Source organism: Trachinotus anak, unplaced genomic scaffold (assembly GCF_046630095.1).
Source record: "Trachinotus anak isolate AG129_WGS33_773 ecotype Australia unplaced genomic scaffold, CSIRO_AGI_Tana_v1 ptg000023l, whole genome shotgun sequence".
In the NCBI taxonomy this organism is placed as follows: Eukaryota; Metazoa; Chordata; class Actinopteri; order Carangiformes; family Carangidae; genus Trachinotus; species Trachinotus anak.
This window is the reverse complement of record NW_027273874.1, coordinates 5,304,322-5,548,114: the sequence shown is the minus strand read 5'-3', so window position 1 is coordinate 5,548,114 and position 243,793 is coordinate 5,304,322. Positions and strand designations below refer to the sequence as shown.

At 40.2% G+C, this 243,793-nt stretch overlaps 19 protein-coding genes and 1 long non-coding RNA gene across 39 annotated transcripts; 15 read left to right on the top strand and 5 right to left on the bottom strand.

Annotated features, from left to right (window-relative positions):
• The first annotated feature begins 379 nt into the window (after nucleotides 1–379).
• On the top strand, nucleotides 380–20,178 carry LOC139607166 (complement C1q-like protein 4). Of its 4 annotated transcripts, none has more exons than XR_011684798.1 (3): nucleotides 380–502; nucleotides 1,439–1,565; nucleotides 1,829–2,150. XR_011684798.1 is itself a non-coding variant. In XM_071459841.1 (3 exons), exons 2-3 carry the CDS (start codon nucleotides 19,564–19,566, stop codon nucleotides 20,051–20,053), a joined length of 402 nt encoding a protein of 133 aa, XP_071315942.1. In that variant the 5' UTR covers nucleotides 401–502; nucleotides 19,556–19,563; the 3' UTR covers nucleotides 20,054–20,178. The 4 variants fall into 4 exon arrangements, 3 of the variants coding, with proteins under 3 accessions (XP_071315942.1, XP_071315940.1, XP_071315941.1); XM_071459841.1 differs by lacking the exons at nucleotides 1,439–1,565; nucleotides 1,829–2,150 and adding exons at nucleotides 19,556–19,684; nucleotides 19,773–20,178 and having other exon boundaries at nucleotides 401–502; XM_071459839.1 differs by lacking the exons at nucleotides 380–502; nucleotides 1,439–1,565; nucleotides 1,829–2,150 and adding exons at nucleotides 18,935–19,340; nucleotides 19,556–19,684; nucleotides 19,773–20,178.
• On the bottom strand, nucleotides 3,893–5,738 carry LOC139607171 (complement C1q-like protein 4). Its single transcript, XM_071459846.1, has 3 exons — nucleotides 5,626–5,738; nucleotides 4,564–4,690; nucleotides 3,893–4,300 (listed from the first exon to the last, which is right to left on the bottom strand). The coding sequence occupies exons 2-3, from the start codon at nucleotides 4,682–4,684 to the stop codon at nucleotides 4,020–4,022; spliced, it is 402 nt and encodes a 133-aa protein (XP_071315947.1). The 5' UTR covers nucleotides 4,685–4,690; nucleotides 5,626–5,738; the 3' UTR covers nucleotides 3,893–4,019.
• Nucleotides 20,179–25,580: 5,402 nt separating the features above from the next.
• On the bottom strand, nucleotides 25,581–33,706 carry LOC139607163 (E3 ubiquitin-protein ligase TRIM39-like). Its single transcript, XM_071459834.1, has 8 exons — nucleotides 33,428–33,706; nucleotides 30,638–31,228; nucleotides 30,322–30,417; nucleotides 29,579–29,812; nucleotides 29,294–29,441; nucleotides 29,057–29,083; nucleotides 27,831–28,006; nucleotides 25,581–26,763 (listed from the first exon to the last, which is right to left on the bottom strand). Exons 2-8 carry the CDS (start codon nucleotides 31,223–31,225, stop codon nucleotides 26,392–26,394), a joined length of 1,641 nt encoding a protein of 546 aa, XP_071315935.1. The 5' UTR covers nucleotides 31,226–31,228; nucleotides 33,428–33,706; the 3' UTR covers nucleotides 25,581–26,391.
• Nucleotides 33,707–35,322: 1,616 nt separating this feature from the next.
• On the top strand, nucleotides 35,323–43,224 carry LOC139607164 (macrophage mannose receptor 1-like). Of its 3 annotated transcripts, none has more exons than XM_071459837.1 (6): nucleotides 35,323–35,460; nucleotides 35,724–35,762; nucleotides 36,392–36,769; nucleotides 37,191–37,541; nucleotides 37,632–37,723; nucleotides 38,565–43,221. In XM_071459837.1, the coding sequence occupies exons 3-6, from the start codon at nucleotides 36,436–36,438 to the stop codon at nucleotides 38,652–38,654; spliced, it is 867 nt and encodes a 288-aa protein (XP_071315938.1). In that variant the 5' UTR covers nucleotides 35,323–35,460; nucleotides 35,724–35,762; nucleotides 36,392–36,435; the 3' UTR covers nucleotides 38,655–43,221. The 3 variants fall into 3 exon arrangements, with proteins under 3 accessions (XP_071315938.1, XP_071315937.1, XP_071315936.1); XM_071459836.1 differs by having other exon boundaries at nucleotides 35,416–35,555; nucleotides 38,565–43,223; XM_071459835.1 differs by lacking the exon at nucleotides 35,323–35,460 and having other exon boundaries at nucleotides 35,654–35,762; nucleotides 38,565–43,224.
• A 188-nt stretch (nucleotides 43,225–43,412) lies between these two features.
• Nucleotides 43,413–54,010, top strand: LOC139607162 (E3 ubiquitin-protein ligase TRIM21-like). Its single transcript, XM_071459833.1, has 10 exons — nucleotides 43,413–44,574; nucleotides 46,403–46,633; nucleotides 46,771–47,128; nucleotides 47,348–47,443; nucleotides 47,610–47,843; nucleotides 48,826–48,973; nucleotides 49,209–49,235; nucleotides 50,017–50,081; nucleotides 50,338–50,460; nucleotides 51,508–54,010. The coding sequence occupies exons 2-10, from the start codon at nucleotides 46,407–46,409 to the stop codon at nucleotides 51,892–51,894; spliced, it is 1,665 nt and encodes a 554-aa protein (XP_071315934.1). The 5' UTR covers nucleotides 43,413–44,574; nucleotides 46,403–46,406; the 3' UTR covers nucleotides 51,895–54,010.
• A 9,032-nt stretch (nucleotides 54,011–63,042) lies between these two features.
• LOC139607161 (E3 ubiquitin-protein ligase TRIM21-like) lies at nucleotides 63,043–66,975 on the top strand. The gene is made up of 10 exons (XM_071459831.1): nucleotides 63,043–63,179; nucleotides 63,573–63,807; nucleotides 63,952–64,345; nucleotides 64,525–64,620; nucleotides 64,724–64,957; nucleotides 65,053–65,200; nucleotides 65,315–65,341; nucleotides 65,446–65,510; nucleotides 65,715–65,831; nucleotides 66,247–66,975. The coding sequence occupies exons 1-10, from the start codon at nucleotides 63,140–63,142 to the stop codon at nucleotides 66,646–66,648; spliced, it is 1,758 nt and encodes a 585-aa protein (XP_071315932.1). The 5' UTR covers nucleotides 63,043–63,139; the 3' UTR covers nucleotides 66,649–66,975.
• Nucleotides 66,976–69,380: 2,405 nt separating this feature from the next.
• Nucleotides 69,381–74,255, top strand: LOC139607250 (cerebellin-1). 2 transcript variants are annotated; one of them, XM_071459975.1, is made up of 4 exons: nucleotides 69,381–69,483; nucleotides 70,735–71,488; nucleotides 73,382–73,501; nucleotides 73,635–74,255. In XM_071459975.1, exons 2-4 carry the CDS (start codon nucleotides 71,183–71,185, stop codon nucleotides 73,830–73,832), a joined length of 624 nt encoding a protein of 207 aa, XP_071316076.1. In that variant the 5' UTR covers nucleotides 69,381–69,483; nucleotides 70,735–71,182; the 3' UTR covers nucleotides 73,833–74,255. The 2 variants fall into 2 exon arrangements, with proteins under 2 accessions (XP_071316076.1, XP_071316075.1); XM_071459974.1 differs by having other exon boundaries at nucleotides 69,435–69,572.
• A 1,419-nt stretch (nucleotides 74,256–75,674) lies between these two features.
• On the bottom strand, nucleotides 75,675–86,132 carry ripk3 (receptor-interacting serine-threonine kinase 3). Of its 2 annotated transcripts, none has more exons than XM_071459774.1 (13): nucleotides 85,975–86,132; nucleotides 83,813–83,976; nucleotides 83,565–83,733; nucleotides 82,627–82,782; nucleotides 82,250–82,398; nucleotides 81,653–81,702; nucleotides 81,177–81,338; nucleotides 80,471–80,553; nucleotides 80,278–80,341; nucleotides 79,752–79,816; nucleotides 79,083–79,137; nucleotides 78,751–78,950; nucleotides 75,675–78,083 (listed from the first exon to the last, which is right to left on the bottom strand). In XM_071459774.1, exons 2-13 carry the CDS (start codon nucleotides 83,968–83,970, stop codon nucleotides 77,844–77,846), a joined length of 1,551 nt encoding a protein of 516 aa, XP_071315875.1. In that variant the 5' UTR covers nucleotides 83,971–83,976; nucleotides 85,975–86,132; the 3' UTR covers nucleotides 75,675–77,843. The 2 variants fall into 2 exon arrangements, with proteins under 2 accessions (XP_071315875.1, XP_071315876.1); XM_071459775.1 differs by having other exon boundaries at nucleotides 79,752–79,813.
• A 2,004-nt stretch (nucleotides 86,133–88,136) lies between these two features.
• Nucleotides 88,137–102,403, top strand: khnyn (KH and NYN domain containing). 2 transcript variants are annotated; one of them, XM_071458914.1, is made up of 9 exons: nucleotides 88,137–89,140; nucleotides 90,990–91,269; nucleotides 92,664–92,798; nucleotides 94,040–95,862; nucleotides 96,959–97,089; nucleotides 97,857–97,953; nucleotides 98,873–98,980; nucleotides 100,357–100,458; nucleotides 100,703–102,403. In XM_071458914.1, exons 2-9 carry the CDS (start codon nucleotides 91,027–91,029, stop codon nucleotides 101,091–101,093), a joined length of 3,030 nt encoding a protein of 1,009 aa, XP_071315015.1. In that variant the 5' UTR covers nucleotides 88,137–89,140; nucleotides 90,990–91,026; the 3' UTR covers nucleotides 101,094–102,403. The 2 variants fall into 2 exon arrangements, with proteins under 2 accessions (XP_071315015.1, XP_071315016.1); XM_071458915.1 differs by having other exon boundaries at nucleotides 88,195–89,140; nucleotides 100,357–100,446.
• A 751-nt stretch (nucleotides 102,404–103,154) lies between these two features.
• On the bottom strand, nucleotides 103,155–106,735 carry LOC139606657 (uncharacterized). The gene is made up of 3 exons (XR_011684665.1): nucleotides 106,601–106,735; nucleotides 103,840–103,865; nucleotides 103,155–103,665 (listed from the first exon to the last, which is right to left on the bottom strand). It is a non-coding gene; the product is annotated as an uncharacterized lncRNA (long non-coding RNA).
• Nucleotides 106,736–106,809: 74 nt separating this feature from the next.
• Nucleotides 106,810–124,009, top strand: LOC139606653 (adenylate cyclase type 4-like). The gene is made up of 26 exons (XM_071458913.1): nucleotides 106,810–107,057; nucleotides 108,736–110,081; nucleotides 111,975–112,172; nucleotides 112,326–112,487; nucleotides 113,009–113,158; nucleotides 114,111–114,265; nucleotides 114,514–114,625; nucleotides 114,738–114,865; nucleotides 115,470–115,628; nucleotides 115,735–115,894; nucleotides 116,195–116,371; nucleotides 116,681–116,712; nucleotides 116,969–117,022; nucleotides 117,220–117,283; nucleotides 117,385–117,482; nucleotides 117,577–117,661; nucleotides 118,009–118,146; nucleotides 118,280–118,357; nucleotides 118,675–118,850; nucleotides 119,749–119,833; nucleotides 120,085–120,243; nucleotides 120,635–120,781; nucleotides 120,904–121,011; nucleotides 121,242–121,356; nucleotides 121,828–121,952; nucleotides 122,536–124,009. The coding sequence occupies exons 2-26, from the start codon at nucleotides 109,116–109,118 to the stop codon at nucleotides 122,668–122,670; spliced, it is 3,966 nt and encodes a 1,321-aa protein (XP_071315014.1). The 5' UTR covers nucleotides 106,810–107,057; nucleotides 108,736–109,115; the 3' UTR covers nucleotides 122,671–124,009.
• Nucleotides 124,010–124,127: 118 nt separating this feature from the next.
• Nucleotides 124,128–134,293, top strand: cyld3 (cylindromatosis (turban tumor syndrome) 3). The gene is made up of 17 exons (XM_071458916.1): nucleotides 124,128–124,280; nucleotides 124,499–124,724; nucleotides 126,024–126,141; nucleotides 126,932–127,089; nucleotides 127,689–128,231; nucleotides 128,844–128,949; nucleotides 129,429–129,895; nucleotides 130,399–130,564; nucleotides 130,720–130,861; nucleotides 131,282–131,404; nucleotides 131,605–131,696; nucleotides 131,790–131,853; nucleotides 132,125–132,329; nucleotides 132,425–132,533; nucleotides 132,700–132,818; nucleotides 133,104–133,311; nucleotides 133,401–134,293. Exons 2-17 carry the CDS (start codon nucleotides 124,554–124,556, stop codon nucleotides 133,583–133,585), a joined length of 2,976 nt encoding a protein of 991 aa, XP_071315017.1. The 5' UTR covers nucleotides 124,128–124,280; nucleotides 124,499–124,553; the 3' UTR covers nucleotides 133,586–134,293.
• A 401-nt stretch (nucleotides 134,294–134,694) lies between these two features.
• emc4 (ER membrane protein complex subunit 4) lies at nucleotides 134,695–138,985 on the top strand. 3 transcript variants are annotated; one of them, XM_071459688.1, is made up of 6 exons: nucleotides 134,695–134,770; nucleotides 136,025–136,172; nucleotides 136,463–136,577; nucleotides 137,363–137,516; nucleotides 137,633–137,793; nucleotides 138,143–138,985. In XM_071459688.1, the coding sequence occupies exons 2-6, from the start codon at nucleotides 136,066–136,068 to the stop codon at nucleotides 138,176–138,178; spliced, it is 573 nt and encodes a 190-aa protein (XP_071315789.1). In that variant the 5' UTR covers nucleotides 134,695–134,770; nucleotides 136,025–136,065; the 3' UTR covers nucleotides 138,179–138,985. The 3 variants fall into 3 exon arrangements, with proteins under 3 accessions (XP_071315789.1, XP_071315788.1, XP_071315790.1); XM_071459687.1 differs by having other exon boundaries at nucleotides 134,696–134,845; XM_071459689.1 differs by having other exon boundaries at nucleotides 134,719–134,845; nucleotides 136,043–136,172.
• Nucleotides 138,986–141,923: 2,938 nt separating this feature from the next.
• lpcat4 (lysophosphatidylcholine acyltransferase 4) lies at nucleotides 141,924–152,250 on the top strand. 2 transcript variants are annotated; one of them, XM_071459016.1, is made up of 14 exons: nucleotides 141,924–142,082; nucleotides 142,344–142,477; nucleotides 143,769–144,132; nucleotides 145,048–145,160; nucleotides 145,816–145,876; nucleotides 146,242–146,300; nucleotides 147,183–147,217; nucleotides 147,969–148,023; nucleotides 148,487–148,569; nucleotides 149,486–149,611; nucleotides 149,730–149,886; nucleotides 150,338–150,430; nucleotides 150,771–150,906; nucleotides 151,544–152,250. In XM_071459016.1, the coding sequence occupies exons 2-14, from the start codon at nucleotides 142,376–142,378 to the stop codon at nucleotides 151,726–151,728; spliced, it is 1,569 nt and encodes a 522-aa protein (XP_071315117.1). In that variant the 5' UTR covers nucleotides 141,924–142,082; nucleotides 142,344–142,375; the 3' UTR covers nucleotides 151,729–152,250. The 2 variants fall into 2 exon arrangements, with proteins under 2 accessions (XP_071315117.1, XP_071315116.1); XM_071459015.1 differs by lacking the exon at nucleotides 141,924–142,082 and having other exon boundaries at nucleotides 142,089–142,477.
• On the bottom strand, nucleotides 152,194–159,683 carry LOC139606720 (uncharacterized). Its single transcript, XM_071459008.1, has 9 exons — nucleotides 159,163–159,683; nucleotides 157,623–158,307; nucleotides 157,424–157,521; nucleotides 157,016–157,191; nucleotides 156,762–156,893; nucleotides 156,439–156,534; nucleotides 155,704–155,778; nucleotides 155,492–155,587; nucleotides 152,194–155,247 (listed from the first exon to the last, which is right to left on the bottom strand). The coding sequence occupies exons 2-9, from the start codon at nucleotides 158,282–158,284 to the stop codon at nucleotides 152,368–152,370; spliced, it is 4,215 nt and encodes a 1,404-aa protein (XP_071315109.1). The 5' UTR covers nucleotides 158,285–158,307; nucleotides 159,163–159,683; the 3' UTR covers nucleotides 152,194–152,367.
• A 136-nt stretch (nucleotides 159,684–159,819) lies between these two features.
• nop10 (NOP10 ribonucleoprotein homolog (yeast)) lies at nucleotides 159,820–161,350 on the top strand. The gene is made up of 2 exons (XM_071459017.1): nucleotides 159,820–160,022; nucleotides 160,930–161,350. Exons 1-2 carry the CDS (start codon nucleotides 159,969–159,971, stop codon nucleotides 161,068–161,070), a joined length of 195 nt encoding a protein of 64 aa, XP_071315118.1. The 5' UTR covers nucleotides 159,820–159,968; the 3' UTR covers nucleotides 161,071–161,350.
• A 698-nt stretch (nucleotides 161,351–162,048) lies between these two features.
• LOC139606722 (solute carrier family 12 member 6-like) lies at nucleotides 162,049–190,332 on the top strand. Of its 5 annotated transcripts, none has more exons than XM_071459010.1 (27): nucleotides 162,054–162,230; nucleotides 164,741–165,617; nucleotides 171,172–171,266; nucleotides 171,952–172,080; nucleotides 173,872–174,018; nucleotides 174,119–174,173; nucleotides 177,301–177,431; nucleotides 177,850–178,091; nucleotides 178,185–178,312; nucleotides 178,396–178,581; nucleotides 179,382–179,546; nucleotides 180,032–180,130; nucleotides 180,580–180,637; nucleotides 180,812–180,986; nucleotides 181,350–181,468; nucleotides 181,556–181,654; nucleotides 181,756–181,875; nucleotides 182,181–182,285; nucleotides 183,692–183,860; nucleotides 183,959–184,154; nucleotides 184,285–184,454; nucleotides 184,559–184,690; nucleotides 185,172–185,279; nucleotides 185,635–185,691; nucleotides 187,885–188,123; nucleotides 188,230–188,363; nucleotides 189,281–190,332. In XM_071459010.1, the coding sequence occupies exons 2-27, from the start codon at nucleotides 165,389–165,391 to the stop codon at nucleotides 189,370–189,372; spliced, it is 3,579 nt and encodes a 1,192-aa protein (XP_071315111.1). In that variant the 5' UTR covers nucleotides 162,054–162,230; nucleotides 164,741–165,388; the 3' UTR covers nucleotides 189,373–190,332. The 5 variants fall into 5 exon arrangements, with proteins under 5 accessions (XP_071315115.1, XP_071315111.1, XP_071315110.1 ...); XM_071459009.1 differs by having other exon boundaries at nucleotides 164,738–165,617; XM_071459011.1 differs by having other exon boundaries at nucleotides 162,055–162,230; nucleotides 165,380–165,617.
• A 2,162-nt stretch (nucleotides 190,333–192,494) lies between these two features.
• Nucleotides 192,495–204,916, top strand: tox4b (TOX high mobility group box family member 4 b). Of its 5 annotated transcripts, none has more exons than XM_071459263.1 (10): nucleotides 192,495–192,633; nucleotides 195,696–195,764; nucleotides 196,134–196,184; nucleotides 197,978–198,265; nucleotides 198,359–198,619; nucleotides 199,570–199,890; nucleotides 200,732–200,812; nucleotides 201,721–202,380; nucleotides 202,457–202,611; nucleotides 203,476–204,916. In XM_071459263.1, exons 1-10 carry the CDS (start codon nucleotides 192,628–192,630, stop codon nucleotides 203,531–203,533), a joined length of 1,950 nt encoding a protein of 649 aa, XP_071315364.1. In that variant the 5' UTR covers nucleotides 192,495–192,627; the 3' UTR covers nucleotides 203,534–204,916. The 5 variants fall into 5 exon arrangements, with proteins under 5 accessions (XP_071315364.1, XP_071315365.1, XP_071315366.1 ...); XM_071459261.1 differs by lacking the exon at nucleotides 192,495–192,633 and adding an exon at nucleotides 194,729–195,479; XM_071459264.1 differs by lacking the exon at nucleotides 196,134–196,184.
• A 1,253-nt stretch (nucleotides 204,917–206,169) lies between these two features.
• supt16h (SPT16 homolog, facilitates chromatin remodeling subunit) lies at nucleotides 206,170–220,728 on the top strand. Its single transcript, XM_071459132.1, has 24 exons — nucleotides 206,170–206,618; nucleotides 207,703–207,795; nucleotides 208,157–208,327; nucleotides 209,164–209,316; nucleotides 209,446–209,592; nucleotides 210,424–210,575; nucleotides 211,488–211,660; nucleotides 212,199–212,289; nucleotides 212,375–212,448; nucleotides 212,594–212,706; nucleotides 212,919–212,984; nucleotides 213,687–213,785; nucleotides 214,191–214,306; nucleotides 215,358–215,511; nucleotides 215,671–215,798; nucleotides 216,078–216,340; nucleotides 216,430–216,548; nucleotides 217,318–217,556; nucleotides 217,677–217,752; nucleotides 218,103–218,272; nucleotides 218,380–218,509; nucleotides 218,623–218,749; nucleotides 218,977–219,051; nucleotides 219,736–220,728. The coding sequence occupies exons 1-24, from the start codon at nucleotides 206,553–206,555 to the stop codon at nucleotides 219,831–219,833; spliced, it is 3,093 nt and encodes a 1,030-aa protein (XP_071315233.1). The 5' UTR covers nucleotides 206,170–206,552; the 3' UTR covers nucleotides 219,834–220,728.
• Nucleotides 220,729–220,862: 134 nt separating this feature from the next.
• Nucleotides 220,863–238,780, top strand: LOC139606782 (mucin-2-like). Its single transcript, XM_071459131.1, has 28 exons — nucleotides 220,863–221,668; nucleotides 222,575–222,644; nucleotides 222,727–223,134; nucleotides 223,231–223,405; nucleotides 224,348–224,520; nucleotides 224,947–225,282; nucleotides 225,414–225,725; nucleotides 225,933–226,091; nucleotides 226,173–226,346; nucleotides 226,428–226,739; nucleotides 226,947–227,105; nucleotides 227,186–227,359; nucleotides 227,441–227,752; nucleotides 227,960–228,118; nucleotides 228,224–228,397; nucleotides 228,479–228,790; nucleotides 228,998–229,156; nucleotides 229,243–229,416; nucleotides 229,498–229,809; nucleotides 230,001–230,096; nucleotides 230,194–230,352; nucleotides 230,947–231,093; nucleotides 231,285–231,497; nucleotides 231,890–231,972; nucleotides 232,098–233,527; nucleotides 234,246–234,356; nucleotides 235,113–236,869; nucleotides 237,051–238,780. Exons 2-25 carry the CDS (start codon nucleotides 222,608–222,610, stop codon nucleotides 232,167–232,169), a joined length of 4,791 nt encoding a protein of 1,596 aa, XP_071315232.1. The 5' UTR covers nucleotides 220,863–221,668; nucleotides 222,575–222,607; the 3' UTR covers nucleotides 232,170–233,527; nucleotides 234,246–234,356; nucleotides 235,113–236,869; nucleotides 237,051–238,780.
• The last annotated feature ends 5,013 nt before the right edge of the window (nucleotides 238,781–243,793 follow it).

Genomic DNA, 243,793 nt, shown 5'->3' with positions numbered 1-243,793 from the left:
TGTTTTCAGATTATTTTATATACAGCACTAGTCAAAAGTTGGACACACTTTCTCTTCTCTCCAGACAGTTTTTAGTCATAAATCCCTGGAAGATTCACCAGGCATTGAACGTGTATATGACTGACAAGAGGGAATCTAAAATTCCCCAGTCTGTGACAAAATGCATTTGGTTCAGCTGAAGCTCAAGCTCCATCAATGATTGGCTGTTCAAACATGTCCAGTGTTTACTGTCCAATCACATTTATGTTTTTTCTTCAGAAATATTAAGAAAACATAGAATATATTGCTCAACGCCATATGTAAACAGGGTTATCTAATCAGCCAAGGTCACACTCAGATTCTCTGTAATTCGTTCAAGGAGGGCGCATGATAAGACTTTCTCATTGATCAAACAGTATAAAAGCAGCTGTAGGGATCCCACAGATCACAGCCTTGGAGACGAAGTGAAGACAAGCAGGAGTTCGCCTCCCACCACGAGTGATCGACCAAAAACTTGCAAAAGGTAGAACGAAACTTTCTCATCAAAGACTTTATTGAAGAAATGTATTAATGAGCAGCTTTTGAGCAGGTTTCCCCAGTTAATTAATGTCTGGGGAAATTATGTAGAAACTAGATTTGAATAACAAAAAACAATAATACATGAAATAATGAATCAATTGGTAAAGTATGAATTCCACTGCTATTTTTTTTTTTTTTATATTTTACATTGTTGAGGTTGAAAATACATGAACACATACAACAGACCTCAGGCTTCTAATATTGAGCCTACCAGTCATCCAAGTGACCAGTAATTGTAATAGACTGACCACAGTCTATAGCCTAAGCCTAGTAAAGACCTTTTGTTCTATGGCTTTTACATAGTCTCCTCATCCTCTAGCACCACTTCTGTCTATGGTGGTGATAAAGCCTACTGTAGGTACAACTCTCAGCACATTGTACGCAGCGAACCTTGAGGCTGTAAGAGCCATCCACGAGAGTCGAGGCCGACACACGGTGACGAGTACTCACTTACCAAAATGCTGATACCAGCAAATCTTTAGGTACATCATCTCCAACGTCATCTCCAGGACCTGCTGACAGAGATTCAGCATCATACCTGCCTCCTCATGTACCACCTGCACCTCCACTGCTTCATATAGATGTGGTCCACCTACACCTGTGGCAGCTGCCACCTGTTACTGCTCAGTGGTGGAGTGGTGGTGCGCTGTGGAGAAATGGACTCATTTATGTGATCTCTGATTTCCCACGTGAATGTTTAGTAAAACATCAAATCTTATCTTCATAGTTTCAAAGGTTAATCTACATGATATCTTAGTAACATGTAAATTACAGTATAAATTAAAAAAGAAATTCAACCTACAAGTTGTTCAATAAAAAATGAATATGTTGTGATGATATACACATGTTGAATACTCTGCATGTGTTGGTTTACATACAGAAAACCATGGCAGCATTCACTGTTAAGGCAGAAAACGGTGGATCCCTTGGACCCTTCAGCTCAGACACAGTTATGAAATACGACACTGTGATTACCAACATCGGTGACGCCTACAGTCCTGCTACAGGTAAAGTCACATCATATGCAGCCACACCCTTAATCACCCATGTCGACTGTTTGATTTCAGTATTTTTGGGACATTTTTCACAGTCTTAGTGAATATACTGTAGCTTTGTATCATTAATCATATCAGTAACCTGAATACTATCCGTGCCTTCCCATAATGCAACTTGAAGTTTTACCAGGAGTATTTTGATTTGATGTACTCATTCTGAAAGTGGGTACATCTGCCAAAAAACTCATATGATAAATATCTTGTTGTTTCCACAGGTGTCTTTACTGCACCTGTAGCAGGTGTTTATTATTTTAGCTTCTCCTACAATGCTAAAGGAAACAAACCATCAAAGCTGGTACTGCGCAAGAACAACGAGGAGATTGTTGCATCATCTGACCAGAAAAGTGAGGACGGCCAGGATTATAATGGAGGAAATGTAGCTGTCCTGGACCTGAAGACAGGGGACGAGGTGTGTGTGTACCTGGTTGCAGGTACTCATGTTTGGGCATCAGAAGGCCTCACCACCTTCAGTGGTTTTCTGCTCAAACAAAGTTAGAATTGATGTCTCCAGAAAGATGAGTCCAAAAATCTGACATCAATGATGCATCTGCATTGAAATGCAGATGGTCTTCTTGTCTTTCTTGCATTAAAATTCAGATTGTAACAGGTGGCTGTAGCTGTCATGTTACCGTTTTCAATCAAAATAAATCATTACATAAATCAAATCAGTCTTGACGAGAAATTGACGAGAATGCCACTTCAAGTTTATGAATTTTACAAAAGATATTTGTCGTTCATTTGTCTTTTCTTTTCAGGCTGATATTTTTTCATTTTTTAAATGACATGATTGATGCAAAGGCAAATCAAGTTTATTTGTACAGTACATTATCATAGACAGAGGTCATTCAATGTGTGTAACAACTCTGGGGGATATAAAGGGATGAACAAGACACAGATTCTCTGACCCCAGTTCAGTTAAGCTTTAGTCATTAATAGGGACCAACACACATTTAAAGTGTTTTGTTACGATTCAAACTATATCCTCAGGCTTGGACCCCTGAACAGATTCAGACACGGAGAACTGGGTATTATGATGAAAGATGGTTTAATGTTTGAACACAACAGTTCTGAGAGGTCTGAGTCCTTTTATGTGGAGGCTAGGCTTGGTAGCCGGGGAATCCAGCAGGTGAGTGGCGTGGCAGGTAATGGCGGCAGAGTGTGGAGACGGAGGGAGAATCGAGGTTGCAGGAGCAGGACTGGTCTCACAGCAAGAGCAGGTGGCAGCACTGGAGCAGGAAAACTCACAAAGCAGGTGGAACAATCTAGCAGAGAGTGGGTGATCAACCGGGGTTTTTTTAACTGGCTTGATGAGTGATGGGCTGCAGGTGTGTCAGGCTGCCAGTGCTGCACCACACCCCTGCTGGGAGGAAACACACATGAACACAGGGGGGAGGAGACATGGAGAAAAGAGAAAGGATACACTGGGGAAGAAAAAACACTGGGGGAAAAGCCCAGCCAGGCTGTAACATGTTTGTTGTTTTGGTTCCACTGACACAGACAGAAACCAGAAACAAGTTGTTTTTTTTAGTTTTATGAATTTTGACCAAAACAAAATTACCGTTACCATATTGGTGGGTGGGCCTTCAGCACCTCCATGTGTCTGATTGGTTACTTCCCTCAATCAATTATGTTTATGCTATAGTCTTCAAAATAAAGGGTCTGACTGTTTATGATCAAAGGCCATGATGCCATTTAGCCTTTAGTTAGCCTTTAGATCAGTGGCGTAGAAGTGACAGCAAACAGTGTTTGAAACAACTCTGGAGGATATGGGATGAACAAGACACAGATTCTCTGACCCCAGTTCAGTTCAGTTGAAGTCATCAGAAGACTTGGACTTGAGCCATCAGATCCTCAAAGCTTACTTACTGGCACATTGTCTGTTTATTACATTTCTGTTCAAGGTGCCAGCATCACTAATGCTAAAGAAGAAGACTTGGATGTGGATATTAATATATATTTAGTCCTATTATGATGATTAAATAATTTGGTGGTCATTGCTCTGTCTCACAGATGATCAACTAGTCGTTACCTAATGATTCATTAATGTAGTATCCTCAGTTCTCTAATAAGTCGTCATTATCTACTGTGTGCTCCTCAATTCTGAGTCATTCGAGAACGACGCATTCATGATTCATTAATTATAAAGTGAAAGGGTTGATCCTCAGTGGACCATTAGATTTCTGACATTTATCAATATCATGACATGAAACAGTCAAACAAACAAACAAACAAACAAACAAACAAACAAACAAACAAAAAACAGTTGAGACCCATTTGACTAATGCTGTAATGATTTATTTTGATTAGATACAGTGACAGCAACAGCCACATGTTTCAATCTGAATTTTAATTTCAATGCAGATGCATCATTGATGTCAGGTTTTCATCTTTCTGGAGACATCAATTCTACTTTTGTTTGAGCAGAAAACCACTGAAGGTGGTGAGGCCCTCTGATGCCCAAACATGACCACCTGCAGCCAGGCGCACACACACCTTGTCCCCTGTCTTCAGGTCCAGGACAGCTGCATTTCCTCCATTATCAGCCTGGTCATTCTCGCATTTCTCATCAGATGATGCAACAATGTCATCGCTGTTCTTGCGCAGTACCAGCTTTGATGGTTTGTTTCCTTTAGCACTGTAGGAGAAGCTAAAATAATAAACACCTGCTTCAGGTGCAGTAAAGAGACCTGTGGAAACAACAAGATATTCAACATATGAGTTTTTTGGCAGATGTACCCACTTTCAGAATGAGTACATCAAATCAAAATACTCCTGGTAAAACTTCAAGTTGCATTATGGGAAGGCATAGATAGTATTCAGGTTACTGATATGATTAATGATACAAAGCTACAGTATATTCACTAAGACTGTGAAAAATGTCCCAACAATACTGAAATCAAACAGTCAACATGGGTGATTAAGGGTGTGGCTGCATATGATGTGACTTTACCTGTAGCAGGACTGTAGGCGTCACCGATGTTGGTAATCACAGTGTCGTATTTCACAACTGTGTCTGAGCTGAAGGGTCCAAGGGATCCACCGTGTTCTGCCTTTACAGTGAATGCTGCCATGGTTTTCTGTATGTAAACCAACACATGCAGAGTATTCAATGTGTGTATATCATCACAACATATTCATTTTTTATTGAACAACTTGTAGGTTGAATTTCTTTTTTAATTTATACTGTAATTTACATGTTACTAGGATATCATGTAAATTAACCTTTGAAACTATGAAGATAAGATTTGATGTTTTACTAAACATTCACGTGGGAAATCAGAGATCACATAAATGAGTCCATTTCTCCACAGCGCACCACCACTCCACCACTGAGCAGAAACAGGTGGCAGCTGCCACAGGTGTAGGTGGACCACATCTATGTGAAGCAGTGGAGGTGCAGGTGGTACATGAGGAGGCAGGTATGATGCTGAATCTCTGTCAGCAGGTCCTGGAGATGACGTTGGAGATGATGTATCTTGGAGGGATGGAATAAACTGATTAAACTAACAAACTAAAGATTTGCTGGTATCAGCATTTTGGTAAGTGAGTACTCGTCACCGTGTGTCGGCCTCGACTCTTACGACCTCATGGTTCTCAGGGTTCGCTGCGTAGAATGTGCTGAGAGTTGTACCTACAGTAGGCTTTATCACCACCATAGACAGAAGTGGTGCTAGAGGATGAGGAGACTATGTAAAAGCCATAGAACAAAAGGTCTTTACTGGGCTTAGGCTATAGACTGTGGTCAGTCTATTACAATTACTGGTCACTTGGATGACTGGTAGGCTCAATATTAGAAGCCTGAGGTCTGTTGTATGTGTACATGCATTTTCAACCTCATCAATGTAAAAAAAAAATAGCAGTGGAATTCTTACTTTACCAATTGATTCATTATTTCATGTATTATTGTTTTTTGTTTTTCAAATCCAGTTTCTACATAATTTCCCCACACCAAAATAAACCTGCTCAAAAGCTGCTCAGTAATACAGTTCTTCAATAAAGTCTTTCATTCTACCTTTTGCAAGTTTTTCTTTGGTCTCTGTTGGTCGATCACTCGTGGTGGGAGGCGAACTCCTGCTTGTCTTCACTTCACGTCTCCAAGGCTGTGATCTGTGGGATCCCTACAGCTGCTTTTATACTGTTTCATCAATGAGAAAGTCTTATCATGCGCCCTCCTTGAATGAATTACAGAGAATCTGTGGTTGTGAGAGTGTGACCTTGGCTGATTAGATAACCATTTTCATACAGCATTGAGCAATATGTTCTATGTTTTATTCATATTTCTGAAGAAAAAACATAAATGCGATTGGACAGGAAACTCTGGACATGTTTGAACAGCCAATCATTGATGGAGATTGAGCTTCAGCTGAACTAAATGTACTTTGTCACAGACTGAGCAGTCTAGCCTCCCTCTTGTTAAACACATATGCATTCAATGCCTGGTGAATTTTCCAAAAAACCCATTAACACATTTTTGTAACATGACAAATTTCCTCAGGCTGTGTGCTCATCAAGTATCATTCAAAGGAAACGTGCTGAAAGGTTAATTTATGACTAAAAACTGTCTGGAGAGAAGAGAAAGTGTGTCCAACTTTTGACTAGTGCTGTATATAAAATAATCTGAAAACAGGTGTATATGCTCATTTCAAATAAGTTGCCTATTTCCAGTGGTTTCTTTTATTAATCTAAATATACTGAATTTGTTTTGTGGAGATGGGAGAAAGGACAACCGTCACTGCAGCACTCCTTTATGGTACAGTGGCCTGAGGGAAAGCCTCTCTTCAGTGAAGTTGTGTGTAGAATTTTGAGGTAAAACAAAAAGAATTTAATCCATTTTGGAACAAGGCTGTAACATAACAAAATGTGGAAAAAGTGAAGCGCTGTGAATACTTTTTGGATGCACGGTACATTCCTCTGGTGTGATGAGACCAAGGTTGAACTATATGGCCTCAATTCTAAGCGTCATGCTGAGAGGAAACCAGACATGAGCGTTGGACCAGCAGAGTCTCCAGGAGGTGCTGGGGTGGATGGTGGGCGTATAAAAGCACGCAACTGTCACACCAGAGACCGAGGTTCACATCCAGATTCATGTCTGCGATTCGGTTTCAGCATAAAAAGCACTTTGGTTCAGATTAGGGAAAGATTGTGGTTTAGGTTAAATATGAATATATGTTATATATGAAGTCACTGGGAACTTTTGTCTGCATTAAACTCAGTGGTGTGTTGCAATAAATAATTACTACTATTACTATTATTAAAATGACTTAATATGTGATTTGCATTACTCATCTCTTTATGCCTATTTAAATGATATTGACACCGATTCATACTCACTGTCATTCACACTGTAAAATATAACAGCGGGTCAGGGGTGTTATTTTAGTTCAGATTGGAGGCAACAAGCTGTCTATTGTTAAACTCATCACATATGGACTTGTAGCAGTTATTTACTACTTAATAAAAATGATTTGTTCTTTCAGCCTGCGGTTGCATTTGCTATAAAATGTATTTGGTGTTGCAGTTTAGTTGCATATATCTGTTGCAGTTGGAGACAGGTTTGCAGATTGAAATGAACCTTTCAGTACAAGTCTGAGAGCTTTGAGAAATACACACCCTGCAACATCCTCGTCAGAACGGCCTGAAGGATCTGCGCAGCCTGCGGGAGTGTGTGCTGTTCATCCAACACTGGAAAGAGCAAGTGGACCAAGTCTGCAAGGCAGGAACTGAGTGAAGGAAGGAAAAGTGAGTCAGTGGCTCAGCAGATACATATTAGTATTATTACTCATTAACAGCACTATAATGAAATAAATTCAGAAGACCAAGAACAAAAAGCCTTTTACAGACATGAGCACACTTGCATGTCTGTCACGTGAAATTTGAACATGGCCAACAAGATGAAGAAGACCTGATGAAGTTTGCTTGCCCCATTTTTAATCCATATTTCATGTAGAGGCTGCGCTCGGTGGTTTGCCAGCTCAGAAGAGGGGATAAGATAAATACAGATAAGAGCTGGTTATTTGGGTGGCCAGATGCTGATAGGACACGTTTACTGACTCTTTTAAAACATGATTGCATTACCCTCTACCCGTTCAACATGTAGTGTAAGACATTATGTACTCTATATGATTTTATTTTTATTTTTTTTACAAGGCTCCCATATTGCTACAACCTTTTGACATCTGTAAATATGAAGCTACATTTAAAGCAGATTTTACCTGCAAATCAGCTGTTTTCAACCATCAGGTGACGTAAACCCAAACAGTCTGCGCCCGATTTTCATGAGCATTGGCCCTGAAACTCACATTTCTGTCAACATGAGCTGGAAGTCATTTGTCTTCATGTTGTATCATTGTCACAGTAACACACCATTATGTTTTTTTTAGAGTATATAACTATGTCTGACAGGGTGTGGTCTTGTGTTTTAGCAGTGTTTTAGAACAGCATACTGACTTGTCTTGAGGAGAGCAGGAAACTGATCCTGGAGTGGACTGATGAACTCCATCATGTCGAAAAGGTCAGTGCACACGCTACTCCATGTGTGATGGATGTGCTCTGTGTGAACAAGTGGCAAATATGTCAGTCTTAACTTACTGATTTTGTGTTCTTAGCCCCTGAAAGAAACACCCTGGATATCTGAGTGTCAAGACTAAGAAAATAAAGACAAGGATGGCGATGAGGAAGCACAGCTGAGGATCATGGAGTGGGCAAAGGAGCTGCAGACAGCAAGTGAGGTGAGGCGTCCTTGAGTTAAAACCAAAAGTCAAAGTAACTTGTGGAGAGAATTTTAAGCACATGAAGGAAAATAAATATATAAAACAGAGTTGGTGTTGTGGGTGTTTTTTTTAAAGAATCTAAAATGAGTATTTATGTTTGCAGAGTTGTGGCATGCAGAGCGATGAGCTGGGTGTTGCGTCTGTTGGGGCTGAAGAAGAAACGGCTGGTCAACCTGCTGCCCCTGCTGGAGTTCATCACCTGGTCTCTGCTCAAGGAAGGCAGCACGGTGAGCAACCACTCCGACAAATCAACATTTCTACCACATCTTTTACTGTGCATCTAATCAGTAAAGAAAACTGTTTGGCCATAAAGCAGTTCAACTGAGTTCCTCAGGGGGCTGAAATGAAACACTTTGACAAGATATTTGGCTTCAAAGATAAATGAATAAACCATTGTTAAAGCCATAAAACACGGATACTGCTTAAACTCTTAAACTTTGAATAAATTAACTGAGTGATTCAGTTTATATGACCCTGATGTACCTCTGCCCTGATAACTGCCAACAAACCAAGCCCTCAACACCTGATAGAGAAGAGTTTGCAGATAACATATCACCATATTTGCAGATAATGGTGTAGTGTACATTGCAAAGTTAATGAATTAAGTTTGAAGGAATGTTCTTTTCAGATGTGCTTGTTTTTTTACTTCTTTTGATTTGAGTTTAGTGAGACTTTGTGCAGTAACAATAATATTTTACCAGACATTTGTGCATGGCTATGATCGTTTAGGTTAGATTTACTGATAACTTGCTTCCAAAAACACAAGAGCCTTTTGTTTGGCATTATTGCCATACAACAGACCGTAGCCAGCAAACAGCTTAACCATGCACTACCTGTGAGGGAAGGAGCGTTCTCTTGAACATTTACACAAGGATCAGTGATTTACTGCTGAAACTCATGGTTAGAGTCACAAGCCACAAGGTCATAAGGAAATGGAGACAAAGGGAGAATGAATAAGGGAATCAAATAAGAAAATATTGTTCCCATCAAACATGTTTTCCTTTTTAGAGCTGCTTCCACAGTTATAGTTACTGGCAGAACAAAGGACCTGGATAGCAGGAATTCCAAGATACATCACCAACTCAGGTTTGCATTTTTAAAATCTGTACATTTGTTTATGTTGCATCTGACCTCTGAATCTTAGATTTCAAAATGACACAGACTTGCGCAAAGGAGAAGTACAATTATAGCTTATAACAGGGTTACTGACATTTTTTTGCTTGTGATCCCATAGTACAAAGCAATAGCTCCTTGTAACCCATCGTCACAGGATGCATTTCTTTGAGTATTTTAAAGGAGAAAAAACAGCAAAGATCAGACCCAAAAAACACAGAATTTATCTATTTTTCCGTTGTCCTAATCTGGTAATTATCTCGTGACCCTTTCATTCTTTGTAATTAATTTCAGCACTTGTTTAGACCACGTACCATAAACATTTCCCTTGTTCAGCCACTGCAGCTATAATATATTGTCTGTTCCTCTATTTTCAGTTTGGAGTTGGATTTGCAGTGCAGCAGGTGAGATCACCAAACACTTTATCCTTCTTTCATCAAACGAGTAGCTGCTTGTGACCAACAGCAAAAAAACAAAAAAAAAAAAAACAAGATTGGAGGACCAGGTGCTTGATGCCGCCACAACAGACAGGCTTTCAGTATCTCTTGGCCATGGATGGCCTGTACTGTACACTGAGTCGGCTGCAATGGGTAAAAAACAATCATTGGTTGTTTCCCCTACATAGCACCTTGTTTTTTTTGTTTTTTTTAATGCCTTTATTAGATAGGTACAGTGAGAGAGTGACAGGAAAGTCAGGGAGAGAGCATGACATGCAGCAAAGGGCCGCGGGTCGGACTTGAACCTGGGGCCGCTGCAGTTAGGACTAAGCCTTAATGGTGCACGCTCTACCAGGTGAGCCCCCGGATAGCACCTTGTTTTAAGTAAGGACAATGCACACAGCCACAGGTTTATGTCACCTCATTAACCCAGGCACAGAGCGGCTAATCAGGAGGCACAAGAAGATTCCTGGTGGGTCAGCCTGGTCGTCTGGCCACAAGAGGCAGTGACAAGATGAGTGAACACCATAGTTTTAAGATAAGGAGGTCGAGGTTCAAACTTCTTTCGAAGTCTTTTTACAACAATACTCACATGTACACATGTACACATGTACACAGAAAGAGTTACATACAAATATACCATTAGTTGAAGCTAATGTGAGGCTTTAACAGTTTGTGTTTAGACAAATCAAGAGGATTATTTGACAAAGTTTTGAACCAAATTGCCTGTTTTTCTTACTTTTCCTCCTCCACAGCTCAGTGAGGAATCCCTGCATGAAAACACATCCAGGTGTGTTTGAAGAAATATTAATAACTCGTCTTTTGCTTTTAGCTCAATGTTTCATTTTTTGAATGACATGATTGACGCAAAGGAAAAGCAAGTTTATTTGTACAGTACATTATCATAGACAGAGGTCATTCAATGTGCGTAACAACTCTGGAGGATATAAAGGCATGAACAAGACACATATTCTCTGACCCCAGTTCAGTTCAGCTGAAGTGTTTAAAAGGGACCAAGACACATTTGAAGTGTTTGTTATTTTGGTTCAACTGACACAGAAAGAAACCAGAAACAAGCTGTTTTTTTAGTTTTATACATTTTGAGCAAGAGAAACTAATTCAGCTCAATTTCTTCTTTTCTGATCCTACAGACAAAACAAAGTTACCATTACCAAATTGGTGGGTGGGCCTTCAGCACCTCCATGCTTCTGATTGGTTACTGCCCTCTATCAATTGTGTTTATGCTATAGTCTTCAAAATCATAAATAATTGAACATACTATCCTAGAAACAGCCAATCGCAGCACACATGTCACAGTCACACATGATTTAAAGTACAAAGCCTTTTTTTAAAGTCATCTTTTGGGTGGTGTTGGCCTGTATTCAGATAGCCACAGTCAGAGAGAGACGGAGAAGTCACAGACAGAGGGACAGGATGACAAGCAGCAAAGGGCCACAGGTTGGATTCGAAGCAGTTAGGACTAAACCTTCATGGTACATGCTTTACCAGGTGAGCCACCAGGGCAGAACTGCTTCACATCTATAGGTGACGAGTTAGGAGTGAGACCACCCTAATGATTGACAGCTTGTTGCTTCCAATCAGTAGCAAAATAACACTCTCAGCCCTCTGCTTTTGTTGTAGGGGTGGGGGTATGAACCAAAGTCAGTAAGAAATCAGTTTGAACGTCAAATAAACAGAGATAAAGAGATGAGGTCCAGGTCCACCGCTACCTACACCACTGGCTTTAATAAGAGAGATAAGTTATTATAAGATCATTATTTCAAATTACTTATACACACAAATTTCTCAGATTCTTTGAAACACGTAGACATGTCAGTTCAGTGCTTTGTTAAAAGTCACAGTCCTCCGGGATACATGTCACAAACTGACAGGATGTGTTTATAATGTCAGAGATTCTCGAGTCAGAAGAATTGGACAGACAGTTTTAGTGATGAATTAACCTTTCGGTGTATTTCCTTGGAATGAGCAACATCAGCACCCAAACCTGTTTCTCATTTGTCAGTTGTACCAAAAGAAAGCAAATAGTTAAAACACCTTGGTCTGTAGGCTAGAGTTACAATGTAGGAACAATGAAATACAAGATTTATCTTGTCAATCTATCTAACAGCGAAACTCCACTTAAAGAAGATTTTGACATCCCTCTTATCAAACATGTTGCTAAATGCCTGGTGAACCTTTGGTAAATCTGTAAACAAGCTGGTGCAGCTCCACATTTTCCTGAGAAATGTGTTGTTGTTTTGAGTGTTGTTGAGTGTGTATTTCTCTGAAAGTTCAATTCAGGACTAAAACTAATCCGCAACCCTGTTTTCTTTTCTTCAATTTATGTTTGTATACAACGAAACTACAACACCAAATGCATTGTATAGGAAACGTAATTGTTGGTTGGATGATTTTCACACACAACATATTTTTTCAATAAATCATGCGTTACATTTATTAGCAGCAGCAGAGTCACAGGGAGGTGGCTGGTCTGTGGTTGGGTTTAGGCCAGTGGTTCCCAACCTTTTCCTACTCGTGGCCGACCTGAAAATCTCAAAAATGTTGGTGGCCCACATCTGATCCTGCAACAATACGGAAGTCAAATAATGCCATTTAACCTTTAATAACTGATTATTATGCTCTGACTGAGAGTTCCTATGGAAGCAAACCTGTCTCACTAGATGTCTGAAATTGCCTGTGAATTTCCAGCACTGAAATCATTTGCATTGAAATTACGTATCTGATTTTTTTCTGACTGTGAATTCAATTTGTGAATTTTTCAAGAGCTAAGTTTACAATGTTCACAAATTTAGAATTCAACTGTTAAGCAATTCAAATCAACAGAGGTCTATGCCAGTTTTTATTTATACTGTCAAATAACAAGAGAAGTTATCTCAGGGTAGGGTTATTTTATATTAGGCACAGAGGCCTTAAACCTGAAAAAACTGTCCCCTGTCTTTTGATTCCCTCCTCCATGTGTCGCCCTCTCCCTGTGTGTGTGTGTGTGTGTGTGTGTGTGTGTGTGTGTGTGTGTGTGTGTCTGCTCTCCTCCAGCAGAGGCGTGGTCACAGCACTGGCAGCCTGACACACCTGCACTCCATCTCTCACCTGGTCTGTAGAAAAGCTCCGGCCTCTCACTCACTCTCCTCCGCCCCGCCGGGAATCACCACCAACACCTGCAGCGCCAACTCACCTGTGGACTCTCTGCTCCGCCGCCATAACCTGCCTCGCCATTCACCCCTCTGCTCCTCTCCCTCCCTCAGCTGGATCCCTCGCTGCCAAGCCCAATACCCCAGAACAGACTCAAACCACTCTGAACTGTTGGAATTAACCAGTAAATCCTCCTTTATTATATCACTTGCTTGTCTGTGTTCGCTCTGGGGTCCAAATTAAACATTTGCACCGACTGTAACATTTCTGACACACGTAACAGAGGCTTGTAGTAAATATGTCTTCTTAAAGTAGCAAGCAATTCATTTTTTTATAAAGTATTTTACATTAAATCATAAAATTACAAGTTAACTTGCAGGTATTTACTGTGATGTGTTTTAATGGAACCTAATTCTAATAAACTTAATCTACAAAGCAGAGGTCCAATCAGCTGGTAACATTTTTCAGACAGTTCCAAACAACATCTTCTCCCCAAAAGTGGCCTGATCTTTGATTTTAGCCTTATTTGAATTATTTTGCTGCCATGTGCAATTTAGGAAAAATCCTCAAGGGCCTGCACCTCAGGATGCAAACCACATGGAAATCAACTGAATTAATAAAAAGATGCTAAATTTCGAATTTGGTTGTATTTTCTCTCTCTGCTTAGACAAAGAAAACACATCTGTACTGGATATTTTGTACAAACTGCAATTAATCGTCATTAAACCCATCAACATTTTCACTCTTTTATCAGAAATATACTTAATATATATTTTTTCAAAGGTACAGAAATAATATATACAAATAAATGGTGTCAAAGGTACAAAATCAAAATATTTTTGAATAGACATTTTATGGATTTATGCACACAATAAACTCTAATTAGTTGAATATGTAACTAAAAGGTGTTATTCACATAAAATGAGATGTGTGACACTGTTTTTTTTTGTATTTTTAAATCCTTTAGTGTCGTTTTCTTTCTTCCAGCTCAGCTTTACATATTAAGACACACCTTTATCTCTCGGCTTCCCTTCCTGTCGCACAACAGGAAAGAGACGGAAGACGGCAGATTGTAAAAACACACAAAATGTAGGTAAAAACATAATCTCCTTGGTGGAATTAATAATGGATCAAGAGATTATGCTTAAAGTCAAAGCGGTCGCTCATAGTGACAAACCCAGAGAGAATTATGAACCAACTCTGCAGCTTTCCCAAGCTTTATGGAGCGTCCTTGAACTTTTCTTGGTTTTCAAGGCTGAGAATTTAATGATTGAAGTCTCCCCCACTTTTATCAGGCCTCATTTCAGACACAGAGGAACAGGACCACAAAAACACTTTAAGTATAGCAGATAAAATATATATAAAATATGTATGTTTATTCATCAGGTGGCCAGAAATGTGCCTTCACATAATTGCCATTGCTGCCCTCTGCCTGCATGATGTGTAAATAGACAGCAGTTTGCTAACAAGTTCAGCCATAACACTTTATAAGATGATCATACATTCATGTGTTTTCATCATGTTTCGTTCTGCTGCTTCAAAGTGACCATACACCATAACTCGGTAACAGCAGAGTTTTGGTTGTAAATAAGTAGATTTTCATGCCTGATGACCTGATGCAGCACACTTTGCATCATATTTTCTTCTTTTCAATCCTTGCATGGTTTGGAAAAAAATATCCTCTTTGAATGCAAAGCACATGGAAACATCAGTCAGGGCTGATGCAAAGGTTTTGAGTTTGTGTTCTTTGTGGCTGGTATAGAAATCCAATTAAAAAAACAAAACATCCCCTGAAAACTGGAAAATCATTAAAATTTACAAACACCCAGTAAAGGTGTAGATGTGAGACCTGTTTTCCACATTGAAGAAGGACACCGTCCCCTCCTCGTAATCCACGAACACCCCGACAGTCTGTGGCTTCTCCTTGAGAGAAAGACGGACCGAGGGAGAGTCCAGAGCTCGATACTCGTCCCTGTTCCTCAGCCGCACCGTCCAGTAGCCATTCTCTGGCTTGGAAGTGATCATCCCCTTCCTGTTGACAGACTCTTTAACCACGCCCATGTCCCAGAAGGTCTTTGTCCCCACCGCAACCTGAAAGACCAAAAGATGAAAAACTAAACAAGGAAATATATTAAGAGTTAATATCACATATAAACACTTTAAAGTAAGGTGGACCAGGGATGTCACAGGAAAAATGATTAAGCATTTCATAATTTTACATTTAAGAACACATTAAAAATAGGAATTGTTTATTCAATAAATTCAATAAATACTTGACATATTCTAAGTGAAAATCTATTATAGTGCCAGGATGTTCAAGTGTCAGTGTCCCTCAGTCCACAATGGCAGTAAACCTCTAAATGTATGAAGTATTTCAAGTTTTCAAGTATTGGGTGTTGTACACCTTTCATGCCACAAGAGTGCAGTACATGACATGATATGTTGGAGTGGAAATTAAACAATCAGCTTTATTATCCAGCCAAAATATCAATGGAATCAAGAGGTGTTTACTTAAATTATTGTGATAACTGTGTGTGTACTGTGTGCACTTTTACAGTAAACAAACAAAACTCGAGGTTGTATGTTGTATCAATCAATGGTATCAATAGTATCATGGTACAACAGTATCACAGTATCAAATGAAATAACCTGGAGACAACTTGAGTATTTGTAAAGTGGAAAACAATCATTAGTATAAGTTGTGCAAACTGCAGCAACAGGCAGCAGGAATCAGGAGTCATATCCAGACAGAGTCTGCTGTCAGACTGCAAGTGAATAACTCCAGAAGGCTCTGATGCTCCTGCGCCTTGGCTTTGGTGTACAGGCTGCAGTTCGGCATGCTGGTATCAGGTGCTGGATGCTACCACTGTTACAAGGCAGATGGCCACCTGTGGTAGAGTTTGTTTTTTTGTCACACAGTAAAAGAAAGTGCACTCTGAACATAATCAGCATGTGATGAGCATTGATGGCCTGCGCTGTACAGTATGTGTGAGCTACAACATGTAGAAAACCATTGATTGTTGTGCTTGGTGTTTTCCCGTCATAGCCCAAACAAAGAACACGACCACAGGTTTATGACACCTCAGAAACCCAGGCACAGAGCAGCTGATCGGGAAGCAAAGGAAGATTCCTGGTGGGTCAGGCTGTTGTCTGGTTGTCTGACCTTGTCAGGGAACACCATATTTTTAAGGATAAGGAGGTTGAGGTTCAGACTTCTTTCAAAGTCTTTTTAACAACAATACTCACATGTACATATGTATACAGAAACAGTTACATACACATTTATAATTAGTTCAAGCTGAAATAAGGCTTCAACAGTTTGTGCTTAGATAAATCCAAAGGATTATTTGACAAAGTTATACTCTCTTTACTTCCAAATTCCCTGTTTTTCTTACTTTCCCTCCTCCACAGTTTGTGAATTGCATAAGACATGTTGTTCAATTGTGAAACATCTGATTACAAACGTGACGGTGACATTGCTGCAGTGTTCCTGAAGCTGGAGAAAGGGGACGAGGTGTGACAGAGTTCTGATGTACAACACTGTGATTACTGTTGCTGTCACTGTATCCAATTAAAATAAGTCATTACATAAATCAAATCAGTCTTGGCTGTTTCGTCTACTGTTTCATGTCATGAAATTGGTGAGACTGCCACTTCATGTTTGTGAATTTGACAAAGTTTAGGCTGTCCGACTTGTCTGGTCTTGTCCGCTCTTGTCTGGTTTCCTCCAGACATGACACTTAGAATTGAGCCCAAACTGTTCAATCTTTGTTGATTCTTGTCATCTGTGGGTCCATTAGGTCCTTCTTTGCAAACTTTCACTGAGGAAAAGACTTCCCTCTGGCCACTGTGCCATAGAGCCTAGATTGGTGGATTGGTCAAGTGATGGTTGTCCTTCTGGAAGCTTCTGTTTCAAATATGTTTATTGGGAAACCAATCACTTAACAGAGAAATTAACAGTCGACAGTTATGTCTCCTTTGTTTTTTACAGAAGGTGAAAAAGTAATCCCTGAAAAAAAAGACTAATGACAAAAATGAATAGCAAGTAAACAAGCAGAGCCCCGCATTAACAAAGCAGACGAAACAAAAAGGACAGGACATAGAAAGAAAAAAAAAAAAGGGCGACAGTGCATACCCTAAGTGACACTGCTGATAATGGAGGAAATGCTGTGTTCCTGAAGCTGGAGGAGATTCAGAGTCAGAGATTCTCGAGTCAGAGGAATTGGACAGACAGTTTTAGTGATGAATTAACCTTTCGGTGTATTTCCTTGGAATGAGCAACATCAGCACCCAAACCTGTTTCTCATTTGTCAGTTGCGCCAAAAGAAACCAAAACATTAAAACACCTTGGTCTATATGCTACAGTGACAATGTAGGAGTGGAACAATGATATACAAGATTTATCTTGTCAATCTATCTAACAGTGAAACTCCACTTAAAGAAGATTTTGACATCCCTCTTGTCAAACATGTTGCCAAATGCCTGGTGAACCTTTGGTAAATCTGTAAACAAGCTGGTGCAGCTCCACATTTTCCTGAGAAATGTGTTGTTGTTTTGAGTGTTGTTGAGTATGTATTTCTCTGAAAGTTCAATTCAGGACTAAAACTAATCTGCAACCCTGTTTCCTCCAATTTATGATCATGTATACAACTACAACACCAAATGCATTGTGTAGGAAACGTAACAGTTGGTTGGATGATGTTCATACACAACATATTTTTGGAATAAATCATGCGTTACATTTATTAGCTGCAGCAGAGTCACAGGGAGGTGGCTGGTCTGTGGTTGGGTTTAGGCCAGTGGTTCCCAACCTTTTCCAACTCGTGGACCACCTGAAAATCTCATAAACGCTGGTGGCCCACATCTGATCCTGCAACAATATGGAAGCCCAATATGCAAATACAGTGATAGATCTTAATACTAGAAAAAAAACAAAAAAACAATGAAAAGTGCTTTTCAATGTTCTTTTAAGAAGAAAATAAGAACAAAATTCACAGTGACTACAAACACAACATGTTTAATTATATTTGACCAAAAACTACAATCTTACCCTAAACATCGTTGCCTAAACCTAACCACAGACAGGACTCTGGATGTGAACCCTCGTCTCCTGCGTGACAGTTGTGTGCTCTGTATGCCCGCTATCCACCCCAACCGCCTCCTGGCAACTCGGCTGCCGTTAACAAATGTACCACTTAATTCATTCAAAAAGTGTGCTGCCTGTGAACATTATCCAGCCAGCAGTTGCATTTCCCATAAAATGTATTTGGTATTGCAGTTGCATAGAGTTTTTAGTTGCAGTTGGAGACAGGTTTGCAGATTGATTTTAGGCCTAAATTTAACCTTGGAATAAGTCTGAGACCTTTGAGAAATACACACCCTGAACAGATTTCTGCTGCACCAACTTATCCTGACTGGTTTGCACAATGTTCACGAGGTATTGACATCAGAACAAATGCAGTGTATCTAAATTAATAAAAGGACTAGAAATGTCAGTTCATTGCTTTGTCGTGCACTGTCTAAAGTCAAAGAGGTAGAACCTTTATTTCAAAGCGTTCAGTCCAGACACAATTTTATAGAAGAAACAACACGTTTCTGGTTTCTGTCTTTGTCAATTGAACAAAAACAACAAATGCTTAAAACGTACCTTGGTCCCTACTGATGTCTTCAACTGAACTGAAATAGGGTCTGACACTTTGTGTCTAACCAAGACAACAATACTCACATGTACACATGTACACAGAAAGAGTTACATACAAACATATCATTAGTTAAAGCTAACGTGAGGCTTTAACAGTTTGTGTTTAGACAAATCAAGAGGATTATTTGACAAAGTTTTGAACCAAATTCCCTGTTTTTCTTACTGTTCCTCCTCCACAGCTCAGTGAGGAATCCCTGCATGAAAACACATCCAGGTGTGTCTGAAGAAATATTAATAAACACTGGACAAAAAGTATGAGACTTTTCTGAATCGCATAAAATATGTTGCTCAATGCCTTGTGAAACCAGAGAACAAGCTGAGGCAACTACACATTTTCTGAGAAAATTGTTATCAGTCAGGATCACATTCTCCCACTCCCTCAGATTGTGTGGAATTGGCTCAGAGAGGGCATGTGACAAGACGTTGTCATCAATCAAACAATATAAAAGCAGCTGGAGGGATCCTACGTATCACAGCTTTGGAGACGCAGCAAAGACAAGAAGAAAACAGTTCGCCTGGCCTCCCACCACAAGTGATCAACCATCAGAGACCGAAGGTAGAGGAAACTTTCTAAAGTAAGATTAAAGAGCAACTTTGATCTCAGCCAATCTAACCCTAGCTACGTACTGCTGTGAATGGGGTCAGCTACAAAAACGTGTTTTATAAATTCAGTAAGAAATTCAAGTGTTGATCTATGAGCAATGCATGTGTTGTGATGAAACACAGAAGTTAAACAGAGTAGAAATGCTTTGCATGTTTTCTATTATACAGAGAAAACCATGGTGGTGTTCAGTGTTAAGGCAGAGGAAGGTGGGGCCCTTGGACCCTTCTGCTCAGAGACAATTCTGAAGTACAACACCGTGATTACAAACATTGGTGATGCCTACAATGCAGCCACAGGTAAGAGTATATGCAGCTACACTCATAAGCACTTGAGTAATTTGCGAAGCAGAAATCCATAAATTTGATGAATGTCTTGTTTCCACAGGTGTCTTCACTGCACCTATTGCCGGTGTTTATTATTTCACCTTCTTCTACCATGCTGGAGGACACCAGGGAGCAGCGCTGGTACTGCACAAGAACAACGAGGCAGTTGTTAAGACATCTGATCACAAAAGTAGCAGTGACACTGCTGATAATGGAGGAAATGCTGTGTTCCTGAAGCTTGAGCAAGGGGACAAGGTGTCTGTGCGCATGCCTGCAGGTACTCATGTTTGGGCATCGGGCGGCCACACCACCTTCAGTGGTTTTCTGGTTAATGCATGTTGATGATGTCTCCAGAAAGATGATTCCATTCACCTGAAATCAGTGATGCATCTACACTGAAATTAAAATTCAGATTGTAACAGGTGGCTGCTGCTGTCGTGTTACTGTATTCAATCAAAATAAATCATTACATGAATCAAATGATACTTGACTGTTTTGTTTATTGTCTCATGTCATGAAATTGACGAGACTGCCACTTCAAGTTTATGAATTTTATGAGATATTTGTCGTTCATTTGTCTTTTGCTTTTAGCTCGATGTTTCATTTTTTAAATGACCTGATTGATACAAAGGCAAAGCAAGTTTATTTGTACAGTACATTATCATAGACAGAGGTCGTTCAATCTGCGTAACAACTCTGGAGGATATAAAGAGATGAACAAGACACAGATTCTCTGACCCCAGTTCAGTTCAGTTGAAGTCATTAAAAGGGACCAAGACACATTTGAAGTGTTTGTTATTTTGGTTCAACTGACACAGAGAGAAACCAGAAACAAGCTGTTTTTTTAGTTTTATACATTTTGAGCAAGAGAAACTAATTCAGCTCAATTTCTTCTTTTCTGATCCTACAGACCAAAACAAAGTTACCATTACCAAATTGGTGGGTGGGCCTTCAGCACCTCCATGCTTCTGATTGGTTACTGCCCTCTATCAATTGTGTTTATGCTATAGTCTTCAAAATCATAAATAATTGAACATACTATCCTAGAAACAGCCAATCGCAGCACACATGTCACAGTCACACATGATTTAAAGTACAAAGCCTTTTTTTAAAGTCATCTTTTGGGTGGTGTTGGCCTGTATTCAGATAGCCACAGTCAGAGAGAGACAGAGAAGTCACAGACAGAGGGACAGGATGACAAGCAGCAAAGGGCCACAGGTTGGATTCGAAGCAGTTAGGACTAAACCTTTATGGTACATGCTTTACCAGGTGAGCCACCAGGGCAGAACTGCTTCACATCTATAGGTGACGAGTTAGGAGTGAGACCACCCTAATGATTGACAGCTTGTTGCTTCCAATCAGTAGCAAAATAACACTCTCAGCCCTCTGCTTTTGTTGTAGGGGTGGGGGTATGAACCAAAGTCAGTAAGAAATCAGTTTGAACGTCAAATAAACAGAGATAAAGAGATGAGGAATGCAAGCCACATATTAGGTCATTTTGATAATAGAACATTTATTGTAAAAAAAATCATAATAATAAGCATTGGCAAGTTGTGGGTGCTTCTACGGCCACCCAGGTCCACCACTACCTACACCACTGGCTTTAATAAGAGAGATAAGTTATTATAAGATCATTATTTCAAATTACTTATACACACAAATTTCTCAGATTCTTTTAAATATGTAGACATGTCAGTTAAGTGCTTTGTTAAAAGTCACAGTCCTCCGGGATACATGTCACAAACTGACAGGATGTGTTTATAATGTCAGAGATTCTCGAGTCAGAAGAATTGGACAGACAGTTTTAGTGATGAATTAACCTTTCGGTGTATTTCCTTGGAATGAGCAACATCAGCACCCAAACCTGTTTCTCATTTGTCAGTTGTACCAAAAGAAAGCAAATAGTTAAAACACCTTGGTCTGTAGGCTAGAGTTACAATGTAGGAACAATGAAATACAAGATTTATTACAAGATTACAAGATTACAACACCAAATGCGATGTGTAGGAAACATAATTGTTGGTTGGATGATGTTCACACACAACATATTTTTGGAATAAATCACGTGTTACATTTATTAGCTGCAGCAGAGTCACAGGGAGGTGGCTGGTCTGTGGTTGGGTTTAGGCCAGTGGTTCCCAACCTTTTCCAACTCGTGGCCCACCTGAAAATCTCAAAAAAAGCTGGTGGCCCACAGCATGTGTAGCTTGCTGTAGATCCCACTTGCTGTATTTGCCAGGATTTTATGTTTATTTATGGGTTACTGGCTCAAGGGCTCCGTCTCCTGTAGGCAGTAGATATATGCCCCTGCCGGGCGGCTATGAGGCATTGCCAGTTAGTAAAAGATGTGACCGAGGTGAGTTGCTGAGCGCAGCACGGTGTGCAAATAGTGTGTAATTATGTCTGTATGTACCATGTGTGAACATACAGTATATGTGCACTGTGAATTGAAGGAATGTTCATGTGAAGTGCTACGAGTGAGTCGCTGGACTTTTTCAGTGCTGAAATGTTCAAATAACGGCATATCGCACTCTAAGCCAGCTAGTTAGCCGCTGTGCTACAGTAACTTGCTGTTCTGTTGTAGCGTGCTGTGTGAGAGCCGCCTGTAACGAGCCAACTGTATGACTGACCAGCACACATTCTGCTCCTGTCCAGACAATAAACCGTGGCACACAAAGACAACAAGCCTCCTGCTCCTCATTCTCCATAAACACTCAACGCAGAGTGAGTTTCCTGAACCCGCCAGTTACACTGAAGTGCAGCTGAGCGCCATTACACCTACTCCACTGGGTTTAATAAGAAAAAAGTTCAGTGACTTCAGACACAACATATACAATAACTACAATCTTACCCTAATCATAACCAAAAACACTTTTGTTGCCTAAACCTAACCACGGACAGCACTCTGGATGTGAACCCTCGTCTCCTGCGTGACAGTTGTGTGGTCCGTATGCCCGCCATCCACCCCAACCACCTCCTGGCAACTCGGCTGCTGTTCCTTGTCAATCTATCTATCAATCTAATAGTGAAACTCCTTTTAAAGAGAATTTTGGCATCCCTTTTATCAAACATGTTGATCAGTGCCTTCAGCAAACCTGTAAACAAACTGGTGCAGCTCCACCTTTTCCAGAGAAATTTGTTGTCTCTGAAAGGCAGCTGAGTCACAAGAAGGTGGCTGGTCTGTGGTTAGGTTTAGGCCAGTGGTTCCCAACCTTTGAAAAGTGTTTTTCAATGTTTTTGTATTATAATTTCTTCTCAAAACATTTAAAAACATTATTATCATCATTATTATTATTATAATACACCTGTAACTACTTTTGGCTGCTGCAGTGTTCCTGAAGCTGGAGAACGGGGACGAGGTTTGACAGAGTTCTGACGTACAACACTGTGATTACTGTTGCTGTCACTGTACCCAATGGAAATAAATCATTACATAAATCAAATCAGTCTTGACTGTTTCAATCTATCTGTCAATCTATCTAACCGTGAAACTCCTTTTAAAGAGGATTTTGGCATCCCTCTTGTCAAACATGTTGCTCAGTGCCTTCAGCAAACCTGTAAACAAGCTGGTGCAGCTCCACCTTTTCCTGAGAACTTGTTGTTTTAAGTGTTGCTGTGTGTGTATTTCTCTGAAAGGTTAATTCAGGACTAAAACTAATCCGCAACCCTGTTTCCTCCACTTTATGATCATGTATACAACTAAACTACTACACCAAATGCGATGTGTAGGAAACATAATTGTTGGTTGGATGATGTTCACACACAACATATTTTTGGAATAAATCACGTGTTACATTTATTAGCAGCAGCAGAGTCACAGGGAGGTGGCTGGTCTGTGGTTGGGTTTAGGCCAGTGGTTCCCAACCTTTTCCAACTCGTGGCCCACCTGAAAATCTCAAAAAAAGCTGGTGGCCCACAGCATGTGTAGCTTGCTGTAGATCCCACTTGCTGTATTTGCCAGGATTTTATGTTTATTTATGGGTTACTGGCTCAAGGGCTCCGTCTCCTGTAGGCAGTAGATATATGCCCCTGCCGGGCGGCTATGAGGCATTGCCAGTTAGTAAAAGATGTGACCGAGGTGAGTTGCTGAGCGCAGCACGGTGTGCAAATAGTGTGTAATTATGTCTGTATGTACCATGTGTGAACATACAGTATATGTGCACTGTGAATTGAAGGAATGTTCATGTGAAGTGCTATGAGTGAGTCTCTGGACTTTTTCAGTGCTGAAATGTTCAAATAACGGCATATCGCACTCTAAGCTAGCTAGTTAGCCGCTGTGCTACAGTAACTTGCTGTTCTGTTGTGCGTGCTGTGTGTATTGCACTTCACACAGTGCAGTGACAACATACACATATATATCTATCACTAACATAGACAGACAGAGACAAGGCTGCTTGCGATCAAAGACCATGAGGCCATTTAACCTTTAATAATTGATTATTATGCTCTGACTGAGAGTTCCTATGGAATTACGTATCTGAAATTTTTCTGACTGTGAATTCAACTTGTGAATTTTGCAAGAGCTAAGTTTACAATGTTCACAAATTTAGAATTCAACTGTTAAGCAATTCAAATCAACAGAGGTCTATGCCAATTTTTATTTATACTGTCAAATAACAAGAGAAGTTATCTCAGGGTTATTTTATATTACGCACAGAGGCCTTAAACCTGAAAAAACTGCTCCCCGGTGTCCCCTGTCTTTTGATTCCCTCCTCCATGTGTCGCCCTCTCCCTGTGTGTGTGTGTGTGTGTGTGTGTGTGCGCTCTCCTCCAGCAGAGGCGTGGTCACAGCACTGGCAGCCTGACACACCTGCAATCCATCTCTCACCTCATCTCGCACCTCAGGATGCAAACCACATGGAAATCAACTGAATTAATGCAAAGATGCTAAATTTCGAATTTGGTTGTATTTTCTCTCTCTGCTTAGACAAAGAAAACACATTTGTACTGGATATTTTGTACAAACTGCAATTAATCGTCATTAAACCCATCAACATTTTCACTCTTTTATCAGAAATATACTTAATATATATTTTTCTAAGGTACAGAAATAATATATACAAATAAATGGTGTCAAGGGTACAAAATCAAAATATTTTTGAATAGACATTTTATGGATTTATGCATACAATAAACTCTAAATAGTTGAATATGTAGGGTATACTGTGATAAACATATTTTATTTTTTATATAACTCAATATATCATATAACAAGCCTGGTTTTATATAATATTAGAATATTAGTCATCTTTTCTGACTTTATTAAAACTAACTAAAAGGTCGCTCACAGTGACAAACCCAGAGAGAATTATGAACCGACTCTGCAGCTTTCCCAAGCCTTATGGAGCATCCTTGAATTTTTCTTGGTTTTCAAGGCTGAAAATTTAATGATTGAAGTCTCCCCCACTTTTATCAGGCATCATTTAGGACACAGAGCAACAGGACCACAAAACACTTAAAATATAGCAGATAAAATATATATAAAATATGTATGTTTATTCATCAGGTGGCCAGAAATGTGCCTTCACATAATTGCCATTGCTGCCCTCTGCCTGCATGATGTGTAAATAGACAGCAGTTTACTAACAAGTTCAGCCATAACACTTTATAAGATGATAATACATTCATGTTTTGTTCTGTTGCTTTAAAAGTGACCATACACCATAACTCGGTAACAGCAGAGTTTTGGGTGTAAATAAGTAGATTTTCACGCCTGATGACCTGATGCAGCACACTTTGCATCATATTTTCCTATTTTCGATCGTTGCATGGTTTGGAAAAAATATCCTCTTTGAATGCAAAGCACATGGAAACATCAGTCAGGGCTGATGCAAAGGTTTTGCAAAACAAAAGATTTCCGGGTCAAGAGTAGAACACTTCTTATCCTTATTTATTTCAAAACTTTATCACCAAAGAAACACTGATTGAAACAGGCTAGTCAAGGCATTATTCTCATAACATTTTTTTTTTTGACAGACTAATAGCCTTGACTTCTCATGGTATCAAGGCTAAAGACTAACAGAACCACAAAGGTGTCAGGTAAAAAAAAAAAAAAAATTTACCCACTAAAAATGCCAATAGGTTTGATTTTATTTATAACTGTACGCCCCCCTTTGAGCAATGCATAATAATGCAAATAACCCTTCATAAGAGAATAAAGAGGTTATAAAGAGTGTATTTTAAAGGGCAACACTGATTGAAAAGAAAATTAGAATTGTTAAAAAAAATGTCCTCTGTCTGTTACTATTAGGCCCACAGTACTCACCCCCCACTCACATACATCTGCAGGTCACAGCTTTGTTATAGATGTTTATTTCTATAGTAAAATACTTCAGGCAAAAGCTGCCAATCTTTCAGCCACTCAAGATTTTGAGTTTGTGTTTTTTGTGGCTGGTAAGAAATCCAATCAAAAAACATCCCCTGAAAACTGGAAAATCTTTCAAGTTTACAAGAATTACGCCAAGGTGAGAAAGGCCGAGGCTGATTTTCATATCAGGGCTAAAAGGTTAAAGGCTGCATTGTCTTGTACTGTGGAACAAAATCTTTCAGAAGTGCTGATATATGTGCAGTAGAAACCCTGGTAAAGAGAAAATAAGACATAACTATAAAGTAGTGAAGCAGTTCTGTGAGCCAAAATATCCCCTGCAGTTCAGAACACACTCAAAGATTCACACTCAAGTCTAAGACTCGTGATTGACAGCTGTGATGACCAACGGCGCTGTGTTCTTCCCTTCATCACAAACGCCGGGGCTGAAGAAGGGGAAGATCCTCTCAGAGAACAAACACCCAGTAAAGGTGTAGATGTGAGACCTGTTTTCCACACTGAAGAACGACACCGTCCCCTCCTCGTAGTCCACGAACACCCCGACAGTCTGTGGCTTCTCCTTGAGAGAAAGACGGACCGAGGGAGAGTCCAGAGCTCGATACTCGTCCCTGTTCCTCAGCCGCACCGTCCAGTAGCCATTCTCTGGCTTGGAAGTGATCATCCCCTTCCTGTTGACAGACTCTTTAACCACGCCCATGTCCCAGAAGGTCTTTGTCCCCACCGCAACCTGAAAGACCAAAAGATGAAAAACTAAACATGGAAATATATTAAGAGCTAATATCACATATAAACACTTTAAAGTAAGGTAGGACCAGGGATGTTACAGGAAAAATGAAAGCATTTCCTTAATTTCACATTTAAAAAATAATTTATAAATGATTGATTAAATTAATCCATTAATCCATCAATCAATACTTAACATATTTTAAGTAAAAATCTATTGTATTGCCAGGATGTTCAAGTGTTAGTGTCCACCTCTAAATATATGAAGTATTTCAAGTTTTCAAGTACTGGGTGTTGTACACCTTTCATGCCACAAGAGTGCAGTACATGACATGATATGTTGGAGTGGAAATTAAACAATCAGCTTTATTATCCAGCCAAGATATCAATGGAATCAAGAGGTGTTTACTTAAATTATTGTGATTACTGTGTTGATACTGCGTGTATTTCTACAGTAAACAAACAAAACTCTAATAGGTTGTATGTTGTATCAATACAGTATCATGGTACAACAGTATCACCGTATCAAATGAAATAACCTGGAGACAATTAGAGTATTTAAATCAAAGTGGGAAACAATCATTAACATTAACAGGCACTAAAAGTTGTGCAAACTGCAGCAGCGAGTCTTTCCAAAGTCCACAAGCAGCAGGAATCAGGAGTCATATCCAGAGACAGAGACTTCTGTCAGACTTTACATGAATGACTCTGGCAAGCTGTGAAGCTCCTACGTGGTCTGTTTGGCATTCTTTGGCATACAGGCTGCAGTTCGGCATGCTGGTATCAGCAACAGCCGGGCCAGTCCTTTTTGTACACGTTTGTTGTACTGAACAGTCTCAGCAGCAGGCGAATACTTATGATGAAATTTTGTCAGTGTTAGGCTAGACTAGACCTTTTCCCGGAGGCAGAATGGACCTTTGTAAACTCAATTTGTACCAAATTTGGAAAAATAACAGTAGAGCTTATTCAGTTGTTCACTTTGGGCCAGAACTAATCTGTTACTGCTGCAGCTTTGTTTCCTGGCCTCTGTCATTTATAATAAATTAATCCAGCATCAACAAAGAAACCGACCTGGAAGTAGAACCTCCCGGACAGGAAGCCTCTCTTGCCGAGAACACAGATGACGGGGTCAAAGCGTTGGGGGTTGTCAGGAACGACGTGCAGCAGCTCGCCACGGCCCGCCTGCTTACCGTCGGCTGACAGGACAATGTTTGGATGGGCAGTGTCCGGGTCTAAAACCACATCAACTAAGGAGATAAGACGTGTAGAAATTCAGTTAATACTACTGTAAGCCTCCTACTAATACCAACATTTGTGCCACTTATTGCCTGGAACTTGAATCCAGAAAGCCCAATCCAGGTTTTTCATAACTGTGTATTAATGATCCCGTATTGTATAAAGGTAGATGTACGTTTCCTTTTTTGATTATAAAGCAGGTCTAGGTTCTATATTAATACTGTAAAAGTATCAAAGCCTCAGTCCATAGAGAAATGCTCACAGCCTGTATTCAGAAACTGAGCCTTAAAACGAGCCGTCAGGTCCAGCCACGTCCAGTCCACCTGAAACCACCATCCAACCTTGTAGCATTTGGTTTCTCTAAGTGTTTCTCTGAAATCTGCTATATTTTTCTTTGATCACAAACCAGTCAGCCAATGAGGATGATGATGAGGAGAGGAAAGGAAGTGAGGCAGGTGAAGGAGTGGAAAAATAACGAAAACAGGAAACTTTACTACAACACCTTTAAATTTTATGCAGCGGAGGGTTAACGAGGTGGATGAATTTTGTTCATTTTGCTAACAAGGAGGATGGCATCTCCCTCATCCATTTGAATCACCGACCGGAACTTCTATAATACTACTACTACTACAAGAGAGACTGCTGCCATAACAAAGAGAATGATCAAAAATAAATAATTGAGTGCATTTAAAACAATCTCGTGTAGATATTTCTTCTGTGATTAGAGCATCCAGTCAAATGATTCTGGTGCTGTGGAATTTGTTTGTGGTAAAATGGAATAATTCTGGTGAAAAGTGGTGCATGCTCTGTTGCTTTCTGCTCCTTCATCTCAGCGTCCTCAGGTCCGGTTGATGAGTGTGAGTGGTAGTTGCATGAACTGCTGTCTGCCATTGTGCTTTTCAGTTATGCAACCACAAGAGGGTGAAAAAATCAAAACGCCTTGAATCCTATCATATGATTGTAACCATATACTGCAGCAGTCCAGCATTCTTGAATGCATTAAACCTGATCACTGGGCAGTAGTGGATATCTATATAATTATCTTATCAGGGAGGTCATACCTGCATATTTATGCATCCTCTTCATCTCTGTAAGAGCAATAAAAATAGAATTTTAATGAGGCATTTTAGTTTAAAGTGAATCAAAACTTTAGATAATGCTTGTGAATAAAGTATAAAAATATCATTAACCCTTCCTCCATTAGACTGTTTTCTATTGTTTTGTTACTATGTGCCGGAGCCTGACGTTACTCTATTCACACAGGTACACAGGGGAATAAACAATCCAGGTCATTTTACCTTCTTTCTTCAGGCTGTTCAGCTCATTCTGCAGGGTGTTGCCCACTTTAGACAGCGCTCTCCTTACGGTCCCCACACAGAGTTCAGGGTTGACACTGATCTCCATCCACTCTCTGGTGGGTGGTGGTGACGTAAGAGACGGCAACCTCTGTGACAAAGAAAAAGCAATGATTCAGGAGGAAACCTAAAACACCTACCTGTATTATTCTACCAAGAAGGCCCAAAGGATTTACTTTCTAATGCCTTTCAGGAGTAATTCACCACACTAGGAGGCTGATTTTTTACCTGTAAGAGGTGCAGGTGGTCCTCACTGCTCCTCAGCTCCTCCAGCTCAGAGTTTCTCCTCTGCAGCTCAGTGATTTCCTGCTGCAGCTCAGTGATCAGCTCCTCTGCCCTCCGCTCCGCCGCTTTCTGCTTCTCCTTAATGTCCGTGTTGACTTCCACCCGTCGCTCCTCGATGGAGCGAATCAGAGATGTGAAGAGACGGTCGCTCTCCTTCATCTCCTTCTCTGCGCTCACCTGATGATGTATGTGTAAAAATGAAGAAGACACCTTTTACATACATGTTTTTCCATCCTCATGCTGTTGTATCTTTTGTGATGTTCAGTGAATAGTGATAAAGGGTTTGAGAGACCAACTTCACTGAGTCTGTCATGTGTAGTTCTGCATCTGTTTGTGATTTCCTACATTTCCCAAAATGCCCTTTCAAGACCACCTCAGAAGGAGCTTAAAATCTGGACTAAAGACTGCATTTTCTACCATTTCTATATTTTCACGTCCTCACATCTGAAGGTCTCTTATTTCTGCATTGCATTCTGGTCTACTGAATCCTGCAGATTACAAGGCATGTTTTTGTGAATATTGCAAATATCAGTAAAGTGGAGCCCTTATTGTTTGAGACATATTTTGTTATTGTAGCTAAACTGGAAAGATCTGGCCATGATGTCCCCACCTCTGCATTTGGCCAATTAAAGAGCTGATTATGTTTTTTTACTTGTACGTGCCCCTGAGTGTTATGGCAGACTCACAGCGCTGAGCTTCAGGCAGCTTTTGACCTCCTCTACTTTCTTCAGTCGTTCCTGGATCATCTGCTGAAAATCTGCCTCAGTCTTTTTCATTTGGACCTAAACAGGGAAAAAGAAGAAGAAAAGACGTGGAATTAGACACATATACAAACTGGACTTCATTTAGGATTTCACTAAATATCACTAATTAATGTGTTAATTCCAGTGAAAATTACAATTATTACCAAGGCACTCACCATGGAAATAGGTATCAGTATTGACTTTGGTGTTAAGAAATCAATGTCGCTTCAACCCTTATAATAGAGTATATACTACGTACCTTCCTCTCTCCACTCTCGTCTTCTATCGTAACAGCCTGGTGATCTTTGTGCTCGGTCTCGGTGCAGAACCGGCACACACACTTCTGTTCGTCCCTGCAGAACATCTCCAACAGCCTCTCGTGCTTCTTACACATCCTGTCCTGCAGGTTTTTCACTGGCTCGATCAGCTTGTGCAGCTTCAAGGCCGAGACTCTCTGGTGAGGCTCCAGGTGGCCGTCACAGTACGACGTCAGACACACCAGACAGGACTTCAGGGCCTTCACCTGCAGGGACGTGGTGGCACAGACATCACACACCACCTCACCTGGTTGGGCTGCGGACAGCGGCGAAGCAGACGAGCAGACTGCCATATTTCTAAATGTGTCCGCCAGCTCTTTGAAGGCAGTGTTGATGCTTATTTCAGGTCGAGGGGTGAATGATTTTTTGCAGGTGGGGCACTGGCAGGCATCACTGCTGTCCCACACACTCTGCAGGCAAGCTTGGCAGAAGTTGTGACCGCAGGGAGTGGTGACCGGGTCGGTGAACACCTGTTGGCAGATGGTGCACTGGAACTGTTTCTCTGATAACACGTTTCCTGGGGAGGCCATTATCTGCAGAATAGTAAAATCAAGTAAATAAGGAAGTTAAGTGTTCAGTTGCTCAGGAAGAACTTTGATAGAGGAAGTAAATGCAAAGATTTATATCCATAAAGCACACAAAAGTACAGTCAAGGGTAAGGAGAGTACTGAACTTTCCAAAACACTTAATATCTACCACCAAGTTTAACTTGAAGCAAAACAGTGTTTAAATGACCAAATTTGGCCACACATGCCTGATATCACTGTAAAAACACAGCTGACTAACTTCTCAGTGTTTATTTACTAGTTTAAATATGCAGTAGCTATGTAAATAGGGGAAACTATGCATGTCATACACCCTGCACTGTTGTGTGTGCTCGGTTAACAGTATTAGTCATTGTTTTCTTGACTGCCCATACCAGGCACACCCATGCTTTTCACACAAAATATTCACATGATTATACCAGAGTTATACCATCATACAATTCCCTGATGCAATGAGAAATCCTCTTGTGAGAAAGTTTGGATTGGGTTGTTTGTGCGGAAGTGTGTGTGTGTGTGTGTGTGTGTGTGTGTGTGTGTGTGTGTGGTCCTTCCTAATTAAATTACACGTCACTATGGTGTCACAAGCAGTAACAAAACAATATATTAAACATAGCCGTCATCCTTTATAAATGTAGATATTACTTTGTTTCATTCCTATATGCAGACACGGATACACCTGGTCTGCTCTTGCAGTTTCAAAGGAGAGTGAAATAACAAATATGCTAACCCAACTAATGCTATTTAGCCATTAGCCTTACATAAACATAATATTTCTTGTGTTATTTTAGTGAAATGTCATTTAAAATCTTCCCAGTTTACATCACCGTTGAACAACAGTATTTTATGTCTGATCAAATATGTCCGCCTTATTCTTCAGTGCTAAACAGGGAATGTGCATAAGCAAGCTAACGTATACTTTGTCAGTTATCTAGCTACACCAACCGTTAGTTACTGGGTGTCGATATTTAGTAGCAACTAATTTCTATGAAAGAACTAGTTTATTTAGTGATGTGTAAATCATCTAATAAGCAACTAGCCAAAATGTGAATGTACTTGTGTGACCACCTCTTGAATTACACTTAAACTAAACTCAGGCTACAGGTCAATAGGAAGACACAGCCTGTTAGCTTCGTATAAACACTGGACTCAAGAGCTGTGTCCCAGTTTAGGGGCCACATCCATATGAGGCTGCATTCGAACACCGACTGCGTCACAGCAGCGCGACTAGACTGGCTTTTCCTGAGGAAGCCAACGGGTGGATGGGGGTGGGGGGCACGGCCGGTGACACAAAGCGAAAATTCTCCGTAGGCCAGACAGCCTCATTTCGGTTCGGCCTTCTCGGTCTGCAGCGGCTACGAAGAACCACAACTTCACGGTGGTCCTCTGAAGGACGCGGCCACTGAATATGGACACAGCTAAGGAAACGGCTAGCCTTTACGAACGTAGCAAAATCTGCCCACCGGCACCTCTTAATGTGTTGTGTCTTCTTTATTTAATCTGTACAAAAATGTTTTTTAAAAAAGCATAAAACTGACCATTTGTGTTTGTACTGAGGGTTATGCGTTGAACTATTTCTTGCCTGGGCACAGAACCAGGTCCAGGCTAACTTTTAACTTCTGTTTTCCATCTGTATGCTAAGCTAAGCTAACCAACTGCTAGTTTTAGCTTAGCATTTATCGTAGCAATAAGAGAGTGGTATCAGTCTTAATATATTTGCCAAAATACATACAAACACAAGCAAATATACGGCAAAGACAAAACGGCATCAGCTTTGCCCCAGTTAAACTGTAATGACCTCTCATTTATGACATCTCATATATGACTCTTATTTTGTATAAGGCAATAAAACACGTTCTTTAGCACACTGGCACATAAATGATGCTAATTTTGAAACACAAAAAGCAACTGTAACGCATTAAATAACCCAATGTGAAACAACATTTTAAAAGACAGAATACATTACAACCTAGTGACACTCCATGAATTTAAATAAGTAAACAGTGTGCTTTGCTCTACAGCAAAACTGGATCATCTGCATTGTATAGTAGCAGCTACAATGCTATTCCTTTTTAAACAATGTCTTAACTGTTTGCAGTCATTCAATCCACTTTTAAGTCACTTGCCCAGTCTTCTTCTGAACACAGTAAATCATATTTTCAGCTGTTACTGCATATTGTTCATACTTACAGCCAGTTCTCGTAAGCTGGTCACACTTTTGTCCTCTGTGACGGCAGAGCAGGTGACTCTCCTGCGGTATGAATGAGTATGAATACATTACAACGCTAGCTGTGAAACAGGAAAATGAAACGTCAACACAGTTATTCATAAGCCTGGCCCTCCCTCTGCTAAGCCTAGTGCTGCTCTCTCTCTCTCTCTCTCTCTGTCTACTTCACTGTAACTACTTGATCTTAAAATAGCAGCATTCACAGCACAACCTACTAGTTTCTGTATCAGTGGTGCTAATCTCCCATATTATGGCATGAAGTTTGTGTGAATATATGTGATCATGGGAACGCATAATAGCAGCTCTCACACAGGGAAGGAATGTGTTTTCCTCATGGGTGTGGTGTTCGAGTCCAATGGTTAATATTTTCCACTCATGACACACCTGAAGTACACACTGCAGACACCAGCCTGACCCGAGGAATGCTGCAGTTTTGCATTGCATCAAAAACAAGTCATGGTTATGGTGACACGTGGGTTCAGATAAAAGCCTCGCCGGCATTTTAAAAGCTTGGCCGAGAGGAAAACGTCAGAGTCAGTAAAAGCCTTTAGGTCAGAATTCAGTTTAATCCTTTCATTGTCACATAATGTACAAACCAGTCGTCTTAAATTGGTGCCTCATTTTCAGATTAAAGACCATGTGACAGGTGTGTGACGGAACCTTTTACGAGCCCATAAAGTACAAACAGGATACAGGTTGTGCTGTAACTGACTTTATTTGAAGATGAAAATGCACATTTAACAAACATTGTGCGTTCTTTGCTACTACATTAACCACCAAACACCTCAACATTTCTGGAAGTAAAATATCCCCTTGTAGTGACCTCAGCATTATTAAACTTTTTAATAGTTATTTTTAGGGACTCACAGCACCAGGTTAATGTTAGGGAAAGATTCCTGTCTGGGTTAATACAAAAAATGTTCACAGAAACTTGAGACATTTATTCATATTTAACCAAAACCACAATCTTTCCCTGTAACCTACACCAAAATGACCTCGTTACATGAACCTAACCACAGGTGAGACTACGCGAAGTCCGGTCTCTGGTGCCAGTGTCACCACCTCTTTGCAACTCCACTTCTGTTAAGTGTACCTCTTCATTAAAAAAAACTCTAAAACTAATCCAACCAGCTATTATGTTGCCTCCACAATGTAAAAGAAAACCCTAATAAAAGCAGTTTGCTAGTATATGAATGTAATTTCTAGGAAACAGGATTAAATTCATCCTTATTTTATATTCGCTGCTCAGCTCATTTTCAGGTTGTGGCAACAGGTTGCAAACCTTTCTGCTTTCTCAGCTAACAGTACTATTTGCATCTGAATCTCCAAGTCACTGACAGCTATAGTGATTTAATCAGCAATTAAGTGGGTTTATAGGTGGATTGTTATTACAAGGGTTTATTCTCTCATCCGAACAAGGAACCATGCATCACCTCATGTTACTCTTTGCATGAGGTGAGGCAGAGTGGCTTTACATCTGCTTTGCATTGCTGAAGACAGCACAAGACCACAGCAAACATTTTGTAAGCTGTCCATGACCTTGTGCTGCAGTTTTCAACAGCAGCAACAGTTCAATATTTTCTGTAACTGTGGTTTAGTGACTCATTCAAATTTGTCCCATGTAGAAAAACTATGTGATATCTTTAAGTTCTGATAGAGAAAAACATTCATTACCCTCAAATTAAAGCTTTTTGTCGTTTATTAGTTAACTCCTAGATAACTCCTGTGTTAATGTAAAGTTTTTTTATTCCTAATTCAGTTTTTCATTGTGATTTGTAGAAATCTGAGGTGCTTAAAAATCCATATCAGATAGGATTTTACTGCAGCTCCCAGGACAGGATCATTGGTTAATCACTGGTGGTGTCTCAGAAGGAGGCAAAAGAGATCACATGACAGCTGTTAGGACTGGAGATGATCAATGCTTTGCATAAAAGAGATTACATTTGCTATAAAGAGAGGGAGTAAGAAGAAGACAAAGCAGAAGACGACCGTGAAGGTAAACAAGGATTTACCCTGACAAGTGTAAAATTCAGTCAAATTTTAAATAAAGGAGTTCAGATATGTCACCAGCCTGCAGTCCATTATGTTCAGGTAAGACATATGTTAAAAATTACCTCAAGTGGGAAGGCAGCTCTGGTGCATCATAAATACATGAGCAGCAGAAGCTCCTCACTACTGATTAGTTGAGAAACTGAATTCAATTAATGGCTAGTGGTACAAGTAAGTTATCCTGTGTAAGTAAATGTCTCTCATCCACAGGCATTGGAAGGGCCATACTGAGTACGCTCCTCTTATCAGGTCAGTCCACATGTGTTTGTGCGTTGGTGCTGTATTTTATTTTAACATAAATGTAAATGTAAATGGTAAAGAGATTGTCCTAATGTGCAATGAAATGTTAATGTTGAGCAAGTGATGTCAGGTGATCACCAAATTTGTTATAGTTTATCCTGTGGGAATGTGGACGCCGGACGCCTGCCCAAATTTTCATGGCAATCCAGTTCAAGGTTCAAACACGAACATCTGCCTGCTGTCGATTCAAATCAGGAGAGTCGAATGCCTCATTTACATCATGGTGTATTTACTACGTCTGTTCTATTGCACTCTGTCACATTTTACTGATACACCCAATTTTCCACCTCAGCCAAGCACTTAAAAAAAAGAAATTTAATTTAATTTCTGGCATTTCCACTCAGGTTTTCTGTCTTTCTTTCTTTCTGTTTTTTTTTGTTTTTTTTTCACACTTCATGAAAACGAAGGTTCACAAACCTTAACAAATTGGTCAATTTAACCCAAACAAATTCTAGCTTAACTTAGCAAACTTAATTTTCCATTTGTAACAATTTGGGCTGACAGATGTTGTGCTGTGTCCCACCGATAGGGGCATCATTATGTGTTGCTTATTACGGTGATTGTCACTTTGCTTGCAGGACTGTGTTCATGCCTTCATCATTACTACTTCATTGATCAACCAATGACATGGGGTGAAGCGCGGGGCTACTGCAGGAAGAAGTACACCGATCTGGCCACTGTAGACAACATGGAGGACATGGAGCGGCTGATAGCAGCTGCCGGCAGTGGTTATGAGGGAACAGTGTGGATTGGCCTGCATGACAAATTTTCATGGAGGTGGTCTATGTTCGAGAACGGTATCCCTGGAGAAAATAACTGGGGCTTTAGGAGGTGGAAGAAAGGTGAACCGAACACCAGTAGAATAAAACAGTTGTGTGTTGCTGTCCAGGAAGGCGTCTGGGATGATTATTTATGCACTCAAGCATTGAGCTTCGTCTGCTATAACAATACAAACAGTGAGTAACATTTTTAAGTTTTTTTGTTTTGGCTTGTTATTTCCAGCAACTAAATGAAGACACAATCAAATGTACTGAATTTGCAAAACTGTGTAAAGTTGCATTTCAACCTTCATTATCATTTTCGAGTATTTTGTTGTGTATTTTTTGCATGGTTTTTCATTTGCAGACCTCTGAAATGACATGATTTTTTTATGATTTAAAGTTTATGTGTAAAACCCTAAATTCAATTAAGGATAGTAGAATTTAAACAATTGACAGAAAATTAATTGGTGACTTTGATAATCGATGAGTTTTGTCATTGTCAATTAATTGACCTAGAAACCACTAGATCAAATTATTGTAGAAAAGTAAAAAGAAAGTATTTTGTTTTCATGGGTGAATAAAACTACCAGTAACTGACCTTTTAAAATTCTTTCAGACTTGCCAGCCACTTCCAGTGAGGAATATTTCTTTATAAATGAAAGTAAGACGTGGTACAGCGCTCAAGCCTACTGCAGACAGAACTACACAGACCTGCCCAGCGTGAGGAACTTGACTGAGAATGGGTTGATCCAGGACGTGGTACAAAGTGGCCAGGCGGCTTGGATTGGCCTGCGCAGAAATACCTGGCAGTGGTGGTTACATGGCACTTCCTCATTCAGATACTGGGCAGATGGACACCCACTGGGTAGAACTGGGAACTGTGCTACCAGTGTGATTAATGCTACTCACCTTGGAAAGTGGGTGGAAAACCACTGTACCGAAAGATTTCATTTTATGTGCCAGAACAGTGAGTTATTCTCATTTTGATTATATTTCTAAACACAAATATGTTCTAACCTATTTCTAAATTTGACCGATGTTTCTATTTCATTACCAGACAAGAAGCAGTTGTTTCACATAAAGCTGCGGGCACTGACATCTACAGCCAACCTCAACGACCCGAGTGTGATGGAGGCCATCTTGAATCAGGTAATTGTCTTGGTTGCACATGTGGGTCTATTGAATTATGATTATCATGGGATGTACTCAAAGCAAACATAATATTAGCGAAAAAGAAAATTTCTTTTTAAAGTTCTACCTTCAATAGAGTGCTGCAGGAATGAGTCCTTAATCCCAGAAATTAGCATTTTAGCTGGTTCCATCACTACAAAGGCTATTGTCTATTGGTTGAAGGGGTTTTTTGTTAGATGGCAGAAATAAGGTCTGTGGTTAACACAAGCTCAAGACATTTCTTTAAGCTTTACATGTTAAAAAAAGGGCAGTTGCTAACAAGTGGCAAGGTTGGTCAAGGGAACCTGGGTGACGCTAACATCCACATTAGCCTACAAAAACTATGTCATGCCTACAGCACTCTATAGCCAAGTGCTGAAATAGGTCAAAATAGTAAAATACCAGTAAAATTCAAGGGGTAACAGCATTTGGTTTGGGAACTGTCCTTTTGTAGCCTAGACCTATAGGCCTAGACTTTTTTGTCTTTACACAGATTTATGTCTAGATGAATCAGGATTTTGATAACAGACTGGTTATTTCATATACAAACAGCAGAAAAACAACATTATTGGCCAATTTGTTACTGTACACTCCATTTCCATCTCTATGTATAAAAAAAAAAATCTGACCGTACATAAAAAGGTGATAAAATACTGAAGCGAGTGGCAAAGTAAATGAGTAACATCTACCAAGGTGCCATTTATCAAGAGAGCTCAGTCACTGTGCTATGTTCTGTGAATTTTTCAGTTATGCTTTTTAGTGTGTATTTTTTTTTTTTTTATGTCATCATTATCAATGTTACAAACATTTTGTGTTGCAGATTGATGCGAAAATGAAAGAGAAGGGGATTGTGAGAGATGTCAGAATTTCTTGGATAAAAAAGCCTGACAAAGATATCTTCCACAAATAAGGGGAATTGAGATTCATTGAAGACGGATCTTTAATATCCTACCTTGATTACTTCAGTGCATTTCTATTTACCTATTTATACTGCATATCAAACTGGTATTGTACTGAATTTATAGGATATCTTGCATTTTATTTAGCTTTAAAGGAATATATTTAAGATTTAAATATCAATAACACCAGAAATATCATACTTACAAATATTTATTGTTTTGACTTATTAATGTTTAATGTAATGTCTATTTTTTTATAGTTTTCAAACTATGATCCACTTGTATGTTGCAAATGTTAAAAAATCAATTTTAGAGCACCAAAAATAATAGTAACAAAACATGTCCATGTACAATTAAACTTGGGAATTGCTAAGTGTATGGTTTATGTTTTTTAACCACTTAAACATTGTAGGAAATAATTGTGTGTTGACTGTATCCAGGAAAGAAGTAGGTTAAACATTAGGTGTATATGTACGATATTAATATGGCACTTGTCTTCTTGTGTTGTCATTACTGTTACCAGTGTGGATTCCACCAGCCTGTCTCTGTGGTCATTAGTAAATAAATGAATTCACACCACTTTATTGTACATCTTATTGTTCGTATACTTTGATTTTATATGTGTAAGTGTTGCAGACTTACATTGGTTTGTGTCAAACCTACAAACACACCTGTAATTACATCTTGATTTATTTTTATTGGTATTTTGTCTTAGGGTTATTCTCACTCTATTATGTGAAAAAAAATAATCAAAAATGTAAGTAAATAAACCCAGCCTATTTTCTTCATGATTATTGAAAGTGTACAAATATAAAATAAGAAGTCTAAAACCAACAATTAATTTATCCTACTGACAAATATTGAGATCCACTCTGCACTTAACGCACAACTTTCTTACAGATAAAACAAAGGAGTTCAGATAAGAACCACAGCTGGATCTAAATTATTATGAATACAATTAGAAATGTATGTTAAATGTTAGAATTATCATCAGTTACCCAACATTTGTAATCATTATGTTTGTAAGACTGCAGGAATTTCTAAACCATGAATTAAAACCAGCAGAACACTTAACATTGTACCTGAGCTTTTGTACGGGTATTTGGAGGACATCAGTTTCTCTCCCACTGCAAATGCAATCAAGCCAAAAGTTCAGGACAGCTGTCCAAACGATCTCTGAAATGAATATCAGCACTTGTTTCAATAGAGCATGGATGGTTTGAACCCATTTCTTTCCATGACTCCACAGGGTGTTATGGATGTAAAGCAGATGCAAAGCTGTGCAGTCTTGTCTGATGCACACTGTATGTTGAACTGACAAGTGTCTGCTTTTAGCGTGAATGTCCAAACCATAAAATAAAATCTGCGATCATACTAACAAATGATCTCTCAGCGGACACTGTCGTCCTCGGAGCTTCAGAAAAACACACTCAGCCTTTGTTTTTTCTTGACATGTAATTTATTAAAGTTCATAACTCAAGAGTCCTGGAATTACATAGAATATTCTGAGTGATAAATCATGAAAAGCTAATGCGTATTTTGCATATAAGAATGATATTATGGGTCATTTGGAACTGCACAACCCTTTTTTTACGACATTTTTAATTTTACTTGACAGTGTGTCCATCAAACGTTTTGGCAGGGGGAGGAATACAGAAGGGGAGATTAATGTAGTGTATCTTATCCGCACACTTGTTCATGCTCACGTGGCAGCGTGTAGGCTCCAATATAGCACATGTACAGTCATAAAGCAGGTGTCATCGAAGCAAGTCAGACACAATAAGTACTGTTAGGAGCTACTTTTACTTTTGATACTTTAAGTACAGTTTATTTGCTTATTTACTTTTACTTTAGTACATTTTTGAACAAAGAGGTAATGGAGTTTTGTTTTTGTTTTCGTTTTTTTTGGCATGTGGTTTTGCCTCTTTTAATGTAGTCAGTGATCTGAGTACCCGTACTTCTGTGTACTCTGTCTGAGTACTGCTCTATAACTGTGTGGTTAGCAAACAGTTACAGGTACATGTATACATTTTTAACAAACATGTACTACACTGTGTATAACAGTGTATAATGGCCTTAAGAATGACACGATACAAGATAATTAGATCACATCTTGCAGAGCTAATTTGACTACTGTGAACAATTGGCTTGTGTGTTTGCAGCTGTGTCGCAACCCAGAGTTACCTAAAGCAAATGACAGAGTGATTTACTGTGTTTGCAGCTTTTGTTCTCTGTGGCTAAAATAATCAGGTACTGCTTTAATATTTCTTACACGTCATTTAGGTCTGTTCTTTTCTCTATGCCTGAACGCTTCAAGTGGTGTGGTGATTTGTGTAGTTGTCAGGCATACTGTTCATTATGATATTCATTTTATTTCATTTCATTTTAATCCAACAAAAAATTGTTTGGCATTAATAGGCAGAATGCCTGTTAAAGAAGGTACTTGAAGAAATAAGTCCTGTCAGCTTTTAAAATTGCACATTCATATCTTGAATTGTTCCGCTCTCTCTAGGCCAACGTCTATCTCTCAGATAAGGGTGTCATCTTAATGAAGAGCACTATTTCCTCTTCTACATAAAGTGTTCCTGTTCAGCACAGGGTGTGGTGCTGCAGAGATCTGCAGGGTGACAATCTGCTAGCTCTCTGTTGAAGGTGACAATTTGATTATTGGAGTCTGGCAGCCAGACACTGTGGTGTGTTTGGACTGATGTGCCAACACCTACCACAGTTTCACAGTTTCTCTCACGTCCCGCAGATGAACCTGTTTAAAGTGTTTAAAACACCCAGCATGTGGTTCAGTGTCTCTGTGCTGAGCCGTCCTGTGTGAAGTCACTGAGAGGGAGGTGGTTTCTGAGCAGTGTGACATTCATGCCACTTCTTGTCAGTGTCTCAGACATGGGTTTCATTGGGTTATTTCAGCAGGTGAGAATAGTATGTTTGCGTCTGTGTCTCTCGATCCTCTTTTCAGGTCTCTGAGGTACAAAGGTGGATTTGTAGAAAAGATTGTGCCGGTTAATGCAAGTTCCCAACATCTTTGTAATTAAATTCCTCATATTTTATGCTTCAGTGCTGTGGTTGACACACTTTAATTTGACGTGCTTAAAATAAGCTTGGGCATAAAAATTGTCTGACAACTTGATTGCGCTTCAAAACTGTTAAAGATCAGAGAATAAAGGTAATTGCATTGAACATGTTTTTTTTCATTTAGGTTGGTTGTCCTTGTCAAAACCGAGGGTCTAATGGATAGACAGGTGCTGTACATAAAAATCTTTGTGGACGAACTTGTAATTTTGGGCTATATAGATAAACTTGACTAGATTTGCTAGGTCGAAGTTGAACCAAGTAACCATGACAACAAAGATCGTCTAATGTTGAGGAAGTACTTAACCCAAATCATGATCTTTTCCTAAACCTAGCCAACTTATGAACGTTATTATAGTAACCATGGCGATGAAGGTAGGTAAACCGCTCTCGGTACAGTCTTCATGTTTTTATTGTAACCCTGACAACCAAGGTCCAGTATGCCTGTCGCCATAGGACCATCCTATTGGTTTTATCAGAGGTTTGAAAAAAACAACCTAACCATGCTAAGCAAAAATCTCCAGTGCTTTTTCTGCCACTGTGTATAACATCATACAAACTGCAAGCATTTGTGACATTCCTTAAAAAGAATGGACAACGATATGCAAATTTATTTCACTATGGTTAAAGTTTGGTGAGTAAGATTAAAGGGTTAGTGTTGGAGTGTGGGCTATGTTTGCCTTCACAGTTTCAAAGTTGGTTAAATTTGAGTTGGGTTGGGTCAAAATTAGGAAAAACTGTGGTTATGGTTAATAAAAAAAAAAACAAATCTGCAATGAGAGAGCTACACGCTGTCACTCCTTCCTGCATTGACACTAAACGTTGGCATTGGACATAAATCCAGATGTGCAGGACTGCCCAAACTTGGATCAGTCCTGGGTTGGATCTCTTTTACTAAGAACCATGTGGATCCATGAAAACCTTTAGACCTTTAGTGATTTTACACTTACCCACCCACCCACTCTCCCAAGAGTTTGCTTGTCACAAATATGTAAACTCAGATCTTATGAAGTGTTTGACCAAACAAAAAATGATTTTTCTGGTTCAGACTATTACATGAAAATCTCTATAACAAACACTCACATGTTACTGAGTGTCAAACATATGACATCTAATAGTCTCATGTCCCACTTTCAGTGGCACATCTAGTTTAACCACATATTTCCAAAGTTCATCTGAACTATCACAGAGCACATGACAGATTGGATTAAAAACATATCAACAGCACAGCTACTGTGTACTCCACCCAGTAATAAATGTCGCTGTAAAGTCAGGCTGCTTATTATCTCAATTAATTCGTCACTGTCAGGACTGCTCAGGATCTGCCAAGACAAATACCTGAGCCACAATCACAGTTGTGTCACAATGTTATATATTTAAAACTGTGTAGCAAATCTGGATGAAGAAATGATGAATCTGGATGGAACATCGCAATTTTTTTTCACAAAATGTAAGTAAAGCCTCAGATGCAAGTACATTAGTGTACTGACTGTGGCAAAAGTGCTAATACAAAGCATATGACAATATATATATATATATATGTGTAGTTATTGTCCTTGGTGACTTTAACAAAGGTGACCTCAGCCACGAACTGCCCAAATACAGACAGTTTGTTAATTGCCCGACCAGAGAGGGGAACACTCTGGACCACTGTTACCCCACAATCAGTGGTGCTTATCACGCCGTCCCCCGGGCTGCACTGGGCCACTCTGACCATGTCATCGTCCACCTGATTCCCACATACAGGCAGAAACTAAAACTGTGTAAACCTGTTGTTTACAAGAACCTCCAAGAACCTCCAATTGCACCAATCACCGGAACAAATTCCTTGTATGTGGAAACATACTTGGCAATAAATTCTGATTCTGATTTGTGTCCTGTCAGAGAACTGCAATAAACATTTTCCATTTAAACCTTATGCATAAGACTGAAGTTAACATCCTGCAAGTAACTTCAACCAAGTATTGTTGTTGCTTTACCTTAAATACACCTTAAAGCAGCTATAATCAATATGTTTTAACAGGAGCTAATCATATGACAATGTGAAAACAATGTGACAGTTTCATTTTAATGAAACTACTGAGAATTATCACCTGAATTTGAAGTTCCCCTCAGCAGACCTCTAAAATCCTAATGACAGACAGACACAGTTAGCAACTAGCTGGTGAACATGGTGGAACATTTAACAGATGAATAGAGAGATGTTTCCTTCAGGAGCTGATAGAGACAAAAACAGAGCAAAGAGAGAGCGAATCCTGGACTTAACATTTTTAAGATTGCCAGAAACTCTACCCCAAATGTAAGACAATATGTTCAGTGCTGTATTTCCACTGCCTCTAAATGGGAAAAAAAGATCTGTTTCTTGCAGGTTAAACCAACTATGATTCCTCTCCAGCCACTGATAAATGATACTGTATATAATTATATTCATAGTATATATATATATATATATAGTCATTTAGATACATATGTCTGGTGTTTATTCCAACCAACATCTAATAAATGACCGTGTTTACTTAGTGTTATTGTGGCTGGAAACATTGGAATGAAGAAGACACAATGGCCATAATAAACATGTTAATTAAATTATAGTGCACCTGCTACTGCTTGTAGCTTGGAGCCCCTCCTTGTAACTAAAAAGACTCAGGTATGACAGTGAAGGATAATTAAAAAGTCCCTTGAATACAACGAAGGAGAACCAGAAATGCCTGTTAACTCCTTCACAGATGTCACTCTGGGAGGAACTTTTGACTAATGTGCCCTTATAGGAAGGAGTCTCTTCTGAACAGATTCATACAGCAGCAGTCAACACATCTGTTAAGGAGTAGCTGTCCATCCACCCGCGCCCAGGTAAGACATTATCAATACTGGTCACATATTGTGGAGAGTGAGAACTTCATAACCAGTCATCTCTGCTTTAATATAAACTGATATAAATACAAACATTTTTTTTTTGATTATCTTTAAATATTTTTGAATTACAACAGAAATTTGCTTCCTGGGGGGACAAACAATTCTGCTATCCTATAAGCATAAATAGGTTTATTTCTGAGGTTCTTTTTTTAACATGTTTAAATGTATTTTTATGCTTTTGCTGGAGTTTGTGTTTCAGCGGGGAAATAACATACATGGGGGAAGCAACATGTAACACTGCAACATTCCTGTATAAGAGGCAAACCTCTCAAATTAGACCTGCACCACTAGAACATTAAGTCACTCCTACTTTAATTAGTTCCGTCTGACGGAAGCATGGTTGGAGCCATTTGCAATTGAGCCTTTGCAAAAAACTTGTTCTATAATAGTATTTTTGTTCAAAGGATAAGCAATCCATAGCTCAATGCAGCATCCTTGATTGGGCTCAACTGTGACTGCAGCTACTCTAGCTTCTGATTGGTGAAGAGGTACAGGGTGGTTGTCTGTGCTTGTTGGATAGTTTAATTGGAGCTATGGAGCTTTGAGAGCACACTAGTTTTTGACCGTTCTTAATATTCTGTAAATCCATAGGAATAAGTTTTGAGTACTTAATCATCATTTTTCATTTTGTATTAGAAGAAAAACTGTTCAGTAAAAGTTTTTAAAAAAGGAAAAACACAGACTATACAGACTTTTTATGGGAAAATGTGTCAGCTATATACCCGAAGTACCTTCTTTGACAAAATGGCTCTCCCTTTCTGGCTAATGGGTGAAGCTGGTTGCTGTTGTATAAATCACCTAAAAACATAAGCTTATACTGCTCTATGAAAAACATTGGAGATCCCAAACTTTGCAAAAATATGTCAGGATGAATTTTGAGGAAATGTGTCCATTAAAAAATGAAATAGTTGTGTTTCATTTTTAATCAAAAAAGTAAAGTGTCATCTGCATTTAATGATAATTAGTTTTTTATTGTCTTACCATGATTTTACATATAAACATGTAACTTGCACTTTTAATCTATCTGACCTTACAGGTTTATCCTCTTTCAGAAATATGTATTGGATTTAAGCTTAGTGATAAAAAGTGTAAAATTGTAGTTTCTGTAAGAAGGTGCATAAAAATTCTATTTTTTTCTGAATGGGATGTTATGGTGCTAAGTTGAGTGGGCAGAGAGTCATAAACTGTTGTTCTAGTTAACCTGTTTTGACTCATAGTGCTGAAGAGTTGAAACTGGAAACCAACTATTTGATTAACTCTTCAGTTAATCAAATAGTTGGTTTTTATTTTGACATGTAAAGTTGAATCTCATCTGCATATAAGCATATAATAGCATTTTATTTTTGTTTTTGTCTCAGCTTGGGTGATATCTAAAATGTAATATCTCAGTACAGGCAAGTCCATATATCAAGATATCATCATGGTATATGATATTATGTTTCAGTTTTTTTAATAATACATATTTATATATTTGTATGTTATGTCTCTGATGTTTTTTATACATAATCTATAATGCTATCAAATATCGGTCCAAAGCTACTAATTACAGTATGATAAGGCTTGACTTTTTCTGCATGTAATGTTGAGGTGTTTACTTAAAATAACTGAAAATTTAATTTGGGTTGGGGTCTGGCTGTATACTAGTTTGTTTAAACATGAATCACCCTGTTGGACGATTAGTTACTGTTACTTTTTTTTTTCATAGTAAAACAAATCCACGCAGTTGTTTCAAATGCATGGTAACATAATGTCATTTTTCTGTCAGGAACATGGCAGCCTTGTTGTCTGAGGAACAGTTTCGGTGCAGCATCTGTCTGGGTATCTTCAACAACCCTGTCTCCATCCCATGCGGGCACAATTTTTGCCTGGAGTGCATCAAACACTTTTGGGATACGAGACCTACGGCGGAGTGTCCACTTTGCAAAGAGGTTTTCAAAAACCGTCCAGAGCTCAGGATCAACAGAGACTTAAGGGACATCACTGCAAGATTTAAAAAGTCTGTTGATATAATTTTTTATGTGTGTACAATTTTAACAATGTCTTGCAAAATCAGATGTACCTCTTTTAGCACTATTATGGACACTTTAACAACATCTTTGATTTAAATTAACCCCATCTGTTTTAAATCAAAAGGTCTATGAAGAGCAAGACATTACACAAGTTAATCCCAAGGAGACGTCCCCCAAGACCTTCTTTTACCTCTGATGTTCCCTGTGACATCTGCCATGGAGACAAGTCAGCAGTGAAGTCGTGCGTCATCTGCCAGATGTCTTACTGTGAAATTCACCTGATTCCTCATCTAAAGGATCCAATGATGATGATGCATAGACTGACGGATCCGGCCACCTTTACTCACCTCTGCAGAATTCACAACAAGCTCTTGGATTTGTTCTGCAAGGAAGACCAGATGCCTGTGTGTGTGAAATGCATTGAGAAGGAGCATAAATACCATTATACCGTCCCTATTGAGAACGAGGGCAAGAGGATTAAGGTTAGGAAGAGTGGTGTATTTCATCTACTTTTATCTTGTCCGCTGTGTCATAATAATGCATGATACATACAGTGGCATGTTTTATCATACATTACGGCAATATACTATATTTTCTGCCTGCTTGACTACAAAATTACGTGGGAATGGCAAAAGAAAATGTACAGTTTATGTATAGGTTTAATTGGTCAAAGTGATCTAATTCACCTTCAATCTTTCCAGAGTCAGATAGAGAAATCTGAAGCAGAGATACAACAGATGATCCAGGCCAGAGCCAGAAAAATTGAGGAGATCAAAATTTCAGTGGAGCTAAGCAAAGTAAGTTTCATTTTTTATGTTTTTCAATTACAAACATGAACATTTAGGTGACCAAAACCTGGAGTCAGTTTGCCCTCGATTCAGCTTCATCCAGTGACTCATGCTGTTTTGGCATTGTGATATTTGTATTATTTGGTGTAATAATTTATGCACATACTGTATGCAGGCAGAGAAAGACAGAGAGATATGCTCAAGTGCTCAGGTCTTCACAATGGTGGTAAGTGACATTGAGAGAAACCAGTCTTTGCTCGTCGAGGAGATCCAGCAGAAGCAGGAGGTACTGGAGAGGAGGGCAGAGCAGTTTCTCAAAGAGCTGGAGCAAGAAAGGGTTGAACTGCAGAGGAGACGCAGCAAACTGCAATCCCTGGCGCACATTGAGGACCCTCTTCATCTTCTGCAGGTTAGTCCTGCACACAGGATACTGCTGTTCAGTTGGTATTTAGGTTTGCTAACCTTTGAGATTAGTTTCCCCACTGTTAGGAAAGCAGTAATTGATCGGAGGCAACGTAGGGTCATTGTCGATTCCAAAGCTTAATTATAGCAGATCAGTAAAATAAATACCAGTGAATCAAGTGTTGGGCTTTACCAAGGTTGATACTTGCCATGTAGCCACAAAAACAGGGAGGCGTTCAAAAGGCCACAACTGTACAATTAACTTTGCTTTAATGCAAACCATGCTTTAATTCTGAATTTAATATACCACACGAATTCAAACTGCTCTGCTTGAATTTGTTCGTAGAAGCATTGTGCAATCCCAAAAAAAGTAGAAATATTTCAACCAGTCCTCCAACTTGAACAAACGTTTAGTTTTTTGTTTTTTTCCCATTTTTTCTCCAACCCCATGATACGACTTATAGGAGTGTCTCCTGAAATACTTGCTCTATGGCGGCAGGCGTACGGGATGTTCGTTGCCATGGTTGTAAGACTAAAGCTTGCAGCTTGGTTAGGTTTAGGCACCAAAACTACTTGGTTTGGTTTAGGAAAAGATCGTGAAAAGATCCACAACTTTCCATCTTTGTTGTCATGATTCCAACAATAACAAGATGGTTAACTTTACCTATGGTCATGGATTAAAAAAAAGAAAAATCAGAATAAACTGATAACCATCACAGGGGAATCGAACACCGCTCTCCTTTATGATATTCCTGTGTTTTGTTGAGCCATCCATCCCAATGCCCTTTATTGCTCTATAAATTACCTCAACGCACTTTTCCCTTTGCTCCTGTCACAATTACTGCAGCCACTATATGTTGCCTAGCAACAGAACATAACTATGGGTCTCAATAACCTGCTGCTATCGTCTTTTTTTTTTTACAAGAGGACAGTCCCTTCATATTTATTTGTGCTCATGAAAAATGTGTATCACTGTCATCCTGTTTTAGAGTTCCCCCCCTCTGAGTGCTCCACACTACACCAGGAACTGGTCCAAGGTTGGACTCCACTCCGACATGTACATAGGGACAGTGAGGAGAACCTTTTCCAAGCTGGTGGACCTCTGCCACGAACTTGAAAAGAAATTGTCTGTAGAGGGTCAGTAAATTCTGTCATGATATTGTTGTTACAGTGATAGTGTGTGTAGGGTTAGCACCTCCAGTTAGCTGGAGGTGCTAAGTTTAACTGAATTCTCAGTAAAACTGCAAAATCTGAGCCAAAAGCCAAAATAAGCATATCCTATTTTACTATGTTTATGTCCAAAATCATCTGGCACACAAAATGTAATTTTTGGAACAAAATTTTTTTTTAAAAATTCTCTTTTCTTTTGCAGAAGTGAACAAGGCAAATGAATATGCAGGTATGTTGTTTGGACTTCACTGTGTGAATACTGATGAAATAGACTTGTAGCTAAGCTCAGCCTACCCCACAGATATAAAAAAGGCTGTCCTGTGATTTTTTTCCTTATGTTTCCTGGAAGGAATTACTCCAATCACCTTGTGCAACAAAAATCCAAATTTCTACACTCAGGTTATAATGCAGTAAATCTGAACTTTCAGGTTTACCCTCTACATTTTTATCCATTAAACATAAATGTAATACAGAAATTCCAACCACAAAGCTCATCACTTTAAAATTCTTACCAAAACAAAAACTGTTTCATGGTTCATTCTATTTATTTTTGTCTGAAATGTAAGTACATGTGAGATAAGAATGAGTAAACCAGCCACATGTGGAAGTTCCTACCCATAAGTACTTCATAATCATTACTACATTATTACATCATTGCTCATTGGTCAGACTGCACACATCTTTGAACTTGGCCTTCTTTTTACTCTCATGATGCCATGATGACACACACACACACACACACACACACACACACACACTCATTCAAAGTAATGATATGTGTTTAGAAGAAATCCACAAAGACAGCTCATCTCCTCCTCCAGAAAACCCAGAAATAACAGGAGGAATATTTGACTTGGATCTCAAACCCATGAATTATTATGTTAACACATCGTCTGGAAAAGTTTCTGCTCTTTTCTGAACTATTGTTTATAATGTAGACAAACAAATCTCTGTGAACAATAAAAGTTCACATCTGTACGCTGTGTTCTTCTCTTTTCTTCGGCCTCCAGTGGATGTGACTTTGGATCCTGTGACTGCTGCAGGCTGGCTGCTTCTGTCCCCAGATGGAAAAAAGGTACAGTGACGACTAACTGAATTATGTGACAGGTTTTGTATTTCAGGGCAACACTGTGTGGTCCAGCAATTGAATGCAATACTTGGCATAAATTTTGGCTCAGTATTCAACAAAAGCTCTGATCATTTCCAAAGTTTTACATATCACTATTTCTGTAAGTGGATGTGAAAACCAGTGTCCAGATACTGACAATAAACTTTAATCACAGATAATGTACATGGAGTAAAATATTGTTGCTGTCGATGATGATCCACAGGTGAGCCTCAGCAACAAGCAGAGGAAATTCTCGCTCCCTGCTGACCCCCGCAGGTTCGACTCCTGCGTCTCCGTTCTGGGGAAGCAAAGCTTCACCTATGGGAGACAATACTGGGTGGTTCAGGTAGGAGCTCCGGTCAATTACAAGCATTGTTTTAGTGCAAAAAAAAAAATCTTATTTTAAATTTTAGTTTTTCAAAGATGCAAATAATTTGCTGTCCGTGTGGAAAAAAAGTTATAACTAATATAAGATGGAACCAAAAACCTGCTGTTAATGTTCACTCTGGTCACCTTCAGAATCACTCCTTCAGTCTTCACAGGGTAACATTTACTGGTACATTATTGTCTAATACATTTCCACAAAGTTTCTCAGACTTATACTAGTGTAAAATTAGTGCAAAATTACATAGACATTACTACACATATAAGATAGATGATTAGTATGAAATTACTGTGCAGTTTCTTTGTGTAACAGTCTTTTGGTCAGCGCACATGTGACTGTTTGGTAATTATGTTTTTGGACCTGAGAGCAGACACTGACAAAGATGAACTGGTTTTCAGTGGTTTAATGTAAAAAGGAGGAGGGAAGGGGAAGTTTGCAGCTGGTGGGGGCTAAGGTTGGCTGAGGAGGTTGCAGGGAAGGGCAGAGTGTGGTTGACGGCGCAGCTTGAATGAAGGCAGGGAGGTTTGTAGCTAAGATGGTGTGGCAGGCAAAGACCAGCAGGTGGCAGGCCGTAGCACTGAGTACTAGAGGGTTACTGACGAAGAGAAAGTGGCTGAGAGATTATCTACCAGATTATCTGAGAGTGAAGCCACACATACACACACACACACACAAACCTCACCTACAGCCCTGCACTGTGTGCACTTGTTACCTATATAGGGCAGAGGAAATCTGAATATCTCTTGACACCCCTTTGTGGCTGTGAAGATATTCAGCTCTTTACATAGTACGTTCAGCTCCTGTCTCATCTAAAAATGTAAATTACAGCAGAAGACAAGTCCATCATCCAACTCCATCAGGGACTGGAATAAATTTAAATCCCATCTTGCCCCCAGTCTAAAAAAAAAAAAACAACAACACATAGATACTGTACTTGTACATCAGGTTCAAATATCCTGTTTTCCCAATGTTCATTTGGTTTATCTAATTGCAGTAATTGTGTTTCAGGTTGGAGACAAAACAGACTGGGATCTGGGTGTGGCCAGGGAGTCCATTAACAGAAAGGGGGCCATCACGGTGCGTCCTGACAGCGGTTACTGGGCGATCTGCAGGCGTAAAGGAGGCTGCCTGAACGCCTGCGCCGGCCCATCTGTCACCCTCAACCTTCAGGAAACCCCTCAGAAAGTGGGCATATTCCTGGACTATGAGGAAGGACTGGTGTCCTTCTACAACACAGACGCAAAGACTCACATTTATACCTACAGCGGGTGCACGTTCACCGAGCCTCTCTACCCATACTTCAACCCCTGTCTTCATGACAACGGGAAGAACACTGCTCCGCTAGTCATCTGTCCTGTGGAGCGTGGGTTCACTGAAGAGACAGCAACACTTTGAACAGGAAACTCAGGTCACACTTGGAAAGTGATTAATCATATTCCTCTGTGCCATAGAGCTCCATTGTTCATCCAAATGCAATTAAAGAGTCATCAGTAAACCACACTGTTGCACTGGGCAACATGTTGCTTTATTACGATGGACATAGGCACTGTAGTTTATCTTGAGTTGATGTCAGTGCTAACACACTAGATGTGTATCAGTTCGCTGCTGAAAATAGTCCTCAACAAAATCACTATTCACCACTGTTTGTGAAACAGTTTAGAAAAACTACAGTGCCCAGCTGTTTAAAGAAATGATTGAGCCTTTTATAAAAATGAAAACATGCATTTATGACCCTGAGCGCCGCAGACAGGGCACTGAAGTCTTTCCCTGGGATGTGGTGGCAGTAAATAAAATCTAGCTTGTAATGAAATGCTGAAAATAGTTAAAATTACAATTTGTTGAGGCACTCATGGCATAAAGAAAAACACTCTGTAAAAACAATAACACAAGCAACTACAGATGGATATTTGATAAATAAATATACAGATGAATACAAGGTTTGAGGGGTAAAATATGAGCTGCTTATTTGAATGCTTGGGTTCTAGGACTAAAATATAAAGTTAACATAACATAACAGATGTTGCTTATTATGTGTGTTATTTACCGACCGGGGAAAAAAAATCCTCATTCTGGACAAATTAGTTGTCAGCTGTCAGATAATAATGACGATGATAATAAAAATAATACATTTAGAAGACACAGTAAGGCAATAAAATAATATTAATATCATAGCGAGATCAAAGAGATGATGCTGATATTAGTCAAAGCAATTTTTATTTTTAAATCTATAAAATGATATAAAAAAAATTTCAAGTAAAACTTGACTTCATTAAAAGGTTGCTTCTCTGCTCATGTTAAACTGTTGATTGCTTTTGATTGTTCATTTACAGCTGATAAATGTTGCTAGTTAGCTTAGCGAGCATCTTAACATAATACATCTTTGAAGGGTTGTTTGTCACCGAATTGCTTCAGAGTTTAGGTTAACACCCATGAGACGCTTGAATTATTTTGTCGACCCTTTACATATGAAAACGTTGACTAATCATGAGTGTTTCCACTAACATTTTCTCATGTTTGTACAAAGTGTGATTTTGCATGGGTCTGTTTATATTCATTTATTATTTTAAGATCCATCTGCTGCTTTTCTAGAGCCAGGATATTACAATAATCTTTTCTTTTTTTTTTTTTACCTTATATATTTCTCCACATTTATTTGATTAATTTTTTTCTAACACTCATGAGGGAAGGAGAGACATCACAAGATCATGTTTATGTCTAAGGTGTTTATACTTGTGAGTTTTCTGTGGTCAAAGAGTTGTATATACTATTGAGCAAATTAAATACACTTAATTAAACAATTAGTTGTTTTTGTTAAGTTGTTGTCAGTTTTTTTTTTATTATGGTTAAAATTGTCTTGAATCTCTTGTGTGGTATATCCATTAATATATCCAATGTCTTTCAATATTAGGTGGTCCAGTGAGAGCAGTTAACTCTCTTGTGCAGGGTGGATGTTACTTAAAATAGTAAGACAAACAATCAAAACTTTAAAGACAAGGTTGTCAGAAATTCCTTGGAATTAAGAAAAAAAAAAGAATTAAAAGACCTTTAGCATTATCCAACAGAACTACATACTTGAAAGTATTAAAGCAACATTTAGACCACAGTGTACATTTCACAAAAGAAATAGTTACATGAACAAATCAATTTGCTATAATTTGTTAATAAAAAAAATGTAAATTTTAGTTAGTAGTTGGGGGGAATTTGGAATCATGACTTCAGTATTTCTAAAAACCTGGTTATGGTCCAGGAATATACACGGTAAAAAAAACTAAAGGAGGGGCATCTCACCAGAATTAAATGGGTCTTAAAGGTCCCATTTGTATAAAGTAAGATGTCCATGTGTTTGTGATTATAAAGCAGGTCTAGGTTCTATATTAATACTGTGAAAGTATCAAAGCCTCAGTCCACAGAGAAGTGCACACAGCCTGTATTCAGAAACTGAGCCTTATAACAAGCCGTCAGGACTTGTGGAACTTTGTGATGTCACACCACCCTCAGTCATGCACCAAGCCCAGCCCACCTGGACCCACCATCCAACCTTGCAACATTTGTTTTCCTTGTGTGATCAGCTATATCTTTATTTGATCACTCAGAAACCAATGTGAGCCAATCAGAAGAGAGGCTCAGAGCCTCTCTTCTGATTGGCTCACCAACCTGTTGTTTCTAGAGCTCCAGAGAGAAGCCTGAGGGAGGAGATGTAAAACTACATGGTTTTTGTTTCTTAAAACCATAAATATATCTTCTTGTGGGTATCAACACTTCAAATTAAACACTAGAAAAGGTCAAATATGTGCCCTTTAATCCAACAGTATTACCTGGTTAACCTTAAAGGTCAAATCTAACCATTGCAGGCACAGGTGTCAGTTGTAGAGTAAATAAAAATATACATATATAAAAAAAAATGAAGTTATCCATTTTTTATTCTATGTGTGTGTTTTACTACACAAGTAACATTTCCTATTCCCACTATAGCCGCCATGACTGAGCTGCAGCTGCTTTGAATCAGAGCACTCACCAGGTGGTGTGCGTCATTAACAAACACATCACCTCCTTGAAGGGAAAATCCCTGCAGCTTTGCGGCCGCGTTCCCTTTGGCTCAGCCTTGCCTGCAAGAGCATGTGGGTGAGGTCAGAAACTGGTTGTGCTGCAACAACAGACAGAGAAATTAATACAGATCGTTGTGCTAGCAGTGATTTATGAGTGAAGATATGCATAGACAATGCACGCCTTGTCAACAGATTGCTCTAATGGTATTTTAGAGATCTTTAACAGGATGTTGTTTTTCATTTCAAATCCCTGTGTGGCAGGTAAAGCAGTTTTTCAAAAAATGGTTTCAGTTGATTCAGTAGATTGTGGGACACTGAGGCTGCGAGGTCATACTGTCTACATTTGGAGGAGCCTTTGAAATAGGACAGGCCTTGTGACCAGGCTTGCATCTCTTTAAAATGTAAATATAATTATACAGCATTACAGATATGCATCCATGTTGAGAGATGCTATAGCGCCATGGCTCAAAGGGAGTTGGTGTTAACCACTTTGGTCCAGACTGAAATATCTTAACATCTAATTAATGTAAAATGAAGTTCACACATTCATTTTTCCCAGAGGATGAAATCTAGCAAGTAAAAACTGTACATTTTCCAACTCTGTGATCTACAACTAAATAGCAGTAGAACTAATGACACTAGGAACAGTATAAAAAAAACCAGCAAAACTTTACAGTCGGACCAACATGTTTCAGCTTGCGGTCTTCATCTTGGTCATTTATATTGTAACAAACTTCTTCTCTGTGTTTATTTATGCTGCATTATCAATTACTGTGTTTGCTGCTGTGCTTCTCTCCCCACAAACACCTGGAAGTTGGATTCAGTCCCATCATCTTACTCATGCCCAAGTTTCAATTCAGGAACTTGGCTCGGCACGAATGGGCCACAAGTTACAGGCTGTTAAGTTTCTGTGCAGGAAAAGACCTCACATTAGGCCACATTTAACCTTTAATCCAATCAAATGTGCAAAAAAATTACTTTTACCAATGAAATACAGACAACAAATAAACAAACACTAAAACTGGGCAGCACGTTCACACCATGACAATTGTATAAAGATTAAATACAGTGGGTTTCTATTTCTGTCAGTCGCTTTAGGTTTCCTGGCCAGTGCATCAGAACAGTGGTGCCAAAAATGTAACTACTTTGAGATCAGCCAATCGACTTCTTACACCGTGCTCCTGATTGCATAAACTCACATCCTCCTGTGACAGTATAGAATTCCTTCAGGTGAATCACGTTGTTGGTCTCACCACTGCATTCGTGCCATGATCCTAAAATGTCTGTGAAATGATTTTGTAAGAGCTGTTACATAACAGGAAAACTACTACGAGAGCAGATGCACGTAACACAATTCATGAAGTGTACCGTAGTAAACACACCAGTTAGGCAACAATCTTATAGCAGTTTTTTTTTTTTAATGTAAAGCATTATATGAAAATAAGTAAGATCTCATCATAAGTTAAAAATAAAAACTGAAGTTATACCACATACCACTGTTGAAGATGAACAGGTTGCTCTGTAAATCATTGAGCATCTTCACTTCATCACCTCTGTTAATTTAATTAATTATATAGATACTGAGGTGGATAAATAGTTGAACCAAAAGAACCATTTGTACCTTCACGTGTCCTCGCTTTGTATCTGTAACAATTTGAGAAGATGAAACTGGCAGCTCAGACCTGAGCATCTTAAAATCAGCTAACAACAGCTTCCGCAAGGTATGTTCCGGTACATGTGCCGAACCACAAACAGGATAATTATTCTATTATCACTGTTATTATTATTCTATAATTAATTATTCTAAGGTGGGTCAGATGTGTCGGTTCTTTGTGATTTTCCCACGCTGTTTTTAGTGTTCTGCCAAAAGCCCGTTCGGTTTCATTGTGCAGCTCTTTCATTTCTGACAGACACTGCCATCCATACTCACATGGTGGTATCATGTGGCAGGGCGTGGTATGGAGGCGTATGCAGACAGGGCTTCATTTGTGAGTATAAACAGCAGCAGGGTTGGGGAACGTGGGATTGATTCAAAATAAACTTTAGTGTCTATGTTCATTGTAATTAAAACTAGATTCTTACATTTCCTTGGAGATTTTAGAGCTTTCTTATATACTGTATTTTACGATTATTGTAATTGTGTATTGTTAATTATTTGCTTCTTGTTTCTTGTATTTTGTAGTTATGTCGTCTTTGTGGTTGATTATGTCTTATTCTTGTTCTCAGGTCTCCCTTGAAAAAGAGATTTTATTTTAATGAGACTGCCTGATTAAATAACGGTTAAATAAATAAATCAAGGAACATGTCACCCAGTGCAACTGTGTGTTCGGACAGCAATGGAGCCGTGTGGCGTGAACGAATGAGATACATCAAGCTTTGCCAGAACTAGTTGGTAGGACCAGTTCATTGTTTGTTCTGGTCTTTATATGGGATTTGTTGATAAGAAAAAAGCAGAATCATGCAATCGTCAGATTATCCAGGGCTTCAGGCCAAACATGATGGCATCCTAGGAGCCAACGTGCACAGCAGTGGTATCTGCTCCTATTGTTGTTGAAGTATATATAGAATATCTCGCCGTGTCTCAGAAACTGGTTCTGTTTCCCCACACGACTGACAGCAATAAAAAAGCTAGGTAGCACTTAACAGCTATTTATAGCAAGCTCAGCTGAATGACAGAGCAGGTTGTGTTCATATTGTACATTTTGCAATAAGATGTACAATATGTACATTGTCTGAGATATTGACTGCCTCGCACTCACAACATGTTTATGGTCCAGTCACAGACTACAGCAGAGCAACGGTGGGGTTTGGGTCTGAGCTGGGACCTCACTTGGCTCCAGTCTCCTGTGTCCTCACACACACACAAAAGGTGCATCCATCACATGCTACTGATAAACTTAACAATACAGAATGCATTATAAACTATAGTCTGGGTGCAGAGTTACACATTTATTGACAGCCTGGGCATGGTGGCCACTTTCCTGACTGACTCCATCCACAATTTGCTGTATTTTCACTTCATTCTCTGTATTTTCATTCTTCCCTCTGTCCATGAAGTGTTTACTTTGCCACTGGCTGCCACACACCCTCAAAGAATGTTTCCACCCGTCATGCCTAACAGTTGCCAAAGGTGAGATAATTGAGTTACTGACTTAGAAAGGTGCCCTAACTTTGGCACCTGCTACAATTGCGCTTCAATTTTTTAAACGTATGCTTTCTGCTGGGGTTGTGTTCATGTCTTAAAAAAAAAAAAAGTTATTTGCCCAAACTTTAGCATCTAATAGCATCTGTTTGGAATAACAAAAAAAGCACAAAAATAACATGTTCGAGTTATTTATTTATGTATTTATTATCTTTTGAACATAATTTTAACACAGACACAGTGTGGTGCAAACTAATGTGTCAAAATTAGAACAAGTCACACAACTCCTCTCCAGTACCCCATGCTTTCCCAAACGCTTTCACCTATCTTGGTGTTTTTATGTATAGTTCAGGCCATTGATCACACACTGCACCTAGTCCACAAAACAACATCAGTATCATCTTTTTAAATTCTTTTTCTGACCTCAACCGTACAAATTCTTTTCCTGCCGGAAAAGGACAAACTGTACTGTGGATTTTACTCATCCTCTAAGAATGTACTGAACAAAAACAAGTGTTTCACAAAGATCAGGATCGAATTGCGTAGTAGAGAGTATGCTGTGTTTTGACATCTGACAGGTGGTATTGTCAGTGTGGTGGCTGGAACAGTTGAGGCATCTGCACTGAAGTGTATAAAAATAACAAGTCACACCTTCCAGCATGAACCCTGAGTTTAAATGTTTGGCAGTAGTGGAAAGTACACTTACATAACTCCTGCGTTAAGTAAAGTTTTGAGGTAACTGCGATTGATCGATTCATTTTCATTTTATGCTACTTTCGTCTTCTTCTACCCCACTGCATTTCAGAGGGAAATATTGTCAGTCTTACTGCACTGTATTCATTTCATGGCTATAGTCTGTAGCTAGTTACTTTTCAAAATAAGAGTCTGCACACAAATCATGATATGTCAGGGTAATGGTAACAAATGGTAACGTATTTTGTGTGCCACGTCAAATCATTAGGCTTGTTTATCTGCTGTTTCCCCATTGGATCCTCTCGTTGATTTCACAGACTGGTTAAGGTCAGGAAAAGACCTAGGGCTGCAACTAACCATTATTTTTATTGATTCTTCAATTCATCTGCAGATTATGTTCTCAATTAATTGATTAATGCTTTGCTTTATAAAATGTCAGTTGTCAATGTGAGGCCCAAGGTGACATCTTCAAATATCTCACTTTGTCAAACCAAAAGTCCAAAACTCAAGATATTCAGTTTACTCCAAACCTTTTTGGCTTGTGACCCATTAAAATACAGCATCATCCACAGCATCGACTGATATCAGGAGTTTATAAGTTACACGTGTAGACTGTTAAATTTCGCAGATTGTCTTACATACATTTTGATGCACAAACTATCAGATATTTGACCACAACAGCAAATATTGTTCAAATTATTGCAGCAGAATTTAGTGTTTTAGCTTGTACTAATCATTAAGAATGTTGTGAAACCCTCAGATTGAACTTGTGACCAATTTTACATTTACCATTTTGGCAATTATCAAAGTAGTTGTTAATAGTGTTTGTGCTGATTGACTAATCAATTGGTTACACGCTACAGTTGACTCACCAGCTTGTTGCTTACTGTGTCTGTGTCCTGTCTGAGCCACAAAATGACCTGAAAGAGACACAGAATGACAAAGATATGAAACTACAAAGACACATAATAACTACAAAGATACACAACGGCAGTATTTTGTGTTTGGGGGCTTTGTGTAGGGGGCTTTCACGTGGCTGTGCTCAGGGGCCCATTGCCCAATAATCCATCCATGGCTGCCAGACTCCAGTAGAGGTAAGGTCTGGTAAACTTGCTTCTGTCTAACACCACATGCACACATTTTTCAAATTTTCGTGTAGTCTAATTCAACCACCTTCAGAGCGCTCTGTCTGGAGCCACAAAGGGCTTTGTACAACTTTTTGTGTGAAGCTGTACTCTTCCTCAGGGCTTGTAAACACCCTGTAATGTGTAAAATGTGTGGACTTCCCCTTCGGAAATACCGTGTGTATTGCTATACCCTTTCCACAGAGAGCAACATGATGCATCACAGAGGGAAAACCACATAATTATAGATAATACAAATGATTGATGACTGAATTACATCTCACTGCTTCACGAGGTTCGTGGTGAATGTTGAGTCAACGTCTCAATGTCTTTGTCGAGTCCAAAGACAATAGAGGTGTCTATCAGTCAAAACAGTTCATTTGGGGAAGTTTCTACAAATCTTTAAAACAAGCAAAGATGAACGAGCTGTCGGGTCAAGCAAAGCAAGCAGTTTAAGTTAAAAATAGACATAGAATAATACTGAAGTGAAAGTAATAGCGTTACCATAAAGGCTCTGATATAACCTGTTTGCATGCATTAAGTAATTTACTGCCCATACCAGGCTATTGTCTCTGAAAGCTCTGAAAGAATGTGTCCAGTTGGCAAAGACTGCACGGGGCTTGTCAAGCGGAGATGGGAACAATATATGTTTTGGAGGTTCGTGCATTGAGGATAAGTCTGGGATCCTTGACGGGTGACTAGCTATAGCCAAAGTGTGCTTGTGCGGCTGCCCTTCTACTGTTCTGAGTAAATGAGCTAATTAAGTGTAAGATCTGCAGTAAGTTCGAGACAGAATAGAGAGAGCGGTGAGGCTAGTGAACGCAACTTTGCTTAACTCTGCTAATTTCTAACTTCTGCTATCTTCTCTCTGGGAGTTAGAAGTTAGCAATATACTGTAAATGCAGCAGTGCAATGTATGTGCGCAGGCTATTTAATGAATGCTATAACTCCTTGGTTGGTTGGTTGTTCGGCTCTGTCTGTGAAAGCCGCCGCACATCACTGCAATATACTCTATATACTATATATGACAGCGACACTGCATTAACACAGCCAGACAGGATCGGAGTGCACATGGCGTGTCAAATCTAAACATTTCCTTTCCCTGTTGCATTCATCTTTAATTGATCTAAAAACAGATGACCTGCTTTATTTAAAAATGTAACTTTTATTGCTTGTGCTTGATGGGAAGGTTATTAACGAGTTGACTCAGCGTAATTGACTCAGAGTTAATTACACTTCTCAGCCTCCGATGTTGTTTTGATGACCCACATACTGACTGACTACTGGGGAGTTAACTGTTTAAAAAATCCATATGCAGAGGAGAACAGTTCATTTACTAAAGTGCTTGGTGAATGTTGCATTGATGTTTTGTTATAAAATTTAAGGTTTATTGTTACCATCACAAATACAATACACACAAATACAAAGCGAGACATACAAAACAAAATTAGTGCTTGCATCATCGGTTATTGTTCACATTACATAGAATACTAGAAGCCTAGTTTCAGATTACATCCCTGTTAATCCACAGTCATATAAGATATTAACCATTTGTGTGAAATTTTGTCATAATTGCTGTGTGAAGTCTTGAGTAATGGCTAAAAAGTGTTGTGTGAGGTCACCGTGACTTTGACCTTTGACCTTTGACCACCAAAATCCAATAAGTTTGTCCTTGAGTCCAAGTGAATGTTTGTGCCAAGTTTGAAGAAGTTCCATCATGGCGTTTCTGAGATATCGTGTCCACAAGAATGAGATGGACGTACACGCGTCCATACGTTCTGGCTGTCGCTGGTGATTGAACTACACTTTCTTTATATTTCTTTTCTTTACAATTTCTGCCAATTTGCTCCAGTGGTCACTCATTGCAGTGCATGACTGTTACTTGCAATGATGTATTTCTGTACTGTATAATTTCCTCCACCCCCTCATCTAAAATGTCATTTGATGAATTCTCTGTAATTTCCTGAGTCTCTATTTGCATGACCTTGATAAGACAAATATTCCCTCTGACGTGGGACTATTCATAATGCCTGCCATTACTGTTTATTCTACTCAAAGAAGAGAGCTTTGAAAAACAGGTTCACCCTCCTGCTTCCTTCAACACAGAGCTGAAGTACCTTATGACAGAAAAATGAGGAAGTACAGCTTGGGTCAAAGCAAGTAACATACATTCACTCTAATTAGAACATATGCCTCTTCCTGGTGTAGCAAGACATAGGTACCATAAACATTGACATATATCCTGTTAAAGCAGCCTATATTTTGTAACTTTTGGCTCATTTAGAAGCCAAAGATGTTTTGTTTAGCACATGTTTAGTTGACAGCTTTAAGGTATATAGATTCAAAAGCATTCAGGTGGAAAAAAAACAGTGTGAGCTGTGTGATCTGGGAGAAAAATATTGGGTTTACTGGCACAAACTATGATGATTTAAGTTCAGTGATTTCATTTTCTCAACTCAACCAAATAACTCTGGTGCACAGATGCATTTATGTTTCTGTCTTTGCCTAAAAATCCTGAAGGACAAATATTTGACTGGTATTTTTTTTCTGTATTAGAGAATGATACTAATGTTGTTTGTGTGATGCGAGTGTGAAAATTCTCTGAGTTGGTTTTTTTGTATTTCTGGACTGTCGTTGGCCTCCTCTCCCACCTCCCACCTAATATTGTCACATCCCTGGACACACTCACAGCGGGTAGACACCTGTCCACCTGCCAGTGCAAGTCATGGGAATCATGCACGCATTATCTGCCTGCAACCAGAAGACTTACACCTTTTTCTGAGTCTCCAGGAGTCACGGTCAACAACCAGCCTCTTCCAACCGGTCAAACCAGGAGTCGGCTCACAACCACTCACCTGTTTTCTGTTAAAGATAAAATCCTGACGTGCCTCTCTGCTGCAGCCTCTGATTCGTGAAAAGAAACTGAACAAAAATATAAATGCAACATTTTTGTTTTTTTACATCCCAAAGATTAAAGGTTTAAAAGGCCCTTTGTTATGACCAGCCCAAGAAATACCTATGCAATAATCATGCTGTAATAAGTATCTGGATATGCCACACCTGTCCAGAGGATGAGTTATCTTGGCAAAGGAGAAGGGGAAATGCTCACTTAAACACATTTGTGAAGAAAAATTAAGAGAAAAAAAACATCTGTGGGTGTAGAAAAAATCTTAGAGCTCTCATTGCCTTTATGTTCTTATCCAGTATATGTTAATCTCTTCTGCCTTAAATGATACTCTCCTGATGGTCTACTATACATATTCAGATCTATTATCCCGAGCAACTAATTGCTCAGGTTATGGCTGCGGCTCAATCACACTTGTGACTGGAAATTATTGCATAGTGTATTGAAGTATGAGGATAAAAACTTTCCAGTTACAACTCAGCAGCAATGTGTAGTTGCGCCACAGATGCCTTCACTTCTCATACACTGCTGCAGTTACAGCTCGACTGTGTCGCCTCGGGGTAAATATCATATAATGAAGTCAAAGCCGCAGGACCAGAAATACCAGACTATCTGAGTCTTATGAGAAACTGAACCAGAAGGGAGGAGCTAGACAGTAGTCAGTGTACGTGACTGCTCCCTGACGAAACAGTACTATATAAGTTTTTGCCAACTGAATCTCCCACATCTGATGAGGATTATCAGGACACTCAACATGTCAGCGCAAACAGGTGAGAGATTATTGATATTAGACTACTTCAACTAGAAAACTAAACAATCCACACATTCGACTTTGACATTTTCAAAGGCCGAACCACTGAATTCTTGCTGAATTCTTTCATGCTCTTTTGGTGTGAAAATCAAAGTGCAGTCAGTGATGCAGACAGTAATTACCAACCACTATGTTATGACTAGTAAGTAACAAGAGGCCTGGCATTTAAACAATGTTTAAACCACGGCATCATTTTTTAAAGCAAGCTTTGATGGTAGCAGTGCAAAGATTGTCACCTGAAAACATGGGTGACTTCTCTTTTAGCAGCAAACATATTCTTGTGCACAATATAAAACTGTGTGTACTAAGAAATTCACTCAGACGTGCATTAAAATAATGTGTCATTCTCCAGCCAGAAACGTGGCTTCTGTGCTATTTGAGGAGCAGTTTCGGTGCTGCATCTGTCTGGATATCTACACCGACCCCGTCTCCATCCCATGTGGACATAACTTCTGCCAGGACTGCATCGAAGGCTTTTGGGATACGAAGGACAAGTCAGAGTGTCCACTGTGCAAAGAGACTTTCCAAAACCGTCCAGAACTGAGGATCAACCGAGGATTTGCAGATATCATTGACATCTTTAAAAGGTTTGTTTTCAGTATTATTCCTAGAGCTCTATCTTGGTATTATTTTACTTTTTTAAGCATCCTGGTTCTTTGCAAGCCACATTAAAACAAGAAAAATATTTGACTTTGGTTTGAAATTTAACACAATTTAATCCAAATCAAAAGGTCCATGTTGCCCCCATCAACACAAAAGGAGGATGATGACGTCGCGGTTGCACCAGGAAACATGAGACCATCCCCAAACCATCTCTCTGACGCTGATAACGTTCCCTGTGACATCTGCCACGGAGACAAGTCAGCATCGGTCAAGTCGTGCCTCGTCTGCCAGGTGTCTTACTGTGAAATTCACCTGATGCCTCACCTGAGGGATCCAGCACTGCAGAGACACCGGCTGACAGACCCGGCCACCTTCCCCGCCAGTCACCTCTGCAGAAAGCACAACATGCCGCTGACGATGTTCTGCGAGAAAGACCAGACATCTGTGTGCACGAAATGCATTGAGAGGGGCCATAAAAACCACAAAATTGTCCCCATAGAGAAGGCCAGCAAGAGGATCAAGGTGAGGGAAATTTATATCCTTCATCTCCTTCCTTTAAACAAGTCTCATCACATAATTTCACATTTATAAAGCTGGACAAATATGGAAATGTCACTGTATTTTTTGTTTTTCAAATGAGATTTTCAGCACATTACATTCAACATTCAATTATATTCTTTTTTTTTTTTTTACTTTTGCAGTCTACTTTGAAGGCAACAAAGGCTGACGTTCAACAGATGATCCAATCAAGGTTGAGGACAATGGAGGAGATCAAAAATTCAATGGACCTCAGCAAAGTAAGTTCTGCAACAGGTCATAGGCGCACAGTCAGAGAGAGTTGATTCATTTTGTTGATGTGTTTCTCTGTTGATTTACATGTTCAACCGTTTTGATTGACAGAAAATCACAGAGAGAGAGATTCAGAGCAGTTCCCAGGTCTGCACCACATTGATAACCACCATCCAGAGACACCAGGCCGGGCTGGTCGAAGAGCTCAAGGAGAGGCAGGCAGAGGCTGAGAGGAGGGCCGAGGAGCAGCTCGACGAGCTGGAGCAGGAAATCACTGAACTACAGACGAGGAGCAGCGAGCTGCAGCACCTGGAGCTCACTGAGAACCCTCTTCACCTCCTGCAGGTCAGATACCTGTACAACTTCCCAATATTTCTGTTGCTGCATCAACATATCAAAGGCTGAACTCATGAGAAACCCATGTGCCTTCTCTATTTTAGGGTTTCCCATCTCTGAGTAAACTCCCATCCACCAAAGAGTGGTCTGAGGTGGCAGTCCACTCCAATAACTGCATGGGGACAGTGAGGAGAGCCATCTATAAGCTGGTGGATGTTTGTCAGGAAGTTGCTAACAAACTGTCTGCAGAAGGTCAGTTATCTTTTAAAGAAAACGGTTACCTACTTTCCACAATGACCAAAGATTCAAGAGATTGTTGTGGAAACTAATGCATGAAAATAATCTTTTCTTCTTCCTTTTTTGCAGAGGTAGACAAGATGAATCAATATGCAGGTATGATCAGAATCATACATTCTTTTTTCTTATTTCAGTGTTTAACCTTAACTGGTTCCTCTTTTTAGTACTGGACTCACAGTTTTTCTTCTTTGTCTCTGCAGTGGATGTGACTCTGGATCCTAAGACTGCTTCAGGCTGGCTGGCCCTGTCTACAGATGGAAAGAAGGTATTGTCTGATTTTATAATAACTGACTTGAACTGTACAAAGAAGACTGTCATCTCCACTATAACTTAGAATAAATAATTCCTCAGAATAGCATTTACAACATTGAAATTATGACAGTCAGAGTGAGAGATTTTTTTTGTTCTTTTAAAATTACATTGATTGTGAAATAATGACGATAATAATGATAATGATATTGATCCACAGGTGAGCTGCCAGAAGAACAAGGCCTCCGTCCCATATGACCCTCAGCGGTTTGACTCCTGTGTCTGTGTTTTGGGGAAACAAAGCTTCGCATGTGGAAGACGCTACTGGGTAGTTCAGGTATGAACTGACAACCATGAAATGACACTTTAACCTGATAGTACACACACTAACAAATCAAATTCAGTGTGTATGTAAAGGCTTCAATTTAACAAATATGTTAAATTTCAATTCTTGTGGCATTGACTGTTCTTCTTAATCAAAAACAGTTCGTTTTTTTGACTACAACATATACAGGATAGAAGTAATGACCATGTAACATCAGTTTTAACATGAACTAGTTTACAATACTATTTATATTTCAACACCCTCTTTTTGATAAAACCTTATTCAACATGATATTTTACAAAAAAAAAAGCATAAAAATACCACAAGACATAAGTAATAAAACACTAATTTCCAGTTTCAAAACTTTTTTTTGTCTCTCATTCTGTTGCTGCCTGTCTAATTCAGTATTTTGTACATTGGGTTTCAGGTTGGAAACAAAACAGACTGGGATCTGGGTGTGGCCAGGGAGTCCATTAACAGAAAGGGGGCCATCACGGTGCGTCCTGACGGCGGTTACTGGGCGATCTGCAGGCGTAAAGGAGGCTGCCTGAACGCCTGCACCAACCCCTCCACCACCCTCCACCTCCAGGAAACCCCTCAGAAAGTGGGCATATTCCTGGACTATGAGGAAGGACTGGTGTCCTTCTACGATGCAGAAACAAAGATTCACATTTACACTTACAGCGGATGCACCTTCAATGAGCCACTCCACCCGTACTTTAACCCCTGTGTTCCAGACAACGGGAAAAACACAGGTCCGCTGCTCATCTGTCCTGTTGAGGGAAACGTCAGGGAAGGACAGGACATAACCATTGAGTCAGATGTATAGTGTGTTATAAGAAAGGATTTTGCTGTTAAATCAGAGATTGTAGTTCTTATTCAAGAACACTTATTAACCTATTTTGGTTTAACTTGATATTTTACTGTACTGTAATAGTATTTGAGTTACACTGACCTGCGACAGGCCCCAACTAATGAGTTATATCTGTTTTACAAAATTCTATGTATCATGTATCATGTATATAAATGAATATAAAATGTTTTAAATGTTGTATTGAAATCCATATCCTAAATGTACAATACCTTGGATATAAACTGTAAATCTGTAGATAAAACCCATGTTTTAAAAAAATAAAATTGTGTGAAATTGTGCAAATTGTGTCAAATTTAGTTTTTTTCCCCCTTCAAAGACAACTGATTTGCCATTCTGCTTACACTTTTTTAAATGCATATGTCAGATTGTGGTGGAAGGAGGAGACGTGGACACAAAAATCTTCAAAATCTACAAAATTGCATTAGTAAAATAAATGACAAAAATTCCTATAAAACTACGTACGAAACTCTTCAGATTATCATGAGGTAACCTATGTCATACAAACACAAAAAACCACCCACCAACATTAGGGCCTTGACTATAGGGTCCTAGCATCTGCTGCACTCAAGAGGGCTGCCTTTATCCTTTTACCAGAAACCCCTCCTATGAGACAAACCAGTCAATTGCAATCAATCAACCAACATGTGCCATATTTACATGTAAAAACACTTCTCTGCACATCCCCCAATCTATCCTAACAAATAAATATCATGACTGCATACTCATATGCTTACTTAGGCCATTTCTGCAGCATTACCAGAACCATCCCTCTGTATTGGCTTACACATGGTGCACTCTAGGCCACCGTAGATAATGGATGAACAAAGACAAACCACTTGGTAACCCAAGAATATTGCAATAAATGACCTTGGAATTTAAGAATATGTCTCTTGTTTGTATTTCCTCAGCTGGTTGTGATCACTGTCCATATGCATAGCCCAGCAAGGTAAACTGATAACTATTAATTTGTGGCAGGTTACCATGCTCATACTGATACAAACGCTAATGCTAACGCTAAAGATTGCCAATGAAACAGAATACCAGGAAAAGTTGTGTAACTATGTTGCTTACCTAACACAAATATCAAGAATCGTACCAGACCTACCAGATTCTCACAATAGGACTACATAACCCTTGGCTCTGTGTAAGAACTGTGTGCAACCTGCTTAGAGGGCATGGGATAACCCCACAACAGCCTATATTCATCTTGTAATGGACTGCAACTTCAACAGATGTATGGCCCTCAAAGACTACCTCTTATCCAACTTTTAGTTTATTTAAGAAAAGCTTTTTAAGTATGCATGGTTATGCACGTTGACCTATTACACAGACAGCTATTACTTTCACCCTCTGTGGTTGTGATGTTGAATAATCGTTCTGGCAAAGTTCTTGGCCAATGCCTTGGCCAAAAGTGTGGTGGCAGAGTTATGCCATACCCATATCTGTTACAGTTTTTCTTTTTATCCAACACCACATTGGTTTTTAGGACAAGGGATCAATTAAACAAAGCACGCCTCTGGTGTCTAGTCAAATTCTTTGACCTTGCTGCCGGCAACCGGAACAAATTTGTGCTGTGAGGCTGTGTTGTTTCCCTGAATTTGTTTATATTGGCCTCTGCACTCAAATGGTTTCATTCTTACACGATGAGTGTTTCTTGTAGTTGGTGAAGCCACTCAGTAGCCAGTCAGTAGTTTCTGCCTGGTATTTCAATCCTGTTTTTTAAAAATTACATTTGTGTGCTATTAATTTGTGTCGCCATTGTTACAAGGGAAGTGAAATTGCTTCCAGGAATATGTTCAGTATTGGCAGCATTTTCTCAAGTGAAGGAAAAACTGTGTCATGATTCTTGTCTGTGATTAGTTTTAAGCAACAAAATCACATTGGAAAATATTGTGGTTTCCATTAAACATTATAAAGTAAAACTGAACTTACTTGTGCTTCCTGGCACTTTTGACTTTTTCAGTATTCAAAACAATGATCTTTTTCAAACCTTAAGAAACTACTGTGAGTAACTAAACATAACCAAGTAAAAATCTGCTTTGTAAAACTAAATGCTTTAGTTGTTACGAGTGGATATCGTGTACAAGGGTTAACATTGGTGGGGAATTAAATATAGTACATTGTCAGTGGACATTTCGCCACTTTGCAATCATGTTTATTAAAAATCTATCCTCATTATTTTCAGCAAACAAAAAATTATAATGCAGGTAGCATTACATTTCTGTCAAATCAAATTTACTGCAGCAAATGAGTAGCAAGTAAACATAATTTCTAAGATGCAGGGTTGAGTATTCAGGAGACAAATTTGAGTGTAATTTGTGATCCAGACTCATCATTTCAAAATCATATATCAACATTAACAAATACTGTGCATGTGAAGAGTTTTGTTTTCCAAACCTGAGATGACTGAATAAAAGTCAGGGCTTTTGGTAAAGCAGCTAAATAATGAGCATGAAATTTGTTAACAATGTTGGCTTTCATGGGCCCTTTACTTACAAAAAATGCCAGATGTTTCCCCACAGACAGGATACATAGCAGTTTGTGATAGAGCCTTTCAGTTCCACCATCTGATGCGTGACATCTGAGGTAAAAGAGAGGATGGGGAGAGAGGGGAAACAGGTACAGCAGGGGGTCGAGGAGTCGTGAGAACAGAAGGGCCTCCATGCTTCTGATGTAATTAAACGTCTGCTTGAACACAGGGGTTTCCTGGAACAGAGAGATAGTTAGAGAAAGAGAGCGAGAGCAAGAGATGGGGGAAAGAGAGGCAGAGGAGCGGAGATAAAGCTGAAGGTAACAGGGGAACCGGACTTTTGGGATGCTCGAAGTTTACTGAAGCAAGCTGGTTTCTGTATGTCGCTGCAGAAGGTTTAAAGTGAGAGGTGGGCGATTTATAGCTGTATTCTCAAACATAATTTCTTTATGCATGTTGCAAGGGTTCTTATTGTGAAAATGCTTGTACCATTTATTGCTGGGCATGTTGTTATGGTGCTAACTGAAGGGATTCATCTAATAATGCAAAATGTTTTGAGGATTCCTTAATAGTTTTTACTAAACTCCTCTAGTTTCAGAGTAAGAAACTCTTTAAAACGTTTTAGCGGTCATTTAAGGATAATACTTACCTGCAGTCCATGATAAGTAAACTGCTTATACTTCAGTGCCAATACTGATGACTGCCACTCAAACAATGTTTGAGGTAGTATTGTAATATCTGTGTTTCGTGTGTGTTCACTTGTGTTTGTGTAAAGGAATGCAAATGCAGAGGGATTCAATTGGAAAGGTGGTGGGGGAGAGAGAGTGGGAGTGTTTACCCACAGATGGCCTCTCAGTGGTGGGATTGTGATAGTCCAATGTTCCCCCTCTTGAGTCCAGCTGGCAGCCCTCACGCGGGCCTTTTCCTGGCCAAATCATTACCTCATGACTAATCATAATTTTTCTCTTATATTGATACTTTTTCCTCCGTCTTGTCTGACCTGAGAAGACAGGCTTTTAATTGCTTTTAATGTTACAGCATTGAAGGTTTGAACAACAGTTTGCAATGTTGGATATAGTTGTTTCGACAATTGTTAACCTTGAAATCACACTCAGGCAAGTGTGAGCTGCAGTGCAAGTTCATTAGTGCAATGGCATTTTTAAGAAAAGGACTTCTAATGGCTATAGCTGCTTTTGTAAAAGGGAAGGAACAACAAGAGTAGAACAGGTCTTTTCTGCCACAGAAGAAAAGAAAAAGAAAAATGCACTTTGGATGGTAAACTTGACTGATATGACTATAAACAGATACACACATTTTATGTATGTATAAACAAATATATGTATACATCCATATTTTAAGCTTAGTTTCACAATGTATTTAATTTTCCTGTAATTTTTGCACTGTCTGAATATCTTATCCAGTCAAATCTCCCTTGTATTAATCAACAATTCTGTCAAATGCTAAACACAATGCACACTATAGAAAAGGCACTAAGCTTCAGTCATGTCATGTTTATTTATGGATACATTCAATTTTTATCCAAATGTATACATGTGTCCTGTGATCTACAGATTTAAACAGGCCTGAAGCCTTAAGAGCCTCCAAACCTGTGTGCATTCTGCGTCAGCAACCAGCTGGCTGATGGCTATTCCTGCTGAGGTGTGAGGAAGTGGATAACCTCCATTTATACTGTGCATATAAGAACTTTCTGTCTGCTGTAATGGGAAGCCACTATCTTGGTGTCAACTAATAATTCTCTCCAGAGACTCCACATCCACCCAGTGTTTGCAGAACTGTTAGTTGAGGATTATAGAAATCAATTAGTGTCCCATGAGATGCAAGAATCCCTAAGTTGAAGTGTTTTTTCCAGGCGAAATGATGATCCTGTTGCTAAAGTGAGGTGTACTGCAAGAAGATATACACTAACTGAAGATTTGTGGTGGCCAAACTGTCATTGTTTGGGGAGTTAAAACACCAGCAAAGCCCAAAAGCACCCAAAGCTCATCCTCATTTGGAGCTATGCCCCGTCCATCTTGTCCCTCATTGCCATACCTTACTCCCCGCTTGGTCTTTTTTATTGGACTGCTGCTCCTCATCCATTGGGGGCCCTCAGAGGTCAGTTGCCAGAATGACACAGAACCAGTTGTGTTGGAGGGAAAGTGTCTGGTGGTGTGCGATTCCAACCCCTCCGCAGAGCCGTCGGGTAACGCTCTGGGCATGTCGGTGAGGTCAGGAACTGGAAGGGTGGCATTTTCAGCCATCCGTAACACCAACCACGAACCCTCGGAGATGAGCAACCGCACTATGACCATCTACTTTGACCAGGTGGGTTTCAGCAGCCTGTATGTGTAGTTGTCCAGAGCATTAGTTAACATTGGTTGAACATCCCTTAAAGGGAGAATGAGAAAGATATTTACCCCTCCCAGATAGCAAAATTAATTTGGCCCACGCCTGGGCAACATGCTTGTTTTCTTCTGGCCCAGTTTTCTGGCCCAAATCTGGCCCATATACAACATGACTGCAGCTACTATTTCCGCATGTGGCACACACACAGAAAATCTCTCCGCTGTCAGTCAGTCAATATGGGGGATGTTGCAATTCAAGATTTTGGTTTGTTGTGATGGCCTCAACCTATTTTCCCAACCCTAACTTTCAGCGTTACAAACCAGACCAGTCAGTCAAGTTCACTCCAAAACTATGACTACTGGCTGCAGGGATTTGCTCCCACTGAGCCACGAGAGTGTTAGTGATGTTGAACCATGACATGAGCTGAACTTACCTGAACCACAAACTTATCACAAAAGTGAATGAAAGAATGAGGACAGGGATGTCCATATAAAAATATATCAAACTATTTTTAATGTCCTGCCACCGTTGTGCATGGTATGAGGAACAAAATGTTATGACGCTGGCACCTGCGACTCTGTAGACAGATTCCTCTGAATGCAACAACTTACATAACTGGAGTGCTGCATTGATTAAATGACCTGATTAGATTTCGGTGTGCTTTGTTGCATAAGTTAAACCAGATTTTTTTTTTTACTTCTGTGAGAATTTTTGATGAGTCCTTCAGTCATGGAAATCACAATGGGGACATTGTTTTGCATGTGAAAATGGTGAAGCTCATGTCAACATGCTCATAGTGACAATGCGAACACTTAGCAGGTATAATGTTAACCTTGCTTAGCATGGTAGCATATCAATAATGACTAAGTGCTCAACAAAATTCTGCATTAGAATATAAAAGAATATAGAGTATACAAGTATTTAGTTATAAACCAAGATACAGTATTGTACAAATTCATAATTTGACCTGTTACTATAATTCACCCTGAACATGAATGTCTGTACCAAATTTCAAGAAAACATATGTGATATTTATTAAGAAATGGCGCTGAAGACCAAAACATGTAAACCTCAAGGTGAATGGCTGGAGGCAAGGCAATGTTTACCAAAGTGCTAATCGTTCATCCTCTCAGAACCTTTAATGTCTGTAAGCAAACTCTGTGCCAAGGTTGATGATGAAATATTTCACAATTATTCACTCCTCATTATTATTCATTATTCAATTATTATAATCTATTTTAGTTTGGACCATACTGATGGACTGACCAACTGACAGCCATTCACAGAACAAATACTACTTTTTTCTGCTGTGACTAAACAGGATTTTTTTCCCATTGAAATCCCCATTCACTGATCACACTGTACAGGCAGTAGGTACTTGTATTTTTGCCAACAAATTACACTCAGTTACATCATTAACTGTATGTGTCATTCCCTGTATCTGAGTTAGTGCCAGTTACTTTGAGTTCTCCACACCCTGGTCACAAACACTACCCTGCAACTGTCAAGTAGGCCTGTTGTTTAGTGTTTATCAAAAGTATTACGGAAGAATAATAATGACTGCTATGTCTGGGACCTGTGAAAGTAAACTTGTTATTAGTTGTCCTGTATCAAACGTCCTACCAGAGAACACCTTGTTCCCTTTTTGTGTTCAGTAGACCAAACAATTTTGAAAGAAGAGGTGAAGAGTTACAGCTGACTAATGAAGAATTTAATAAACAAAGTTTACGGCTCAACAAATATCACAAATGTCCGACAGATGACAGATTTTTAATCAAACGTTCCAAAATGTAATGGACTATTATTAGCTTTTTTTCACAGTCAGGTTGTACTATACATTTATTCCTTCTTTTCATCTCCTTTTCTTTTTAGATCTTAGTAAACGTTGGCAGCCATTTTGATCCAGCGAGGAGTATCTTTGTGGCCCCCAGAAAAGGCGTCTACAGTTTCAGCTTTCATGTGGTCAAAGTTTACAATCGGCAAACAATACAAGTAAGAACAGCTTAAGGAAATTATGCTTGTTTGCTTTCAGTATGAAACTACAACCAGCAGTTTCCCTGTGCTTTCGCTATCCTATTCACCTGTCCTTACGCTGCCTTTACCTCTGTTCACTTGTTTTTCCCAGGTGAGTTTGGTTCTCAATGGCTGGCCCGTGATCTCGGCCTTCGCAGGGGACCAGGACGTGACCAGGGAAGCTGCCACCAACGCTGGGCTGGTGATGATGGAGAGAGGGGACAAGGCTTACCTCAAACTGGAGAGGGGGAACCTGATGGGAGGGTGGAAGTACTCCACTTTCTCTGGGTTTCTGGTGTTCCCCTTGTAGGGTGGGTTGAGGTAGGAAGGGAGATGATTTTCCTGTCATATCCAAGGGTAAGGAGGGAGGGCAGGGTATAAAATAAAGATTGTTTGGGTGCAAGTGTTACTCTAATGCCTTTGACATAAAGAAGGAAGCATCAGTGGATACCCATTGAGTTCCATGCTGAAGTTGGAAACGACATTTAACTGCTTTGATGCATCATATATCAGATCAATGGGTGAATTCACTTTGCTCCAAATAACCCTGAATGTAATTTCCATTTCCATTGCACTTTTATGGCTTATTGTCTGTTGTCTGACTACTGTAATGTGTCGTCTACGCTTCCTTACACAAGGTGTCGGCCAGTTTGAGGTTTGTCATTTTCCTTTAATGCATGAAATGAAATGACAAAGCAGAGGTTTGTGGCAATAAAGAAAATTATTGTGTCTATTCTCTGCCTCTTATGGTAATGTTTCCAAGAATTTGGTTATTTGCTTTAATTTTTTGCTCTTTTAGGGAGAATTAGTTGATACCACTATTAAAAAAAAAGCTACCATAAAAAGATTAGCTTAGCTTAGCACAAAGACTAGAAATAGTGGGCAGCAGCTAGCAAGTTTATATCAATGGATTTTTTCATTTTCAGTTTTATGCTTTTCATGCAGTAATCATTGAAACTACAGTTCCCATAATTCTTTGGAAGATGTAAATAGGACAGAAAGTCCATGATAGACTTATTCAGTTAGCAGTGTGCTACAACTTGATTCCTGTTTAAGTTAGCTGTATAAATTGGTGGTGAAGGAAAAATATGTGTAGCTTTTGCTTTTTTTACACATTGATTGGAGGTTAAGGGAAAATAATTAAGTTTTTATTCCGTTTCACATTCCATTTTTATTATTTAATTGGAAATACTATTTATTGATGTATTGAGCAAAATTTTGACTTGTCTGATAACCATTTATGCATTTTTTTTAAAGTTATTTAGAGTCATATTTTGAAATCATTGCTGTAAAGTTTACTTGAATTTCAGCCTCTGTAGTTTTGCTTTCATCAGCTTTCTTTCAGGCTTCCTTTGAACTTACCACACCCTTGATTGTTAACTATTCATAACAAACCATCTATTATTCATGCATTTAAACGTATGAAAGCACACTTCATTAACCTAACAGCTTGACTTTTACTTATCTGACATGCTTACCACATGTCCTTGGTAAATGCTGACACTACTGTGGCCTCAATACCACCTCTAATATACATTACATATGCTCTATAAATTACTTGATGCAGACAGATGGTTGTCCTGTGAAAAGTGGGTATCCCCGCTGTTTGCACTAAGAGGTGTATTGAGGATAACACGGAAACTTTTACCCAAAAAGTGTCCATCTGCAATTACTGATTTTTTTCTAATATACACTACTGTACCAGTATAATAGGAATATTTATGTTTCAGTCAGCTTTATTATAAGATCCTTAAACTATACATATATCCTTGTGTGAGTTTGTCGTCCCCACTGACCATGCATCTCCCTGCAGTGGATCCGGTGGCAGATGGAGGACTGGCAGTGAAGGAAAGGTTTTGGTGCCAGAAGCCTGCTGAGTTCACACTGGACCGTCACAACTGATTAGTGTCAATGCTCCGGTGCACAGCAGAGGTCTGTGTTAGCATTTTGGAGATTCGTGTCTGGAGTACAAAAGAATGTGAAGGCTCTGGTTCCAAAAACACCATGTAACAAATATAACTCCTTGAAATCAAAATCTGATCACAGAAAATATCAAGTACTAATAATATAAGCTTCATTTTATTTGTATAGCACTATTCTTAACCAAGTTACAAATTGTTTCACAAAAGAATGAAATAAGAATAAAATAACAATTATAATAAAAGAAATATATTCAAATTCACAGAGAAAAACAGTGTAAGTGTATTAAACTCATAGCCAATGAAATTCTTCATATCATTTTGATTTTTTGCTATTATAAATATATAACCATACTAATTCAGCCTGTGTCTAGTTAATTACTTGTATTTGCTGTCTTTAAAAATATTTTTTTATTGTGAAAAAAAAAAGTTCCCTGGTGACCTGAGGTTGTTGCATTATACATTTTCAGCAGCAAACAGGTGATTTGTAGGCGTTGGTTGAAGTCAGAAGTAAACACCACGGCTGAACAGAAAAACAGGAGTGCCACCTGTAGACATTCAAGGTTCATTAACAGACAACACAAGGAAAGTTATTTACAAACCACATAATGCTAAACATGTCACTGAAGTATTTAGTTTTATGAAAAAATATATACACCTTTTGTGGCCTATCCCCTTGAACTGCAATACAACAGTGTGGACACCTTCAGTAATTAATTTAATTCAATAATGGGAGCTGAACTTGTGTGCCTTTCCATTTCTCATTTTTTTATTTGTGTCTTTAAACATATAAGGACTGTTATTAATGGTATTCATCATCGAATAATCTGCAATTTATTGTGGTGTAATCAATTAATTACCGCTTTAAATGTCTTGCTCTAACAGTATTATTGACCAACAGTCTTAAACCCAAATATATTCAGTTTACAATGGAAAAGCAACAACATTCTCATATTTGATAGGCTGCAGGCAGAGCTTTACAAATGACTTATCAAAACAATTGCTGATTAATTTATCACTGCAAAATGAAAACTTTAACTAAACTGTAAAAATTATAGTTTTAAAACTGCGGTCCTCTCTTTTAAACAAGTCAAGGAGATCCCTGGTGTTTGAAATGACACTTTACAAGCGTGCTACAAAACAAAGAAAGTGTAATACAAATACAATACTCACAACATTTGAGTACAAATGTAGAACAAATGTTTAAACTGCACTTTTCTTTGACTACTACAATCACCAGGTTCTTAATGTTTCCCTTAAGTACCATCAGATTTCTAAGGACAAGTCTGGTGAGATTGTGTATTTTTCTTATAGTTATGAACAAACACTAATTGTTGTAAGAATCAATTATTGGCCTTTTCCTGAGATTTGTTGACAATAGGAAAAATACAGAGTGACACCAGACTTATCCCTTGAGATAAAGCTTTTTTGGTGTCCTGGAAACTTCATTGAAGCTACGCCATGCTTCTACTGAGTGAAGTATTCAAATCCAACCTGCCAACTTTTTACGGTGGCATCATTGGAGGCATCATTTCGTCTTGTGCACAGTTTTATACACACACTTTATACACAAATTCAACTTTGTGTTTGGAAAAAAACAAAAAATCATTTCAAAAAGAATATCAAAAAAAAGTTGTTGCTGCACTTAATGAGTTTGTAAAGATGTATAAAAGAAACTGAAGTCCAAATAACATATATTCACACATACTGTATATACACATATTTTGATGATGCTATTTAATATTTCAGTGCAGATAAAGGTAACCGGGCCTGTATCAAAACATCAGTTTTTAACCTCCATGACATATCAAAGGGGTGGAGATTATCCAGCATTAAGAAAATGTTACTATAAGCATTGAAGAGTTTGGAAATTTCTGTCACTCTTCACATGTGCATCTGGCATTTTGGCCACAATAAAACACCATTTGTGAACAGGTTGACCCACCAGCATCTAACCTGTTTTGACTAATAGTAGATCTATTGTTAAGGCGAGTTTTGGCAGCTGACGGTGAGCTGGCATTGTGACAGCGGATATTTGTTGACTGCAGTTGGTGAAAAAGCGAAGCCATGTGATCAGGCTTGGCTCATATTTATACTGCAGACAGGGCAAAAGGGAAGTGTGAGATTTTTCCCATTGCTTTATGTTTTTCAAACAGAAGAAGCAGAATAAATAAAGACTGTTATAAAAAAAAATACAAAAACATGTTTTAAAAGCCTGCATGAGACTAAAGCACTATCTGAATCCTGTTCAGATTAAAAGCAAACACAAGAAAGATAAAAGTTCATACAGGGAGCTTCTCTTATAAAAACCAAACCTTCCTGTTGTGGAAGACAAATAAACCAATTATAGAGAACTGTAAAAGTAAATTAGAGAATTTAGAATCAAAAAGCTCCGTGTGAAATCAGCCAACTCCTCCCATCTTGTCCTTCCAGCTGCCAGAATGTGGTGGTGGGAGGTTGACACTAGATGGTGCTGTTGGGTGCCTTCTCCTCTCTGAGGTGTCTGTATCGTAGATGTACATGGTGTTGTTGCTGCCGCTCTGAAATCCAGTTACATTGCTGAGGTGTATGTAGACTTGACGTGCCAAGGGAAGATTGCAGGGAGGATTGCAGGGGAAAGAGCCGGGGCTGGAAAGCTGGCGCTGCAGATAAAAAAAATTAAAAAGAGTTTAAACCTAGACTCCCCACCCGTCCCACTCTTGTGAACATGACATCTCAGCTAAGCCTGGAGGGAATTTCATTACTTCTGCCACCGATGTCCACTCGGACTCAAGGATGAATTCATTAGAATTTGGTGGCCAAAGGTCAAAGGTCAAAGGTCACTGTGACCTCACAAAATCTTTTGCCATAACTTGAGAATTCATTCAAATGATGACATTTTATATCCAAAAGGTCAAAGGTCAACGTAACTGTGCCATCATAATGTTCTGCAAAAAAACTGACCATCTCATAAACATATCACTTTTTCTTTTTTTTTTTCTTTAATCTTGCATTGGTTTCATTTGCAGTCACTGTCTAAGCATCTCCATCGTCTGAAGCTGTCACTGTGCCACTAACTTCTCATTATTATATGTTTTCTTTGACGTTCCTCATCTACCAGCAGCAGAACATCCTGCAGCAGAATTTTGTGTCCATTTCCAATAACTGAACAAACTGCAAGGATTTTTAAGAGGGTACACGAAGGCTATTCCCTCTCCTCTCATGTATGTCATCCATATAAGTGTCTTTTCCACTGTATTGTAAGTGAGAGTAAATCGCTGTCATTGTGGAACAAATCTTTAATGTAATGATGCAAGGTAAAAAACCCACCTGATACTGTGAAGAGAGGTTTTGCCTAAAAGACATCTGGGGATTGTCTGCTGTTCTGTCTTGAGGTGACCTCCTCGTCGAAGGAGGCGGTGGTGATGAACCAATGGGATAAACGGAGGACACTTTCATTTTATTATACCCTGTTGATGAACGGCTCTGGTCAACATCGCACACGTTTGCATGTTGAGGTGTAGGCTGGTCTGAAAGGGCACACATATATGTGAAAACACAAGCCACAATGGATGATGTCTTTGTCTGAAACATGAACTAAAAGTCCCCCCCCCCCCACGTTAGCGGTTTCTGTGTAGCGTCAACACCAACTTCCTTTTTACCTTTGACGCTAGCTGCTTTGTCTCTTTGATTTGCAGTCCAAACACCAGCCATTTCCTGGAACAAAAGGAAGTAAAAGTTGTGTTTGTCAGTTGTTTATTACTGATCAGTGGCCCTCATACCTCTAAATTAAAGATGAAGGAGGTTAAAAGCCATAAACATTTTGAAAACTCCTATGCATATTTGCACTCGCCCAATTTACAGGAAAGGTGATTGGAGCTATGTGAGGGCTTCATCCTTTTTGTGGGATGGTTAATGGTGGATGATGTAGTTAAATCCAATAAATAATAGGCCTATGCGTAGTTTTATTCCAAAATGAGACATAATTGTTTATTTGAAATAAAATATTTGAATATATATTCAATGACCGACTGACCATTATCCAAACTCTACATATTTCACCAAGGCTTTTACATTTGCCATGAAAATTCCCCGGGTACGGCAGGAAGTGATGCATGTCATATTTCCCTGAGGCAGCAAAAAAACATGCAGCCTCTGCATTTGAAGAAACACCACAGTATTGACCAATTTGTGGCAAAGAAGAAAAAACTCTCACAGACCACATTGTGAGTCAGTTGCTGTTCATCTATGATTTGAAAAACACTTTCATCCACTCTGTGCTAGAGAGAGGCTGAACAGTGCAGCAAGAGTGTGAATTTTCTTAACCTCACCTGAACTGGTGGACCTCCTGTCGGCACATTATCACAAATGTTCACAGCTTCAACTCCGGGATCTGCTGCAAAATGAACAGCAGGAAATTTCAAGTGTCTGCAGTCTTAATACTGGTTTAACAGACTCAATCAAACTTTGGTCAAATAGAGTTTTGACCAAATAATCTTGACTAACATTCATATAACTACCTTAAGCAGAGCATTGACACCATCCTAGCATTAGGTGTGCTTCAAAGCTGCAGAAAACCTAATTTGGTGGCCCTTTTTTATGCCATCCAGATGTTTCTTACAAGATATTACAAACTCAAAATACAAAGAGTTGCAGACTGAAATTGTTAAAATGGTCTCATTCTTGCAGAGTTAGATGAGATTTATACCATTTCCTTGCCCATAATGTTAAATATGAATCTAAAATAGCAGCTGGCTTCTGCAAGTTTTCATGTGATTCTCAGGTAAGAAAGCAAACAAGCGTGACAGAAAGTCATAAAAAATCTTTAGAAGTGGTGCGTAAAATATCAAAACAGACCTGAAGCCTGAACGATATGAACCCCTTCAACTTGCTCTGTCATTCTTTCTTCTTCCTTTTGCTCCTGGAAAGAGGAACAGTGAATCAGGCAGTGGTATAAGTTAACAGTAAACATAGTGATTTGCTGTGTCATGTCAAAATTTTACAGCCTGTCAGCATGAGTTGTGTGTTTGTGGAGAGATTTGATACTCACCAGTTTCTTCAGCACTTGATAGACAGCATCATTAATTGCATGTTTGTGCATCTTGTACAGGTCCTCTGTGATTTCTGTGCACTCTGCCGAGAACATAAAGAGCATAAAGGTTTATTTTTAGGGCACAATCATCACAAACTACTAAAGGTTTGTTTTTCTGTGTTCAGTATATCTCTGCATCTGTTAGATTTCGGCACTAAATTACATTTAATAATAGACTTTAGCAGCACTTCCGTACTTTTTAGCACCAAGTGGGTTAAATTAGAGCTTCCAGAAAAAATTGGCTCCCCGACTAGAAATTGCAACTTTGAGATGAACGCTATATGTAAGTGGGAAACTGGTCACTCTGACTCGACAAATCAAAACTTTGATGATGGTGCTAGTTGAAAAATTAAAGTTATCATAGTTCATCTTGATGGGAACGTAAATTCATTGGGACATTTCACTAACAAAAATAATAAAGTCATGGTGGCAGAAGAATAAAGATTTTCCCCTTTATTCTTCAATGGTTCAACAGCAGGAGTCAGATTCATCCTCTGTACAAAATATCATGACAATCAACCCAGTAGTTGTTGAGATATTTCACTCTGTTAGATCAACATTGCCAGTACATCAGCTGATTATATCAGGGTATTCTACTCTACGTTCAACTACCCATCAAGTTCCACCAGGATGATACTGATGTCAAACAAGGTCGTTTTCCTACCAGTAGAGGAGGGCCTTTGGGTGGGTTTTGCCTCCCAGCATTTTATCATGAGCTCCATCAGTCGAGTCAACCCTGCACGTCCTGCAGCCTGGGACCTGAGCTCTTCCAACGATGGACGGTCTCCCTGTGGGATGCGAAACCGAACTATGCTGGACATTGCATCTACATTAGAGGGAAGGTTAAAAAATGTGTTAGAGGTTTGGGAAACTATGTCCTTTTTGAAAATGTACCCAAAAATATTTTAAGAGTCTCTTTATTTTCTGCACTAACCAATATCTTTATATTAACAATGAATTAAATTACAAAGTATACAACAAACGGCCGCTCTGATAAACCCACTGTCCAGCACTAAATGGCACAACGCATTATTTCATTTATTCTAAAAATTCTCAACTGTGGTACCCCCTGGTGGCAGTATCAAATCAAGTACGACAATGGCAGAAAAATCACTTTAAAGAAACATAATAGTCACTTACTTGCATATGGTTGCTTCCCTGTGACAATGGACCACAGCAGTATACCATAGCTGAAAGAGAGGCCGAGAGGGTTACATGCCAGGATTACTACTTGTGTCAGTCACACCCAGGTCAATTGTAGTACTTGACTCATAGTTTGTTTTCACTCGTTAAGTGACTCGTGAGAGTTAGTTCATAACAAAAACAGCATAATCATTGCCAGAATACGTGGCAAGCAAAGGGAAGTATTAAGCATTTGGGTGCAGTTTATCGGATGAGGAAGTCACCTACTGTAAGTGCCTGGAAGTTTGACAGATTGCAGTGAATGCTTGTATACTGCTGCTACCAAGACTGAACGTGTTTTTTAATGAATTTGTTTAACAAGTGTTCCGAGTGTAAAAGTGTATGCTTTAGTCTGAATTTCTACAAAGATATAAAGCAAAGTTAGGGACACTCAAAAGTAAAATTACCTGAGTGAAAAAAAAATTATTCTTGGTGCTACAACCTTTGAGTATTTTCCCCAGAGTAAAACCTGTTCATCTAAAATTAAGTGTTGTTATTAATTCTCATATGACAAATGAAACACAATTACTCAAGCCTGGTTCAATGCTCTTGTACCTGTAGATGTCAGAGGCTCGTGTAGGGCTGTACGATATTTCAAAAGCCTCTGGTGGCATATAGCTGATCGTTCCTCCTTCCTCTTCGTTGTCCTTCTTGGAAACTCGGCTGACGCTGTGGTAAACCCTTGCGAGGCCAAAATCTGTGAGCTGGGTAGAAGGAAGGTTTTGGACAAGAAATTTAGCAAAGAGGAAGGAAGCAGTTGTGGGAAGGTTGGAGGGCACAATGGTTAGCGAAAACACAAAAATGGAAGAATGTTTCAACAACATATTGTATTCTACAAAGACCTAGGGTACATGGTGGTAATATGGTGGTAAGGTTTTGCCTCTGTGGAGAGTGTGTGCAGACCTGGCCTTCCCTGAAAGCCTTGGACTCACCTTTACATTGAGATGGAAGTCCAGCAGTACGTTGCTGGGCTTCAGGTCCAGGTGGAGCAGGGCAGGGGAGAGGCTGTGGAGGAAGTTAATACCCAGGGCCACTTGGTTAGCCAGTCTGAAGACCAGCGGCCATGGTAGAGCTTCACATAAGGTTTCCTGCAAGAAAGACAGGACAAGATAACTGCAGTGAAGTACACACTGTCTTTCTACTATATATAGCTACTGTCTATATAAAGAAGGAGGTTGACATAAATAGCAAGTAGCTGCTGTTGAAAACCTGAAAAACTGTTATTAGTGATTCTCTGCTGCTCTTGTGTGCATGGGCTTCGTTATTATTTTTATCTACTAGCTAAATGTTTTTCAGGTGATGATGGTGGTAGATGAAAAGCTAAAGGGTCACCAAAGTGATTATAAGTCATCCTATTGGGGTCACGGCTGCATTCACCTAATCTCATGTCAATCCATCTACTAGCTGTTGAGACATTTTACTAAAAGCCAAAAACATCAAGTTTATTGTGGTGCCAGAGAAAAATCAGGCGAGTCACGCTCATGGAACCATGAATGTGTACCAAATTTTGCACCAATCCATTGAGTATATGTGGCGATACTTCACTGGTTCAGCCAGATTTAAACTCAGATGATCGTTTAAATTATCAGGATTCATCCACTGGGCACCATGAACATTTGTACCAAAGTTCATGGCAATCTATTCAATATTTGTCAGACATATTACTGAAAAAAATATGGAAAAGTCAGGGGGTTGCTAAAATCATCAGGATTCATCCTCTGGGGAACATGAAGGGCAGTGCAAAGTTTCATATCAATCCAATAGTTGTTGAGATATTTCAGTCTGGACCAATCACCCAACAGACGCAGGCATTGCCAAATAGTAAAGAAGGAATCAGGCAGGTAGATACAGCAGACAGGTATATAGTTACCTGTAGGGAGGCTAGTGATCCTCTCTCCATGAACTCCATGACCAGACCGAGGTGTTCCGTAGGTCCAGAGTTCGGCAGTCGACCCTTGAAGACCCCGAGGACCTGAATAACATACGGGTTGCTTCCTCTACTCATCATGTTGACCTCACGCAGCAAAGATGAACTGCTCCTGTGTACGTGTTGGTTTGTGCTGTCAGTAAGTTCCCCTTTTTTTTAACAGCAAACAGAAATTCTTGATAACTACTTACCCATCATCGTGATAGAGGAGCTTAATGGCCACATCGCAACACAACTTATTATGCCTGGCTTTGTAGATTTGTCCAAAGCCTCCGGAACCAATTACCCTCCAGCCCACGAGGCTGGATTCTCCAATCAACCCTGGAGCTGAAGAGCTGGACAGTGCCATATTTCACTAGAGAAGGAAATTATTCATGGTAATGACAATTAAACCCATACAGGCCTGAGAGAATGAAATCCATTGAAATTCATTTTGATTTTGTGTTCACAGACATAAGAATATGTTTTAGATAAGCTTGATTCGGATCAAGGTTTTGTTTTGTTATCACTCAGTAGTAACTGACTCCTCAGTCAGAGAGGTAACGTAAAGGTCAGCCGGTTACTGGTTTAATTCCAGGCTCTGCCCAGTTTTGCCAAATGGACTCTATTTAGGTCTAACTAAACCTCAACCTGATTAGGGATGTAAAGAATAGCTCCAGAGGACACACTTCATACAGTGTAGCATTGTGGAAACTGCCAAATTCAGACACAGGCCAATAAAAGCAGTTCATCTTTCTTGAAGCCTGGCAAAAAGTTACACAGTGTACAGGGCCATAGCTACCCACGAGGACACCAAGGCCATTTCACAAAATTTACCATTGTTGAGTTTGAAAATTTATTTGGATTAGATGAATATAAATCTGTGTAAATAGCCGCTAGGGGGCAGCAGAAACAAGCTGCAAACACTGCACTGAAATGTCTTTAATGATAACAATGTGAAAGTCAGAGCACAATCAAAGTAACTGTATCAGGTCATGTATCTAGAGATGCATTGAATTGTCTTTGGTGCAACTATCTATATATTTTATCATTGATAAATCTAAACTATACTGTATTCTATATTCTAAATTTGTGGGGGGTTTTTTATTACGTCGGCCTGAGTATGATAAATGAAATTTATAAATTAATGCATTTCCTATACCAATGACAATAATCTGAAAGTGAAACATGAAAAGATTGATTACTTTTCAATAAATCATTTGTTTTAGTTTATAAAATGACAGGACACAGTGAAAAATGCTAATCAAAATTTCTCAGAGCCTATGGTAATACCCTCATATCATTTGCTTTTTGATCAATAATCAAAAACCCAAAGATTTTCCACTTATGAAATTGAGCGTTTTTGTTTTGATAAATGGCTTAAATAATATATAATAGTGAGTGTTATAGCCTTTTTGCTTCAACTTTAGGGTTTAAAATCCTTTCTTCGACTCATCTCCCCCTGAAAGGTGTCATTTCAGGAAGTAAAATCGAGACCATCGTGGTCTGTGCTCGACAACATGTTGTCCTTCTGACCCATGAGTACTTAATCGTTACTACATTATCACATGAATTCTCCATATTTTTGGGTCAGTCCGCCTTCATTTTGATCTCAACTACACACCTGTAAAGTTTCATGACTGCATCTTACATGGCTGTGACACTATGGCAGTTACAAAATCTGTCCACACAGAGACAGACAGACAGGCATAGTCTGACAAAATAGGTTGTTCAAAACCACAGCCGTGTCTCTATGACTACATTTTTCCATGATGACACATAAAAATACTTAAAGGTGAAGACAATAGCAGCCCTGCTGTTGCGACTGGTGTTTAGTTAGTTTCTTCCCCTAATTTCTGCCACGAATGTGTCAGCTTTCACACAGGGACACCCAGCTTTTACAACCAACTACACTGACATACACCTACACAGACTGCAGGAAACCACATATTTTTTCTTGTTCAGGTTACTAAGCATGCAAGAGAAAGCCCCCGAGTGGACCAAACAATAAAATTACCTGTTAAATTTAAAAACACAAGAGTCCTGCCACGATAGCTAACTGTTTGACTGTATGGTGTGACATTAAATAATATGCTACCTGCTTTTGTCCACCATCTCAAGACTGAACACCTCCCATTTTGCTTTTAAAGTTCAAGAAATAATGTCTAAATCTACTGTAGCTGAACCTACGACCTTAAAACAACAGATTCATATCATTTAAACATATCATTTTGATAGAAATATAACATTGAAGTTAGGAACTACCACAAAGTGCAACAATTTCCTGATCAAATAAATACAACAGACACACTCAGAAAAAAAAACACTCGTAAGAATCGCAAGGTGATTTTTCAAAAGCAGGGGAACCACTCACCCGTAAGGATATGCTCTTCTTCCTCATTATTCAAACATATCGATGGAGGTAAAAGGGAGTAAAAACCCTCCTGCTCATTCAGTGACTTTCTACTCGCAGCAGCAGCTCTTGTTCCATCTAAACAGGCAAAAGAAGAAGTGAAACCGTGCAGCCTAGATCCATCCCATAAATTTCTCTTCTACTTCTGCTTCTGTGCTGCCCAGCTAACAAGACAGTGAGTGACTACAGCATTTTTTTTTCTTATTTAAAACTATTCCTCATTGTCTGATTGAATGGCTGCGTATGTAGATGTATTTTAGAGGGTCTTTTTTGGTGTGTTTTAATGTGTAAAGTTTATTCAAATGCCTCCATCCAGGGGAAGTTGAGTATGGTTAGAACATATGTTGAGATGGCTGTAACACTTTTAACATCTCCAGTTATGAGAAAGCTGATAATCAGATATATTGAAGCTCTATTTGATCCCAGGCTCATATCTGAAAAAAAAGAGGCTCTGAATAATAAAATTAACACTTTTACAGCCAATTATCTTATTTCATGGTTAAATCATTTTCAAGATTATTGTTTATGACCTTGTTTTGATTATTTGTCCAGCTGAATTTGTACCAAGGAAGTTGTGGTGACAAAATTCTTGTCCTGACCACTAGGCCACAATGATACTTAGTGGTGTTTTTCAAACTCACAACATGAGTGTAAGCTTTTTACAGCTAAAATTATACTAATGTTTGACAGACTTGAACAGACTGTAAAGACTATTATATATATTTTGTCAGCAGAGGGCAGAGTTTGCAAAATGGCTCACAGTAAATGGAAGGTTTACAAAAACCATGGATAAATATCAAGGCTGAATCACCAACAAGGCAAAGCCTTGAAGGCCCTGTCTGCACTATGTATCAGTTAAACTGTGATTAAATGCAAATGTGTTGGGTAATAAGGACTGTTAGAGCATAATAAAAACTGAGCTAACATACACTAGCCTATATTTGAAATCTGCGGTGGCTCCTTTAAGCTTATCTTGAGGTCATGTGTCAAAATCTAGTTTTAATATCTTTTAAAATCTTTCTGTTTAATCAGAGAACTATTACAAGCCAACATCAGAATCAGAATCAGAATCAGAATCAGAATCAGTTTTAACATTTCCATTATATAGTTGTAATTATACACTGTGATGTGATCCCTGAGTGTAGTGTTTCTTTTTTATTTAGAGTCACATGATAAGGTTTCAGAGTGTGTGTGTGTGTGTGTGTGTGTGCCTGCTGACATTACATCACCACTGTAACTTCAGACTCAGGTTAAAGGGGAACTCCAACTATTTTATACATCAAACTCTGCCTGCAGGTCCCGGGGACTGAGCGGCGCTGCATCTGTAAATAGCTGTCTTGGAAACTGAGGGTCGGTGGTGGCTGCTGACTAAAAAGATGAAGATGAGAAAACTCTCTGAGTGTGGAGTTAGGAACAGGTGAGTTCACCTGGCCTCTGTAGGCCACTTCTCATTTGCTGCTTGAGGCCGGAGGCTCCAGGTTACATCAATTTCTCTCGCTCTGCTGCATTGACTATGATGCCTTTTATTACTTTAAAGGTCTATTGTGAGTCCTGACAATGTTAATAGCAGTTCAGTGCTAAACAAGTGGAGGTCTCTCTTAAACACACACGAAATTATTTACCTTAAATACATTTTAAAAACTACTCTTAAGGATGTAGCTGGTGTTACCTTTAATTTCTTTACTGCCAACCAAACCAAGATGTGTTAGTCCGTCTCATCAGCCTCAAACCTGTTTGTTCCTATAGACAAAATCTTTTTAAAAAATCTTTTTAAAAACTCAGTAATTCCCTGAAAATGCTGCACAGTGTGGCTTTTAGTAAATATTAAATACATGGAGTATTTGTTGGGGACTATTTTTAGCCACAGATTAATAAGTCCTGGTGAATGTGTTCATGTTCACTATAATGAAGGAACAAGGTGTGGCTTATTTTGGTGTTTTTAATAGTTTTGGACAATAGTGGAGCTCTATGACACAGAGGGAGGAGCAACACAAACAACAGAAGACAATAGGCTACTGTAGTTAGTATAGAACCATTTCATTGTCGGATTTGGTTGGATTTGCTGACAAAAAAAAAAGAGGATTTATCCTTTAAATGACAAGCTCTGAATCTAGTTTAACCCCTACAAAGTAGCACAGACAGGATGTGGCGTGGGAGGTGACGTTTCTCTTCCTGTTTTAGACTAACTCCATCTCTTCACCGGGGGATCAGACGGATACTGAAACCGTCCTGTAAATGGAAAGCAAACAGCATCTTTGAATAAATCCGTCTCCGCTGGGCCTGGAGTCAGTGAGGGAGGACTGTGGAGGGTTACAGACAGGATCCTGTGTGAGGCCGTGTGTCCTTGAGTCAACCAGCAGTTTTAAAAAAAGACAGAAAAACCCCGCTTCTGACGTCAGTGGAAATCCCCTTTATCTCCCGTTGGACTGAGAAAAAAGTCAATAAAACGTGTGTTAAAATATATTTTAAAATCTACAGGCTGTAAAATATTTAAATGTACGCCTTTATAAATTTGAATTCTCGCTATAATCTATGTTTAAAAAAAAAAAAAGCACAGTAACACTGAAAAACAAAAAAAAAAACACTCATTATGTGAGATTTTGATTCATGAAAAAATATATTTGTACATGGTGTAAGAGTCCACAGACGCACTTGGAGTTTATAAGATGACTAAGAGCGCATTACAAAAACACCATGAACTCCGCACCCAGCTGCAAGGACCCGCCCTGCCTTTGAGATAAGCTGTGTGTGCGTGTGTGTGTGTGTGTGTGTGTGTGTGTGTTTTCGTTTAGTTTCGGTTTTGTCTTCGGGGTTTCCACCGGTGCAAAGATGTCCAGGTCCGCCGCCGCGGCAGCAGCAGCAGCAGCACCGGGCTTCCTTCCTCGTCGGCCTGGGCGCCGCCGCCGCCGCAGCAGCAGCAGCGTCGTTCGGTCACTTTCGGCCGCGCTCCCCCCGCGGAGCGATAAGGCTACTTTGTAACGCTGCGCCGCGGGGAACGGTGAACTTTGATACGGGGAAGGCTACATGTTGTTGTTCTTCTTCGGATTGCGGAAGACCGAAGCGAGCTGCGCTGCCTCCCCGTAGCCGACTGCTGCCACTGGAAACGAAACTTTCAAGTCGACCTCACGTAAGAAGACGACACAGAAAGATGATATTTTATGATTTAAAGTTGTTGTTTTTTTGAGTATCTTTATTTCCTGCTGTGCTCCTGCTAAAAGCACATTCAGCTGTGTGTGTATTTACACTGATAAGCGTTTCACAATACTGAGAATATCGCCAAATAAAACTCCACAGGCCATGTTTGGACGCGTGTAATATATTTTTAGATCGTCTTGTTTGAGATTAAAGTGATTTATTTTTGGGGAGGAGTTGCAGAAGCAGTGAAGAAGTGTGATATGAATCTGCTAAAGTAGGCGTTGTTGTGACTGCACGTCCCAGTCAAGCAAGTTGGAAATAATATGTCAGTGTATTAACAATAGGCTGCAAGCAGAGAGACACACTGCCGCCCTGTTTGCGTGTTGGAGTTTGCAAAAGTATGCTCACTCTCCAAAATAAAAGCCACTGTTAGAGTTTAAACCACTGGTTCATTGTTTATGAGGAGCCAAGGTGACAAATGCTCTTCCTGTGCTCCATATTCAAATGCTGTGCAATGCTGTGCAGAAGTTCCAGGCACTGAAAGTACAATGCTGAATCTTTAATTAAGTAGTGAATAGTTTTTATTTATCAGTTATTTTCATAGAAAGTGCAGTAAACCGTATCACTGAAGAAGCATGTTAACACCAGGCCTGAACAGGGCCCAGGGCTCTGTGGGGGTCCAACCATCTGCTGCAGGACTCCTGGTTCTTCTTATCCCTGCAGATCATTCTTTATGATTCTGGCTGTGTGTCTGGAGTCGCTGTCCTGCTGCAGAATCAATGAGGGACCGATTAGACACCTGCTGGATAAGAGTCTAAACATCTAAAGTGCCTGAAACTCCTGCACAGCGCTGCACACTGCAACGCTGGTGAGAATTAGGACATGACCGCTACCAAACCGCCCACCCATACTGTAAATGAGCACCACACAATCACACTGTAAGCAACACTTCACAATGAACTTTGAAACAAAAAGAAAAACATCACATACACACACGCAAAAGAAAACAAGCCGTAAATATCAAAAGGTGTTTTTGTGCGTTATACAGTCTGTGCTTTGTTATAACAGCGGGGAAGAAGATGTGGATGAAGATCTGATGCAGATTTCATCCGACACCCCGAACTCTTTCAGCTCAAACTGCAACATTTATTTTGAAGAAATTCACCATTCAAATTCAACAAAAACTTAAGCTTGGTTTCGGGGGTGTTTCTTGTGCCAGTGCTCCTTAGGACCCGTGGTTAATTGTGGGGTTACGACAGTAATTTGATTAATTGATTAGTGATTGATTGACAGAAAATTAATTTAGAGCTATTTTGACAACCAAATAATAGTTTGTCCTTTTTTAAGCAAAACAATAAACATTTGTTGTTTGTAGCCTCTCAAAGTTTGTCTTAAATTATAGTAAACTGAATATCTGTGGATTTTGGATGTTGGTCAGACAAAAGAAGACATTTGAAAGTGTCACCTTTGTGTTTAGGGAGTTATAGTGGTTATTTTTTTACTATTTTTTGGCATTTTATAGACAGAATGGCAGATAAAATGATAATGAAAATCTTGTTATGAACTTAATCTTATCCTTTCTTGATAATTTTTGAAGCTGTACGGAAAAAGAAAACATTTTATAGCTTTTTAAAGTCAACAACTTAGTCTTGACATTTGTATGTACATTATTTTACCCATTTTAAGAAAATAATGGTAATAATAATGTTCCAAAACATCAGTGGATCTAAGTGAACTTGAGAGTACAATGTTGATTAAAATGGTAGCAGTCACACAGTTTGTATTTTTGCCACAAAAGTCTAAATTTATTCTAACAGATACATAAAATGTGTTTTTCGCAGTATGTTCGACTCTCTGCCACTGGTGTAAGAACAAGGGATGGACAGTGAGAGAAGTGATGGAGGAGGAGGAGGAGGCGGTGGTGGTGGAGGAGAACCTGAGGTGGAGGATGAGTTCGCGTGTGCTGGGGTGCTGCGGGGATCTCTGGCCTCCCTGCACGGCACCGTGGAGCGGATATTCAGGGTGACGTTTGGGATCGGGTCAGATGATTTGCCGCACGGCAACAACGGGCAGATTTGGCTGAAACTACGCGGGCACAGCAATAATGTGAAAGCTGCCAAAGTAAGACGCATTTCCTCGTTTTATAGTGAACTATAAGTCTAGAGATGAGTCATTTCTTTGGATTGTGTAACCTAAGAAGTTGTCCCCACATCAGTAGAACCTTTTAAAATGACTTATCCTAACCTGCTCTATCCCACATGTTTTTCCTTGTCCTTTGTTACTGCATTTATTTGAAGTTTGTTTTACTCTACTCCTGATTTCAGGCCAGTTTGTAAACCTTGTCTTGTAAAATTTGCTGCATCAGTAAAGTCATATTGTTGTTGCCATTAGCGTCAACTCTACAGTTCACTTAGAGAAAAGGCACCGTTCCTGTGAAATGACTCATCCAGGGTTTTTAAATGTTGATCTCTGTTGAGTTTCAGTGCAGTGCGGTGAGACTGCTGACACATGCGTCAGAATGATTGACAACAAAAGATGAAAATTAGTTCTGGTAACTCATAAATGAAAGTAGATGACTTCAAACCAAACTGCAAAGTTTTATTTTTGGTCACAACGCTCATGCAGTATCTCTGCTGAGTAACATCAGTCCTCATGCAATAACAAAACAATAAAACCAGTTGTCACATGATTGTCAAGCACATATAGACTATGAGTGTGTGCATATGCAAACCATACACAGGTGTATTTCCTCTTTGCTTAGACCCATGGACAGGTTATGAGACAATGGGCCCCTTGGCACAGATATGTAAAGAGAGACAGGAAACAATTACTGTGTGTCTTTGTTTGTTGTTGTTCTTTGTGTCTTTTTGTGGTTTTTTTTTTTTTTTTTGGTTGTCACTTTGCATTTTTTGGTCTCATCTTGTCTCTTATTATTATTTTTTGTAGTTATTTTGTGCTTCTTTTGGAGTCTTCTTGCAACTGCTGGTGGTCGTTCGTGTCTCTGTGTAGTTGCTTTGTTCTTTTTTTGTGATTGCGTTGCATCTTCTCTTAGTGGTCCCTCTGTGATTCCTTGTGCTTGTTTTGTGTCTCTCTGTAATTGTTTGATTGACTTGTACCAAGAAATGTTAAGAGTCAATTCCAACAGAGGCTCTGGCTCAGGGGCCCCCTTTCTCTCTGTCTTTTTCTCTGACCCCTGACATTTCACACATCAGCTGTTTGGCCTTCTTCATTTAAGCTTCTACAAACTCAATCCTCCACCTCACAAAATCACAACTCAAGGACCACTTACTCACTTTATGTCATTATACAGTAGGTTATAATAATATTAATCAAAATATAGAATTACAGAGAGTTGGAATATGTGAGCTGATATTATATAATGATGATAATAAACTGTTTTTCTTTCTTAAAATAGACATAATATTTAGATTTTGTCCACTACTACAGTATTTTCACCTCCACTACAGTAATAGTTTAACAACACAATAATGATATTGAATATTTCTTTCTTTTAGTTATTTGTGAAAGGGGTTGTGAACCAGGAGGAGCAGCAGGAGGTTTCCTACCCAATGTTCCTTCACTGTGTCTTCTGTGGAGCCAGAGGGCTGTTCATGGACTGCCTGATGAAAAGCACCTCAGCTCACATAGTGGTAAGTGGTGGATTCAGGGTCTTTGTTTTACAAGAAAAGAGGAGGTTCACAAAGCAGAAATTAGGATGGAAACCAAAAAGTCAGATATTTTTTTCTTAGCCAGGAATAAGGAGGGGAGCCAGTTAATGCTGATACTGATCTTCATTAAGTGGCCACATAATAGTTGCTTTATTTGGCAATTTAAAATGTGAATGTAAAAATGTGGAATTGCATTGCTTTGAATGGGTTGAGCAAGTTAAAAAAACCCATGTGATAAGTATTAACGCGGCCATATAATAAAATTAAAACAGTAACTAATTGATTAAAACATTTGACTCCTCACATCCTCCCTATTACGTCTACTCTTGCATTATTTTCTATTCAATATATATAGAGTACTCTGATGAATTATTACTCACCTACTTCTTCATCCAAATCCCACATCCGCACAAACCACTGGGTACTTCATTCATAATGTGCCATCTATGAGTAACGCAATAATGATATTGACTAATAATGTGATATGTTGGGACTACATTCTTGTTATTCCTGCAAAAAAATTACATTATTAGTCAACATCATTATTATGTCATCAGCTACACCCCTTATGAAGTAACAGCTGCCTCATAATGTAACACTGTGATGTTGCCACTGGGAATTTTTAGTTTTTTATGAACAGTTTTCTTATAATACAAATATAGAACTCATGGAAATTTTATTATCTTTTTACAACTTCCCTTTTCACAATTAGTTATTATATATTATTACAAATTCCTTGGAAGTTCCTTATCCATGTGTCTTTACCCATTTGACACCAAAACGGGTGTAGTTACCAAAGGGTTTCTTCAAAGTTGATGTACCTGATCAGCTTATCTAAAAAACAGATGTTCCTCAAACAATGGAGGTCAATGTTGACCTTCATCTGTAATTATTCCAAAGCACCAATATTGATATGTAATAAGGTAATCAAAAGACTGGCCTCAACCCAGTAGGGCTAAAGCACAAAAAAATGTGCAGTGAAAAAGTTAGCTCAGGTTTTTGCCAGGCATCAACGCAAAGTCATTCAGCAAGGTGCTGCATTGGCCAGTCAAATACAAAGAAGCAAAAGTCTTGCTATTACTTTCTAACATGAACGTCATGCTTTTTTCACGATCATTATGACAATGTTTTCTCAAACCCGTGACTCTGATACTCAATACTATTTTGCTGACATTAAGACGACTAAAAGAAATGTCCGTCTGCTTTCCTCTCACCAAAACCAGGTTGGCTCTCAAGGATTCCTGCTTATATCAGGTCTAGCGGAGCCGGTGGTGCGAGCCTACTCCCTTATTACAGACCTGGTGGATAGATATGAGGGCACACAATCCAGACGCCCTGAGAATGGGGACAGAGGCTCAGGTGAGTCTCTGGATTCACGGCGGGCCTTCAAAATTCTGGTTGAGAAATGGGAGGACAGGCACACCCTGGATCTTCTGGTGCTCCCGGGGGCAGTGAAGGAAATCTTGCTGGATTTGGTGAGAGAATCGGGACTTGGATCAAGCCCAGAGCTGGCAGTGACAGACAGAAGCGAATCAGAGGACAGATGGGACCAACCCTCTGCCATTACGTACACACCCCCTGAACCTTCCAACACTACTGATCGGTGGGTTGAAGGGATGACCGCAGGTTCAGGGAAAGACACAGCAGCCAAGGGCTCCTTCCAGTCTTTCTCTGCATCTGCAGGTGCCCGGGGAAGGGCAGAGGGTGCTGAGGAAAGACTTATGCATTCTCCACAGGAGGTAGGAGAAGAGGGACAGCCAGAGCAGAGGGTAACATTAGGTATCAAAGATAAAGACAGGCTTGAGGGGGAGGAAGAACAGGAGCAGCAACTATCAATGGGAAACAAGGAGTTCTTGCTTCTTTTGAAGTTCTTCACAGCCATGGGGTACACAGAGGATGTCGTAAAACGAGTACTTGCCCGAACGGGACCTAAAGAGGCCTCACAGATTTTGGACTTAGTCCAACAGGAGCAGGACCGCAGTGACCGGGAGCAGATGCTTCATGGTGGCCCAGACGCAAAACACAAAGATGGTGTTACCCTGAATAAGAGCGAGGGGAACCGACCCTGTGAGACAGAGCACAGGGAGGACGAAGAAACACCAGCAGGAGGAGATAAGGCGATAAGTAGTAATGGAGAGGTGGGAGAAGTTCGTGAGGGAGAGGGGCATGGAGCTGCAGGATGCACGAGACACTTTGAGGGAGGTAGTGTAGAGGAAAAGGAGGAAGGACACGAGGAAGACTTTGTCCTGGGAGTGTTGAAGAAAGCTGCAGCCAGCTGTGGGTACACCGAACACAAAGTAGCCAAAGTCTACAACATGTTGCCCGATCGATCCACCCACCAGCTGCTCCTGGAGCTGCAGAGAGAGGGAAGCAAAGAGACAGATTTCAGGGAGGGTCCGAGAGAGATGGATGATGTGGTGCTGGAGAGAGACGGACCAAAAGACGGACCACCAGAGGAAAAAGAAAAGAGAGAGTCTGATGATGAAGGATGGGTAAAAGTGCCAGATCTAACTGTACCTGTTGCAGAACCAAATTTGTCTTCTTGGATTGATAAACCCCAGCAGCCCCCTATGAGTAAATACACCTCGCAGCCAAAGCGACACAGGCCTTCAAAGTCACAAACGCCACACCAGATCCTTCCTGAAGTCAAAGGACCACCCATGCCTACTTATTCCACCTCCCTAGATCCTCCACTCACCAATTTCCAAACTGACAAACATCATGACCAAATCTACTGGCCCAATCCATCCACCTCAAAACAAAGTCATTCAACTTACGTCAACGTTTTAAATCCAAAGCCCCCGTCCTCCAGCTCTGTAAAACAGGCACTTCAAGCCTCTCAACCCCCCATCTTCCACAGGAACGACTCGTCTCCCACCAGAGGGAGGGAAAGACGGGGTTTCGTGCCTTCTTCTTCAGTGGTGGTGACAGGCGAGCAGCGTTTCCTGGAGGGGCTGCAGACGCCATTTCAACTAAAGCTAACAGACAAGCCAGGAGACCCGACACTAAGGACGATCATCATCGACGGCAGCAACGTGGCCATGAGGTGGGAATGACAACAAAAAGTGGCAAAGTTGTGTTGTACATTTTATTAGGTTTATTTTAAATGAGGTTAATATAGGACAGACATTTAGGTTGTGTTTCCCATTTTCTCTTTGAGGAAAGTACAGGATTGTTCTGACATTTGAAGAGATATTTAATCCAGGATGGGTGGGGGGCCCACTACCTTTCTTTGTCCATGGGTCTATTTTCTCATAATCTGTCCACTAATTTTCTCTGCCAAAGATCGACACATCAATCTGTAACACGACTCTATGACCAGGAATTAACCTTGTTTTTATAGTTCAGCAGAGTGGAGATTCTTCGCAGCTTTTCATGTCGATCAAATCAATAGTTTGAACCCATTAACCTCATAGTTTTAAATCAGGACCTCCAGTATTTGTATCAAGCAGTTTGGGAAAAATCCGATGTAAAAGTCAGTGTGTTACGGCTGTTGTCTATGGATTGGGCTCACTTAATCAATATCAATGTTGACTAATTTAGAGGCTACCACTAAAAACTGTAGTTTTTCTGGGGTCTTGCCCCACAACATGTGAGCTCAGATTTTAACTGAATCTTTGAGTTGTACTTAATTATAACTTAAGTGACTTGTAAAAAAGCTGAATTGAATAGATATGATTAGGTAGATAGGAATTCAAAAGGATTCAGGTTTGAGTGGATTTGATACTGACTTCAGATTCAATAAAATGCCATTAAACCTCATAATCATCACGATACAACCCCACAGTGTGGGCAGTGCAGCCTGTAGTGCTGGTCTCTGGTTGTTGGTTAAAGACCCTTTGCTGCTGCTTGATCGATAAAAGGCATCACTTTATTAATGGCAGGGGAGTTTGTCTCACTGATGCTGTGTAGAACAGCATATGTACAAGCTCTAAAAAGTATCAGTTGTATCAGTAAATATCTGTCAGGGACAAAGTAGCAACTGCAGATATTAAAAATATGACATCTGTTCAGTTTTGAAGATGCAATCTGCAACTGTGATCATAGAAGATTAGGTTCACAATAGGATATTTTTTCAACAGGATTTGTGTTCCACATTCGTAGATGTAAGGTTTTATTATAAAACTCATTGTTTTCCACAGTCACGGGTTGGGTCACTTCTTCTCCTGTCGCGGAATCGCCCTTGCCGTCCAGCATTTCTGGGACAGAGGCCATCGTCGCATCATCACCTTCCTGCCACAGTGGAGACAGAAGAGTGACCCCAAGATCAAAGGTAACACATTTTAAGCTTAATATTTCCATTATAGAAACTAAAAGTATAGTTTTAATAATTTCCATGGTGTATACACTTCAAAGCTGCAAACATTAATCAATTTTGTGATTTATTTTAAATTAAAGAGGTAGTTTAGTCACCAAATAGTCAGAAATTGGTTTTAAAAACCCAAAATCAATTTACAATCACATTAAGACAAAGAAAACAGCAAATTCTCATGTTTGAGAAGCTGGAACAAATGAGTCATTGGCAAGAAAACTGCTTCAACAATTAATCAATTATCAAAATTGCTTATAGCTTCTTATAGCTAATTTTGTGTGTGCACTTGTTGTGCCTCATTTACTACAATAAAATGTTGCATTCACATTAGCCCTTTTCCAGAACATACCCTGATGTATATTTAAATACTGTAATATATGCATATAATGTAAAGGATATGAGATTTACAGAAACACGCAAAAACATTAGCATGTAGCGATTGGATGCATCTCCAACTTCATCTTTCAGCTGATGAACTATCTCCTCCAGCTTTTTGTTAAACATTGTGAATGCTATGAAAAACAGTTTCCAGTATAGGTCTGGGTGCCATAGCAACCTGTCATATCCTCTGTGGAGTGCATGTTGGTGGTTTTAAAATTTATGCTTATATTTGATTCTGATTCACATGAATGGGAAAAACGAAATCAGAGGCGGGCAAACATGTGAGTGTGTGGGTGTGTGTTTTCCCTTTAGTGCAGATTTAACACAGTGTTTGTTCTGCCTCTCAGAGCAGCACTATCTGACTGAGCTGCAGACGCTGGGCCTGCTCTCCTACACCCCCTCCAGAGAGGTCCAGGGCAAGAGGATCAGCTCATACGATGACAGGTAGCTGGACACCCACCTAAAAAAAGAGGTGTAATAGCCAGTATGTTTTGTCTGTGTTATAATAGCAGGTGGCAGAGGTTAGAGAAGAAAGTGAATAAACAGAAAGTCACTAGTTTCGATCACTGTCTTGTAAAATCTGTGTGAAAGTGAGAAACACTCTCACCACCAGTGGCTACTGTTGATGTGCTGCTCCAGTGAAAATGTCGAGTGTTAATGTTTAACTGGAGCTCTCTGTAGTCATGATTGTGACACAGGATGTTGTTGAACAACACTTTTTCTTTTTATGCAGGTGAGGTAAGAAACTCATTTCGGAGTTACGTTAAAACTTCAGCAACAAAAAAAAAAAGACAACAATTATTTAATTGTTTATTAACAATTTTAAATGATGATACAGTAGCATATTTCAAATCATTCTTATGGTACCTTTTTTTTTTTTGTTTGTTTTTTGTTTGTAAAAACCTACCCTCTACTATACAATAATACTGTGCCCCAAAACCATACTGCATACAATTCTGTACTGTATGTGCAACATACTAATTATCATAGTATACCATTTTAGGCGTTCTTCACAACATTTAATATTTTTTTTAAATTATTTTTCCAAGATTTCCTGGAGCTGATGCACCACCACCCAGAAATTACTCTATTCTTTGCAACTGTGAACAGCTACATTATTTCCTCTGTGCATTGCATTGTGGGAAAATAGCATGCATCAACAGCACACTCAAAAATCTGTCGTATTTAATACACCATCTGTCAGTAGGTTGTTTAGTCTTGGGAAAGGAGAGTTATGTTGCTTTTGGTCCATTCATTCATGCCTAGGACTACCACTGTGGGGCGCCAAAGTCTTAAAAAGATTTTGGCTTCTTCTCAAGTTTGTTTTTATATGTCTCTTCCATCTTCTCCCTTGTTTCCTCAGATTCATGCTGCAGCACGCCCAAAAGACAGACGGAGTGATCGTAACTAACGACAACCTGAGGGACCTCTCAGATGAGTCCCCTGTGTGGAGGGACATCATCAAAAAGAGGTAGAAAAAGACTGCACATCATTCAAATGTGACATACAATCAGGATTAGAAATTAGAAATTAGAAAATAAGGCGTTTATTAGCATTAACAGCTGTTTACTTTCCAGTCTAGAAGAAATGTTGCGAGTTTAGTATCAAACGTCATTCCCTCTCTCACCAACAGCTGTCTCCAGTGGTGGGAAGCAACGCCAATGTTAACTCTTGACTCTCTCATGACTTTGCTTCTGCTGAAGTTAGCACGCTAACCAGCTAGCCCCGGCCCGTCTCGTCACTTTCAGATAGTGACTCACTGCAACCTCCAATCTGCGTTAAGACGTAACGCTGCTCAGAGGGCGTATTGTAACCTCTTGTCTTGTAAAGGCAACAACGGCCAAAGCTGTTGTCAAGCAACAATCACCACCACTGTCTCCCGGCAAGAAACCACGTTTGGCTGCAGAGAAAACTTACAAATAGCTCCTTTAAGACTGAAGTAGGGTTCAGGTTAGGAGCAAACAACCAAGATCAGATACGTGAACTCTGTTTCTACTAACTACTTACAAATTACACATAAAATGACGCTACAGTGAAAAAGTAGATGGCTGTAATAGCGGAGGCAACTACTGGAAATCACCTGGTAAAAGTAGTGGTAAAATTTAGAATCACATTTGGATGAAGAGGCCACGTGTTATGTCTGAATTGGCATCCTGATTTTAAGGAGACCAAATTCCAAAATACCGAACTCAGGATGTCTGGAGGAAAGTGTCTTATGGTTGCTGTGAGTGGACATGTGACAGTTCCTTTCCTGATTGTGTCTATCAAACAGAGATATGGGACTGGTCTGCTGATTTAGTCCTATCTTCTCTATGTAGTCCTAAAGGTTAAACAGTTGTGGCATGGCAGCAACCCGCCTGCTCCCAGAGAGACCTGTGGAATCTCTAATGGGGCCCTCCAGAGCCATTAGCCTTATCTTCTGCCCTCTTCAGGAAGCTTTGATCTGTCTTTAGATGTAAACACTGGTCCAGGTTTGATGTTCTGGTCAGAGCAGAAAATGTCTGTGAAACTAATTTACAGCTGTGAGTCCTGAAGCTGAGTGAATAATTGGGGGCTGTCTGAAATCCTTCACACCTCACATGTGTTTGTCTTGTGTTCTGCTCAGAGACTTCCAGCATTTGTAGACATTACCTTGGGATTTTTGAAACCTGGATGGATGTTTTTCACAACTTTCTATTGACTGACTGATTGAGTAATTGAAAGTATAATCAACAGATTAATCAACACTAAAAGTTATTATTAGAGATGCCAAAAATGCAGAGCAGAGAGCTGAAGTTTTAACCTCTTGTATGAAAGCTGTTTAAAGGGTCCTCCACTAATAACAGTGCTGTCATGTTGCATCCCCAGACTCCTTCAGTACACATTTGTTGGAGATCACTTCATGGTGCCGGACGACCCTCTCGGGAGAGGAGGACCTCACCTGGATAACTTTCTACGGTCAGAGCATAGGTATTACACACATACATAATTCTCTTCCATTTGTGCTAATAATACATGTGTATTTGCATATTTTAACCTCATTCAAAAAAGGTTTTCTCCCCCCGTGCATTTGCCGCTGTTAACTACCTTGTCTGCAAACAATTTCAGAGGGTTAAAAAGAATAGATTTTGGTGATGAGGATACCTTTTATGTGATGTTTATGCTTTCATAAGAAAAATCTGTATAACGCTGAATGCCCTTTGTTTCCTCTCAGGACTCCTGACCCAGGAAACCACTCTTATGCTGGTGTAGCCACGAATTTCCCTTCCTCCAAACCTCCACGTTCCCAAACGGAGGTGCTGAACTTCCGCGACCGAACACTGGGTGGTGGTCCGGATCAAGCGGGCAGAGGGGGCCGGGGGAAAGGGAGAGGTCATGGGAAGGGATGGGATGTGGGACACCAGCACAGGCAGCAAGGAGCTGCAGGTCCTGGACAAGTGTTCAGGGCTGAGAGGAATCCAGAGGAAACGGCCCGCCTAAGAGAGCAGCTCTGTCAGGTTTTCCCAGGACAGGACAACATGGTGACGCTGGTGCTGCAGTGCCACGCAACAGTGACGGACATCAACATGCTGTCTGATCTGATCTTGGAGCAGCAGAAGGACTAGAAATCTTTTCGTTTTTGTGTTTTCTCTGGGTTAATGCAGACTTTTCTTAAGCTGAATTTACTACAGCAAATCATACGGGCTAATCACTGCAAGGATTTTACAAAAATAACAAATTATAAGATGAGTGGTTGAATTTTCTGTTGACAGTCCAACAAATATAATTTACCTATAATGTCCTGTGTTTGAATATAGGTTCTTTGTCTCATGTATTCCCTATAGCAAGAGCCCAGATACCAAACATGAAACAGTATGTAAATCCTGCTTACTTGTTGTTAGAGACAGACTAGGTTTGTTAGTACCAGCCCCTGCTTGGCCACTTTTGTCTTTCCTATCTAAAACAACAGTGCTTAAGTTTCAACCAAATACCTGCAAAACTAATAACATTCCCATGAGCATCGCTTGTTGGCTACTTTGTCTTTAGTGTGTTAGCATGCTAACACGCTAAACGAACACATGGACACAGTAAACATTGTACCTGCTAAACACCAACATGCTACTGATGCATACTGATGTTAGCATTTAGCTCAGATACAGCCTCACAAAGCCACTAGCAGACTCTTAAGTCTTATTTAAGTCTTCTGAAAAGCGCAACAGATGCGTAATGATGCCAGCCGTTTTCCTCAGGGGTGTTTTAATGATGTGAGGTCGCCGGTCCTCATCAGGTGACCACACACCTCTTGGAAAAGCAGCGTGCAAGCGGATAAGCGTTGGTTGTGTTGTTCTCTTTTGTGTTTTACTTTTGTTAGATCCAGCACTGTGTGTATTGTTTGTCAACTTTGGAGAAACTCGAGTTGAGAAACTGTGTTATTTTTAGAACAAGAGCAATGGACCTCAGATTTTATAGCCACCAGTTGGGTTAAAAAAAAGAAACTCTTTGCAGACCATCCGGTGTGAGTGGTGCCCCGGTGTTGTGTAGGTGTGGACAATTGTGTGTATAAGAAAAACACCAAACCGGTCCTTAAAATATTTTACTCTCAAGTTTATATATTTAACTTATTTTAACCAGAGTGTGTCGAGATGAGGAATCTGAACTTAATGAGGGGAGACCAAACCAGCAGGTGTTAGCAAATGAAGGCTACTGAAATTTTCATTCAGATCTTCAATTCAGCCCATCAAATGCAATTTTTAACATATTTTACCAATTGTGAAATAGAAAAATTGTTGGTATTGTTTATATTTGTACATTTTTAAGATCTTGATGGTAAATTCTGATGGTTATTGTTTCATAAATCAGATTATGAAACTGTATTATGAGTATGTCTTGATTGAAAGGAGTAAAAAATAAAATCTGTGTTGATGTTGGGTCTTGATGTTGGGTTTGAAGGTGTTTCTCTGGTACTTCAGTTTTTTCTCCCAGAATCAGCAGCTTAAAATAATCTTAAACTAGGAAGAGACTAAACCTACATCTGTCGTAAGAGCTGACGGAGTCTGACTGACTGAAAAAGTGTAGTATACTATTTTACTATTTATAGTTTTAGGGGATAGTAAGACACTGAGGTTGAAACTGGGTTAAATTGGGTTAAAAAGTTATGTCTATGTTTCATATTATAAATATTTCAATTTAAAGACTTTATTTCGTTGTGAAGCACAACTAGAAACGACTAGAAATCAGTTTGAAATGTTCAGATATTGGACTCTGGTTGGGGCACAAGGTGATCAGGGTTTTAGAACTTAAATCAGAACAAAATGAGTATATATAAATATAAATAGAATCTATATAAATACAAATAGTAAATATAGATTCAGGCACAGGTTCCAGCAACTGCAATGCAAAAAACAGCCTTTTATATGGCAAATATATTGACAGTAGAGTTACTGTAAATATAGACTGTCATATGTACTATTTCAAGCTGTTTATTCACAATATAAATCTCTACTCGCCAGTCACATCTTACTTCCCACGTGTGATGTATAAGCAGGCAGTTCACTATTATTTCCACCAGAGGCTGCACTTTACCAATGTTTATCTGGAAGTGCGACAAGAGAGTGAAGCCTTGAACTCCAGTCAATAGGATTTAAGTAAAGCAATGCAATTAATAACATATTTTACAAATATAATTTCCTTCTTTAACACTTGGTTTTCTGTGTTACATGTTTTGAAATAAAGAAAAAATCGATAGAAGACTTGTATTCAAATGAAAACTCCGCATGAAAACAAAGATTGTTTCTTTAAGGCAGAAGTGGTAAAAGTTTATTGATGTTTTGTCCCTTTACACATACAGAAATTACCATAGCAAATGCAAATGTTTTAACAGTGAATAATATGTCCTCTCGTGAACAGGTGAGCTTTTCAGAGAGACGTTTGAGAGCAGAGTGACCTGACCTGAATCCATGTTGATGAGCAAAACCACAACAGCATTTAAACCTTATGTCATTATTCAGCCCAGAACTGTAGGAAATGCACTCATCTGCAAAATGTCCTGTTTCTCCTGTAGACACACACACACACACACACACACACACATATGAATGCACAAAATACACTGGCGTTTACAGCAGAAAGGATGAAGATCACTACAGGATGACTCGTCGCTTTTCTGGACTTCACAGAGGTGGATTAAGTAGCCTCTTTCTGAGAATAGAAGCATATTAAACCGGTTAGGTGAGTTATGAACAATAGCGACAATAGACAGTACATCTATTTTGGGAACATCCTGAGCGGGACAGATTTTTTTCACTCAGGTGTATGAAAGAAAATAAATGCAGTGTATATAATATTCAGCACGTCTAATGGCATCTGACTCACCTCAGCAGTGGGTGGTAGCTGCAGGCCTGCATATTGGAAAAAATTAGTTTAACACATTTTAATATTATGCAATGATGGAGAAGTACAGGCACATAACAGTGAGCGCAAACCCAAGAGGAAAAAGTAAATATCATAAGACAGGGAATAGATTTTACTGGGTTCTTATTTATAAGGCACAAATGACCCTAATCTTGTATGTATTTGCCCCAAATCGCTGCTCTGGAGGATGTAAATAGGTCCAAATGGTTTAGAAAATTATAAATTTAAAAATGTTGTAGCGACACAGAAGGGTGGAGACAGTGGAAAGTCTCCCAGCATGCACCGGGCAACAGATACATGAAAATCATCCTCTGTTTATGGCTGTGCCCGCAGTATTTCTAGTATTACTTTGGTTGACATTGTGTTTTATGTATTTAGCCTGTGAGTGTTGTACTTACGTTTGGTAACACTTTCAGATATAAGTGAAGAGGTGACTCATTTATATGCGTTGACTACTTGAGGTCGAGCTTGCTAGCTTCTTACAATAAAGATATACATATATGCATGTATAAAATCTTTTTCTCTATTGTCATGAAACTACTAGATGCTAATTTGTCTTTGCATGTTACAAAGTCAGTGTTTTTGACTGTCTCTAAGTTGCTTACCTTACTATTTTAATTTCTTCAGATCATTGTGTTTTCGTTTTATATTTTGTTGATGTCCTCCCGAGAATAAATGTTCGGAGTGAGGGTTGCAGAAATGTGGTTTAAAGGTGTTTTTGGGCATTACTACCACCTTATAACTACTTTGGTTACTAGTTAACTTATGTAAAGACGGAAAGAGATGAAGAGAAAGAGAAAGCACAAGGCAGGTTTGTTTAGTTGCGTGCTTTCCTCTTAACCTGCTTTTGCATTTAAATTTTGCTCTCTCTCTGACTGGTTGGCTTTCCGATGTTTGCCGGGTTACATCCGGATTGTTCCCTTTGTTTTGTGTCCTGTTGTATTTATAGATGTAAACCAGTGAGAGCAAGCAAACCTTTCATTATTGCCGTGTTAGACACACGCACCACAGTGACACGTTAATGAAATTCAAAATGTATTTCACAATTCAAAGTAAAGTCACAGTCATGGGGACAGATCTCCAACGTGCAGCATGTCAGATGGTGAACATGTACAGAATACAGAGCCGCACTAAGAATAGGCTACAAGTCCTGCCTTCAAAATAAGAGTAGGCCCTAAAGAAGCATTACCAGTAAAAATCTTCTATTCTAAGTATCAGCTTTTGTAAAGAAATGTCTCTTTTCCGAGTTTTATGTGTTTCGAAATTTTACCATAATTGAGCAAGAAGCCGTGAAAGACTTTAACTACAATGTGACCTTTAAATGATTAAATTCAAGAAAAGAGAGAAATTTATTTTGTTTCTTCCCATGTCCAAGTGCACAGTGAGCTTACCCGACAAATCACTGCAGTCTGAGTGTAAACACTCCTTCATTTTAACTTTAATATCGTTCAATATTTGAAATTTAAGTGAATTTATATGAGCTCTTGACACCACACCATGTGGGTGGCCTTCATCTGGAACTAAAAACTGCAGCTGCACCATCCACATTACGGTATGACCGTGTGTGTTTGCTTAAGCTGTAAAATTGCTTGTTCTACAATATAGGGAAATATTGCTAAACCAATAAAGCTGTTTGATTTGAAAAAAAAGAAAGAAATAAGACAGAGGTGCACAGGGAGGAGAGAGAAACAGAGACGGTGTCTTCTATTTATACATGATAAAAACAAACTGCAGTCTTATAATTCAATTTGTCATAAAGCAAGACGTGTGGGGCGTTTGCTTTTTATGTTGAAACACACGCAGGTGAGCGTGTCTCACTTTAACTGTTACCAGTACGCTGTTGATTTCATTACCTATGTTTTTTATATCACTGCTTTCTAAATTATTAATTGTATGTAATACTATTTTTGCATGGACTTATGCAGTTCCCAATGTATTGAGTTCATGCAACTGAAACTATGAGGCGATTTAATACAACAGCCTAATGCTCAGTTTGTGTTGAATGTGTTTGATTCGACCTAGTTGTCAGTGTGGAAGCTGTTTGTGATGCTGTGTCCCGCACTACACTGAGACATGAAAGTTTAGTCCAACCATATTAACACAATTCATAAGCAAGCGCCACAAACTGCAGCAACCATCACAAAGAGAAGCAAAACGACCACAAAGAGGAGCAAAAATGACAACAAACTACATTTTGCATCTCACTGTGGAGGTCCTGCTGCAGTGGTCGGGCAACTGGCAGCAATAACATCAGATTTATTTTTTAAACTTTCAATATCAAGCTGGCAGTCTCACATTGAGCTGTCCAAACAGAGACTCTCCTCCCACCTGAGATGCTCATTCTACTTTCATCCAGGTTGAGAGTGAATGACAGTCACAATAGTGTCACAGAAACATTTACCCACAGAATCACTTCCTCTGTAGCGATTTTGTCTACAAAATAAAAGCGCAGGAATGTTCGGGGTTTTTTTTTTTGTTGCAATTTTATAGTTCAAACAAGCTTTTAGCTTTTATTATGAAAAGCTCTGACAGGAAGTTCCCTGAAATAGCGGACATATGACATGATATGAAAAAAATAACAACAGTTCAATGAATCAGTCAAATACATGTATATATATGTGTGACTGTGGCCGCACAATAAAGTAAATTTAATTATTTAATTTACATTTTCATCCATCAATTAGCTTTCGATTATGTTCTTGGGAAAAAATTACTAACTCACCTGTCTTATTCTGTTGTGGATGGGGGGGGGGGGGTCAGCTTGCCTTTGCCCAGGGGCCCATTATCTCCTAACCCATCCGTGGTCCCTCCTCTCCATCTCTCAGCCTCTCTGTTTACCTCCTCCTGTTTGCACAGCCGAACCTGAGCGCTCGTCCCCGCCTGCTCGCCCCCGCCTGCTCGCCCCCGCGCTCACCTGCTCGACGGTGGCGCGGCCGCTCGCAAGTGGAACCGGACTTTCTCACGTCTGCTTTTTTTAGAGGAGAAAATACGTGTTTTAGCGGGTTAATGTGCCTTTTTTTTTTTTTTTTTTAACTCGTTTGTGAAGGTTAAAAGTGTGTGATGCGGCTCTCTGGTAACAGCTGAAGGATGACGGAGGAAGTTGAGCGAGAAAGAGGGAAACATGTGAAAGCTGCCTAACGATGAAAGGGAGAGACGTTAACTTTACTAAGAAATATAAGGTAAGAATATTATTTTTTCCTTTTCCTTTTTAATTATTTCACGTACATTAATATGTTAATGTCCTAACCCTGTGTTTTTCCTGTCCTGTAAGATAATTAATTAGCCGGTTGAACTTAATTAACTCAATTAAAGTTACTGAGCCGACAATATTAATATCATAACAGAGCTTTGAGCTGTGTGAAGTAGAATAAAAACGACCTAAAACTATAATTTGTGTTAATAAAGTAATAAATAAAATATAGTTTGTCGGTAGACTCCATGCTTTCATATGTAGCTGACTGGTAGCTGATTATTCAAGTGTCCAGGCTTTAACCCGTTACAACACATAGAGCTAGATTTTCAAGATAGCTTTGTTCACACACTTTTGCACATTGGTGATAACATCTTTTTCCGTATTTTCCTTTTCAAACTAAACCATTTAGAGATGTATCTGCAGTCGTTTTATTTCTGAAATCACAGAAGAAACTGGATGCCTGTGTTATATACCCGTTATAATAAAACTCAAGCAATTAGCTTAGTCAATTAATTGGTTCTTTCAAATATGAGGATTTGCTGCTTTGTTGGTCCATTTGAGATTTTCAAACCGGCATTTTGAGAACTGCTTGGTGTCTCAAAAGTCGTGGTGCCTAGTTTTCACTTATTTCTGGCATTTTACACAAGTTAACAATGGGGCCGAAAGTGAAAGGTGAAAGGTTAATCAGTAATTGTTAAGATAATTGGCAAAAGTTGCAAAGTCACATAGTAGGAATAGGAGAAATTGTAATTTTCTCTATTTTTAGGCAGTCTAGAAAGAATTTGTGTTTTGTAATCTTGTTTTCTTTAATTTGTCGGAATGATAGGTTGTTCCCCAATGAAGAAAATGAAAAAATAGGATGTTCTTTGTTTGATTTGGATCTATTAAAAGGTCTGAGTTGGGTTTGGAAAACCCCTTTTCATTTTGCTGTTTCTCAGACAGCCAGAACAGAGTAGTGAAACCAGCAGACAGGGAAAAAGGACACCAGTGGAACAGCCATTCACACAAATACGAACAATAAAAGTACTGTCACAGAAGTGCTTCGACCTTAAAAAGACACAGTACCTCCCTTGTAAAATTGTATAAAAAGGAACGTGATTGTTGTTATTTAATAGCCTGCGAGACTGAGCAGGTCAGTCAAGGTGAATGGATGAGCAGATTGAGTATGAGGAAGGCAGTCGTGATATTTTGAACACTGATAGGGTACAGCCTGTACAGTAAAAGAGACAGTAGCGCCTTTGACAGTCAGGTCACAGGGAAGGAGAACCAAAGAGGCGGATCAGAGTAAACCACTGAGTGTAGGCGGTGACAGGAAAAAATGTTTTTAATGTGCAGTGGGTGCGTCGCTGACCTGTCATTCCAGTACACACCTGAATGGCATGTACGTGCATTGTACATGAGCGCATTACTGGGGAAGAGCCGGCACCTAGACTAACAAGTTTTTTTGCATAATGGGGAAACGATAATAAGAAAGTTTGTCATTAAAATGCAGGTGTGTGAATGTGCAGGTATGTGTTTGTTTGCGCACACCATTGGACTGCTTGAGGAGTATCAGAGCTAAAACATGAAATGTTAAGCAGTGAAAATTCATTTTTGTCTTTGCTTGTTTTCTGTTTTTATTTCCTGCCATAGTTTTTCTAATTGTAATCTCTGTTTTTTGACAGTGAGACTCCTCGTCCATGCAGTATGGATCAGCACTTGTTACAGGAGTTTATGCAGCAATCACTGGGACCTTAAAGGATCTATGTAATCTTAAAGAATCGTGTGTCACCATCTTCGTCATCATAATCTATTTTGATGATATCTTTTTAGCTGTGAGAGTTTACTCCAAACAGAGGAGATTGACTCTCTGGAAATTGATGTAATCTGACACACAGACTTAGAGTGAAGTTGTCTTTGCTCCAAAAACACCTGCCAAGGAAAAGATGAAGAAGTAAACACCATTCTAGTGTGTATTTATCATGCTGACAAGCTGACAGACAGACAGACAACCAAAGTGACAAGTCGATAGACGGTGAGATCCTTCACACGCACGCAGGTCACGATGCCGGATGAGTCACATGATAACAGGAGGCCTGGAGAGGAGGCATCACAGGTGTCTTTAGTGCCAGACATTGTGGTCGTTTCCAGTGATTTGGAGGGCAAAATCACTGGAGGCAATATTCTGGAGCTTGATGAATTTACTAAAACAACAGATGATCAATCGGCACGGAGCGGTGACAGTAACATTTTGCAAGGAAATGACGGCACAAAAAACGGGAATGATGTGACTTTAAATGCAAGCAATCCGACCGTCGGGAACCAGTCAGGACTCAGCGAATCCCAGGTTTCCGTAGAGGTGGGTGTGGTGAAAACAGCACAGGCTCCTGAACCTCTCATGGCCAATTCAGTGACCCTGCAGGCTGCGGATCATGATGCCCAGGAGAACTCATTCTGCAATAGGCTCCAAACAGACGGCGCATGTCACACAAACGGCTGCAGCGACTCTGACTACAGCAGCATAAAGTCCAGCCCAGGTTATGCTTGCACTAGTTTCAGCACTGACCTCTGTGATGAAGCTTTATCTGATCTCGATGGAAGCTCATTTGAGAAGATGAACCCTATCTCGCCCGTCAGTGTCTCAGAGCCCAGTTTAGACGCGCCTCAATCTGACAAAACCCCCAAAAACAGTCCAGATGAAAACAAAGACACTTCCAAAACAGACTTGATGGTTAAACCAAAAGAAGAAAACTCAAGCAGTGGCAATTCAGATGTGTTTCCAGACATTTCATCCATGTTTGCCCAAACAAGGGACAGCATCGATGTCAGGTCGGACGAGGAGGATGGAGACGGGGACAGGCGAAGCACCAGGTCCAGGCAGAGTGTGAAAGATGGGGTGTGTTGCTGCTATCAGGCGTTCCACAGGGCTTTTCTGCAGTGTGTGGAGGAGACTCCGGCCATGCTGTCTGGACTGGTGCTGTCTTTGGCCTTCTGTGTGGCCATCATCGTACTCATTCCCACCACAGGAAGGGTGAGAGAGAAAATGTGCCATGTGTTTGTTAGATTTTGAAAATCCATTAATAGTTATTCACCAAGCAAAAAGTTAAGAATATTAATTGCTCACAGCTTCGCAGATGTGAAGATTTGCTGCTTTTCTCCATTTTCTAGCACTGTAAATCCAACATTTTAGATTTTTGAATTGGGTCGTTCAACAAAATAAACATCTTGTCACAAATGAAATGATTATCAGTTAATGGAAACAAGTAATTAAGAGATATGAGGTTGCAACTGGCAGCTAAATTGTTTAGTCTATGAAATGGCAACTTCCCAAAGCCTCAGTGGACATCTTCACACGTCCTGTTTGGTGTGGTTTTCTGTTTACTGTGATGTATGTGAGAGAAAAGCAGCGAGATCTCACGCTGGAGAACCTAAAAGTAGAACATATGGAGCAGATACGGTGTGGTCTGCACAGTACTATAAGAGGCAGATGTGTTCTTGATGTAGTCAGATGACAGGGAAGAAGATATACCTCCATAGTTTGTCTCAAAAATCAGAGTAGTAATTGACGCTAAGTCAATAAGAGCACTTTGCTAAAAGCCAACTCCAGTGGGGTCAAGGAAAGCGAGCAATAAACCTGTTCTTCCAAAACACCAGAACATTCTCCACGTGCTTCAAATTAGAAAGTCTACATGACTTCATTCCTCTGCTGTACACAGGACGTATATAGGCCACCTGCTTTCAGGTTAACCTGACCCCATTGATCTGTAAAAGCTTTTTCTTGTGGAACATTATTAGGTAAAACTAGAATTACAACAGCAATATAAAATAAATGTGAAATTCCCAATACATCTCTCACTTTTTCATTGTGAAACATCCACTTTTTGGGGGCTGTCTTTGTTGCATCCTCCTCCCTCTCCCTCATTTCCTGTCATCTCTTTTTTGTGATTACCTAATAAAGACAAAAATATCTGTGGCTTACCGAATAACATACTGCTGTGTAACTCTAGTTTTACATTGGAACTGATGCTTTAGTTTTTTTGATGATGAACACAAACGGTTACACTTCCGCTTTTGTGTTTCGATCCATTGTGATCACCAAGCGCCAGGCAGCACACACTTGTTTGCTCTCTAAGTACAAAAGAGTGCCGCGATAGAGCTGCAGCAATTTGTCAATAAATGGGTTAGTTAATCAGCAGAAAATGAATCAGCAACTGTCTTTTAATCAAGTAATCGTTTTAGTAGTATTGCAGACATGCCAGTTCCCTGGTTCCAGCTGCTCTATTGTGAGAATGTGATGCTTTTTTGTTTATATGATGCAAGCAATTTCAATATGTCACCCAAGCCTGTTAGAAATTATAACAGGGATTTTATAGACCAACCAATTAATTAAATTGTCAGATTAATCAATACTGAAAATCATTTTTGCGGCCCCTTGCAAATAGTCACATGGAGCGTAACATGAAACTTTGAACACTGAGAGAAAAGTCAAAGGGACTCTCATTAAATACCTTTACCTCACATGGCCAGTGCAGATTAAAAACATTGCACCAGCTGTTTAAAGCTCCACCCGGCTTTCATGTCTGATGAATGAAGGCATTTTAATTTTAGTTCTTGTAAAGCAGACAGGTCAGTTTTGGATATACAAACAGGTAAATTCAATGAGGCACTCCTACCCAGCTGGTTCGTCTTATTTTTCTTTCTTTTAGGTTTGAGCAACAGCTTTTTAAGACTGACTGACATGCATCTATTCAATGGCACAACATCATAGTTAAAAATTAGTTTTACAAAGATCACAAACTTTTATTGACTCATTTGACAATAAATCAAGGAGGTGGGAAGTTTTTTTGAGCTTCAAGAAAACTGACGTGTGATTTTATTAGAAGATCGATGCACTGATCTGATGTTTGCATCCATCTCTGCACAGAACATCAGTATCCATGTCGGTGCTCTGGCGGTGGTGGGTGTGGTTCTCTGTCTGGGCACCGTCCTGCTCGTCTGTCTGCCTTGGCTGGCCACGGTGAGGCGGTGTGGAGGGGCCCTGGCCCTCTCCGTCTGGGGGTCGCTGTACATCACTGCCATGGTTTTCATCTTCACCGGAGGACCTGTCACTGCGTGGGAACAGGTGAGAAAGAGGCAGAAAGAGCTAAAAATGATGAGTTTTATTTTAGTTATAGAGTTTTGTTATTTAACTGCTGTTAACCTCCAACTCTCTGCATCTTCCTTCAAATGCTTCCATCTTCTTCTCCTACTCTCTCTCTCTCTCTTACCTTCCCAGGTGGCGTTTTTCCTCTTCCTCTCCGTAAGTGTCTACACAGTGCTGCCTCTCTCTCTGGCCTGGGCCCTCATGGTTGGGATTGGCACCAGTGTTTCACACATCATCATCATCAGTGTCTACGTCCCTGTCACAAGCCCAGAGACACCAGACCTGGTTGTGCAGGTGATTGTCATTGTCATAATTAATCTCATTACCCCCACTATGGAAATGTAAAGGCAGAGTTTATTATTGGAGAAAAACAAAATAGCAGCATGTAATAAAGCTACATATGTAAATGTAGGCAAAAATTATCAAATGACACGCCCATCTTAAGAGATGTGCACTTTTTTGCATGTACCAAAAATCAGGGTACAAATTCAAATATTGTGTGAAGCTCCGGTGAGTCTGCTCAGTACTGTTTTGTAGTTTGTGACCAGCAGCGTCCACAGTTTCTCAGGAAAAAATACAAATGATCTGCATAACCCTTTGTTGGTTTACAGAGAAGTTCTAAGCCTGGTTATCTGTCTTTGTAAATAACAGTGTGGTTTTCAGTTAGTTATAAAATGCACTAAAATCGTACACAAATTCAAAGTAATGATGTCCATAATCATAAATGTCAGTTTTCTGACGCTGTCATGAACTAAGGTGTCACAGTAGTGTCCTCTCACTGTGCTCTCTCTGCATGCCTCTGATTTCCTCCTCAGCTGGTGGCGAATGCAATCCTGTTTGTGTGTGTGAACTGCATCGGGATTTTCCACCTGTGGACGACCGAGCACGATCTCAGGATATCAAATCAGAAGAGAGAGGAGTTCAGCGCCATACGCTCCCAGAAGGAAATCAAGAAATATCAGCAGGTTAAAACTCTTATCTCCAGTGTTGTAGACAACATTGCTTCAATTGAATGATCTCTTTCATTCTGTGTAACATATCCCTTCAGTTAAAGAGAAGATAACTGTTTTGTTCAGCAAAAGACTTTTTTTTTTTAAACTTTTTTTTCACTTCTCATACGAAACAACGAAACAAATCTGATCCAACTCCCCTCAGTTTTTACCAACTCGACTCAACACAGTTAAATTATAATCATTTTATTTAAAATATCTTTAATGCAAAGCAAATTTTCAAACCACAACTGTTGTGAAAAGCCAAGAAATTCATTTGTTAAAACAAGTAGAAAACCCAATTTCATTCTTTCCTTTTTTCTTCTTAACAGTAAACTTCAGAAATAAAACTCACATCAATTACTACAGCTACTGGTACTTGCTAAAGCTCAATTTGGATCCGATTGTTGCTTTGAAAAAAATCTTGAAAGAAATATTTTAAAACTCTGTACTGTAATGATTTGATCAAGTGGATGTGTTTGCATTGCAGAAAACTAATCCATTTCTCCTCTGCGCAGCGTGTTTCATTTACTCTGAATTTAAAATCGTTATGTGTAATTGCTCTTATTAACAGACTCTTTACCTAGACAGCCTGGGTTTGGTTACCGTATGCTTTCTGGCTATTAGGTCAATAATGGATTAATCATTCACTTGTCTGAAGCCCAGCGGCAACAGAATAGGTTGACCCAAATGGACACTTATTCACAGCAAGTAAACAAATAGATAGAAACGTGATCCACTAAGTAAACAAGGCATCGCTTCAAGGAGGCTTTTCATGGCCGCCTATTTCTTTTACAGCCTCTGTGAGCAGATTGTCATCTTTGTAAGACAGAAATCCAATGCCCCAGTGTGCGAGGACTCAAAACCTCATCACCCACCATCTCCGCACACATTTTGACCCCTGTCCTATCTGTTTCCTCGGCAACAGGAGCAGCTCCTCCTGTCGGTGTTGCCACGCTACATTGCCATGGAGCTGAAAACGGAGGTGGTAAATAGGCTGTCAAAGCCTAAGAGCGATAAGGGGAACGAATCCAACTTCCACAACTTTCACAGCCTTTACATACGGCAGCACAAAGACGTCAGGTGACGATCACACTGTTATGTTGTTGGTTACAATGATGGCAGTTCTTTATGCTAATTTTATCACATAAATACACAAACCACTTGTAAAAGATATTTGAATGACAAAAAGTTGTCATGTAATCTCTATAGATCTCTAAACCCAAATAAATCACACCAATTTGTATGTGTCTCATATTAGGTGTATTTATTCTGTTTGCACTGAGTCACTCGTGCCCAATATTTGTGTCTCTCTGTGTGTGTTTGTGTAGCATCCTCTATGCAGACATTGTGGGCTTCACAAAGCTGGCGAGTACCTGCTCTCCAGAGGAGCTGGTCGCTGTGCTCAACAAGCTCTTTGGCAGATTTGACAACATAGCCAAGGTGACAATACCCTGACATCTAGCCCAAAATAAAACCTTCACAAAGAATTGTTTTGTTTAGATCTGAACTCTACGTTTGACCCCCCCCCCAAATTGTTTCTTTCTATCTTTAGAAGAATGGATGTCTTCGCATTAAGATCCTGGGTGACTGCTACTATTGTGTATCTGGCCTGCCTGATCCCATTCCCACCCACGCCAGGAACTGTGTTCAGATGGGGCTGGACATGTGCACCGCCATCAGGTCGGTTTCATCTCTTGGTTTTGCTGTACTTTTGATCCATTTTTTCCTCTGTATCTGTACCCGTTCACTCTTCCCCTCTGTACTCTTATGAAGCTCCCTGTCATTCATAATTCTCTGTTGTTTTTGTGACGACAAGGGGCCTCCCGTGTGATGTTTTTCTAGCCACAGGAATAAAGGCTACTCAGTGTTCTTGATTTGCATCTGATTTTACTGTACCCTGTATAACTTCCTCATGGGTGTTATAGCGTTTGTTTCCCTACTCTTTCCTCTACAGCTGAAACCAGAGAATTAGGAAGCACTACAACATGCAAAGTGTCCTTAATGTTCTCAAAGAGCACATTTTCAGAAGTCTTACTGTGTTTTCACCATGCAGATTAAATATAGAAATATTTGTTTCTACATTGAAAAAACTGATTTCTATCATGTGAAATACAAGGAGATGAACCAGAAACATCTTTTGTCTTTGTTATTTCATTAAATCATTAGATCAGACTGGAGATATTGAAAACAAAGTCATTTTCAAATAACTTTAGAAGTGCCAAATGTAAGTGGACCTGAATATTTTTTTGCGAGATAAAAATTCAGTTTGTTTGTCTCCGTGTAGTAAACTGCGTGAGGCCACAGGTGTTGAGGTCAGCATGCGAGTGGGCGTTCACACAGGCAACGTGCTCTCTGGTGTGATCGGCTTGCAGAAGTGGCAGTATGATGTGTGGTCACATGATGTAACGTTAGCCAACCACATGGAGTCTGGAGGTCTTCCTGGGTGAGTCCATTTTTTCTATTTTATTTTCACAATAAAATAGAAGTAATAAATTACATAATTTGATGAAATGATTTTCCACCTGTATCTTTATTATCATTATAAATAGACGAGTCCACATCACAGAAGAGACACTGCAACATTTAAACGGAGCATACCAAGTGGAGGATGGGGATGGGGGGAGTCGGGATCCTCTTCTTAAAGGAAGAAAAACCTACTTGGTGATTGACCCCCACAAGATGGAGAGCATCTCCAGGAGGCCTAGATTGGTTGGTGTAGTTTTATGTGTCTCATCTGTACACATCTATATAAAGGCGTGTAGTTGTGCTTGTTGTCATATAGTATGTTTGTGTGTTTGTATTTGCAGTTTTTTTTCCAACTTCCTGACATAGGCTGTATATGTGAAGACCTGAAAACTTGATCTGAGTAACTGCAGATCTGTCGTTATTGTGTATATTGTATGGGTAATTGAGAAGTGCTCTTGAGACTCTGATGGTACTCCCAGGGAGTAAAATGCAAGACCAAATCACTGAAGAAAAAAAGTAAAATAATCACTGTCTTAATTTCAGGCAAACTCTCTTACATCAGGCGAGACCAGGCAGCGGGCATCAGTCCGGATGTCTCAGTACCTGCGCTCCTGGAAGACCATTCACCCCTTCGCTGACCTAAGCAACCCTGATGCCACATCCTCTAAGAAGCCAATCATGCCTGCTAACGTTGTCATGAACCAGTCACAGCTTACTGCTGTATGTATTTGTTGCTTTGTTTCTCTCACATATTGAGGTGAAAATACATTTGAGTGGATATACAGTATACACAGACTAAATTCAAATATATATATAAATCACTTAATAATATTGTTTGTTGTTAGTTTTTTGCAATTTTTCCAGGAGCACATGATCTTCATGCTCTAATTTTCCTTTCCAGCAAATATTACACACCACCTCCGGTTCTTTGTGTGTCTCTCAGCTGTAGTTGATCATAAACTCTGTATTGTATACTTTTAAGAGGTGATGGTAGGTCATGTTGACAATGTGTGTGTCTGTTTCCTTAAGGAGAGATCGCCTAGTCAGAACAACCCCGGCTGGTAAGTTTCCAGAAATGTTAAAATCACCTTTGAAACAATGTGCTAATTAACTGAAGTAGAACAGGAATGAGGTGTGCAGCTCCTTGCATTGAAGCACCAACAGAGCAAATCAACACATTTAATGCATTGCCGTTAGACAGCAATATTTTATTTGTCCTGAATTTACCAGCTTTTTCTCCCTCAGCACATTAATCAGGCATCTATTGTATCTATTGTTCTGGGTAAAGTTGTGTCTCATGTTCTTGTTTTGTCCCAGTTTGGTTGTGGCTAATGGTCCCAGGGGATCACTGGACACACTGCACACTGCAGAGTAAGTTTTCATGCAAATGCTATTGTAAATAGTTTTTTTTGTTTTGTTTTTACCATTATCACCAACTGTTCTTACTGCTTTACCAACATGTTGCAAAGATCTCTTGCTTATTTATTTATGTACTTCTATTTATACTGTCATTGTTTCCTGGCATCCAACCATTCCTCCTCTGATTATTCTCTTATTTTCTCATTCAGGAGGAGAGCGAAGAAGCTCAACTGTGTGACTCTGCTGTTCAATGACCTCAGCCTGGAGAAACAGGTAGAGTCATTTTTTTGGTCTGAGATCACGGTCTGATGCTTATGGACATACAAACAAGCAGCCACTAGCAACGCAGTAATACCTGTGTGTTTGTGTTGCAGTTCCGCCTGTCAGAGGTGAAGGGTTTGCACCACTCAATAAGCTGCATAGCTTTGGTCTTCGTTACTCTTTTCACCGTCCAGATGCTTGTCTCAGAAAAGTGAGCAGCACTTCGGTCACATTTTCATACCTCATTAAATAAGGAACAAATAAATTAAATAAATCATTAAATTATACCTTTTCACTCCTGCCAGGAACTTTGAGTTGGCAGTGTCCTACGGTGCAACCTTCCCTGTGCTTGTGCTGCTTCTGTCCATTGCCTTCACTGGATACTTGGAGGTAAACAAACACTGGTGGTATGTTTGTCATGACACGGTGCGGTAGGGGTAAGATACCTTGTCTGGGTCTGTGTGCCTGCAGGCTGTCAGTGGCAGCAGCCTTTTAAAACAGGAGCTGTTAAATAGAAAATATGAACAGTTTGGTGAGGAGACAAAAACAAATTCATGACTTGATGCCCACATGAATTCAAGATGCCGAACAAATAGGTCGAAGTCGTTACTCAAAAGCAGTAAACAAAAATTAACATAACTGCTACATGGTGTTAGAAACTGGAAAAGGTAGTGTGATTACACTGACCCTCAGCACTTTAGTGTTAAATGTGTTTTTGGATGTTTTTCTGTTTTCAGAAGTGGCGCACCAAGATACCCTTGGGTGCCCAGTGGATATCAGGACTGTCCCGTGGCGTCTCCACCAGGGCGGCACTGCGACTGTTTGTGTTCACTCTCTGTGTGCTCATCACCCTGCTTATGGCGTTCCTCAACTTGGTACGTTCCTTTTTCACTTATTTTGCCATCATTTCCTTTTTGTCTTCCTCTGTTTCCTGTCATTCCATCTACATTCTCTATGTTTTTCTTCTTTATTTACTTTCTTCTTTAATCACATCGTTTTTCCTTCCAGGTCTTCCTTCCAGGAAACAACTGTGCTCTTATTACAAACAAGACCGAGCTGGAGGGTCTCAAACTTTACACTGTGCCTGTGAGTATCTCCAGAGGAACATTTCAAGTTTTTTACCCACAAATCTTCTTTATTTATTTACTTTTTCTTTATTTTCAGCATTGTTATCACTACTTGGTCTTTAATCTTGCTGAGAAATCAGGACAATGGTCTTTTATGCAGCACTAAAATGTGAATCACTCATTGTAATCCTTTGCAGATATAGCAGTCTTATAATAGCTCAGAATCCCAAGAAAGATACTTAAAAAGCTCTTGAATGGTGAGAACTTTTGTCAAGCTTTGACGTCACAGCTAAGATGTCATAATCCCACATTTTTCACCTCTCTCTAAACTTCCAGTACTACCTGTACTGCTGCCTGCTGGCCATGCTGGGAGTAATCGTGTTCGTCAGGACGTGCTTGTCCATGAAAGTACTGCTGCTCACCTTGGCTGTGGTGGTTTACCTGGCCCTGTTCCTCCATGTTTACGCCCCAAGGTCCATCTGTCTCGTCGACCTGCTTTACAACAACACAAAGTGGGTGACGCTGCAAATGCAATGACTTTTATTTGCCAGGGGTCCAGTCTAGTTTCATTTGCCTGAACATTATTTGGAAAATGAAGGACTTGAGCTCTGATATTTGATGATGCTTTTGGGACTCAATTAAAATCCTGATTTTGGCTTTTGACAAACAGAAAGTGAAGGTGCTGCTAACATTTTTGGGATCGGTAAACCATTTAAATCATTTACCAAATATGGGGATTTGGTTCATTGTAAAAATATTATCTTTGGGTTTCAGACTGCAGCAACTTCAACTTAGGCTCCTGGAGATTATAATGGACATTTTTTATATTTTTCCAGCATTGAATGTTGTTAAATCCAGCATTCGATCCATACCACCTGCTGTATGTCATATTTCAGATTGTGGGACAGTCTCTTTAAGCACTTCATCACCCTGCTACAACATGGCACTGTACATCAAGTACTCATGATAATACACTGTTACAAATAATATGCATGAATGTGTGCAGGCATGAATATATATGTATTTACCCTTGTTAGCTGTCCACATGGACTCTCAGTAATCCCACTAAAGTTCACTTTCCACTCATCCACATTCATTCACCGCTCTCTGTAGTCATCACACTGTCTGTCCTGCTCAGCCAAGGTGTCAAATATCCTGCCTTTTTGTCTGCTACTCAACAGTCCATATTGTGAGCTCTTGTCGGGAGTTTCCAATCACCATCATTTATTCAAGAGCTTTTTTAGACAGAGGCCTGCCTGGAGGTTCAGGCTCCATTGACTCTGAGATAGGAGACACTCTCGTCTGAGGAATTGTGTAACGGACGGAAAAAATGAATGATGGTAGTTTTATGGTCCAGATTATGTGGGAGTGTGGTTCTAAATATGTGAATGTGCATGTGTTTTACCACAGGCCAGGAGTGCTGAAGGACCCTCATATCATGTCCGGGGTTTGGCTGGTCATCTTTTATATCGTTTGCCTCATACTGGCCAGACAGGTGTGTTGGTGTGTGTGTGTGTGTGTGTGTGTGTGTGTGTGTGTGTGTGTGTGTGTGTGTGTGTGTGTGTGTGTATACAAATGTTTATAAGTCTTTTTCTATTATTGAAAGAACATAAGGGGAATATGTCTGTGTGTGTATCTTGTCTTAACGTTCTGCCTTGTTGTTTTCCCTAAATTTGAAACAGATGCACTTGTATCCAGGTTTCATCATACATATTTGTACTCTCTTTCTCTTTCGTTCTCTCTCAGGACGAGCTTGGTTGCCGCGTAGACTTCCTGTTGGAGCGATGTTTCCAAATGGAGAGAGAGGAGATGGAGACCATGGAGAATGTCAACAAGCTTCTCCTCCAGAACGTCCTGCCGCTCCACGTCGCCTGCTTCTTCATGGGCAAAACTGTTCGGAACCAGGTAAATAAAAGAAATCAGGGCAGGGTTGCAGTGAAGTTTTTCATGACCCATCCACATCCTCATTTTTCTGTCACTGTTATGCCCTGGTTAGCCTGCCTTTCTTTTAGCTATTCCAACTTTAACATATATTTTCTACTGTTAATAGAGAATAAAACAAGGTGTAGATAGTTAGAAAGTTAGCTGCTACCTTAACTGAAAAGACAGGTTGTATTTAGTTAAATAAGGACACTTGCTTGTCTGTAGAGAGCACAAAGACAGTAGACTAACACCAAAATAGTGATTTTCTGGTATTTTAATGCCTGTCTTTATAAGAGAATATATGGCTGCAAAATGTAAAGACCACATGTTATCACTTGGAACTGAGTCCTTTACTTTTAAAAACTCTTTTCAGGACCTGTACAGTCAGTCATATGACTGTGTGTGTGTGATGTTCGCCTCAGTGCCTCAGTTCAAAGAGTTTTACAGCGAGAGCAGCGCTAACAGGGACGGCCTGGAGTGTTTGCGCTTCCTCAACGAGATCATAGCAGACTTTGATGAGGTATGAGGAAAAAACATGCAATTAAATACTGTTTCTGTAAACATGCCCAGGTCTGAACATTTTGTCTCTGACGAGACTCTCATTTCCTTTATTTGTCTTACACTCAACTCTCTGTCTCGCAGCTTCTCTCCAAGCCCAAATTCTCCTCAGTGGAGAAAATTAAAACCATCGGCAGTACGTACATGGCTGCTGCGGGTCTGACTCACTCACTTCCAGGAGATGACAGGAAGGTTAGCAACATTTAAACCTGTTAAAACCACAAAGCTGAGTTGGTCAAAGAGACTAATATCTAGTATCCTGATATGCAGTCTTTACATTCAAATGTTCTGGTGTATTTTTAAAAGGAAAAGTAACCTTGATACGTTTCCAAAGAAAAATGCTTAGCAAATTATCCTGGTAAATACACTCTGCCTGACCCAATGACGTGAATGAACAACACGATCTCTGGCTCCCCCTACAGAAACAGGAGCTGTCCTACAGTCATGTGCGTGCCATGGTGGAGTTTGCCATCGCTCTGATGGGCAAACTGGAGCTTATCAACACCCACTCCTTCAACAGCTTCAAACTCAGGATCGGTGAGTTTGTATTAGAAGAAAACTGATAAGATTTCAATGCTGAAAATAAAATGACTAGGCCTTGTTTCTGTTGTCTTACATCTATAGCTACTATGTCAAATGACTGCAAATTACTATTACTTTTATATTACTTTTGAATTGTTAAAGAAAAGTTTGTAATTTTCTCATTAATGTCTTGTTCTTACACTTTAATATTATTTACATTTACATATATTATTTACATACATTTACACAGTTAAAAGTGGGCAAATGTTAACTTTTATTTTTATTCAACTTGTATGGATGTGAAAAGTATTTTCTAAATACAAACTTAAGATAAAAACTAAAGTATATTGGTACATCAAACTACCAAAGAAAACACATGAATATTTTCTACATGCAAGACTGTCATTATACTTCTGAGGAAGGAGTTTCAAGAAAAACTACTTCTGATTTTCCGCTGATCTGTTCCTTTTTATTGTTTACTTGCAGGAATAAACCATGGTCCAGTGATTGCTGGGGTGATTGGGGCTCATAAACCTCAATATGACATCTGGGGGAACTCTGTTAACGTGGCCAGCAGGATGGATAGCACAGGAGTGCTGGACAAGATACAGGTCTGAGAAAAAGAGACTAGAGACAAGAATCTCTCAAAATGTTTTTCATTAGAACTGTTTTTCACTCTAACTGACACAAAAGGTTAAAAGACTGGCCAAAAGTGGGATACTTTAAAGTATATGAGTTTTTTACAGAAAATATATCAAATGAGGGACTCGAGATGCTTTCAAAATATATGCAGGGCATCTGGTGGCTTAGTGTTTAAGACACATATAACCACAACTTCCCTGGTTCAGTGCCAGGGACCTGTGTACATGATACCCCTCTCTCTCTTACATTATACTTCTGGTCTGTATCACTGCTGTCCTCTATCAAATAAAAGAAAAAATGACAAAACAATATCACACAAACTAACTAGAAATGAAAGCTATAATAAGCAATTTTAAGGCAGCGGCATCGATTGTCTGTCCTTTTAACGGGGACAGTTCTCACGCCAGCAAACCAAAGTGTTTTGTTCACAACACGTTTCCCTTAGTTTTTAGTAGCTGTGGACTTTTTGAAGCAAAAAAGGATAAATGGATGGGTGAGTGGATAAAAAGTCTCTTTCTCACTATGAATTTCTCCCTTTCTCTCTGCTCTCAGGTGACAGAGGAGACGGCCCAGGTGGTCCAGAGCGTAGGATACAGCGTCACCCTCAGAGGAGTAGTCAACGTCAAGGGCAAAGGGGAGCTCACCACCTACTTTGTTAACACGGACCAGTCATCTCCTCAGTTCTGACCTCACAGTCCAATACCGAACAGACTTAAACTTATCACTCAGACCTGGGTCCTTAGCCTGGTTGCCCACAGAGGTGAAAACAATGACTAGAAAATACTGCTGTAGGTTCACCCATGTCTATAACTATCACCAACATTTGCACTGACTCAAACGGAGATGTAGCAACACAGGTCATCACCTGTTAATCATTTACCAAGGAGCTGCCTTTGTCTTTTGGGTGAGACACTAAATAAAATCCTGGCCAGTGAAATGAAGACAAGAGACTACAACTGGCAACTGAAAGAGTCTCTACTCATGGACCGTTCATTGGCTGACCATGTTGCTTACTGTATCTGCACTGTATTTGCATTATGTGGGTCAAGTCCCTGTGACACACTTTACACTTGTTTACTTCGGAAAACATATAACCCTGATGATACTTTTTGGTACACTTAACATGGCTCAATCACATGCATTCTCCACTTAGAAAACAATGCTAATCTATATGGTTATTTTATTGGAAAAAAAATTGGCATCCACCTTAGATATATCAAAGATTGTTGTTGTTTTATGACGTAGCTTATGCCTCAAGTGAGAAAAATAACTGCACTGTTTATATTAGTTAGAATATTTTCACTCCACTGTGTTTGAACTAAGTTACAAAAAAGCATATAGGTTTTAGCTGGGATTTTATTCAGAATCTGGGTATGTTGGTACAAAATATTCACTAGAAAAAAAGTGGGGGGCAGACATTTTGTGTCAAGGAGTGATGAGATAAACCTGAGGAGTCAAAAGATTATTCATGCCATAAGAAAGACGAAATAACACATTTTTAGTAATATAGAATTCATCTTCAGTCTTCTTCAGTCTGTGCTTTTATTGTGAAATGCTATAGTTTTAATGTCAAAGCCCAATGAAGAGGGGAAAATCACACTTGGTCTAAATTTTGCAGACTCAGAAAATATATACTTATAGAAATATAATGTCTAAATAGAGGTTGCTTTATTTAAGGTGTCACAAGGCAAAAAAAGGTTGGAACACACTTGTCTTACCACTCACCGCTGGAACCGGAGAGATTTATTGCAACTAGAAGGATGCTGTAACACATCTGCACCCAGAAGTAATGACATGTTGAGCCATGAAACGTCAGATAATGCACATTTAACATTGCACTTTTTAACTTGTTGTATTTTTTAAGCAGAGCTCTGTGCTGCAATTTGGTGGCGAGCGCGCACAGAGTATTTCCTCATTTTAAGTATATGTGTCTATGAGGGATGATGTGAAGTGTGAATGTACAAGGAGTTGTTTAGTATAGGGAAATATTTTTCTATTTTATTTATAAACTAATAAAAAAAAAAAATAGAACTACTGATGTGTTTGTGTGTGTACCAACTTCCTATGTGCTTATTAAATGTGGCCTGTTAAGATCTGTGGAATTTCCCCCACTCCAGGTAACGCCCACAAGCACTCTGATTGGCTAAAGCTACTCCCCCGCTGAACCTCTCTCTCTTACCATTGGCTTCTATCACTGTCAGTCAACCTGCTTCCGGCTTCTCGGAGCGGTTTGTTGTTGAAGCGGAGCTCCTTTAAATGTGAGGGGAAATGTTGACGGTCGGAGTCCATGAAGTTTGGTAAGTTAACCGCCTACCGTCATTCGCGAAGTTAAATCATTTTTTTTAATCGAGAATATGGCAGAAAGGTGCTTTTTTAACTGGTTTTACTGACGGGTTTCAGTTTGAACAGCAATGAATAAAGTTTAAATGTGAACGTTGGTCACCTGGCGGCACCATCACTAAAAGGTGTCCTCTTGTCGATACTTTAGAAATAATTGTCATTTTTAATTCTACAGGAAAATGATGGTTTAATTCGCCTGTGAACCAGCTACATATTAAGACACTTTAAAGATGTCAGGGGCACATGAGCTGAATAGGAAGCGCCGCCCCCCCAAAATGTTCTTGATCTCGGCCGACGTCAAGGTGCAGGACCAGCTGGAAGGTACCATTCGGCTGCATCGGGGGTACATCTGCCAGGAGCAGGATTTGAGCAAGAGTAGAGTGGACTGCCTTTGGGTCAAGGTATTGACATATTACATTTAGAGATTTACATAATCAACTCTGTAAAAGTGTTACCAATTACCAATTCAAAAGTTTAATTACTATACTGTAAAAAGTAGTCGACTTAATCAAAAGCATTACATCATGGTTCAAGTTTTACCGTTTAATTTAATAATTACTATAATTAATTAATGTTTAGTGATGTTGAGGGTCACTTTGGGCTCTGGGTAATTGTGACGTTATTTCTCACTGTTTTCTGAATTTGTGCAAATCAAACAGTCAATCGATTAATCGAATTTGAATATAACCATTAGTGGTAGCTCTATAAAAAATAGTTGATCATTAGAAATTAGAAGTCTACCTCAACCAACTACAGCTACTTACACATTAATGCGTGAATAATGATAATCTAATAATAATGCATATAATAGCACAACACTGACAGGAACCATTTTCTGAGTTATGAGTACTTTTACTTTTATTATTTAATGGACATTCTCCTAATTGTACTTAAATACTTTTACTTAAGTAACATTTTCAATGTGGGTCTTCTACTTGTGAGTACTTTTACTGTGTGATATTAGTTTTTTTACTTCAAGGAATGGACCTGAATACCTCTTCTACCACTGATCAACAGTTATTTTGATAATCAGCAGATTTCAGTCACGTTCATATCAGCTTATAAAAGTTAAGGATTTGCCACTTTATAGACAAAATAATTAATAATCAAAAATAATAATTTCCTAAACTTAACTTAATTGCCTTTCAATGGAGAAGTTGTCTTGTAGCCATGTTAAACACACACACATAATGTGCAAAAAATAAAAGCCAAACCCACCACATAAGCTCATATAAAACAATGTACATGAGTGGTGGTATGTCATTATAGCTAAAGTACACAAATACATCATCATTTGACCCAGTTACCGATGGTTTATATAAAAGACTGAACATCAGCTGAGTCATCATGAGCATTTAACAGTTTGATGGCAGGAGAGAGACTCGGTAGTTTTTCAGGCCTTCGCTGCTGCATAAAGAGGAAACAGAGGACACTAAAACAACCAAAGCCTTTGAAATCGCTCTCTTGTGGAATCTCCTTTAATTATATTTGTACACAACTTGGGTGGTCCATTCCTGAGGCTCACCCATCCACAAAGCTGCCTCCTATTATGGTACTGTGTTGCAGTTTAGATGAGAGCATCCACCACATGCTCACATTTTTCAAAATGATTTTACTAATGTTCTGTGGTTTCTTTCCCTTCGTACCCACCCCTAATATCTTCTGTCCCACATATTTACCTTTGTCCTGCTTTCCCACAGGTGTTAGACAATGATGCCATGGTCAAGTTAGACAAGAAGTTCCTGCTAGAAGTCCCGAGTGACCTCAGCGGCCTGTTGGAGCCTGTATCAGATCTGGACGCTCGTCTAAAGCTTCTAGGTAATACACAAGTATTTGTAGAGGTTGTGTTACACATAGCCCAAGTGGGAAGAGGAGTTTATAGTAGTTCAAGTAGCAGCTGGTCAAGCAGTAAAATGCTTATTTGCCAGCATTAGTGCAAGGAACATGTCTGTTTCACAATACTGATCATTATTGCAGTGGTAGTTGTAGAGAGATTAATGAAAACAACAGTGAATAATAGGAGAAATAATTGGTGTAATGATGAACGTAATAGTCAACAAATAATGCCAACAGTAGTAGTAGTACTAATAGTAGTATCACGGACATTGGAGTGAGAGCAATAATGGTAAGATAATAAAGGAAGTAATTATAGAAAAAAACATTTTTACTAATTCAAAATTTTACAAAGCAGAATCTTTCATAATACTCAAAATAAAGGCCACTGCTCAGTTCATTTTAAAATGGGGAACATGTGACATTTCTGACAGTGAAAGGCTTTGAGGGCAGAGTTCTGATATGGGTCCTTTAAGTGGAGAATGAGAAGTAAAGCCGATCACATTTTTTTTCCCTTTGCTGACTGATCGTTCCTTGGAAAGTGCTCAAAACTGGCCCATTTTGAATGCTCATATCCAGCAGCATATGCACACTGTAATGGGTGTTTAGCGTAAAGCATGTGACTTCAGTGAAGTCTTTCTTTATGAAAAGCATATTTATGACCTAAAAAGGACCCAAAAACTTCCCAGAGAGCTGTAATCAAACGTAATTATCAGTATGCGTTTCCTTCCTCTATAGTAAAGTTTGCATTGTTTTACTGTTCTGTGTTTTTCAGGCAACCCCAGGAAGCTGCAGCAGTTGGCTTCTTTGCCCATTGATTCCCCGCTGTGGGTCCACATAGGCCAGCAGGGCGAGCTGGCAGAGGCAGAGCTTAAATACATCGGCCCTCTGACCAGAGGGAGCAGCCCTGTGTATTTTGGGGTACAACTCAAGGTCTGTAAGGATTTCTGTGAAAACCCACTGAGTTTACAGGCATTTTATGTAATGAGACTATTTACATAAAACTAGAATATTAAAATTCGAAGTGACTCTATGGTTTGTATGATTACTTGTATGTGTAAAGAGTTGCTTATAGTGATGAACCTACAGAGAATCATCACCTCCCCTCAGCTCTACAGAGCCACAGCTGTACTGTTGCAGTTCCCTCTCTTCACTCTCGTAGCGTTGTTTTTGTCTGCAGCAGGCAGCTGTGCACAAGTGTGCGCAACCGTCTTGGCATCCAACAGCAGACAGACACAGTTAGTGACTAGCTGGTGAACATAGTGGAACATTAAACAGCTAAAGAGTCAGATATTTCCCTCAGGGGTTGTTGGAGACCAAAAACAGAGCTAAAAGAAGACCCAGTACCCAGAAACGTGGCCAAAGGAATGCTTATGTTGCTGTGTGGCTGCTAAATGTGCGAATAGTAATAATTTGCCAACCTGCACCTGTATCGATGTTTGCAAAGCAGAAGGTGTACAATCACACCATGCTCGAAACTGACACCTCTATCTGTATCGTTCTGTCTTTTCTCGTCTCTGCTGCTGCTCCAGGGTTCAGCGGCAGGTAAAGGAGTGAGCAACGGTTCCTATAAGGGCCAGCGGCTCTTCACCTGCCCCGACGCCTGCGCCCTTTTCCTCCCAGCCAGTGACATCAGCCTCCGCCACTGGTCTAGAAATGGCTCTGATGCACAGGAGCGAGCCCGCGAGCGAGACCACCACCATCGCAGCAGCAACAATCACCCCAACAATGGGCACCATAGCAACAACAATCGGCCAAATTATCATCATCAGCAGCAGCAGCAGCAGCTGCAGCAGCTGCAGCAGCAGCACAGTCGTCACATTAGTTCCCACCAGCATCGTCCCAGCAGCCCTCCTCAGCAGCACACTTTCGGCATCCTCTCTCGAACAGCGGAGTCAGCGCCCATCACTGCTCAAAACCAGATCCCGGTTCGAGCCCCTATGTCGCCTCCGCTGTTCCATGTTGGCCAGCGGGTGTGTTTCCCCCTGGAGGACACTGTCTACAGCGGGGAGGTGCGCTTCTGTGGTCTCCTGCCTGGCCGGTCCTCATCAGGGATGTACGTCGGCGTTCTGCTGGTCAGTACGACGCAGGAGATAAAACTGTGATTACATGAAGATAAATTAGTACAGGTTCTGTTTATATAATGGCAGCACAGTCAGAGTGTGTTGGAACACTTTTTGCCCCTGATGGAAAAATTGAAAAAAAGAAACGAAAACTTCCTTAAAAAGTTATTCTGGTGCCTTGTAGAAGTCCAGGCTCACAAATAACATATTTATAGTTTGAGTTTTTGTGTTACTTGCACTTAAAATAACATAAATCCAGATAAGAGAAGTGAGACAGATGTGGCAGGAGAGATCAAAAAAGCAACTGAACTGATATGTAAAGTAACTCATTCAAAACACATGTAAACAAGCTGTAGATACAGTGATCCAGGGAGGTTAAAATAAGAGGCTGATAAAAATATATTTGCTTAATTTTTAGATGTTTTCCCTCATGTAGCAAAATGTACTTTATATGTTCTGTTGGATACCAGTCACCATGTTTTTGTTTTTTGCATCAAGTGTCTTGAACTTCCTTTATTATAACTTGGGGACTAGTACATGTTAATTAATGTGCTTGTCTGAAAGTCCTGTTTTTGTGCATCAGTTGCGTCAGTGTCAGCCTCCAGTTTTGTGTTTGACTCGCAGGATGCTCCTGTTGGTAACTGGGACGGCCATTACAAAGACGAGAAGCTCTGCCACATTCCTTCCCCCGCCTATGGACTACTGCTGCCAGTCACCAAGGTTTGCTCAGGTAGAGCAGCCATTTATACAAGAAGGCCTCAGACTCACAGCTTGTATTAGCTTGTATTAGCTGAACCTTTCATTCAGCAGGTCAGAGTTTACCATACATACATCTGTTCCCTAACTATCCTCTCCGTAGGATCAAGCCTCTGCTTGTGTTAATGAGCCAATCAACAACCTGGACCACTGTATTGTTCTTAAAGGAAAGCTGTTTGAAAACCTTTTGACAGTAAAAATACCACCTTTTCCTTCAGTATTTATCCTAAATGAAGAATATGAAAACATTCAAAGCTCGTGGTTTTGCTGGAACATACACAGTATAAAACATAATTCAGGAAGTAAAGAGTTAACACCAAAACATAAATATGTTTACACCTGAGGTTTTCGAAAAAGTTGACTTTACACCAATAATTTAATTTAATTTAATTAATTTATGTGTAAACAAAGCAGAGAAAAACTTGACTTTTTAAATTTTATTTCTGTCCTCAGAACCAAAATCTCATCGTCACAATCCTCTTCACCAAATTCCCAAATCCATCCTGAAGCCAGCACCGCCCTCCGTCGCTAAACCAGGCCCCACATCACCGTCCGCCTCTGCTCCCAAGGTCGCTTTAATGCCGCCCACCAAACAAGCCTTTAAACCTCCTCCACTGCCGCCACCAAAACCCATCCCGAAGCCTCTGTCTGCCCCCCCTCTCCCGCCTCCAAAACCACAGAGTCCAACGTCGCCCGCCGCCACGGAGCAACCGCAACACACCAACGGCGTGCACGGCCCTCCCTCCCCGCTGAGGTCTCCAGACAACCTCAGAGCTGCGGAGGAGAACGGGGAGGCGGGGCTGGAGGGCGAGCTGGAGGTGGGCTCCATGGTTGAAGTGAATGACCCTCCCATATTTGGCGTTATTTGCTGGATTGGACGGATCAGCGGGATTTCTGAACCAGTGGCAGGAATAGAGCTGGTGAGGAGAGTTTCCGTCTCAAACTTATCTGCATGAAGTTGTTATAAACTGTGTTTTCATCCATCTGTGTAAACAAAGCAGAAAACGGTCCTGCACTTTAAACTAGGATCAGAGGTCAAACATACCTTTTTTTTTTTTTTTCATCATAAAGACAAACACTTTAATTCTGTGCATGAATTAATCTCAAAGTAACCAGTAGCTAACAACAAGAGTAGAATTTGAATTTGTTTCTTTTTGGTGTCGATTCTTGGTGTTGGTTCGTGACCAACACATTTCACTTCCTGTAAACATGATGCAGCACTGTCCTTCGGATGATTTGTACTCTGTCAAATCCACTTTGTTTTGATTCTTTGTTTTTACATGTGAAATCTGCCAAGCATCACTTACAGCGGAGGATGTGCTTTGATATAACATACTAACAGATTAAAGGATATAATATTGTATTGCAGTGAATCACACTGATAAACAAACCCACTGTGTGTGTGTGTGCGTGTGTGTGTCAGGATCAGGAGCTGTCTGCAGGAACAGATGGCAGTTACCTCGGTGAACGTCACTTCCGTTGTCCGGCCAACAAGGGGCTGTTCGTGAAGCTTCGCAACTGTAGGCGGGACTCCAGGTTCCCCGCACCTGAGAAGCCTGTCAATCAAGTGGAGCGGTGCAACTCCATAGGTAGGAAAGCGTGGTTGTAGCGTCTGACGTCTTAGCAGCTACTGCAGCCGGAGAGTCCAAAAGAGTGGAAGGAGCAAGCAACTGACTGAGATCCAGACTCCAGGTAGTTTCCCTGTAACGTTTCACACTGTCCTCTGTGTCCCTGCGGCCTCCAGCCTTTGCAGAGTGGGGCAGTGAGCGTGTGGAGGAGCACACTCCCCCTGTGGAGGGAGACGAGGCCAGAGAGCTGTACCAGGGCTGGAAGAGAGGCATCCAGGGTCATCTCAACTCCTGCTACCTGGACGCTACGCTGTTCAGGTAAAGTCTGGGGCTGTGCTGACAGATGGGACATGAAATCTGTCAACATCTGCAGCTCTTCACAAAAGCACTGAAGACTGCAGGTGATTGATGCATAACATGTCAAAAACATTTATTTAACATGTGTCAGTGGTTTACATTCACTCAACAGGTGTCCTTAATCCTTCATAAACACAGTTTGCCAGTTGTGTAATCAGTGACATGTTCCTATAGATATACATGTTTCTGACTTCTCTGTGTTGCTGGTTAATGTGTAACACTATAGGGATTTAATTTATAACCAGTTTGGGAATGTTTTTCTGCAGCTTCCGCAGCTTAGTGTGCAATTGTTTCTCCCCTGATAACAACTGGTGGTTTTACATTTCAGGAACACAGGAAGTGTGTATTATACAACCTGTCTGTGTGTTTCTCTGTCTCCAGTCTGTTCTCCTGCTGTAGTTCAGCAGACTGGGTGTTGTTCTGGCCCTGTGACCCCAACACTGAGCAGAACTCCAGCCAGGCTCAGGACCTGCTGCGCTGCGAGATAGTCAACCCCTTGCGAAGGTCTGTGAATGTGTTCATGTCAGAGCCAGTTGTGTTTTAATTTTACATCCTGATTTACTGATCTTATCCGAACTGTAACTAGATCTAATTATTGAATATTGTCTTTATTTTTTGATGTGTAACTGATCACATTCCTGGCGAGCAGGTTTTTGATACACAAGGCCTTCCCTGAACTATTTGTGCCCTGGTGTGTTTCCAAGGTATGGCTACGTATGTGCCAGTAAGACCATGGCTCTGAGACGACTGCTGGAGGCGGCCAACAGCGACATGGGCTTCACCAACCAGGAGAAAGGTGTGTGCGTGTGTGTGTGTTTGTGCGAAAGTGTTTTTCCAACAGAGTCCCGCAGCTGGAATGTTGATACACTGCTCTTGCTCTGTCTGTCAGATCCTGAAGAGTTCCTCAACAAGCTTTTCCAGCTCCTCAGAGTCGAGCCGCTCCTCAAGATCAGGTTATGTCACAGCTACTGTTTTTTTTTTTTGTTTGTTTTTTGTTTTTTTAAGAAGGCTTGCGATGGCAGAACACGCCTTTTCTCTCTTACCTGCACGCGGTCACAGAGTGAAATAATAATAATAATAATAATAATAATAATAATAATAATAAGCAAAACACATAAAGAACGTTTCTTCTTGATCTCAGTTACTGACACCAGCTCCTCGTTTGCTTTCTTTTCTTTATGCACCACCCTCCTCATCTTTATTTCTTCTTCTTCTCTCTTCCAGATCCATGACTCAGAAGCCTCAGGAGTGTCACCTCTACCAGCTCTTCCCTCCTGCTCTTCCCCCCACACCCTCCTCGCCCTCACCCCAATCACCAGTTGACTCAACCATCCCCCTCTTCTCCCCATCGTCCAATCGGATGAGAGTCGCCAGCGTCCAGGCGCTGCTGGAGTCCTCCTTCCTCCACGCCGGGCTCAAGTTTGTCGAGGTAACAGAAACACGCTCAGGATTTCAGGGCAGGGGAATTAAGAGCAAAGCAACATGAACTGATAAGATTGGGTACTGATCCCCCCCCCCCCCCAGGCTCCCTCCTGCCTCCTGCTGCTCATGCCCAGGTTCGGGAAGGACTTCAAGATGTTTGACGCCATCTTGCCCAGCCTCAGCATGGACATCACAGACCTGCTGGACGACAGTAAGGACGACTTTAGGAAACAGTCGATAGTTTGGCACTCTGGTCTGTTTCTGGTTTGATTTTGTGCTCTACGGGTCTATTATCAGTTGATCTGGGTTTGTATCACTTTTATTTGTTAGATGATATAAAATCTGTTGAAGTGCACCTGATATCTTTCTCTCTGCAGCTCTGAGGCAGTGCAGCATCTGTCAGGCTGTGGCTGAGTGGGAGTGTCTGCAGTGTTACGAAGATCTAGACATCACACCTGGTCGTCTCAAACAGTACTGCTCCACCTGCAACACACAGGTAGCCGCTACTCACCATGCCCCTGTCCTTTGTGGGAAAATGTCTGGAAGCATTTTTCATTTCTCCAACATTCAAGTTCTTGTGTTTCTGAACCTAAAATTAACCAAATCTTATCAAAAAACCCAAGTTCCACTTTATCTGATTGATTATGTTTGCAGGTTTAAATCAATATGATTTAATCATAATAATAAAGAAGTATCTGCCTGATGTAAATCACTCTGTGCCTCCTTTTCTGTCTCTCATGTATCTCTCTCTGCTTTAAATATTGACTGTTTGTTTTCTCAGGTCCACAGCCACAAGAAGCGAACGTCCCACAGCCCGGTGAAGGTTCGTGTTCCCGAGGGACCGTGGACCGGCTCTCTCCACTGCACCCGCCAGCGAATGTCTCTCTTTGCTGTGACGTGCATCGAGACCAGCCATTACGTGAGCTTCATCAAGCATGGGCCCCTCCCCACCGACTGGCTGTTTTTTGACAGTATGGCGGACCGGGAAGGTGAGAGCTCTTCACTTAGATTCAGATTTTACAGGATCAAACATAAGAGCAAAAGGCAAGCTCTTGTTTCACTGTGCACTTTCACCCAGGTGGCGAGAACGGCTTCAACGTCCCACGGGTGAAGGCGTGTCCTGAGGTGGGTCGCTACCTCTGCCTATCAGAGGAGGAGCTGAGCAGAGTGGACGCCGCCTCATTACAGGAGCCCGTCCGCCGCCTGCTCTGTGACTCCTACATGTGTCTGTACCACAGCCCCGAGCTCAGCCTGTACAAGTGATGTGGACAGCCAACAGAGACGCACAGATCCTACAAGCTGTCCAACTGACTCGGACACGTTGTCCTCAGGTTCTTAGTCTTATATCACTGTCAGAAGAAAACATTGTGCACACGAAATATGAACTATTTTCTTGAGATTAACAAAAACATGTTTTCTAGTCTTGTTTTCTACTTTATATAGTAGAATATGAAATGTTCTTAAAGCCAGTGGACGCAGAATGTGTTCAGCTTCTTGCGCTCTGTTTACACTTGGCCTCAAGTTTAATTTTTTCAGACAAAGTAAAAGTGTGACAATCATCCAAATTTACTTGAGAAAAGCAGTATGACCAACATCATCGAATGTGCTGAATGAACAAATTGCCTGTATTTTATTGTTGGTAAATGAGCTTTGTACACTCATCAACTTTGTGGTAAATTAGTCTGACAGGTGGCAGTATTGATCTTTATATCTGAGTTTACCTGTGCCTTAATAATGCTCACACACTGTACAGAACCACTGTGCCTGTAACATGTAACACACAAACACTTTACAATTCAATTTGCACTGCTTCATTTACATGTCAGTGTATGTATATAATAGCTTTGCCTTAAACTGACTGTAAAGATCGCACACAGATGTTTAAACTTTTGTATTGTTGACGGGTTGTTTAATATAAAACAGCTGCAAACTATAGGGATAATGTCCCAGATAATAAAAGATTTCATACTAGTCCAGTCTGTGTTATTTTTTTTATAATAATAGCTAGATACAAGGTACATTATTGTGCATTCAGACATCACACCATATTATGTAGAATACATAAATAAGTAATAAATGTATAAACGATAATATAATAATAACAGTAAAAAACATGAATATGCAAATTATAGTTGCATAGGGGCCTTGCCAAACAACTCATCGTAATATAGCAATGTAATTATGCAGTTTTTGCTTTTCATTAATGTTTAAGATATAAGTTATATGATAATAGATAAATATATATATTAATACATTATATTACACATATAAATGCATTAAATATATTATATTACATATATAAATACATTTTTGTAGTTTTTCAGATTGTAATTCTCTGGAGGCGCCACTAGAGGGCGCGCTTGACGCAATAGCCGTACGTCAGCGTTACTGCGTCATCATTACGGGCCCTGGAATCAGCAAGCGACGAGGGGGTCGACTTGTTCTTCTGTGAGCATATTTTTCATTTAATCGAAAAATAACGCTAAAGGAAGCGGATAGCAGTGGTTTGGATGCTTCTATAAGGTAGAGTTAATGTTAAATGACGGTGTTTCTGGTTATTTAGACACAACGTTAACGTAAAGTGACACTAACGTCCTGCTTAGCATCGTTTTAAATGTGTTAAAATGTCGTGATGGGTCATTTTAATTTCCAGGTTTTCTCTGTGAATAGCTGTGCTTATAGTGCTTTTATATGAACAACTACTGATCAGCTGATGATGTTCATTGTTGGACACACACAGCAACTCTGTTTATAATCAATACCGTCAATATATCCTCCACTTTTAACAGCTTTTTATGTCGCTAAACGTGGCGAGGTTAATTATTCACGCGGAGTGTTAAATAAGGAGAAGCTGGTTGAAAATATATCATTACATTGACTACAAAATTTTCAGGAAGGCATGCACTAATGTGCTCTTTTTAGGTCGATAAAAATATAGAGGATGTATTCAGTATTTACGTTTCCTACTGTGCTGAATGCAGCTGCAGAACATGTGAAGCATTTTTGACATACATGTTCAAAGAAAACAAGGATTAAAATATAGCCGAATGAATCTTCATTTCTCTGAAGACCAGGGTATGAAATTTGACCGACGGTAAACATCACAGAAAACAGAGAAATTTAAAGGCCAAATTTAAAATCACCCTAAAAAGATTTGAGTTTGTTCTGATAAGACCACATGTGGAAGAGAAATGAGCCTCATGTACTGGATATAAAGAGACAACTGGCATTTTAGACACTTTTTTAGGCATAAATGTGAAACATTTACAGATTTTAACCTCTCAAATGTGACAATTTGCAGTTTTTCTTTGTTGTGTGGTCCCTACCTTTTGATGGACATACAAAAAAAGCAGTTTAAAGATTTAAGTTTGAATAGGTGTTTGCTGAAATTTCAGAGACTGAAAGAATAACTGAATTATTGAGTAAATAAATAGAAGCTTAATCAATAATTAAGTAGTTGTCAAGTGCAGCCATAGTTGTATGTACAGTATATCCTGCTATTAATATTGTAAATGTGTTTTCTTTAACCTCTTGTGTCTTGGTTTGGTTTTCCTGATAAACCTTATTTTTGTGTCACGTTTTATTTTGATGGTTTATTGGCTGTTTACATGCTGGAAGAAGAGAGACCACTACACGGAAGCTTTTCTAAATAAAGCGCTCTGCTCTTCTGATTTCTGTCGACCTTTGTATTTATCTCTGTAGGTGTTTTCTGTCTCTGAGGTCCAGCAGTGCAGTCTGTCGCCATGGCGTCTCCAGGGGGACAAGGAGGAGGAGGGGCTCTGTCTACGAGAGGAGGCAGCGCAGCCCGTAGGATGAAGTGGGCTCTGGAGCTGAGCTTGGGCAACACGAGGTAAAGACACAGAGTATATCCAAACACCTTAACATAACACAAATGATCCTGACAACTTAAACATGTCATACAAAACAAATCCAAATGTCAAAGGTTGGTATGGCAACCTTTGACATCTGGCTCTCAGGTTTAAACAGTTAAGACACTGTTATCTTTTTGGTCAAAGAAAAGCAGTGAGCAGCAGCTTTCCACTCATAAACCAGCCTCTGTATTTTAAAAGGACCCTGTGCATTAAAGAGTCACGCACACGGGAAGTAAAAGCTAAACTCTTTGTGTTACCTCTGCTGCAGGAGTCGAGGTGACCGGCAGGGCGGCCAGGGAGACGTCGTTTACCCCATCGGCTACTCTGAGAAACCGGTCCCTGACACAAGCATCCAGGAGACAGACAAGAACCTGGTGGAGAAGGTGAGGAAATCTGTTCCCTATTTAATTGATTTGATTATTGTAGTTTTTGCCGTTTTGTTGTTGAAAAATCTTCCATGGAGGTAAACAAACATGAAGGTGTTTTCTCTGCTCTTAAGCCTTATTTCTTTTGAACAGTTCTTAGGTTAAGATACTTATTTTCATTAGATTTTTTACCTTTCACGAGAAGCAAAAAAGAAATGAGAACAAAACAGAAGGGAAAATGAATAATGATTAAAAAAAAAACAAATACAGGGTATAACAATGAACTTCCTCCACATGGAAACAACCACACAAAGGAAGAAAAGGGTTCATTAAACATGATATATGAAACCTTAATATTTAAAGAAGTATGCATGGAAAAAAAATGGAAGCAATAAAATCGCACAAAAGAGGGGTTGACACAGTCAAACACTCAGTTGCCAGTTTATTAGGTACAGTTTATTAGGCTGAAACCTGGTGATATAAACAGAGTGGATATACATATAAGACGATATGATTCATCAGCACTACAAGCTGCAGCCTCTAAAATGAACATACAGTTGAATTAACACCTCTCTAAAACAGTTTAAACACAAACTGAACATCACAGCCCTCACAGAGGTAAGATTTTTTGCAGGACTGTTGTATGAAACTGAATTAGTTTTTACTAGGTGTACCTAATAAACTGGCACATGAGAGAGGATTGTGCATTCTTACTAGAAGAAGGGTTCATATAGAGAATAACACATGTGAGAGAAGAGAAGCGATAATCACACTAATCCCCTGTCTCTCCTTCTGTTGCACAGCGTTGCTGGGACGTGGCCCTCGGGCCCTTGAAACAGATCCCCATGAACCTGTTCATCATGTACATGTCGGGCAACACCATCTCCATCTTCCCCATCATGATGGTCTGTATGATGGCCTGGAGGCCCATACAGGCTCTTATGTCCATGTCTGCCAGTGAGTATCCAGTACTCAGACAGGTTCATTTGTTTACAGTCGGCTCACATCGAGTTCATCTCTAACATCAGGATTTTCTGGCGTTTCACTCAGTTCTTTGTCCTCTTGTGTCTCAGCCTTCAAGCTGTTGGAGAGCTCCAGTCAGCAATGGCTTCAGGGCCTCGTCTACCTGATCGGCAACCTCCTGGGCTCGGCGTTGGCCATCTACAAGTGTCAGTCGATGGGGCTGCTCCCAACACATTCGTCTGATTGGCTGGCTTTCATAGAGCCGCCTCAGGTAAACAACAAGATGAATATAATAGCAGACAGACTGTTTTTGTGGTTAATGATGCTTCAAATTCCGACAAGAGGTCACAGGAAATTATTGAACTCCAGTCATGTTCGTTCATGCCCCTGTTCAGACCTGGTATTAACATGCGTCAGCTCTAAGTGTGGAGGGGTTGAGCCAATCACGGTGCTGCTCGCTGCTCTACAGTGAAATAAGGGTTTAGCCATTAGAAATAGAAACACACTTTCAGTTCATCAATCCCATTGTTCATTTAAAGTCATTTTTTTCTAACTTCTGACACTTTCTAGTAACAGCGGAACACAAACTTAACTTAACCCTTCCTGTCTTGTCTCAACAGAGGATGGAGATCATGGGCGGAGGGATGGTGTTGTGAGGAAGACGGACCGTGCGCAGAAAGGATTCAGATACTTAACAGAGGTTTTATATACTGTTCCTTCTCCACCTGCACCACACAGCCAGACGGTGGGTCACAGCTGAGATGGAACAACATTTATTTTGCCAGCTGTGTGTTTTCATGTCCACAACAGGTTCGACTTCCGCAGTGGCAGCCAGCCACAGCAGCAGCAGGATGTGCGGTGCAGCTTTAAGCCGAGGCCTTGTCCACCATCACGCTCATTATGTTTACCTTCCTTGACAGACGCATTAACATTATATTACTTAGGCCTGCTGCTCCGCTTCATGCCTTGACCTCTGCTGTTCCCCATTCCTCTTGTTTTATTCTCTAAATAAGGTTTTCAAAGCCACATCACCAGGTTGACTACTGTTGAACTACTGTAACTTACATGCATAGGCTCAAACAGGAGGTAATTTATGAGGTTGTTTTACAGAATTATATCCAGTTTTGATGCAGCAAACATCATTTATAACAGAACTTAATAACTCCCAAAAAATCTGTCACAGTCTGTAAAATGTTTCTGTTTTGTCTTATTAGGTTGTGTTGCAGCAGGATAACTTTTTCTTCATTTTCTTTTTGTCTCTCAGCTTGAAGTGAAACTCCTAACTTTGCTAACATGATTTCAGCACGCTAACCAGTGACATTCACCAACCGGTTTGACTTATAGGTCTGTTTAATTTATACTGATTTGCTCTATGAAAATGCTCTATGAAAGAAATCCTTATTGGTTGAAGGAAAATATTTTCAACTGTGTCAATAAATGTGAACAAAACAAAAAAAAAAGAATTGTCTTCATCTTGCTAGGGGAATTTTGATGTCTGATGCTCTCTACAGAAATATGTTGGCGCCTTGTTCACACAAAAGTCATAATAAATATTAAATGACCTTCACCACAGGCAAAGCAAAAGATTAAATGTTACCTAAAAGTCTGGTGAAGCTGAAACATCTTGAATTATCACCGATCTGTGTATATAGTCTGCAAAACCTTTATTTAGTAACACACAGAGAAACATGATGAGATTGATAAGAAGGCTGAGCTGCCTTTTTCATGAAAGTAAATAATTAAATCTGTTGATTCAACACATTCACTTGTTATATATTACAAAGTAAGATTTGATTGCTTTTTCCCATCTAGTGACAAAAAAACTTGAAATAAAGTTTGATTTAGAGGCCTTGATAACTGCCAGCCAAGTGTGTCCCATGAATAAAACCTTTTGTTAATGACTCTGACATCCTGTTTCAGTTAAAACTGGGTGTGGGGAAGTGGAAACTAAACAACTTTTGGTGAAACTGAGAACACTCTTAGGTGAAAACATATTTTGTCAATGTTGTGCTGCATAGAGAAAATCAGGCACATTTCTTTACAGTAAGCTCTGATCTGTTGATTGGTACTGATCTTTCAAACATACATTAGACCAGTGGTTCTCAACCTTTTCCAAATAATGGCCCACTTGAAAATATTGAAAAAAATCGATCATAAATAAATTGAAAATATTGGCGGCCCAAATCTGACCCAATAACAATATGGAGGCCAAATTATGCCTTCTCAGAGCACTACTTGCAATATCTTTGTGGCCCACTAGTGGGCCCCAGCCCACAAGTTGGGTATCAGTGCATTGGACTAAGCCAGGATGGATCTATGAAGTCTTTCACAACATTGATGAGGTGATCTTGTTGTAATCATGACAAAACTATGAGTTTGTTTTCACAAGATAATGACATATTTCACTCACAACAACAAAAAAAACTAAGATCGATATCTCAAAATATTGACATGATTATACAGTACGACAGTGGCTGGCAAATTTTGCTTTTTTTCTGCCTTTTTTGCCTTTATATTGATAGCCAGAGAGAGAGAGAGAGACAGGAAAGGGATGACATGCATCAAAGGGCCACAGGTTGGACTTGAACCTGTGTCACTGTGGTTAGGACTAAAAATTACCAAGTACAGTTTGAGCTTCCGCACAGAGAGCTGCCCTACAATAACAAAATGATGCCCCTGTTGCCAAAACAGGGTTCATTTTGTTATTACTACCAACTAAAAGTGTGATAACTTGCACTGACATGTGGCAACTGTTGAAGGGTACATTAACACAACATGATATAAAAATGCAACCAGAATTAAACAGCATTAAAAAAGAAAACTAAAAAAAAAATCCTTCTCTTACTTCTACTTTTTATTGTACTCGTTTGTGGGTGTGTGCTTATTCCAAATGGGTGTTTGTTATTGGTATCAGCAGCAACTCCCTGCACACTGAACAATAGGTAGGGCAGGTAGGGCAGAGGCTAAACTTGAGAGGCAGGTAGCGCAGAGGTTGTACAGCTTTTCTTACAGTCATGGATGAATAGGTGTGAAGAGTGGGCTCTTAAGAGAGAGCTTTAATTGTCCGACACCCCAAAACTTGACAAGAAAAAAGATAAGATCCAAGTATTATATTATCCAAGTATGATATCTGTCATCTTTTTTTTGTCTGACAGCTCACTACTGTGGTGTTTCTCCTGTTTCACCTGTTTAACTGTTTATCTTCTTCATTGGCCAGGATGGTTATCTCTGAACACTAGATTGTTTCTTAAAATAAATATATTTACAAAGAGTCAGTATTTGGCTAGAAACATAATGCAGCCCTACATTAAACTTCATGATTTTTTTTTCCCACATCTCCTGTATTATGTCAGTTCAACTCCATAAATCTGACAATTGTTGCATCATGTATAATATTACAAAGCAGTTTTGATGCTTCAGCCAGGGGCAAAGTATACAGTACTTCCTTGTAGGTAACACCAGTGTTTAGAAAGGCAAATATAAAAGCTCTCATGCATAGGCTGAGCCAGTGTTGTAATGTTTTATGCCAAGTGATGAAAGGTTAATAAAACAATAATTTGTGAATATGAAAATGATGTCTCTTGTTGCTTTCACAGACTTCAACTTTAAAGAAGATCACTAATCAGATCACATTTGAGTGTGTTCTCCTATATTTTTATTCACAATTGCTTTTGGTTAAAGTGTCTTCGGTGTTGATTTCAAATGCCATACTGTACAATTACAATGTGTACATGCTATATTTACTGTATGTTTCCATCTGTTTTCACATACATAAACATAGTTCATATATAGAAACACATTGGTCATTACATAAAGGAATGTAAGTAGCTTATGTAGCTTATTTGAATAAACAATATTTACTTCATACACAAAAAAAGCTTTCACATAGTCTACTTAGTTTGCTTTACATATATAAGTATGCAATAGATGCTGTATATTTGTACGTGTGTCTATTTGTTTTTGTATATAGAAAAAGCAGCTGTTACATAAAGTAGGGTAAAATAGGGTATTTATTTATTTATTTTCCTTATAATAAAGCTATTGTGTTCTTATATATGAAACAAATTGGACAACAAACAACATGTTTCAAGTTTATAACTTCGCTTTACTTAGATTTGTCCTTCAACTTTTTAAATTGTTTATCTGTGACAATATGCTTGGGAAATTAAAAAAAAAAAAAAAAAAGTAAAGAAAGAAAGAAAGAAAGGTCAAATCATAAGGAAAGACTGACTCATGATATGACATAACACATAACATATTTTTGTGCTGATTTAATAACACAACTTTTACTTGTTTCTCTGTGGTATCAGTATAAGTGTATATCTTTTTTTGTTTTGTTTTTGGTTTTTGTTTTTTTGTTTTGTTTTTTGGTTTTTGGCGCTAAAGGGCTTCCATACCTTCCCCGTCTCCCCCAAAACCGTCTTGCCCTAAGCCCGACCCCGGTTTCGAGGACCGGCCTGACTCAACCCGTATGACCGGTAGGCCGGGCTGTCGGGGCGGAGGGGCGGGACAGGTGAGGAGAGACTTCAGAAAAGAAAGGATGGGCGTCCTCCCTTCACAGTGAGTGTTTCGCCATGTGGAGTGTGAAGAAAGTGGGAGTTTGCTTTTAGTTTGCGGTCGTTGTTTCATTTCTTCAGCCGGCCGTTGTCGGTTTGTTTTAGCTAACGTTTTTAAATTTGACTACGCGAAACACTCAACCGTATTTTTTCTCTTTATTTATTTATTTATTTTTTTAAAAAAAAAGAAGTGTGGCAATATCAACTTAAAAGGGAGTGTAGTTTTGTTTATTTATTTTATTTTTTTTAACGTATTTTTTTTTAGCCTAGCTTGTCTGTCAGGTTTGCCTCGTCGCCATGGAGCGGAGCTTCGTGGACCAGCACCACCACCCGACAACAGCCGAGTACCCACATCCGTTCGTTCACGAAGTGAAGCTGGCCAGGGCGCAGAGGATCCGGGTAACGGGCTAATTAAAGTCTCCTTATTAGACTGTATGTTGGAAATAAGGTAGAGAGGCCAACAGTTAAAGATGACATATACTCTTGAGGGGCTTAATTTAACTCCCAGCATATGCCACCTGAAACTAATTAGACAGTAATTTGACTGGCAGTTGTTTTGACTTTGTCCCTGTAAAGAAAAAACAAAAAAAAACTCTTAACTTCTGAACAACAGCTTACACTGTACTTGATGCCAGGAGTCAGTGAGATAAGGGTGATTATACAGGACTGTAACTGTTAGATTAATGGACTAATCAATAATCAATTAGTCCATTCACAGAAAACTAACCGTCCACTAAATAATTTCCTTGGTTTGATGTCTTTCTCTGTTTTCATATCCCCTTAAACTGGATATGTTTGGGTTTTGGACTGTTGATCTAACAAAAGAAGGCCTTTGAAGATTTAGTCTTTTGAATGCTTCAAATCATATCAGGCATTTTATAGACAAAATGTGTAATGAAGAACATAATGTAATAAAATGAGAGCAATCATTAGTTGCAGCCCTTTTGTTTAAGGCTCTCAGATATGGACGTTTGCTCTTTTTACTTGTCTTAACTTAATAAATCAAATTAAATAATCAGCCGATTAAACAACTATTAAAATATTGTCAGTAACATCCCTTGTTGAAACTTAAAAGGTCCTTTCTACAGTCTTTTTGACAGATTAATCTAAACAAAAACGTCCATGCATTATTTCTGTTTTCCATGTTCTCGTATCAGCTTTCAACGCTTCAGAGATGTCCCATAAGAAAACAGTCTTTCACAGGGCTTTCTGACTATGGTGCCTAAGCAAAACAGACAGGTCATAAATGTTTCAGACATAGGCAAGGCATGACTGATGATAGCAACATACTTCAGTGTTGCATAACTTTTGACAGACATGTCAGTAGGGCTGGGCAACGTAACCTTATCACTATAATAATGGTAATTACAATATTTTGCCTTACATATTTTGCCTTGTACACATCAAGATGTGGCAAATGTATGCAAAATCACACATAAAACCATCCAAACTGTATTCCACTGTTAAATGTTACATCTGACGATGTAAAGTGAATGAAAAGTGAATATACAGTCAGACTGAATTGATTCCCTGCACATCAGGATTCACCATAAATCATAACAACTTTGTACAGTGTTTAAGTAAAGGGTTAAATGCAAAGACATCAATTAGAAAGTGTCATTTTAGAACAGAGTGCAAGGGTTTTATTATCAGCCATGTTGGTGATGATGTGCATTGTGTTTATCCTTAGGGCATCATCCTGGGCAGCATCCTCTTCCCTCTGCGCATCACACTGGCGGCCATTTTCTTCCTCATCATGTGGCCTCTTGCCCGGCTACGACTGGCTGGCCTGTCTGAGGAGGAGCGCTCTCGGCCTGTTACGGGCTGGCGGCGCTGGTTCTTCCACCCGATCATCTGGCTGTTGAGCCGAGCAGTCTTCTTCTCCCTGGGTTTTCTGTGGGTAAAGGTCAAAGGTCGCAGGGCAGATCTGAAGGAGGCGCCGGTGCTGGTGGTGGCGCCCCACAGCGGCTTTCTGGACATGCTGGTTCTATGTCCAACCCAGCTGGCAACTGTGGTGTCGCGGTCAGAGAACACTAGCCTGCCAGTCATAGGAGGTGAGGAGCTCTGGTTCAGTTTACACACACACACACACACACACACACACACACACACACACACACACACACACACACACACACACACACACACACGCACGGTAGTGCACACCATCCACCGTGTTCACCTGCTTTTTTTTTATGAGCTGTTTCATCTTGTATCTTTATGATTGAGGACAAGCTGGGGTAAATGAAACTGATGGTTTGACTCGTGTCCACTGTGATGGGTTCCCATAATAGAAAAAACATATATCTTCAGTTTATGTAATATGTTTATCAAACTTAACATTGGTATAAAATGTTTTGGTGATATTTTTAGAGATTCAAAACAGCATAAAACCACCGAGGTTTGCATACAGGCTGCGTGAGCTGTTTTCTGGAGCATATGAAGAAAGAAATCTAAAATCACATTGTGATGAGAGAGGACAGGGTAAAATTTTACTTTGAGTGAGAACTAGGAAAGAAAAGAGTATTCATCCAGCCACACACTTACTTGTGCCAGTTCCAATCAGGCAGGATTTGTTCATGTCTAATTTAACTGTGCATGTGCCTGGATGACATAATCTTTTCACCAGTATTTATTTTATTTTTTTAAATCCCTTTTTAACTTTTTTCCTTTTTGTGCTTAACTGGCAGACACAGCGCAGTGTAGTCATAGATGGGGAATCTCACCCCAAGTTACCCGCCTATTAGGCAGAAAACCAGGATTCATATTTGGAATAGAGAAGTCAAGAGGAAAGTAAAAGTATTCAAGGAAGTCCAAAGATCAACAAGTGACTCAGTCTTTTGGCTTCTAATCTGCTCTGGTGCTTCCTGTGTTGCTTTCTTGGCAGTCTTACTCTGGACTCCTTCATTGGTTCTGGTTTTAATTTTGTTCTTGTTTGTTTGTTTGTTTGTTTGTTTATGGTGTTTCAGCTTTGCTTGAGTTCAACCAGTCTGTGCTAGTAAGCAGGAAGGATCCAGAGTCAAGGAAAAAGGCAGTCACCCAGCTCACAGAGAGGCTGACCTCCAATGGCTACTGGCCTCAGGTAAGATCTTTGTTTGGTCACCCAAAGCTCTTTAGACTTCTGTTGACAAAAGATAATCTTTATTTGTTTAAGTAAAAAGAAAGATGATCTTCCTTTTTGGCTGTAGCCCTATTTACATGTCTGGCAATTGCAACTAAATTATCGAGTCACACTCTGCAACTATTACAGTCGGGTAATTCTGTTAGTGACAGAAACGACAACAGTGCAAAGCTCAAGGAAACTTAAGTTGTTAGCGAAAAATAAAGAAATTATTTTTAACCGGCAAGTTTTTGACTGCTCGTGAAGGCTTTGTAAATCTGTGGCTTGAGCACAGTTAAACAGCTGCTCAAGATTAGTTTAAATCTTTGGGATAGAAACTTGATCTGCTAGATAGAAGAGCAGTAGGACACCCTCAAGGGAATCCATTTCTTATCGCATCCTTAATTACAGTTTGGAAATTCCAAAAGTAAGTGCAGGCCGGTCCTTATGAACATTTCAGTAAGGAAGAGCAGGTTGCACAGAATGTTTGAGTCAAACCTAAACCAGTCTGTCTTTGATTCCTGAGCTGGTAATGTTGTCAAAAGGTAAATGTAAATTCACCTGCTGGAAGTGCAAAGAGCAGGACAAACCACCACAAGTCTTAACTCACAAGTCATATTTCTCAATTTATGGCTAGATGCTGATGTTTCCAGAGGGAACCACAACAAACGGCTGCGCTCTCATCAAATTCAAGCCTGGTGAGTAGTGGCATTGAAATCTACATATGAAAATTAAAAGATTGAAAAGAACAGAGGTTTTTACAGTTTTACTGTCCCTCTCTACACCTGTCCTGTGCTTGTGAATCAATATGAATGAATGAGTGTGAACAGCATGAAATAACACCGATCCCACCTGGTTTTTCTTGATGTTTGACATGGACAACATACTACAGTTGTTTGAATAGATCATGCAGGAATGAATGGTATGAGAGGGAAAAGGCGCAGCAGGCGGTTGTTTTGCTAGTGGATGATTAACTCCTCTTCTGCAGCTTTTCTTATTTATAATTCCACTGTCTCATTTTTTTTTTTTTTTTTTTTTTTTTTTCCATTTCACTTATCATCAGGTGCCTTCCTTGCTGGAGTCCCGGTCCAACCTGTTCTGTTGCGTTACCCCAACAAGCTGGTGAGTGAACCTTTTGGTTGGTTGGCAGGTTGATCTGCTGGTTTGTATTTGATACATTTCATAACTCGTAAACACGACAGGTTTAGAACTTGGGTCAACTGCACTTCCAAGATGTTTTTGTCCAGGGAGACTGAGGAAGGAACTTAAATTCAGATTCATTAGTAGAGCATATTTAAAAGCAGAAGGTGTTGTCAAGTTTATAAATGAAACAAAACTATATAACTGTAATAGACACAATTAAAACAATTTTGTTGTTATATAAATAATAAATGTGATTGAATTCCCAAATAAGTCAAAGCACACTACTTTATTAATGTACAAAAGATAAAAAGCCTCTCTTAAAGTGACATGATTTTAAAAAGAACAAGAACTACAAGTTCATTTTGTTTTTGTTAACACAGTAATCAGATTTAATTAAGACATGAAGCACTGATGTACTGCACACAAAAGGTTTTATGTCCAGCAAGTAAAAAATGTTAGATAACAATAATGGTAGAAACTGTCATTCTTCTTTAGCAACCTTCACCTGTAACATAAACCTGAACTCACAAGAGATGCTTTGTTCTGTGACAGCAGTTTGTTTTGACAGCTCTGTCTTCCTTGTCACTTCCCTGCCCAAATATGAGTGCGTACGCTACACTCTCCTACATATTACCAGACTGTAGTTATGTTTCTCAACATGCAGTAACATTTGTCCAGGCCAGTGTTGTGTATACTGGTTCCTGTCAGGGTGTGTTGTGAGGGGAGTGTGACTAGAATTGCACGTGCTATAAAAAAAGCTATCCACCCTGTCTGTTACAAGGGATGGTTCTTGTTGTTTGCTCTAGTGCCTTGATGTATTGTGTCCACTGTTTGATTAGTCCTTTTATGACTCTTCCTCAGGATACTGTTCGCTGGACATACAAAGGAACAACCTGGTGAGTTCCTTAATTTTTCATCTCCATATCTGTCAAAGCCAGTTAATGTCAAGGTGTTCAGTTAATTGTTTACATCATTCTGGTTGCATTGAAGCCATCATAAAAGTACTGGATTTCCACATAGGCAGGAAGTTGAGTAAGAGGTGCCTCTAGGACACTGAACTTTTCAACTCCAATTTCAACTCTCTTTATCTGCTCAGTATCCTGAGGAGTGTTTTTCAACAAATTTACTCCATTACCAGTAGAAATAATAGTGACTAAAGCTGTGTACATGTCTGAAAGAACAAAGCATTTTATCCATTTTACCCACAACAAACCTTCGCCAAATTCAGTGTTTTGCTGGTTTGTCAAACATAAACTTAAATAGAATTATGTATTATCACATCAGTCAACATGTACCAAAATTCATATATTGTGTTCCACATTCAGGTTCAAATTTTGACATCTGTGTATTTATTTATTATTGCATATAAATGTAGTTGGTATTTTCCCCAGATAAGGAAAAGAAAATATAAATTGACTCTGCTGCTGTTAACACATCAGTTTGGGCTCTGGTACATTGTAAAGGACACTTGTCAGTAGTTAAATATGTGATTGGGTTGTTAATGTTAAGAATAAAACTCTGATTAATAACAATCATCATTTGCAGCCAACATAAATGATTTTTGCAGACTACCATTTAAATATGGTGCTCAAATGAATTTGCTTACTTTTTCTAAATGAAATATAATATTGTCTCTTTGTCCATTAGGATTGAGGCACTGTGGCACACAACTTCACAGTTGTACACCAACATGACTGTGGAGGTAAGGCAGTTTACCAAATCATTCACCTCATAAATGAACTCATTGTCTTTTAAAAACTGTGATGTTATGTTTAAATGTGTGTTTTAAGAGTAACTTAACACCTGCAGAAAATGTTGTTTTGGCCTGCAGTGGTTAAAATTCTCACCTTGCTGCAGTGATGCAGTAGTGTACACAGTGTGTGCAGTAAACTCTGATATCACTGTTGGGTGTAGTAACAGGTGCAGCAAAGCACACCTGTAATCATATTCATGAGTAATGGTGGGAGTGGTCAGACGTGACAGGAGAGGTTGTTGTGTCTTTCAGATTGATGTGAAGTTGCTCTTTGGAAGTTTGAGTGTGTGAAAAATATAAATGCTTCTATGTTTTGCTCAAACTTGTGACTTCACACTGTCCCACCTTCCTCTGTTACTGTGATTTAACATGAGAGAGAACAATGGTTGCTTTTTTTTTAATTGTACTACAGTTCCTGCCAGTTTACAACCCTTCCAAGGAGGAGAAGAATGACCCCAACCTGTATGCAGACAATGTTCAGAAACTCATGGCCAAGTAAGCAGAAGATCACACACGTTTAACTGAATAATGACCAGAGCCACAACTATTTTCATGGTCATGTAGGTAGTCAGTTGATCATTTTCTCATTTATTGGGTCTATAAACTGACAAAGGTTAAAAAAAAATTCCCAGCATAATTTCTTAAAGCCCAAGTGGATATAATAACATCTTGTTTTGTCTGCTCATGACTCAAAACCCAAATATATGTGTTTAAATAGTTGAGAAGCTCAAAAAAAATTACTTGAGGAATTATTATTATGTATTAAAATTGTTGTGAATTAACTTTCTGTCTGTCAAATCATTAATAGATCATTTCACCTATACTGTGATTTGTCTGCAGCGAAGATTTTTCAAACATAGACAAACTAGAAGTGTCTCCACAAAGCTTGTGATTGAAACCGTTTCCCTGTCACTCTGCAGTCTGTGTATTTCTAGGTAAACATGATAGAGTTGTTATTTTGAAACACGTGTGGAAATTGTTGGATGTGAGCTTTTACTCATAATATTGTTGTTGTTGTTGTTGTTGTTGTTGTTGTTGTTGTTGTTGTTGTTGTTGTTATTTTATATATATATATATATATATATATATATATATATATATATATATATATATATATATATATATATATATATATATATAAAATTGATTTTTTATTTTTATTTTTTTTTAACGGTCTATAACATCATTTGTCCCATATTTTTGTCCTTATATCAAACAAACATCACACTTCAGAGTCATTTGCTCTTAATGAACCAGACTGTACAGAAGTAGCCTGTATTTTCAGGTGTCTCTGTGTTTCAGCCCACATCTTATTTCAAAGGCAGTGATCTGTCCAGACTAACATGACTATAGGGTTAAAGGTGTGTGTTGGTGAATCAGCTGTTTTAAGGCATTTTCTGCTGTGTTTCAGGGCCCTTGAAGTCCCAGCTACAGACTATGTGATGGAGGGTGGAGTTCCTGTTAGTAAACTTGGAGGTCTCTCTCTTCCGCTGGAATCTCCTGCCAAGACAACACTCTCACTGCTGCAGAAAAACGGGTGAGACAGGACTATTCGTGTGTGGTGCTGGTCAGAATCCTGCTTTTTACTACGAAATCTTGAATAAAACATAAAAAAATCTAACTGGCTATTATTTTCCCTTTCTTCTCTCTCTCAGCCTGGAGGCATCTGAAGTGAAAGAAGCACTGGACCGAATGATTGACAGGTGTCAGTCAGGAGCACAGGGGTCAAAGGCCAATGCAGATGACCTTGCATCTATTCTTGGACTCACAGATAGAGAGACAGCAGTCACTGTCTGTGGCCTCTACTCCAAGGTATAAGAATTTTTGTGTGTGTGTGTGTGTGTGTGTGTGTGTCTTGGATGTTTCTTCACACAACATCCAAGAGGGCATTTTTCACTGGTGTGGTTTGCACCTGTGTATTTATAGGGAACAGGTGCAGGAAAGTACTAAATGTCCTCTGGAGTTTTCTGGCTTTGATACAGCTGCTGTGAGGGTTTACGCTGTGGGATGTTACCAGTAAATATACGAGGCAGATGTTTGTTTTTCACCAGAGGTCAAATTTGGTGAATTTAACATTTGAAATAACAAGAGTATTGTTTCTAGAGAACAGTTCCATTAGTTTTTGAGATATTTATTAATTACCAAATACTTTTATGTCAAAATTGTGCTGAAGGTACATTTCAGTGTCTATGCTGTGCTCAAGCAACAAAAATAAAAACATGAAGTAAACTCTGACTTTTTTTTATTTATTTATTTTTTTCAGGATGAAACTGTGGACTTAAGGCAGTTTTATTTAAGTGTTGCTGCCCTATCAGGATTTGTCAGCTTCAAATCACTACTTCACACAGCTTTTAATGTAAGTACTGTTGGTTATTATCATGTGTGAAATGTGATCTGTGGTCTGTTGCATTTTCACTTTGAAGAATTTTTAAGATTTTTTTTTTTTTTTTTAATTTTGTTTTCTTTTTCTATGCCTCCAAACATAAAATGGATAAGATGGTTGACTATATATTGTACAACATTTTGCTGACTGGAGAGAATATCCTTACAGTGTCAAAATGCAGAGCATTAAATGTGTCACATCATTTTGTCATCTCTGACTTGCTATTGCTTTATGAGGTCCAGAATTTCATTTATTTATTTATCTAATTTTTTAAATGATTTTTTTTTTTTTTTTTTTAATTTTTTTTTTACAGCTGTTTGACCGTGATGGCAGAGGCAGTCTGAGTGCAGAGGAGTTGTCAGACCTCATGGGGGCGCTGCTGGGTGTTCATCAGCACAGCACTGCTGAGCTGTACATGGAGGCCTCCAATCAAGGCCAGCTTACTGAAGGTCAGTGTCTCTGAATAATGAGTTTACAGCATAATTAGTTATATTTTACACACCACAGTGATTATGGCAAAAGCCAAAATAATCATTTCTATATTCTGCCACCAAGAATTATGTCGCCATGCTGGCATCTGCCTCTGTAGACACATTGTTATGATCAGATGTCTGAAGAAACATGCATGTTGTAGTAGAAATCTAATAAATTTATGGTATGACTTGCTGCATAAATTTGCATATTGATGAGGGAACTCTGATTCCTCAGAAATTGCTGTTACTACTGAACACTTTAAGCTTACAAATTAAATTTAAGCATGGAAAGACAAATATGTTGGTATAAGGACAAATGATTTTTGTAAGGTTTTGTTTGTTCTCCACTTGATTGCTCTTCTTCTTTATTATTGGCAGTTTAGGTCATCGTTCATTTTTAGTTTCCCACCTGCTGTGAGATGTTATTACTTTATGTAAACTAAAATCCTAGTGTGTTACAGCTTATACAGTAGTGTGACTTGGAGTAATAATAGAAAGATAATTAATGTCAGGCTTGATGTGAGGTTACCTACTTGATGAAGCAAAAAGGCAAGGTGATATTTAAGGGCCACAACACTTTAAAATCCTCATCACATCTGCTTTGTTTCCTCAGAAAATTTGCTGCAAGTGCTGACGACCCACCCAACCTATCAGAGAGTAGTGAATGAATACCTGCAGCCAGAGGAGGCGGACTCTCACCTGCCATTCACTTCGCTGGCCAATGGGAAGGCTGTGAACAACAACGGAAACATGCACAACAGCAATGAATCCCACCACTGCAACAAAAAGTTTGAATGAGGATTTTTCTGAGTATTTAGTGACAGATTCCTCTTTTTGCAGGATGTTGAGTTTTTCTACGTGCTAAGCATCGAGTAATCATCGATGAAGGATTGTATTTTTAATGTTTTGTGTTAGACAGTACTGTGTGTGTGTGGATGTATGGATGCATTTTTAAATCCTCATGTCAATCTTGGCGACATTGGAGAGCAAAAAAAAAAGACTTAAATTATGACTAAATGTGTTTTTGAGGTCAGATCCTTGTATGTTTGACAACTTGGAAGGTGTGTATGTTTACCGATGTGCCTTTTTTATTACTGTTAAGAAAGGACTCAGTTACTTTTGTCATTTGAAGCCATAAAATATCTTATTTATAAAATATTCTCTTATGTATATGAAATGTTTTTTTTCTTTTTTTAAAGGGACAATGGAATGTGCAAATATAAATTAAACACTCAGTTTATTCTGTAAATGAATTATTTTTACATTTTTGTGTGAATATGGTTTATTGTTATCAATTAATTAAACTGTGAATTGTTTTAAGTAGGTTTTGCTGTTTGGGTTTTTGCCACCATCACATTTCTGGACTTATCACACACACTTTAAATCTATTTCCTTCTATATCTTGGGTCTCTGCTTGATTGTCTTGGCTGTTGTAAATTAATCGTCCCTCTTCTTCCCACTTCTTTGTGTTTTTCCTTTTCCCGCCTTTCCTTTCTCTCTGTTCAGCTGTCGTTTCTGTCCCTTCACCTTTGGTTTGTAGAAGATAAAGTCTTCATATTTTGTAGGTAACTTCGACAGACGCCTTTGTTTCTTAAAAGGAAAACGTGGTAGTCGCCTAAGACTTGTTCTGGTTTTCGTTGCACTCTGATCTCTTGGAGGTGTCTTGCCTGCAGTTTTTTCACCTTCAAACATTTCTTGTCCAGTCAAACTTGATGGATTTGAAATCATTTTGCTCTCGGCTTTTGTTTTACTTCTTGTCCTTGGTATACAGATGCCAAATGTTGCCCCCTTGTCGCTGGACCCCTCATCGCCTTTCTCAATCCTTGTTTGCTTCTGTTCTTCAGCTCTCCTGGAGTTGACTTCCGCCTTGCTCTTCCACCTTGCTCTTTTCATTGGACTCTTGAGGATTTCTGGTTCAATCCCAACCTTGTCTGTCTCATTTACCCTCGTCTGCGTCTCTTCAGAAGTCTCACATTCCTGGCGATATCTTTTCATGGGACTCAACGAAAGGCTTGGGTGGTCCATCTTCTCTCCATTTGGCCTTTCTCCGTCATCCTTCACATCTGCCGTCTGGTCTGGACTTGGTTTGGGACTATAGTGATGTGTTTTCTCAGCTGCCTTGTTCTTTTGAATCCCCGTCCCATTCACTGTCCTTTTTGACACATTTGGCTTTTCCATGACTTTGCTGTGTCCACCAGCTCTGCCCTCACTTAGTGCTTTTTTGCTCTGTTGCTGGTTTGGTTGAAGGGACTCTGGATCTAGAGTGGGGGATAATTTGGGATTTTTTTCACAGGTTTTCAGAGAAGGTGACTCCAGGCTTGAGACAGGATGCTTATGCTCATTTCTCTCATTCAGTGGTGCTTCCTCTGGGGATTTCTTTCCTGGGTCAATCATTTTGTCTTTTGTTGGTGGAGTATCTGCCTGAACTCTTGTGCTCCGCTGAGATGATGATGATGATGATGTAGGTGGAGAGGTGGGACTGCGGTTTGCAGAATCCTCGTTGGCCTCGCATGCAGTCAAATCTTTTTTTGTATCGTTAGCTGTCTCACAACTCTCTTCATCTCCTCTACTTCTGCTCCTTATAACCAGCCTTGAAACTGACTGTTCATTTGCGTACTCCTCAACATTCACCTCTAGTTTGTCCTGCACTTCTCTCTTGGGTGAGTCCTTCATCTCTGATTGTTGGATTTTCCTTTCATCTCCAGCAACAGAAAGAGGAGTCAGCTTCACTTTTTCCTCAGTAGTCATGCTCCTAGTTTTTCTCCTTACAAAACAAGTTATTTGAATCCCTTCCTGTTTTCTTTTTACACTCCTCTCATCCTTTTCACTTTTCTCTTGTGGTGTTGCAGTTGAAAAAGTGTTTTCTACCCCTACTTTGGTGCAGAAATCAGAGTCATGGGGCTCACACTGTTCCCCCACATCTACCATGAGTCTCTGTATCTCCCCTGTGAGCTTTTGATGTTCGTTCTTCACCATCTCTGAAAATTGCTCGACTGTCTGTGTTATTTTTGTTCCTTGGCTCCACTCTTCAAAATTACTCTCCTCTCTTTTACATAATTGTCTTTCTGCTGAGGACCGTCTGGTCTGTTTTCCATAAATTACCCCGTCCTTCTCTGGAGTGAACTTTAGTGTTTTCTTGATGCTCTTTTCACTTGGTTTCCTCTCCTCTGCTCTCTCTGTTTTGAATTCACTACTAAGTTCTGCTTTCTTTTTTTCATTTTGATCTGATAACCTGTGACTACGTCTGAGTTTGACGAGTTTGGTGACATTCTCTTTATTCTCCTCATTCCTTTCAAAAGTCATTTTAGCCATCCCTTCTCTTGCTGTTGTAGCCGTTTTCTTTTGTGTCACTGACGTTGTAGCCTTTTTTTCCGAAATGTCACATTTTTTCTCATTGTCACACCGCTCTCTTGTTCTGAGTTCAGAGGAAATGCCAGGTGACACCAGTTCTTGAGAGATTTGTTCTTCAGGCACTGAGCCTGATGAATCACCATCAACTTGGGTATCACAGGAGTCAGGGTGGGAATCTGCCACAATAGACAGGAGAGGAATTGCACTGTCAAGGTCATCATTAGGTGGGTGGGACATATCTTTGAGGCAAGAGGACTTTGGGTTTAGGTTTCTGTGGCTAGGTTGTTCCTCAGACTCCTTTATCTGGGAAGAAGGAAGTGCTTTCCAAGCCAGGACTCTCAGAGCTGGAGGGCCGGCTGACTGTGGTGGGCTGTCAGTCAACAAATCAGCCATGAAACAAAGTGCAGGGTCGTTAGTTGACCCTGCCACACTGGAAGTTGAGGGAGACATGGAAGCAGGGGGATCCCCCGGTAGAGGTCCACTCTGGATCTGGGATAACTGAACTGACTGGGTATTTGCAAAGTTTGAGAGGGACATTGAGGCATCTTCTGAAACGTTTGCACCATCGTTACCTGCAAGAAACAAGGTTTCTAATGCATCATGGTCTGTTGTCTCCAAATCAAAGGTAAGAATGTCTGAGGAGTATGGAGACAAAGTAAAACTACTATCTGTGAAAAGGGAGCCATTGTGACCAAGACTTGACAAGGCATCAACAGGACTGAAGTATTCTGGTGTGCCATCAGTCGGCATTGGTCCTTCCTTTGATCCTGTATTTGTCGTATTCAGTGGTGCAGTTTCTCCATCGTGGTTTGAATTACGGTCAGAGGTTCCTAGAGGATCCAAAATAGGTGTCTGAGCTCCTCCTTCGACATGTGAGGTTGCCTGAGATGCTTCATCAGTTAAAGGACTGCTGATGGAGGTGGTAGACAGTTGATATGATTGTTCCTGCATGGTCACCTCCAACACCTATAAAACAAGAGGAAAGACAGAATAAGGAAAAACGGTGACTTAATTGGGCTTTCTTACTGAAGGTAATTATAATTTTTCTTTTTCCCAGGTGCAAACAGGTACACAGTAGCTCTCATGTTTTCGTACACAACCCAGCTTTTCTCTTTTCTCATAGCTCCCAGCCGTGGGCCTCAATATTTCCTCATACGTCCTCATAGAGCAACAAATAACAATCACAAAAGTATCAGAAAAAGTATGTTACCCATTGCTTCAGTTCTTCCAGTGAAATAAAGTCAAGGAATTCTTGATCTGAAAAAACGAGGGGATCCAGGAGCTCTGTATTCAGCGTTGATCCCAGCTGAGAGGAAGAGATCAAAGAAATTAAAGGGCACTATGATGATTTTGTATAGCGCTTTCATAAATCTGCCCTATATCTGTAACTTGTGATAATGACACAAGTTCTTAGTAACACACCAGCAATGTCCCGTCAGTTACAGGATCGCTGTTGGAGGTGGCAGAAGGTTGATGTGACTGCTCCAGCATCATCACCTGAAGGCCCAGAAGGAAATACAAGAGGATGGATTAAAGCCGAAGGTTATTTAATAGACTGTTATACAAACATGTTTATGTTGGAGCAACGGTTATGAGTAACAACATTTTCTCAACTACTGTACTTAAGTACAATTACCTCCAAAATATACTTAACTTGTTTGCTTCTTCATTTCAGAAGGAAATATTGTACTTTTTGTTCCATTTATCTGACAACTGTAGTTAGTAGTTACTTTTAGGTTAAGAACTGATGTGTATAAATGTATTTTCATATTGGATAAATTGCAATACGCTGCTAAAGATTAAACCAGTAGTTTTCAGTCTTTCGCCTGCCAATGGCTAGAAGGGGTTCCTTGTTACGTTTCAGATGTCTATTAGTTGTTAGCAGTTCCTCTCTAAAACGTTTGCATGGTTTCATTTAAATAACTGTTTAAGGACCACAAGGATAACTGCGTCCAATATTGTGCAAAACATGCAAATATCAAGAAAAATCTGCAGGGTTTGGTGACTTGCCAGTCCTCAATTAGTGGCGCAGTACTGTTGATGTTAATGGTCAAAATAGCACTAATACTGAAACTGACTTGTTCTTCTAATCCGAGATCAACCTGCTGCTAACAAGGCAACAAAACGCATCATTTACTGTACTTATTCTCATGTTACCTCTTGCTCTTGTTTTTCCAGTGCAAGAAGGTCAAGCATCTCTAGGTCTGAGGAGAGGAGGGACTCCAGGAACTCTATATCCAGCATCGACTCCACCTGAGAGAAAACAAAAACTTTTCCTGATTTTACTGAGCAGTAGACTATTATGTGTGGTAGAAGAACATTCATTTGAGATTGTTAACTTAAGCAAAAGTACAATTTAAATCTACTCAATTACAAGTAAAAGAAGAAAAGAAAAATTTCATTTAAAAGTTGTTACTTATGCACTTAAGTTCTGAGCTTCAAAATCCTCCCATTTTATACTAATCTCTCTGAAAACTTACTTTTCTGACAAAGTCCTCATCACTGCACAGTTCGTCCAGATACTCCAGAAATGTGTGGTTTTCTGTCTCTAATTTCTCCTTCTCTCCATCCTCATCTTCCTTATTCTCAGTCTCCTCCATGTTTTCGTGGATCTGAGCAGATGCAGAAATAGCACATTTTGCAGTTTTGTTTCATGATGAAGTAGTTAACGTTTTGATTGATTGATTTGACGTTTTGAGCATTTTTTAGGTATTTATAACACAAAGCTGTTGACCTTGGGACAGAGGGAGTCCATGATCATCATGTATTCCTCAAAGGCACATTCTGCCAGCGATTCGTCATCGTCAGAGAGCAGAGATCCAGGAGAAGCTGTGGAGCTTGTTGTTTTACTGTCTGTGTTGTTTGATTGTAGTTTGTCCTTGTCAGCCGTGTCATTCTTCTGCTGTTTTTCTGAGGAAAGAACGGTGACAGAACATTTTTTTTTTAAAGAAAGGAGAAAACAGGGACTAAAACATCACTTTAACTTTCATCTTGAATCTTGAATGTCATCTTGAATGTTTCATAGCAATCCATCCAATAGTTGTTGAGATATTTCAGTCTGCATCAGGGTGTTGAACGGACCAGTCGATTAACCAACAATACCATCCCTTGCCCTTTTTTATATCAAGCCTTGACCTCTGACCTTCTGACGTGGCCGTCTCTTTACTCTGTTCTTTCCCTGCAGACTTTGGTGTTACGTTTAACTGCTCACTGACCGGCTTTCCTGCCTTCCTTGACAACCTGGGGTCAGACGGGAGACATTAGATACAGCACTAAAATCAGGATTTAATTATGAACCAGTCGATATGATAATAAAACACTGCCTGCTGTGTATTCCTTACAGGCCTGGGTCGCAGGGCTGATGGACGGGCGCAGTTTGTGGACACGAGCACCAAACGGGTTGAACCTCAGGCAAGAGGAACCAGGAATGATCAGGTGTAAATGGGCTACATGGGACCAACGCGCAGGGACTAAAACCAAACCTGGGACTGGGCGTGGAAGCGACTGTGCTGATATTCATCCAGCAGGACTCTTGACGAAAACAGGGGGACATTATGAGCTCTGGTAAAAGTGGTGTCAATTCAGGCTGGACCCTGGCAGCTGGTGAGAAAACCTGAAGGTTGAGTAGAGAGGGACAAACACCTGGAAGGAGATTTAAGTTAAGGGGATTCTCCTGAGCTTGTATCGGCGGTGGGAGGGAGCCCATCACCAGGCTTGAGAGGAAATCAGAGTGGGCTATTCTTGTTTCCGCAACTGTGGGAGCTCTCAGGGATGCCTCTTCATCTATGCTCGCCTGATGAGGCTCCAATGGACAAAGCTGCCCCAGTCTATCTGACAATTCGTGGATGTTTATCTCTTCCTGTGAGGCAGATCTGTCGGCAGAAATTGGGTGGCAATGATGTGGGGATAGATAAGAAAAGGACAGGGGCCCCGAGTGGGAGCGATCAGGATCTTCTCTGTCAGACAGGATGATCTCAGGTGGAGAATTTGGCACTGGATCCATCCTTTATCTCTGTCTCTTTGTAGCTGTCAAAGGAAAGCGGGAATATTGTGGGACATCAGGGTGTGCAATTTGAATCAGCAGTTTGTAATTTGGCCATTTTCATTGTATATTATTGAGGTTGTATTGTGTGTAGTTCCAAATAGAATAAATCACAACATATGACAATAAAAACAATACAAAAAACAGAACACAATGTAGTTACATACAGTAGGCTTATATTGGACCTCTTTGTTTATAATGGTAACACATCTAGGTACAAATCAATACTTCATCTTGATCAGGAAACCTAAATAGATAGAACCATGACAGACAATTAAATGTGTTTGTGTGCTTATTGATGTTGAGTTAATATTTTCTTATTGCCATTATTTCTGTACTTATTTGCTTAAATGTTTGTTTTTAACTTTTAACAAGGGATTCACCGTCTAATTACATTTGATATTTGCTCCAGATGTGTTGGTTAATTTCTAAGAAATAATAAATTTACATTGAGCATTTGACAAGCTCAGTAGCTGCTATAATTTCATCCATGGATGAGAGCCTGCACTTGAACAGATCCATCCCCATGATAACTGTGCATACTGACTCAATTTGCTGATTCACTGTGTGAAAAGCCAATGAGAAGACTGGGTTGTTATTGTTTTGTCAAACAACTGGATTATTTCTAAGGTCAAGAATAAACTTTTTAATAAACCTTTATAATTCAGCCAGGTAGTTTCAGTATTAAAACTTATCTTACATGTTTTTACACTTTCAAGATGCTGACTGAAAGTAAATCTATTTTACATTTAAGATGCACATTTAACTATCAGTGAAAACAATGTCATTGGCAAAGAATACACATTGTAGGTTGATCAGATAGATCTCACTGGGCTTACCTTTCTCGTGGGAGATGATTAGTCTTCAATCAATGCTGTAAAAATGTGTTCACCACTTTCTCGCTGCTTATGTTTTAAAGGTAAACTTGATTATTTGTTTACTTCTGACTGACAGTTCTGTTCATGTAAAGATTCCAAACTTCATTAAGTCTCATAAATTAAAATTTACCAGATTAGGCCAGAAATCTTTTATAGTTGTGTTGTAATGATATTTTTCAGACAGTAGCAAAAAATACACAATTTGTTGAAATGATGAAAACCACAAACCAATTAATGAATATATATTAATAATATAATATTTATAAAATTTTATAAAGTGGATGAAATATAAATTCCATTTCATGATTTTTTTTTTCCATAGGCAATATAAAAAGCTCCATATTTACAACTAAACCATCTTCTCTACAAGTGAGCATGAGCCATCTGCTGATGAAGCCCATAAGAAGTGGCTGAAAGCTCCAGAAGAAATCTAGAAAGTGGACTTTGAGACAAGAGCTTGTATTTCCAAGGTTAAAAATGACCCTTCGAGCTCAAAAGCATTTTAATGTGTCACCGATTGTACTTCGAAATTGCCCTTCAGTACTTTGGGATATTGAGTAAAGTGTTATCTGAGAAAACTCGATTTCCCAGCATGCCGAGCGCTCTGAATTCTGAACCGGATATCCGCTCTGCTGTGCAGACAAGGAGAAACTTCGCCACACGTGGAATTGAACAGAAAAATTGTTTTCTTTTCGATACAAATCGACCAATATCGATATATATTTTTTTTAAATTTTTCTGGACCTACAAGAGAAGTTTTTGTCGCGATGTTTCTGCAGTATTACGTAGACGAGAAGGGAGACAGAGTCTACACTCTGAAGGTAACGATGTGTTTACATCCTCCACATGTTACTTTACTCTGCGCGTATTCTGCTCTTAGTTTCACCCTAGTTCGTCGATTCCGGGGCTTATTTAAGCTCGTTGAAGCATTTTGCTCTGGAAACACTGATATATGTGATTATTATCAGTGATTATTATTGAATTCACTTCATGGACATGAAGCAAAATGTTTTAAACCCTGGAATCCGACGATTTACTCACTATTGTCAATAAATCGATTAATCAATAATAAAACAATTCTTATTTGCAGCCCTAGTTTATATGTGCTATTTACTTTTCACTGTCTTAGGTTTTCTGCTTTTTCACTTTTCCTGCAAAGGCTAGGCCTCTGCTTTTATTATTATTTATAACTGAAATCTATTAGCTGTACAACATAGATCATAATTTATTCTTTTAATGTATTAATGACTTTCAGTAATACACATTTCTGTTGCCAGATTTAACACTACAAAGGAGACTGAATATTACTATTCGGGAAAATATCAGACCGTTGATTGTGATGCAGTCAAGTGATATGCAAATGAAACAAACCATTAAAGGTCCACATGTTAAATCTGAGGAGTTGTCAGATGATTAACGGGAAAGGAAATAAGAAAAAACATCCCATATTTTTCCTCTAATCTTTGATTTATTCTTGGGAATCCTGGATAGTTTTGCCTCTTCAGCTCTGAAAAAAATGATTCAAAGGAAACAGCCTAGAAAGGCCAAGTCATGTGCAAGTAAACTGTAATTATTTTAAGAGCTCATAAGCCGGAATGGTTGGGGACCACTGAAGTAGGTGATTAAAAAGAGCAATACTTTGATATATATGTACTATCGAGAAAATGTCTCCCATCTCCCAGCACTGAAATCATCTGAGCTCTCTCTTTCCTTCTTTGTAACCAACAGAAGTTGAACCCTGACGGGCAGCCCACCAGCTCGGCCCACCCGGCCCGCTTCTCCCCAGATGACAAGTTCTCCCGAAATCGGGTGATGCTGAAGAAACGCTTCGGCATCCTGCTCACCCAGCAGCCGAGACCTGTTCTGTGAGAGAGAGAGAGAGAGGAGAGGTGGAAGAGGAAGGAGGGAGAGGTGGCTGGATGGAGACCAAGACCAAGATGTGGAGGGATGAAGGTGAAAATGGGACTGTAAAGCAAAGAGCAAGAAAACTCCAGGCCCAAATTCAAGGGGCTGTTCATGCATCGGATATCAGCTGTCACTGATGTGAAAGATCCTTTTTGTTTATGTGCTGTAATTTGTTGACATTCATTTCAGATTATTGTTATGATTTTGTGTTCATGCTGAATAAATGTTCAGTTCATGGACCGTATTCTTTTGTCTGAGTGTGTCTAAAATCCAGAGGAGGTGACAAACTTAAAAATAAAATCAGTGGAGAAACATCACAAATGCAAATGCTTCCAGGGGTCACGGCCTGCTAAAGAATCACAGATTGTGAGATTGAGTAATGGGGTAAGAAAAAAAAAAAAAAAAAAAGTTCTCAACAAACTTTCTTTCTGGTGGAAATGCTAGCAACTCATCTGAAATGTGACCTGGCAACATTTTTTTAAGATGATTTAAAAAAAAAAAAATGTCACAAGACAGATCGGTGTAATCCTCCACACTGCTTTGTATTTTATAAGATCATTATACATTTTTTTAAAAGTTGAAATCTTAACTTGGAAAGTAACTATTAAATAAAGCTGCCATGGAGGAAAAGAATCATATTCCCCTCTTGGAGAATTTGTAAATTTGTGTTGATATACAGTACCTGAGTAAATGTGACAGTCTTGACACAATTTGATGTCATTAATCGGCTGAACTTCATATTTCTATTCAAATGTGGATTAGTGTCACTACTATAACAACAATTTTTAATCTATTTCAATGTTTAAGTGATAAACTTTAAGCAGGCATTATTAAAAAATACAGTTGTAACCGGTTGGAAGAGAGACAATCCGTGATTGTTCTATACGGACTACATTTCCCATGTAGAGTTGACCACACGTTTGGCATCACGCATGCGCAAATCGTTGAGACGACGGCAACCGGAATAGGACTTGCCGGGCGCTATTGCATGTCGCCTTTTTGTTGGGTCGGTTGGACAAAAAAAAAAAAGTGCCGAGAAAACCTGGGAGCGGAGCCAAGTCTTCCCAGATGTAACCGAAAACGGACGTACGGTGGAAACGCTCTTCACGGGAAACTTGAAACAGGTATGCGCTTTGTGTGGGCTTTGAGATTTTCCGCGGCGTTTGTCGCTGTGGGGGAGATATCTGAGCGGGTCCGCGGAGTTGACAGTTTATCAGGCTAACGTTAGCTTCGGCTAGCTGTGCCGCCAGTGACCACCTCACCCGATATAACCCCCTCCCCCTGTATCTATAGAAGTGATGGCTGGGTGCTTCACACCGCCGCTCGTCGTTGTACGAAGCTTAATTTAGTCGAAAATCACAACTTCGCCAATAACGGGCTAATTACTCCACCTGTTTATTTCAGTGCGTTAAAACCGCCGCGGTTCAACGCCGCATGCCGCATCCCCCTTTTTTGTCGTGAAAATGTTGTCTGAGGTCAGGTTTGAAGCGACACATATTCTCATTATTTTATCACAACGCCAGCTCTGACAGTGCAATAATATCGAGAGGCGTTCACTGACCGGTTCAAGCCAGAATTATTATGGCTAGCTTAATTGGCTTAGGATGGCAACTGAGTGGCGGCTAGCAAGCGAGCATCAGCAACAACTGGGCTTTCAGCAGGTTGGGACTAATTAGAGGATGTTTATCTTAATTGGTTAAGGCTTGTTTGGTTATACGCTTGACCCTGGAGCATAACCCATCACAGCTGCATTTACATGAATCCCCGTGAATGAGACTTGACAGCTGAGTAACACAGCAAGACGGTTCTAATTTCCTTATTTTGGATTAATTCTCAAGTAATTACATTATAAGTCCATATGTTGGATATGAATCCAGGTGCTACGATGCGGTATTTAAACACCCCTTGCTACCGCCCTCCTGAAAAATCAGTGAAAAATCAGTGAAAACAGGTAACAGCAACATCACAGGGCTCAAATTCAGGATTATTTTCTATTATCAATTACTTTCTGGATTGATCAATTAATTACTTCGTCTGTGGAATGTCAGAAAATAGTGAAAAAAATGAACCATTGTGTTTTCTTTGCTTAGTCCAAACCTAAACAAATTCAGTTTACTATCATGTACAACAAAGCAATGCTTTAAATGCTCACATGTGAGAAGCTAGAGCCAGAAAAAAAAATATATTTGATGATTGAAATAGTTGCAGATAAATTATCTGTCGATCAGCTTTTTTTTTGCAGCTCTAACAACTGTGAATTCAGAAAATGAATGCCATGCATACATCAGTAATACAACCTATAACATCTGGGAAAGACTGTGTTTAAACAACATGTAGATGTTGGGATAGCTGCAGGTGATGTTAGTCTCATATGATGTTGATTTGACATTAATCAGGGCTCTTTGTGTTTCTGGTGAATCAAACACCTGACCAGTTGCTGTGACTTAGGGTAACACCATGATTGATTCTGCCATGTATATAAATATGATGCATGATGTCAGTGTAACTGAGCAGAATAACAACCTCCTGAGATGCGAAATGAGAGCTTAAATAAGCAGCAATCAGGTTGTATTACTTGAGAGGAGAACAAAATGTTCTGCACATTGTTCTGCTCTTTCCGTTCAAAGCTCTTTTGCTCTTTCAATTCAAAGACATGCCATTGAGTTGTATTGGAGACTAATTGCCTGTAGGTGTGAATGTGTTTGTCTAGACTGATAACCTCTCCCGGGTGTTTTCTACACAATGCGTGCAGGGATAGGCCTCAGCTCTCCCCACCGAGTCAAACGTAGCTGGAAGTTGGTGAGAATAAACTCACCCCCTCTTCCCAGGGAGACGCTTTGCAAGCTGAACATGAAAGGTGCAAAACCCGTCTACCCCACCTTGTTGTCTGTTTCCTTGTCCATCTCTGAATGCTGGCTGACAAAGTGTGTGAGACAGGCAGCATTACAAAATGGGGAAAATGTGCCATGCCTCTGCATGCAGAGTGAGAGAAAACAGCCAGCAGCTACTAGCATAACCGGTTGGAACCGCTCTCCTTTTAATAATTAAATTATGACCCAGGCTAAAACAACAATTCAGCTATATCCACCTGTCTTGTCTCTTTTTCTCTCAGGACAAAGGCATAAATTGCACAGTTGACTTTGCACCTGCAAGGCATGCAGGCCGACAGCGAGGCTCAGTTTGGTTATTGTTTTACACTTCCTTCATTTAGAGAGCTGTCATGTTTTTGAAAGATGAAACCCAGACTTAGTTTTCATAGAGTAAGTTTAACTTTTCTAAGAGATAAAACATCCAAACTTTTTACCCAAAAACTTGAGCTGCAGAGCTCCTTTTTCAGCTTCCAACTGTGCATGAATTTATTTCATAGCACCACAGAGAAAGCATTGAAAAACTGTGTTAAACTAATTATCTGTGCAAGTAAACACATGACGTAAAGGCTGCTTGATGACATGTTGGAGATACAGTGATGTGAAAATCAGTGCTTCTTTTCCTAATTTTAATTCACACTACATACAGCCGACTTTATTCCTTCTCACTGTATTTAAACTAACTATTTTTTTCCTCCCTGTCTCAATCATTTCCCTCCCATCATGTCCTCTCCTGCCCTCACTGTGACCACTGATGGGTGCAGTAGAAAGTAGAAAGACACTTTTATCCAAGGTGCACGTCAGACAAATTCTAGTTGTGTTAACCTGAGAAAAGGCAGAGAGAAAGACGAGTTAGTCCTCATCTGCAGGAATCATGTCATGGTGTAGGTAAAAAAAGATGCTGCACAAAGTGCAGAAGCACCATTTCAGTTTTTAGAAGAAGGAAGAAGATTTAGCTCGACATTACAAAGAGAGATACCCCCAGCTCTTTGTGGATGCATACTTATCATCTCTGGTAGCTGCTTGAATCTACACAGTCACATTTATAGGAAAGGAATAGTTCCTCCTGTGCTAGTATCACTTTCAAACAGAATCAGAAAGTTGACACTCGTAGGTGCAGAAAGAGGCCTGTGGTACATTTCCTTTCACATGCCTGGTGGAAGACGACTAGTGTGCTCCAATGGAGAACTGCAGCTGCAAAAGGACAACTCGTAGAGGCCGCTGTTACCTCGGCATCACCTGGGAGAAAGCCTAGCCTAGCCTAGCCCAGCTTATCTTAGCTCAGGTCAGCACAGCCCCGCTAGCTAGCCCGTGACCCCTCCCCAACACCCCTTCCCTCCCTAACCATCCGTCTTCTCCTACCTCCCATACAACACCCCTCGCCTCCTCGTCTTGACTTTTCCAAGTGAGTTGCCATGGCATCAGTGCGCTTCACGGTGACACCCACCAAGGCGGAGGACCTCCCGGGGCTGTCCGACACGTCTCCTGACATCAGCTCCCGCTCCGGGGCCCGCGTGCGCTTCGGCTCCAGGGAGAGCGTCAACCGAAGTGACCCCCTCAGCGAGATGTCGGGAGGCCTGACGACTACTGCTACAGCAGGAGGAGGAGGAACCGACACGCCGGACCACAGCAACATGGAGCAAGGTGAAGAACACACACGTGCACATTGACATACTGTGTTGTCACTGTAGTTTCAAGGGACACATAACAAGATTCTCTGTGTTTGAAATATGCCTCAGAAATCATGTTCACACTCTTTGTGGAGGACAGACGCCCTGGTTGGAGAGCTTCATACATACAGATCACACACCTACTCTGCATAACAACATGCCACTCCACTGTATCCAGCCCTAATCTAATCTGAACTACTTAGATCGCTACAGACAGTTTAATCCATATGTTTGAGACATGTAAGCCAGTCACTCCTCTATCATGACACCCTGGCTGAGGAATAAGCGTGTAATGTGACACACTCCTGAACAGCTGAACCTGTCTAAACCTCTGGAAGTCCTGCATGGAAAGTGGCTGCAGCATGTGGCTACTGGGTTCCCATGAAATAGCAGCAGGAGCTGGGGAGAGCTGTCCCTTCTGGGTACCTGTAAGGATAAAGATCAAATGAGAGTGAAAGCACAAACATGCTCCAAATCCGGAAACGTGACAGATACAAAAACACATACAAATAGGGAAACACATGCAGGGGGATAAGCAGCAACCGGACAGATGCTTTACAATACTTTATGGATCTAACCGAACCTTTCATTAACTTTGGATATTTTCTCAGATGACAGAGCAACCGATTAGATTTCAAGCATGTGGTCAGTTTATCCAAATAATGTCTGTTTGGACATTTGATTTTAAAGATGTAAGGCAGTCATCTCAGCAGCTCACAGTCCAGCTCACGAAATGACCCACCGTTGTCCCAGGAGGAGCAGTCTTTGCTAATTTACCTCTGGCTCTGTTGTTTGTCATGTTTTGATATTTGTTGTAATTCCTTTTGAAAGAGAAAATCTGGTCTCAGAGTTGAAACATAATATTATGTGTGAGGGTAAAGATGAATACATAATAAATACACATTTATTGGACAGTTTAACAACAGTGCTGTCTCTGTGGACTAAATATAAGAGAAAATGAACAGAGACAGTGCGGTCTATATTACAGTTTGCTTTTATGTCTGTTACAGATTGGATAACAGATGCATCTTTCACTACACTCACCGTCAGTTAGATCCATAAACTGACTTTTTTAGGTGCAGAAGAAACTCAATTTCTCTGCGTATCCAAATCGAACCCATTCCTCCTCGTAGCATTGAGCAGCACTTCCAGTGTAGCAGTTCTTGATGCATGTGTTCTCCTAATTTGAGTGTGTTTTCTGTTTGTTGTGTTTTTGGACCCTGTGGCGTGTTTTGGTGTAAATCTCATCATACAGGCTGTGGAGCACGTCAGCGTTTAGAGTGCAGTTTCTTGACCTTATGTCGCATGATTTCAACGTGTGAATTTGTCTCCTGGAGCTTTAACTCCCTTGCACGGTACAGACGTAGAGTGCCATTCATTAGTTACAGTTTCAGCACAGAAATTCACTGTGAAATCAGTCGTGCTGCGTTCAAGTGCAGGCAGCAACTGGCTTATGCAGAGCGAGGCCACGGGCAAGAAAAACATTCGAGGTCACAACATTTCAACCAGCTCCGTCTCAAACATGTCGGTTTAATGGGAAGTAAAAAGAGAAGTGCTGTTTTAAGATTGTTCCTCACGCCTGGCTCAAGTTTAACAATGTGTTTTTAAATCTGTTTTATGGCTCCCTGGGTCATTAAGCTCTCCATTTGTTTCCTAAGTGAGAGCTTGACTCCAGGCTGCTCCCGGAGTGGCTCCACAGCAAAACGAGCAACAGTTGAGCGCCACTGTTATCGCCCTCAGCAGACGACGAGAACAATAACAGGACGAAAATGTATGCCTATTGTGATCATGGTGTAGGTTTCACTTCCCCCCCACGGCTGTTCAGCCCACCTACAGAGTAGATTCAGTGATTCAGCCCTTCACTTTATGCTAGCTGACAGCACAAACCTTTTCACGTGGTGCAGATGTACACCTGGGAAGTCTAGTTCGACATGGACATGTGTGGGAATCCAGATGAGTTAATTAAGAGGAACAGCAAACACTTTTCCTCTGAGTGCTGTGACTGTGCAGTTGTCGTGTGGAGTGCAGTAATTCACTTTCCACAAGCGTTTAAGAATAGCTGTGCTGATTCATAGGCTCAACAAGGGGGTTATAAACGTGGAGAGATGTAACTGTATTAGCTGCACTGATCCACTTAAGCAGTTGCATAGTAGTAAGGATGCCCCACGTTGTTTAATAAGCTTCCATAAATAGAAATCGAGCCAGTTAATCTGATTAAGTTTCGATCAGGCTGTTGTGATGCTGTGGGTGTTTAGACAGAGAAACAAAGAGGGAGACTGCTGGAGACAACAACTACACGACCGTTCTGCCGAGGCCTGTCCATCACCCTGTCCATCGCCCACACAGAAAGTCTCAGAAATAGCAGAGCAGTCGTCTCCCGCGCGGCTGAAATAGAAAACCAGCACGCTGACATGAAGAGCGCCGTCATTAAAGCCAATCAGTGGAGAACCTGAACGACGATGAAGAGGAAATGAGGCAGGAGGAGCAGGAGAGACTTATTTTCAGAAAGGTCAAATGCTCTGTGGTCCATTATGTTTGACACCAATAAAGTTAGCTGTTGCGTTTGATGCCTGTCAACACACACACACACACCCCCGAACACACACACCCACACACACACACACACACACAGTAGCTTTCTGGCTCACTGGCTGGGCATCGTGCTGAGGCGTGGTGATCTCAGGTGGAGGACTCCTCTTGGGGAACACACACACTGCAGACAGCTGTGCTCCTCTGCGTTTAGTTGAGAGTGAACTCCAACAGCTGAGGTATTTACAGGACGTTTTTTTTTTTTTTCCTGCATAACTCACAGGTGATTCTGGACAGCTGGGGTTGTAGATTTGTAAGGCAGATACCAATAGAGATTAATTGATTAGTTAAAAATTATGAGCTTTGGCAATAATATCTTTCTAGATTTTTTTCTTTTTTACTTTTGCAGAAAAGCTGGTTTGGAAGTACAGCCTGACTCTTTTTTTAGCTGTAATGCAGGAACAACAGCACTGCAGGCTGTGAACTTTACAAACCAAGTCTTGTCTTGAAGTGACCGAACCACAAAACTGATGGTGTCACTTGCGGCTCTGGTGCTGAATGTTAGTGCGGTCGACTTTGAACCGGATGGCGGCACAGCCTCCTCTGCTGCCGTCCAGTGTGGCTGAGTGTTCGGCTCACAGCGCTGTCAGCAACTGTCACTACTGAACTATGTTCAGGATGCACACTTTCACTTCCTCTGTGTGGAAATGGGGTGTTTTCACATTAAAGGCTTTAAAACGTGAGACTTACAGACAAAACGTGAGAATCATGTAGGAGGAGGTTGAGCGCAGAGCAGCTACTCTCAACTGACACAAACTGGGCAGGGGAGGTGTTTCTCATATTTGAAGGTTAAGGGTATTGAAGGAATAAGGTAATGTTAAGGTTTTATAAATAGAAAAAAAAAATGTATAGATAAGAAAAAGCATGAACCAGTGAGGCAGATGTTGTCACTGTTGTTTCTTGGATAGAAATGATGAAAAATGTCTGCCAGTGTCCCAAAGCTAAAGTTGATGTCTCCTTTTGTTTGACTAACAGTTCTACACAAAGAAATTCAGTCAATTCTCATAGAAGACTAAAGAAACTTGATGATATTCACAGTGAAGGAGATGAATCTGAAATTTTGCTTTCTTGATGAATCAATGAATTTAATGTCAGAAAATAGTGAAAAATCATCATGTGTCTTGTTTTTTTCTTACCAAGTCATTGTTAACTACTCTACATCAGGTGGTTAAAATTAGCCCAGATGTCAGTGCATCAACTCTGCATTAAATAAGAGAAAAACTACTGCTGTGTCAGGTGGAGATCAGTCAGTCAGTGTTGTCAGGCTTAGCAGAGACAGTCTTAGGAAATGTTGACATTCATAAGATGCTGTTGTTGACTCTGTGACTCCTGACTGTCCTGACCAACAGGTTAGGCGATGAACACACCAGATGGATATCGCATGCCTGAGTGTGTGAACTGCGTGGTGTTGCTGACATGCACTGATATGTATCTGTATTTATCCAAAACACCTTTATTTTATATATGAGCAAATAGCCCGATTAGCTTGTTAGTTAATCTTTTCTCAGCACGCTACAGCCGCTGAATATTCAGCAGCAAGCTGGTGTGGAGTCAGCTTCACGCTCACGTCCTTCGATGTTGGGCCAAACGAAGGACTGTGAACAGGATGGGAAGTTACCGCCCACCAGCCAAATGTTGGCTTTTTTTTTTTTTTTTTTTCCCTTTGCATGGCCACTGACTTTTTTTTCCCATCGTGTAACCAGCTGATGCACTGTTCTGAAAAAGAAGTGAGCTGATAAGATGGTGAAAGTTGCTGATGCATTCTGGGTGTGCACCAGCGAATGTGTCATCTGTCTGAACTGTAAAGTATCATGGTTACAGCAGAAAGCAGCGGCTCCCGACCTTTTTGGCTTGTGACAATTTAAAATGAATGAGTCTACTGCACTTACAGCTTATGTCCACAAGTTGTGAGTAGTTTAATTCGAAGGCTTTTACAGGCCTGGAGAAATTAAAGTATTTGGTATTTCACAATAAAAAAAAAACAAACAAAAAAACACATAATTTTGTCTCTTCAATCATCTGGTGACTCAACATTTATCTCAGACCCTTGGGTCTCCCATGTTGGGTGCCACCGGAGCAGAAAATCCAGACAGGAGAAAGTGTTTCTCTAAATAAAAAAATACACATTATTAGCTTTTAATATATTAGTTGATCGTCATTGAAAAATAATGAGCAGCTTTTTTGACAGTCAGTAAAAACTTTCAGTCATTTTTCAAGGAAAAACAGCGAAAATGTAGAATATTGTGCCAAATGAGAGGATTTCCTGTTTTTCTTTGTCACATCTCTTGGTAAAATATTTTTGGGAATTTGGACTTTTTGTGGAACAAATTGACAGTTTTTTATGCATCATAGATTAAATAATTAATGAACTAATTGAAATGGGCAAGTAATGGGCAAATTAATTGATAATTAAAATAATTGTTGGTTGCAGCCCTGCATGATATTATTTTTCATTTTTTTAGAAGGACAAACTGTAGAGTCATAGAAATTCAGAATGATAGATGAAAGAGTAAGATTTTCACAATAAAACAGTGTTGGTGACGCCTCTTTTTTTTTTTTCTTTACAAAAATGCCATGCTTGATATGGATCTCAAGTCATGTCATGTGAGTGTTCTTCTGTCAAGCGTGTCACTGCGTATGGCCGCTTGCTGCCGTTAGCGTGGCTGTGGCGGAGCAGGGAGGGAAGTGATGTTGCTGACTCAGGTGCTGCTGATGCACTGGGCTGTGCTGACTGAGGTGGAACTGAATTGGTGGCATGGAGGCTGTTGTATTAAACTCTGCGTGTGTGTGTGTGAGAGAGAGAGAGAGAAAGTTGGAATGAATCTGAGAGCCACAGTGACAGTGATGAAAATGGTCATCAGTGTGTCCAGACGTATTTCCTGCTGCGTCCTCTCTCTCCCTCCTTCTCTCTGTCTTATCATCTCTTTATTTGTGTCTAGGTGATGGAAATTCCAAAATCTCCAGTGTGTACATCAACAACAGTCACGGGGTGGATGACGATGACTTCTACGACAGAAACCTGGCCTTGTTTGAGGTTTGAAACACAAGATTGATAAAACTACCCAAGCACATTTCAGTCATGTTCTAAATATTCTGCAATCCTTGGTTCCTGTTTATAAGTAGAAAACACTTTTCTTGCTGCTTTCCTTCAAATGTTCACTTTTCTTGTTTTCATTATACACAGATAAAAACAGAACCCCGTCATGGTGGCTGTTTATTTGCCAGTTTGTCGGCTAAACTAGAGCCAAAAATAAACCAGCATTTGGTTGGCGGGTGCAGATAATTTTAGTTTTTATAGATTTCAAGGTTCCCTGGATACAGCTCTGTTTTCCGTCTCCAACTTCTGTAACAAGCCTCTTTCTCTCCTCAATTTTCTGTTCTCCTACCTCCTATCTTTTGCCTTTCCCTTATGCTTGTTTTTTCCTCCATCTTTCTTCTTCCTCACCCATTTATTTTCCCTTCTTATATCCTGCCTGTCATTTCTATACAATGTCCTTTCTCTTTCTCTTCTTCCTTCCCCTCCTCCTCCCTGTTTCTCTCTCATTCCCCCCTTTTCTTTATCCCCTTGCTATCCCATTCCTCCCCCTCCTCTCTGGCCTCCTTCGCCCACCATCCACCTCCTTTTTCCATTTCTTTCCACCCTATTTCTCCCTTCGCCATCTCCCTCCACCGCTCTTCATCCCACCCTTCCTCCTCCCCCCTCTTTCTTCATCCCACAGGAGGAGATGGACACCCGGCCGAAGGTGTCTTCTCTGCTCAGCCGTCTGGCCAACTACACCAACCTGACCCAGGGGGCCAAGGAGCACGAGGAGGCGGAGATCATCGGTGAGAAGAAGAAAGCTGGCAAGGTATACCAGACCCTGTTTGCCAAACACATCTGTTTAACTGATATTAGACTTTCAAACCCACCAGGGGAATTTATAAACTCACAGTAACAGGAAAAAAAGCACAGTGAAATACATTAATAGAATTCTTATAATAACAGAATCTTATCAATATTTTCGCTCCTTTGGAGGAATGAAATACTTTTCTCACAGGATGAAGTGAAGTTTATTCAGCTAAGTTGAAATTCGCAGGTCTTATCTGTTTAAATGCACTATAGGACTTTGATGCCTGTGACGTCACCAATACATCGTATATGATCTCTAATGTACTGTGGCTTGCTGTACAGTGTTCTTATAAGATAGCGCCGCAGTCATAATCAAGATGGTGATTATAGGTAGAACTGTGGCGTAATGGGTTGAGGTTGAAGTGATCATGATCACTACAGGAAATGTCAGCACACATATTCTACCTAAAACAGCATAAAAAGGAAAGAAACAAGACAGATTTGAAATAAAAATTTAAATTTAAAGATTTAACTTGTGCTCATTGAGTCAAATCTGCAACTATTGCCCTGTTGACTCAGTGTATGAAAGTGAAAGCACAATAGGATGTGACCCTGATGTGCACTGGGATCCCTGCTGATAAGGAGCTGGCTGGCCTAGATAAGACTGCCAGTCTGTTTGGGTGGTTCACAGTAATTTACCACTTCCACCCTGTTCTGATTTGCAGGATTGGACACATTTGCGAACAGACGGCTGGGGAAGTTAAACCAAAACATTTTAATGCTCCCTTCTGGCCACAGTGTGTTCAGAACAAGCATTAGCATAAGTCTGGTGCTTCAGGGGGTAACTCTGCAGTTCCTAGAGGGTATGTGGTGGAGTGGCTCAGCTAATTTAAAAAATATATATCCACTTTCTGTTAAGGAGGAAAAAACAGTCAGATAGGTTTACAAATTGGTGCAGTGCTGATCTTAAATTTTTATTTCAATAACCAGGAAACTACCAGCCACAGCACAGGACACATCTCCCACCAACCTGAGGCAGTAACACCATGTATTACAGTTTGAAATTGTGGGAAGTCCAGAAGTCCAAATGATTGGCAAAAAGTAATGGAAAGAACAAATGAAATAATTAGCAAAAAGTTATTTCTAAACAACCTTGAGTATTTCAAGGTAAAAGTAATTAATGGTTGGTTGAATTACTTTGCTACAGGGTTGAAATATATAGTTAAAAAGTACTTATACTTCATTATACATAACATGAAACATTAGCCAGAGGTAATTACTAAATGGTTGAAGTAATTATTTTTTTAAAATCATATACAGTTGAAATAGCTTATAATTGATCAACAGCTGAAATTAGCGTAATGTAGTGAATAATTAGTTTAAATATCTTGCTAAAAGTAATGAATAATTATTTCAAAATTAGCCAATCTGGTTAATAATTATTTCAAATATTTAGCTAAAACTGATGAATAATTAGCTGAAATAGCTAGCTAAGAGTAATTTATAAACGGCTGAAATTAGCTTAATGTAATAAATAATATTAAAAATGTTAAGATAAAAGTAATGAATAATTAGCTGACATAGTGTGCTAAAAGTAATTTCTAAACAGCTGAAATACAGTAGGTGAAAGTAAAAGAGAAACCAGCGTGAAAAAGTGAGCATATTCACTTCTAATAAGAAAGTATAACATCAACTAACATCCCGTTTAAAAGGAGAAAGTTCAAACAGAAACATTTTGTTCTATGGTTTGTTGCTGATAATATGTCTGACTTGATGTTTGTTCCCTGTCTCTGCTCTATGTGCCTTCCAGTCGCCACAGATGGGGACGTTTATGGGTGTTTACCTGCCTTGCCTCCAGAACATCTTCGGCGTCATCTTGTTCCTGCGTTTGACCTGGGTGGTGGGGACTGCTGGGATGCTGCAAGCCCTCTGTATCGTCTTCATATGCTGCTGCTGTGTGAGTATTTGGGTCAGTAGCTGCAGTGTGACAGACGGCTGTGATCAGACAGACGGTGAAAACTTTCTAAACTGGCTATTTGTCTGTCTCTCCCCTGCAGACAATGTTGACTGCGATATCGATGAGTGCAATCGCCACTAATGGAGTTGTACCAGGTATGCCTTCACCTCTCTGTCTTTCTATATATGTGGACTGAACAGTGCACGTGTGACCTCCTTCATGAAACCTGAATGGGGAGGAAACTACCTGGAAACACTAGATTTGTAGAAAAAAGTTTTTAAAAAGTGGAAAAAGGAAACAAACTGATTAGATCAATGAAGAGTTGACCGACAGAAAATGAATGAATTCTTATTTTGACTATTAATTCCTTGCTCCTCAAGTTAATTTTGAAGTGAAGTTTTTGCTTGTTACAGAATAAAAGAAATATTTTCTGTGTCTCATGACAGTTCAAAAAGTTTGGCTCCCGATCAGTGAAAGATCTTGATTTAGCAAATTAATTCATCAGAATCAAAAAAGAATTGATTAAACAATAGTTTAAGTGATAATTAGTCAATTCACCACATGAGGTAAAAATACTGTAAAACCAGAATTGAAATAAGTTACAGTTTTCTCACAGTGCTGCAGTTTGTGTCTGTGGACTGTCACACTTTCATTTCATCATATTTGTCTATTTATCACGTCCTTTACTGCAAATGAGATTCAGCCAACTTGTTGGTTTGGCAGTGATGATGCAGTAACACACAACCAGTGAATACAGAGGTGAGGACATGCAAATGTGGCCGACAGAGAACATTTTAGCCAGTGTGTCATCTTATTATCTGATTTTCACAGCTCGATGACGTTTTTCCACATTTTTATGGTGGCCATTTTTGAGTTTCCAAGCCAAATGAGCTCTGTAGATGTTCATTTGAATTTTCCATGTTGTCTGCCCCCAGTTGTCCTGCTCATCTTCCAGCTATGGCGGTGTTGACAAAGTTCATATGTTTCTTCTAATGAGTGTTATTTCTGTTTGTCCTGTCTATCCCTCTGTCTGCCTCTCCCTCTCTGTCTGTACACACATAAAAATCCCAGGATATTTATCCGCCATTGACTTTACCTTTCACTGAAACGCCTCAAGCCGAATATCCCAAATGTCAAAGTAGTGTGATATTTCCACTAGCATGTGACATTTCGATAATTGTAGAATGAAAACCCTCGGTAGGTAACATAGAGAATTAATGTCTAACATGTCTTGTTTGGCGTCAGACATTTCATTTCATGCTTTCTTATTCTCACCTGAACAGCTTCAAGCGCTCATGCTTTCTCACCATCTCGTTTCAGATGGTAGTTGATACAGTACGTATGTAGTTTACTGTGGTTAATGTGAAGGAGTAATCAAAAGTGTTTGGCTTCCCAAATACAGCTCAGCACTAAAATTCATTGGTGCAGGTGGATACACTGCTCATTTCACTGAGGGCTCAGACTGAAGGTGTTTTATCTTTGGAGTCCAGTCACTGGCTGCAGAAAGTTTTCCAGACAGTGTTTGCTGCATTGCTCAACAGCTTGGCAGTCAGGGTAGTGGCAGTCATTCAGTTTCTCTGTTAAACATGTTTTTGTGTGTCAGGTACGTTAAACCTGCAATATCACAAACATGTTCGTTTTTTATAAATGTATTTATTGTGTTATATGTTTGTCTAACGCACAGGAAATATAAAAGGGTTGCATTTTGGAAACCAAACACTGAATTCTGGACTTACATTCAGTAGTGAATTTGTAGTTGTTCTTACTGTATGACTCCCTCATATGATCTGTTTATAACTGGTTCAAATTGAATCAGCAAATTATTCTTACTGTTTATTTGAGCTCACTTGCAGTACACGTTGCTTAGAGTAATTCTATCAGCAGCAGTAAGTTTAACACTTTTAGTTTATTTTGAAATTGTTCTTTACTTGTGCCAATGCCACGCCTGAGTTTTGGTACCCATAATAAAAAAAATCATTTTTTCGATGGCCTCATTCCAGATGTCACAACCACAACCCAGATGTCTGGTGTTGTGCCCAGTGATGGCCCCTGGCTGGAGATACAACAAACCAATCTGGTTTAATTGGCCACATTAAGAATAAGGATGTTATTGTCTTACACAGCCAGCTAGATCCATAAAAAGTAGTTATTGAAAAGTGGCAACAAACCTGGAGATTGATGCAGTTGCACAAATAGTTGTAAGTTGACTTGCAGAAATAAAAACTCTTGGATCAATGTATTTCTTTGATCAGTATGAAAAAAACATTAAGTAAACTGCTGCTACCACAGCTTCTGTGTCAACTATAACTGACATAGTGATGGATATATCGCTACTGGGGAAAAAAACTCCCAGCAAAGCAAATAACTGAATGAAAAAAGTGAAACACAATTGCAATTCAGTCTGATTACCAGCCTGCTTTTTTACACAAGAGATTCAAATGAGAATTCATTTTTCCCTCAAGGGAAATTAGTGATTTGTGATACTGGGCTACATAAATAAAATTGACTTGGGAAACATAAACATGTTTTTCTCTGAAACCTGAAGTTGTAAAATGTCACAGAATGTCCAAAAAACACAAGCAGTCACAACAGAAGTTTGTCTTAATAAAATAGTTTAAAATAGCAAAATGTTGATATAAATCTGGAGCAGTCAGTTCAGAGAACAAGTAGTGGAACCTATAAATCTGATCAGGCATTTGATGCCTTTAGGACTCGGTGCTAGTGACACATAATGTCGAGGGGTTTGTTACCGAGTCAGTCAGGGGTTTACTTCAGACGCAGTAAACTGAACCTGTACTACAAGTGAGGCAAAAACAGTTGCGGAGTCATTTGCAGATACTATTTGGCCAAAGATCTGCTCTGTCTTCTCTCTCCCGTGTCATGTAGAACATTATGCTTATTTCTCCAAGCATTGGATGACTTCTCATCAGCTGTCCTCTTTTCTCTCCTTTTACATCCTAACATCATAATGTTACTAACCATCCATCTTCCTCTCTCTCTGTCTCTCTTTATGTCCCATCTCCTCCTCTTGTCCAACATCTGTCTTTCTCCCTCTTCCATTGTTCCTTCTCTTCTCAATCTTTCTCTGTTTTTTTTAATTCTTACTCTCCTTCCATCCGACTTCTCTCTCTCCCCTCTCGTACAACCGTACAACCTGCCCCCCTCTGTCTTTCTCTCTTTCTCTCTCTTCCTCTCCCTCTCTCTCTCTCTCTCTCTCTCTCTCTCTCTCTCTCTCTCTCTCTCTCTCTCTCTCTCTCTCCCCCCCCCCCCCCCCCCCTCCAGCGGGAGGATCTTACTTCATGATCAGTCGCTCTCTGGGTCCAGAGTTTGGGGGGGCGGTGGGCCTGTGTTTCTACCTGGGCACCACCTTTGCTGGAGCCATGTACATCCTGGGAGCCATCGAGATCCTTCTGGTGGGTTTTGGCTTCCTCGCTCGCTGTCATGTCTGTTATCATTTTATTTAGCATTATCACCGTTTCTCCAGGGTTTCTTTTGTCTTTTTAGTTTTATGTGGCAGCAATGCTTGAGGACAGATTTGGATCCTCAACAGTTTTTTGCTTGTTATTGTGATATAGGTTGGATTTTCATGCTATGATTATTGCAACATTAATATAATGCAAATGGTGTTGTCATGGAAATTGTCAAACTGACCTGAAATTAGTGCTAAAATATGATAAATATTACCTCAGGCCATAGCTGCCTGGGAGTCATTAAAACCTAACAGATGTAACAGTCAACTGTGTGTTGCAGCTTTGTTGGACTCTTGAATTAATGCAGTGTTTTCCTCCTCTCTGTTGGGTGTTGTCACTCTCATCCCCCTCCCTCCTCCAGATGTACATAGCACCCAAGGCAGCCATTTTTGAGTCAAAGTACCCCGAAGGTGAAGGGGCGGCCATGTTGAACAACATGCGGGTCTACGGCTCCATCTGTCTCCTCCTGATGTCCTTGCTGGTCTTTGTGGGCGTGAAGTACGTCAACAAACTTGCCTCCATTTTCTTGGCCTGCGTCATCGTCTCCATCGTTTCCATCTATATCGGCGCGCTGGTCTCCGCCTTCAAACCGCCGCATTTCCCGTAAGTGTTGATTTGGTATTTAGCAAAATACAAGGGCGACCAATCCGTTAACTCTTCACGGTGTTGACTGACTGATGGGCCTCCTGTCTGCAGGGTGTGCATGCTGGGAAACAGAACCATCAACGGTCATGAGATTTACGACAGCCAGTGTGCAAAAACCATCCTGCTGCAGATCAAAGAGCCAGTGGAGAGAGACGACGCCAACTTCACAATTACTAACGGTGTGTAGCCCAAGATCAGTGAGATGAACCTGCTCTGTTTACATCCATCCAGTTTTCTTGACATACCGCATCCATCCCAATAGAAAACAGCACTGTAGACCCGACCTTTGACCCCAGCCACACTCCGGCTCTGGTGGAGAAGACCACATATCTTTGGAAGCAGTTTTGTCAGGGCCCCGAGCTCAACTCCTCCTGCGATGAATACTTCATGTCCAACAACTTTTCAGAGATTGAAGGGATCCCTGGTCTGGCCAGTGGGATCATTGCAGGTAGAGAGTGTGTGTGTGTGTGTGTGTGTGTGTGTGTGTGTGTGTGTGTGTGTGTGTGTGTGTGTGTGTGTGTGTGTGTGTGTGAGTGTGAGTGTGAGTGTGTGAGAGAGATATGGAGCATGTAAAATTCTACCTCATTCGGTGGCCTTGATCCACTGTGCACGATTAATTTTACCCTCTTATAAAATAATTGGAAATTATGCATATTTTGTTCCTTTACTATGACTTTACTACATTTTTGTGAGTTCAGTACTGAAACTGTTTCTTGGCTGAGAGCTGTTTAATATTTTACACTTTATTTTCTGTATAAATTCAACAAACAGGATTTAACATGTTCATTAGAGAGTGTTTGAGCTGCTGGCAGGCAGAATTTTTTTTACCAATGGATCGAGTTGGGTCAGTATATAGACAACAGAGTGGCCATCTTCTCGTCAAACTCTCAGAAAGAAAACCAAACGGTATTTCCCTTAATGTCAAACAGTTCTTTAAAGTCAAAGTTGGTGCTGTGCTCTACTCATTATTTCTTTATTTGAGAATTTAGTGATGGTATCCTTTCTTAAATTATACTTTCTGCATCCACATAGCCTTACAGGTCAGAGTACATGTCTCCACAGTCATAACTTTTGGGAGTGGACTGTGTATGTGCCTACAAACACATGAACACATGTACATGCCACGAACATATGCACAGACATGTAGTAGTAGCCACAGAATCACATCTGCAACTATCAGCCACTCAAGACTCAGTTTCTAAGGATGAACAATAACAACTCTCGCTAACAAGCTGATAAATCTTGTAGAGAACGTGTGGAGCTCGTACCTCAGCAAAGGGGACGTGGTGGAGAAAGGCTCCCTCAACTCCTCTCACTTTGCACATCCGGCATCCACGCACCAGCCGTACGTGTTCGCTGACATCACCACCTCCTTCACACTGCTGGTGGGCATCTTCTTCCCCTCTGTCACAGGTACACGCTTGTCTCTCACTCCCCCTCGAATGCTCAGCCTGCTGTGTTAAAGGCCAGATTCCAAGAATGAGCGTGTGAGAAGTGTAAACATAATTGTTACCGTCAGTGTGTTGTTGTTGACAGTAAGAACACAGTAGGTGTGATATTGCCTCCATAGAACAGCTGCTATTTCAGGATCTAGTGCATCATGCGTTTGCCATGACACTCATTCTGTCAGGCTGGATTTCTTTTCGACTCGCTCAGTGTAATAACATGAAACTCAGTTCACTTTGATCTTCATGCTTCGACCTTGTCAAAGCAGATGAATTCTGCTTGATTCGGTTTGAAGAACATTGTTATGTATATTTTTCTGAGCAGAACCTCTCAGCAAAGGATAATATTCAAGCTAACATCAAGTGTTTCTAATAATAGTAATTCATAATAATACCACTAAGCTAAACTGCTAAACTGCATGTTGTTTTGAATGGTTTTCTTCTTGTCCTCAGGAATCATGGCTGGTTCGAACCGGTCGGGGGATCTGAAGGACGCCCAGCGCTCCATCCCCATCGGAACCATCCTCGCCATCATCACCACCTCCATCGTCTGTATCCTTCCATGAAATATTTTGATCAAATATTCAGGCGCTCGAGGTCAGAAACAACTCAGAGCATCATTCGCACATTCTTGTCTCAAGTGAATGAGAATCACAGCTTTCCAGAGGCTTTTTAAACAAACACTGCCCTCTCTCTGCAGCTCAGCATTGAAGTGTTCAGGCAAAACACTGTTTTGATGATGTGTAACAACTGTTAGCTCATAATATTTCGAGATAATTAGGTACTTTTTCGTCAGCTTTTCTCTTTAGACTTTTTGATACGCCCTGTAATTATCTAGGTCAGTTTTTTATATCCATCATTTTATATTTTTATATCCACCACTTGAGCTGAACTGACTTTGGCTGAACTCTTTATGGTGCTGTTATGTCTAAAAGCCTCTCAGGATGCGTTTGATTTATTGTGACTGCTGGGTGTTGTTTTCCTGAGTGGCATGCGTCCAGACCTGAGCAGCGTTGTTTTGTTTGGAGCCTGCATCGACGGGGTGGTCCTCAGAGACAAGTCAGTACATCTGCTCTTGTATCTGTGTGTGTATATATGTGTGTGTGTCCTGTTATATGTGAGAAGGAGATAATTTTTCATTGTGCGTGCTTTGTTGAAAAAGAGTAGTTGTTTTACTTTAGTCAGCTGCTATAAAAAGTCAAAATACCGTATGTATTTTTTTCCCTCCCGCAGATTTGGCGACTCAGTGAAAGGAAATCTAGTGGTGGGGACTCTGGCTTGGCCGACTCCCTGGGTCATTGTGATTGGCTCTTTTTTCTCAACATGTGGTGCAGGGCTTCAGTCGCTGACCGGCGCTCCCCGTCTCCTGCAGGCCATCGCCAAGGACAACATCATCCCCTTCCTCCGGGTTTGAGCTGCAAATATTCATTTTAATCATAGGGACCCAAAATTTACATCGTAGTTGTTACGAACTGTCTCCTTTGCTCCTGAATCCATCCATCAATTTTCTGCCATTTATCTGGGTACTTAATAAGTTATTGTAGGACTTATTGTTCCTACTGGTTTCCATCATTGTTTAACTAGTATTAAAATGAATTCTGTGTGGAAGTAAAAAAGGTTTTATAATATAATCTTGCAGAAACCCTGTGAAACAATCTTCGCAGGTAACAAGGGAAAAAAAGCTGTGTTATTCTGCGGTTGGGTAAACTGTCCCTTCTCGGTTCCTCTGTACATATTTTGACTCTTTTTCTTCCATGTGTGTTTGTGCCAGGTGTTTGGTCATGGGAAGGCTAACGGGGAGCCCACCTGGGCCCTGCTGCTGACGGCCCTGATCGCTGAGCTGGGGATTCTCATCGCCTCTCTGGACCTGGTGGCTCCCATCCTTACAATGTGAGACACAGCTGAGTGTGTGTGTGTGTGTGTGTGTGTCTCACACTTGTGTTACTAATGTAATTGATTCATTTTCTCTCCATCTAGGTTCTTCTTGATGTGTTATCTGTTTGTGAACCTGGCCTGTGCCCTCCAGACCCTCCTGAGGACGCCCAACTGGAGGCCTCGCTTTTCTTACTACCACTGGTACTACCAAACACACACCCATGCACACACACACACACACACACACACACACACGTATAAACACACGCTGATCTGTGCCTCTGGTGCTCATCTGTGTCCAGGACCTTGTCATTTTTGGGGATGACTATCTGCCTGGCGCTCATGTTCATATCCTCTTGGTACTACGCCATCGTTGCCATGGTGATCGCAGGCATGATCTACAAATACATTGAGTATCATGGGTATGTTGCCATGGAGATGTATCCCACCCCACATGACTGTACATGTACAGCATGGTCAAGAGTGTTGTGTGTGTGTGTGTGTGTGTGTGTGTGTGTGTGTGTGTGTGTGTGTGTGTGTGTGTGTGTGTGTGTGTGTGTGTGTTTTGTGTTTTCAGTTTATTTCCAGCATGAATCCTGTGTGTCTTTGTGGGTGTTTGTCAGTGGAGGTCACAGAATACACATTACACATCACTGTATATATCTGTATATGCTCATATTTATATTCCATGTATCCGTGTGTGTGTGTGTGTGTGTGTGTGTGTCAGAGCGGAGAAAGAGTGGGGGGATGGGATCCGCGGTCTCTCGCTCAGCGCTGCCCGTTACGCCCTCCTGCGGTTGGAGGAGGGGCCACCGCACACCAAAAACTGGAGGTAATAAACACTATTGTTTCATTTATTCACTCGCTTTTTACACAACCTGTCACATAAGTTATTATATCTCAGCCTTCACATTTTCATTACATGTGGGCCTGGGATAGTCAGCAGAAATAAGGTTGCACCAAAAAATCCATAAAATCCAGATGCTAATGGCTCCCAGGTTCACACTTAAGATCAGGTCCCCTGAAACGACCTCTGTAAGTGAAAGAGCTGTGTTGTGGATTTATTTTTTTCTCTGTAACAAAGTAAGGTCTTGACCTTACCCTGTAAAGTGCCTTGAGATAATGTATATTATGATTTGGCGCTATACAAATAAAATTGAATTGAATTGAATTGAATTTACAAGAACATACACTTTTATACTGCTGCTTAAAATACCAAACTTTAGATGCAGAGTACAAAGTAACTTTTATGTACCTGAAACCCACTTGGCTATATTCTGCTTGGGGATTGGCTGAAAAGCTAGTGTGTCAAGGCCCATTTTTACAGCCGTGATGTTGTAATGGACATAAATTTCTGTGGCATAAGATTAGTACGTGAATAAAAATTTCAAAAATACAGATGTTTCTTTCTTAAATTTAGTGAGGTGTGAAAACTCTTTGACTTTTATGGGCGTATTATTGCAGCAACACCATTTGCAAATACGTGTGTGAAACTGTACCTCAACCTGTATGTGTGTCCACAGCTTTGTGAGTGTGAGACACGTACACATGTCTATACAGACTGAGTTACAGTTTCACAACTCTCCACAAGCCTGCGAATACTATTGCGACAATAATACCCCACGTTTATGTGGAAGTGAAAACATGCAATTCAATCTTTGCAGAGTGAATATTAAATCACCGCTGAATCACAGTGTATTAAATCAGCTGAGTCGCAGAACATCATATGGTTACACACTTATCTGGAAAAAAAAAAAAAAACTCCCAGATGGTTGAAAAAAACACGTGGGAGAAATACTCTTGGTTCGAAAACACACTGTGTTTGCTGTGTTTTGCAATCTGTGTTCTGGGGAAGGAAAGAAAATTCTTGTTAAATATGCACAATAGAAACACAGTCTCACAATCCTCAGCAGGTGGAGTTTGTACCTGTTAAAATGTCAGTCTCTCTGAGCACTTTCAGGATTCCTCGTCCCCGTTGGTTTAAACGTTGAGATTGACGGTTTAATTTCTGTTAGCTGCGTTTTCTAAAATCAAGAATCAACTATCTACCGTTTTAAAAAGAGTGACTTGTTCCAGTGAAGCAGCACTGGTATAGTCATAGATGTATAAGGTAAAAAGAAGTGATACTTTTGATTTCATACTGAAAGACTCTTTAGTGTATTTACCATAAAGTCCTCCTAGGATGTGTGGGAGAAGCTGATCGTAGAAACATCTCTGCTGTTCTCTGTTCTCCTCCAGGCCACAGGTGTTAGTGTTACTAAAACTGGACGAAGACGCCCACGTCAAGTCTCCTCGTCTGCTGACGTTCGCCAGCCAGCTGAAGGCGGGAAAGGGCCTGACCATCGTCGGCACCGTGGTCTCTGGCAACTTCCTGCAGAGCTATGGCGAGGCCCTGGCCGCTGAACAGGTGGGAACTCATCTTAACAGGGTTACAGCGTGGCAGAAGGCAGATCATAGTGAGCCATTTAACTTGGTAATCTTACAGGTGTATCTCTCCTGTTTCAGACTCTGAAGCACCTGATGGATAAGGAGCGCGTGAAGGGCTTCTGTCAGTGCATCGTGGCTCAGAAGCCGCGCGAGGGCATCAGCCACATGATCCAGTCCAGTGGCCTTGGAGGAATGAAACCCAACACTGTGGTGATGGGCTGGCCTCACGCCTGGAGGCAGAGCGAGGACCCACAGTCCTGGAAAACCTTCATCAGTGAGTCGAAAAGAATGGAAAACAAATCTGAGTTGTCGACTAATTCCCTAGAGTGTGAAAATGCACAGAGGGCTTTTTCTCGTCCTGATCTCAGTTATCAGGCTAACAGCGCCCCCTCTCTTCCTTCCAGACACAGTGCGGGTGACCACAGCAGCCCACCTGGCCCTGCTGGTGCCCAAGAACATCTCCCTGTTCCCCAGCAACAGTGAGCCCTGCACAGAGGGCTACATCGACGTCTGGTGGATTGTCCACGACGGGGGGATGCTGATGCTGCTGCCCTTCCTCCTGCGCCAGCACAAGGTAGTTTTTCTGTATTTTAGTACATTTCTTATTTCGAATATCTGTCCTACATTGAGAATATTGCTGCACCTTTAACTGCTTTCTCTGGCTGCTCTCCTCCTCAGGTGTGGCGTAAATGTGGGATGCGAATCTTCACAGTGGCTCAGATGGAGGATAATTCAATCCAGATGAAGAAGGACCTGGCAACCTTCCTCTATCACCTCCGCATTGAGGCCGAGGTGGAGGTAGTAGAGATGGTACGCTGCCCACTGTGCTGCATGTCATTTATCAGGATTTGTGCGTTTTCACTGAAGCTGATTGAATTATATTTCATGTGAGGCAATAAACTCAAGGTTCCTAAATGTTGCAATATTATGATTATGTTTCACCTCAACACCTGCTCCACTTTGTATCATATATGTTTTCTATCAGCTTATTCTGTAAAGTACACGCTGTTTACAATGAGTGAAACATTCAAACCCAAGACTCTGTCTTTTTACAGCTGCACTGTTCCACCAAATGGAAATTTTTTGCATGAATCATTTATGCACATTTCCCTGAAATTCAAAATGATGTTTAATGTTAAGTTGTGTGGGTTTGAACTGAGCTTGGCTGCGCAGCTTGAGCAAAGAGGTTTAAGGGGTTAAACTGTTGAGCAGTAATAACCACAGAGCACAACAATTCTCATCTCTACATCACTATTTTCTTCTTTATTCTCTTCTCCTCCTCTTCTATCAGCATGACAGTGATATCAGTGCGTACACCTATGAAAGGACCCTGATGATGGAGCAGAGGTCTCAAATGCTCAGACAGATGCGACTGTCGAAATCAGACCGGGAAAGAGAGGTAAGGCTGGGGTCCGATCAGGAGGTTGTTGTGGACTTAAATTAAAAAGGTTGTAGTTTTGCATATAACAGCCGGGACATGTCCCCAAATTTTCTCCCCCAGTTGTTTAACCTTTAAACAGCCTTGAATTACTTAGATTTTTAACTCTACTGTTCATGTGATCTGGCAGCCATCTGCGTGACTGGGAGTTGGGTTTTTTTTTTTTTTTTTTTGTAAATAATTCCTGGTGATAGTCGGAAGTAGTGGAAGTGATTGGGTTTGGGTCATTACTAACATGGACATGGGTTGTGTGCACAATTAGCTACAACACACTCATATCTGATCTGTCTGTGAATGTCGTGCATCATTTTATCAGGGAAACCCTGGTAGCAGCAGCAGTAGGCCAGAGGCAGGTGGAGCTACAAAGTCTCAGGTGAGGTCAGTGGTTATGGCCAGCTGTAAGTTCATCTATTTCTGTAAACTATAAACTGCACAGGACGCTGCTGAGGCGGTTACAAGATACAGTAGCTCACAGATAGTTACACATTTTAACCTGTCAGATACTACTAGTTATTTTTTCTTATTTATTATTTTAAAGCTATTTTTATATCTTTTTAAAGATAATTTCGATTCTCTCAAAATTAAACTAGTAATATATAAAATGTTGGGGAAAAAATGGGTAAAAAAAAAACCCTTTTGGGGAAAATAATAGAAGCGGATGTAAAACAAATATCGTCAAAAATTATTGTGTGTTTAAGAAAGAGACAGAGAAAGTATGTGCACACTCAAATACTGTATTACCATCAGATTTCAGAAATGCGCCTACAAATGTTGAAACCAAATCTGTACCAGTTTGTGTCACTTGAAAGTAACGGGCTCCCTTTGGTTAGAGTATTAGGAACATGTAGGGATTACACATCTTCTAAAACAGTGATATTTGTTGTTGTGAAGGTTAGTTAGCTGTAAAATTACCTTCTGTCCAGAGTTTGAACTTAAATCCAGTCAGAGCAATGACACAGTGGACGAGGTCTGGAATCAGCAGCTGTCCCTGTATAAGCAAACAGTTTGAGCCTTTTAAAGGTCAAGTCTTCTGTCTCCCATGGTTTCCACATAGAAAATGTATTTCAAGACGACTTGATCAAAAGATTAACATTTTGTGTGTTGCAGTATTTTTAATGCTGCTCAAAGCAAAATGAATCTGTACAACAATGACGTGTTACAGGGATAGAAAAAGGGAAGAGTTTGATATAAAAATGAGCCCAAAGGCCAAATATCTGATATGCAGTGTACAGTCAAGGACATAAGAAATAAAATTTTTCATTGTAAAACAAAACATTCAGCTTTACTACTTAAGTTCATGTTGTCTCCTTTTGCCTCTGGTCTCCTCAGCGGGTGCGCTGGAGTTTTGATGATGTAAGTTTACTGGTCACACGGTAGCGAAGCGTCAGCTGTCCGACGTAGAGCCAGTTAGAAGTAGCGGCCATTCTGGACACAGTGTTGTAGCAAAGAGGTTTTCTGGATCACAACGTTTGGATCAGCGACACCTCCGAGCTTCCACCAGTGTAATTGAATCCTTCAGAAAAAAGACATAAAGCAGTGAGGAAAAACAAATCATCAGTGCTGCTTCTGCCTCTGCTGGGGCACCAAGTGAATGTGCGTTTGTGTTGTCAATCCTACTCATGTTGAAAATCAGTGAAATGCATTTTCACAAAATAGCACAGAAGAAGAGCAGTAACAGAGTCTGACATACTGACAGATATGAGTATGATGCAGGTAAATTGGCATCAGTTTACATCTCAGCCTGTAAGTAACAAGAAATGACCATAAATTGATGCGGTAATTTAGAAACGATGTCTCCATTGCATAGTTTGTCCACCACAGAGCAATGACAAGTTTATTTTTACACTGAAAAACATCCCACGCTTCTAATCTAAAGACTCCAACTCAAGATTGTTTGTTTGCTGCAATCAGCTGATATATATGAGTATGAATGTCTATATCAGTGTTGGCCTCAAATGTCCAGTAACAGTCGAGCTATAATCAAGTCACGTTTATGACCCTCAGACATTAAATGATGAGATTCTGCTGTTCTTGGTTTATCTGAAGGATTCAATTAGAAGTTGTTGACTTTGTCCAGCTTAATATAATAACTGACTATACGCTGACCTGGGTCAAATGTACTTTTCATGATCAGTGAAAACATTTCTCTCCACTCTCTTTCCACTCTTTCATTTTTGTGTCACTCCTCTTTTCCCCTCCTGCCGTTTGACTCAGGTCTGTGTTTTCAGAAAGTTCAGCACTAATGCTGTTGTGTCCCTGTAGTCGTCCTCCAGTGCTTCTACTAGAGTAGACTGGCCTTTTGTTTTGTATTAGCAAGTTAGGTGACTTTGTGTTGTCTGTAGGTGTATCTTTCCCCCAGGTACAGGAGTACTGGAGTCACGTCAAACACCTGCAAAGGAAACAGAGACAGACAGGTACAGAGAGAGAGAGAGAGAGAAGTGAGGACTTGGGGAAGGGAGAGCAGTGGTGTAGAAGAGACAGGCATCGAATAAGGTAGAGAAAAACGGTTGAAAAGGTGATGAGATGAGAAAGAACATGTTTGTTTTTTGTCCGTCTACCAAACCAGGCTCAGCTGGTGAAGGATCGTAACTCCATGCTGCGTCTGACGAGCATCGGCTCAGACGACGACGACGACACCGACGGCGGCGAGCGAGACAGGGCGGCGAGCGGCGGTGGAAGTGGCAGCTCCGAACACCACCGTCGGGTTCAGATGACCTGGACCAAAGAAAAGACCTCGCAGTACAGAGCCACGCATTCCGGCTGCTCCACACCCGAGGGCTTCAGAGACATGCTCAGCATCAGGCCGTGAGTGGAAATCCAATATTCACAAAGAGGGAACGCTTCCCTCTGATAAGGTCACACCACAGTGGTTAAACGAACTGGTTGGTTAATGGACCTTTCTTTCCTTCAGGGACCACTCCAACGTCAGGCGGATGCACACCGCCGTCAAACTCAATGAAGTCATCGTCAACAAATCCCACGATGCCCGACTTGTCCTGCTCAACATGCCAGGTCCCCCCAGGAACCCAGAGGGAGATGAGAACTGTATCCTTATCACCATTCAGTGGCTCTTTTTGTCAGCGTTCACATATTATTAAATCTTTAACAGTGTGACGTTACAAAAAATCTGCAGAAAACGTTGCAGATTGCTTCCATAGTATATCGAAGAACAGGGCAAATTCTAAAAAAAGCTGATGGCCTTACTCGAACAGCATTAAATCAGTGCTGATTTTATTTATTTATTTATTTTAAGCCAGCGACCATCAGTTCTGCCGGCTGAAGTGACAGCTGTTACTGGCAGATTTTCTCCGATACAGCTGGTCAACAAGCTTTAGCTCCATGAGTTGATTGAAAACTCACTGTCTGGCTGACTTGTTTTAAACCTCACTCGATGCACTTGATGCACTTGATAGTCTCGTACGTGATGCTGTGCTACGAGGCAGAACGTCAGCACCATCACCTGACACGGAAATAAAGACGCAGCACTGCTCTTGTGTTTCAGTGTACACCCAGAAGTATGATACAGAGAAATGTAAAATCAGACATTTCACTCTTGCATAACCAGGATTGGCTGCTCAATTTGCACACTTGGACAAGGAATGTTTTCAAACAGTATCACCTCCAGTAGCGTTGAGGAAAAAGCTACATGGCTAACCAGAGACAACAAGCACTTGAAATCTTTATACAGACCAAAAGACAGAGGATGATCAGGGCTGCAGCTTTCCTATGTCAGTGACCTCTTTGATCAGTCATTAAAAAGAATCACGGACAGTAGTGAAAACTACACTCCATAATTACTGATATTTACAATGATATAAAATGTGTCATTACCAAAAACATCAGTTGTTATGTTAAAAAAAACAAACAAACACCTGGCAGCCAATCAGAAAGCATTTCATGGATGACATGTGTGTGATATTTTCTGTGCTTGGTGCGAAAACGTTCCTTGACTCGTTGACTAGACATGGAGTTCCTGGAAGTTTTAACAGAAGGACTGGAGCGTGTCCTGTTGGTCAGAGGTGGAGGAAGTGAAGTCATCACCATCTACTCCTGAATGGACAAACAGAGGAAGCCAGTGTTAAAGAAGCAGCCAATCGTGCAGAAGTGAGCGAAGGGAGACGGAGGGGCCCGCGAGCTCTGGGGGTGTGGGCCCAAAAAGAGAGACTCTCATTGGCTGCAGCGTCAGTCTTCACGCCCAACACCCCACTTAGCCCTTTTCCTTTCATTTTTACACTTTTCTGTCATGACAAGGGTTTCCATTCTACTTATGTCGAGCCACAGAAATGCCAACACAATTCCACGAATGAGCAAGAACAAAACAAGCATGTGTGTTTGTGTGCGTGAAAGTTATCCATCCGAAGGAGGTTTGGTTTATTGGTGAAGGGACCAGCGTTGTGTTAAAAGTGAGCGCGTGAGGGCCGTGGACCACTGAATGAGAAAACGTGTAAAATGTAGAGCGCGAGAGGCTGTGAAGCGTCCCAGAACGGAGCAGTCTTTGCACTGACGAGACTCAGGGTTGCTTTTTGTACAGAATGTATTTTGGAAGCAGATGTGAGTGTTCTGAGAGTAGCCTGAATGTCTGAATCGAGTGTTTTGGGTTTTTTTTTTTTCTTTTCTTTTCTCTTGAAGACATCTAAAAGTTAATTCCAGTACTTCATAAAAACTGATTCAAAGAAGCACTACCACTGCATCAAAGAAGTGAGGAGTTATAAACCAGCTTAGTACTACATATAAGGAATATCAGTGTACTTACTTGAAAGTCTAACATATTGAAGGAGATGAAAGGAAGAAATGGTCATATCAATACTGGCCTCTTTTGATATCCACCATATCCAATAGTGTTTGCACAAACCTCAAAATTTGTTTTATCCACGGTGAAGTTCAAAGTGGAATGACACTGAATTATTTTCTAGTTCTTGTGTGTTTGTTTGAACTTGCTGCTATTTCTCACAGTCTGCTCTCCTGTATGGAAAACCATTTCTGCCAAGTAAAAAAAAAAAAAAGTTAAAAAGTTAGTCATGATAAAGCACAAAACTGCTCATAGCAAGTGAAAATTTGGACTCTTTGAAGAGGACTTCCTAATTTTGACATAGCAAGCCAATATTTTCACTTGCTATTTCATTATTTTGACTTCCTTAGTCGAAATTATAAGATGGGTCAAAAATTTTTGAAAGTAATCTTAATTATTAGGTAAAAACAAATTATTAGATTCATTTTTTTGGTCACAATTAAAAGATGCAAACACAAAATTATGACATCCAAATAAAATAGTTAAGTCAAAATGATTTAATCATAATTTTAAAAATTGTCTTGGAGTTTAGGAGATAAAAAAAAAACAAAACATTTTTCACCCATTTAATTTACAAGACAAGTAAAAAAATAATAATAATAAATTTATAATAAATTGATATAAAATGAGACAAAATTCTCAGCTTTGAGATTTTACTTTAGATTTTACACAATTTGTATAATAAGTCATAATTATGAGATAAATCAAAATGCAGTAAAGTTAGAATTAATAAATCAAGACTATTAGATAAAAAAAAATCAAAATTCTTACTTGTAGTCCAAATGATATATTGACATTACCTCATACTTTAGATTTTGGATTATATATATATATTTTTTTAATATTATTTTACAATGTGTAACTTTTTATCTTTTTTTGTCTTTCTCAGCAGAAGTGGGGCTCCATACATTATACATACATATTGTGATGAAAACAAATGACAGAAATTATGTACAATTATCACCTCACACATATCTTTGTATCTTTGTAAAGCAGTCAAACACCAGCAGTCAGCTCTGCTCGTACGTGTTGTCAGCTGTTAGATGGATATAGTTTGGTTACTTAAATCAAGAGGGGGGGGCTGTCTTTACACACCACATTTACGGATTTGTCAACGTCGACCAAGATCCCAGGAATACTAATCAAATTAATTAAACCAATGTAAAGGAAGTTATCAGAGGTCTTCTCTGTGTTGTGCCATAAATCGGACCTACTTTGGACTGCATGTGAATGTTTAGTACGTTAGAGATAGAGTGTGTTTAAAGAAGCGAGGTCAAACTTGTGGTTGTTGTTGTGAAGGCCTTGGAAAGAGAAGAATTTGGGAAGTGTTATTGACACACTGGACCATTGTGGAGAGGACCACTGCGCTGCATGCTGTCAAAATGTCATTGTCACTCAGAGAGAAGTGTTTGTGTGTGTCTGCGTGCACAACTATGGGTGATAGATGTGTTCATTTAACACAGCAAAATAGTGTTTTCCATTCCTTCTAATGAGAATATTTGCTAGGCTGTGTAGTGCGAGCTTGTGCTCTGAAACTCTTCACGTCACCATACACCTGAAATACACCTGCTGACATCCTGCTTTGTCTATGTGTGTGTGTGTGTGTGTGTGTGTGTGTGTGTGTGTGTCTGAAAGAGTGCGTGTGAACGTGAGCTTGTTGCTAAAGTAAGGAGCTGTAAACTAGAGGTGATCGATTCCACTCTAATGCTTTGCTCTTTTTCTTTTTTACAGTGTTATTGTGCAGGGATTCTTTCATGTTCATTGTTATTTCCTAAACATTGTTTTCTTGCTTGTACATAAGACAAAAGATCCCAAGTTTTATCTTTTTTTAATTACATTAATATAAAAAGGAATCATAAAAAACTTTGCTTGAAAAAATATGGGAATAAATAAAGCAATTTTGAAAGAAATTTTACAAGTTTTTCTCTTTTTGTTGACTGATATTGGTATTGTAATTTGGTAGAATTAATGATCAAGATGCTTCAATTCACTCACCTGTTGCTAGAGAGGTGCCTCTTTGTCAACACAAGTTAGAAATAAATAAATAATTTAAGTCTTAACAGGTAAGGTACTTTCTTGAACTGAAGACACTCTTTTACATACGCCATATTTACACACTGAGAGGCTAGCCAACCTCATGAAGCCAAGGAAAATGTACATGCCCCGCATCATTGGCTTAATGATGGCTTGAAAAAAAAAAAAAAAATGAAATGCCAATTTCAAGTCCATACAAAGTTATGCAATAATGATTAAAAAAACAAAACAAAAATACAGCAATGCATGCAGCAAATTCATAAACTACAGATTAAAACAAATGGTCACAAAGTGAAGAAAACTGCCGATTAAAAGCTGCCTTTTATTTTGGAAGTCATTTATTTGCGTGATGACGTCACTTCCACCTGTACGTACAATTCGGGAAGCCGGTGCCATGTTGTGATATTTGAGGAAATCAATTCTGGGCGAAGTTCACTCACAAAAAGTGGGATAAAAACAAAACATTAATCAGGTTTCGGGGTGAGCATGGAGGTAAGAGTAGTTGGCATTAGACACTTTTGACTAAATAAAAGAATCACCTTTGTCTTCGTATGTGATGATCAACTACAACACGATCTTTGGTTGTCACAAACCTTTATTACCCCATTTCTAAAATATATTCATTCAGCTTTATCTCAGTTATTCTCCCCTTTAGAGACAGCTGATCCTACACATCTGGGATTTGGTTGTTAATTCAATATTAATATTCCGGTGTAAAGTGTTTAAAGCTGCTACCCGGAACTGAAACAACTTGCTGAATATCTGGCTAAAAATTGTAAATTTAATTGTTATATTTGTTCATTCAAGTCTTTCTAATTTTTACTAACTGCATTTCAGACGTGAAGATGTTTGTAAAAGCTGCAATAACCAACTATAAGTATCTCTGTGGTCGAGGAGCTAATGACAAGCGACTTCCTGTCATAGCTGTCACAATAAAAGCAATAGTCACAGAACCTATTATTGGCATAAATAAATAAAATGTCACCCAATATTTATTTTTTCTAAATATAAACCCATAATCAAACACGTTTTACTTGTGTCCCTTTAATTTGGGTGTTAAGAAGTTGTATACTAAGTTCAAAAAGACACAATTTAATTGCAAAAAAATATTGTACAATCGATTAATAATGAAGGCAATAATAAATACCAATTCTGAACAAAACAAAACAAAACAAAAAAGAAACAAGTGATTATGAACACTCGATTGTAATACATTTATTTAGATTTAGTAATTTGACTGCAAACCTTTTTATGGAATTTGAGCATTTAAATAAAATACCAACTAAAGTGTGTTATTATCTAATGTTTTATCCCAGTTTTGCACAGGAGCCTTGTGACAAAATGTAGTTATATTTTACTTCATAGTACTACTATAGTGTATTCCTAAATTTGTATGTATTAATCCAAATTACCTCCTCCTCCCTGGGTAAACAATAAATCTGCAATGTGTACTATAACAGATAATAGTGGATTACAAAACATTTAGGTCTACATAATTTGATTGTAGCTTTTTTTTGCCTTAGTTTATATTGTTTATTATTTATTTTGTTTATATTGTGCAGATTTATTGTGCAGTTGTGTTTTATCAAATTGTTTTAGTTTTTCTGTACATCAAATAATGAACACACAGAAAACCTCAGGTTGGGTCATATTATTCCATCGTAGGTGATCCTAGACTACTGGTTGCTTGTTGAGTGTCTTGGGAAATAATGAAACTGCTGTGAGCAGTGGGGGTCAGTACAGGGGCCCAACAACACATTTTTGCCCCAGTGCCCACTAGGCATGTGAGGATTATGAGACAATGGGCCCCTGGGCACAGATAAGTTAAATGTCGCCCACACCTCCAACACAGGAGCAAGACCGCCACACTAAAAGTTGTTGTCATTTCCTGTCTGTTGCAGTTGTTGCACATCTTTTGTAGTAATTTTTTTAGCATGTATGGTCATCTTCAGTCTAGTTTTGGTCATGTCGTGCCTCTATGTGTCATGGGTTGTGGGTGTTTGCAGTCTCTGTGGGTATTCAGAGTCTCTTTGAAGGTGTTTTGTGTGTCTTTGTAGAGATTTTGATTCTGTTTATACATTTTATACATTTTTTATGCATTTTGCGGTCATTTTGTGTCTCCTTGTAGTCGTTACATTCACTTTGTGGTCATTCTCACTGTCTTTAGGGGCGTTTGTGTCTCTTTTTAGTCATTTTATATTTCTTTGCAGTTGTTTTGAGCCTCTTTGTGGTCACTTTGTCTCTTTATAGTCAAGGTATAGCATATTTTTGTAGTTGCTGTATTGACTTTGCAAGCAGAGATATGTCTCTTTAAACTGAGGCTCCAGTGAAATGGACCCCTGGCCACTTGGGCCCCTGGGTCTGTGCCTTTTAGGCCCTTTTGGTAATCCATCCATGCCTTTAGGAGGATAATCAAGCTATGGTGCGGGCAGTAAATATTTTTTGATGTTTTTGCATCTGAATAATCAACTCAAAAAAGTTAGCCTAGCGGTTTTATTTTGAAACTTGCATCGCTCGACATCCGGCGATGGCCCCGTCCAGCTTGACTACTTTAATCCCGGCCCCGATCCGTCACTCGGGATCCACTGAGCAGCCTGGCCCGGGCCAACACGAAGCACAGACAGGGAGGGAGGGAGGGAGTAAAGTGGGGGGGGGGTTGGTCCGTCTTCCGTCGCTGTCAGACACCTTGAAGCGGCGGCTGTCGTTACTCAGACCTCCGGAGCGGCCGCATTTCCTCCGAGGTGTCTCCCCGCTTCCGAGTGAGGCGTTCGGGGACCGGCAGACAGTGGGGCGCCGGGCCGCTGGCTGCTGGAGGAGTACCGCAGCCTTGCGTCAAAGCCAGCTAAAGCTAAACCGTGATAGGACAAGTCAGCAGGAAAGACGGGGGACAGCCACGTTTCCTCGGTAGCTTAGCCAGCCAGCGGACAGGTTATTTTTGGCACGGTTGCTGGACGCACACATGCTTCGCCTCGGCGGCGGGAGCTAGCTCAACATCTGTGCGGGATTTTAGCTCGGTAGCATCGACGCGGTGTCCGGGCTCGGTACCACACACGGAGAAACCGCACGATTTCAAGCCGGAGCAGAGCTAGGAAATCTCGGTTAATTGCGTAACATCTTGTTGGATTTAAGAGAGGTCGTGGTCGTGGTGGTGGTGGTGGTCGTGGTCGTGGTCGTGGTGGTGGTGGTGGTGGGGGGCTCCCATAGCTAACACATGAGGCCCAGCTGAAAAGATGGACCTGAATTTTTACTCGGATTTGACGGACGGTACCGGGCAGCACGACGGTGATCCGGAGTTCTTGGACCCGCAGTCTTTCAATGGCTTTGACTCTGACAACAAGGTGACTCTCCCTCATGAATGGGGCTGTGTTGTGTGGCTCTAATTGAAAGCTGCCACTGAACGCATCACAGTGTGCAGATGTTACCTGTTTGAGCTTGATGAGCACGGTGGTTGTTGTTGTTGTTGTTGTTGTTGTTGTTTTTGTTGGTTTTGGACAATAAGGGTGGGAAACAGTAGAGTAACCCTTTTCCTAACTTGTACAACCTGAATGTTTCAGTTCCCTGGAGGCAGTGACAACTACCTGACAATTTCAGGGTCCAGCCATCCCTTCCTGTCCTCCTCAGAGGTAGGCCTTTACACCTTCAACTATGTGGCATTCAATGTCTTGTTTATAGAAATGGAGCCCCCTCCTGTGGACATATGCTTTGGCTTAAAATCAGTGATGATAATGAAACTGCAGCCACGTAACTCCCAGTTTTGAAGCATAAATTTGGCAGCATACTGTGTTTTTGTTTACTGCCATCAAATTGATTCTTTTTTTTTTTTACCATTCATAAATAATTTTTGCAATGTGTAAGCCATTTAAAAAAAAAGATCCTTTTGCATGATTTGATTTAACATCAGCACCGTGAGTTAATATACAGCCATAAATGAGAAATAAGACATTTGTGATCCACTTCAACATGCACTTAACTGACATACTCACATTTTTTAGTGCGCCACTAAACCCATTGACCTCTTCAACCTCGCTGGATCTGCTGGTGGAGTATGAACTGTTTATCAATACTTTAATTTTTTCACACACCTGCTGAATGAAGTCAGACGTCTTTCTAGTGAAGTTGTCGGGAGCGCTTTACTTCCTGGCTCCTGTATTTTCCAGTTAATTTTTTACCAGAAACACTCCTCATAACCCCCCCCCCCAAAAAAAATTAATCTGGTATTTAGCTGCTAATCGCTAGAATATTTCCAGGAAATTTGGTCGGAATTATAAGGGACATTAATGCCAAACTATGAAGCCCTTTCTTGGAAATGTGCTAGGAGCTAAATTCCAGCTAATTTTAAGGACAAATTCAAAAGATGGGATGATGGAGAGGATCTCACTGTGAAGCGGCTGCAGGCACACGGTGAACACGGCGGCGTTAGATTTGAGGCTGACCTGTTGCATGGTAGAAGTTTCTCTGTAAATCTTCCATTGCTGTTCTGTCACGAGAATAGACAGAAGTGGATCAGAAAATTACAGAAATGTAAGTGTCAAGTAAAACTGAATCCAGCTGCATGAGAAGACTAGGGCGCATTTTAACGCATGGTTTTAACCAGTCTAAATCTGCAGGGGAGGATGTGTTGTAATCACCCTTTTGCACATTGTGCATCTGTGAGTAACGTTGTGCTTTGACTGTTTTAGGCTTAAGGCTGTTTTTTCTTTCTTTTTTTTTTTTTTGGGTGCATGAACTGGGGCCTGTATCATAAAAGCAATTACAGCTTGGTCTGGCTTTCTTTGCACTTGTCTTGCTTCACCGAGTCTCCAGTGATCCTGGATAATCGTTGTCACGCAGACGGCCATCGACTGGATCGCTTACCTCAGCGTTTTCCTACCTGACTGTGAGCCCGTCCGTGTGAAAGAGTCCCTGCTTAGCATCAGAACCACCACTAGAGTGCTTCATGTGACATGGTTGCCACTTACCTGCACTTTCTAATGCAATCAAATGCAGGAAAGTCTATTTTTATGATGCCTATTGTGATCAGTTTTTGTCGAGAATCATTGAGGTGCTTAGAGCTGCGGAGGTTAGTCGATTAATTGGTTAGTTGATCGACAGGAAATTAATCAGCAACTGTTTTCATAATCAAATCAGTGTTTTAATCAGTTTTTAAGCAGAAGTGTTGTAAAGTTGCTGGTTCTAGCCTCTGAAATGTTAAGATTTTATGTTTTTTTTTGTTTGTTCATGTTGTCATACATGGTAGTTAATGAAATATCTTTAGGTTTTGGACTGATGGACAAAATGATGTCATCTTGGGACGAGGGAAATCATTCATGGCTTTTTTTTGCTCTTTTTTGACAATTCTGTGTTTTAGCATTGAAGTCATAGTTACTGTTGCACTGGACTCTATTCAGAGCTGTTTCTAATACAGGTTAATGTAGGAATATGACTCAAGTTTTCTGATGATCTGATTGGTCAGTTGGACATCGACAGGTTCTCAAACATCAGCCGGCTTTATGACGCCAGAAAGTCTGAGTAAAACCCAAAGATAGCTGCTCGGCCCACCAGTGTGGCTCTATGCTAGAGGCCCCTGAACACTGAAAGTGATTTCCCCCTCCTGACACATTTTTCAGTATTAGGAATCTTAAATCTCATAAAGCAAGTCTTTTCATGAACTTAAATTCAAACTGGAAAACTTTTTCTGTGACTGACATTATTCCTCCCCCAACCTTCTTGTGGCTTTCTCACTTTCCTTTCCTCACAAACTTGTTTTCTCTTGTCCTCTCCCACCCTTGCCGTTCCTTCCATTCTTTCTTTTAACTTCTTTCACTGTCTCTTTCCGCCGCTCGTTTCTCCTCTGCAGACCTTCCACACCCCGAGCCTCGGCGATGAGGAGTTTGAGATCCCTCCCATCTCGTTGGACCCGGACTCGGCCCTCACCGTGTCAGATGTGGTGTCCCATTTCGGGGAGCTGTCGGACACTGGCCCCTCTGACAGCGTGGTGGTGCCCGGGAGCGCCGTGGTGGAAGGGGACGACCCCTCTTTCGCCTCCACTTTCGTAAACGCCCCCTCGCAGGGGCTGGAGCACCTGAGTCTGGGGGTCATGAACCAGTCAGGAGGGAGCACTCTGCTGGGGTCGTCACTGGGAATGGTGAGGACAACAGGACGTTTTGACTGTCTCAACATTAAACACCAGTTAACTTCACTCACCCTCTCTGCCCCTGTCTTCTCTCCCTCCCCCCAGGATCTCGGCCATCCCATCGGCTCTCAGTTCAGCAGCTCGTCTCCAGTGACCATCGATGTCCCGCTGGGCGACATGAGCCAGGGCTTGCTGGGGTCCAGCCAGCTGACCACCATCGACCAGTCGGAGCTCAGTGCTCAGCTGGGGCTCGGACTGGGAGGTGGCAACATATTGCAACGCCCCCAGTCGCCTGAACACCCTCTGTCGGCCACGGCGTCGCCCACCAGCTCGCTCCAGGACGATGACATGGATGATTTTAGAAGGGTGAGTCTTTTTATTTATTTATTTTTATCGTCTTCTTACCAGAAACCATTTGGTCCTGCCAGAGCTTGAACTTGCAGGCTATTTCCCGCGAAACATTCAGGTGTTTTTTTTTTTTTTTGCTCCTCTCTCTGGTTTGAAGTGGGCGGGGCTCTGTCAGGTATTTCCAGACTTCAGTCAGAAAATAACAATGTGACTCATATTCTGCCTAACAGTTGTTTGTTTGATTGGTGCAGTTGCCTGGGGGACGCCGCTATCAACAAATCTGATCAAACTGCTCCCACACAGTCCTAGTGAAGCAGCGCGGTTGATGCAGATGAAGTTTTCCATTGTCAAACTCATGAACGTCAAGCAAGAGAGTTTGTTATGAGTTTATATTTGATGTTTATACTTTTATATTTGAGAAATATTTAAGATTTGAAACTTTTCAGTTGTTTTAAATCTGCATTAATTTGTCTGTCCACTCGGGGGCGGTGGAAACAAGTTGTAGCGTGGAGACATTGACACGTCGCGGTGAACTAGCAAATAGTTGCTTATTTACTCATCCCACAGTTATGGAATAATATGTAATAAGTCCAATATTTACTCTCTTTTATGTTATCAATCACACTCTTTTTCTCTCAGTCAAACCTGAGCGCACAGACATGATAGAAATGTTTTTAGATTCGATGTGAGTTAAAAGAATAGCATTAACCTTTTGAATTCCAGGTTCATTTTGGGTCCTTTTTGTGGACTTTCTCTGGATGTACGACTTTACTAACCCTAACCCAACATTAAGAAAAACAAGACAATAAAACTGGACAAACCTTAAGTGATAATTGCTCAAAATATTAATATAGAACGGTTTAAGGTTAATAAACTATTTCACTACATTGTAGTGTTCCTTGTCACACACGCAGGATTGAAAAAGGATTCTAATGTTATCGTAATCATTCTCGTCCCCTTATATTTAGAGCGTCTTGGTCGAATCTCCGGTCTCTCTGGCCGTCTCCACCGGAGTCATCTCCCTCGACCCCTCGCTGTCCGAGTCCCCGCTCTCCGCCCCGACCTCCAGCGTCTCTCCGGCCGTTGGACGGAAAGGAGGAGCGGGAGGAGGGAAGAAGGGGAAGAGGAAGAAAGACCCCAACGAGCCTCAGAAACCTGTGTCGGCCTACGCGTTGTTCTTCAGGGACACACAGGCAGCTATTAAGGGACAAAATCCCAACGCCACGTTTGGAGAGGTTTCGAAGATAGTGGCCTCCATGTGGGACAGTCTGGGGGAGGAGCAGAAACAGGTAAGAGGGGAACAGATTTGTAGAGAAATAGATATTTAAAGTGTGTGTAGAGTCTAATCATGGCTCCATCAGCTCATCTTCTTAGATGGTGGTCTGGTCAAACGCTTAATGTGACTCAGACAGACTGAGAAAATATGACACAGTGGCTGTTATGACGGATTCTGGACATTGGTGCTGTTTCGTCTGTGGAAGTAAATGTCATGGAAGGAAATATGTCCTTCAAAGTAAAAGACTGATCGGTCAGCTGTTTGAAAGCAGACATGGGCTCAATAATGTGTGCTGAGATTTAGATACAACACTAACGTCGGTGCAGTGAAAATCAAAGCTGAGCAAACTCGTGGTGAGAGCACTCTACTTGTAGGGGCCTCGTGTGTCCTCGCGTCCGGCACCAGAACTAGATTAGAGAAGCACAAACAGCAGCCACTCTGTCCAGCGATCCTGTCCATGTAATGATAAACATGTGAGGCCGACGTAAAGACGCTCCATTATGGGAATAAAGTCATGTGACGCAGCTGTAGGGCAGTAGTGATGTGGCAGGGATAAGTTCATTGGTGGAAAGACTGTTACCAGCAGATAAAGGAGTCTTTGTGATACAAAACATAAGGTTACTCTATATCTGAGTGGGTTTCCCTTTGTTATTCAGTCTCGTACTCTGCAGAGACGAACTCGCATCTTTTTTTTTTTTTTTTTTGTGAATGAAGGATCTTAAAACTTGGACCCTCTCCTCTCCTTTTCCCGCCGCAGTGACAATACGTAAAATTCCACCACGGGCTCAATAACGTGGTGAGATTTAAATATAATATTAATGTCGATGTATAATTTTCTAATGTTTTGTTGTCAGGTTTACAAGAGGAAAAACGAAGCGGCGAAGAAGGATTACTTGAAAGCACTGGCAGAGTACAGAGCCAGCCAGACCTCTCAGGTGAGCGTTTTCTGATTCTCAGTATTGACTCTTCCACAGCGAAAAAAATCCTCCATTTGCAAAAGTTGACAGCTGTGAGGACACCTACGGGCAATTTAGAGGCACCAGTTAACCTAATGTGTGCGTCTTTGGACTGTGGGAGGAAGCCGGAGTTTTTATTAATTTATACTTTATTTAATCTCCTTTACAAGTGAGACAAAACATAAATTCAGATATGTATTCACGCAAACAAGCAGACATGTTTATATAAAGAACAATCAGAGTTTATCTTTAAATATATTGAAGTATACATGTCAGATACATAACCAGGTAGACAACAAGAGGAGAAATCATAAGTGTGAGTTAGAAAAGAGATTTTACAAAACAGTTACACCACAAATCAGCAAGTTTGAGTCTGTTGTGTTAACAAATGGGGCGTGATATCTGAAGACTGTCCAACCAAAACTGGTATTTACTGCTGGAATATGTAAAGTCAGTCAGTCCTGAGAAGGTGTATTCAAGGTAGAACGTCTTGGGCACAGGAGTGATGATAAATAAGGTGGTGACTTCTGCACTGTTGGGTGTTTTAATGTGTCAATAATCTTTTTTTTTTAAGTTATTTTTTTGGCATTTTGTGCCTTAATTAGACAGGATAATGCAGAGTGACAGGAAATGAGGGTCGGCCCGTGTATTAATAATCTGAATCAGGTAGTGGTAACTGTAGCCTTCAGATAAATGTAGTGGACTAAAAAGTGCAATATTTGCCTCTGAAATGTAGCAGAGAAGAAGTATAACAATATAAACTGGAAATACTGACGTCAAGTGTCTCAAGCTTTTAACAGTACAGTCATTTTTCTGTGTTCAGATGAAGCGTTCTAACACGTTCTCTTCCTGTGTGTCTTCATTTGGTCGGAACATCCCCTCCTCAGGCCTCCATTGAAGTCATGGACACTTCCCCGTCACCTCCACCTCCACCTCCGGCCCCAGCTCCCACGGCCACAGCCACGCCTGCTGCCACCACCCCAGCCACCCGCGTCACCAGGTCCCAACATTACAACCCCGAGGAGAACACCATCACCAACATCTGCACCTCCAACATCATCCTGGACCTGCCCCAGGTCACCACGCGCTCCCGCACCGGCGCCATCAAACCCCAACCTCCACCTGCCACCGCTGCCCCGAACCCCCCCACTGTCACCAAGATCATCATCAAACAGACGCAGCTGCCCTCCGGTGGCGTGTCAGTCACGGCGACGCCCGCCTCCTCGCCGCGGCAGCCGCCTCCACTGCAGCAGATGCAGAGCACCCCGCCTCCGCCCCGGCTGCAGCAGATGGTGCACGCCCAGGCTCCTCCACCTCTGCAGGCCAAACCACGAGGCGGAGGCGCAGCTGCTGCCACAGCGCCTCCTCCGCTGCAGATAAAGGTGGTCCCGTCATCGCGCCAGTCGGATTCAAGTACGCCGATAATTGTGACGTCGGCTGGTGAAACGCCTACGTCAGGGTCCTCCTCCTCCGCTCTGACGGTGGAGGTGGGACAGTCGGCTGCCGTGGTGACGGGAGGAGAGGAGGTGGCGGAGGCAGAAGAAGGGGTAAGCTCAGCAAAATAGGGAGAAACCTCACGTGTAAACGTCGGCGTTTGTCTCATTGTCTTGTTTTACCTCTCAGATGGAGGTGGAGGTGAATGTTGCCCCCGGCCCGAGTGTGACCCCCACCTCCAGTCCAAACATCTGTGTGCGTGCCGGCTGCACCAACCCCGCCGTGGAGAGCAAAGACTGGGATAAGGAGTACTGTAGCAACGAGTGTGTCGCCACACACTGCAGGTATGTTTACTTCACGGGTCGGAGGAAGAGCTGGATCAACTGTGACATTTCAACACTCATTCCTTTTCTTACCACTCTCACGTCTGTACGTAATGAAGCTACAGCCAGCAGTTAATTAGCTTAGCTTAGCTTAGCATAGAGACTGGAAACTGGAAATCAAAGGCAAAACATTTACATTACATTCAGTCATTTGGCAGATGCTTTTATCCAAAGTAACTTACAAGTGAAGGACATCAGTAAAGCTTCAGTGCAGTAGGAGACCTCCAGTAAGTATTAAGTGCTTCATCTGTTTGATAAGTGCAGGACGTTTATATAAGGAAGTTATACACGTTAAGGTTTTCAGGACGAGATGAGTTTTTAAGAGATTCTCGAAGACAGAAGATGCTCTGATAGAATTCAGTAGCTCGTTCCACCATGAGGGAACCACAGATGAGAACAGTCTGGACTGAGATTACCTCGTGTGCAGGGATGGCGATGCCAGGTGACGTTCCCTGGAGGAACGCAGCGGCCGAGAAGGAGCTGAATGATTTAGTTCAAGTAGACGTGCAGGCCCAGAGATAATAATATCATCTTACAGCACCTCAGACAGATACGAGGGCTTTTGTCTTTTCTAGCTTTCAGCAAGAAAGAGAAGGAGAACATTTCCTTAAATGTCAAACTGCTTCTTTAAAGGCCTCTAATAAGCTGTTAGCAGCTGTCTAGAAGTTGACAAGAGAAACTGTTGCTCACAACGTCACAAGGCCGAAAATGTGAGGTTTTGATCGTGTGGGGAAGAAGTGCAGATATTGAACCTTGCGTACAGTAAGACATGTTCGAAATGGAGAGTGAAAGTAAACAATTTCCTTCATCTCTTCTCCTCCGCAGAGACGTGTTCATGGCGTGGTGTGCAATCCGAGGGCAGAACTCCACCACCGTCACATAGGGAAGGGTTACATCTGCCAGAGGAGTGCTACACGGGGAGAAAAGGACAAAAGACAACACGTGAAATGCAAATGAACAGAGGATTGAATGAGTGAATGAATGAATGGATGGATAATAGCCAGATTGGGCTCAGGTACCGGCACATAATGGTTTGTTTGGTCATGTCAGGTGGGCAGACGGTCGAAAGGAGAGTATTCAAAAGCGCTATCATATACTTTCCTGTGGCTCTCTCATCCTGCACAAATGGCTCTCAAGCAGAAAAAAAAAAAAAATTCATGCATACTGCAGTGAGAATGACGACTCGTGAACTACATGAATGGATTTATAATAATGCAGAAGAAAACAGAAGAAGAAACGACAGACTTGGTTCTGCTGCTCCAGACTTTCCTATCAATCATTATTGTGAATTTAAAATATGGACATGATAAAAACAAACAAACAAACAAACAAATAGACCATTTTATATGTAATCATGGTGTTTTTAATTATTTTGGAAAGAAAAAATGAGCAGGAAGCAAATCATAAACTTGCAGGTGTCTTCAGTTCATTTAATTCATTTCAAACACTCAACTTTCAAATGTGTATGCGCTTCCCTTTACTGTTACACTGAGGATTGACCAATGTGAATGAGAGGTGATTTTTTTTTTTTTTTTTTTTTTTTTTTTGTCGAGTTGTTCATCTGTGAGCTGTGGGTGCTTCGACGTTGACGGGCCAGTGACTACTTTGGAGATTTAAACGACCAACAAGAGGGCAAAGCACAAACAGTCTTAAAGCTAAATTGGAGTAATACTAGAGGTTAAAATGTTTGCAAGAAGCCATTCTGAGACGAGGTGGAATTGAACCTGCCAACAGCCAAATTCTGTTTGTCACCTTTAAAAGCCACTTTGGTGGGGGGGGGGCCTACCATAACTCAAAGAATTTTACTCAAAACTTTGAAAACCGGTGCTAAGATTCAGGAAAAGAAAGAAATAGCTCTGACGTTCTATGTTCTCGTCTCCTGCTGAAATACCTGGCTACATAAGAGCTTTTTAGACATGTGGTGCATCTTCTGTTTTATGAGGAACATTTGTGGTGAAAATTAGTTTGAGGGAAAAAAAACAAAAAAACAAAAATACAATATTGGAATGAAATGAACACACCAGCTCTGACAACACTATTTACTGTAAGAGGAAAGGGAATACAGTACAAAAGCTTTAATTTTTAACGTGACAGTATTTCATTTAAGGAATTGCTTTCAGGGCAGTTAAATAATCAAAGAAGGGACGGTTACTCTCAAAAAAAACTGTTCCCAGTTAGATGAAATGATGCAGTGATGGGTCTGGTTTATTGTAGATATCCCATGTTTTTAACGGTGAAATAAAAATATTTTATGTTTTAATATACATTTGGTGATGCACATTTTGAGACACCTGAGGTGGCATTTATTTAATTTTACAGGTGATACCTTGATTTCTTTTTCTTTTTTTTTGTGTGTGTGTTTGTTTTAGAACATTTTTTAAAATAAATTTTTTCTTTGAATTTGTTTAGAAGACTAAATGGAATAAGCCATCTGTTTTGCCATTGACTATTAGATTTTTGTATTCTTTAATTACGTAAACATAAACGGGTACAAATTACACAGTGCGACATTCATGAGAAAATTGAAGGTTCAAGGTTGGGAGGGGGTGTTTACATAAAGAACTAAAAAATGATATCCTTTTCTTTTAACAGAAAAGCAGTTTGAGTCAATGTAGTGTTTGGCCTCTTTTGTGAAACCAATTAGACTTTTTACCTGTAAATTTACAAGTGATGGAAAGTAGTCCATGAACAATCTCTTATACTTTTACATTACTTGAGCATTTCCGTTTTCTTTACTTCTACTACTCAGAGAAGTATTTTAATTAATGCTCCACTACATTTATCCAATAGTTTCAGTTACTTTGTAGATTAACTTCTTATTTACTGCATACACTGCACAAATCTTCATTTAATTAAGTGTGTAATTCAGTTATTGAGCCATGAAAGTCTTTTTTCTTAAAACAAGTACAAATATTAATACTTTTACTTTTGATACTTTTATATTTTGATATTAAAGTAAAACTTATGCAATACTTTAATTTAAGGGTTTAAATACTTTATGAATTAGAAATTACGATTAGAAATATACAGTTGGGAATTCATAATTATGTTATATTATAGGGGCTAAATAGTATTAAAAATAATATATAATGTTCAACAATGTGGCTGTTGATAAAAACACAAATATTTTTCCCAAAAGTTATAAAAAGGCTCAGGCTGCAGTTTGTATCGCGAGATTTACGTCAGTGAGCGTGCTTGATGACGATGGCGGGAAAACCCACCATGGCGGGAAAAGCAGCGTGGTCAACACAAGACAGGAGGCGCTGTTGTTACAAATTACATTAAAAAAAAGAAAATACGCCATAAACCATTAATTATAATCACAAACTAACAAAAAGGATTCACCATGAAGCATTTAGACATTTGTTTGTATTTTTTTGTCGTAAAAGGTTTTTAGTTAGAGTCGAGCGTCAGTGTTCAATTAGGTCACAATGGGTTTGAATATCGATTGTTTATTATAAAAGCTGATATGTGAGGAGGCGGAGGGGGAGGGAGAGGAAGAAGAGGTGCAGGAGGAAGGTGGGGGGGGTCCGAGGTCTTAATTATACCAGACTGCTGTGTGCGTTGTCGTCTGTGGCGAAGAAAAGGGAGAAATTATATTGCATTTAATTAATTTCGTGTGTTTTATCCGGTTATTAAGGTTAGTGCGTGTTTTTTGTTGTTGTTGTTTTTTTTATTTACATGGCTCCTCAGTGGAAGAGGCCTGTGTGGTGAAATTACAAGAGCATCATCATCATCATCATCATCATCATCTCGTAGTGGTGTCTCTGCAGGCGTGGAAAGAAAGTGCGTTGTTGTTAGTTGACACGGATCATCATCATCATCATCATCATCCTCATCCTCATCCTCCGGCCTCCTGAGAAGCGAAGCCGGGAGCTGGAGTTTGCAACAGAGGACTCGCCATGGCGGTAAACCTGGACAAGGAAGCGTACTACCGCCGAATCAAGAGATTGTACAGCAATTGGAAGGTAAGATCTGGTGGTTTGTCGGAGTTGGTGGGTCTTCTGTGTTTGATTTTTACGCGGAGAAAGTAGCTCTGCTGGGGGATGCAAGCCGCTGACTTAGCCGCGTTTTTCAACTGGGCGAGTGGACTCTGTTGTCGGCGTGAGTGGTGAGGTCTCCGTGCCCGCATTCAGCGCCGACAACCGGGGGCTTGATGGGGGGGTAACAGGCCTCGGTATGCACGGTGTGACCAGCTTTATTTGCACCGTAACTCCTTTCCAACTCCTTCCCAGTCTCTTGTATCAGATAAATAAGCTAGCTACCTCATGTTAGCACACTAATCATCCCATTCACCGCGTTAGCTAGCCTGCTAGCTCTTAAGTTTACCACCGAGCTAGCAAGCTAGCAAAGCAGTTCAGTTTGTAGAGGACCTGTGCGGACTAATTTGACAAATAAACCCGCGTTAAAGGGATCGTAAAAACACAATTTACAACGTAGTTAGGCTTGGCATTTGGCTAACTACCAAGCTGTTCAACCTTACTGTCAGTTTACACTTGTAACGGTCGCTACATGCTAATGCTAGCTGGCTAATTAGCATCAGAATAAAATGACATGTGCAGGGTGCCTGCAGGTTCTGGAAATTACCTCAAGTGAAGTCTCAAACGTGTCAAATCACCTCTGGTCATCTTTGTGGATACTTTTAAGAGCTTAAACTCGTTTTCAGAAGTTGTAATATGGTGTTGCTGGATCAGTTTGCGGACCCAGATAAGTGGCTCTGATATTCATCTACACATTGAGAGTGTTTTATGTGCATTATTTCTGCCGTTTAAAGACTTTAGATGAGCTTTGTCAGACTTACAGCCCCGTTTATGTGGGGCCAGGTGATGCAGCATCAGGTGCTGATGTTGCTGATGAAGTGTCACACATCAACTTTTCAGTGATGCTGTTTCCACACATACACACACAGCACTTTTCTTAACACCACAATAGAAACTAACACTTTTTCTTCCAGAATTCACCCCAGATAAATACTATCTAAATGTGGATGTACCTCAGTCTGGTCTTGTAATTTCTTCCTTCATCCACTATATATATTTTATTTTATTCCAGAAAGGAGAGGATGAGTTTGGTAAAGTCGACGCCATCGTGGTGTCAGTCGGAGTGGATGAGGAGATTGTATACGCCAAATCCACAGCCATACAGGTAAGGGCATATTCCAGCCAGAGCAGCATGATAAAATCACGGAGGATGCCGAGCACAAGCCTAAACAATCAGGTGCTGCATGATATGATCAGGATGGAGGCAATTTTCCACTGTCACTTCATGTTCAGGCTTTTCTTTTAAAAGATTTTAATGCAGCATATATTTACCTGTGCTGTGGAGATAAGCCAATTTCTTTTATTGTGTCATTATCTTGATTGCAAGACCATAAATTAGTGTTGACCTGCGCTAAAGCTAAACAGAAGTACACCTGCATGTTCAGGATGTGCAAATTCTGTGCAAAGTCTTAATCTGCTGGTTCTCAGCTCAGTTAATAAATTCACCCTCTTTTCTTTTTCCTCAGACCTGGCTGTTTGGCTACGAGTTGACAGACACCATCATGGTGTTCTGCGACACCAAAATCATCTTCCTCGCCAGTAAGAAGAAGGTGGATTTCCTCAAACAGGTGGCTGTAACAAAAGGCAATGAGAACGCCAACGGTGTCCCGCCCATCACCCTGCTCACCAGGGAAAAGGTGAAAAGAACACACTCTCCTTTCCACAATTGTACATGCATGATTTCAAGATCTTGGGGTGTGGTTTCTGTATGACTGGTGAGTTTGTCTGAAAAAGGAATCTGTTGTGTAGTCAGTCTGACAAACAAGATTTGAAGCTTCCTCTTTTGTGGTTTATTCAGCAAATTTTCAACCGTACTTGTGGGTTTTTTTTGGTTTTTTTTTACATTATATAAGTCAGATTAAATGTTTCTAAATCAACTACCATGGGGGTTTCAGTCTTGAACGCATGATTCAATGACTGTGCATCCTTGTAACCTTGTATTTTCTTTTTAAAATATGGATCTGCTCACTTTTTGCTGAAAACTCACCCTCATAAAGAAGGTATCTGCAGGTCTTAAAAAGCATTGAATTCAGTTTCCTCATAAACAAAGGCCTTTTGAAGGTGTGGAAAGTCTTAAATTTCATTAATAAAATGATTAAATATTTTCTCCTCCCTGCTATAGGCAGTAATGTGGGTTGTGAATTGACTGTATATCTGATTGCAGGCTGATGGGAGACGTTATACACTTGTAAACTAAAAGCAGGATTGTTATGACAGTGGATTGTGCACATAGGGTGCTGCTCAGTTTCAGTTTTCAGTACAGTAGCCAGAATGCTCATCTAATAAAGGGCAAAGCCTTAAATTAACTTTAATTAACAGTTTTTAATTGGGGAAATCCAGCCATTAATTTTGTGCAGCTTATCTGGGTCCAGTATTAACATGATTAATTATATCATCAGGAATTATTATAATGTACTGCTGGGAAAATAGTTCTTGATAAAACTGACTCTTAATGCGCTTTTTTTTTTTCCAGAATGAAAGCAACAAGGCCAACTTTGACAAGATGATCGAGGCGATCAGAGGCAGCAAAGAAGGCAAGACAGTGGGAGTGTTCAGCAAGGACAAGTTCCCCGGAGAGTACATGAAGAGCTGGAACGACACGATCACTGCTGAAGGACTGGAGAAGGTAAGACGTGATTTTTAAAATGTCACCAGAAACTACATTTTAACACCTGCTATTAGGAATGAAGCGTGGGAGTCTTGTGTTTTAGTCATCATCAGCACCTCTCCTTCTTGAACTGTGCCCTGTCTGCAGGTGGACATCAGCGCTGTGGTCGCGTACACGATGGCAGTGAAGGAGGACGGGGAGCTCAGCCTGATGAAGAAGGCGGCGGCCATCACCAGCGAGGTTTACTCCAAGTTCTTCAAGGAGCGCGTCATGGAGATCGTTGATGCAGATGAGGTGAGGAGAAGAAGCAGCAGGTATTTTTGCACTGGAGCTAAAGCTGATTTGTGCCATGCTTTGTGTAATTCTGATCATTGTTTTGACCTTTGAGTTTGCTTCAACTTAACACCCTCCAAAGCTCTCATTTTCCCCCTCTTCCTTTATTTGCTTTCACTCACTAAAACAATGATAAAAGCAAAATCTTCTTACCGCCAAAGCTCTGTTGTATTGACCTGCGTACTGAAAGTTGCAAGTCTGGGGCTCTCCTGACCCGGCCGAGATCAAATTTCACCTGCACAGAAACTGAGGAGCATTTGCATCATATTGTTCAGTCGTTATTGTGAGAAACCAAGTTGAGGAAACTGCATGTCCGCCTTCTAGCTGCAGTTCCATGTTGGAGATTTTGTTGGACAGTAAACTGCAGTGTTGTCAACCAGTTTGCACTATTGCCACAAACCCATCGCAGGCACTCACATCTAAATAAAATCTAATATTAAAGCCTGCATCTGGTTTCAGTTGTTAATGAATCACTACAAATGGGTAATGGATGGATGCACAAGTAGCTAATCTAGGCTATTTGAATGATGTGACTGTAAGGCAATCAGTGGTTAAACCATCTTGGAATACTGCATGAACACCCCCAAGCCTGAGTAATGGGAGGTTTTCCTGTGCTGACACTGAATGCAGCACTAGAACCATGATCTGCAAACTGTGTCGTGACAAGCACCCTGCTTTTAAAATAAATAGTCCAGAGCTTGAACTTTACAGCATGACAGTTTATACACTTAGTTTTTATCTTTTGTCTGTGTGAGGTAAATGTCCGTTTTGTTCCCCACCCCTCCCCAACAGAAAGTGCGTCACAGTAAACTGGCCGAGTCGGTAGAGAAGGCCATCGAGGAGAAGAAGTACCTGGGTGGTGCTGATCCTTCCACAGTGGAGATGTGTTATCCTCCCATCATCCAGAGTGGAGGCAACTACAGCCTCAAGTTCAGCGTTGTCAGGTAGCTCACCGTCTTCAGACACACAGTGACACGTTGATTGTGAAAGCTGATTTTTATAAAAACAGGACATTGTTTTCTGTTGAAAATCTTTGTCAGAAAAACGACTGTATTGATTTATCAAATCCAAATTTTAAAGGGCTGCAACTAATGATTATTTTTATTTTTGCATTATCTGCTGATTATTTTATAAATTGTTTGGTCTATTAAATGTAAGAAGAGCACTAGTTTAAAACCAGTATTTTAAAACCTAAAGATGCTCATTTATTGTTACAATAGATTAACTGAAATATTAAATATTCATAAGCTGGAACTGGAATGTTTGTTTTTTTTTGCTGTAAAGAAAAGACTTCAGTGATGAATCGGTTATTAAAATCGTGAATTTTGTTTCAGCTCTGTTTGAAAAAGTTTTGCTTGCTGCAGGATTTTCTGAATAGATCAATCTGAGACTGAATGTTCTGTTGTGAGCAATTGAAGGAGGGTTGGATGAACAGATCGATACCACGTCTGTCTGTTTAATATGAAGTTACAGCCAGGGGACAGTTAGCTTAGCTGGCTTTATCTTAAGGTTAAAACAATCAGTCTGCCACAGCTTGTTGTTTTTTTCATTTTGTTTTTGGTATGGACTGAATATGCTCCAGACTGACTGAAGCTCTCCCTGGTTGTATTCAGATACAGTGGCACAGGGCAGCAGCAAAAAGCAGTGATTCGCAGAATGATAATAATCAGATCTCCCAGATATGAGACTTTGTTGTGGGGTTCAAGCAACTGAAGTGCTCTAGAACAAGACCTTGAATCCGTGATGCTCTGACCTCTGACCTAGAGGTTGACAAGAGACAAACACTGTAATCCTTAGCTGATGATAAATTGCACTGTTCTGTCATTTGAACTGGCACTGTTCCCTCTCTGCGCCAGCGATAAGAACCACATGCACTTCGGTGCCATCACGTGTGCCATGGGGATCCGCTACAAGTCGTACTGCTCCAACCTGGTGCGAACCCTCATGGTGGACCCCCCTCAGGAGATGCAGGACAACTACAACTTCCTGCTGCAGGTGGAGGAGGAGCTGCTCAAAGAGCTCAAACACGGTGCGTTCAGGAGCATGCTGGGAGTGTGCGAGCTTTGGGTACTTGCTGAAGCCACTAAGCGTGATGTTAGCAAGCTGTGTGAAAGTTTTGTTGGGAAAGATCTAACTCTGTAACTATTAAATATTCTCATCAATTGACTCAAACTAATATTTTCTTGATTAATTGTAGTGAAAAACTGCAAAACCTCAGAACCTCAGGCGGTTTTATTCAAAATGCTTGTTTTATTCAAACAGTACAAAACTCATTTGTATAAAACAAAGAAAAGCAGCAGATCATCACATTTTAAAAGTTGAAACAAGTGAATTTAAAAAATTTTTTTTTTTTGTTTGAAAAATGACATGATTAATGACGTCTCAATTGTTACTCATTAATGTTCTGATGAAAGAACAGTAAATTTGCAAATCATTGTGGATCTAGAATAAACAGAAGTGGGTAGTTTCCAAAAGCAGTGGGATCCTTGTCATCAAGTGCAGAAACGGTGATGTTGAGCTCATTTGTGTGTGTTTCTGTTAATAAACATTTTGTGTCTCCTCCACAGGCGTAAAAATCTGCGACGCCTACAGCGCCGTTCTGGAGTACATGAAGAAGGAGAAGTCAGACCTTGTATCAAAGCTGACCAAAAACCTCGGGTAAATACACACAAATGCCTTCTGTCTGCTCAACATACACTCAGTCTTTTCCACTCATGTCGCCATTTTTCTTTTCTTTTTGTAGCTTTGCGATGGGAATCGAGTTCAGAGAAGGCTCCTTGGTTGTGAACGCTAAAAACCAGTACAAACTGAAAAAAGGTGAGACATGATGCTCCATGTTTGAATTGTTCTGTTAAACAGGGATTTAAATTCAGCACATGCAGAGAAAAAAGTTTAGCGATTGCCATTTATCTGATATTGAGAACTCAAACCAAACTTGATAACCTGCGTGTGTCTCTTCCAGGCATGGTGTTCAGTATCAGCTTGGGTTTTGCTGACCTTATGAATAAAGATGGCAAGAAGGACGAGCAGAAAAAGTATGCCTTGTTTATTGGCGACACAATACAGATCAATGAGGTAAGAGCCACTTTACCCAGGCTAAAAAGAGTGTGTGTGTGTGTGTGTGTGCTCTGTATAATTCAAGCTTAAGGAATTTGATCTTAACATCTTAGTGTTTTCTCCATCTCTTGGTATCACTGATGCTGCATAAAAATTACAATCCAAGTTAATTCATTTTTACACAAACTCGGTTCTACAGCATCTAACAACCTGAAATGCTTCTGTAACAGGAAGAAGCCGCCACGATACTCACACCAGTTAAGAAGAAGATAAAAAACGTGGGAATCTTCTTGAAGGTGGGTTTCTCTCCGCACCATTTCAACGTCTTGTAAGAAATTTCACAAACAAAACAAGTTCAAGGCAAACAGATACCTCTTTGACATACTAAATATTTTAAATCATACCTGTTGTTTTTCAACTATAGCAACTATATTAATATTTACAATATAATTTCATGAGTTGATGTGAGCAACACAATTCTTAAAGCGATATTTACACGTACATATAGACAATTTTCCCCAGTATAAAAAAAAAATCCATTGTGTTTATGTTCTATAATAATAATGATGATAATGTACACAGTATTTGGCTCAGTCCACTGGGAAGGTTTCAGAAGTGAAGCGTCTGTTCTCCAGCAGCCACATTTCTAATACAGCGTATAGTTTTCAGCTGCTTTCGATGGAAACTGATGCTTTTTGGCTCCGCCTGACTATAACAATCTTTTCTGTTGCTCCTAAAGTCATCACTGGTTTTAAATGTCAATATAAACAATGAAGTGTTCGGTTTATTTTGTGACGATGTTGTGATCATAAATGATTTTCATCTGGCCCCTGGTCGACGGAACAGTCTTACAATAGAAACCTGTGTAAAGAGAACAATTCCATCATAATTTCAGCTGTATTAAAACACAGTATAGGTGACCACAGAGAGCAGCAGGAGACAGAACATAAAGCCTAATGAAACGTTTTGTGGTGTGTCTTGTTTTTGTTGTCTCTCAGAACGACGATGAAGAGGACGAGGAGGAAGATGGCGACGATGCCGAGGAGCTGCTGGGGAAGGGAGCTCGGAGTGCGGCGCTGCTCGCAGACAGAACCAGAGTGAGTGTGTTGTTGGATATGTTGAGTGGTGATCAGTGTTTATTTGCCACCTTGACAGTGTGTTAATAACTAAGAGTGTGAATGTCTTTGTACTCTACCAGCTACTTGGGAAGGTAAGTATTCATCGTTTCTTCTAAAATCTCATCGGCTGAACTGGTTTAGTTGTAAAGATCCACTTGCTGATGGGAAAAAGTTTTACATGTTCATTTCAGTGAGTTTGTTTTTTTTTTTTTTTTTTGGTTAGTTTTGTTTTGTTTGTGTGTTTTGACCATCCAAAGCTGTGACACATGCCTGTATTCTGCATGTGTGTTGTGAAATTTTTTTTTAAATTTTATTTCCTTTCACAAAATCTTGGACTCTGGTGCCTCTGCGCCGCCACTCAGTTGTCTCTGTTGTCAAACTCAGAACGAGATGACGGCGGAGGAGAAGAGGCGGGCTCACCAGAAGGAGTTGGCCAATCATTTGAACGAAGAAGCCAAGCGTCGTCTGACGGAGCAGAAAGGAGAGCAGCAGATTCAGAAGTGAGTGGTGGGGGCCTGAAGGAGGCGCTAGAGGGTGGAGGTTTGAATGTGACTGGTTGCAGCACCTGAACTGAACTGTGCAGACAGAGCAGTCAGAGCTGTTTGTTTTAGTTTTGTGAAGCTGAAGTGGATCTTTATCACAAAGCAGCAGGTGAATCCAGGAAAAAAAGACACTTAACTTAATACAAGTCTGAATCAGCCTCACTGACACTAGCAGCTAGATGACATAAAAAACAAATTTATGGCAATAGCTGTTAATCTACACCTGTTCCATTCAGCTTTATCTATGTCTGTAACTCTACTTTAGTGCCCAAATATTTCTTTAAATGTCCTTTTCTCTCCTGATACTGATTATTTTAATGGTCTTTTTCTCAAATCTGATATCTCTATTATGCTACATCACTGCATGAAGATTATTGGCATCATTCTCATGCAAGTAAACACCCGACTTCAGCTGTGAAAACATTTGAAATTTTACCAGAGACACTCGTACACATTCTTTTCAGGCTTGAATAAATATTTAATTACATTAATGTAGAGGGCTTACATTGATATGATGCATCAGCCTCAGTAAAATTTCCATATTCTGGTTGCAAAGAGTTTGTTGTTAATGAGATGTAACATGAGAACTGTTTTTTTTGTTTTTTGTTTTTTTGTTTTTTTTTTTTGCACTGGTTCACCAAATCATGTGGTAAAGACCAGTGTTACTTTGTCTGTGTGATGTCACCAAATAAGGTCCTGACAGATTATCTTGCTTTCATAAAGTGAGTCATTATCTAACTGTTACTGTCGTCAATGCCTCCAACTTCCAGTGAAGGCCACTGTGAACGTAGTGATGAGTAACAGCAGTAGCTTCAAAATGCAACAACTTATTAAATGTGCGTTGTCACATCTGGATGAGACGTAATCAGTGTAATCAGATCAGCATCAGGGTCAGTAACAATCACTGTATCCCTGACCTAAAGAGAGCTGTGGGCAGCCGCTCTGCAACGCCACCGAGCTGTGATTAAGTTAGCGGTCATTAATTGAGTCGACTCTTGTTTCCTCTCAGGGCCAGAAAATCTAACGTGTCCTATAAGAACGTCTCTCAGATGCCCAGAGAAAAAGACATCAGAGAAATGAAGATCTTCATTGACAAAAAGTACGAGACCGTCGTCATGCCCGTCTTTGGTATCGCCACGCCGTTCCACATCGCCACCATCAAGGTATGCTGAGGTTACCTCCAACTGTCCACCAGCATTTGTTTGTCTTACTGATGACAGCAGATTATTTATACAAGTTTGTTTTAGTCTTTCATATTGACTGATCTCTTTGCTTTTCTTTCTTCTGTGTCTTCTTCTTTTTTTTTTTTTTCTCCGGCCCAGAACATCAGCATGTCTGTAGAGGGAGACTACACCTACCTGAGGATCAACTTCTACGTCCCTGGCAGCTCTCTGGGACGACAGGAGGGAAACATCTTCCCCAACCCCGACGCCACTTTTGTCAAAGAAATGTGAGTTTTAACTATTTAACAGTGAATATTGTCTGAATTTCCCGCCCAGTTTTTGCAAACAGACGAATAGAGAGAGAATAATTTTTTTTAAGAAATATAAGTTGAGCATTTAATGTTTCTTTTTCTAGATGATTTTTGATTTTCATTGTATGTATGTTCACCTGGTAATTTTTATGACTGTGGTGTAGTATATTTTTAATTTGCCTGCACGTTAACATCAATTCTAATCATCCTGATTATTCTAATTATACCACTAACACCCCTGCCGCTTCCCCCCAGCACGTACCGAGCGTCCAACCTGAAGGCTCCCGGCGACACGTCGGTACCCTCCACCAACCTGCAGAACGCTTTCCGCATCATCAAGGAGGTACAGAAACGCTACAAGACGCGAGAGGCTGAAGAGAAGGAGAAGGAGGGCATCGTCAAGCAGGACTCGCTGGTCATCAACCTCAACCGCAGCAACCCCAAACTCAAAGACCTCTACATCAGACCCAACATCGCACAGAAGAGGATGCAGGGCTCGCTGGAGGCTCATACTAATGGTGAGCACACAGGAACGCTCGTGTCTGGAACACAAACTTTGATCAGTGCAGTGTGGAGGCGGTCGGTGAACTTCTCTGGTCTCCTACAGGTTTCCGTTTCACATCAGTCCGAGGCGACAAAGTGGACATCCTTTACAACAACATCAAACACGCCATCTTCCAGCCGTGCGACGGGGAGATGATCATTGTACTGCACTTCCACCTCAAGGTGCGTCTGTGAAACTAGAGAAACCAGACGTTTCTCCCTTCAAGGAATCCTTTGACATTTAGAGGAGTTTTGCTTGTCTGTTCGCTAGATATGAATAAACAGCCAGCAGCTGCTTAGCTTAGCTTAGTTTAGTTTAGCGTAGCATAAACACTGAGAATGGGTGGATTGATGTTTTCACACTTTGTTTTTGTACAGGATAAACAAATTAGATATATGACATGGTAACTAGTGAGCTTTAGATTTGCTGGCAGGTGGATTTTGTTGCCTTTGAACAGAACCAGGCTCGCTGTTTCCAGGCTTTTTGTTAAGCTAAGAGAACAAAGTAGTTCCAAATAATAAACCCAGTATTTCCCCCCAGAAAATACTCCAGGGTGTCTGCAGGTCTTAAAGTCTTTAAACCTGATTTAATTTAATGCTTTTCATCAAAGAAGGCCTTAGGAGATATTAAAATCTTAAATTGAATTTACAAACGTCTTCAGTATTTCTCAGTCAGTCAATCATTCCTCATTGGTTAATCAATCCATCCATTTTATCCTGCTTATCCATGTCATGTTAATTAACGATATTATTAGGAATTAAATTTTCATATTCCTGCCTGTATGATTGTGAGACGGGTATTATATTGAATTTAATCTGGTATTAAAAATCTCTTAAAACTCAAAAACTTGAAGTGAACCCTGCAGAAACACTGAATGAGGAAAAATGCATCTGTATGAAGTGTAACATCAGGATTGCTAATGTTTCATTTCGTCCGTCACTTTTCCTCCAGAACGCCATCATGTTTGGTAAGAGACGCCACACAGACGTCCAGTTCTACACGGAGGTCGGCGAGATCACCACAGACTTGGGCAAACACCAACACATGCACGACCGAGATGACCTGTACGCCGAGCAGATGGAGCGGGAGATGAGGCACAAGCTCAAGTCGGCCTTCAAGAACTTCATCGAGAAGGTGGAGACGCTGACTAAAGAGGAGCTGGAGTTCGAGGTGCCCTTCAGAGACCTGGGGTGAGCGAACGGATCGATCCCGCTCTGAGTGAATGCTGAGCTGGACGTGAATGTAGAATCAGAGGAGAAGCGGCATGAGCAGGTGGACTGATTGTTTGTGCTGTTTGTATTTGCTTCCAGGTTCCAGGGTGCCCCCTACAGGAGTACCTGCCTGCTACAACCCACGTCCAGTTCCCTTGTCAATGTTACTGAATGGGTGAGTGAGAACACTGAGCCTGCAACTGTTGAAGAGCTTTTTTTCTTTCTTTATTGTGACGAGTTTTGAGACCACTTGACTTTGATGCAGATGATTCACTTCTCCTGTTTTAAAACCCTATGGAAAAATAGAAAAACAGCCGAAAGGTTTAACTGGTTTATAGATGAAGAAAATCTTGAAGAGAAATAGTTTGACTAGTTTTATCTCATTAATCAAGATATAATGTCTTATTTTGAAATATTGAGCATATTCATTTTTATTCATGAAGTGTGTTTCTGATGATTTTTCTTCAATATTAATGTCATTTACCAAAACATTTTCTCCGTTTTCTTAAAATCTTTTCCGTTTAGCCGCCGTTTGTCGTGACTCTGGACGAGGTGGAGTTGGTCCACTTTGAGCGTGTGCAGTTCCACCTGAAGAACTTCGACGTGGTCATCGTCTACAAGGACTACAACAAGAAGGTCACCATGATCAACGCTGTGCCCGTCAACTCCCTCGACCCCATCAAGGAGTGGCTCAAGTAAGGCCCAGTTAACGCAGTAATGTTTTATTTTAACTTGTTCAGCAGATTATTTGGATTAAAATGATAGTTATTGTGTATTAACATGTTTTCTGTCTCTTCCTCAGCTCGTGTGACATCAAGTACACAGAGGGAGTCCAGTCTCTGAACTGGACCAAGATCATGAAGACCATCGTCGATGACCCCGAGGGCTTCTTCGAGCAGGGCGGCTGGTCTTTCTTAGACCCGGAGAGCGAGGTGCGTTCTGTTCCTGTTTTCTTTTATCGAATCTGTTTCAGACATGAATAATCACAAACGACAGATTCTGCGTTTCTGTGTTCGTGGTTATATCTTGCTGTGTCTGGTTTCAGGGAAGCGGTGGAGAGGAAGATTCAGAGTCTGAAATGGAGGACGAGACATTCAACCCATCTGCAGATGAAGAAGAGGAGGAGGAGGAAGACAGTGATGAGGATTACAGCTCAGAGACAGAGGACTCTAGTATGATTGCAGAAAGTTTTTTTTTTTTTTTGTTAGGCGACATTTGTGAGGAGCTGCAATTATCAACAGAAAAATAAATCGGCAGCATTTTTGAGAGTAGATATTTGTCAAACAAAAATACCAAACGTTGTCTGATTCTGGCTTCTTAAATGTGAAGATGCGATGTTCTTCGTCATATATGACAGTGCTCAGAGCTCTTAGTGTCTGTCGTATGCTGTGTTTTTCAGACTACAGTGCGTCACTGGGCAGTGAGGAGGAGAGCGGTAAAGACTGGGACGAGCTGGAGGAAGAAGCCAGGAAAGGTTCGTATCTGCAGGGCTGCACAGTTAATCGAAATATAATCGAAATTGCAATATCACAGGAAATAAAATAAAGGTAAAATGTGTCTCAACATGTTTGTGCATTATCACCGCATGTGTTGTGGTGCTACAGAGATGCCCCAGAGTACAAATCTTATTCCTGAGTCATAAAAGAACCTGTCTGTTTGGTACTAGCCCCAACAAGAATCACAACATCTTAATTTTATTTTATCCCCCCCCCATATCATTCAGTCCTAATCTGCAGTTTATTGCTTATCTGTCGTTTAAGGTGTGAAAGTTAAATAAAGTTAGGACGTCGCTTCTTGTGTTGCCATGATGTTACCATGTGGAAAAAAAGTTTCACCAAAACTTAACCATTCCCACTCGAATCATGAGTCGTATCATAATATCTGTAAAAACAGTCACTATATTTTTATTTTATTTATGTTTTCCTATTGTTCAGCCCTACGTACTACCATCAGTTGCACACCATGCATTATGGATTGGTGATGCAAGAGCTAAACAACTGCTGAAATAAAAAAAAATAAATTAATTAAAAGATTTAGAATTTCAAGAAAGCTCAGACAACAGCACAAAATTAAAGATCAATTAACAAATGGATAAACACACCATGTGCTCTCTGTTAAAGATGGTAATAGAGTAACTTCTGCTCTTCTCGCACTCCAGCTGACAGAGAGAGTCACTATGAGGACGAGGACACCTCCAACAGGAAGAGAAAGGTCCGGACAGTAGCCCCACCCAGCAAGAAGAAGCGACGGTCCTAAATGTCTCTCTCTCTCTCTCTCTCTCTCTCACTCACACACACACACACACAGATAAATGCGCACACACACATACTGCCAAACCTACCTGACCCTCAACCCACCAAACACCGTCTGGCTCTTTTTTCACTCATACACTTCACACAAACACACGCGCAGACACACGACGTGTACATAGACTTAGAAGCCCCTTTATTTTTTTTTATTTTTTTTTTTTTGTGTGTTGGTCAGTGAAGTGTCATGTTGAAATGGTGGACAGACACACACTTTTCATTCATTAGCCTTTTTTTTTTTTTTTTCCCTCTTCATTCCTTCCTCATTCTCTCTTTTGTTTCCTCCTCCCATCTCCATCCATCCATCAGGGTTTCATGTTTGTGTGTGTGTGTGTGTGTATGTGTGGGTGTGTGTGCGTGCATGTGTGTTTAAATGGGTTTTTATTGCAAGCATTGTTTATTTTCTGTTTAAAAAAAAAAAAAAAAAAAAAGATGACTTTCTTAACTAATGGATAATAAAAGAGAGGACTTGACATATCCTCTGCCAAGTGTTTTATATAATAACTGAGAAGCTTATGATTCCCTCTCTCCTCTCCTCCCCCTCCTCATCACGTCCCCTCATGTTTTCTTCAGTGTTTGTTAAATTGTGGTAATAAGATCTTTTTTTGAAGGGGGGCAGATATAAATCTTTTCTGATTATTTCTTTTTTTAAATGGGTTTGTAAACATGCAGACAGGCACACACACACACATATATACACACACACACACACACACACACACACTGTCTCCCTAGCACTTGTCCTCCTCTTTGTCCCTCTTTTGTTCATTCTGAGTAGAAATGTTGTACTGTTAATTCTGAAAATTCTGTTTTTTGTTTTTGTAATAAAATTAAAAGGAACTGTAGTTTGTTTTCAATGGTCTGTTTGCTTTCTGAGGGCTGCAGCGTGCTTCTGTCAGCATGTTTGAAGCCATTTTCTTGTAAACAAATTTTTTATATTTTGGGTGAAATGTTAACGTGTCCGGTTCTAGTGTTCATTTTCCAACCCGCCTCCTCACAGGAAGTTGGACCAGGTTGTGTGATGCTGAAGGCTTCACAATACATCACTAAAATTTGCTTCATGGACCTACTGAGACATTTGCATGTATGTCTGCAGAAATTTAATTTCCAGGTTCTGCTTTGGTTTTTCTTCGAGTAGCATAACTTTTATTTCTCCCCCATCACTGAAAGTGAGGAGAACCTGTTGATTTAAATCTCCAGTCTATCGGTTTATTATAGTCTCTCAGATTTAATTAGATATTTTCCCTCATCCATCAGCATAAAAAAAAAAGTGAAAAAGCTGTGCAAAGAAACTGTAGGTTTATATAATCCCCTTGTCTCTCTGCACCTTCTCTAATAAAACTAATGGAAAACATCAAAATGCAAAATAAAAAGCACAGAAATACAAAGTAAAGGAAAATAAAATAAGCATAATGTGTTTTATTAGATAAGCCATTGGCTTTTTGACACCAAATCTGTTTGCTGAAAAAGCTGCTTTTATTCTGAGATGTCTTGAGGTTGCAGCTCATCTCAGTCAACTGAACTGTTAAGTTTTAAAACTGGCTTGTACGAGGTCACCTGTCAGCCCCCGAGCCGTCTTGTGTTTTCCAGTCAGAACCTGTTGTGCTCTGGAAAATCATCTCTGTCACTCAGTGCAGAGGAAATATGTGAAGAACGAAACTTGTCCGGTGAGAATATTTTCCTAAATGCTTGTGCACAACAGTGTTTAGTGACTGTTTGTGATCAGCGACGTAGAAGAATTGGAAAAAAAGAAACAAGAGCAACTGTACAAGGAAGCAGCTACAGGTAAGTGAGCCCCATTATTATGTCGTATTAATCTTATAAAGTTTAAAAGTGATGAAACTTATTTCTCTCTTACATGCTTGAATTCTCTTTTTTTTAACAATAGTATTTACAGTTATCTGCGAAAGCATGCTTTAAAATATGTAACAGAAGTTTATTCCAAGCAGAAGCTGATTTAAATTAATGAATCTATTGATGCAGGTTTTGTGAGACTTCATGACTACAACTTGTACAGGAAACTTTTTTTAAGACTAGTTTTTTTTTTTTTCTTCTTTTTTTCTCTTGATATACAGTATGGATTTTAAAACAGCTGTGACAAAAACTTGGGATTTATTGGACATTTAAACAAACTTGACAATTTAAGATCCTTTATTTTGGTAAAAGTAGCAATACAGGATATAAAAATGCTCTACTGCGATTAAAAGTCCTGCTTTCAAATTATATAAAAGTACAGCAATATCTACTTAATGTATTAAAAGTTAAATTACTGCTTATTAGAGTAAATAGATTATTATTGATGCATAAATGTCTAAGTAGAATTTTAATGTTGCTGTTGAGCTTGTGCTTAACTACCTGCAGTTTGGTAAATTTTATCTGTTACACACTGCACATATCATTTAATGATATCTCGTGGTTTATTAGTGTTCAGTTTTGGTCTGTCAAATGTAGTGGCGAGAAAAAGTACAATGTGTTCTAATGCATTCAATGTGTCAAGAAGAAATGTGAAGTAGAAGTAATGCACAAGTACCTCATAACTGTGCCTAATTACAGTACTTAAATAAATGTGCTTTACGTTCCACCACCACCTGGGGCTTTGTGGGCCTTGTTAGAGACTTAGGAATGTTAGTTTGTCCGTCTTTAGTACCCATTAACTGTTTGGTAAGAGTGCATTTTTTGTGTCTGGTGCAGGAAAAAAGAAAGTGTGAAGAAATCTGACTGGACATGAAGTGGAGATGGCCTGTCCTCCTGTTGCTCACAGGTAAATGTACATTTCAAAAGACTTGAAACACTGGTACAAGACGGTGAGTGACTTCCCTCTGTTAACGAACCGTCATCCACAGGTCTGTGTTCTCTTATCCACTCCATTACTGGTCCAGTACCAGTACAGTACCACTTCATCAGCACCACTCTGCCCTGGTTGGAGGCCCAGAAGTACTGCAGAGAGCGGTACACTGACTTGGCCACCATCTTTGACATAGAGGACATGAACCGGCTGGTGAACACAGCTCAGGACTCCACCGGAGGCTTCACACAGGCGGCCTGGATCGGGCTGCACGATAACCTCACCAGCTGGAGGTGGTCATTTTCAGACAGCCGTTACTACACAGGCGAAGAGGGCAACTACAGGAACTGGGATTTTGGTCAGCCCAACAACTTCCTCGGGGATCAGATGTGTGTGAAGATGTGGACTGGAGGGTTGTGGGAGGACTCAAAGTGCTCCCTGAGAAACCCCTTCATCTGCTACGATGGTCTCAGTTCAAATAGATTCATAGATTAGACACAAAAATTACAAAAGTATTGTGTTATTACAAAGTGACAGTGATCTCTCTTCCTTTTCCTCACAGGAGCAACCAGAACCTACGAGCGTTTCGTTTTTGTTCAGGAGGAGATGAGCTGGCCTGATGCTCAGCTGTACTGCAGGAGGCGACACACAGACCTGGCCAGTATTAGAGACGAGAAAGAGAACCAGGAAATACAGCTCCTGGCTGGGAACAGGAGCGTCTGGATTGGCCTCTACAGGTGTGGGAAGAGCCAAATGTGTCACTTTGAGGGATGGGTGGTCCGAGCATCACGTTTTTTCTCTTCTTTTAGGTTCGCGAAAGCCAACATGAGCAGATGGATAAAAACAGAAAAAGAAAGTGAGAGCTTGGAAACAGCTCAAGGTCCACTTAATAGCTTTTTAACCACAGAGGAAACGTGGTTCTGACAATGTGGTTTTGCCCTTTGGTTCAGACTGAAATATCTATAACCCAGCTGTCTTTCGTGATCGCTTGACTTTTCCTCAAGTGCCACCATGAGGTTCAAACTATGTTCTGGGTGAAATCTTTTGACAACGACCTGATGGATACTTCAGGATAAATTGTAATAACTTTGGTCGCGCCCTGCCTTCACGCCTGCCACCACAATCAGGTTCAAGTTTACTTTTATTTACCTACCAAACACCTGCAAAACTAACATGCTAAACTAAACTAAGATGGGGAATATGGTAAGCAATATACCTGTGAAACATTTGCATGTTCGCAGGCTGATGTTAGCATTTAGCTAAAAACAGAGCTGTGCTGTAGTAAAGCCCCACAGAACCACTAATGTGACTCTTAAACCAGCTTATACTCAGTACAAACTGCTAATCAGATCACTTGGTTGTTTGTAACAACTATTAGTGTGTCATTTGCAGTGTGGTCAGAGGATATTCTGACAACATAAACCAGCCCGTAGTCATGTTCCAAATCTTGGTCATCCTTCACGGATTGTTTGCAAAATAATTGAAAATCAATTCATGTGTCCCCAGCTTTTAACACAATTTCTTTCAATGTCGCTTAAATTAGGGCCATGCTCGTACTGCAAAAAACGTTCAGCATGAAAAGATATCAAATAATCGTAGTCATTTTGTCATAAAACCACGTTCCTTTTTTTCTTAAAAGTTAATGCAGAATATTCTGCAACACCTGTTTCTTTGTGCAGGACTCGGGAGTGGTCAGATCAAAGTGACTCTTCCTACCGCTACTGGAAGGCCGGGCAGCCTGATAACGCCGGAGGGCAGCAGAGCTGCATTGCGACTGATCTGGGCAACGCAGGCCTGTGGTCCGATGAACGGTGCGACAGGTTGCTTGCATTTATCTGCCATGGAGCAAACGGTGAGTGGGTCTGTCTCAGTTTTGTGCTAAACAGAAACACACTGCTAATATTTTTTTCTTCTCTAGGAAGTAGTTCCAATAACTGTTCACAGCAAGGTCTGATTTTGTCAGATGAAAAAAGATGCAGATGAAACTCCAGACAAGGCAGTTTTGTCCACCACTACCTTCACTACCACAACTACTACTACAACTATCACTACTACCATGACTACATCTACCTCCATCACCCCACCCCAACTACAGCTGCCACTACCATCACCACAGTGACCCCAAATAAACTAACCACAACTGAGGGAGACTCAACCAGTGCAAAGACAGAATCTAGTGTGTTGTAGAGAGTCATTGAGGAAATCCTTTCAGTGGCAACATCAGATTTTGATGACTATAGCTTTGTTACTATATTAAGATACATTTCTTCAATTTTAGGAGAAACTTCCAACAACTCCCTCTTGTCCTCCACCACTGAGTCCCCAAATACAAGAACCACTACTGAGAAAGAATCAACCACTGGACACGTCAGTATAGAGATGACCTCATCTGAGCAGCCTTCAGCCCCACATGTGGACCCAACAACTAAAACTACAAATGAGCCAGTTTTGTCCACTATCACGACAGTCAACCCAAACAAAATAACCACCACTACAAGAGACTCAACGAGTACAACTCCAGGACTGCATCAAACAATGGGCTATTTTAGTACACAGGTTACCTCATCTGACCAGCCCTTGACCCTGGAGCAAGTCCAAACAACTCTCATTAGTGGTAAGTTAGCTCCCTGAGCTCAGATAGGTTCCAAACAAGACCGATCACAGGTGGATACATTTAGATGTATTTTTGCTTTTATCAGTGGTCATAACTCAGTACCATGTAAATAGAATATCTCCATTTTGCAGATGAAAGTTCAAGCAAGTCAGTTTTGTCCACCACCACAGTGGCTCCAAATAAAAGAACCTCTGCTGAGACAGAATCAACCAGTGGTCCTGTCACTACAGAGATGACCTCATCTAAGCAGCCTTCAACCTCACATGTGACTCCAAACCAGTCAGTTTTGGCCACCACCCCCCCGGCAACAACAAACACAATAACCACCACTGAACGAGGCTCAACTCTAGAACTGCACCAAACACAGCACTATCTTAGTACACAGTTTACCTCATCTGACCAGCCCTCAACCCTGGAGGCAGAGCAAACAACTCCCATTGATGGTGAGTTAAATATGTCGTTTCCACCATCACCTCCACCACAGTGACCAGTACAAAATGACACCACTGAAGAAGACTCAGTTAGTTCTAAGATTACCTCTAGGATGTTGCTGGGAGATATAAAAGACATCAGTTCAATAAAAACAATCTTCCACACACAATTTAAACATAATATACTGAATGTTCATTGCCCATGTCTCAATTCTACAGATGAAACTCCCAACAAATCTCTCCCGGCTACCACCACAGTCACCTCAAATAAAAGTACCATCAGTGTAGTAGAATCAAGCACAGGCCATCTCAACACAAAGATGACCTCATCTGAGCATCCTTCAACCTCAAATGTAGACACAATAAGACCCATAACTGGTGAGTGAAATTATATTTATTCATATTTTCATTGGTGGTCATAATGTCATATCTTATCACTATCACATCTCCATTTTGTAGATGAAACTCCAACCAAGCTACCTTTGGCTACCACCACCACAATGGCCCAAACCAGAATAACCACCATTAAGGGCGACTTAATGACTCCATCAGTTTCTGGCCATCACAGTACAGACATTACTTCATCGAAGCAGCCTTCAAGCTCAGATGGTTTCCAAACAAGACCGATCACAGGTGGATAAATTTAGATGTATTTTTGCTTTCATCAGTGGTCATAACTCAGCACCATATAAATAGAATATCTCCATTTTGCAGATGAAAGTTCAAGCAAGTCAGTTTTGTCCACCACCACAGTGGCTCCAAATAAAAGAACCTCTGCTGAGACAGAATCAACCAGTGGTCCTGTCACTACAGAGATGACCTCATCTAAGCAGCCTTCAACCTCATATGTGACTCCAAACCAGTCAGTTTTGGCCACCACCCCCCCGGCAACAACAAACAAAATAACCACCACTGAACGAGGCTCAACTCTGGAACTGCACCAAACACAGCACTATCTTAGTACACAGTTTACCTCATCTGACCAGCCCTCAACCCTGGAGGCAGAGCAAACAACTCCCATTGATGGTGAGTTAAATATGTCATTTCCACCATCACCTCCACCACAGTGACCAGTACAAAATGACACCACTGAAGAAGACTCAATTGGTGCTAAGATTACCTCTTGGATGTTGCTGGGAGATATAAAAGACATCAGTTCAATAAAAACAATCTTCCACACACAATTTAAACATAATATACTGAATGTTCACTGCCCATGTCTCAATTCTACAGATGAAACTCCCAACAAATCTCTCCCGGCTACCACCACAGTCACCTCAAATAAAAGTACCATCAGTGTAGTAGAATCAAGCACAGGCCATCTCAACACAAAGATGACCTCATCTGAGCATCCTTCAACCTCAAATGTAGACACAATAAGACCCATAACTGGTGAGTGAAATTATATTTATTCATATTTTCATTGGTGGTCATAATGTCATATCTTATCGCATCACATCTCCATTTTGTAGATGAAACTCCAACCAATCTACCTTGGGCTACCACCACCACAATGGCCCAAACCAGAATAACCACCATTAAGGGCGACTTAATGACTCCATCAGTTTCTGGCCATCACAGTACAGACATTACTTCATCGAAGCAGCCTTCAAGCTCAGATGGTTTCCAAACAAGACCGATCACAGGTGGATAAATTTAGATGTATTTTTGCTTTCATCAGTGGTCATAACTCAGTACCATATAAATAGAATATCTCCATTTTGCAGATGAAAGTTCAAGCAAGTCAGTTTTGTCCACCACCACAGTGGCTCCAAATAAAAGAACCTCTGCTGAGACAGAATCAACCAGTGGTCCTGTCACTACAGAGATGACCTCATCTAAGCAGCCTTCAACCTCATATGTGACTCCAAACCAGTCAGTTTTGGCCACCACCCCCCCAGCAACAACAAACAAAATAACCACCACCGAACGAGGCTCAACTCTGGAACTGCACCAAACACAGCACTATCTTAGTACACAGTTTACCTCATCTGACCAGCCCTCAACCCTGGAGGCAGAGCAAACAACTCCCATTGATGGTGAGTTAAATATGTCGTTTCCACCATCACCTCCACCACAATGACCAGTACAAAATGACACCACTGAAGAAGACTCAATTGGTGCTAAGATTACCTCTAGGATGTTGCTGGGAGATATAAAAGACATCATTTCAATAAAAACAATCTTCCACACACAATTTAAACATAATATACTGAATGTTCACTGCCCATGTCTCAATTCTACAGATGAAACTCCCAACAAATCTCTCCCGGCTACCACCACAGTCACCTCAAATAAAAGTACCATCAGTGTAGTAGAATCAAGCACAGGCCATCTCAACACAAAGATGACCTCATCTGAGCATCCTTCAACCTCAAATGTAGACACAATAAGACCCATAACTGGTGAGTGAAATTATATTTATTTTTATTCATATTTATATTTTTATTTTTATTTTCATTGGTGGTCATAATGTCATATCTTATCACTATCACATCTCCATTTTGTAGATGAAACTCCAACCAAGCTACCTTTGGCTACCACCACCACAATGGCCCAAACCAGAATAACCACCATTAAGGGCGACTTAATGACTCCATCAGTTTCTGGCCATCACAGTACAGACATTACTTCATCGAAGCAGCCTTCAAGCTCAGATGGTTTCCAAACAAGACCGATCACAGGTGGATAAATTTAGATGTATTTTTGCTTTCATCAGTGGTCATAACTCAGTACCATGTAAATAGAATATCTCCATTTTGCAGATGAAAGTTCAAGCAAGTCAGTTTTGTCCACCACCACAGTGGCTCCAAATAAAAGAACCTCTGCTGAGACAGAATCAACCAGTGGTCCTGTCACTACAGAGATGACCTCATCTAAGCAGCCTTCAACCTCATATGTGACTCCAAACCAGTCAGTTTTGGCCACCACCCCCCCAGCAACAACAAACAAAATAACCACCACCGAACGAGGCTCAACTCTGGAACTGCACCAAACACAGCACTATCTTAGTACACAGTTTACCTCATCTGACCAGCCCTCAACCCTGGAGGCAGAGCAAACAACTCCCATTGATGGTGAGTTAAATATGTCGTTTCCACCATCACCTCCACCACAATGACCAGTACAAAATGACACCACTGAAGAAGACTCAATTGGTGCTAAGATTACCTCTAGGATGTTGCTGGGAGATATAAAAGACATCATTTCAATAAAAACAATCTTCCACACACAATTTAAACATAATATACTGAATGTTCATTGCCCATGTCTCAATTCTACAGATGAAACTCCCAACAAATCTCTCCCAGCTACCACCACAGTCACCTCAAATAAAAGTACCATCAGTGTAGTAGAATCAAGCACAGGCCATCTCAACACAAAGATGACCTCATCTGAGCATCCTTCAACCTCAAATGTAGACACAATAAGACCCATAACTGGTGAGTGGAATTATTTTTATTCATATTTTCATTGGTGGTCATAATGTCATGTCTTATCACTATCACATCATATCTCCATTTTGAAGATGAAACTCCAACCAAGCTACCTTTGGCTACCACCACCACAATGGCCCAAACCAGAATAACCACCATTAAGGGCGACTTAATGACTCCATCAGTTTCTGGCCATCACAGTACAGACATTACTTCATCGAAGCAGCCTTCAAGCTCAGATGGTTTCCAAACAAGACCGATCACAGGTGGATAGATTTATATGTATTTTTGCAGTCATCAGTGGTCATAACTCAGCACCATATAAATAGAATATCTCCATTTTGCAGATGAAAGTTCAAGCAAGTCAGTTTTGTCCACCACCACAGTGGCTCCAAATAAAAGAACCTCTGCTGAGACAGAATCAACCAGTGGTCCTGTCACTACAGAGATGACCTCATCTAAGCAGCCTTCAACCTCACATGTGACTCCAAACCAGTCAGTTTTGGCCACCACCCCCCCGGCAACAACAAACACAATAACCACCACTGAACGAGGCTCAACTCTGGAACTGCACCAAACACAGCACTATCTTAGTACACAGTTTACCTCATCTGACCAGCCCTCAACCCTGGAGGCAGAGCAAACAACTCCCATTGATGGTGAGTTAAATATGTCGTTTGTATGAAAAGCAAAATATTCAGTTGTTGGCTCTAGTTCCTTGGCCTGTTCATATGTACTGGGATTGCTGCTCATTTTTAATATAGATTTCATTATGCACTGGTTGACTGGTGATAATTGGTAGTAACTTCCAACCCTATGATTGAATATCATATAATTTTGTATTTTGCAGATGGACATCCAAACAAACCTGTTTTGTCCACCACGGTGACCCAAAACAAAATGACCACCATCGGGACGGTCTCAATAAGTGCAAAGATTACTTCTAGTATGTTTTTTGGATACATTTAAAAAGTAGTTAAAACTGTCTTGCTCCAAAAAATTCTCATTAATACATTTGTATTACTCTTGTATCATGATTACAGAAGAAACTCCAGACAACCCACTCTTGTCCACCACAACATTGACCTCAAATAAAACAACAACCACTGAGATTGAATCAACCACTGGTCATGACAGTACAGAGATTACCTCATCTGAGCAGCCTTTAACCTCAGAGGTGGACCAAACAAGAACTGTTACCAGTGAGTAAAAGGATTTTAACATCCAGTCCTGGTGAGAGACACTTCTTTGTTCTGCCAGTATTGGGAAAGATGAAATAATTCATTGGGAAATGAAGCTCCATTCATATAGCAGTGGAAATTGATTTTATGATCAAATATTACAGAACTTGAAATTATGTTCGTGTAGAAAGGGAAGCGTTCAGGTCATGACCCCTGGGGAAGACCAGTCAGTTGGGCCTGGGAAGAACCTGCTCTGAAGGTTTCAGACTTGGAAGTGCTGACTCATCTCATTATTTGAGTTGGAAAATTATTTTTTTATATGACAAAAGACAATTTGTCAAAAAATATATAATTTGTTAATGTCCCCCTCTGCAGACCTCACTCCATACAAATCACATCATTCAACCACTGCCACTGTTAACACAAATGAAACAACCACCACTGAGATAGAATCAATTGCTGGCACAGCACACACATTACTTGCTCCGAGTGGCCATCATCCCCAGGGGCTGATCGAACCACATGCATTTCCAATGAGTGAAACTGCTTTTGTTTTTTATTTTTATTGATGGAGGTCATTTCACGGCGTGTGAATGTTATAACTGTATTTTGCAGGCAAAACTCCAAACTGGTCAGGTTTGGCCAGCACCACCACTGTGACCCAAAACAACATCACCACTGAGGGAAACTCAACCGGAACAAAGACCACCTCAACAGAGCAGCTTTCAACCCAACTGGTTGATCAAACAACATCAGTTCCCGGTGAGAAATATCAGTTTAATGAAATCAATGGCAGTATTTTAGTTAAGATTGAAAAAGGCCCATGGAGGGACCTCTGGTGAGCACCACCTGTGAATTTGGCCTTGGAGGCTGTAGCTACGTTTTACTAGCTATTCTCCTGGTTGTTTGGTTGTAAAGTCGATGTAAATATTTATTGTCTCTCCATTTTGAAGGTAAAACTCCAACTTTGTCCACCATCACCACATCACCCCAAAACAAAACAACCACCACTGATGGAGACTTTACCTCCAGTGCCACCATTACTCTGAACCCAAACAAAAGGAGCACCACTGAGGTAGGCTTGATCACAAGCCACCTCAGTCCAGAGATGACCTCCTCTGAGCAGCCTTCAACACCACAGATGGAGCAAACAAGACCTGTTACTGGTACTGTAAATATATTTCTCTCTATATATATTTATATATCGGTGGTGGGAACGTGGTGCTGAGTAATAATATATCACCACCAATAAAATGACCACCACTGAGCGGGCCTCAACCAGTAAAGAGGTTTTATCTCAGCAGTATGTAACTCTAAAGGAGGATCAAACAAGAAGTGGCGAGGAAAATGTTGATCTTACACGTGATAATCAAATAGGGAGCATTGGGAAATGCTAGCCATGCACAACTTCTTCCATTTGCCTTGGTGATGAAATTGATATTTGCGTAATTTTTTGAGGCTCCAGTGATGAACGTTAACCCGTCGTTCCATCCAAAGACAATAATTAAAGATGATGTATGTGTGTGTTTCTAAAATCCATGCATGTTTTTCTTTGCAGAGCATGTGATTAACCTGCGAGTGGCATTGACCTCTAAGACACAACTGAGTGAAGATGACATCAAAAACTTGGTTTTAGTTGAGGTGAGACACAAAATATGAAAACATCAATACTTTGTGGGCAAAAGTTTAAATATGTAAATATGATCCTAAAAATGCCCCCTGAACAATACTAAAATTGCTAAATTAAATTATTTGTGCCTTGTCAGTTTCGCAATCTCCTGATAGAAATGGGACTTTCTATGAACATCAAGGTGGGCTTGAGGAGAACACTGAACTAACCAGAATCCAACTGACGAAGACAGGGGGATGAATGAAGGACCAGAGAAGAGGGGGACTGATTTATTTAATTTTCAATAAAAGACACAGTCCTGCAAAGGATATTGAACTTTTTTGCTTTTGTCCTTCTTTGCTTTGACCATGTAAAAATTAATTCATTTGTAACAACAGCATAACACTGACATTTCTCCTCTATCTCTAAAACAGCATTTTTAATTAAGGTCTTTTCAATTTCTCCATGTATATACACTGGCAACATGCTGCAAGTGACTTTCAGACCGTCTTGTGTCTTTATGTCTTTCCTCTGTGCTCCGTATTACAGCATCTGCCTTGACCTCTTGTATGTAAAGTACACATTTAAGATACATTTAAAGTTTTAAGGAAATATTATTTAAAAAAACACTAATTTGCTATCTTGCAAAATCAAACAAGAAATTTCATGCAACATTCACACCTGTATAGTTAATATGTAGCTTTACCCAGCAGCTGCTTAGCTTAGCATAGCAGTGGAAGAGTGGAAATGGTGGAAAACAGCCAGGCTGGCTCTATCCTATTATGTAATCCCTCCTTTTTTGCTGTTTTACTGTACCAGTAATTATATAAGTATGTTTAAAAACTGGAATGAGTCACATTTACTGACACTATGACAGACAGGTGAAACAGATCATGTTAGATAATGTGTCGTAAACTTCAATAAAACTCAGCGGTTGCTGCTGGAAAGAGTTTCCTTTGTGTAGTAGTAAAGATCGTTAAAGGTTTATTTCATTACAAGGTTAACCTTTAGCATGTGAACTCATCTCATTCACCTTTTATTAGTTTGGCCTGGAATTTATCCATAAAAGTTTTCCATCATACATCTGTATAGTACATCTGCTATGAAAGCCTCAACCTGGTTAAAAGAAAATGAACATATCACATGACTGGGCAGGTATTGCTGTTAACTGAGAATACCTGGAAGGGGTATGCCGCAGTTTTAAAAGATATTGTCTGTTCATAGAGACAGATTTAGTTCAGTTTTTCATCTGTGCTTTCCCCTGGCAACAAGAGGCCTACACATATGTAACAGATAGAAGAAGTGGTAGGTAGATATTTTTATTTCTCATGGCTAGTGTTCTTTTATAATATGTATTCATTTCACCAAAATCCATCACCAGTTTTATTGTTTCCATGTTTATTCTTCTTGGTATTGGGAGTATTGTATTAGTTTGCATTTTTGTGCCCTATTTTTATTTGTATTTTTTTAAATTATGAGCTTTTATTGTGAAAGTGGACAGTTGTAATCGCGTCAGTTCCTGTCTCTCGTCACACGGCGCTGGATTGACTGCGAGGGGTGTGTACTTCAAGACCGCACGGTTGAAAAGTGAGATTTTTTTTTAGGTTTGAATGTTGATTTAAGGGCAAACACTAAAATAATATTGTCTGGTAATGTGACCGTAGTTTTTCTGTTGTGTATTTCAGTTGTAGACTGAGTTTTGGAGACTTTGTGAAGGCGTGGGCCAGCTGGGCCTCTCTCTCTCTCTCTCTCTCTCTCTCTCTCTCTCTCTCTCTCTCTCTCTCTCTCTCTCTCTCTCTCTCTCTCTGTGTGTGTGTGTGTGTGTGTGTGTGTGTGTGTGTGTGTGTGTGTGTGTGTGTGTGTGTGTACTTGTACTTGTACTTGCTACATAGTAAGGACCAAAAAAAGTAATTTTACTAACAGAGTGAGGACATTTTGGGAAAGTGAGGACATTTTGGCCGGTCCTCACTTTTTGAGACACCTTCAAATCACATGTAGAGGGTTAAGACTTGGTTTTAGAGTTATGGTTAGAATTAGGTTTAGGTTAAGGTTAGGGTCAGGGTTAGGGTTAGGCACTCAGTTGTCATGGTTAAGGTTAGGGTAAGGGGCTAGGGAATGCATTATGTCAATGAGTGTCCTCACAAAGATAGAAGTACAAGTGTGTGTGTGTGTGTGTGTGTGTGTGGGCTGTTCCCCATTTCATCCTTTCACATGTTGCTCAAGTGGTCTTCCTCTTGTTTTGGGCGTGTTCTGGTGTAGATGAAATCACAGCGACAGCGTTTTGCTCTCTCTGGTTACACAACAGGAAGAAACGTGGGTTCAATGAAACCTCCCTGTGTCCGGCATCTGATTGTGCACCAGAACACAACGCAGTGTAGTCGGGACCTTTGGACTGAACCAGCTGCACGTACTCCAGGTAAGAATCGATTTTCATCACATTTTCATGTCCTGTTATCTTTTATTAAGTAATTGATACCAATAATGTTTACACACCAAACAGATAGCACAGGTCTCAGAGATGAATGACAGAATATCAGAGTTACTACCTTTACTACCATTCTTGTCAGCTGTTAAGCATATTCGAAGTATTTTTTTTTAATGCATTCTGTGATTATTTTGTGTGCAAGTATTAAAAAATTTATTGAATTGTTCAGTCTTGCAAGTCTGAGCAGGTCAACCCATTTGTACCTTTATATCAAACAAATAATACATGTAAGAACAATGCAGAATCATGTCCTCACAGACCTTTTACTGCAGATTTATGTAAATGCGCCTGATTTTGAGTGAAATTTTCTCGGCGTTAAATGCGCCTGTTGAAGGGCTATATTTCTTTTGCCTATTGACAGTCTATTCTTTAATGCGTGTTTGTGTAGAGACATCAATGTCTCCCAAAGACACTGAGTTTACATACAGATAGCTTGCAGAAGAAAAACATTTTGAAGGAATCTTTGCTTGTACAACTGCAACATGAGATAGGTTATGTTTCGGTACTCGAAGCACTTGGTTAAAGCTAAGGGACAGATTTTCGTCTTGGTTAAATGTTGAAAATGTCTCCGGTGACGTGAACCATGACGTGTTAAGCGAAGTGCTTTTGTTGCTACTGAACAAATTGTATTTTAACGGAGATAAGGTCGACAAGGTTGATTCATAACTTTTCTCCTTCCTCCAACAGGTTGACAAAGCTACTCACGAGACTGCGTGATGGACAACCATACCTATCTTGACAGCAACTTGCTCTACGTATACAATATTTCAGCAGTTGTCGAAGGAGGCCCTCAATTGGCTATTGGATTTCTCCTGGGCTTCTCCTTGCTGGGCCTCGCCACCTTCATCTTCGTCCTCTGGGCCCAGCGCTACAGGCTCAAAGACGTTAAAGAAAGCATCATTTTGTCCCTGTCTTGCCGGCACTCCACCTTCAGCGGTGTTGAAACCCTCCACAGCTCTTTTATCACTCTGCTCTTCATTGATGTTCTGAATGCAATCACCACAGTAATATTGGTGGTGGAGTTTTCTGCACCTAGAGACCACTTACCATCCAGCACCGTCTACGTCTTCGTCACGTGGTTCCTGTTGAGATGCTTAGGAATGATTTTTCATCTCGTTAACGCCCTGTTGTGCGTCTTTATTCTGTACCACCCACAATATGGAGCCAAACTGCGCTGGCTTTTCACTGGGATAGTTTTGTTGATTTTAGTGGTTGTCCCTTTTTATGTACTCATCAACAAGGTGGCAGTTATCATTATGGCTGTTACCATCTTAGTTTTGACTTTGGCCATCATTCCAAAACGTACATCATTAGCCACTACCCACTCTGCTGCTGCTGCTTTGAAGGGACCAATTGTGATTGTGGCCTTGGTCACATTCTTAATTGTCTACTTCCCCTCTTTTGTTTTTCAGTGCGTGTGGTTCGGTTCAATCGACTCTGGGGAACCAGAGGACATCTACCTCAAGCTGTTCTTGAACGTTACGATTTACACAAACCTTCATCTCATTATGGATGGACTGCAGTGTTTTTATATCTTGAAGATTCCTACTGGAGAAGAGCAGTAGCACTTCGGAAAACAGAAATTGTGATATTTCTGCACATATAATGACATAAAGGGCGACATTTGAATTATGCCTCACCTCTGTGGACTGTCATGATTCCGGGTTGATCATTTGTCGAAAGTAAATAACCATCTGTTATTCTTGTTTTCAAGGACAAAATCTCTCACTGTGAATATAAACATCGCTGTCATTCAATTTAAACTTATTTTAATTTGTTTTGTTTTTGTTTTAAGTTTGGTTCCTTATGACTGACCATTTCAGCTTTTGCATTGTGTTGCATGTACAGTCTGGGCCACCATAGATGGATGGAAACACACTTAGTTTTCAAGTTTTCTTTCAGACTACAGCAATAATAAAAACAGATTAAACTGAGCAATTGAGTGCATTGTATCATGGTGAGACATAGTTGTATGCAAGTGGACGTTTTTAAGCACATTCTATAAAATGTGTGATGTGATCAAGCATTTGAAGAACATCAGATTAAGTATCGTTTGTCTTGCAATGGAAATGTTGACGTCTGGAATAATAAAACAGTAACAATGAAGCCAGTGTGATTAAACGGACCCTTTTAAAGTTTTAGAGTTTTATGACCTAAATCTTTGCCGTTAATAGAAAGGGAGAGATCAGATATGTTTGTACAGAACCCACATTTGTGACAGTAGTAGAGTTGAACAATAATCTGCTTTATGGCTTTATCAGGGAGTGAAGAGACATAAACGCAGACGTGACATCCAATACAGAGGCCACTCTGCCCCCTCTGTCCTGTAAGTGACGAAAGCAGAGACAGGATATGTGGAGCGAGGTGTAGTTATAAATCCAGGTTCAGAAGCAGAGAGTTAGATCTCCACACACTGCCCTTTTCTCAGGATTCAAACTACACAGGTAAGACAAAACACGAGACTTATACTTATCTCTTGGTGTCAGCGTCTTAAATGTGTTTTCTAATCACAGTTAAATGAACATCTTTGAGTTTTTGACCGTCGGTTTTTGAAAATGTTGCAACTATTGTGTTTTAAATTTTTTTTTATTTTTTACTAATTGACACTTTTTCCTTTTTACAAAGAAATAAAAAAAATGAATGAATCTGTAGATCTTCACGGTGCCAGCATGGAGACCAGCCACCTTCTCAGCATCACTTGGCAGCAGGACACAGGCGTCCTTGCTGGGGACAGAATCTACAACAGGAACAATGTGGCTCTTGGCCTTCTCCTGGCCGGTGTTTGCCTCGGTGGCCTTGCATTACTTAGCTTCTTGCTTGCTCTGTGCTGCAAAAGACTCAGCACCCAATACCTCACAGTGTTCAAAGTATCTCTGATCATCGTCAGCCTCTTCCAGATGCTGTCCACGCCCGTGGTGGCGATGCAGCTGCTGGGGTCCATCTGCCGCTTGGAATACTGTGGTAACCTGTTCATCATGTGGTTTGCGTCCAGGCAATCTGGAATGTGTCTCCATCTCTTGGTGGTGCTGGAATTCCTGCTGAACAATCGGTCACCTGAAAGCCGTAAAGTGCCGCTCTATTTGTCTGTGCCTGTCGTCCTCACGTTAGAGCTCATCAGTATTCTTTTCTTCAATGTTCTTGAAGCTCTTGTGGGTTTGGGTGCCGTGGCCACAGCTCTGCTTTTGTTAACATTTAAAGCCTGCTGCTCCCCAAGAAAGAATGCAAGAGTCCTTAAAGCTTTTTGTTGTGGCTTCATATTCTTTGCTGGAACCTACTGTCCTAGTTTTGTGATGGAATGCATGATCCTTAATAAGGATCATGTTTCGCCAGAACTCTATGACATTTTTCTGTGTGCAACAAACATGCGTCTGCTAGCAGATGTATATGTGTGCTGGGTCACCTGGAGGGACACGGAAGAAGAAGCTCCACAGGAGGTTGAAGTCTGGTCACTGGACCCCAACTGTGCCAGACGAGCTCGACTCTAGCATGGTTGAGGTTTTATCAATCAGGACAGTCCAAGTCAAGTCACGTCAGCAGAGCACATTTAAAAATGCTTACCAAAATGCTTTACGGTAAAAATGAAATTGTGGGATTATTTGATTGATAATTATAATCAAACAAAAATGTGGTAATGAGAAAGAAAAAAGACACAAAATAAGAAATAAAAGATAAATTAATAAAAGCGTAGAATATCTGAAATAAATCATAAACGCAACAGCATTGCTCAGAGAAGTAGTAGAGAAGTGGTTAATCTGGCAAATGATCATTGAAAAAAGAAGCTAGTTCTGAAAATGGAACTGATTTTTCTTTTTCTTTTCTTTTCTTGTCTTTTTTTTTTTTGAAAAAGAACATAATCAAAGATATGACACCTGGATTTCTTCTTTCTCTGATGTTCTGCTTGTTGAAACAGGCACGGTTCTGAGTGAAACAACATTTACATACAGTTAGCAAAGCCTGCTTTTGCTGTAAAATTACCTCCAGGGAAGCTCATTTCAGTCATATCCCTGCATCAGAAAGTCTGCTCGGGTCTAAATCTTGAACAGAGCTCGGACCGACACCCAACCCAACACCTGAAGCTCGGCGAGACAAGATGGCTCACACCTGACTCGTAACCTGATCCTCTCAGATGATTAATTGATCAACTGAAAGTTAATCTCCAAGGATTCATTTATCAAACCAAACCCTGAGGATTTGCTGCTTTTCTCAGTTTTGTGTCACTGTGCATTATTTATCTTTAGGATTTTTGAATGGCTGCCTGGAAAAAAACAAGCTATCTGAGAATGTCAGGTTGAATGTTTTATTAATTCTAAAGAATTGTGAATAAGTCATTAAATTATGTTTATTCTCACCCTTTATTCCCACCTCTCTTGTTGTTTTATTCTGATTCTCAATACTTAATGACTTCCCTATCACTCATAAATCTTAAAACAGGTCATAATTTTTTTAAATTTCAGACTCAATCATTTTCTATATCGGCTGGACACTGTTGTTGTCAGCTAACATTACTTAAAGAGGAATAAGTAGTGTACTTTTTGGGGACTATTTTCCACCTTGGTGCTCTAGTGAGTTTCTATGTTCATTGTGAATGTCAGCCTGTGCGACAGTGTTAGTCATTGATTGGAAGACAGTGGAGCTCTATGGCACAGAGATAAGCCACACAGAGGCAGTACTTGGCAGCAGGATGAATTCATGGTTGGATTAGGTCTTTTCATGGGCTTTATTAACAATAAAGAGAATCTAAAATATCACCAACCATATCATCTTTTATTTATTGTGGTGAAAATAACATTTTGAGTAATTGTTTTAGATCTCACTGGTACACTGTGATGGGGGGGCAAAACAAGCAGCACACCTGGTCTTTTCAAAACAAAGTTGTAGGTTTGACTCCCCCCCCCAATGCTCAGACAAACATTAGCCGACAATAACCAAATGTCCTGTCCAGACTGTAATGTACACATTGCAGTGGTCTGCTGCAAACCAAAATATATGGAGAAACGTCTCTTCTGCACACACACACAATTTTGTTTCTGTACTTTCAAGATCCTAAACTCAAATTGGTCCCCGTAAAGATATGTGAACACAAGCAGGGAGTACCTGTGTCTAACCTTTACGTTGATCTCAAAGCCTTTACCCTCTAAAAGGTCCTGGCTTTGCACCAGCATCTCTCGACTGAACATCTAAAACCCACAAAGATGGAGGCGCACCAACAAAAACACACAACCACTCACTCGTGGTCATGGACCATTTAGTATCCAAACTCTGCGACAGGCAAGGAGATGCTCAAGTAAAATCTCTTCTGAGTGAGGACACAAAGAGTGGAGGTAAGACCGCATTAACAGAAGTAGCGCACCATTCTTCTGTTTTTGCATTTATTATTCACAGATTATTTTAAAAAAAGCATTTTTGGTTTATTTATTTATAAGTGTGGAATTTGTTTTTTGGTGCAGATCATGGGGGGAAGTTTTAGGAAGTTCCTGTTCTGTGGTTGGTATTTTTTTTTTCTCATCAATTTTGATTAAAATATTTGAAAAAAAAATGCCAAATGTGGATTATTTAGGCAGAATATACATACATTTGTATCCTATTTTTTCATTTTGATGTTGAATTTTTCTTTTTAATTTACAGGGATTTTTTTAAACATTCTGGAGGTCACACAGCAGACAGGTAAGAAAATATGTCTGTCTAGTAACTTGAATATAACCTGGTCAAATATTGTAATATTTAAAATAAAATTAATAATATGGTTGCTGGGGATGCAGGGCATCACATTGATACTGAGGACGGCTACTTTTATGTAACATCACATCTAATCATTTCACAGTAAATGTTTTAGAAATTTGAACGTATTTTTCTGTGAGTGAGGGAGTTTATATCCTTGCAGAAATGAATGGAAACCAATGGCTGCCTGAATATGTAGGAAAATCAAGTAAAAAAAACAAAACACATGGTTTGCACATGAGCAAAAATGTTAGTATACTTGATTTATAGTTAAGGTGCTACAACTTTCATGGCTTGAAAGAGGGTGGCAGCCAATTGGACAAGATTTTCAACTGTAATTTTGAGTGTTAACATATTATTCAACCTACAGGCTCCAGGTACTATACCCATGAGTACATCCTGGTCATTAACTTGAGGATGAGCTGGACAGAAGCCCAGGGCTACTGCAGAGCGCAGTACGGTGACCTGGCCACCATATCTTATGAGCGGGACATCAGCAGAATCAACAACATGGCCGTGAACTTGCACACAGCCTTCTGGATCGGCCTGTACGATGATGTCAACAGCTGGAAATGGTCTCTGGTAGGCGAGCATTTCTACACAGGGGTAGGTATGGACTACAGGCGGTGGCAGGTCAATCAGCCGGACAACGCCGGGGCGGTCGAGCACTGCGTCTCCATGATGGACGATGGCCTCTGGAGGGACAACAGCTGCACGCTCCTCAAAGTGCCCTTCCTTTGTTTCACAGGTGAGCTGTGTCTGGTCACACTGATGTGAGACTGTTCTCAGAACAACAACGGTTATTTGTTACTTATCTGACAGGGATATCTAGTGGCCATGCAAATTCCAACTCTTGTTTATTATGAATAAAGGTGATGTGGAGGGATATGGTCTCAAAGAATAGCCAAGCAAATAAGGGCTGGTAGCTAAATAGGCTGAGCTGATATTGAGGGGCGATTAAATGTACTATTAATGGCTCACATGTTAAATTCAAAAATCCCAAAGAGCCATGGTGTAATCACCAATCTGCTTCTGTTTTGAATGGATATTATCTTTACATTCATAACTTATCTCCAAGTTGTTCCACTTTTTTAACCTACTGTTAATTAAACTCAACACAAAATACAGATATATAAATATATTTTTTTTACATTAAAATCTTACCTGGAAAGGTAAGGAGTATGTCCACTGTAGCTCAAACAATGAACCATAAATGGATAGTAAAATTAGTTTGAAGAGAAATTATCACTGCAAATGGTAATTTATACATATTACATATCATATAGATGGTGAAGAGGATCAGTATGTGCTGGTGACGGAGGAGAAGACATGGTTTGAGGCCCAGAGCCACTGCAGGCAGCACTACACAGATCTGGTCAGTGTGAGGAGTCCGGCCGAGCATGAGGAGGTGAGGAGTCGACTGCAGGGGGCGGCGCAGGAGGCCTGGATCGGCCTGCACAGAGACTCCTGGAAGTGGTCGGACGGCAGCAGCTCCTCTTTCAGACACTGGTGGGGGTCCCAGCCTGATAACCAGAACAGCACTCAGGCTTGCGTTCACATGCGAGGAGGGAGATGGAACGACTGGAAATGTGCCGCCAAGTTCGACTTTCTCTGCCAGAGTGAGCTCATGTGCTGCAGAAATGTTCTCCTGTAGGTTCATTGACCAAGACCATTCGGCCAGGGAGAAGCTTGTTCAGCAGAGATCTGCCTTTCCCGCCTGTCAGTTCAGTCTACAGCTCCCCCTGCTGTCGTCTCTTATCTGGTCCCATTACTGACACAGTAGGAACCCACAGGGAGGAGCTGGTGCAGGCAGGCTACACCTGATCAGCTGTGTGCTTCAACCCACAACTGTGACCAAAAAAATCAAACTTGGCCTCTTGAATGTCAGGTTGCTTTGTAACAAGTCTTTAATACTTAATGGATTTATTGTTCGAATAGACACCGAAGCCTTTGCATCCCCCCAGTTCAGAAGGAATACTTGTTGTTCCCAGGTCTCAGTTTATATCAAAAGGTGACGGAGCCTTTGTAAGAATAGACAGGCTACATCTGTATCCTCTTTTTAAAACATTATTTTATCTGAGAACATTTATATTTAATATTTTCAAATCTCTTTTTGAGATCTTCTTTTTTTTGTGTTGTATTTGCCTTATTATTTGAAGACAATAAAAGATAACAAATAAAAGGGTAATAAAGGCAACATTTTCTAGTTGGTATCTTGATTCTTTTCACAATTTACTAACTTCACCTCCCTCCATCTTTCTTTCACTTTATCATCCTTTTTTCAACAGGAATAACTGAAGTGACCCCAGCTCCACAAGGTAAACTGCAGTATATGACCCTCAACTGTAACCTGAGTTTATGTTTTCTATTTAACATGAAATAGCTATGTAAGCATAGGCACAAATACGCTGTAACTTCAGCCTAGACCTTTTTTGATCTGTAGGAAAAAATAATTTTCCTTTTTTTCCCTTCTTTATCCCAAATTGTTTCTGTAATAGTAAATTTCAGTTTTAATAAATTTCAATTTCCAGCTGTGCAGAGAAGCAATTTCATCTTAGTGAAGACGAAGTTGCTGACTAACGCTGACCTCACAGATCCAACCGTCAGACGCCAGGTGTTACAACAGGTACAGGAAGCAGCAGTGTGGCTTCTTTTCTTCCATTACTCTCATACCATCTCAATAAACAGCTTTCGTCTTCCATTTTTTTCTCCTGTGTTTTTAGCTGGAGGCGGCGCTTAACTTGCAGGGCTCTACTAATGTCAAGCTGCTCTGGAGGAGTTTAAGGGCAGAGCCATAACCATGAAAGAGAGGTACAGATTCTTACAAGATCAAAACATCTTTGTGATTAATTTTTCCTATGATCTAAATAAATATCATTCATAAATTACCGTCACATAATGACATATATAAAAGACCACATGATTAATTCTAGCATTATGTATTTCTCCTTTTTCAAAGTTCTCAAAATGCATATTTCATCCTGATTTACCTGCTGTGTCCTTCTCCAACAGATGCATATGGAGAGGGAATACAGTGTAACCTCAACTGAGACTTTTACCTTTAAATGGAGCCAGAGTGAAGATTTGGGAATGGGACAGAGGGGCAGCGATGATAACAGCGGTTCCCTACCTTCTTTTATAAGATACAAACTGCTCATCCTCCTTGCTGGTGCTCAGTTTAGTGATTTAATCCCAATATTATTGCAGTGTGTTGTCTGTCTAAACTATCTACATCAAGCAATTCTCAGAAACTGACAAAAATGATTGTGTGAAGCTGTGTCCTGACTGAAATGATCCTTTTGTGATTATGTCTAAATAAACTTTTAGGAGCAAGTTTTATTGCAACAGAATGACACAGTAAATCAGATATGTAATCAATAAATGAATAACAATAATCAGTGAAAACCAATGCTTTCTTGTTATGAATTTATGAAATTGAAATTTCTGTCATCCGTAGAACATCCTACACTGCATGATAACCCACGTCTGATCGTACACTCGGTTTGTTCAAAACCTATTTTGGCCAAAATATGGATGAAAAGCTGCACACACGTAACATCTTGACCTTGTGTGTGTCGGTTTGCTCATGACAGAGTGCCTACCCATTTATTTGCACATGTACCTGACATTAATGTCAAGTAATGTGCAAA

Excerpts from the sequence above, each read along its gene's own strand:
- LOC139607171 (XM_071459846.1), bottom strand. The coding sequence starts at position 4,684 with ATGGCAGCATTCACTGTAAAGGCAGAACACGGTGGATCCCTTGGACCC. Across the intron at positions 4,301-4,563 it reads CGCCTACAGTCCTGCTACAG|GTCTCTTTACTGCACCTGAA; the intron begins GTAAAGTCACAT and ends TTGTTTCCACAG.
- LOC139607166 (XM_071459839.1), top strand. The coding sequence starts at position 19,076 with ATGCCTTGTGAAACCAGAGAACAAGCTGAGGCAACTACACATTTTCTG. Across the intron at positions 19,341-19,555 it reads TCAACCATCAGAGACCGAAG|AGAAAACCATGGTGGTGTTC; the intron begins GTAGAGGAAACT and ends TCTATTATACAG. Across the intron at positions 19,685-19,772 it reads TGCCTACAATGCAGCCACAG|GTGTCTTCACTGCACCTATT; the intron begins GTAAGAGTATAT and ends TTGTTTCCACAG.
- LOC139607163 (XM_071459834.1), bottom strand. The coding sequence starts at position 31,225 with ATGGCCTCCCCAGGAAACGTGTTATCAGAGAAACAGTTCCAGTGCACC. Across the intron at positions 30,418-30,637 it reads ACGAGAGTGGAGAGAGGAAG|GTCCAAATGAAAAAGACTGA; the intron begins GTACGTAGTATA and ends TTCCCTGTTTAG. Across the intron at positions 26,764-27,830 it reads CCGGGAGGTTCTACTTCCAG|GTTGCGGTGGGGACAAAGAC; the intron begins GTCGGTTTCTTT and ends TTGGTCTTTCAG.
- LOC139607164 (XM_071459835.1), top strand. The coding sequence starts at position 35,669 with ATGGCTAGTGGTACAAGTAAGTTATCCTGTGTAAGTAAATGTCTCTCA. Across the intron at positions 36,770-37,190 it reads CTGCTATAACAATACAAACA|ACTTGCCAGCCACTTCCAGT; the intron begins GTGAGTAACATT and ends AAATTCTTTCAG. Across the intron at positions 37,542-37,631 it reads TCATTTTATGTGCCAGAACA|ACAAGAAGCAGTTGTTTCAC; the intron begins GTGAGTTATTCT and ends TTTCATTACCAG.
- LOC139607162 (XM_071459833.1), top strand. The coding sequence starts at position 46,407 with ATGGCAGCCTTGTTGTCTGAGGAACAGTTTCGGTGCAGCATCTGTCTG. Across the intron at positions 47,129-47,347 it reads ACGAGGGCAAGAGGATTAAG|AGTCAGATAGAGAAATCTGA; the intron begins GTTAGGAAGAGT and ends CAATCTTTCCAG. Across the intron at positions 50,082-50,337 it reads TGTCCCCAGATGGAAAAAAG|GTGAGCCTCAGCAACAAGCA; the intron begins GTACAGTGACGA and ends GATGATCCACAG.
- LOC139607161 (XM_071459831.1), top strand. The coding sequence starts at position 63,140 with ATGAGGATTATCAGGACACTCAACATGTCAGCGCAAACAG. Across the intron at positions 63,180-63,572 it reads CAACATGTCAGCGCAAACAG|CCAGAAACGTGGCTTCTGTG; the intron begins GTGAGAGATTAT and ends GTCATTCTCCAG. Across the intron at positions 65,201-65,314 it reads TAACAAACTGTCTGCAGAAG|AGGTAGACAAGATGAATCAA; the intron begins GTCAGTTATCTT and ends CCTTTTTTGCAG.
- LOC139607250 (XM_071459975.1), top strand. The coding sequence starts at position 71,183 with ATGCCCCGTCCATCTTGTCCCTCATTGCCATACCTTACTCCCCGCTTG. Across the intron at positions 71,489-73,381 it reads TGACCATCTACTTTGACCAG|ATCTTAGTAAACGTTGGCAG; the intron begins GTGGGTTTCAGC and ends TTTTCTTTTTAG. Across the intron at positions 73,502-73,634 it reads ACAATCGGCAAACAATACAA|GTGAGTTTGGTTCTCAATGG; the intron begins GTAAGAACAGCT and ends TGTTTTTCCCAG.
- ripk3 (XM_071459774.1), bottom strand. The coding sequence starts at position 83,970 with ATGGCACTGTCCAGCTCTTCAGCTCCAGGGTTGATTGGAGAATCCAGC. Across the intron at positions 83,734-83,812 it reads CTCCTCTATCACGATGATGG|GAGCAGTTCATCTTTGCTGC; the intron begins GTAAGTAGTTAT and ends ACACGTACACAG. Across the intron at positions 80,554-81,176 it reads CCAAAGGCCCTCCTCTACTG|AGTGCACAGAAATCACAGAG; the intron begins GTAGGAAAACGA and ends TGTTCTCGGCAG.
- khnyn (XM_071458914.1), top strand. The coding sequence starts at position 91,027 with ATGGACAGTGAGAGAAGTGATGGAGGAGGAGGAGGAGGCGGTGGTGGT. Across the intron at positions 97,090-97,856 it reads GAGTGACCCCAAGATCAAAG|AGCAGCACTATCTGACTGAG; the intron begins GTAACACATTTT and ends TCTGCCTCTCAG. Across the intron at positions 98,981-100,356 it reads AGGGACATCATCAAAAAGAG|ACTCCTTCAGTACACATTTG; the intron begins GTAGAAAAAGAC and ends TTGCATCCCCAG.
- LOC139606653 (XM_071458913.1), top strand. The coding sequence starts at position 109,116 with ATGCCGGATGAGTCACATGATAACAGGAGGCCTGGAGAGGAGGCATCA. Across the intron at positions 113,159-114,110 it reads AAATCAAGAAATATCAGCAG|GAGCAGCTCCTCCTGTCGGT; the intron begins GTTAAAACTCTT and ends CCTCGGCAACAG. Across the intron at positions 121,357-121,827 it reads CAGCTTCAAACTCAGGATCG|GAATAAACCATGGTCCAGTG; the intron begins GTGAGTTTGTAT and ends GTTTACTTGCAG.
- cyld3 (XM_071458916.1), top strand. The coding sequence starts at position 124,554 with ATGTCAGGGGCACATGAGCTGAATAGGAAGCGCCGCCCCCCCAAAATG. Across the intron at positions 124,725-126,023 it reads TGGACTGCCTTTGGGTCAAG|GTGTTAGACAATGATGCCAT; the intron begins GTATTGACATAT and ends GCTTTCCCACAG. Across the intron at positions 127,090-127,688 it reads ATTTTGGGGTACAACTCAAG|GGTTCAGCGGCAGGTAAAGG; the intron begins GTCTGTAAGGAT and ends CTGCTGCTCCAG.
- emc4 (XM_071459688.1), top strand. The coding sequence starts at position 136,066 with ATGGCGTCTCCAGGGGGACAAGGAGGAGGAGGGGCTCTGTCTACGAGA. Across the intron at positions 137,517-137,632 it reads TCTTATGTCCATGTCTGCCA|CCTTCAAGCTGTTGGAGAGC; the intron begins GTGAGTATCCAG and ends CTTGTGTCTCAG. Across the intron at positions 137,794-138,142 it reads CTTTCATAGAGCCGCCTCAG|AGGATGGAGATCATGGGCGG; the intron begins GTAAACAACAAG and ends TTGTCTCAACAG.
- lpcat4 (XM_071459016.1), top strand. The coding sequence starts at position 142,376 with ATGGAGCGGAGCTTCGTGGACCAGCACCACCACCCGACAACAGCCGAG. Across the intron at positions 146,301-147,182 it reads TGCGTTACCCCAACAAGCTG|GATACTGTTCGCTGGACATA; the intron begins GTGAGTGAACCT and ends ACTCTTCCTCAG. Across the intron at positions 149,887-150,337 it reads TCTGTGGCCTCTACTCCAAG|GATGAAACTGTGGACTTAAG; the intron begins GTATAAGAATTT and ends TATTTTTTTCAG.
- LOC139606720 (XM_071459008.1), bottom strand. The coding sequence starts at position 158,284 with ATGGATCCAGTGCCAAATTCTCCACCTGAGATCATCCTGTCTGACAGA. Across the intron at positions 157,192-157,423 it reads AGAGACGGCCACGTCAGAAG|AAAAACAGCAGAAGAATGAC; the intron begins GTCAGAGGTCAA and ends TTCTTTCCTCAG. Across the intron at positions 156,894-157,015 it reads TGGACTCCCTCTGTCCCAAG|ATCCACGAAAACATGGAGGA; the intron begins GTCAACAGCTTT and ends GCATCTGCTCAG.
- nop10 (XM_071459017.1), top strand. The coding sequence starts at position 159,969 with ATGTTTCTGCAGTATTACGTAGACGAGAAGGGAGACAGAGTCTACACT. Across the intron at positions 160,023-160,929 it reads ACAGAGTCTACACTCTGAAG|AAGTTGAACCCTGACGGGCA; the intron begins GTAACGATGTGT and ends TGTAACCAACAG.
- LOC139606722 (XM_071459010.1), top strand. The coding sequence starts at position 165,389 with ATGGCATCAGTGCGCTTCACGGTGACACCCACCAAGGCGGAGGACCTC. Across the intron at positions 177,432-177,849 it reads GAGCCATCGAGATCCTTCTG|ATGTACATAGCACCCAAGGC; the intron begins GTGGGTTTTGGC and ends TCCCTCCTCCAG. Across the intron at positions 181,876-182,180 it reads AAATACATTGAGTATCATGG|AGCGGAGAAAGAGTGGGGGG; the intron begins GTATGTTGCCAT and ends TGTGTGTGTCAG.
- tox4b (XM_071459261.1), top strand. The coding sequence starts at position 195,372 with ATGGACCTGAATTTTTACTCGGATTTGACGGACGGTACCGGGCAGCAC. Across the intron at positions 196,185-197,977 it reads TCGCTGGATCTGCTGGTGGA|ACCTTCCACACCCCGAGCCT; the intron begins GTATGAACTGTT and ends TCTCCTCTGCAG. Across the intron at positions 202,381-202,456 it reads TGGCGGAGGCAGAAGAAGGG|ATGGAGGTGGAGGTGAATGT; the intron begins GTAAGCTCAGCA and ends TTTACCTCTCAG.
- supt16h (XM_071459132.1), top strand. The coding sequence starts at position 206,553 with ATGGCGGTAAACCTGGACAAGGAAGCGTACTACCGCCGAATCAAGAGA. Across the intron at positions 207,796-208,156 it reads CCAAATCCACAGCCATACAG|ACCTGGCTGTTTGGCTACGA; the intron begins GTAAGGGCATAT and ends CTTTTTCCTCAG. Across the intron at positions 217,753-218,102 it reads TTGTCAATGTTACTGAATGG|CCGCCGTTTGTCGTGACTCT; the intron begins GTGAGTGAGAAC and ends TTTTCCGTTTAG.
- LOC139606782 (XM_071459131.1), top strand. The coding sequence starts at position 222,608 with ATGAAGTGGAGATGGCCTGTCCTCCTGTTGCTCACAG. Across the intron at positions 223,135-223,230 it reads CCCCTTCATCTGCTACGATG|GAGCAACCAGAACCTACGAG; the intron begins GTCTCAGTTCAA and ends TTTTCCTCACAG. Across the intron at positions 226,092-226,172 it reads CACAATAAGACCCATAACTG|ATGAAACTCCAACCAAGCTA; the intron begins GTGAGTGAAATT and ends TCCATTTTGTAG.